This window comes from Dysidea avara, chromosome 12 (genome assembly GCF_963678975.1).
Source record: "Dysidea avara chromosome 12, odDysAvar1.4, whole genome shotgun sequence".
NCBI classification, from domain to species: Eukaryota; Metazoa; Porifera; class Demospongiae; order Dictyoceratida; family Dysideidae; genus Dysidea; species Dysidea avara.
In genome coordinates this window covers 1,581,447-1,831,147 of record NC_089283.1, presented here as the reverse complement: position 1 = coordinate 1,831,147, position 249,701 = coordinate 1,581,447, and the positions used below count along the sequence as shown (strand labels likewise).

At 37.7% G+C, this 249,701-nt stretch overlaps 10 protein-coding genes, 4 long non-coding RNA genes and 1 pseudogene across 32 annotated transcripts; 7 read left to right on the top strand and 8 right to left on the bottom strand.

Annotated features, from left to right (window-relative positions):
- Positions 1–4,516: 4,516 nt before the first annotated feature.
- LOC136241190 (peroxidasin-like) lies at positions 4,517–6,477 on the top strand (annotated as a pseudogene).
- Positions 6,478–41,334: 34,857 nt separating this feature from the next.
- Positions 41,335–52,196, bottom strand: LOC136239760 (uncharacterized). Its single transcript, XR_010693590.1, has 4 exons — positions 51,915–52,196; positions 41,653–41,700; positions 41,491–41,601; positions 41,335–41,439 (listed from the first exon to the last, which is right to left on the bottom strand). It is a non-coding gene; the product is annotated as an uncharacterized lncRNA (long non-coding RNA).
- Positions 52,197–85,152: 32,956 nt separating this feature from the next.
- Positions 85,153–94,405, bottom strand: LOC136239758 (uncharacterized). Of its 2 annotated transcripts, XM_066030485.1 has the most exons (6): positions 94,248–94,405; positions 87,688–87,726; positions 87,605–87,635; positions 87,416–87,482; positions 87,320–87,363; positions 85,153–86,859 (listed from the first exon to the last, which is right to left on the bottom strand). In XM_066030485.1, the coding sequence occupies exon 6, from the start codon at positions 86,427–86,429 to the stop codon at positions 85,434–85,436; it is 996 nt and encodes a 331-aa protein (XP_065886557.1). In that variant the 5' UTR covers positions 86,430–86,859; positions 87,320–87,363; positions 87,416–87,482; positions 87,605–87,635; positions 87,688–87,726; positions 94,248–94,405; the 3' UTR covers positions 85,153–85,433. The 2 variants fall into 2 exon arrangements, with proteins under 2 accessions (XP_065886557.1, XP_065886558.1); XM_066030486.1 differs by having other exon boundaries at positions 85,153–87,363.
- LOC136239759 (uncharacterized) lies at positions 89,074–90,169 on the top strand. Its single transcript, XM_066030487.1, has 2 exons — positions 89,074–89,374; positions 89,548–90,169. The coding sequence occupies exons 1-2, from the start codon at positions 89,138–89,140 to the stop codon at positions 90,121–90,123; spliced, it is 813 nt and encodes a 270-aa protein (XP_065886559.1). The 5' UTR covers positions 89,074–89,137; the 3' UTR covers positions 90,124–90,169.
- On the bottom strand, positions 90,033–94,144 carry LOC136239757 (uncharacterized). Of its 2 annotated transcripts, XM_066030484.1 has the most exons (12): positions 93,644–94,142; positions 93,116–93,594; positions 92,906–93,067; positions 92,771–92,857; positions 92,447–92,723; positions 91,956–92,393; positions 91,761–91,904; positions 91,532–91,702; positions 91,300–91,481; positions 90,766–91,136; positions 90,512–90,713; positions 90,033–90,464 (listed from the first exon to the last, which is right to left on the bottom strand). In XM_066030484.1, the coding sequence occupies exons 1-12, from the start codon at positions 94,005–94,007 to the stop codon at positions 90,141–90,143; spliced, it is 3,201 nt and encodes a 1,066-aa protein (XP_065886556.1). In that variant the 5' UTR covers positions 94,008–94,142; the 3' UTR covers positions 90,033–90,140. The 2 variants fall into 2 exon arrangements, with proteins under 2 accessions (XP_065886556.1, XP_065886555.1); XM_066030483.1 differs by having other exon boundaries at positions 92,906–93,594; positions 93,644–94,144.
- Positions 94,406–108,013: 13,608 nt separating the features above from the next.
- Positions 108,014–121,022, top strand: LOC136239755 (uncharacterized). 15 transcript variants are annotated; one of them, XR_010693585.1, is made up of 9 exons: positions 116,406–116,794; positions 119,729–119,795; positions 119,864–119,944; positions 120,064–120,182; positions 120,259–120,351; positions 120,408–120,522; positions 120,578–120,649; positions 120,703–120,760; positions 120,814–121,022. XR_010693585.1 is itself a non-coding variant. In XM_066030481.1 (2 exons), the coding sequence occupies exons 1-2, from the start codon at positions 108,144–108,146 to the stop codon at positions 115,390–115,392; spliced, it is 3,933 nt and encodes a 1,310-aa protein (XP_065886553.1). In that variant the 5' UTR covers positions 108,014–108,143; the 3' UTR covers positions 115,393–115,849. The 15 variants fall into 15 exon arrangements, 1 of the variants encoding a protein (XP_065886553.1); XR_010693578.1 differs by having other exon boundaries at positions 119,674–119,795; XR_010693586.1 differs by lacking the exons at positions 116,406–116,794; positions 119,864–119,944 and adding an exon at positions 108,019–108,159 and having other exon boundaries at positions 119,674–119,776; positions 120,099–120,182.
- A 2,160-nt stretch (positions 121,023–123,182) lies between these two features.
- Positions 123,183–124,761, bottom strand: LOC136241261 (uncharacterized). Its single transcript, XM_066032449.1, has 3 exons — positions 124,740–124,761; positions 123,244–124,661; positions 123,183–123,191 (listed from the first exon to the last, which is right to left on the bottom strand). Exons 1-3 carry the CDS (start codon positions 124,759–124,761, stop codon positions 123,183–123,185), a joined length of 1,449 nt encoding a protein of 482 aa, XP_065888521.1.
- Positions 124,762–128,299: 3,538 nt separating this feature from the next.
- On the bottom strand, positions 128,300–148,818 carry LOC136241256 (uncharacterized). Its single transcript, XM_066032445.1, has 3 exons — positions 148,696–148,818; positions 131,616–132,879; positions 128,300–131,245 (listed from the first exon to the last, which is right to left on the bottom strand). Coding segments are annotated over exons 1-3 (3,972 nt in total). The 5' UTR covers positions 148,697–148,818; the 3' UTR covers positions 128,300–128,538.
- Positions 148,819–164,600: 15,782 nt separating this feature from the next.
- On the top strand, positions 164,601–168,062 carry LOC136240798 (uncharacterized). The gene is made up of 3 exons (XR_010693976.1): positions 164,601–165,906; positions 167,183–167,254; positions 167,769–168,062. It is a non-coding gene; the product is annotated as an uncharacterized lncRNA (long non-coding RNA).
- Positions 168,063–169,668: 1,606 nt separating this feature from the next.
- LOC136240949 (uncharacterized) lies at positions 169,669–182,823 on the bottom strand. Of its 2 annotated transcripts, none has more exons than XM_066032043.1 (2): positions 182,699–182,823; positions 169,669–173,736 (listed from the first exon to the last, which is right to left on the bottom strand). In XM_066032043.1, coding segments are annotated over exons 1-2 (3,993 nt in total). In that variant the 5' UTR covers positions 182,700–182,823; the 3' UTR covers positions 169,669–169,744. The 2 variants fall into 2 exon arrangements, with proteins under 2 accessions (XP_065888115.1, XP_065888116.1); XM_066032044.1 differs by having other exon boundaries at positions 169,669–173,752; positions 182,699–182,794.
- A 1-nt stretch (position 182,824) lies between these two features.
- On the top strand, positions 182,825–197,295 carry LOC136240955 (uncharacterized). The gene is made up of 3 exons (XR_010694054.1): positions 182,825–182,914; positions 182,965–183,337; positions 194,434–197,295. It is a non-coding gene; the product is annotated as an uncharacterized lncRNA (long non-coding RNA).
- A 1,099-nt stretch (positions 197,296–198,394) lies between these two features.
- On the bottom strand, positions 198,395–212,549 carry LOC136240633 (uncharacterized). Its single transcript, XM_066031651.1, has 2 exons — positions 212,375–212,549; positions 198,395–202,510 (listed from the first exon to the last, which is right to left on the bottom strand). The coding sequence occupies exon 2, from the start codon at positions 202,490–202,492 to the stop codon at positions 198,503–198,505; it is 3,990 nt and encodes a 1,329-aa protein (XP_065887723.1). The 5' UTR covers positions 202,493–202,510; positions 212,375–212,549; the 3' UTR covers positions 198,395–198,502.
- Positions 212,413–220,790, top strand: LOC136240632 (uncharacterized). Its single transcript, XM_066031650.1, has 2 exons — positions 212,413–212,621; positions 216,372–220,790. Exons 1-2 carry the CDS (start codon positions 212,562–212,564, stop codon positions 220,338–220,340), a joined length of 4,029 nt encoding a protein of 1,342 aa, XP_065887722.1. The 5' UTR covers positions 212,413–212,561; the 3' UTR covers positions 220,341–220,790.
- Positions 220,791–229,656: 8,866 nt separating this feature from the next.
- Positions 229,657–241,789, top strand: LOC136240615 (uncharacterized). Its single transcript, XM_066031626.1, has 3 exons — positions 229,657–229,737; positions 236,147–236,186; positions 239,849–241,789. The coding sequence occupies exons 2-3, from the start codon at positions 236,151–236,153 to the stop codon at positions 241,667–241,669; spliced, it is 1,857 nt and encodes a 618-aa protein (XP_065887698.1). The 5' UTR covers positions 229,657–229,737; positions 236,147–236,150; the 3' UTR covers positions 241,670–241,789.
- Positions 229,989–236,093, bottom strand: LOC136240616 (uncharacterized). Of its 2 annotated transcripts, none has more exons than XR_010693907.1 (5): positions 235,825–236,093; positions 231,897–232,067; positions 231,146–231,281; positions 230,938–231,079; positions 229,989–230,278 (listed from the first exon to the last, which is right to left on the bottom strand). It is a non-coding gene; the product is annotated as an uncharacterized lncRNA (long non-coding RNA). The 2 variants fall into 2 exon arrangements; XR_010693906.1 differs by having other exon boundaries at positions 230,079–230,278; positions 235,867–236,093.
- Positions 241,790–249,701: the final 7,912 nt, after the last annotated feature.

Sequence of the window (249,701 nt, the reverse complement as noted above, 5' to 3'; positions counted from 1 at the left end):
CCCTGTAGAGAGTTCAGCTACAAATATGTTGCTGTAGAGATTCAGAACATTATAAGTCACACTGAAGAGAATTCAGCTATAAACAAGTCACCTTGTAGAGACAACAAGTCACTCTGTAGAGAATTCAGCTACAAACAAGTCACTGCGTAAAGGGTTCAGCTACAAAAAAGCTACCCAGTAGAGAGTTCATCTAGATCAGCTACAAACAAGTTACTTTATGCAATGTTCAGCTACAAGTAAGTCACTCTGTAGAGAGTTCAGCTACAAACAAGTCACTGTGTAGTACAAACAAGTCACTGTGTAGCTGGAGAGTTCAGCAACCAATCAAAAAACCACCCTGTAAAGAGTTCAGCTATACAAACATGTTATAACTCTATAGAGAAAGTTATAACTCTATAGAGAAATCAGCTAGAAACATTTAGTCATCCAGTAGAGAGATCATGCAGCTACAAGACATCACCTTATAGAGAGTTTAGTTACAAAGAAACCACCATGTAGAGAGTTCAGCTGCAAACATATCACCCTGTAGAGAGTGCAGCTATGAACAGATCACCCTGTAGAGAGTTCAGCTAGAAAAAGTCATCCTGTAGAGAGATCAGCTAGAAGGATCACCTTGTAGAGAGTTCAACTACAAAGAAACCACCATGTAGAGAGTTCAGCTGCAAATAAATCATCTGTAGAGAGTTCAGCCAGAAACATGTTCACCCTATAGAGAGATCAGCTAGAAACAAGTCACCCCATAGAGAGAGCAGCTACAAAGAAACCATCTTGTAGAGAGTTTAATTACAAACAGATAACCCTATAGAGAGTTCAGCTAGAAACAAGTCACCATGTAGAGAGATCAGCTAGAAACAAGTCATCCATAGATCAGCTAGAAACAAGTCACCCTGTAGAGAGATCAGCTACAAAGAAACCATCCTGTAGAGAGTTCAGCTACAATCAAGTTACACTATAGAGAGATCAGCTAGAAACAAATCATATTGTAGAGAGTTCAGCTGCAAACAAATCACCCTGTAGAGAATTCAGCCACCCTGTAGAGAGTTCAGCTTGAACAAGTCACCTTGCAGAGAGTTCAGCTACAAAGAAATCATCATGTAGAGAGTTCAGCTGCAAACAAATCACCCTGTAGAAAGTTCAGCTAGAAACAAATCATCCTGTAGAGAGTTCAGCTAGACACAAATCACCCTGAAAAGAGTTCAGCTACAAACAATGAGAGTTTCAGCTACAGTTCAGTTATGTAAGAAGTCACCTTATTAACTACAGTATGTGATAATCATCATTCAATGTTAAATATACAAATATTTCATCAGACAAAAGCTATACACACAATTACTTCCTTTTTTCCACAATTCCTTACAAGTTAAAAGGAAGCAGCATCAAAGCCATATGGCCAGCTTTGTCACTTGCAAAACAAAAAGAAGTGATATGTAAACCAAAACAGCTAAGCTGTAAAAAAAGAGTGTGACCCCCAAGGTGAAAAAAGATGTGAAATTCAAGGTGGCGGCCAAGAAATGGCTGTGATGGTAGGTTAATGGCAAAAATTTTAATTACGACAATTCAGGTGAATTTGGTGCCGAATCCTAGTGGAGGAGGCAACACAAATTCACCTGAATTGTCGTAATTAAAATTTTTGCCATTAACCTACCATCACAGTCATTTCTTGGCCGCCACCTTGGATTTCACATCTTTTTTCACCTTGGGGGCCGCACTCTTTTTTTACAGCTTGGCTGTTTTGGTTTAGATATAATCAAATACATGGACAAGCACTTGTAAATTACCCATGATACCAGTTCTCACCTTAAACTTCCATTTGTCAACTCATAGGGTGGTAAGGGTGTTGAATCGCCCCTGTCTGAGTGCTGTAGGATGTTATAGTTTCATCACGTGAGCAATAATAAACTCCCACAATCGAATGCTTCCAGGATTCTTATAAAAACAAAACAATGTTACCTCATCAGATATCAAGGCCATGGTACATTTTAAATAAACCATGGCCAGCCATGGTTTAACTTAAACGTACCATGGCAAGCCAGGGTTTATGAGATATGTACCCTAAAATTTCCCTTTGAAGTTAGGTGGTATCATGGTACATTGTCATTTCTCCACACAGGAAGTTACTATCATACAGGAAGGAAATTGTCCATCAACTGATATCGTTTGCTATTATTTGTATGTATAGACATGTCATATTCCTTGTACATACCTCCAGGTGACCAGATGTGCTTAGTTGCTGTATACATGATACTGTAAGCTAGTCTATAAATACGTACAGTATGTATGTAGCAAAGTGAACATCTCAATCAATTTAATCACATAATCCCTGAATATAATCTTATTTGTATATTTATAGAATTAAGTTTCATTCTGTAAAAATTACATTTATCATTCAGCGTGTAGATAATACAAGCTTAAGCTATTAATTATTTAAGCTGTGACATCCTACCAAACTTTCCGAGAAGAGTCAATCACATATTTCAATAAATTTTCCTGCTGGAGTTTCCCATTCTCTGGGGTGATCACATTTGTAGACTTAAGGTACTGCAACTGTTAAACCATCACATGGCTGCAACATTATAGCATTAATTTTATTTAATTATAAAAATATTATGAAGGATAATGAATATACTTAGCTATAACCCTGTAAATAAATTTATCCATCAGCTTATATAATACAGCATGCTCTTCCTTTTACCTGGATAAATTAACTACTGGATTGAGTTGATTAATGTGAATTAGATGATGGTAAGCTATGATAACTTATCCAGTCAATTAGAATTAATGGTCCTATGATAGGTGCATATGTACATGCCTATCTATGTAACTGAGACAAACAAGCAAAATAGATTCATGTATATAGAGAGAATATGTAGAGTACAATACACCAATGTACAGTGAAAATATTTAATGGCAGAAAAATAATAAACAACAGAGTTAATTGATAGGAAAAATTGATGAAATATGTAATAAAATAAATACCATTTTTAGAGGGAAATTTTGATGAACTGCCAAAACATCCTACTGGTATATGCCATGACCCAATTTAAAATTTAAACTGTTTTAAATGGGTCGCCATTGGCATGTTAATACATACATATACATTGGTTAGTTTTGTAGTAGTACTTTACGCTGAATGTGAAAGTAAAAGTCAACAAACACATACACAAACTGTATTGTTGTTATACACAGTTTTCCTAATTATTCCATCCTTTATACACAACCAGGCACATTTTCCTTCAAAACAGTTCTTAATATAATTGAAACTACCAAAGTGTTAGTCATTCTACTGACCAGATAGTATATATGCTTATGTGTGTTTATAATACTTAAATTGCTACCATTGTTTATCATTGGAACTCTTGATGGTAGTTTCAATTCTTCACTGAGAATTGTTGTGAAGGAAATATATGTGTGTGAAAGGATGAGGAAAAGCTGTAATACAGACCCCTATACCTAGACAAGCAAATTAAACAAGGTGAATCCCATAACATATCACATACTAGCTATAGCTGGCATGCAATGCATTAACTCAGTGTATGTGATGGATGAGAGGCCAGTATGTTCGATGTATAGAATTGTTGCATCACAAATTTCCTTTCAAATGCACATTAGCTATCATCCAGAGAGTTATTCAAAAGATGTGTAAAGCTATACAGGTAAATGTAAAAAGGTCAAAGTTGAGGAAAGGCTTTGATCCATTGTTCCACTGTATACCATTTTGCTTTAGTTATTCCCAGAATTTATAGCCATTATAGGTGCCATGAGTTTGTAAGACCAACAGCATCTCGTTCATTGTTATCAGTTGTAATATTCAAATCAGATGCTACATGTCTACTGGGACACCATTTGTATTTCTTTTGATTGTTGATGATTGGAATGAACTGTCAGAGGATTGAATATATTTGGAAACAGTTTCTGTGGTCATGTGGCAACTTTATAAAGGAAATGGACTGCCTTATTTTTACTACTCAGGTGCAAGCACTTTATACTCTGTAATGCAATAATAGCCCATATTTACTCATTGCCTTGTACCACTAAATGTAGATTGTGTGGAAGCTCAAACGAAACTGTTGATCACTTAGTTTATGTCCTTTGCTGGCCCAAAGGGAATTATGAGCAGAGACATGAAAAGATTGCTGGACTAATTCATTGGCAGTATCCAAGTTGGCTAGTTTTAATGTGTGTAGTGATTGGTGGTGTCATTCACCTGAAAGAGCTGGTGAAGTAATTTAAGTTGTTGATCAGATTTCACACTAATTACTGACCACCACCTCCCACACAATAGACCTTACATTACATTTGTCATTAAAGACTGAAAGGAAACGTTTCTAATTGATGTGTGACTCAAGATTTTAACACACAGTGTAAAGACAAGACAAATACGTACTTGTATGTATGTTGACCTTATAAGATTCAGCTGTGGCATTCTAAAGTTCATAATGTACCTATCATCATTGGAGTATAAGAATTTGGTGAATATGTTAAGTATTTCAACATCACTTATTTCCACATTTCAGACATGAGTGAAGAAGGGATTAATTTGATGCTAGACTTTGCTCGGTGCTTGAACACTTCAGAGTTACTCAACTGCTCAGCAACACGCAAATTCCACTCAATTAATGGAACATGTAACAATCTTCTCCATCCAACCAAGGGAGCTGCCAATACTGCTTTCAAACGTCTTCAACCAGCTGAGTATGAAGATGGCATCTCTCTTCCTGTGGTACGCATTATGGGCCTCCTTTGTGTCCCATTTATTTTTGCTGACAGCCCTGGGTGTTGATTTGCAGTAGCTTGATGGCTTCCCTGCAGAAATCATCTGTATTTGGCCATGGATTGATTGCAGAGGTGCTTCTCCTACTGTTCTTCATTCGTAATGCTGTGAAATGGGTTGAACATTGCTGAAAGTGAAGCATAGGATATGACCAGCAAGTGAATGGTGACCCTTTAGCAGGTCCATGGCCTAGTGCAAGAGCTGTTAGTGCAGTAGTGATTCAAGATTTTCCTGTCCTTAGCACAGAATTTAACCACCTCATTATGATATGGGGCCAGTTTGTTGGTCATGACTTGGACTTGCTGGCTGAATTCAACACCACAATTTGTGAGGAGAGCTGTGATATAGAAGAGAATGAACAATTTTGTTATCCTATTAAAGTTTCACCACAAGATTCAGCATTTGGTAGAAGGGGTCCAAACAGAGGAGAGTGCCTGCCTTTAACTAGGTCTGTTGGAACATGTGAAAGTGAACATTTTGATATGGCAAGGCAACAGATCAATCAGATAACACACTTTTTAGATGGTTCTATGATCTACGGATCCACCCAAGAGGTAGCAGACTCACTTCGTCTTTTTTCTGGTGGTCTGTTAAAACAGGGTGGAGTAACTGGTGAAAGGTAACCTTCCATTCGAATCTCAAGCTGATAGTGAAGCTTCTGATAGTGGTGTACCACATTTTGTAGATGGTGATGTTAGAGTTAATGAGAATGTTGCTCTAACAATCATGCACACTATATGGCTAAGACAACACAATCTCATTGTAACAGAATTAGCTAAACTGAATCCTTGCTGGGATGATGAGAGGCTTTATCAAGAAGGTCGTAAACTTGTTGGAGCCATGATACAAATCATTACCTACAAGGAATTCCTTCCAGTAATTTTTGGAGAGGATGGCTTTAATACATTTATTGGATCCTATCCTGGCTTCTCTCCTAATACTGATGCCACTATACCAAACTCTTTCGCTACCGCAGCATTTAGGTTTGGGCATGCTTTGATCAGACCAGAGTTCACTCGTCTTGACAAGGACAATAAACCTTTAGACATTGGACCACTCTCATTACGTGATTCTTTCTTCAACCCTTTGCAATATTTTCTTAGTGGTGGGACTGATCCTATATTACGTGGTCTCATGCAAGATAGTTCAAGAGAAGTTGATGAATTTCTTACTAGAATTCTAACCAAACAGCTAATTGCACCCAGTAATTCAACACTTGGGCAAGACCTAGCAGCTCGCAATATACAATGTGGCCGTGAGCATGGACAACCATCTTATAGGAGCTTTCAACAATACTGCTTTGACATTTTTGGAGTTCAATCAAGATTTCATAGCCAGAGTACTGAAGCTTTACTGAGAAATGTTTATGGTTTCACTGGATTTAGGGATGGCATTGACTTATTTGCTGGGGGATTGGCTGAAGAAAGGATCCGTGGATCCAGTTTAGGTCCTACATTTGCATGTATCATTGGAAAAACATTATCTGATATTCGTAATGGAGACCGATATTCTATTGGGAGAACCCAGGAGTATTCACTCCAAGCCAGATTACTTTACTGAGTGACATTAGATTGTCCAAAATCATCAGTGATAATGGTGATGACATAACTAGCATCATTCCTAAAGCATCTGAGACAGGACAAGAGGAACAAAGCTGTGATAGCTTACCAGGCTTACAACTAAATTACTGGAAAGACACCTGCTAATCAGTACACTAGCTATAGTTTTTTATAAAATATGTTTGTAGTTTAAAAATTATGATTTATGTACCTCAGTCTTATTATAATCATATAAATTGCATAGAATTTGTATTGCATAATATACTTATGCAATGCTGTGTAGAAATGTACAGGAGAAAATAGGACAAACATTATACTGAAACCATATATGGGCAGCCAATAATATAAGCTTCTGTCAGAATGTGATTTTCCTGGTATGTGCCTACAGTGGTAGGCAGTGATCTGTACCGACCACTACTCAAACAAAATGACCACCACTCACAACCACATGATCACCACAGGCATACACAACAAGTTAAGGTCCCATACAGCCTTCCCTGTCTCATGTACATAGCCACCACCATAATGCAGTATTATGATATGGTACACCTAAAGATAGTAACATAAATTAGAGTATCTCAATCTTGTAAAACATTCTAAAACCACTGATTTTCATGTTAATGATTGTACGACATTAAGCAATTTTATGAGTAGCTACATCAACACATATTAATGTTTTTACAATGCTTACAATTATCTACAACTTAAAGATACAGGGGTTAAATAAATACAGAATATATAATAATTTGTATGTAATTATTACAACAGTTAACAGAACTACATGTTTACAATAATAATAGGATACATGATTACATTTAACTCTTCATGGTTGTGGGGCAACTGAGTTGAATTTGTTTATCTTCACAATTCCCTTCAAATGTTTCATCATCGGTTCACGGACTTGTTTAAAATACAGCCCATATACAAGTGGATGGAAGAACCGTATTACAAAACTATAGTTTGGAATAAAGACATGCTCCATGAACTCTTGATAACCCTTTGAATCAATCAGAACTCTTCCCAAGTGGTGTATTAATGTCAACAGCAGAGATACTAGCACACTGCCTAAAATGACTACAAGTAGTGTGATAATCGGCTTTCTGTTTCGTCTGATGTTGCGTTGTTTCTTCTTCAAGGAGCTAACATTCTCAGACTGACCAGACAACCTCGTTTCCTTTTCAATTTTCCTGTGAACTCGGTACGCTTTCATTGTTAAGTGAACATTAAGGGCTATGGTTAGGATTGACACTACAGCCATTGGTATTATGAAAGTGATGGCAGCTTCAATGAAAGAGCTTCTCCCAAAAATACAAGCACCATATTCTGGTATATAAGAGACCACATCAGTATTGAAGAAGACTGCATAAGCGGTAGGTATACTAGCTATCAGCCATTCACCACCAATAACAGCAGCTACAACACGAGGTGTCATCATTCTTTTGTATTTCAAAGGAAATCTTATCGCTACCGCCTTATCAGCTGCTACTACCACAAATGAGATGATGTTGACATAAAATGAAATTAATCGAAACTGATACACATAGCAGGCCAAGGAAGACTCTACTCCCATTTGAAAAGTGATTATCATGATACTGGGAACCAGACATGTTACTAGTGTAGTCATCATACCAGCTACCAGTAAATTGGCAATAAACATATATTGGGGCTTGTGTAATCTTCTTGTGGTTTTGATAGTATAGACCACCCAGCCAGACAGTAGTAAGATGACTGTTGTAGCAATCATCTTGAACACCAGGGATAAGTAGGGAACATATCCTGGAAGAGCAGAACCTTGATCATCTATCTCCTGGTTGGTTCCTGACCCAGAGTAATCTATTTCATTCATGTATGGTCTTTCTCAATGATCACAATCTTCAAGCTACTAAACCTAAGTACCACACACTAGTCTAGGACACACACTAAACTGAGGTACCACTAATACAGTCTGTTATTTATGACTAGTAGAGGAAGCCTTCATAGTTTAGCACACAGAATGTGGTAATTCACACAACTCTATTGTCTATAATTATGTGATATGATTGTAAACATTTTAGGTGGAAGGCTATAGTCTTGTTATAAATACATTGCTGATCTCCACAATAAAGTACGTAGTAAGTGAAATAAGCACACAACAACACTCTGATTTATGTAAGACACAGAAGAGGTATCAGCTTTATTGTCACCACAGTGTATAATGCTCTACTACTGATGTTACAATGTTACAAATGTTTTTAACAGTTCATGAATGGAGAGTTATATTTGTACTAATTATACTGACATAATTTCAAGCTTGATAAAATACGTACTGAACTGGGTAAATGAAGTTCAATCCATCCATGTATATCCATCTAGCTATAACACTTACAAAAAGCATTGTTATAAAATCCATAGTTACAAGATTAATACGGCAATTGAAACTAAATCTTATTTCAGCTAAATGCCTGGGAGTTGTGATAGATAGACATCAAAGCCTTTGCACAACTTTTCCGGTGTGCAGTAATCCAATTGAACAACTGAACAGTAATCCAATTGAACATCCATGAAATGAAATTACACATCCTTAGTAAAATAATACTAGAACACACTGTTGCTACAGTGTGGTCCCTACATCTTCAATATATACCAGAAACACCAAATAGAAAATGTTCAACTCATTTTTGTTACAGAGTACTTCTCTTATACAGTAGTACTAGTGTAACTAATAAAATAAGAAGATACCGACTTTCAATACTTCTGATGAACACAGACAAACTTTTAAAATAAAGCAAAAAAGTGCTAATTTATTATAACTCTGTCTACTGCTATCAATATCAGTGTAGTTTTAACATGTGGAAATATCCACAGGGCTGTAGCCAGACTTTATCTGGGTAGGTTCTTAAAGTGGACCTTTTTATATGGCATGATGCAGATTACATTATGGTGTGTAAAAGCATGCTGAAATGGAAGTATCCCCCCCCCCCCCCCCCCCCCCAAGGAATTTTCTTGAAAACAGATGCTAAAAGGTTGAATTTAGTGGCATTTTAGTCAATGAAAATAACAACTTTTAGGTAAGCTCAAGACCAGCCATTTGGGAAATATCTCTACCGCTACTGTAATTTTTTTAATTATACAGTCTGTACATGCATACGTCTAAATATAACCACCCCAAAAACACCTTCGCTGTAAAAAAAGCGCATCCAAGAAACTACAATACCTGGAATTAACCCAATGTAAAAACAAACATCAGCTCAGCTGAAGAGAAAATTAACTGGTAACTTAAAGAGCTGATATCTGGAGTGGCCAAAAATACAACTAACTACAACTACTAAAGTTTTAAACTTTTAATCCATACAAGAACGCCTTGGCTGTAAAGCAGGTGCTTATACAATTATACATGAATGTAAAACTAACTGGCAACGAAAACAGCTGATATCTGAAGTGGCCAAGAATGAATATTCATATACAATTAATTCAAAATTTAACATTGAACCTTTATCATTCAGCTGCATGTGTTCTAAATTCACTCTTGCTGCATCCTTAAGTAATTTCTTTTAATTCTATAATTGGCTGGTAATTTGGCCGCCTTTTTTAATAGTCAGCATATAGAACAAAAAAGGCGGCCAAATTACCAGCCAATTATAGAATTAAAAGAAATTACTTAAGGATGCAGCAAGAGTGAATTTAGAACACAGCTGAATGATAAAGGTTCAATGTTAAAATTTTGAATTAGTTGCATATGAACATTCATTCTTGGCCACTTCAGATATCAGCTGTTTTAGTTGCCAGTTAGTTTTACATTCATGTATAATTGTATAAGCACCTGCTTTACAGCCAAGGTGTTCTTGTATGGATTAAAAGTTAAAAACTTTAGTAGTTGTAGTTAGTTGTATTTTTGGCCGCTCCAGATATCAGCTCTGTAAGTTACCAGTTATTTTTCTCTTCAGCTGAGTTGTTTTTTTTACATTGGGTTAATTCCAGGTATTTGTAGTTTCTTGGACGTGCCTTTTTTTACAGCGAATGTGTTTTTGGGGTGGATACACTTTACATGTAGAAAATGGACCATTGTATGTCAAATCAATATAATCTAATAGAGCAGCCATTATACTGTAACAAAACTTTAACATGGACACCTCATATATATGGCCACCCCTAGTAAGTCCCAAATATAGCAATACTTTCTGACCTTATTACCAAAAGCTACATCATTATTGAGGACAAATTTTTGGTCTGTTATGAGTGGCCTGGACAGAGGTTGAGCACAGCAATCACATACTTGATATTACTTAGGCTTACACCAATTATACCAGCGTAATTTCGAGTACAACAGAGTGGCAAAAGCATCAGGCATAATTTTATTATGCCAGTAAAATAGGATGATATCCAACATTTTCAATTAAAATGCACAATGCGTAGCTACACCCAAAACATGAACACACTTACTGCATTTCATATTAAGAAAATGTCTATATAATAATATTGCTTTTACTGTTTCGTGGCTGATTGTTCAAGGATTTGGGCAAGAGAGAAGTCCAGGAAGGTAAAACTCAACTCATATGCTTGTGAGTTGGTCACTTGATCTTATAGCAGATTCAGGAGCAAAAGTGGAATATTGTTTCTTTAATTATCATCACAGAAAGTGGTATTCCTTCCTTTTATACACTACATACCAGACACCATATAAATTAAGTATTTTATTGCTACTCCATGTATTTAGTAATTCATTTAATTACTTCATCATGTATTAATTACCACTTTTTTTGTTGCCTAGACAGTGTAACTCCATTACTGCACAAGTACGGAACAGACATAGACACTCGATACATTTTTTCAGAAAACAATTGGATGTGTGTTCAAAGCCGCCCTATGGTACTGGCATCCACCTATTGAACTACAGTGCAAATCAAATACTGCAGTTACTGTTGATTGGTTTGCAGGTTTGTTAAACAGCTACAACAAAGACATCATACATTAAAAGCATAATTATATGGTATAGTATTGCACAAAACACTGTGAAAAAAGCTCAAGGTCTATAATAGTCTTATTATGTTAGTATTAGAATGAAATAGTACAGCATATATTATTAGATTAGGACTTTACTATAACAAGCTTATTGAATACATTTAAGACAGTCGTAGATTGAATCAGCAGTATAGTGCAGTGAATTATCAGACTATAGCTATTAAGCCTATTTAATCATAATATAGTACTATACATTTTTATAAATTACTTTCCTATAACCTTAATTAAATAATTATATTTGTAATGAATTTAATTCTATACATATGTTAAAACCACAATAGGTACAGCTAGTAAATCAATGTCTCCTCGGCCATGATAGCATCAAATCAATTTTGTCATTTATCAGTCTTTATCCAACTGCAGCAGGTAAGACAGTAAATACAATTCACAAGTTCCATTACTAATTACCTGTATTATCATCACCATGTTCATCACCATGTAGAACTCTGTGACAATCTGTTACTCATCTGGTAGAACTGTCCCACAGCTCTGATAAAGATGGTAAACATAGTGTGTATTCTGGACAATCGTTGGACTTACAGTTTGTAACAATAAGAATTTCATAAAACTGAGACCTTGTCCAAGAACCTTAAATAAGCAAGGAGAGCAATTACAACATGCATGGTAGTTATAGTAAGTTCTAACTGAATTATACATATACTACTTGTACAAAGCTAACAACTTTAAAAAATGAACTTCGTAAGCATCATCAGTTGTGCAACATGGCCCCTCACTGTCTTTGCATCTTTATCTGCTATAATACACTCTTAATTCTTCTTATGAGGACCCAATTTCTTGTTTATATACTTTTCTTGTTTACATGTACTGTAAATAGTACCATCATGCACTCACATTCATCACAGTGGACCTGCAGCACAAATTAATGTGGATGTTGTTAACTTTATAGAGTACATTCAGATAAGAGTAGCTAAACACCCTGTCTTCCCATCCACAAGTATGACAGTAAGTAGTGCAGTGAGTGGCTACAACACACTCAACAATTAAACAATATGCTAGATAATTATTATATAAAATTACTGAATTATTCATTAGAACTCATAAACTCACCATAACATCTCTGCTATGTTATGTTTTCCTCAGTAGACAATGTATATGTCTCATTCAATAGCAAAGATTCAACAAACTACAGTTTTAAAAGAATTTATTGCACAATTAATTACACATCAGTCTTAAAGTAGCATGTCTATAATAATGCTAAACTACAGCCAGATTTGCATTAATGTGCAAACTGGAACATTGCTTTCTCTACAGTTAAATTTGCTACCTACCTCCCTCAATGTTATTGTATCAGAATTCTCCAGATCTTCCTCTGTTTGAGCAATCATTGCATTGTAGCCACTTCTCAAGCTCATCTGATTGAAATTGTCTGCTCAACACTCCTTTAGTGTCACCATGTTCCATTTTTAAGTGGAAGTGTACTAACAAGTTAAATAGATTATCTAGCAGAAATAGAATAAAGTATTTAAAGAATTATTATATGCATGCCTGAATAAAATTGGCTCAATTTGGATGCAAATTAATATGGCTGCTATGTTTTAATCAACTAGAATGCAGTATTTTTAATGTGTATTTATGGAAAATCATGAATGGCACAGTTCTACACCCTTACAGAAATCAATGTCTTTTGTCCTAAATAATGCTTTAGTAGATCCAACTTCAAGTTTCAGTTTCTAAGCAAGGCAAGGAGCATACTGCATATTCTGGTTTTATGTTGAAAGGATAATTGGGCACCATAAACCCAAGCACATTTTTACAAAGTTCGTACAAGTATAAAGAAGCCCCTAGTTGAGTTTGGCTGTCTGCTTTATTAGAATAATCTCAATGATTGTAAAATGGTTATTGTTCTCTCTTCATCCACTTTGGGAATAATGTAAACTACCTTATACTGCATACTGCACTGTTCCTAATTTCCTACCATGACTATCAGTTGTTCCATAGGAGACAAGACCATGTACCTGCAGGAAGATAATACAGACATATTAATATGTCATGTAAACACAAGTGCTGAAGGTCTGTAAGACTATACAACCTGTTTAAAATTGTTACAGAAAGTATGTTTGAAAAGGTGGAACTGCATGGGTTATTATTGTCAAAGTTGGCTCTCCTGTCTTCGTTGGCCTCCTATACAGTCCCTGGTCCTTGAGACACTAATTAAGATTTTCCAGTGGCAGATCCAAGTGGGTTTCTGGTTTCTGTGGTTTCAACAGAAACCCTCTTGCATGCATTGACAATTTATCATAGCAAAAACTACATATATGCCACTGTATTTCCAGGGGCGGATCCAGGAGGGGGGGGCTTTGGGGGCTGAAGCCCCCCCCCCCCCCCTTCATATTTAGGCTTTACTTGATCAATATGCTGAGTATTATAATGAAATTTTGTCTTAGCATAATTATATGATCACTAATAAAATTAATAATACAAATACTCATAAAACTACCTTATAAACATCTTTCCAAGGTATTATCAGTGGATTTATGCTAAAGTTTATGCAACAAGGACTCGGATCAGCATTGGAGGTGTACAAGATCGAGATACTCTAATAGAGCAGTCAGCAAACTACTCTAATAGAACATTCACTGGAAACATGTAGTTAGTTCTGTTATGGAATTTTTCAAATCTGCCTGCACCTATACATACAATGAAGTGCATTGGTCTGTTTAAAGGGCTTCATTCATCTACTTGTGTAGTTAATATGTATGGCAATACTTAATTCAGGTACACAATTTCAGGCCCGTAGCCAGGGATTTTGAAAGGGGGGTTCTTTTTGACCAAAAGTGGACCTTTACTTACATGATGATTAATAAAGGTACTGAGACTGGGTGTGCGAAGCACACCCAATCTAGGGGGGTCTGGGGGCATGCCCCCCCAGGAAATTTCTTGAAAATATACACTAAAAGGTTGAATTTAGTGGCATTTCAGTCAATAAAAATAACAATTTTTAGGTAGGCTCAAGACCAGCTATTTGGATGACATCTGGGAAATATCTCTACTACTACTGTAATTATACCATCTGTGATTATACCATCTGTGTCTATAATATATTGGAATGTCACAGTGAATAAGAATGGGAAAGACTGAGCGCTTTGAAGCATGGATGCTATTTATGGGCTCTGCATGGGAGGAGCATGCCCACCAAACTTTTTATATTATGAAAGTTCTAGTTTAGACAACAAACATGGTTTTGTAAATAAATTAAGTAATTACATACAGATTTTATAAGAAAACGTAATTGTGACTGTTCTATTAGAGTGATTGTTTTATTAGAGTGATTGTTCTATTAGGGTGGTTGACTGCTCTATTAGAGTATCTCGATCTTGCATTGCATTACAAGTACTGAATGAGCCAGCTACTGGGAGCACTTAATTTAGCTTCTTATCAGTGGTGTTTATTAAACTGGAGCTAATGGACTTTTGCTACTGAAAATTTGGACTTGTATACTAAAATTGTGGACCTTTTTGCTAAAATTGTGGACCTTTTTACTGAAATTGTGGACCTTTTTCCCAAGAGGGCGGTTCTTCCGAACCCCCCGAACCCCCCCTGGCTACGGGCCTGAATTTCCATTGAAAATGCAATCTTGTATTGTTCAAATTTCAAAATTTTCCACTTTCAACATTCTTATTCTAACATGCACCTATTCAGTGTTGTGCAAGGGTGCATCATGTACTTGGTTGTCTGTACCTACCCAAACTTTTCCATTAGCAAAATGCTTCAGAGAGCCATACTTACAATCTAAAGGCAGTATATAAAATATCTGCAGGTATGAATTTTATGTGGAAATGTCTCCAAATTGCAATATTTTAGCATCTATTTTTCAAAATTTTCCTGGGGGGGGGCATGCCCCAAGACCCTCCTAGTTTTTCGCACACCTCTACCCAAGAGATTAGTACCTTGAGTTATCCCCCCCTTTTATAAATCTTAGATCCGCCCCTGATTTCAGTAGCTTATTGCACAATGCACACAACTAACATAGCATTGTTGATCATTAAAAAATTATTTCCTTAATTTGTTATGGTTAATTAAGTCAATGAACTGGTAATCTGTGACAGGAATGTCAAGTGTGCTACTCCAACTAATTATGATCCCTAGATTAATACTTTCAGGTGATTCAGGCAAAGCAACATTAGTCATTACAGTATAGTTTTTCTGACTGTATTATTAGGTTTAATCAATACGTATTAATTTTAACTACCAAGTAGTGCAAGGCATAGATCAGTAAATATGGTAGCTGCTGTGACTACCATGTTTTGTATGTGGCAAATGATTGTGACCATCTGTGAGACTCTAAATCTGTGGTGGCAAAGAAATGATAATGTGATGGTACATAAATTTCAATGACAATGATTCAGGTGAAATTTGTGCCAAGAGCAGGTGGCACCAAATTCACTTGAATTGTCATTATTAATTTTTTGCCATTACCCTACCATTACAGCCATTTCTTGGCTGGCACTTTGGATTTCACATCGTCTTTTGGAAGGGCACCCTTTTTCACAACTTGGCTGCTTTGTTTTACATTGCATAATCTATAAAAGATTTCAAATTTATACTTTACTCATGCACAAATCAAGTCACAAGTTGTCAATTAACATTAATTTAGGATGCAGCAAGAGTAAATGTAGAACACACAGTTGAATGATTAAATGTTAAACTTTGTTAATTGCAAATGATGCAATAGACAAATTCCATAAAAAGGCTTTATAGCATATAGGAATAACCGTTGCCCCTAGCAACCTGAATTTCCCATTATTCTTAGGTAATAATATTTAAAGTAACTTCTCCAAATTTTGAAAGGATAGCATATATATGTCATAAGATATGACCTTTTAAAATTTGTGGTTTTCCTATACATATCTATGTGAGAGGGAAAACCAAAAATTCAAAAGTACATATATCTCAATTTTACATAATTTGTAGGTGTGAATGTCAACAATAATCTCTCCAAGTTTTAAATGGATAGTGTATATAGGTCATAAGATATGACATTCTTTGAATCCCATAATTCGTGTGATTACCGAGAAGGGGCAGCTGTTGCCCCTCTCATTGACAATGTATGGGAAAATTGCAACTTCAAAATGTCATATCTCATGACTTATTTATGCTATCCTTATGAAAAGTGACTTTAGACATTGACACCTACAAATAATGTAAAATTTAGGTTGTTAGGGGCAACGGTAGATTTTTTCATTATTATGTGAATTAGAGACCTTACAATTACTTTAATTATGATGTAATGTAATTATGACGTAATTTTGGACTATAAAAACAGACTTTTTGATTGTAATTGTGCTGCTGTTTGCTGCTGTGAATAAAGATTGTTCTCTGCCTATGTGTGTTAAAAACTGCGCTTTAGAGATTATCCTACCAGGGGAACCTTTTACAGTGGAGGTCCTACCGAGATCCTGCTACCAAGGAGCTTCTTAGTCAGCAGGACTGGAACTTTTCAAGGGGGAGAGGAAGAAAGGTCATAGAGTTGACAGTGAGGTATACTGTAACTTGTAGAAGAGTAGGATATAAGCAGTTTTAGGAAACACTGTGTAGTCCAAGCATTTTACTGAACAGTATAGCATAGGCGATTCTAAGGGGGGGCCAAGGCCCCCCCCTGTTAAAAAATAACTTTTAAAATATCTTGGGGAAAAGTTGCTGTATAGATTGGCATTGTTATTTTTAGCATTTTTCATGTTTTTAGAACAAATTTTAGGCTGTTTTCAAGCCTTTAAATTGCAAAAATCTTGCAGCTTCTGGGGGTTGCACCCCCAGACCCCCCTGAAAATTCTACTTTATACTATAGTCAAACAACAATAGTTATGCTGTTCCCTACTGGGCCCCCCCTGTAGGTCAGGTCTAGAATCGCCACTGCAGTATAGTAGAACTGTTAGTGGACAAATGGACTCCTTACCTAGTGTGGTGGAAGGAAAAGCCTTCCCTCTGGGCTCAAAGAGGCTTACAGTGAGACATATGCAGCAGCTAGCAAGAGGCCTTGGCTTGCCTACAGCAGCCACCAAGAGTGACTTGGAGGTAATGATTAATGGGAAACTAGTGGACATGTTTCATGATCCTAAGTGTGTTCAAGTAATTGTTTCAGTGACTGAGCAAGGAGAGGAACTGTCATTGGGGGATATGGATGGAATATTCCTGGTCATTCCACTAGGATGGTAAGTAAGTCACCTACTCCTAGTGAGGGAAACTGGAGTGAGGAAGACATGGACTTAAGTATCGAACTTACTCAGTTACGCCACTTATTACAAAGTTTGGAGGAAGGAAATGTGGCTCTAAAAGTAGAGTTAGAGTCAATCAAAGATGAAGTAGCTCAATTGAAGGCTGACCTCAGTAAGGCCAATGAACATGTATTGGAACTCTGGCAGGAAAACTGTAAGCAGCTGATAGAGTATGACAATGCTGTAACAGAGAGAGACAGAGAGATGCAACTAGTCAGGGAACAGTTGCAAATGAGGGAGCTAGAGCTAGCCAGATTGAAGTTGTCAAACTTGGGAAAGACAGAGCTCTCAAGTGAAGCGACAAAATTAAACATAAAGAGCGTGGTGCATTCAGAGAAGGTTATCAGGAAAGGCCTGATATTTCATGTTCTCACCTTCCCATTTTAAGGGCTTCACCATTGTCAGACCATACTAGAGGTCATGTGTTTGTGCCTACAAGACCAACAACAACAACAGCTGATTTTTCACCTTTGGAACATCTGTCTACAACAACATCACCTGATATTTTACCTTTACAAGGTGTGATCACAACTAGCAACCCTTTTCAAGGAGACAGAGATCAGTTGTTGTCAACAATGACAAGCACAACTCAACCATTGATGACTAGCCATATACCACCAATAGATCAGAGGCATTCAGGAGGAGCTAATGTGCCAATTAAGTGTCAATCTAGCCAACAGGTAACCAATTTGAGTACATCGTTATCTGATGTCCTTTATGTTAGCAGGCCAATAAGTTCTACTGGAATAGCTAGTGGTAGCAAGTTGACCACTGAAAGTCAGGCTTGTGCTCTTCGTCGAGGTAAGGCACCACCGGTAGATCCTTTCACTGCTGAGGATGTGAGGATAACTTTTGACGACTGGCTACTGACCTTAGAGAGGGCATCCAGATGGAATGAATGGACACCTGAAGAGTCCTTAATGCAGCTAGCTGGCTACTTGAGGGGAAGAGCAGCACAAGAATGGAAGCTACTGCAATCAGAAGATAAGAAATCATACCAGGCTGCTACTAAGGCACTGAAGGAAAGGTTAGATCCAGGTAACCAGACCTTAGCAGCTCTTGACTTTCGTCATATTTCACAACTACCTGATGAATCTGTTTCAGACTTTATAGGTCGATTAGAGCAAACATTCCAGATTGGGTTCGGCCATGAACGGCTATCCAATGAGACCAGAGAGATGCTTCTTTATGGTCAATTACAAGAAGGGTTACTGTACAGTTTGATAGAGTCACCTGCTGTTTCTGGTGCTCGGAATTACAAAGAGTTGTGCTTAGCAACTAAGCGAGAGGAAAGAAGATTAAATGAGCTCAAGAAGAAACAGCAATACTTAATGAAAGCTGGGAAACCCCAGACCAATTTCCCTACCAAGTCTTATTCACCATCACAAAATTGGCGTACAACATATAGGAAACCAGGAAATAAGTTAGAGAAGGAGCTAGGGGATACAACAGAAGCAGAAACAGCTTAGATGCTACATATGTGATAGCCCAAATCACTTGGCTCGCCAATGTCAGAAATCGAAAACAGAGAGTGCAGGTGGTAAGTTAACACAAACTAAGACTCCTTCTAAGACTTCTGGACCAGGTACCAATTATGTGATCAGAGATAATTCTCACAGCAATATTAAGGGTGGTTCTCGTTGTGTGCAAGTCAATATAGAGGGTGTTCCTATAACCGGTGTTATTGATACTGGATCTGATATCACAATTTTGAGAGGAGATGCATTCTACAGCATAGTTTCAAAGTCTGATCTCAATGTACACAATCTCAAGGCTGCAGAGCCAAGTTAAAGCTTGTACTTATGATCAGAAGCCGATATCTTTAGATGGACAATTGAATATGAAGATCAGTTTTGGTGAGAAGGTAATTAATGCTACTGTTTACATCAAGCTAATTGCACCAGATCAGTTATTATTGTCAGAGGAAGTGTGTCACATGTTAGGAATAGTAAGCTACCATCCCAGTGTAAAGTTTGTTGATAAAAGTCAGCTGGTTGTTGATGTGAGTTGTGCTATGCAGCCAAAGGGGCCTATATCTTGTAATAGTGAAGCATCAGTGGGTGATCAAAGAAGCAGTGAATTGGCCAATCACCAAGTATCAGCCTTGAATGGAAATAATTCTGATACTACCACTGTTAAGATTGCACTATCAGGTGAGGCTAGCAGACAGTTTGGTGGTGATGAACAAGCTTCTCTAAATGTGTCAAGCAAGGGAGTCAAGGTTACTCAGACTGCAGTGGTGAGTTTAATTAGAACTATACGTTTACCTGCATATCACTCAGCAGTTGTACCAGTGAAGGTTAAGGATATAAGAGCATCATCTGTTTTGGTAGAGGCAGACAAATCCCTTGATGATTGTCTACAAGTTGATGACTCATTAGTGATGGTTGATCAAGATGGCTTCTCAACCATTATGGTTTCCAACAACAGTAAATCAACATATCAACTGAAGAGTGGTATGGAGCTTGCAGGTGCAAGTGAGGGGGAGCCAGAGGTGACTGATGGAAAGGATGAATTGTTAGATCAGATAATTTCTTCCGAGGCGGATATTTCCTGCTCATATCAGAGCTCAACTGATGAACATGAGGCAGTTGTAAGGAGAGAGGACCCAAGTAATCATGAGACAGCACAGGGACAACTTCCAGAACAATTGAAGCTTTGGATGGTAACTCTGTCAAATGACACTGATTGTTCTGTTGAGCACAAAGAGTGGCGACAACAACAGCTAAGGAAAACCTTTATTCAACCCAGGAGACAACTGTCAGAGGAAGAATCATTGCAAATGAGTGAGTTACTGGGAAATTATCATGATATATTTAGTCTAAGTGATGATGAAAGAGGAGAAACAGATTTGATGGAATTTAGCATTGACACTGGAAGTGCAAGCCCAAAGAGACAAGCTGCCAGAAGAATTCTATTTGCAGCTTGCCAGGAAATAACCAGCCAACTAGATAAGATGCAAAGAAACAATGTGGTTAAGCCATCAGAAAGTCCTTGGGCGAGTCCTGTTGTATTAGTAAGGAAAAAGGACGGAACACTGAGATTCTGTGTGGATTACAGAGCTTTGAATTCAGTAACAAAGCCTGATCTGTTTCCACTCCCCAGGATAAATGACTTGTTAGATCAACTTGGGAAGTCAAAGTTCTTCAGTACACTTGATCTAAAATCAGGATACTGGCAAATTAGGGTCAGTGCTGATAGCCAGGAGAAAACAGCTTTTATTACTCACCAGGGCTTGTATCAGTTTAGAGTCATGCCATTTGGAGTAACCAATGCCCCAGCTGTATTCCAAAGGTTGATGCAGCGAGTTTTAACTGGATTACAGACTTCATCTGGAAATGATTTTGTATCTGTATACCTGGATGATGTGATAGTATTTCCAGAGACTTTACTACAAGACCACACTGAACATCTTAGGGCAGTTTTTTACCGAATTAGAAGAGCAGGATTAAAGCTTAATCCAAGTAAATGTAAGATATTGTGTGAAGAAGTGGAGTATCTAGGCCATATTGTAACACCACATGGACTGCAACCAAATAACCGTAATTTGGAGGCTGTAAGAAGTTTTCCCCAACCTTCTAATTTGAGGCAGTTGCATCAATTCTTGGGCTTGACATCGTATTATCGTAGGTTCATTCCAGGGTATGCCAAGTTGGCACATCCATTGCATGCCCTTACTAGGAAAGGAGCAGTGTTCAATTGGTCAGCAGAATGTGAGATTGCCTTTGATACATTAAGAGACAAATTGTCAACATCACCTCTACTTGCTTATCCTAACTTTAATAGAGACTTCACATTAGAAACTGATGCAAGTAAGCTTGGACTGGGAGCAATATTGTCTCAATATCAGGTAGATCAGAAGTTTCATCCAATTGCTTATGCAAACAGATCTATTTCTAATGCTGAAGCCAACTATGCTGTCACAGACTTGGAAACTCTGGCTGTTGTGTGGGCAATTACACACTTCAGATATTATCTTTATGGTCACAGTGTTACCATCATTACTGATCATGCCGCAGTTAAAGCCATTTTAGGAGCACCAAACCTTACTGGAAGGCATGCAAGGTGGTGGAGTAAACTTTATGGCAGTGGCATTAAACAGATTGACATGGTTCATCGTTCTGGTAAGATGAATCTGCATGCTGACTGTCTTTCTAGACAGCCAGTCATGACTATTCCTTCTGATGAAGATTCCAATACTGAGGTTCAGATAGCACAGATTTCCTGTGAAGCATCAGATACCATTGATACTTTGTTACAAGAAGAGCCTAGAGCAACTGATTGCTGTAATGATGAAATTTCTGATGAACAGTTTAAGGATCCTGAACTTCAGCTAATGATTCGTTATCTTAAAGAAGGGGTACTACCAGAAGACACCAAGTTAGCCAAGAAAGTTGTAACTGAATCTGTTATGTATGCCATTGTCAATGATATACTTTATTATGTAGGTCCCAAACAAACGGAGACCTCAAGAGTTGCAGTACCACAGCAAATGCGTCAAAGAATAATGCAGGAATATCATGATGGACGGTTGGCAGGTCATTTCTCAAGTCCTAAGCTTTACAAAACCTTGGTACGAAGCTGGTGGTGGCCACGAATGTATTCTGATGCTTTAGAGTATGCTAACAATTGCCCTCAATGTGCCATTGTACAAGGTACAGGGAGACGACAGAAGCCACTACTATATCCGATTTTTACTGAGCGTCCTTTTCAAATAGTCGGGGTAGACATAATGGAATTACCCATTACTTCCAGAGGTAACCGCTATGTGATTGTATTTCAAGATTTGTTTACAAAATGACCAATGGTTTTCCCCACACCAGACCTAAAAGCAATTCGAATAGCTCAGTTGTTGGTAGAAGAAGTTATACCTACCTTTGGGGTTCCTGAGGCATTGCTATCGGACAGGGGTACTAAACTCTTATCATTTTTGATGAAGGACATTTGTAAGATGTTGGGAATTAGCAAATTGAATACTACTGCAAGTCATCCCCAATGTAATGGAGCAGTTGAGAGGTTCAACAGGACTCTTAAGATGATGCTAAGGAAACAAGCAGCAAGGTTTGGATTGCAGTGGGACCAGTACATCAGTGGTGTTTTGTGGGCTTATCGAAACACACTCCACAGTTCAACAGGTGAAAAACCTTCTTTTTTGCTGTTTGGCTTCGATTGTCGGTCACCAACAGAAGCAGCCTTGCTACCAACCAAGTCACCTAAAACTACTGTTAACATCAATGACTACAGAGAGCAAGTAGTCTTGTCCCTTTCATCAGCGAGACGTTTAGCAGAGAAAACTAGTAAAAAAGCTCAAAGACAATACAAGTACCAGTATGACAAGTCAGCAACAACAACTAAGTTCAAGATTGGAGACTGGGTACTAGTTTACTTCTCACAAGAAGAGACTGGAAAGAATAGGAAGTTGTCTCAACCTTGGCACGGACCCTATCGGATAGTATCCCTTAGTGATCCAGATGTTGTAGTGACAAAGATCTATTTTCCTGAAGACCAACAGATTCAGGTACACCAGTCAAGAATTCAACATTGCCCACCATCATTCCCAGTTGGATTCTACTGGTATGGCAATAAAAGAACTAGGCCTGGCAGACCACCAAAGCATGTCCTCAACCATTTGGCTGCTATACAAGCAGACATGCACAAGTCAACTGAGACAAGTGATTATAATCAATCCTTACAGGCAGAGGCACAAGGCAGTGATGAAACATCAGACCATTCAGGATCTAATATGACAGATGATCAACAGACTAATCATCAGGACCAAGATACATGTCCCTACTCCTTGAGAAGCCGGGAGGCTAAAAGAAAATGCTCGGGTCAAGCTCATTCAAAGGGGTGATGATGTGAATCAGAGACCTTACAATTACTTTAATTATGATGTAATGTAATTATGATGTAATTTTGGACTATAAAAACAGACTTTTTGATTGTAATTGTGCTGCTGTTTGCTGCTGTGAATAAAGATTGTTCTCTGCCTATGTGTGTTAAAAACTGCGCTTTAGAGATTATCCTACCAGGGGAACCTTTTACAATTATAAAATTTGTCTATTGGAAAAGCCATTTTCAATTTAGATTCTACATCTTTTTTCACCTGGAAGGGCAGCACCCCTTTTCACAGCTTGACTGTTTTCATTTAGTTGTCACTTCTTTTTGTATTTGTATATATACTCCAAAGCCACCTTATAGCTGGATTTTCTTTTACTTTCCTTTGCATGAAGGAGGAAGAGATCAAAAGCTGAACTTTTGTTTGTGGATAGTACTATTTCCAGTGTACTGTATTTTATGCTTCAGCAGTGTACACTCACAACCCATAATGAAAATGCACACTGCAAAGTTCATTATAAGATTACCACCTTAACTCTCTTCTACAGGCCGGTATTTGTTGTTTGTAGCTGAACTCTACATACAAGGTAACCTTTAGCCTAGCTGAGCTTCCTTCAGGGTGCTAGATAAACTATACAGCTAGGGTACCGTAGCTTTGAACTTTTTAGAGGTAACTTGTAACTTAGCTGAGCTCTATACAGAGTGACTTGTAATGTGTTTGTACAAGGTGGCTTGTAACTCAGCTGAACTTTCTATACTTCGGCTTACAGCTTAGCTGAACTGACTTATAACTTAGCTGAACTCTCTAGAGTCTAGAGAGTTCGGCTAAGTTATAAGAGTGATTCATAACTTGACTGAACTGTCTACAGGGATATATATGCATGCATGAGTTGTAACTTACATGGCTGAACTTTGTACAGGGTGACTTGTAACTTAGCTGAACTAGATACAGAGTGACTTGTAATGTAGCTGAACAGGGTAGCTATAGTTTGTAACTTAATTGGTTGAACTTTCTACAGGATCACTTGTAACTTCAGTCTCTAGAGTGGCCAATTTGTAACTTAGCTTAACTTTCTACAGGGTGACTTGTAACTAGTCTTACAGGGTAACTTGTAACTTATAGCTGAGCTATCCAAAGAGTAACTTGTAGTGTAGCCGTGTAGCTGAACCTTCTAACAGGGAGACTTGTAACTTAGTTGAACTTTCACTGGAGTGACTTGAAATTTAACTGAACTCTCTACAAGGTGACTTATTTGTATAACTGAACTCTATAGCCACAGGACAAATTATGACCGGATTTATGAAAAAGGTCATCCACACACATCCAAGTCCATGAACTTGGAAGACGATAACTTAGTGTTCAAAAAAGATACAACTGAAATTTTCTCCATCTATTAACCCATGTTGGTGCTCACTACTTTCCAAACTTCAAGACAATGCCTTAATTATTCCAATCTGAAGTTATGAAATGCCAAAGTTCATAAATTGGAAGACCCCTAATTGCAAATCCAGTCACAATTTTGTTTGTTGCTGAACTCTTTACATGCAGGGTAGCTAATTTATAGTAGAGCTGAAATCTCTACAGAGGTTTTAGCTAGGTGACTGAGACTGCACTATTAGGCACTTTCTACATGTAGTTTGATTTTGTATTACAACATTAATTTTTATTCCTGCACCCCTTGCCAACACCCCTTGATTATCACAATCGAGACAATATTCTTGACTTGGCATGATCACCAGCGACGAAGACATTATTTATGACATGGCTCTTTCCTGATATTGACTCCATCTGGAATTACATTAAAGATTGTATTACCATTGTAATAGCACTTGCATGCTCATACCTAAAATTAAACTATCTTCACTTTATGGAAAAAGTATAAACACTACCTACTGATGACAATCTTCTCCGTGCTAAAAAGATCTCCAAAACAACATCCAGCTAGCTAAAGCTAGCTTCGAGGCTAAACTTGCCCAAGATTTTGATTCAGCAACAATCCAAAATATTTCAGCATATAAGAAACATTACAAAGTGTACCCTTTTTCCTAGTACAGTTGTTTATAAGAACAGCTATTCAGCAGGCCTTGATATTGACAAAGCAAAATTATACAACGAGTATTTCTACTCTGTTTTTTTTTCACAGAGCACATAATACAGGCACAACATCCACATTGTCAATGTCAAAGTAGTGTGATTATTGTTCTCATATGTGTATAGAAATGCTGAATTTCCGTTATCTGTTTCTCTTATAAGCAGAAATATCCATATATCTGAACATATAATTATCTTACCTAGCTCAATATGTAAAAGCATCATGTCTTTGCAGAATAATTTAATGTAGATACAAACAGACCTAGCCTTATACATACACTGTGAAATGCAAACTATATTGCAGGAAAACATTAAGTTATCACAGCTGCCTTCAATCCAAAATACCTTTATGGCTAAATTTCATTGACAAGCAGAGTAGTGTAGCAGTAGCAGAACAATATCAAAGGTCATGATTGCATTGAAGTGATAGCTATAGCCACCATGCACATATCTAAATTTGCTGGAGACATTGACATGAATGTTGAAATGGATGAAATGATCTCTCTCAGCAACTACTTCTGGTTGTGCACTGTTGTACTTGCCCCATTTGTAGATTGCCCCATTGGTGGTTGTACTTGGTTGTATGTGCCCTGGGCCTAGTAATAATAAGAATAATAATAAAGGTTACCGGCTCTCAAACACATCAACAGTTATCAGCCATATGATGTACATGGATGATGTTAAATTATATGGATAATCTCAACCTGAGATTGAATCTCTGGTACACACTGTTAATTTTTATTTCACTGACATTTGTATGGAGGTTGGACCCACTAAATGTAATGTTAATTGTGGCTATCCTAACGGGACAACTGGGAACCGCTGATGATATTCCTTTGCCATTGGGTGAGATGATTCAACACCTTTCCCCACTGGATGCTTATAGATAATTGGGCGTCCTTGAGTCCGATTCCTTTAAACACAACTAAATGAAGATTGTTTTACATAAGGAATATAAGTGCTGTGTTAGGAAGCTACTTCGCACTGACTTATATAGTAGAAATCTGATTCTAGCAATTAATACCTTTGCTGTTTCTTTGATGAGGTATTCAGATGGCATTATTAAATGGTCACAGTCTGATTTAAGAGCTTTGGATATTGAACTAGAAAATTGTTCACTATGCACAGTAGTTTTGTGATGAAAAGTGATGTAAATCGTCTTTATGTTCCATGGAGGCTTGGTGGCAGGGGTCTTATTTCTGTCACTTTTGCTGTTGAACATGAAAGACGAAATCTGTCCTCTTATGTTCACAACTCGGATGATCCTTATATAAAGTTGGTTGCTAGAGATTATGTTAAGTTCCAAGAGGATGGGAGAGCTTACAAACAGATGCATATGATTGGTAATTTGAATTCATGGAGAGATAAACCTCTACATGGTCATTTTTTAAGAGAAACATCCAATCAAGTCTATGCTAAATCACCACGGCCATGGCTGCTAAATGGAAATGTTAAAAAAGAGATGGAAGCTACTGCGTTTGCTGCACAAGAGCAGGCTTTATCTATCAATGCCATCAAGGCAAATATCTTTAGGATGCCATGCTCTCTAAAGTGCAGGCTGTGTGGATGTGCTGATGAGACTGTAGATCATCTGGTGAGTAGCTGTTCTTATTTAGTTCAGAGGGAATACAAAGATAGGCATGATGCAGTTGCCTCGCTTGTTCACTAGAGGTTGGCAAAGGAAATGGAGTTTCCTGTTCAGGAATGTTGGTAGAAATATTCACCTTGTAGTGTTTTGAATGCATGGTGAGAACTGTAAGCTGTTGTGGACTTTACAATTGTCACTGATGCATGTATCCACCACAATCGTCCAGACATCACATTTGTGGACAAAGCAGTGTACCTCATTGATATGGCTATACAAGGTGACTCTAGACTTTCTTCTAAGACCGTAGAAAACTAACCAAGTATGTTGAATTAAAGATTGAAATTTCAAGAATGTGGAGACCAAAGAAAGTGTCTGTCATACCAATCATTATCGGTGCTTTGGAATCAGTACCTATATTGATTTGTTGAAAATGTTGACTCTACCATCCTCATTAATTCTAAATTTCCAAAGAACTGTACTGTTTAGAACCACCTCTATTTTAAGATGCTATATGAACATTTGACTGTTTTTATTGTAGTTGTAGTTTTGTCCTGAGTTCTTGGTTAGAACTAGGCATGTATATATATACTTACATGTACCAGCACATTTGTGTAACTTTTTGCTGAGATAAATATACATAATTATATATCCAAGTACTAAGAATAATACAAAAAGCGGTTATAATGATATATAAGAAGAAGAAGATGAACACTGGGTGAAATGGCATATTTCAGTATGTTAAAAAAATACTTTTATTCATTCCTTTTGACCTCATATTTTCCAGGGGATCTGAACTTCTTCAAAATTAACTTCTATGGCTTCTTTTGTGGTTGGGGAGCTTCCTAAGGTGGTGTTTAGGTGTGTGTTGTATTAGGATTTTGGCAAAAAACATAGGCAATGTCTATTATGAACCACGCATGATAATAAGATGAACAAAATGGCACATTTCAGTTATTTTTAAAAGTACTTTAATGGGGTGCTTTTGATGTCATACTTTCCAGTGGACCTATGCTTCTTCCAGATTAACTTCTAAGGCTTCTTCGAGGTTGTGGGAGCTTTGTAAGGCGGTGTTTAGGTGTGTTCTATTATGAGTTTGGTGAGAAATCTCTATCTATTATGAATCACTACCATTGTTCATGTCTTCATGATAGCTAATATGAAGATGAACAAAATGGCAAAATTTCAGACCAATATTCATTGCAAATAATCATGGGAATAATCACCAGAGGGTGGTTTTGAGTTGGAGAATTCTTTCCAAGGTGGTTTTATAATTAGGCATGTGTTCTATTAGAGTTTTTGCAGAAACATATTAAATCCCTATTATGAACCCACTATATATTGTGGTTCATGATAGGTGATCTTTTAAAAACTTAAATACACTAAACAGGACTTAATTTAGTGCTTAAAGTTTCTTTTCATCTGAGTGTAAGCTTTCTTCCAATAAAGTTACTGATGGCAGTCATGTGCTGCCTTTGTAGCTACTCACTGAACCTACAAAACAAATTGCAGCCAGGCAACTATAGCTAGTGCTAGCTGACCAATAGTTATGTGATTGGATATCAACGTTATAGATAGGTCAATCTATCTATTCCATGAATTCTTAGCTTATTTGGCTAGCTTTATGACAACTACAGTTCAGTATAGGTTAATCAGTGAATGCTGGTATTTCACTACAAGTGACTGTTCTATTAGAGTTTGGAGGTAGCTGGAGACAGTGCAGGGGATAGAAGTAGTTAGGTATGTGTGTGTTATACAAGTTGAACAAACAATTGTTTAGAGTAAGCACCAGTGGAGCTAGTAGTGACAATATACTGAATGTCAGTTTGTTGATGATGCGGTTCTCCTTGCCAGCAATTGAGAGGCAGCAGAAGTATAGTAGCAATCAGTACTTACCATTTAGAAACTGTTAGACTAGATTTATGGGTGCTGGTATTGACATCGCACAGAATGAGAAGGAACCTATTGAAGTGTAAAGCAGTGTGATTGACTATGTTGAAAGCTTTCAATACTTGGGTTCAATCATAGCATATAATGGTAAGATTGACACAGAGATTGATAAACACATTGCCAGCAAATCAAGAGCTTTTGGCAAGCAGTTTTAAAGATGATAAGTTGTGTGGAGTTCATTTCAACAAAGTTAATGAAACATCACCTCAAATGACTTGGACATCTAGCCAGAATGTCAGATCAGAGAGCCCTTAACAGAGTCCTCTTTCATTGGTTGAAGACGACATGTCCAAGATGTGTACCAAAGAGAAGATGGAGATATGGTGTTAATAAAACCAGATTGCAGCAAACATCAATGTTGACACTTGGTATGATACTACAATTAACAGAGGACAATGGTATAAATCATTGAGGGAACTATCAATCTGCCCACCATGAGAGGCATACATCTTTAGAATTGAGGGAAGGTAGGTGTGATGTGTGTAGAAGAACATTAAGAAGAGAAGAAGATAAAGCTAGACACAAATGTTTAGTAGAGCAACAGAAGCCTGTGCAAGACCAATGGGATGCAGCACAGTGTGGTATGGTTTAGAAGTAAAGGTACATAGCACAGTTGTGTGAACTTATTAGCAAAATCTAGAACCAACTGCCAGTCAATTAAAAAAAATCATAATTGTATGACCTCATTATGATGAGTAAATTACAATTTGCAATTGCTTCCTTCAATTTGGAGGACTAAAATTGAGAGGCAGTGGACAGGCAAGACAAGTGTGTGTGTGTGTGTGTGTGTGTGTGTGTGTGTGTGTGTGTGTGTGTGTGTGTGTGTGTGTGTGTGTGTGTGTGTGTGTGTGTGTGTGTGTGTGTGTGTGTGTGTGTGTGTGTGTGTGTGTGTGTGTGTGTGTGTGAGGCAGCATAGCCAAGTGGTTAGAGCATTGGCCGGTAATTGAAAGGTTCCAAGTTTGATTCCCAGTCATGCCACTTTGGTGTTGTTGTTGTTTCCTTGAGTAAGAAACTTTACTCACACTGTTCTGGTCTACCCAGCTGCATTAATGGGGGCCTGGTGACCTGGTGTCAACTGGGGAAGCAGTGCCATCCAGCTGTAACATCAATGGATACCTGGTATTTACTGGGGGAAGCAAATGCCAACTGTATCTATATCTCGCATAGTGAGTGAAGGACCAGGTGGGACTTTGGGTGCCCACACCTTCACCTGTGAAACATGGTACAGCATCCTGCAGGTTACTAACTAGTCCTGTCCCAGGAAGATTTTCCAGTGCTGACTCGTAGCAGCTGAGTGCACACAAGTGTCACAGTACTGGTTCATTGGGTAGGTGTGAGTGCTAGTGGCACCAAAAGGCTTCGCTTTGTGTGTGTGTGTGTTTGTGTGGCCGCCAGGTCCCCATTTTGAGCTGGGTTGTTATGAGAGACATGGCACAGCCTACTCAGTAGTCTTGCCCAGGAAAGATATTCCTGCATTGACTCATAGCACCTGAGTAGCATACCTCCATGCAGGTCTCCCAGTTCTGGCCATCAATAATAGTTCACTAAAAGTAGCTATATTATTCATTTAGTGTAGTATGTGGGATCAGGGACAGAAAAAAAATGAAACCTCAATACTTTTAAGATCTATGAACATTTTCAGTGGTAGCTACTTGGATAGGGTAATAATATCTGACAGTGACTTGTGCAGTATCAGCATAGGGAGCATACTATAAAGAGGTATCAGTAATGCGTATTTTTCATGGGTACAAAATACACATTTTTGAACCTAGTTTTGACACTAATATTACACCATATATTGCTGGAATAAAACATTCAAACACATTTTCAGCACTTTTCAGTTAAAGTTGTTGCCAAACTCAGTCTCAGAAGGCTAATTTCCTAAGAGGCATGCTCCCACACTGCTGGCTTCATATCCTGTATCTTTACTTAGCTCTACATAACTTATAATTACCCCCCTTTGGAATTCCTATATATCTGCCCCTGCACAGTGTATACTTTTGAAATACCATTTTAATAGAAATAATTATTACAAAAACAAATAAAGAAATTCTTGTCTTGCTAACAAATGTAAAATGCATGTCTTACTAAGAAAACTACAAAATTTAAAAATCATGTCACTACTACTCTGTCAGTATGAATCCATAATGAAAAAAAATCCATGCTACCACAAACATGCAAAACACGAAGTAAATTAGGAGGCATAACTCCTTTACTCAAGTGGCAACTACCACACAAGAATAACTTCCTCTGAGAATATTTCTTCTTTAGTCTTGATCTAAAATCTCTTGAAATATGGCAATTATTCTTTGCTTTTACATAAATGTGACAAGTTATAAGGTTTGGAGAATTTTCTACAAGAGCAACAATACCATGTTTGGTGACAGACGCAACATCTAAAATTACAAGTACTAGTCCACCATGAGCAGATACTACATGCATGAAATTGTCAGGAACAGCTAATTGATGTCCTTCAATGCACAACTGTTCCAAGTTGCAAATTGTTATTGATAAAGGCCACGATGTATAGTTGTCACCCACATACCAGAAATACCTCAGCCTCTCAGAAATCTTAACATTTTCTATGCGCATCGTGATGCAGTGGATGAGTAATGGAAAGTTAGATAGCACCAAAGGTAGTTTATTTTCATCACACTTAGTACAATGAGTAATAGGGTACACTTCCAATGCTCTCATTTTCACACATTTCTGGTGTAGACCGATAATGATCTCCTTATTAGTTTGATCATTTTCTTCAAAACAAAACAAACAACACATGTCAATAGCTAAATAAGTCAGCTGTAAATCGGCTAAAATTTCCCACAGTTGTACACAACACTCCACCTCATCAACTGAAATTTGTAGAATGTCTAGACCTTCTAGCTTTCGACAATGAAGGGCAATTGCACGTAAACCTTGTAACTTTTTAAGACAGTGAACATTCCCAATCAAGTTTAGTTGTTGTAAGTTGGGACAAGCTATAGCTAGTTTTTCTAGGTGGTCAGAGTTAAAGAACTCATATCCAGAACAACTAAAATGTGTCAAAAATTCAATATCAATGATGTCCAATGGAGTACGATTAATACTAGTTCTGCTGCTACTTATCATCACTGCCTTGTGTAGAACATCACCATTATTAGTAGTACAGTTCTTTAAAACTAAACAATCATTCAATCCTAACAAACCACAATTCCTAGGAATTACAAATGAATGATTGACACATTGTGAACCAGTAATCTGATATTGGAAATAGGGAAATTTAGTTTCTAAACCAAGGACAACGTAACGGCACCTATACACATTTAGGTGGCCAATGTGATCAGCTGACTGTGGTCTGGATTTCCTGAAAGACACCCACTTTTCAAGGATGGTTTTCATCATGTCAACAGAAGTAGCACTAACAATGTTTAATGTATGTGGTGTTAGCCTTAATGCTTCCCACTGAGTCAGCATACAAATTAGCATTTCGTGATCAAATGCTGAATGAAACAGTTGCTCTCCGGTTCTGATTGTAAGTTCTTTGATAGTATAACCATAGACTGGGTATCCTACTATTGAAAGCAGATGTTTAACGTAATTTTTTGATGTCCACAAAACATCTAAATGCTGTAGCTTTTTCATAGATTGCATGATTGTTCTTACTTGATTAAGAGTCAGTTCAATTGATGGCAAACTAAGTCTTAAGACGTTACTACAATGCTGCAGTGATTCAACAGGTATCCGCACGAGGCTAGGAAATGATAATCGTTTTACGTGTCTCCCACACGACTCAAGGACGCTCTTGATTGAATTCTCCTCACGAAAATCGTAATGTGGCCAAGTAAAGTTCCTCCACAAAGATGGCATTTCCACTGCTGCTCGTAGTCCTTGTGAAGCATAACGCAAATTAGCTTTGTCACGGGCACTAGTCACAAAAGAGATATATATTAGTAACTCTATTGGAAGAACCAGTAAAGTGTACAAACGCTGTACCGAATTCTGTTCACTTGGCCCAGCACTTGGCACAACAATCTGTTCACTTGGTCTCGCAATTGGTACACTTCGCTCCATCTTACTCTTCCGGAGCCAGTCACGTAACTCTATTGGAAAAGCCACTGAAGTGTACTCGAAAGTGTGCAATCGCTGTCTCGAATTCTGTTCACTTGGTACACTTCGCTCCATCTTGACTGATCTCCCCGGCGTTCCAGTCAATGTCTAGAGTCACTGACAGTACTGTGATTCGACACCTTGGCACTTACTTTTATGCACGATCTGCTAGTCAGGAACTTATGCCCAACATATTTAGCTCAGTCATGAACTGCCGAAACGCTTTGATCTTATTTGTTGATCAAAGGTAAGTTCCACAAACACGTGCAACCTACCATTGTCATCACGTGATGCCGCATGTATGTGGCCTCAAATTCTGCTATCTGGCATATAACAGAACTCGCAACAGTTTCGATACATGACTGCTTTATTAGAGCATAATGACTTGGCTAACAAGCAACAAACACTACAGAACTCTGTGCAGTCTATGTCCTCAAAATATGCTGAGTCAGTAACTAACATGGAAACTGATGTCCCATCCATTCTAACATCCCATAGTGCTTTAGATATTGTTGATGAAATGAGAGATAGGGTTTAGTGGTGTACATCTTTTCAGAAGGTTCTGATCGAAAGGCTGATATTAAGGCTTTCCAGACCTTCTGTTCAAACCAGATGTTAGTATTTCCAAAGTAGTTTGTTTGGGACAAAAGATTACCAAACACAGGCCCCTACTCTTGACTGTTGAGGATCTAGATCATAAGAACTATACTTGATTTCCCACTCACACTTTCTACGATGCCATGAACAGTATAATATAATAAAGTTTTTATCATGCCAGACAGAACAAAACTAGAATGTATTAAGCACAAGAAGGCAGTAGATGAGTTAAGACAAAGGCGTACCAAGGGTGAAACCAGTTTATTGATTCGTGATGGTGTGGTATTAAAACGGCAACTCTATCTATCTCCTTCTTCTACAAGCCAGAATTCTAATCAGTCATCTGCTTTTTTGATTAGCCAGAATTCCAATCAGTCTTCCTGATGATGGTGTTGTTAGTGCTTCAGTAACAGTAGGTAATAATAAGTTAACAGTTTTATACACAAATGCTGATCAGTTTTTAAATAGCGAAGTGAGACCTTCTTTCAGCTCAAAAAAAATTTTCAGCCAATCACCCCCTGACATTATCATCATTACCGACTGAAATGCTTCCCAAAGCATCCAATGTTGTCATTAATTTATCCTTATTCACACTTTCAGATTATTCTCTCTACCTAAATTTGATTCCGATAATTAAAGTTTCCATATGTCTAATATATGTGGAGTAGTAATATTTGTTTCTAAAAAGCTGCAAGCTTGTCAAGTGTTTTTTTAGTTAATCTGTTTAAAGGATCATATATGGGTCAGTCTGAAACTCCGGGGATCTTCCAGACTCATTGTTAGTTGGTTCTATTTACCTTAGTCCTTCAAGCCCTCTCAGTACTAATGTCTCATCCTTTTGTGATATTTTCACAAACTTAGCAATTATACTCATTTATTAATTTGTGGGAACTTAACTTCAAAGTCTCTTGGTCATATTTTTCCGGTTCCACCACTAATTGCCATATCACACCTTTTCTTGACTCAGTAGATGACTTATTCTTATTCCAACATGTTATCAAACCTACAAGGATCAGGAAAAATGAGTCTCCAAGCTTATTTTATTGGATTTACAAATGAGCAGGACATGATTAATAATCTATCCTATCTTCCACCATTAGGAAACAGTGACCACATTTGTATACAATTTGATATATTGTGTTACTGAGAGCCTAAGAAGACTGATAACATCAAAAGTTCTGCAAAATTGCACATTCCAAAAGCCTACTATAGGTTTCATTATCACGTCAGTTATGGACGACTTGAGGCTTCAGGTGTGTGTGTGTGCGTGTGTTGTGTGTGTGTGTGTGTGTGTGTGTGTGTGTGTGTGTGTGTGTGTGTGTGTGTGTGTGTGTGTGTGTGTGTGTGTGTGTGTGAGTGTATGTGTGTGTAATGGCATTAGATCATGTATGTTCAATGAACGTTAAGCCTGCTATTATTGCTAAATTATTGTTAGTGTATTTAAAGCTGTTGTAACAGCGAAGACCTGTCTCTTAATCATTTCCAGCCATACTGCAGTAGACTAATTTGTTATCAACTACACAGTCATCTTCTTACAATCAGTATTAGGGCTGGTTTCATCTTCAGCTACTTTTTCACTGTTAGGCCTGGGGTAGCTAGCTACCTGTAAGAATTTTGGCTGGTGACAATTCTGGTTGGTGACTTCTTATTTCCTCCACCACCAGTGGCAATAGACATTGTTTTGTCTCTGGCTTACAGGAATGGTCCTTGTGACTGATGTTTAAGCATTGTGTATGATTATCATGAATAACAAGTAAACTACTCTAATAGACCAGTCAACACCAAATGATCTGTTTCCAATTTATCATGTCATTGGGTTCTGTTATGTGGAGAGACTTTTGAGTATAACACACATTAAAACTTTTAGTGAAATTTATTTTGGGATAGACAAAATGTTAGCAAGACACACAATAGTCACATGGACAAAAGTACGAACCTGAAACAAACAAGGTTAACAACTGGTGTGAGCATTATATGTAACACCTTCCACAATCTTCACCATAACTTCAGCTCATGGACGAGTGGCATTCTTTTTTTGTATCTCCATACTAAGTTACTGTCCTAATATGAGCTGATGTTACTTGATATTGTGGTTTAACTATTATTGGTATGCCTCCTCCACCACACTGAGCTGTTTGGGAATGAAACTTGATCAGTTACACTAAGAGCTACAACTTTTACAAAATTTCTTAGCAACTAGCCAATTCAAAGCTGCACTAAGGAGTGATACTATGCTTCAAGGGTGTACAGACACTATTTGTTATATCATGCCTGGGGGTGGGGGGGGGGTTGAATTGATCCACTTGATGAGGCTGTGAACACAGCTACACATACATCTTAGCTGGCCCATAGACTGTACTTCAGGTAAATGATGAGGTTGTTATAACATCTTTACCTTACAAGTGTATTAGCTGTTCTGCTGTCAGAAGCATTGCAACATTACATTACACTGAACATGTAAATTTTGATGAGATTTTATGATCAATATCACAACAAACAAACAAAAAAATGTTATATTAATGTTCCAACTAAGGCTGGAGATGCCCCTCGTGCACAGCCAGGCCAATCATCGAGGGGTTGGGGAGATGTCCTGGTGAAGAGCGGCAACCACGCAAACACAAACACAAAACAGCTGAGCGCATCAAAGAAAAACCAATATGGCATCGAAGCCAGCAAAGTGTGTGACTGTAGGGCTTTCCCTGGCGGGTGGCAATGCAAGAAGCCAACCTCTTAAGGACAACATCAGCAGTTGGTCCACAGCCACCAGCAGCTGAAAAGACAAGTGGTGAGAAACATCCCATCTCCACATCACGCACCCGTTGGTCATAAGCCCTTCTCTTCTGTTGTTCATTACGGCGATAACAAGTCAACACTGGTACTGATCGACAGAGTTGGGGGTAACTAGTTACTTTTGTAACTAAATTACATAACTGATTACTTTTAAAGTAACTAGTAATATAACTAGTTACTTGCTTTGTAACTAGTAACTTGTAACTAGGAGTAATTGTTCGAAAAGTAACTAAGTTACAATAGTAACTAAGTTACAATAGTAACTAATTACAATAGTTACAATAGTTATATTGTAACTATAATTAATTATGCTTTAAAAGCAAGAGCACTTCAATTTTTGTGCCATATATGCTACAGCCACATTAAGTAGATAGATTCTGTGTACTGTTCTCTATGATTCAGCTTGAGTAACAAATGTAGCAATAATTAAAACTGACCTGAAATAACCACAAAATTGTTATTTTAAGTGCAAATATGTATTGTATCCTTGATGATGCATATCTGAGCAAAATTCATGTTACAAAAGCTAAAAACAAGTCATAATTTATACTACGAAAGTAACTAGTAACTAGAGTACTTAGTTACCTTTTGAAAAGTAACTGTAACTGTAACTAAGTTACATGGGATAAAAGTAACGTGTAACTAGTAACCAGTTACTTTTCTGAAGTAACTACCACAACTCTGCTGATTGATAAGATGGAGTATAGGGATTGAATACACATACATCGAAGTAGGCACGCTGGTGTGAAATACCCAAAAACCACGAGCAGCAATATCCAAGCAAGCACCATCATCTACAACAGCACTACGATAAGAAAGGTTCTCACCAGTCAAAGGCTGAAGGCCTGGCTCAACACAAACATCATGACAAATCCCCTTCAGCAAATGAGCAATAGAATCACGGATTTCATTATGACGGACAAATAAGAATCCTCCCCGAGGACAACTTAAGGCACTTATTGTATAAATTACCACTTACTGTAATTTAGCACTAATTGTAACCTAACACCTATTGTAACTTAGCACTTATTGTAACTTAGTAGTACTAATCATTATTGTAACTTAAACTATAGGCACTTATGTGTATGTACCGTGTACATTAGTGTAAAAACCCTGTCGGGTGTTTGCTAATCAATAAATAAATAATAATAATAAATAATAATAAAGGCATGCTAAACAGAAAAGGAGACACCACACACAGAGGAAACCAGTAGTAGAGCTGGAATCCAGCCATATCGCAAGCAGAGGGAATCACGAAAATCACCCTTATGTAAATGAAATTGATGATCTCTCAGAGGTAAAGCAGACAACCAAGTGGAGGCACCAGACTCACGGGTAATGTGAATTGAGCAGCTTAAGGCTGAAGGTGCAGATTCTTGAAATTTATGTAGATGGTCAAGCCGCTGCTGATGGTTAAGTGAGCACAGTTTAGCCTTTGCAGAGTGTTGTGAGTCCATAACCTCACGGGTGTAGCAACTGTTACAGGAAATCAGTAGGGAGACAAGAGGATTAGTGACAGCAACTGAAGTTTTGAATTGGACATCACTAACCAACAGAGGATTGATAAGTCCTAGCCCTCCTAAATGCAATGAAAGGCCAGAAGAGAGTGTCCTGTGAACTATGACCAGTCAAGGCTGGTATGTAAATATGATGAATAGCTTTCTCTAAATCTAAAGGGATCAGCAGTTCAGAAATATTGGGTACAGTTCGGAAAAAAAATTCCACTTGTTGGAAAATCCATGTGTAAAAGCATTGTATGCACAGTCAGGATGTTGTGAAACAAACTTAGAAAGTTCTTCGATCTCAGAGACCCATCTAGACACATTGGTTACAACACATTGATGGACAAATCTGGAAGTACCAATGAGATTTGTTTTGCCAGTATTTTATCACTGTGCTGCACAGCTGTATTAGTGAGTAGGAACCATTTGTGGAAACAGTGGTGTAATGTGTGTTATATTGGGAGCTGATGAAGTGCTGCAAGATGCTTTGTGGCAACAGATTTTATTAAAGTACGTACTACTCTATATAACAAGGAAATTCTGTGGGCAAAGCTAATTAGCGGAACAATTTTAATTCTGATCTGAAGGTAGGCCTGAGTAAAATATGCTCACAATTTTGCCCAAAATGCTTTCAGGAATTCCCCAAAATATCATCTATTTTTGTTCTTCAGTGTTCCCATTATGCTCCTAGGTTAGCAGTATTTCTTACAAGTATCTTGGAACATTTTAATCAGTAAATGTTCTAATAGAGTATAAAAATCCACCTAATTGAAATATCCACCTAGTACGCTAGCATTATACTGACATAACACTCCAGCCTATTATGCTTTTTATTATGCTGGCATATTTGACACAGACCTATCTCAAGGCGTGTATATGCAAATGTAGCAGGGGTGGATCTAGGATTTATGAAGGGGGGGGACTAACTCAAGGTATTAATCTTTTGGATAGAAGTGTGCAAAGCATGCTGAAACTAGGGGGTCTGGGGGCATGCCCCCCCCCAGGAAATTTTTGAAAAATAGAAGCTAAAATACTGCAATTTGGAGACATTTCCACATAAAATTCATAATATTTTCTGCCTGTAGATATTATATATACTGCCTTTAGATTATAGGTATGGCTCTCTGAAGCATTTTGTTAATGGAAAAGTTTGAGTCGGTACAGACAACCAAGTACATGATGCACCCTCTCACAATTGCACAACACTGAATAGCTGGGTGCATGTTAGAATAATAACGTTGAAAGTGGAAAATTTTGAAACTTGAACAATACAAGATTGAATCTGAGAGCATTTTCAATGGAAATTGTGTACCTGAATTAAGTATTGCCATACATATTAACTACACAAGTAGATGAATGAAGCCCTTCAAACAGACCAATGCATTTCATTGTATGTATAGGTGCAGGCAGATTTGGAAAAATTCCATAATAGAACCAACTGTATGCTTCCAGTGAATGTTCTATTAGAGTAGTTAGCTGACTGCTTTATTAGAGTATCTCGATCTTATACACCTCCAGTGCTGATCCGGGTCCTTGTTGCATAAACTTTAGCATAAATCCACTGATAATACCTTGGAAAGATGTTTATAAGGTGGTTTTATGAGTGTTTTTATTATTAGTGATTGCATAATGATGCTAAGACAAAATTTCATTATAGCTAATACTCAGCATATTGATCAAGTAAAGCCTAAAAAAAAGTAAAGGTTGGGGGGGGAGGGGGGGCTCTCCCCCTGAATCCACCCCTGTGTAAAAAGAAAATATCTGATCAGATCTGCCTTCAAATTTACCAACTTTAATGATTCATAACATCAGGTTGGAAAAAGGCATTAACTTGAAGTTTGGTCAGTAGTGAGCAACAATATAGTTTAATGGATGTACCAAATTTCAGTAGTTTTGATCTCATCTGTCACTATAAGACAGTCAGTTATATCTGTACTCTGGTCTGGGACTAGTACTGTGGTGTCTGTCTAGGTCAATTTGCCATGTGTGTGGTACACTTGAGCTTTGGTTTTCTGTGCTCCCTATTTTATGCTCAAAATTATGCTAGGAGCTTATTAAATATCAGCTTTCCTGTCTGTTGTATTAGAGTAAGTGACTACTCTATTAGAGTATCTTACAGGACAGAAATTCACCTCCAACACAGACTACAAGGAACTTACACTGTGGACACCTTGTTTATATGGCCATCCCTTTATAAGTCCCAAATATAGAATATATAGTAGAGGTATACCTTCTGACCTTATTACTAAAGCCACATCATTCTTGAGGACAAATTTGTGGTCTATTATGAGTGGCCTGGACAGAGGTTGAGCACAGCAATCCCATACTTTATATTACTTAGGCTTACATCAATTATGCCAGCATAATTTTGAGCACAACAGAGTGGCAAAAGCATCAGGCATATTATGCCAAAAATAGGATGGTATTCAACATTTTGAATTAAAATGCACAATGTGTACACCCAAAACATGAACACACTTACTGCATTTCATATTAAGAAAATGTGTTTTTAATAATATTGTTTTTACTATTTTGTGGCTGATTATTCAAGGATTTGGGCAAGAGAGAAGTCCAGGAAGGCAAAACTCAACTCATATCTTGTGCAGACTCATGGGCGAAGTGGAATATTGCTTCTTAATTATCGTCACAGAAAGTGATATGCCTTCCTTTTATACGCTACATACCAGACACCATTATTATTTTCAATTGGTTTTGTATAATTAAGCATTTTATTGCTACTCCATATATTTAGTAATTCATTTAATTACTTCATCATTCATTAATTACCACTTCTTTGTTGCTAAGGCAGTGTAACTCTGTTACTGCACAAGTACGAACAGACATAGACACTCGATACATATTTTTCGGAAAACAATTGTATATGTGCTCAAAACTGCCCTGTGGTACGTGCATCCACCTATTGAACTACAGTGAAAATCAAATACTGCAGTTACTGTTGATTGGTTTGCAGGTTTTGTTAAACAGCTACAACAAAGACATCATACATTAAAGTATAATTATATGGTATAGTATTACACAAAACACTGTGAAAAAAGCTCAGAATAATAAGGTCTATAGCAGTCTTATTATGTTAGTATTAGAATGAAGTAGTATAGCATATATTATTAGATTAGGACTTTACTATAACAAGTTTATTGAATACATTTAAGACAGTCATATATTAGAGATTGAATCAGCAGTATAGTGCAGTGAATAATCAGACTATACTAAGCCTATTTTAATTATATATTAGCTACTATACTACTGTACTTTTTTACTTTCCTGTAATCCGTGGCTACCTTAATTAAAATAATTATATTTGTAATGAATTTAATTCTGTACATATGTTAAAACCACAATAGGTACAGCTAGTAAATCAATGTCTCTTCGGCCATGATAAAATCAAATCAATTTTGTCATTTATCAGTCTTTATCCAACTGCAGCAGGTAAGACAGTAAATACAATTCACAAGTTCCATTACTAATTACCTGTATTATCATCACCATGTTCATCACCATGTAGAACTCTGTGACAATCTGTGACAATCTGTGACATTCTGTGACAATCTGTTACTCATCTGATAGAACTGTCCCACAGCTCTGATAAAAATGGTAAACATAGTGTGTATTCTGGACAATTGTTGGACTTACAGTTTGCAACAATAAGAATTTCGTAAAGCTGAGATCTTGTCTGAGAACCTTAAATAAGCAAGGAGAGCAATTACAATGTGCATGATAGTTATAGTAAGTTCTAATTGAATTATACATATACTGCTTGTACAAAGCTAACAACTTTAAAAAATGAACTTCGTAAGTGTTATCAGTTGTGCAACATGGCCCCTCACTGTCTTTGCATCTTTACCTGCTATAATACACTCTTAATTCTTCTTATGAGGATCCAATTTCTTGTTTATATACTTTTCTTGTTTACATGTACTGTAAATAGTACCACCATGCACTCACAAATCCAGTCACAATTTTGTTTGTTGCTGAACTCTCTACATGCAGGGTAGCTAATTTATAGTAGAGCTGAAATCTCAACAGAGGTTTTAGCTAGGTGACTGAGACTGCACTATTAGGCACTTTCTACATGTAGTTTGATTTTACATTTACAGCCAATACCGGTACATCTTTAGTTGGTTATAGAAAGGCTTCAATGTTCATTCTGGCTGTGGAGTAGCCTTTTATACAACACTAGTATACAAGGAGGAGCCATTAATCTTTATTCTTTACTTTGAACTAAGGACATACAACCATGAAGCACCATGTTTAAATCACAATGGAAGCACTTGTTAGCAGCAGAAAACAACTTTGATAGTCAAGGCCGCCAACAGGGGGGAAACTTGGACATTTTGCTCCGGGCCCCAGCCTGAAAGGGGCCCCAGGAGGCCCCACGAAGGGCCCCTTGAATACCTGTTTAAAAGATTGATATACTCTAATAGAGCAGTCACAGTATTCTCAGAGGAACAGTGTAGCAAGCTTATAAATAAGGGGATATGGTTGGTGAGGGGCAGTTATTGTCATTGTCAGCATGTAATGACCTGTTATTTTTTTTTTTTGGTCTTCAACTTACAGCTTGGGTGAAGTTGTGATTCAGAATGGAAACCTCCTTGCCCTAGGACCCCACTTTAACTCTTTGCCCTGGACCCCTTAATTTCTCTGGTTGGCCATGTTGATAGTGAGGTTAGCAATGGCAAGTACTGAATGCTCGAGCTGGCCAATTTTTTCTTCAAAACTAAAATTATATCACTTGTAGGCGTCCATGTGAAGCATTCAGCAGTTGGCCTGATTATCTCCAATAGCTCTGAAAGCAAGAAAAATGCAATCATGTGTTTTAAGCTAGCTTATAGTACATATATATTGTTTTAGTCCACAATTGGCATGCAGTGCTTCAAGGAATGCTTGAGCTCTTCAAAACTAAGCATTCAGCAGCACCATGATAGCTAGTTTTGAAAATTTTAATTGTTTCAGGCATGACCATAAGGATGATTTACAAATTTCGGTTGTAGGTTCAAGGGGGCAAAATGAGGGGGGGGGGGGGGGGGGGGGCATTTGCTTTCTTGGCTCCCTTAGATCTGTCTATGGCTACTTTGATTGCAAAGATGCTTTTCAAACAGTTTTGGATTCATAATGCTGTGTAATGGGTTGAACATAGCTGACAAAGAAGTTTCGCTTCAGACTATAATATTGATAACTGGGGCACCAATTCTTTATTTTGATGTGATATGCGTGGGTTCATCAGTCATGATTATTTTATTTTTACAAAAAAAGTTAGCAAACAAGTACACAGGAAAAATTAGAATTTTCAACTAGAGTAGAGATCATAGCACATCGATAAAAAGCACTGCACAATATTAAATCACAGTAATACAATAAAAAGTGTTACATCCTTACTGTGTATTTCCATTAGGGCAATTGGAAACAGTGGAATGGAAACTGGAAATGGTTGAAAATGGAAATGGAAAATGGTCAAATCATAAATGTACCTAGAGTAAAGCCCTTGTTTAGTGGCAACCTCTTAGACCACAAAGACCACATTGTAATTGCTTCTCAAAGATGGCTATGGCATACTGAAGACCACTTCATGGTCACCTTTTCTAAAGACCACTCTCTTCATAAAACCCACCTCTCCAAAATGTAATAATAGCTAGGTTCCAAACATATGCAGTGTTTCATGACTTTATCAAAACTGCTAGGTCAGCTAACAAGATTAGGCTCTCATTTCTTTATGAGACCTTATTTTTCATTGTACAGTACATTGTAGTGTACTAGCTACCCGATAGAGCATAAATATTTTTTGAGGGGGAAAATTTTTGCTGATTCGAATTCCACGGTTTTGGGAGTTACCAGCAAAAAATTATCCTTGAAATATTTAGACCTCCATATAGCCTAATACATTTCGTGAATTGGGAGAGCTTGCAAATCCACAAAAAATATGCTTTTAGCAACATTGTTCAACCAAAATTTGGTCCTCAAAATATTTTATATGGTACATTTCACTTGCATGGACTTCTGGTAAAAAGCGATGATGGTAGATGACTGGAGTGAAGTGTGGACAAAAATATGGGAGATGAATTTGACTCCTTAATTCTATGAGTCATGAATTCGAAATGCATGTTTGAAGTTTATCAATTATAGTAGCTATGCCTTAGCTATCTTTAGAACCTAATTACAATGTGGCCTTTCTATAGAGGTGACCACTAAGTGAGGATTTTACTCTAGGATAGGATATAACAATTTTACCATTTCCACTGTTTCCAATTGCCCTTTCCATTATGGTATCTTGAGTATAGTACGGATATAACATGCACTTCTTATTGTTTTACTGTGATTTAATATCATTAGTATTAGTATTGATTTCAGGAAAAGAAATTGATATTATACAGTACTCCAGCTTGTTTCAGTACTTTTACGGTCCCCACTCTAGTTGAAAATTCAATTTTTTGTGTGTACTTGATAACCATAGTATCTTTGAGTAAAATTGATGTAAGCAAACTGTGATGTAAGCAAAATGTACAAAACACTAAAATACAAATTATAACTTATTCTGTCACTTTACATAGCTGTAATTTCATTGCTCATGTTTTATCGTAACGCCACAATGAAACAAAGTCCATGTTATGTAATAAATGTAAATCACATAGCTCCCTCCGAGATATCTTTCCTTTCATCAAAAGGTAACTGCCACAAAAAAATAGTTTTCTATGAGAATACTTCTTCTTTAGACTTGATCTGAAATCTTTTGAATTAAATAAAATACGCCAAACAGCAGCCGTTCGTATATAAATATGACAAGTTATGAGGTTTGGAGAATTTTTTATAAGAGTAGCAATACCATTTTGGGTGACAGCATTTACACTCAAAATTATGTGCACCAGTCCACAATGTGCAGATATTGTGTTCATGAAACTGTCGGGAAGAGCTAACCAATCTGATTCAATGCACAACTCTTGCAAGCTGTAATTGGCTATTGGCAAAGAACATGAGACAAGGCCACCTACATACCACAAATACTTTAGCTTCTCAGAAATATTGATACGTTCAATATTAATAGAAATACAATGGATAAGGGATGGGAAGTTGGATAGTTGTAGTTGTTCATTTTTGACACACTTGGTGCACCAGGTGCATGTTTCGATACAGAGTGATTCCAGTGATTTCATGTTTAAACATTTCTGATGTAGACCAATAATAATCTGTTTAGTTTGGTCATCTTCAAAACAAAGCAGACAACATATATCAATAGCTAAATTAGTCAACTGTAAATCAACTAAAATTTCCCACAATTGCACACAGCTCTTCACTTGTTTAACCGAAATTCCTAAAATGTTCAGGCCTTGTAGGTTTCGACAATTAGCAATCGCACATAAGCCTTGCAGACTTTTCAAACAGTTAACATTCTTTAGCAAGTTTAGTTGCTGCAAGTTGGGACAAGCTATAGCAAGTTGCTCTAGGTGATCAGAGGAAAATTCATCACATCTAGTAACACTAAAATGTGTCAAAAATTCAACATTACTGTTCAAAGGACCATCCCGAATATCATCATTCCTAGTCTTGTGCATTATAGCCTTGTGTAGTACATTACCATTGCCAACAGTACAGTCAGACAACATTAAACTTCTGTCCAATCCTAAAAATCCAGCATTTATAATTGGTTGCTGGATGCATTTATTGGTAAATTCCAGTTGTAATATGGGAAATATAGGAGCCAAACCGATGCTACTCATTAAAGTGTCATACACTCTAACATGGCCACCATGACCAGGTGGTAATCTCTTTATAGGTATCCATTTGTCATATGCATCGTGCACCATCCAAAAAGCTTTAGTAACAACGTTTAAGGTGTGAGGTATTAGGTTGAATGCCATCCACTCATTCAGTAAAAAATAGAATGCTTCATGAAATGATGAATCCTTGACTTGTTCTCTGATTGTCAGTTCTTTAATAGTGTAACCATAGGCAGGATACCCTACAATCCAAAGCAGATGTCTAATGTCATTTTTTGATGTCCACAAACAATCTAAATATTGAAGTTTCCTCATAGATTGCATGATTGTCTTTAGTTGGGTAAGACTCAGTTTAGTTGATGGTAAACTAAGTTGTACAACATTTCTACAAAGCTGTAGTGATTTGAGAGGTATCACGAGATCCGGAAAAGACAATTGTTTCACGTGTGTACCACACGCGTGTAGCACACTATTGATTGAACGCTCCTCACTAAAATCAAAATGTGGCCAGATAAAGTCCCTCCACAATAACGAAGTTTCCATTGCCGCTCGTAGTCGTTGTGAAACATAACGCAATTTCACTCTTTCACGAGTGCTGGTTACAAAAGAGAATATGTAAATTAACAACTCCATTGGAAGCGCCACTAAGGTGTAAGATCTGCAAGAACTGTCCACACTTTGTTCCATATTGTGCAAGAGCAGGAGAGACGCAAATAAATCGAAACTACCGAAAATAAGTACTATGCTCTATTTATCGAAGTATGTTCAAGCCGGCTACTCAGTAAAGCAAGGGGGTGTCTGTCACGCTGCAGGTGGTCCCCCGCCGCAAGTGGTCCGGCCCAACTACCGCGCCTCAACACACACGAGTAGTCCGGCCGGACCACGTAAAGTTGTTGTAGACGGTCCGCCATGCTGCAGCTGGTCCCCCCCCCCCCCAATGAAGTCTCCACTATCAGCGAGTCCCAGTCAGTACTAGCTCAACGTCTTGATCAAAATGCACTGCCCTCCACGAAATACGAGTTCTGAAGCAGCCTGAGCACCCTGAGCAGTGAAGCGAAATTTGATTAATGCATGGCCTATTCTTAAACACATAATTCTGAAGATTGCATTGTTTTGCATTTGCACGTGGTTTTAATTCGTGTAGCTAACGCGTTGTGGGCACCGGTGTCCCTTTCGTTCCCCCTTTCAAAAATACTAACAACACATACTCTAATAGAGCAGTCATCACTATGACATGGCTTAGTGTCATGAAGTAGTCATCCACATACAGTTGCCAGCAGTATGTGACAGGATAACACTAAGATGCATCTCCGGAAGAGGCTACAAATGAAGCTTCTGGGAACATCCATCACTTCGGTGTAACTTGTAATGCTCAATTTACCATCATGCTCCACTTACCAGAGGCCATGACACACCAACTGAACAGTTGGCTATAGTTTTTTCAGTTGCTGTTCTATAATAAAACATGATTTAATCTCTATAGCTACTCTGATTTAGGCTGGAGTATGCGAGGGAATATGGGTTAGACAGCTGTTCTACCACTATATATATATATATATATATAATGGTGAAAACCATTAATTCACTTGGATATAGGCTTGGTCAGTGATCAGAAACTACTAGCTGCATGTTTCACGCCTCATACGCAGTTTCAATAGCTATAGACAATATTTTTTTTAAAATGCCAGCATGCACTAAAATGTCAGTTTCGTCAAAAATGGTATAGCAGGCTATAGTTGAAGGGTTCTGTTCTAGTCTTAGTGTGTAAACTTTAAACTCTCCATTAATGAACTAATGCAGTATGCAGACCTTATAATTAAGTGGTTCTTACAAGCCAATAAGTTAGTAAACTTATAGTGTGACACGTAATAGTTTAATTGAATCACCACACACATTCACACAATGGTTTTATTGTTCTATACCGGCCATATCATATACCTTATTTACTTGGTTAAACACTGCAACATTTATTATCTCAGTTTCAAAAATTGATGTGGTGGCTATTCAAACTTAACGATGCACCTCTTGATGTTCAAAAATGTTTAAATTTTGAGCATAATATCAAGCAATAAAGATACCAGATATCGTTTTCAAGGATAATTGTTTGTCTTGTTAGTAGCTAACTATTAGTGTTCACATTATTGAAGTTGACTGGCACAATCCACTGGCAGAGCAAGAGACTGGCACTTCAAATATTAAACATTTTTTGAGCAGTGCTCAAAAATGTTTAATTTTTTAGCACTGCTCAAATGCATAATAGGCTATTTTCAAAGCATAATAACTATTAGCTCAAGCCTAGCAGAGAATAACCAAAGCTAATACAAAAAGGCTGTCATTCTGGCAATGAGCCTAAGCAGCATGCATGCATGTATAAACGAAACTTTGCTAGTTGAAAATAAGAAATCATTTGTCCAGTTATGTACAGTGGATTGTCCATTTTAAAACCTGTTTTACACTTTAATTTAACTTGATGTGCTTTTCAGTTACTTGGAGCAACTGATTATGACAACCAGCAAGGATTAACATTTTAGGACTTACTTATGTAGAAATCAGGTACAATTACAGCAGATACTGTATACTCAGTAATGTTACTTAGCTGTTGTCAACAGACTTGTGCGTGTGTGGAGTCAGTAGAGGTCACTGATAAAGACAAGCTGATTCAAAGTTGCAGGACTCTAAAAGAGTATACATGCAATATAAAATAATATTATTAATTACGTGTGAGTATATTGATTACATGATCATTACAAGCAATTATCCTTGATATCTAGTATCTTTATTGCTTGATATTATGACATTCTCTTCTTGTGCATTATACTCTTTGACTGTGCAGGATATGATCAATAGCTGTAAAGAGCTCAAATACTTTAAGTATAGATGGTGAAATTGCAGTTCCAGTTTACAACTGCTACATAGCTATTGATTCAGATGGCACTGACCTTCCTGTGGACTATATGACTATAATATCAGCTCATTGTGGACTGTATAGTGTTGTGCATGAGATCAGTGAAGGTGTTACTGTACTTGTATGAAAATCCGGCTCCTAATTTCAGTTAGTCATGTTTCATGTCAATGACATAAGATTACCTTTCCAAGAACCCCTTATAATTGCATTTATGTGATGTGTATTAAGCCATTATACTTTTCATCATCATTATTTTAGATAGCACTGTAGCTGTAATGCTTGGATGTGGGTACATTATATGCTCAGGCATCACAGCCGATAAACCTCCAGTAGCCTCATGCTCTACCAGTGGATTGTGCCAGTCAACTTCAATACTGTGAACACTAATAGTTAGCTACTAACAATAGTAATGCTAATAATAGTATCTGCTAAAGTTTTGTTATTATGGTATTTATATGTAATTTATCTTGTTGGAATTAAGCTGCAAGTTTAATTGTACAGTGGAACCTCTCTATTACGGACATTGTTGGACCCAGGCCACTTTTTGCTGTAATCTAGAAGTTTTCCTTTTTAGAGGTAAAAATGTATTGACCACGAGACTGGTTGGGACCAAAATGTTTGTCTTTATTATGGTGGTTTTTTCTATTGTGTCCTTAATTCGGGAGTTTGTTAAGAGAGGTTCCACTGTATGTACTAGCTAACTATAGTGTTTTTACCCCCCTAATGTTTACAGCAGCTAATCCAGGGTTTATCAAGGGGGTGCACCAGTATATGGAGTATAGGGATCTGTGCCCCCCAGAAGCTAAAGCTTTTTGCAGGACAAAATATCTTGAATGGTTTAGATCATATAGTGCTTTTTATGTGGACTACATTGACCAAGAGTTGTTATAGAGTGACGCTCATTCCAGCAGATTATATAGACCTAAAGAATGGCATACACAAGATCACATGCATTTCATTTGCAAGATATCCTTAGCAGGCTAAATGTACCAATGCAGCTTGTTAGGTGACTGTTCTATTAGAGTATTGATTAGAGTTGCACCGATAATCGGTTGAATTATCGGTAACAACCGATATTAGCTAATTTTACAAGTATCGGTATCGGCTACGAAGCGGAAATAACTTGCCGGTTAACCGAAACCCACAATCAATCGTTAAGTTGACGACAATGAACAGGTGAAAGTAAAGAAGGTGGTGAATGTAGCAGTAAGTGGTTTGTTGTAACTGTTTTGTAACTATTTGAGTTTGTTTGTTTGCACAAATGTGGTTGCAAGGCTATAGTAGGCTGTGTATATTTATCGGCCGCCCACGCAATTAGTTGATCACTCTTCACAAAGGGTCTGTAGTCCCACTAAAACACTGTTTGATTAGCTGTTTTATAACTACTTGGCTTCCTTTTCCATGAAAGGAGATAGTAGCAAAACTGTGTAAAACATTGTAAAAGTCGGCCGCCCACGTAATTAATTACATTGATTACATTATCATTACAAATGCAGTTTATACGCATAAACTTTAGGTGATTTTCTGCTCCTCCTCCTCTGTTCTGAAGAAATGAAGAATATCGGTAAATATCGGCATATCGGTTACAGGAATAGGCAAATAATCGGTATCGGCAAATGTGAAAAAATGCATATCGGTGCAACTCTAGTATTGATTGACTGCTCTATTAGAGTATCTCGATCTTGTATAACACGTACGCATACTAGTAATTTATAAGCCCACATCGAAGTCCACAGTGGAACGGGAAACTAGGTCGGCACAGTTGTACCTAGCCCTACGCCTTTTCAAAGATCTATGATCGAGCCTATGATAAAGCCAGTGGGGGACCACTTATGGCAGAGGGGGACCAACTCAGTGTGGCGGCGTAAGTTGTCCGGGGGGCTGGGACAAGGTGCCTCGCAAGGTGCAGTGTTGCAAGTAGTCCGGGGGGACCAAGTATGGTTGCTGCACTGTGACTGGTCCGGGGGGACCGGTTGTAGCATGACATGTCACGTCGGCACACGCTTCAGGTAGCCTCGCGTGGCCAGACCGCTTTTTCCTTTTTGTCTTTGGATAGGGAGAAAAAAGGTTTTCTCCCTACCCAATGACAAAGAGAAAAAAAAGCGGTCTGGCTACGCGAGACTAACGCTTCAGGTAGGTAGCTAGCTATGGTGTGCCATTTAAAAAAAAATTTTTTTTTGGTGTGCCATTTGTTTCAAAATTATGCACTGGCAATGGTGATAATATCGACTCGGTTTGATTGCAAACCGAGTCCGATCGACCGAGTCGGTCCTAAAATAAACCGACTCGGTTTTGATTGCAAACCAAGTCGATCCTTTTAAGTAATCTTAGACTAGTGAGTAAACTTTGTAGCTAATCACTCTACAATTTAGCTTCCGGCCACTGACACAGGATGTCAGTGGACCATCAGTGTGCTGCCATATGCCCCAATTCTCTATCATACCAGCATCTGCAACTTGTATGTATGTAGGTATATGTACACTGTAAAGTTAATTATTATTATTATTATTATTATTATTACTAGGACCGCGTCACATATAACCAAGTACATACACCAACGTGACAGCCCCCCGGTGAGGCTATTAGGTGGTGAATGCATTATCCCCAAATCAACTCAATATGTCACAGTAGTGACAGATATAACACTATAGTGGCATCGTAACTAAAGGCCACCAGTAGCTAAGTGCCAGTACATCATTGGTGTGGTATAAATGGCACAGTGATGTGTACAAAGTATATGTATACAAAACATACAGGAGAGAACTATACATTATTGCAGTATTGTATGCAGCAATACATTATAGGCAACATCACCATGCAGATAAAAATTAGTAGCCAATATACAGCAATGCATATCAACATCAACTAGAGCTAAGTAAGGTTCATCAGTGATGTAGCAATGGCACAGTGATGGGTGACACACCATAGTTATGCATACACAACTTTCAGGAGATAGCTACACAATGCTGTAGGCGTATGCAAGCCAGATGAACCAGATAAAGGAAGACAGCCAAGCCACTAGAGCCTAGTAGCTACGCCAGGTGAAGGCAAAAAAGATTAAGCACGTATTGAATTGCCTGACACCAACACAAAGAAAGTTCGCCATGCCAGCTGCACAAGACAAAATTGTTTACTTGTATTTTATATGTAACTGTAAGCTTATTGTAAAGAGCGTGGCATATGTCAGTTTAATGTTTTCTTGTATTGTTTATTTACATGAATCAGTGAATCCACTGGCAGCTGGCATGGAGACTTGAGATGTTACAAACATATAAACTTACTTGTAATCTTCTTGTTTACACAAGTGGCTTCTGTAATCTTCTTGTTTACACAAGTGGCTTCTGGCTCTCCTGCACGGGCATCACTAATCTTCTTCGCGCAATATGTAAGTAATTAAGCAAGGGTGTGGTACAGGGCGTTATATAGAATTACACGTATGGTCAAGTCATCAGCACAAACAGGAGCGACGATTATACGTTTGTGCCTTCATTCACAGGCGAATCTATCCCCGGTTAGTTCATGTCTCTAGGCCTCGTAGTTTTCTCAAACATTAATTATTAATTATTTAATTATTTATTTATTTAATTATTTATTTATTTATTTATTACGTAATTTTAACCGCGTTTCGTATTATTCTTAGTACTTGGTTATATAATTATCCTAAAATAAACCGACTCGATTTCAAGTTAGAACCGACTCGATTTCAAGTTAGAACCGACTCGATTCTGAAACTAACCGACTCGATTTCAAGCAAAGAGCCTCGGTTAAAACCGACTCGATTTACAAATCCATGCAAAATAATATTTAAATCACGAATTTTTGTAACACTTGTATGCGCCCATTAAAATCATTCATTCAAGTGAGTGAATAAATTGTTAGTAAAAAAAGGGCAGACAGCAAAGCTGATTAAGCCCAAACAATCACAAATTATAAGTGCTGTTCAATCAAGTTTGAAAATGTAGCTAGAGTGTTCAGTTCAATTAGGTGCGGTGGCAGTGAATTCCATTCCGGATGGTTCTTGGAAAGTAGCTTGTCATGTAGGTGGTGGTGTTTGTTGGTGGTACAATCAAGTGAAACGGATGAAAGTTGTGGCTGTACTCAGAGTCTAGTTGTGGAGCCAGTGGTACAAGTACTACGTGGCAACAATTAAAGGTATGAGACACACTTTAGGGTTTTGTGTCATGTTTTCCAGCGTAGTAAAATATGCTTTCAATATGCATTTAATTAAAGTGCACCCGCACCACACTAAAGGGCCATGTTAACTGCATTACTGGTTAGTTCAGCAGATGCAGGGGTGGATCTAGGATTTATAAAAGGGGGGGCTAACTCAAGGTACTAATCTCTTGGGTAGAGATGTGCAAAGCACACTTCCCAGCATGCTTTGCATGCTGGAACTAGGGGGGTCTGGAGGCATGTCCCCCAGGAAAATTTTGAAAAATAGATGCTAAAATACTGCAATTTGGAGACATTTCCACATAAAATTCATAATATTTTCTGCCTGTAGATATTTTATATACTGCCTTTAGATTATAAGTATGGCTCTCTGAAGCATTTTGCTAATGGAAAAGTTTGGGTAGGTACAGACAACCAAGTACATGATGCACCCCTCTCACAATTGCACAACACTGAATAGGTGCATGTTAGAATAATAATGTTGAAAGTAGAAAATTTTGAAATTTGAACAATACAAGATTGAATCTGAGAGCATTTTCAATGGAAATTGTGTACCTGAATTAAGTATTGCCATACATATTAACTACACAAGTAGATGAATGAAGCCCTTTAAATCCACTGATAATACCTTGGAAAGATGTTTATAAGGTGGTGTTATGACTATTTGTAATATTAGTGATCATATAAGACAAAATTTCATTATAATATACTCAGCATATTGATCAACTAAAGCCTAAATATGAAGGGGGGGGGGGGAGGAAGGGCTTCAGCCCCCAAAGCCCCCCTCCCCCCTGGATCTGCCCCTGAGATGGGCTGAGTGCTGTGGTAAATAATTTTTTTGAAGTATGTCTATTGTATAGAGGATCCAAAAACACAAATATTTATGGGATGCCATTACATCTGATCTTAGAAATATTGGAAATCATGTGAAATAATTGATGCTCTTCAGACTTCTGGATGTATGACTTTTTGTAATTTGACTCAGCAATGGTTATTAGAGACTGTTCGAAGAAACAGTGAAGGAGGGATATTTGTCAGTATATATATATAGTGACAAAATATCCAGGGCCGCCAAGAGAATCCAAGAAAATTTAGGGGGCCTGGGACAAATCAAGAATGTGGGGCCCTATAACTACAGTTAATGTAGCTTTGGGACCAGGGCAAATTGCCCCAGTTTCCCCCCTCCTCCTCCCTTAGGCGGCCCTGAATATATACAGTGCTAAATTTTGGAGAAAAGTCAGTGATTAAGTAAAGTATGCTTTAATCATCAAGAAGTTTTTGACCAAATGTGAAATTTGTTCCACAGTCACGGTTAAGCAGCTTTAGCCACAATACTCCACAGACAATATGGGCATATAGTGAACAAAAGCCGATTTGTAGTGGTGGTTTTTGAGATGCTAATAGAACGTCCCATGTTTTATACGTCCATAGTGACCTAGGTTCCGTAAAACATCACAGCTATTACATGACATAAGTTTCAATGTAATGGCATGAGTGTGGTAACAGAGGATTGTGTCTGGTTCTATAGAAATTGATAATTAAGTAATAAATATTAGCTACATAACTTCTCAATTAGTGTGTAGATTACTGAGTTGAATTTGTGTTTCAAAGTGGCCTCTTACTTACTTTTGATCTGTAAATGGTCATAGTGTGGGTCTAAACAGTGTCATAGTGAATCATGTGTCACAGTCCAATTCGTGTTTTCATAGGGCAGAAGTTACATGATGGAATCCAAGATTGTGGACAAGAGGAGTACAGAGCTACTAAGAAGTTGAGGGGGTTGGAAGCATCATAAGCGCCATGAAAATTAGTAAGATTCCAACTCACTAAGGTGGTAGCATTGCAACAGCATTGAGTGGTGACTATCATTTGTCTGCCCTCAAACGAGGATTTTCCTTGCTGTTTTGTAGTTCTGTGCAAGGGCAGATTTAGGGGGGGTGCTTGGGGTGCTGAAGCATCCCCGCTCCAAAATTTTACAATGAGCAAGCTAGGAAGCTTTTAGAAGCTGTACTACAGGTGCAGCTGCATTTTATACACATGTATTGGCAATGAAAAGATGGAAAGAGCAAGGGGAATAACTAATCTTATCCAAGAATTACTAAAAGGGGTTCAAAATTATACTTTTGGAGTAAGTCTTACCTTAGAAGTTGCTAAATCCGAAATACTCTAATAGAACAGTCAACTACTCTAATAAAACATCCAACATTAAAACTATAATTTTCAAGAAGTTATCAGAGGGTAAGCTGAAATTAAACCTATTCTTCTAGACCTGTGCACTGCTACCCTCACCATTGTACCAAACATCCTGCCATATACCAATCACTTTAGGTAAAAGATTTATACCTTTAATATACTAAATTCTATAAAACATCATTAATTGAAAATCTATTCTGAAAATAACCTTTTCTGTCAAATATTTTAAGTTTTTTAGGCTCTGCTACAAACTTGATTCTCGGGTTGAAATGCTTCTCTTGCAAGTAAAACAGTAGTCTTATATAATAGTGAATTTCTTAGCTTTTATAAAGTTTACAAGAGAACTGAGATCTGAGAACTGTTCGTTCTTGTTTCCCTTGCTTGATCAAATCCCATGCTACATTTGTATAAATCTAGCAGCTTTGGAGTTTGCACTATCAAATCCCTTGAAGCTCAACTTTAAGCTTAAATAATACTGCAGCATTTATGTTGTCATGATCGTTATGTGCTAAAAAGCAGTTAGTTGTGGCCAAAAACTAGTTGTATTTGTAGACTATAGTTGTAAAACAATTATAATGATGGATGGATCCATCATTTTAAAAGTTAGATTGAAATAGCAACCTGCACTTCAGAACAGTGGCTACATATGAAGTATATAGATCCAATCCTGTGTTTTAAATATTCTCCTTGACCTTACATTCAATTAACTATACTGTCTATACACTCTTTATTCTCTTTGACAAGCCACTAATTATTATACATTTTCAAATCCAATAAAAAGAAACAGTGTATACTTCTGTTTTTTAATTAAAATTACCTCCAACTGAACTCATTCAAATTAAAATTACTTCCACCTGAACTCATTTATCTTGTACCCACATTTGGTTAAAAATAGCTTCTAGATTCAATTTTGTGATAGCCATTTTCCAAAAATTTCCAGGAGGTCTGGGAGTATATATGCCACCAGATCTAGAGCCCCTCTAGCTGGAGAATTATATATAGCTGAGTGCACATGCACTCCATACAATGGTGAGTCAGTCTACCTGCCCTGTCCACTCCCACTTACCCTCTCTACTGTTTGGACAGCTAGTGTAGTTTGAGCCATGAGACTGTAAATTATGCTATTCTTCAAAACACTAAATTTGATCATGTGCAGCTGCTGATACCCATATGTTTCCACTACTAGTTCTTTAAGATGTTAGTCTAAGATTGAATTTTAGCTACATGGCTGCTGCATCCTTTAGTAATATTGACAAGCTGTAGGGGAATAATGGTATCACATAAACAAAGTGACATCATTTTTCACTCAAATCACTATCAAATTCAATCTCAGTAGGCCAAATTTGCAATATTTTCCTGTGGGGGTATGCCCGCAGACCCCCTAGATAGAGCATGCTCTGCATGTTGAGTGTGCTTCTCACACTAGTTGTATCAACTATCTTGCTATACATATATAATGATATAAATGTCCATGCTAGCACCCCCCTTCTGAAATCTTAGATCCGCCCCTGCGGTGTGCACTTCCCAAGTCAAGCACAAGAGACTACTTGTACACTGTATGTTAATTTCTTGGCAGACTGTTCACACTATCTCTCTATTGGGACTACCCTCTACAAGAGGATGGATCTAGAATATTGCTTAGGGGTGGGATGGTAAGGAGTACTAAATTTGCTGCAGTAAATATCGGAAAGATACACTGTTCAATAAAATAATCCTTGAAATTACTATAGATATAAGGAAATGAAGATTGATGTGTCTGAAAATTCTGAATGAGTATCCCATAAGAATTAATATTGTATTTGTGCATGTAAATGTAAACCGGAACATTCAGTTTGTACTGTAGCTGACATATGAGGCTTATTATAAGACCATAATTCTTTGTAACCTTACAGTACACCAATGTACATGGTGTACATGGATTGCAGTTTATAGCGCAATGAACACTAATCATTAACATGAGTACACATTTGTGCATGTGAGCCAAAACTTTATGGTGTTGGTGCAGTGTACTGGTGTACACATAAAAGGCTACAGCATGTTAACTTGAGCGTATAGAGTGTACAGCGGTGTACATGGGTGTACATGGGTGTACATGGGTGTACAGCGGTGTACATGGGTATACAGCAGTGTATGCTAGCTATAATACTTTGAATGCTCCAGTAGCTATGGGTTACACTTTACGTAAGCTTTGTACACAATCAGACATCAGCCTATTATCGTTTTCATTTTCCTATCATAGTTATCATACACTGCAGTGCTCAAAAATTCAATTATTTAGCTAAACTTATTAAGACTCCTCTTTACCGTGTCAAATGCATACCACAACCCTTTATGTGTACACCTGTACACCAGTGTACTGTACCACTATCATGAAATTTTGGTCTTATTTCAAGCCTTATCTCGTGAGAGTAGCTGAAACTGAGAGTATTCATTACCGTATGTAGCTACATTTATGTCAGTACTTGGTTTTGGAATGGTTTTTAAGAGATCTCGTTTTTAAAACAATATAAATTCCTATGTATAAGTGCCTGAAGGTATATAGAATTTAATTTCAACTTTATAATATATACAGCAGAATAATGGTGACATAGTTGAGCTCAGGAAGAAATCGGAGTTCAATACCAATGGTCTTAGCACTTTAATTTTACAGAAATCGAAGTTCAATACCGCACTTTAATTTTACATGATGGATTCTTCATATCCATCAAGCATCAGGCAATACAGTAGCCTGAGGTTCAGAACAATTATACTCATGTACAACATGCTTCCAACCTCCTCTGCATGGATCTGCAGAACTGTGTAAGGACACAAACCACACTTACCAGATTACTTTGTAACTAATGTAAACGAATCATTAAGAGTAGACAGATTTTCATGTACATGTATATTTCAGTAACACATTACACAGTGCAATATTTTATTTTACTACCATGAAATCATGAATTTTTGTTTGTAATTTTGTGTGATAAGGCAATGTTTGCCCCTACAAAATTTAAATCACTGTGCGCATGTATGTATAGCTGGAAGTGTGGTGAAATGTACTAGGCATACATTCAACCATGCAGTAACAATATTTGTACACTTGATGTAACCTGGCAAATATGATTAACATAGCCAAGTGTGTAATCTTACTAAGTATACTGTATATAGCTTAGATTTTTCGAGGTTGGGAAATGTTGCTAAAAATAATTTTTTTGCAGATTTGCAGACTCCCAAAATGTATTAGACCATATGGAGATCTAAATATTTCAAGGATAAAATATTCGTTGGTAACCCCTAAAACCACAAAATCAGCAAACATTTTCCACCTTGAAATGTTTAGGCTATATGGTAGCAGGTTGTGATGTTAAGGCCACATAACAGAACCCAATGACATGATAAATTGGAAACAGATCATTTGGTGTTGACTGGTCTATTAGAGTAGTTACTTGTTATTCATGATAATCATACACAATGCTTAAACATCAGTCACAAGGACCATTCCTGTAAGCCAGAGACAAAACAATGTCTATTGCCACTGGTGGTGGAGGAAATAAGAAGTCCCCAACCAGAATTGTCACCAGCCAAAATTCTTACAGGTAGCTACCCCAGGCCTAACAGTGAAAAAGTAGCTGAAGATGAAACCAGCCCTAATACTGACTGTAAGAAGATGACTGTGTAGTTGATAACAAATTACCATGTCTGCTGCAGTATGGCTGGAAATGATTAAGAGACAGGTCTTTGCCGTTACAACAGCTTTAAATGCACTAACAATAATTCAGCAATGATAGCAGGCTCAACATTCATTGAACACACATGATCTAATGCCACTACACACACACACACACGCACACACACACCTCAAGTCGTCCACAACTGACGTTGTGATAACGAAGCCTATAGTAGGCTTTTGGAATGCGGAATTTTGCAGAACTTTTGATGTTATCAGTCTTCTTAGGCTCTGAGTAACACAATATATCAAATTGTATACAAATGTGGTCACTGTTGCCCAATGGTGGAAGATAGGATAGAGTATTAATCACGTCCACTGCTTGAAGGTTTTTAGTTCACTAATTTGTTAAGATGCTTTACTGTAGTTGTACCCATAGTAAAGTGTCAGTAACTTTAAGTATATGGAACATAATTGTTTTACTAAGTTTTAAACTTTCAGTAAAACATCAGTGAATGTGGGTTTACTGAAAAACTACTAAAATAACAAACAATTAACTGTTCCATATACTGGGAATATACCACTCTAGTAAACTAAGAAACTTCAAGCAGTGGTCCTGCTCATTTGTAAAAACCAAATCCAATAAAAATAAGCTTGGAGGCTTTTTTTTCCTGATCCTTGTAGGTTTGATAACATGTTGGAATAAGAATAAGTCATCTACTGAGTCAAGAAAAGGTGTGATATGGCAATTAGTGGTGGAACCGGAAAGATCTGACTAAAGACTTAGAAGTTAAAGTCCCCACAAATTAATAAATTAGTATAATTGCTAAGTTCGGTGAAAATATCACAAAGGGATGAGACATTAGTACTGAGAGGACTTGAAGGACTACGGTAAATAGAACCAACTAACAATGAGTCAGATCCCCGAAGTTTCACACTGACTCATACATGATCCTTTAAACAGATTGACTAAAAAAACACTTGACAAGCTTGTAGCTTTTTAGAAACAAATATTCCTACTTCACATATATTAGACATAAGGGGACTGTAATTATCGGAATCAAATTAGGTAGAGAGAATAATCTGAAAATGTGGATAAGGATAAATTAATGACAACATTGGGTGCTTTGGGAAGCATTTCAGTAATGATGATAATGTCGGGGGGGGGGGTGATTGCCAGAAATTATAATTGAGCTGAAAGAAGGTCTCGCTTTGTTATTTAAAAACTGATCAGCATTTGTGTATAAAACTCTTAACTTATTATTACCTACCGTTACTGAAGCATTAACAACACCATCATCAGGAAGACTGATTGGAATTCTGGCTAGTCAAAGAAGCAGATGACTGATTAGAATTCTGGCTTGTAGAAGAAGGAGATAGACAGAGTTGCCGCTTTAATACCACACCATCACGAATCAATAAACCGGTTTCACCCTTGGCATGCCTTTGTCTTAACTCATGATCATCTACTGCCTTCTTTTGCTCAATACATTCTAGTTTTGTTCTGTCTGGCATGATAAAAACTTTATTATACTGTTCATGGCATCGTAGAAAGTGTGAGTGGGAAATCAAGTAGTTCTTCCTCAACAGTCAAGAGTAGGGGCCTGTGTTTGGTAATCTTTTGTCCCAAACAAACTGCATTGGAAATACCAACATCTAGTTTGAACAGAAGGTCTGGAAAGCCTTATTATCAGCCTTTCGATCGGAACCTTAATTCTGAAAAGTTGTACACCACTAAACCCTATCTCTCATTTCATCAACAATATCTAAAGCACTACGGGATGTTGGAATGATGGAACATTAGTTTCCATGTTAGTTACTGACTCAGCATATTTTGAGGACATAGACTGCACAGAGTTCTGTAGTGTTTGTTGCTTGTTAGCCAAGTCATTATGCTCTAATAAAGCAGTCATGTATCAAAACTGTTGCGAGTTCTGTTATATGCCAGATAGCAGCTTTCATGTTAGGTAAGAGCTGTGGCAAGTTGCTCAAGAGTCAAAACATCTCCACTGCATGTGAATTTTGGATTCCGCATACATGCGGCATCACGTGATGACAATGGCAGGTAGCACGTGTTTGCCGACTTGGTGAACTTACCTTTGATCAACAAATAAGATCAAAGCGTTTCGGCAGTTCATGACTGAGTTAAATATGTTGGGCATGAGTTCCTGACTTAGCTGATCGTACATAAAAGTAAGTGCCAAGGTGTCGAATCACAGTACTGCCAGTGACTCTAGACATTGACTGGAACGCCGGGGAGATCAAGATGGAGCGAAGTGTACCAAGTGAACAGAATTCGAGACAGCGTTTGTACCTCGGTTTGTACACTTACACTTCAGTAGCTTTTCCAATAGAGTTACGTGGCTGGCTCCGGAAGAGTAAGATGGAGCGAAGTGTACCAATTGCGAGACCAAGTGAACAGACTGATGTACCAAGTGCTGGGCCAAGTGAACAGAATTCGGGACGGCGTTTGTACACTTTACTGGCTCTTCCAATAGAGTTACTAATATATATATATTCTCTTTTGTGACTAGTGCCCGTGACAAAGCTAATTTGCGTTATGCTTCACAAGGACTACGAGCAGCAGTGGAAACGCCATCATTGTGGAGGAACTTTACTTGGCAACATAACGATATTCGTGAGGCGAATTCAATCAAGAGCGTCCTTGAGTCGTGTGGGAGACACGTAAAACGATTATCATTCCCTAGCCTCGTGATACCTGTTGAATCACTGCAGCATTGTAGTAACGTCTTAAGACTTAGTTTGCCATCAATTGAACTAACTCTTAATCAAGTAAGAACAGTCATGCGATCTATGAAAAAACTACAGTATTTAGATGTTTTGTGGACATCAAAAAATTACGTTCAACATCTGCTTTCAATAGTAGGATACCCAGTCTATGGTTATACTATCAAAGAACTTACAATCAGAACCGGAGAGCAATTGTTTCATTCAGCATTTGATCAAACACTAATTTGTATGCTGACTCAGTGGGAAGCATTAAGGCTAACACCACATACATTAAACATTATTAGTGGTACTTCTGATGACAAGATGAAAACCATCCTTGAAAAGTGGGTGTCTTCCAGGAAATCCAGACCACAGTCAGCTGATCACATTGGCCACCTAAATGTGTATAGTTGTCGTTATGTTGTCCTTGGTTTAGAAACTAAATTTCCCCATTTCCAATATCAGATTACTGGTTCACAATGTGTCAATCATTCATTTGTAATTCCTAGGAATTGTGGTTTGTTAGGATTGAATGATTGTTTAGTTTTAAAGAACTGTACTACTAATAATGGTGATGTTCTACACAAGGCAGTGATGATAAGCAGCAGTAGAACTAGTATTAATCGTACTCCATTGGACATCATTGATATTGAATTTTTGACACATTTTAGTTGTTCTGGATATGAGTTCTTTAACTCTGACCACCTAGAAAAACTAGCTATAGCTTGTCCCAACTTACAACAACTAAACTTGATGGGGAATGTTCACTGTTTAAAAAAGTTACAAGGTTTACGTGCAATTGCTCTTCATTGCCGAAAGCTAGAAGGTCTAGACATTCTACGAATTGCAGTTGACGAAGTGGAGTGTTCTGTACAACTGTGGGAAATTTTAGCTGATTTACAGCTGACTTATTTAGCTATTGACATGTGTTGTTTGTTTTGTTTTCAAGAAAATGATCAAACTAATAAGCAGATCATTATCGGTCTACACCAGAAATGTGTGAAAATGAGAGCATTGGAAGTGTACCGTATTATTCATTGTACTAAGTGTGATGACAATAAACTACCTTTGGTGCTATCTAACTTTCCATTACTCATCCACTGCATCATGACGCACATAGAAAATGTCAATATTTCTGAGAGACTGAGGTATTTCTGGTTTGTGGATAACAACTATACATCATGGCCTTTATCAATAACAATGTGCAACCTGGAACAGTTGTGCATTGAAGGACATCAATTAGCTGTTCCTGACAATTTCATGAATGTAGTATCTGCTCATGGTGGACTAGTACTTGTAATTTTGGATGTTGCTTCTGTCACCAAACATGGTATTGCTGCTCTTGTAGAAAATTCTCCAAACCTTATAACTTGTCACATTTATGTAAAAACTAAGAATAATATTTCAAGAGATTTTAGATCAAGACTAAAGAAGAAATATTCTCAGAGGAAGTTATTCTTGTGTGGTAGTTGCCACTTGAGTAAAGGAGTGATGCCTCCTAATGTTCTTCGTGCTTTGCATGTTTGCGGTAGCATGGAATATCAAGGATTTCTTTAGATTTCTTTATTTGTTTTTGTAATTATTTTGTAGTTTTCTTAGTAAGACATGCATTTTACATTTGTTAGCAGGGCAAGAATTTCTTTATTTGTTTTTGTAAATATTTCTATTAAAATGGTATTTCAAAAGTATACACTGTGCAGGGGCAGAGATATAGGAATTCCAAAGGGGGGAGGGGGGTAATTATAAGTTATGTAGAGCTAAGTAGAGATACAGGGTATGAAGCCAGCAGTGTGGAAGCATGCTATATATCTGGGAGCACGCCTCTCAGGAAATTAGCCTTCTGAGACTGAGTTTGGTAACAACTTTAACTGAAAACTGCTGAAAATGTGTTTGACTGTTTTATTCCAGCAATATATGGTGTAGTATTAGTGTCAAAACTAGGTGCAAAAATGTGTATTTTGTACCCATGAAAAATATGCATTACTGATACGTGATACCCTCTTTATAATATGCTGATACTGCACGAGTCACTGTCAGATATGAATACCCTATCCAAGTAGCTACCACTGAAAATGTTCATAAATCTTAAAAGTATTGAGGTTTCATTTTTTTCTGTCCCTGATCCCACATACTACACTAAATGAATAATATAGCTACTTCCTAAATAAAAGCCAGTGAACCATTATTGATGGCCAGAACTGGGAGACCTGAATGGAGGTATGCTACTCAGGTGTTATGAGTCAATGCAGGAATATCCTTCCTGGGCAAGACTACTGAGTAGGCTGTGCCATGTCTCTCATAGCAGCCCAGCTCAAAATGGGGACCTGGTGGCCACACAAACACACGCACACACACAAAGCAAAGCCTTTTGGTGCCACTAGTGCTCATGCCTACCCAGTGAAGTGAACCAGCACTGGGACACTTGTGTGCTACTCACTGTACTCAGCTGCTATGAGTCAGCACTGGCAAATCCTCCTGGGACAGGGCAAGTTAGTAACCCACAGGAGGCTAGATGTACCATGTTTCACAGGCAAAGGTGTGGCACCCTGAAGTCCCACCTGCCCACTATGCAAGACATACAGTCGGAATTTGCTTCCCCAGTTAATACCAGGTACCCATTGATGTTACAGCTGGGTGGCACTGCTTCCCCAGTTAACATCAGGTCACCAGGCCCCCATTAATGCAGCCGCTGGGTAGACTGGAGCAGTGTGAGTAAAGTTTCTTACTCAAGGAAACAACAACACCAAAGTGGTATGACTGGAAATCAAACCTGGAACCTTTCAATTACCAGGCCAATGCTCTAACCACTTGACTATGCTGCCTCACACACACACACACACACACACACACACACACACACACACACACACACACACACACACACACACACACACACACACACACACACACACACACACACACACACAAACACACACGCACACAGAGTCTTGTCTGTGCACTGTCTCTCAAGTCATATAGTCCTCCAAGTTGAAGGAAGCAATTGCAAGTTGTAATATACTCATCAAAATGAGGTCATACAATTATGAATACTATTTTTTATTATTATTAAGACTGGCAGTTGGCTCTAGATCTTGCTGACAAGTTCTCATTGGTCCCTAGCATCTGTGCTATGTACCTTTACTTCTAAACCACACCACACTGATTTTTGCTTAGGTTCCTAGGCTATGGGTAAACACCTCGAACAGGCTCTGCCTTCTGTGTACACCCTCCAGTGCCTAACTGGTAAAGTAGATAATAACAACACTGTGCTGCATCCCATTGGTCTTGCACAGGCTTCTGCTGCTCTACTAAACATTTGTGTCTAGCTTTATCTGCTTCTCTTCTTAATGTTTTTCTACACATATCACACCTATCTTCCCTCAATTCTAAAGGTGTTTGCCTCTTGTTGTGGCAAGAGTTCATAATAATTATAAAGAGGGTGAACTCTTAGTGGTGGGCAGATTGATAGTTCTCTCAATGATTTTTACTATTGTCATCTGTTAAGTGCAGTATCATACCAAGTGTCAACATTGATGTTTGCTGCAATCAGGTCTTTCTTTACAACGTATCTCCATCTTCTCTTTGGTCCATATATATCTTGGACGTGTCTTCTTCAACTAACGAATGAGGACTCTGTTAAGGGTTCTCTGATCTGACATTCTGGCTAGTTGTCCAAGTCATTCAAGGTGACGTTTCATTAACTTTGTTGAAATGGACTCCACACGGCTTATCATCTTTAAAACTGCTTGCCATAAGCTCTTGATTTGCTGGCAATGTGTTTATCAATCTCTGTGTCATTCTTACCACTATATGCTATGATTGAACCCAAGTATTGAAAGCTTTTGACATAGTCAATCACACTGCTTTCCACTTCAATAGGTTCCTTCTTATTCTGTATGATGTCAATACCAGCACCCACAAATCTGGTTTAATAGTTTCTAAATGGTAAGTATTGATTGCTACTATATTTCTGCTGCCTCTCAAGTGCTTACAAGGAGAGCCACATCATCAACAAACTGACATTCAGTATGTTGTCACTATACTGATTCCACTGGTGCTTCTTCTAAACAATTGTTTGTTCAACTTGTATAACACACACGTACCTAACTTCTTCTATCCCCTGCACTGTCTCCAGCTACCTCCAAACTGCTCTACTCCAAACTCTAATAGAACAGTCACTTGTAGTGAAATACGAGCATTCACTAATTAGCCTGTAGTGAACTATAGTTATGGTAAAGCTAGCTAAATAAGCTAAGAATTCATGCAATAGATAGATTGACCTATCTATGATGTTGATATCCAATTACATAACTATTGGTCAGCTAGCACTAGCTATAGTTACCTGACTGCAATTTATTTTGCAGGTTCAGTGAGTAGCTACAAAGGCAGCACACGACTGCCATCAGTAACTTTATAGGAAGAAGGCTTAAACTCAGATGAAAAGAAGCTTTAAGCACTAAATTAAATCCTGTTTTATTTCAGTTATCTAGTGTTTTAAAGTTTTTAAAAGATCAGCTTTTATGAACCATAATATATAGTGGGTTCATAATAGGGATTTAATATGTTTTCTGCAAAAACTCTAACAGAACGTATTCCTAAAAACCACCTTGGAAAGAATCCTCCAACTCTAAACCACCCTCTGGTGGTTATTTGTAATGAGTATTGGTCCACTAGTAAGTATCAAGTGAAAATGAAACAGTATGTGTATTTGGGGCAAAACTGAAATTTGTGTTCATAGCTATCATGAACCACGGTAGTGGTTCATAATAGATAGAGATTTCCCACCAAAATCCTAATAGAACACACCTAAACACCACCTTACAAAGCTCCCACAACCTCAAAGAAGCCTTATAAGTTAATCTGGAAAAACATAGGTCCATTGGAAAATATGAAGTCAAAAGGATCCAATATTAAAATAACTAAAATATGCCATTTTGTTCATCTTATTAATAAAGCGTGGTTCATAATAGACATTGCCTATGATTTTTTGCCAAAATCCTAATAGAACACACACCTAAACACTACCTTAGGAAGCTCCCCTAACCACAAACAAAGCCTTAGATGTTAATTTGGAAGAAGTGCAGATCCCCTGTAAAATGTGAAGTCAAACAGAATTACTTTTTAACATAACTGAAATATGTCATTTCACCCAGTGTTCATCTTCATTTTCTTCTTATTATTTTTTCCACAAGGCTAGAGTGGGAAAAGAAGAAGACAGTGAACGATTGACACTGTCAGCAAATTTTATTCACATTGATACTCCCTTTTCCCTTTCTTCCTAGCCCTTATACACTCGAGCTCACTATACACACAATGTAGAATGACAGACATACTCCCTCTACTCTCTTTCCCCCCACACATGCACACACTATACATACACATGCAATGTAGAATGACACACATGGACTCAGAAACATCCTCATTGCATAATGACATCACAATGGAAACCCCACCCCAGGATGACCAGAATCAGATGTATAGACATAGAAGATATGTTCAGAATAAGCCCTATTCTTGAGCCAATCCAGGAGATAACGGAGAATCTACCACCACCACCACCACAGACACAACAACTGAAAATCCATGCAGGAGACAACACAGAAGCTATGACCACCGAAGCTAACATGGAGGATTAATATAGGAAGAAACCCCTAACCCCCTAATGCTAGCTACAAAGGCTGCAAGGACCACCTAAAAGCCTTGCTGATTCTAAGGACTCCAAGCCAGTAGAGACCACTCCCAATAATAGTAACAGGAGGTGGCCACTGTAGAAAGATGGTTAAGCAGGTGGATACTATAGAGAGGTGGTTAAGGAGTTGCATGGTTACTATAGAGGTGGTTAAGGAGGTGGCCACTACAAAGCATTTAATTAGGAGGTGGTTACTATAGAGACATGGTTAAGGAGGTGGCCACTATAGAGAGGTGGTTAAGGAGGTAGCTGCTAAGAGAGATCATTTCATCCATTTCAACATTCATGTCAATGTCTCCAGCAAATTTAGATGTGTGGTGGCTATAGTTGTCTCTTCAATACAAACATGACCTTTGATATTGTTCTGCTATTGCTACACTACTCTGCTTGTCAATGAAATTTAGCCATAAATTTGCATTGAAGGCTATGATGACTTAATGTTTTTCCTGCAATATATTATTTTTGCATTTCATTGTGTATGTATAAGGCTAGGTCTGTTTGTATCTACATTAGATTATTCTGATGGGACTACAAAGACATGATGCTTTCGTGTATTGAGCTGTATAGGTAAAGGTAATTACATGTTCAGATATATTATGTATATTTCTAGTTATATATGAGAAACAGATAACGGAAACTCACCATTACTATACACATCTGAGAACAATAATAGCGCTACTTTGACATTGTGTCTGTATTATGTACAGGGGCGGATCCGGAGGGGGGGGGGGGGTTTGGGGGCTGAAGCCCCCCCCCCCCCCCCTTCATATTAGGCTTTACTTGATCAATATGCTGAGTATTATAATGAAATTTTGTCTTAGCATAATTATATGATCACTAATAATACAAATACTCATAAAACCATCTTATAAACATCTTTCCAAGGTATTATCAGTGAATTTATGCTAAAGATTATGCAACAAGTACCCAGATCAGCATTGGAGGTGTACAAGATCGAGATACTCTAATAGAGCAGTCAGCTAACTACTCTAATAGAACATTCACTGGAAACATGTAGTTGGTTCCGTTATGGAATTCTTCTTCAAATCTGCCTGCATCTATACATACAATGAAGTGCATTGGTCTGTTTAAAGGGCTTCATTCATCTACTTGTGTAGTTAATATGTATAGCAATACTTAATTCAGGTACACAATTTCCATTGAAAATGCTTTCAGATTCAATCTTGTATTGTTCAAATTTCAAAATTTTCCACTTTCAACATTCTTATTCTGACATGCACCTATTCAGTGTTGTGCAATTGTGAGAGGGGTGCATCATGTACTTGGTTGTCTGTACCTACCCAAACTTTTCCATTAACAAAAATGCTTCAGAGAGCCATACTTATAATCTAAAGGCAGTATATAAAAGATCTACAGGTATGAATTTTATGTGGAAATGTCTCCAAATTGCAGTATTTTAGCATCTATTTTTCAAAATTTTCCTGGGGAGGCATGCCCCCAGACCCCCCTAGTTCCAGCATGGAAAGTGTGCTTTGCACACCTCTACCCAAGAGATTAGTTAGCTCCCCCCTTTTATAAATCCTAGATCCGCCCCTGATGTGCTCTGTGAAAAAAAGAGTATAGAAATACTTGTATAAGTTTGTTTTGTCAATATCAAGGCATGCTGAATAGCTGTTCTTATAAAACAACTGTACTAGGAATAATGGTAGACTTTGTAATGTTTCTTATATTGTACTGAAATAATTTTAGATTGTTGCTGAAGTCAAAATCTTGGGACAAGTTAGGCTTCAAAGCTGGATGTTGTTTTGGAGATCTTTTTCTGCAGTTTGAAGGAGAAGATTGTCATCAGTAGGGTGGTGTTTATACTATTTTCCGTAAGTGCAGAGACATTTAATTTGATGGCGGATATTTGATGTATGCTATTTAGGGGTTAGAGAAGAAGACAGTTTAATTTTAGGTACGGACATGTGCTATTACAGTGGCAATACAATCTTTGATGTAATTCCAGATGGAATCAACATCAGGAAAGAGCTCACGGACTGAGAAACCTAGAAAATTACAGAGCTCCATACACCATAATTTGCTTTATTGTAAAATAATTTTTGTATGCAAAAATTTGTATGAAAATATTATTACATAAGATCGAACTACTCTAATAGAGTAGTCATTCACGTAAATCATGCAAAAATATTTTTACACGAAAACTTTTATCATGAAAATAAAGCGAATTGTGGTAGTTTGCTTTAGAATAAAATCAAATATAATTCGTGGAGTGCAAGTTGGCTGGTAGATTACTGGTAGCTTCACACTAAATGAAATGATATGATAGTATGATATGAGGAACTTCAGTGAGCCTTGCAAATAACATTCAAAAGTCTAATAAAAGATTACAAGAATCATTAAATGTAATATTGATAAAAGAGAGGACCAACACATATGAAGTTAGTACATATTATTGCTCATTTGACCACACATTATCATAGTTGTTTGGTAATCATCAAAGTCCTCAAGACCAGCAAATGGATCAGTTTGATAACCATCAAGATAAGCAGCTGAAAGATTGTCATTGTCAGATGAAATATTATCAATTTTAACATCTGTTAAGAATGAGTCGCTCCACAATGACAACAGGTTTGTGTTGTGTTCAACTTCTTCAAAGTCTGTGTCCAGTAGTTTGAAACTTCCTCTGGTAAACAGTTTACTTTGACAAAACTTTTCTTTAAAAGTAATTACGAGAGGTTCTTGAGCAGGTGTTTCCAAGCCATTGACATGAAGCAACAGTAGGTTAGGAGAGTTCTCTACAAGTACAGTAATACCTTCAATGGACACTGTTCCCACATTCAACACCACACGTATCAATCCGCCATGAGCTGATAGAATATTCATAAACTCATCAGAAAGATCCAAGTTATCTGAATCAATATCTAATTGCTGTAAATTGGAGCTACTAACTGGCAGCAGCACGTCTCCTCTGATAGAGCTACAATTAAAATACTTGAGTTGCTTACAGTTGTCGATAATATCTTGTACAGTTAAACAGTGAATGTCATATATCAAGCAGAATTCAAGAAACGGAAAGTAAGTAAGTAGAGACCCTTTACCTAAAATACTATCACATTCTGCACAGTAATGTGAAATAGAGGTAGAACAAAATTCCAATGCCTTTAGGCTCACAAATTTCTTGTATAACTCAATCAGTGTGTCTATATCGGTGTCCCCTGTAGGCTCCATAACACACAAGTCCACTGCTAAGTGGGTTAGTCTAACATCACTGAGTATCTGCCATAATTGTAGCTGACTTTCGATCTGTGTAATTCCTAAAATGTTTAATCCTTGTAGTTTGTCACAATATGTGACAATTGTTCGTAGACCTTGTAAACTTTTGAGACAATCCTCGCTGTATTGCAGATTGAGTTGTTGAATGTTTGGGCAGCTAATAGCCAGTTGTTCCAAGTGACCAGAAAGTAAAGAATCACAGCAGGATAAATCAAAATGAACAATAGAATTTAAACTGGGAGAATCTACATAACTAATTTTCTTATTTTCAACTAACCACGCTGGACTTATACACGCTGCTTTGTATACTATTTCAATGCCAGAAACACATTTAGTTACTAGTGCCCAATCACTGTCCAAGCCCAGTATTCCAAAGTAACTGATTTTCACCATTGGTAAAACAGCTGTCTGACCAAAAACCAGCTCAAATTCTGGAATATCAGGGTAGAGATTTAACCATGTTTTGTTATAGTACTTAAGGACACCAGTACGTCCAGCTGGTGAGTTATGATTCAGTTTTAACCATACCCGCAACAGTTCACTAACTAGTGAGCTATACTGACAGCCTAATCCTGCATTGACAAAATTCACCGTTTGTGGCACAAATCCTTTAAGCATCCACTGATTTACCCATAAATGAGTTGAGGAAATAAAAGCCGTAGTGTTATCACCAGATCTCATGTACACTCTCACTGTTAACTCTTTCAGGTTAGGATGATCACCAGTCAAGTTCAACAAATGCCAAATCTGAAAGCTCCACTTGATGTCCAGATTCTGTAGATATTTCATGTGGTCTAAAACACTTCTCAGTTGGTCATGGTCTAATTTAGTTATTGGTATATTAAGTACCATAACGTTACTACAGTAGTTCAACATCTTGGCCAGACTCGTGGGTGTCACGTGGTCTGGAAAGGAAAGTAGCTTCACGTGTTCACCACACCACTTCAGAATACTACTGACACACAATTCATCGCGAAGATCATAAATTGGCCACTCAAAGTTACGCCAAACTGATGGAGTTTCACAGATGCTTCGTAGCCGCTTCGAAACGCATCTTAGTGCTATCCTGTCACGTATTGCTGGTAGATATGATAATAGTAACAGTATTATTTCAACTGGTAGCGAAGTAATCATCCTACACTCTCATAGGTGCAAAACAGATTCTATATGAAGCGCATCAGTGTTATGATGTTTTTGGGATTTCCCAGCTGTCACTGACGTCACAAGGTCATGCCACTTAGGGAGGGTTTTAATCTGTATAGCGTCAATGAACTAGCTAGCTAGATACGGGTTAGGCGTGTCTTAGGCAATTAAGTCCTGATCATCCCAGCTCCGCACCCCCTCCCTGCATCATGTAGTGCATGCTTTCATTAGCTAGAATGTGACCAGAAATCAAGGTATGACTTGTAGTTGCCTTTGGTGAATTACTCTATGCTGATCCTACAGCTGGTTGTCACGTAGTGATGTCATAATTTGACAATTTAATAGCTGCACTGATGCACGTACTAAATAATAATCATGTGAACTCTCCGGCGGAGCTCTACAAGGAATCAGGAGTCTAGTCTCAGGGTTACTAAGTTAATAAAAATAATAACTGGAGCTCTGGCAAGACAAAAATTAAATTGTGGTTACTAAAAAAACTAAATAATTCAACAGAAGCATATCCTGTACGAACAGAAGATGGCAACATGAGCTGCCTATTGAAGTATATAGCTAATGTATTGGTAGATTCCAATAATCAACATGACAAGCATGCTCTTAAAAATAGATGAACGGATGTTAAAAACTGATGCCTTAGCAGCAGAAAGTGCATTGAAAACAACACCTGGTAAAGTCAGTAGCTAAAAGAGACTGATACAATTCAACAATCATTGGGTCAACAGAGCGTTCAATAGCCAGGTGGGGATATAAGACAGCTTAGCAGACTCCTTAATTGAGATTAGGAAAAAAATTGAAGGTCCAAAACATTACGATGAAAAACAATTCCTGGAGTGCAGTTGCAAGGCAAATTTAACCACTGTTTTACAAATAGATGATTACATGGGTATAAAAATTATGTTGATGTTGTCTTTCACCCGAAGGCCACACCTCTAACTAGACTCATCAGAAATAAGTAATGAATACCATGACCTGTTATTTGCCAGTGATTTTGCATGTAACATATATGTAGCTTACACCAATGAAGAAATTTAAAAAGCTATATACTAGCAAGCTAGGATACTGAATTATGGCTATTTAAATAGTGGCTATGTACAAGCTAGCATGTTATATTATCTACAAAACACTGTAACAAAGTATAACAAAAGGTTTCTTCGTGCAATGCTTTTGCTTTCCAAGAGATCTACATTTATAACAAACAGAAATCAATAAATTTCGCTATAAGATAGTTACCTGATTCCCTAGCCGCTAACATGAAATAATTATGTTACGGGATAAAACATCATTGTAAGCGCAATTATTTGAAAACTTAGTACTAAAATCTCCATAGGTTATATGCAGTGCATGTTGGCTACATATATATAAACTTTATGAATTAAAAATTAAATTATAATATCGTGGAAACAGCCAGTCTGTTATAAGGAAGAGTGGTGAGGTGGTGGCTGTTATGTATAGCACCACATCTGGCCAACTTGATGCTGCCAAGCTACAATGGGTTATTTCACATGGTCATTGTATGGGGACAGAAGGAAATAATCATAGTAGCTACTAGCATGAAAATTGGGCAAGGCATATCTACACTACAATTATTACCGTATTGTGATCTATTTGAATCCTTGACTGTTCTATTAGAATATCTCAATCTTTTACATTAAAAATAAACAAAGAAAGTACGAAACATAAAACTAAAACTCCTCTATGTGAAATTTCTGTGACTGCTATTTTTAGAGTATTGGAGAACTTTGATACATCTGTGCTAATTTAAGTCCGACAGGTTCTGGATTTGCTGGAACAGTAATTTTACAGCTTTCAGTGTATGACTAAACACAATTATCCTCTTCACTAATATAATATTTCCAGAATTTTTCATAAATCACCTAATCCGATTGTTGCTCCAGTAACCACCTGTTTCCTTGGCTCTGTAACTCACTATTAAAGAATTTTAACTATTAATATTATTATTTAATAGAAAGCAAATGAGTATCTCAACAATCTGAGAGGATGCAACTATTGATTGAATACAAGTGAGATGATGTCCGTGAATCAATAATATTTTTACGATTTTACGTATTAATTGGACAAATCTTTGTAAGATTGTTATATCCAGACAAAGAATCTGACACTTATTTGGTACACAGGTTTCTGCAACATGGAGATGTGCAAGCTGATTGAATATTTATTGTAGCGTGAAACAAATTGCATCTGATTTGGGACCATCTGATATTAGGTAAATTAGCTACTTTTCTAAGAAAATTGTATACTGAAAAATGAGTTTCTGATTGACATGATGAGGCTGGAGCACAGTTAATTATAAAGCCACTCCAAGTGTGCAAGTCACTGAAGTCAGTGATTCTTAAAAGTAAAAGCAGCATCAGGTACAAAACATTATTTGGCTTCCAGGACCAGCAAATATAGTACCTTACTTCTCAAATTTGACAGTATCACTATTAATATCCGCAAAACTAATTTGGCCTGTCCGGACAATGGAGGTGCCAAGATAATGAAGGTCCAGATAAGAGAAGCTCCACTGTACACAAAAGCATAAATTATTACAGACCATTCGATATTCAATAATGGAACAGTCAATGGTAATATACTTTATTAGCTTCACTTTTAAAAGCACTGAGGACATAAAATAATATTCAACCATGTATGTTCCAAGGGCGGATTTAGGGGGCTGCCTGGGGGGCTTAAGCACCCCTCCATAATTTTACAATGAGCAAGCTAGAAAGCTTCTAGAAGCTGTAGTACAGACGCAGTTGCATTTTATACAGATGTATGGGCAATGAAAAGATGAAAGAGCAAAGTGAATAGCTAATCTTATCCAAGAATTACTAAGATGGGTTAAAAATTATAGTTTTAGAGTGAGTCTTATCTTAGAAGTGAAATACTCTAATAGAAGAGTCAACTACTCTAATAGAACATCCATCATTAAAACTATAATTTTCAAGAAGTTACCAGAGTGTAAGCTGAAATTAAACCTATTCTTCTAGATGTGTGCACTGCTACCCTCACCATTGTATCAAACATTCTGACATATACCAATCACTTTAGAAAGATTTATATCTTGAAAGTAATGTACTAAATTGTATAAAACATCATTAATTGAATATCTATTCTGAAAACAAATTTTCTGTCAAATAGTTTAAGTTTTTAAGGCTCTGCTACAAACTTGATTCTTGGGTTGAAATGCTTCTCTTGCAAGTAAAACAATAGTCTTATAATTATAATAGTGAATTTCTTAGCATTTATAAAGTTCACAAGGCTGCAACATCTGAGAGCTGTTTGTTAGTTGTTTCCCTTACTTGATCAAATCCCATGCTACATTTATCTAAATCTTGCAGCTTCTGGAGTTTGCACTACCAAATCCCTTGAAACTCAACTTAAGCTTAAATGATACTACATCATTTATGTTGTCATGATCATTGTGTGCTAAAAAGGGGTTAGTTGTGGCAAAAAGTATTTTGTAGACTATAGTTGTAAAGCAATTATGGTGATGGATGGATCCATCATTTTAAAAGTTAGATTGAAATAGCAACCTGCACCACAGAACAATGGTAGTAGATCCAATCCTGTATTTTATATATTCTCCTTAACCTTACATTCAATTAACTGTACACTCTTTATTCTCTTGACAAGCCACTATACATTTTCTAAAATCCAATAACAAGAAACAGTGTATAGTTCTGTTGTTTAATTAAAATTATTTCCAACTGAATTCATCATCTTGTACCCACATTTGGTTAAAAATAGCTTATAGATTCAATCTTGTGATAGCCATTTTCCAAAAATTTTCAGGGGAGTATGCCACCACAGAGTCCCCTAGCTGGAGAATTCTATGCACATGCACTCCACACACTGGTGAGTCTACTTGCCCTCTCCACCCACACTTACCCTCTCTACTGTTTGGACATGCAGCTAGTGTAGTTTGAGCCATGAGACTGTAAATGTGACTGGATTTGCGAAAAGCTATACTTCAGATCACTAAAATTGATCATGTGTAGCTGATACCCATATGTTTCCACTACTAGTTCAAGATGTTAGTGTAAGATTTAATTTTAGCTACTGGCTGTGGTCCGACAAACTAGCTGTAGGAGAATAATGGTATCACATTAAAAAGTGACATCATTTTTTACTAAAAATTACTACCTTAGTAGGCCAAATTTGTAAAATTTTCCTGTGGGGGCATTCCCCAGACCCCCCTAGGTAGAGCATACTCCACATGCTGAGTGTGCTTCTCACACTAGTTGTATCAACTTTCTTGCCACATATATAAATGTCCATGTTAGCACCCCCCCTTCTGAAATCCTAGATCCGCCCCTGCACATTCTACATCATAAAAGATTTACAGCTTATCAAAGCATACATTTAGTTATGCAACTATCAAAAATGGCTCTCAAATTCAAACATAAGGAGTCAAATGTTTAAAGCAATTTCTGAGTGTTCTTCATTCATCCATTAAGCTATACTAAAGTTATGAGAAAAAAAGTTACATTGTTTACTATGCTTCGGCCCATATATGGTAGCTAAACTTTCTTGCCCCTCCCCATCTCTAGATCAGCTGATACTCAAAGGCTGGTCAAAATAATTAATAATTGCAGCACATGTGCATTGAGCATTAAGACTATATACACTACTGCTATATATATGTTCAGTAGTTTTCCTTGCATGGTGATGCGAAACAGTACTTCAGTCCCCTAGTAGCTATGCTATTATAACAGGATAATAAGCAGTGTACATTACTATGTTACAAATTGTTGTAGGAGTGCACCCATAAAAGGTAATGAGCAAGGCAATGACTTCATTGTCATTATCCATATATAACTGCTTTAATAAAATTATGAAAGTGGTTTTATAGACTTTTGGCAAAGCATAGGCTTTTCAAGAAATACCATCTGCCATATACAGTACTCCAAATCAACATCCCATGGCCATGGGCTCTGGTAGAAGACATCGATGTTGATAAGATACTAAATTGGTTATTACCATAGTTACAAAATAAATGTTTTCATTAATAATGAAATTTATTACATAATTCAGTCACTGCCTCCATCAAATGGTTGCCACCGATCAATGTCAAATGGTTCAGTTATATAATCATCAAGTTTGGTAGTTGAAAGATTGTCGTCGTCAGATGAAAGACTATCAATTCTAATGTCTGTCAAAAATGACTCATTACACAGCGACAGCAGGTTTGTGTTGTGTTCAAGCTCCCATGTGTAACCAGAAATTAAGGTAGTCTCGTGCCCAGACCGTTTTTTTTTCTTTTTGTGTGGGGGCGGAGAAAAACTGTTTTTTTCTTTTTGTGTGGGGTCGGAGAAAAAAACTTTTTTCTCCAACCCCACACAAAGAAAAAAGCGGTCTGGGCAGGAGACTAAAATTAAGGTATGACTTGTAGTTACCTTTGCTTTGGTGAATTACTCTATGCTGATCCAGTGGCGGATCTAGGATTTTAAAAGGGGGTTTCTGAAAGTTGGTACAGCTGAATAAGGCATCTGATGACATCTCTGCATGCAGAAATTTTAAAAATTTAGAAGCTCTGAGATCGGATTCTATGCTACTTTTAGTTAACAATTACAAAAGATCCAATGCTTTAACCCGCGTGCTTTAAACTGTAGATATTATAGCTAACTAAGTATAGGGTAAACATGGTGACTATAAGCTCTAGCTTTGATTGCTCTATTAGAGTAGTTACTTGACTGCTCCATTGGGGTATCTCGATCGTTTTAATGCAGTGGGACCATGGGGGGGGGGGGGGGTGAAGCCTCCCTCGGTCTGCTGAGGGGGGGCTTAGCCCCACCCCAGAATGATATCACGCCGAAACCATCCTTCATGGACTGGAGCTGAAAACCGTGATCAAGATCGAGATATTCTAATAGAGCAGTCACTCTAATAAAGCAGTCACAGTATTAGAGCAGTGTGTATAGCGAGTATTTAAGGACTTTTATATAGTTTATCAGCTATAAATGCGTAGCTGGTGAGGTGGGCAGCTATTGTCAGCTGGTTGTGACCTTTTTTGGTCTCACCTTACCAAACCAGAGACAATGTAGTGCCTCAGTTCAGTTCCGCCCCTGCATGGTTAGCGCCCCCCTCATATCAACTGCTCCCTCCGCCACTGAGTGGGACTGATGAAAAGTGAAGTGTTGCTGAGGGTTTAATAACTATTAATAACTATAAGCGGTGTCAGTTAAGTGCAGCTGTATGCCTACTGAAATACAGTGGTATAGCTATAGTTGTTTGATATGACAAATTGTCAGTACAACAATGTTTATGTCTTTAGACTGCCACTGAGCTAAAAGTTAAAAGGGGATTGAAACCCATCTAGATCCACCACCATGATCCTACAGCTGGTTGTCATGTAACGATGTCATAATATGACAATTAGCTGCACTGCACTGATGCATGTACTAAATAATAATCAAGTGATCATGAACTCTCAAGTTCTACAAGGGATCAGGAGTCTAATTTCAGGATTACTAAGCTACTAGAAAATAATAACTGGAGCTCTGCAGGCAAGACAAAAAAATTAAATTGTAGCTACTAACAAAACTAAATAGTCTGGCAGACAGCATGGTGAAGTTTGTAAAATGGTCTATAATGCGCTTTTGGATTGTCCTGTATACCTAAAACATTATGCAATCTGCTGGACAGGTTGGGCATTTTGAATAGCATATAAAGTTTAATTAGCTGCATAACAACCATACAAATTTCACAAAATAGTTTCTGTGGGTTTCAGTTTTACCCAAAATTGTTTGATAACCTGACCAATTAACAAATCTGAGGTATTACAATTAATATCAGAAAAAAAACTGAATAATTAATAGTCCCATAACCATCATTATGCATACCGTAGTTACATATGTCTCGATAACTATTATAGGGCCTGCAGGAACAAACTATATCCTGTCACACAACAGGACGTATCTCAGTACTGAAGTAAACTATTTACATTCTACTACTTGTATTATAAAGCCAATCAATTTCTTAATACCTGCTTAAATTTTCAAAGCTATAGCACATTGGTACATAAAGTTATGGGCGATTAAAGTTCGAAAAGTAGGCAAATTTTATGCGCTCACATGCCCTATATTCACAGGCCCAGTCACATTTGCTCTCTTGACTTTCTTTAGTTTGCTTATTTAAAAAAAAAATGATTGTTCAACTTAAGCTATACTGTAATGTTTACCATTTTTTTTCGCAGACTTGAGAGAACAAATACAGTTTTCTGGTAGGAAATTTAATTCTGACCTTTTCCTGTTGAATGCTTCTAAATCATTATGATAGAATCAAGTGTCTCGGTGATAATGGTTTGCCTCTTTTTGGTTTGCTGGTGTGGAAAAGCTCAGTTAATACACCCTTTCTCCAGCTAAAGTCCATGAAGTGCAAACAATTTATCAGGTGCAGTATTACAAAATGTTCAAACTCTAACCATAACATTGGTGCTAAAGATAGAATTTGAGTTTTATTCATAAAGAAGTTAATGTATATGTGCGTATGCATGCAGATCATCAAATGTAAGCTCAAAAACTAGTACTTGCTATATACTTGTGGAGTATGTCACAAAGCACTCACCACAGTGAATAGCATATGTGTGTTCTTCATCTATGCTTATTAACTGCCTGGTGTTTAGATTCTTCATACCTGTTCCACTATCATCTAGCTAGCTTAGCTTATTTCAAGAAATAATGGAAGTTATGCCTTATTTGGAACATCATATGTGGTATCCATGCAGTACAGTAGCTACCTCTTGTACCCCTTATATACCCTGAAATGTGGACACCGCAACAATCAGAATATTTGTCTAAAGTCCCATTTGCATTAAACACACATACAGCTAAGCCTCTGAGATCAGGACAACTTTCCAATACGAACAGCATAGTGGGGTCTCAGAATAGTATTGTGAGAGCCTTTAGCTATATTTGCTAGAGGCTCTCAGTCACAATACTATTCTGAAGCCTCTGAGATCAGGACAACTTTCTTGAGGTGTCAAGAATAGTGTTGTGAGAGCCTCTGATACACACACATACTCATATGTCATATAACTGTGTGCTACCTCTTAATCAACATTTTTTTATGTACAGTAAATAGATCATGACATGCCCTTTGTACTAAAGTTAGTCTGTTCTCACTCACTTCTGCTCAATCACTTCTGTCTGTACCTTTTATTTTCACTGAAATGGGCATCAAATAAAATTCTTTAAGGTATGTTATTCTCCTACACTTGCATGCTGCTCCTCTTGCATGTGAATTTTGGTAACCTTACAATTTAGCACGCAAGAGAGAACTTTCAATGATATAAAAGTGTTCAATGTACCAGCCATTTTGTGACCAAATTTGTAAGACAGGCCTTCCACACACCAAATTTTACCACTTTAATAATTCATAACTTGATTTAGATTTGAAATAAGTTATTGATTGAAATTTTGTCAGCTGTGAGCCATAACATAGAGCATTAAGGAAGAAAAATTTCAGAAACAAAGTTATTCATGCAATTGGCAATTGCGTGTGGAAGACACAAATCCAGCCTTTAAGAGCATCCATCACATTATATTCCTTAAACAAATTTAGACTTTAAAAGTCTTTTCTGCTGCCACCTATTTGCTCCACTAATGATTTCCTCTATTGGCATTATCAACAGCACATAATTATTGGGATAAACAGTAGCCTGCCATATATGTGTGTGGCACACATATGGGGTGCAAATTTGGTTTTACAAATAATTCATAATAGTGTATGCTGAACGTGCACATGTATATTGCATATACGTATGTATACAGCCAGTGTTCTGATGAAATGCAGTGGTAGACAGCAACAGTGCTCGGTTACAACAAATCCATAACAGTCAAGTTGTACAAGGGGTGTAGTGGTACTACAACTGTATCATTCAGAGTTAAGAGTTAGTTATAAACTAAAAGTAAAAAGTATTGTTCTAGCTGAAATATTTAATCATTGGAGCAATTTCTTGGTGATTTACTTCACAGCTTGGCTATTCTGTTTGCAGCTTGACTATTTGGCATGGATCCCATCATTTACTACTTTACATGTACTCTATTCAAGGCAGAAAGTCAAGCTGATGTTGAAAACAGAACTTAGACAGTTTACTTATATCTAAAACCATTTAGTTAATGAGATTACATTAATTTAACTAGTATAAATTTACTTAATCGCTCAGCATAAAAGAATAGTGAACTTGCCCATTCTGGTCACCTCTTCCAAGCCTGTCTTATTAAGGAGGTGGTTGCATTAAACATGTTAATGTCACTGTATACACAAATGACACAATTAGGAGACTGTTACAATGGTCAGTTTAAATCAGGCGACCTTATTATACAGTGATCCAGGTGGACAGGTTTCATTGTACAGTTAAATATTAGAAGTATTGCATAATCACAAATGCAGTAAAATACCTACAGTAAGCAAACAGGAATAACATGGAATGGGATCAAAGGATTTAAATGAAACTAGGTGTAAGACTTTGACTCATGATGCACTGTCTTTGTGCCAATTTTGAAGAAATCTGAAATGAGTGGGTTGACATTTTAATTTCTTTGATAAGTTAGCATCGAATGACCAAAATACTATAATTTCCTGAGTTAATATCCCAATTTGCCCAATGCTGATGGAGGTCCAGCAGGTGGTTTTGAGTAGTCCATAGTATGGAGAAATATTTTGTGACATAAAATAAACTATAGACCATATAGCAAGGTTCAGCCAAAAAAGCCACTATCCTGCCGGACTAAAATAATTCAACAGAAGCATATCATGTCCAAACAGAAGATGGCAACATGAGCTGCCTATTGAAGTATGCAATGTATTGTACTGTTTGGTAGATTCCAATAATCAACATGAGAGGAACATAAAATTGCTCTTAAAAGTAGATGAACAGTCGGATGTTAGAAACTGGTGCCTTAGCAGCAGAAAGTGCATCGAAAACAACACCTGGTGCCAGGGGCGGATCTAGGATCTATAAATGTGGGGGGCTAACTCAAGGTACAAATCTCTTGGGTCGGCATGCTGAAACTAGGGGGGGGGGGTCTGGGGGCATGCCCCCCAGGAAAAATTTGAAATATAGATGCTAAAATACTGCAATTTAGAGACATTTCCACATAAATTGCATATTTCTGCCTGTAGATATTATACTGCCTTTAGATATGTATGACTCTCTGCAGCATTTGCTAATGGAAAGGTTTGGGTAGGTTCAGACAACCAAGCACATGATGCACCCTCTCACAATTGCATGCATGATAATGTTGAACCTGAAATTTGAATGATACGAGATTGAATCTGAGAGCATTTTCAATAGATATCATGTACCGGAATTAAGCACACCGGTACTGGAGACTGACGCAATTCAATGGTCAACAGAGCGTTCAATAGCCAGGATATAAGACAGCTTAGCAGACTCCTTGAGATGAGGAAAAAATGAAAGGTCTAAAATAGGCACCAGCCTATTATGCTTTTAATTTTACCTATTATGCTATGCTGCAGTGCTAAAAATTTTTGCCTATTATGCTCATAATTATGCTCAAAATTTGCCCCAATTCCAATGTTTTGTTACTTTCTATGGATAATGATAAACTTCGGCTTATGAACAACTGGTTAAATGTAAAAAGTACTCGTTGTGCATTAAGAATTTGGCTGCATTGTAAACTATAACTACAGTTGTATCAGATAACTACTTAATGTCATATCAGTGGCATTGACTGTTCTATTTTTGTAAATCAACCTTTTTCTGTGCCATGCATTTTTGCTTACAGTATGACAATTATTCTGCCTATTATGCTAGCATTATGCTTGATGCTTTCAGGCACCTATTATGCTCAAATTATGCCGGCACAACAGGCTGCCTGGTGCCTAGTCTAAAACATCAGGATGAAAAACAGTTCCTGAAGTGCTGTTGCGACGCAAATTTAACCACTGTTTTAGCTATAAATTTTAGCATAGATGATTGCATGGGTATAAAAATTATATTGATGTTGTCTTTCACCTGCAGGCCCTGCCTCTATACTAGACTCATCAGAAATTGTACTGTAATGAATACCATGGCCTGTTGTTTGATTTTGCATGTGACATACATGTGTAACATTATGTAGCTTGCACCAGTGAAGGAAAAGTAGAAATTAAAAAAGCTATATACTAGCAAGCTAGTTAGGATCCTGAACAGTGGCTATTTAAACAGTGGCTATGTACAAGCTAACATGTTACATTATCTACAAAACGCTGTGACCAAGTATAACAAAAGGTTTCTTTATTCAATGCTTTTGCTTTCCAAGAGATTTATGTCATGCTTTTGCTTTCCAAGAGATTCAGAGATTTATAGGTTATATGCAGTGCAAGTTGGCTACATAACTATAGTGAAAATATATACTGTATGAATTAAAAATTAAACTAATATCGTGGAAACAGCCAGTCAGATATAAGGAAGAGTGGTGACTGTTATATATATATATAATATATATAGCACCACATCTGGGAAAATTGAAGTTATATTTATGGCTAACTTGATGCTGCCAAGCTACGATGAGTTATTTCGCATGGTTGTTGTCACAATACTGTAATATAGTGTAGATATATATGCCTTTCCTAATTTTCATGCTAAACTGTCCCCATGCAGGTCTATTTGAATCCCTGACTGTTTTATTAGAATATCTCAATCTTTTACGCTTCATTAAAATTAAACAAAGTAACTATGAAACACTAAATATCTACAGAATTATTTAATGAATTTTCTACAATACCACTTGTGAGATTGTTCCAGTCACCTTGTTTTATCCAATATTGATGCATGTAGTAGCATCATGTGATTGTTATCGTAATCATAGAAATTATGTTGCATCATACAGTCATGAAAGTATATAGCTAAATTTCACAATCACTCTGCTCTATTTTAAACATATCAGCAGTCTTTAAAATTAGTTTACAACTCTTTTATGTAAAATTTCTGTGTCTGTTATTTTAGAGTATTTTTGCTGCTCTTTAGAGAATTTTGATACATCTGCAGTACCATTGAGGCAACCGAGGCAGCTGCCTCAGTAAAAATGCTCAACAACAGGCTGAGCAGGCCAGAGTTTTGGCACCCCAGATTTTCTACTCATACGTTACTAGACAGCATTACTGTACGAAACAAAATAGAATCTATGACTGTAGTACTACCGTAAATTCCCTAAAAATTCGGCAGAAATAAATTAATTCCGGTTCAGGCGTGTCTGGCCGCCGAACAATTAGGAAAAAAATGTACCAACCCGGTGCTATTGTCGAATTTTTAGGGATCTATCCCTAATACAGTCTGCACGCTTCATAGCTATGTTATTTGCAATCCGTTTACTGCTTACTTTCTGGATTTATTTCTACAGGGACCAACAGGAACGCCTTGAGGCGGAGCTGACGATACCACAACACTCACTTGGCCCCAGCGCTATATACTATGATTGCCTACATTATCCAGGAGAGATGGTCAATTCATTACATCACTTTTGAATACAATCACCCAGGCCAGGCGTAATATTAACAAGTAATAAATAACCACCCCAAAAACACCTTCGCTGTAAAAAAGGCGCGCCCAAGAAACTACAAGTACCTGGAACCCAATGTAAAAAACAAAAAGAAAAATCAGCTTAGCTGAAGTGAAAAGTAACTGGTAACTTAAAGAGCTGATATCTGAAGCGGCCAAGAATACAATTACTAAAGTTTAATCCATGCAAGAACACCTTGGCTATAAAACAGGTGTATACATGAAAGAAACTGGCAACTGAAATGGCTGATATCTGAAGCGGCCAAGAATGAATGGTCATATACAACTAATTCAAAAATTTAACACTGAACCTTTATAATTCAGCTGTGTTCTATATTCACTCTTGCTGCATCGTAAAGTAATTTCTTTTAACTCTAATTGGCTGGTAATTTGGCCGCCTTTTTTTGCTCTATTATACTGGCTATTAAAAAAGGTGGCCAAATTACCAGCCAATTAGAGTTAAAAGAAATTACTTTACGATGCAGCAAGAGTGAATATAGAACACAGCTGAATTATAAAGGTTCAGTGTTAAATTTTTGAATTAGTTGTATATGACCATTCATTCTTGGCCGCTTCAGATATCAGCCATTTCAGTTGCCAGTTTCTTTCATGTATACACCTGTTTTATAGCCAAGGTGTTCTTGCATGGATTAAACTTTAGTAATTGTATTCTTGGCCGCTTCAGATATCAGCTCTTTAAGTTACCAGTTACTTTTCACTTCAGCTAAGCTGATTTTTCTTTTTGTTTTTTACATTGGGTTCCAGGTACTTGTAGTTTCTTGGGCGCGCCTTTTTTACAGCGAAGGTGTTTTTGGGGTGGATTATACTTACTATAGCTATTATTGAAGTGAGTTTTACAGAATTCATTAACAATTCATTAATAATGAAATTTTCAACAACATACGTATTAGCTACAATCATTAACAATCAACAAATTGAATCCATAAATGGATTGATAAAAAGTAAACAAACTAGGCGAATAAAAAATTAAAATTTTAAAAAGAATTAGGGATCGCTTAAAAAGTTTTAAAAAAAAACAAAGAACAAATTAAGAGATCGCTGGGGTGGTAATGTAAACCACAAATCCCTCTTTGGCTCAGTGATTTTATAATTGAGTCAAAATAGGGATTTGTGGTTTACATTACCACTCCAGCGATCTCTTAACTTGTGTTTTTGGCTTTTTAAAGCGATCCCTAATTCTTATTTTAAAAATTTAATTTCTAGTATTATATCACATAATAAACATGCAGTTTGTATTTACCATATTTACTTGGTTAAACGCCACAGTGTTTATTACTTTAGTTTAAGAAATCGATGCGGTGACTATTTAAACTCGACCACTACTCAACACTCAAAAATGATGTTTAAGCCCTAAATTGATTGTGGGACTACTCTGATGTGGCTACTATTGAAGATGTGGCATTTAACCAAGTAAATATGGTATATTTGTTTGTACAATTTTAATCAAAAAAATGGCTATGTATCACACTGCTTATTGGCTGGTCAAATACTGTTATGTAGGATTTTTTCAAAAGCTTTTCATCTAAAATTCCTTCCTCCTTTATCTTCTTCAAAAATACATCTTCCTTCAATCTCGTTTGATCAATATATTCTACCCGACATAAATGATTTATCACATCTTCAATAAATGTTTGAAAGTCAACAAATCTTTGTTCTATTGACAACCTGTCTGCAAAGTCAAAGTCAATTACTACAGGGGAACAATCCTCATCAAAGCAAATATTTGGCACCCGCACATCTCTGTGAAGAACTTGTTTATCTTTAATAGACTTGATGACTTTAAAAACAGCTGGTATGAAGTAATACATACATTGAGCAAGTTCTTTTTCGGTTAGTGGGTCATATTTAACTTTAGTATAACAGACCAAATCAAGGCTAGTAAATTCCTTGTATTTAATCACTCCTTTAATATCATCTTTTACAAGGTTTATGTGCCAGTAACTGTCTCTATAAGATGGCTTTTTAACGCAATAAGTTTTTCCATCTACATTTGCTTCAACGAGTATACCATAATTACACTTTAATTGGGTAGCATTGTTTCCATATTCTGCTAGCTCTTCAGGGCTGCACATGACTACATGCTGATATGCTTCATCCTTGAAGTGGTAATCTTGGCATTTTTGTAATGTCATTTTATTAGAATCAAGTGCACTATGCAGCTCATTTTCAAAATCAGCCACATTTTTGATCATCAAGTGCGAGGAAAAGAATTTTCTTAGTTCATGGTAGTATGAAACTTCAATTTTCACTATACATCTCTTTACACCCAGTTTCGGGAGTGCAAAACCAATGAGGGCACAACAACTAATTTTGTGGCCCTTCATCACACGTAAAAGCTCAACAAGCCCCACGACCAACTTTTGTACTGTGTAGAGGTAGGGTGAAGAATGCACCAAATCCACATAAAACTGATTCCTTGTGTTCTTTATCTTCATAGATTATAGCCACATCTAGTCTATTATATGTTGTGGTGTATAACTTGGTTAATTTATTGGAATTGATACCATTAAAATAACATTCCTGTTCCTTTTCCACAAAGTACCCCATCCCTTTAACCATTTTCTTAATGATTCTGTTTGCTGCCTGATTGCTCTTGCCTTTTTCTAATGTGATATCTGAAATTTTTACTTTATAATGTTTGGCAATATCTTCTAAATCAAAAATCTCATCATTCAGGCTGCTAAAAGTAGGGCTGCGAATAAAACTAAAGTTGTTGAAATCCATGTGCGAATGAAAGGAGGATGATGCTGATAAACTATGGTACGAAGTTGACTTCCATTTAGAAGGTAAGCTTTTCATTTTCTTAGTTTTTTTTCCTAATACCTACTGCATTATAACTGTATTGTGGATGTTTTGATCTGAAACCTACACACGTACACAAGTAAGCTAGTCAAAGTACAATCACAGAGACAGTACACTGAGAACAATAGGAAATTTTGATGAAGGGGACTCTTTAATGAACATGATGAATCAGATTGAATTCATCAAAACTTAATAAAGCAATACGTATATGGCCTGCTAAGTTGGGTCATACTGATGGTTGTAACACCATTACAAGGAACAAAACATCCCAGAAAAAAGGATCTTACTTATGTATGTTTAACACCGGTGCACCAATTTCAAGTGTAGTTTGGTAGTGTGGTTCATCCCAAAGCTTAGCCACTTGTGATACATGGTTTATACTTTTTCTGAACTATGTTCATTATTTTATTAATGCTTTACAGTACAATTGCTGAAGGTCTGTAGGATACCTGGTCCTATAGCTTGTTTAAAGATGTGAGGCTTCCCTTATCAAAGATTCCTATTTGTAATACAAACCACTCACCTTTCTTTCTTTTTTTCGGATTAACAGCATGAAGCTCCTTACCCCTACACAATAACAAATTGATATGGTATATCATACTATGTACATGATACGTACCTGCCTGTGTCTGAAAGTATTGCCTCACTCGATGATGATGGTCCTTCATGTAATCTTTTAACAGAAGCTAGATGATATATCAGACAACTTGACAACTATATCTGAATAAATTATAAGTCAAGTTGCTCTCTACTAAAACTACTTTTACTGAATGTACTTATCAATAAGTTTGTAATACAAACCACTCACTTTTCCTTCTTTCCATTTTTAAAAACTGCTCCTGTCAGTACATATAAATATAACGAAGTGATATGGTGTATCATGATACCTACCTGCCTATGTCTGCAAGTATTGCCTGTTCCTATGTTGTCCTGAGATGTATTATTATTATTATTATTACTAGGACCGCGTCACATACAACCAAGTACATACACCAACGTGACAGCCCCCCGGTGAAGCTATTAGGTGGTGAATGCATTATCCCCAAATCAACTCAATATGTCACAGTAGTGACAGATATAACACTATAGTGGCATCGTAACTAAAGGCCACCAGTAGCTAAGTGCCAGTACATCATTGGTGTGGTATAAATGGCACAGTGATGTGTACAAAGTATATGTATACAAAACATACAGGAGAGAACTATACATTATTGCAGTATTGTATGCAGCAATACATTATAGGCAACATCACCATGCAGATAAAAATTATTAGCCAATATACAGCAATGCATATCAACATCAACTAGAGCTAAGTAAGGTTCATCAGTGATGTAGCAATGGCACAGTGATGGGTGACACACCATAGTTATGCATACACAACTTTCAGGAGATAGCTACACAATGCTGTAGGCGTATGCAAGCCAGATGAACCAGATAAAGGAAGACAGCCAAGCCACTAGAGCCTAGTAGCTACGCCAGGTGAAGGCAAAAAAGATTAAGCACGTATTGAATTGCCTGACACCAACACAAAGAAAGTTCGCCATGCCAGCTGCACAAGACAAAATTGTTTACTTGTATTTTATATGTAACTGTAAGCTTATTGTAAAGAGCGTGGCATATGTCAGTTTAATGTTTTCTTGTATTGTTTATTTACATGAATGAATCCACTGGCAGCTGGCATGGAGACTTGAGATGTTATGCACCTATCAATGTTAAGCCCCACTACCCCCCTCCCGGGCTTACTAGGGGATTTTGACCTGATTTGATCTGAAACTCTGCCCCACCAGTGGGGCATTTGACCGCTCGAAATTTTAGGCGTTTGTTTTAATTTTCAAGCTAAAGGAATCGACCTGTTTCCTAAAGTACCTAACAGCCATACTACATGGAGATTTGACCACTAGTCGTTCCCCCATGGGTGGAGAATTTGATTTTTCAAAAAGTCAAATCCCCACCATTTCCCCCACTACGCCCGGGAGGGGGTAGGTGGGGGATAACATCAGAGGAGGTTGGACACGATATAAGCGCTACCAAAAATAATCCCTTTAATTGCATAGTTTGCATACCAAAATGGCGCAGTACGCCTACGTCGATGTACTCGCGAAGGGGAACTCGTTTCAATACGTTGTTCCCAACTTTCCTGTATATAAACCTGTTTTAAGGGAAATCAAATTATGTTGGGAGGATCAGGATGATGGTACTGTACACTACTTCGACGGTTTTGCTCACGACACTGATTTGTTGGATCACCCTCTCCCTGCAGTGGCCCGGCTCCAGAGGAGGTTGGACACGATATAAGCGCTACCAAAAATAATCCCTTTAATTGCATAGTTTGCATACCAAAATGGCGCAGTACGCCTACGTCGATGTACTCGCGAAGGGGAACTCGTTTCAATACGTTGTTCCCAACTTTCCTGTATATAAACCTGTTTTAAGGGAAATCAAATTATGTTGGGAGGATCAGGATGATGGTACTGTACACTACTTCGACGGTTTTGCTCACGACACTGATTTGTTGGATCACCCTCTCCCTGCAGTGGCCCGGCTCCCTGTTAGCTTTGATAACGCCTTCTTAATAGACGTACGCGATTGTGGCTGTAATTGCGTATGTTTATGATTGTGTATGTATGTGAGAACGCCACATGTGCAGCTTAACTTGAACTGAATGTTGTATTACAATATTCAAATAGCTTAATAGTTGAAATTAATAAAAATTTGTTCAGTTTATTGTTTGTTTTTTTTTTAATTTCACAGGAAGAAGATTTTAGTAAAGCTGTTGATCTGTCTCAATACACATTGTTCTGTGATAATAAGATTTTCGTGATGTGGAATTGGGAGTGGTTTGATTTTGATCGCGAAGAACCCAGTGATGAAGGGTCAGATATTGTTGTCGAGGATCAAGGATTAGACTCTCTCAGTGATGAAGAGGATCTCACTAATTCCTTTATTACCCATTCAGTGGTGTTCAAGTGCATAGGGGCAACAAAAGAACATCGTTACCAAGAGTTACTGGGATTGGCCAAGCAGAAGTTAAAGGATGGTCACACAGTTCCTGTTAAGCTTCAAAAGGAGCCCAGCAATAATATTGATTCCCGTTCCATTGCATTTATGTGCAAGGTTGATAAGGATTGGGAACGGATTGGATATGTTGTGTCAGAAGCTCTTCCTGATGTGCACCACGCTATGGATCACAATAAAATTCTTAAGATATACTTTGATTGGATTAGATTCAAACTGTATAAAACTCCAGGCTTGTATGCTGGAATTATTATTACAAAAAATGGAACATGGTCCCGAGTTGTTGTACAATGTAGTAGTGCTAGTCAATAATTGTAATTATTTCTGAGTTATTTCTTATGAATTGAATATGAATGCTCATCTGTTAATTGATAAACCGTGCCAGGTGGTGGTGGTAGCTTGACTGGTAAATTGTGAAAGGAGGTTCTGATTGAAGTAGATTTACGGACAGAAAGTGTAACTCTATTGTTAGATCCGAGCAATTCATACTGAGGTATACGCTTTGGCTTGGAACTTTTGTTTCCTTTCGTATCAAAATCAGGCATTTCTCCCTCATAAAAACGACTTCGAGATGACGTGTAGTAATAAAAAGGCAATTCTGGATCAAGCCTTTTAGCAAACTCATGTACAACTCTTCTCCAGCCAAATTGAACCTGCATGATAAAGCATGAGTTAGTGTATAAGATGCAATGCTATTCACCTCTTTCAGTGTGAAATCTTTTCCCACACTATCCCGCAAAACACTAAAGAAACACTCCACGTCATCGGTTGTACTTGCCCTGGGGTGCTCGGGTGGTTCATTGTTAGCAGCAAGGTATTTACACCTCCACTCACGAGATTCAATGTTAGCAGCAAGTGCAATTATTGTCTCCCTACTGAACCCTCTCACACCCGCAATGCTTCTAAACACCAGAAATACATTGTCATAAACATACCAAGCTGCATGTAATATACCTGTTAACTTCCAGTAAACTAAAATCTCTTAGTTTCTCTTCTTTGTGCCAAGGCATTAAATCATCAAGCAGGTAATTCAGAAAATCGTTGTTAAATTCACTACGTTGTACCCTTGTAAGCCCCCTTTCATCACAGGCACGTCTCCAGTTACAGACAATCCTAAGATGTTGGGCCTCTGCATTGTATTCCTTCTCCTCCATCCATTTCACTAAAGACTTGCTAAACAGTCTCTCTACGTCCTCTACAGATTGTTTACGGACACCTGATAGAGCTGTGTAAGTCAGCCCAGCAGACGAGTCATGTAAAGCTTCCTGAAACCTTTCTAACTCTATGTCAGCATGTCCTCCGGTTCTAAGACTGTGTCCAATGCGCTACATGGATTTAAAAATATATGCATTATCTCAATAACAAAAGCTGGCTGCTCATTATAAAGCATATAAATTTCTCAGCCAAACACTAACCCTAAGGAGCTATTATTGACAATCCTATACATAGGTGCTTTAGCACATTAGAAATTGTGGAACTATCACGTACCTTCAATATGTGAGCTTCATCCTCTCGTTCACAAAACTGAAGTCCCGTGATTGGATGTACTTCCGGAACATACAAATAATCTTTGAAAGGAATTCCTTTGGAGTGCCACAGATCTATTTGGTGCTTATATTCCAACTGGGCCAAAATGGATCTCAACTTGTCTACTTGCGTCTCATCTTTACCTGCAACAGTAAATACCATTTCAAGCATATAGATTTTAAGATGTACATACCTTGTATCCAGGTATGAACATTATAGCCTGTAGGCACGGTCTTTAACCTGAGTCGCTCAATTACATCATCTTGTTTTGCACCTGCCGTAATCCACCCATGAATTTGATTGAGTAGGTCTGTATGCACAGCATCATTATGAACACGTGCTGTAACAACTCCGTCAGCATTACCTAATTGTAAAATCAACATACAAAGATATACTAAATAATTGAATTAAATTTAGCTTACACAATGGACTCAACATTCCAATCATTGTCTGTAGCCCTGTACGCGAATACTTTCTTCTGGCATCACTAAGGACTTGAAACACAGACAATGGACGAGTATTCCCTTTACTCCGTAGAGAATTCCACTCGCCATCTGTAGTGAATCCTAATAAATTTAAAATAAGTGGCATGAAGAAATACCCACACTGTAGTTCACCTGCCACCTTCATCTTCCTCTTAGTCATTTCTTCAATAATCCTGTTGGAGAGCTCACGAACTTTTAAATCAGACAAGCCCTTGTATGGTATACACTGAACTGGTATCGCATATGGTTTTGTTCTTCGCATCTCTTGGCTAATCATGAAAACCAAAATATGGGTTGCTGCAGTACGTTGGTGGCGTGTTATTCCTTTAATAAAGGAACGTAACTTCTTCCGAATATCTGTCAAGAGTCTAGGAATGTTTTCTTGCTCCCAAAAGCACTGACCAGCTTCCAATCTGCTATACAATAAATTAACTTCTGTATGCAAGGATCTTCCCATTTCATTTAAGTCCCCAAGTTCCTTTATCTTCCAGCTCAAGTTGATGAGGTCTTTTTCAATGTACTTATTGGACTGCAACTTCTCTGAGTAAGTATCATTTGACTGCTTCAATTCTAAAACAATCCATTTAGTTCACTATGCATGTATAAATGTAGTGTATGTATACCTGAATAAATGAAGTCCAAGTCCTTCACTAAATCTTGCAAGGTGCGATCTAGATCTTCCCCAGCTCTATCCTTTTGTAGACCAACCTTATCGGCCTCCTCCAATCGTTGCTTATAACCCTTAAACTGCTGCTGCAAACAGCCATCATTTAGATCAACATCACCACTCCACTGTTGCTTCACAGATTCTTTAAGGCCTTTGGTGATGTCACACCCATCAGCTTTTAGCCACCACCATGCCTCAGGGCTCGACCTGGCAGCTTCATCAAGAACAGAAATCTATAATGTTGGGATGAGAGATGATAAACAATGTTAAGAAAAATTACCTGGATTTGTGAATTCAAATGTATGTTACTTGATTCGATGTCACGGCGCATTGTTCTATCCGACAGGGCTGGAATGTTGACTAATGCCTACAGCATAATAATTTTTAATTTGTGCAATCAAATCCAGCTCTTTACTTTCATAGTGCTTTGACTATGTGAGTTGTTTTCTGCCTCTTCTGATGATTGTCCAGAAAACACTACACTCCACATGGGCCCCCGGAGTAATTTTGTCCACTTCTGTCCAAATTGGCAGTACATGCTTTGCTGCCATGACCGGTAATCAGGAGGACAAGATATCTGGGTGTGAAAAGAGATTAACAGCCTTATTTCCTTACAGAAAATTACCTCTCGTAGGTCATCGCAAGCAAAAAAGCTGGCAGCATACTCAACTAAGCCCATAGGCATACGTTTCATGGGAAATTTCGAGTCGGTGTTATCTTCCCTTAGTGTCCCCATTCCTTTAGCTAAGTTGTACAAAACGTTTGTACATTTATTTAGCCTTAACTGTAACATGGCATTTGCTGAATGGCACAGGAAATCATCAGGAACTTGCAGGTCATGACAAGATAACAGATATGAAGAGAAAAGCCCAGAGAGTGTTTGTAGTTGAGTATCCTCTGGTAGGCTGCTAAACAGATCAGCAAATGTGGGTGGATTTTCATTTCCTGTATCAGGTGCAGGTGAATTTTGTGCACTACGCATGGGCTCATTCACAGGTGTCACACGTGCAGTAGAATCCTGTCCACAAAAGTCGGCCTCTGCCTCTTTTGGCGTCTTGTACTTTTTGGATAAGCCTCCAACTACTTGGAATCGGCAAGCTTGTGCTAAAAAGTAACTGTACTTAAAATTTTAACACGGCTAATATATACTTACCAGTTCTGCACGTGCTCAGGCCTGATCTAGCTTGCACAAATTCACTGGCACTTCCCCAGAAATCTTCACGCTTGTGAGCTGGCCATGCATTACCTTCACAATGAAACAGCACAAAATCAGTCAGTGCTCTTAATTCGGAATCAGTCCATCTCTCCTTTGGTTTAGGATTATGAATATGATTCGACCTGTTTCTAAAGGTTTGTGATAAAACACGTGGCGACAAACTGTTCCTATTCTGGTCCTGCTGTCTAAGAGGAATCCGCTTTGGCTCTCTATGAGGTGTTTGCAGCGTTGGGGAACTTCTTGCACGCTTCTGAGTAGAATTTTCCGGAGTACATGCTCTCGCGCAATCCTGACCATCCATTACATTCCCGCGCTGCTTTCTCACGTGATACACTTAAGTTGAACGAGGAATTTACTACTTTAAAGGGTGGGGTAGATTGTTCGAACGGAGAAGAAATTGATTGCATTTTCGAGTGGTGTACTTAGAAACTTCATTAGAAGCTCGATTGCTTTTTACATTGAAACAGATGCGCTCACGTGTGCCGTGTCCAGCCTCCTCTGGGATAACATTGATAGGTGCATTACAAACATAAAAACTTACTTGTAATCTTCTTGTTTACACAAGTGGCTTCTGTAATCTTCTTGTTTACACAAGTGGCTTCTGGCTCTCCTGCACGGGCATCACTAATCTTCTTCGCGCAATATGTAAGTAATTAAGCAAGGGTGTGGTACTGGGCGTTATATAGAATTACACGTATGGTCAAGTCATCAGCATAAACAGGAGCGACGATTATACGTTTGTGCCTTCGTTCACAGGCGAATCTATCCCCGGTTAGTTCATGTCTCTAGGCCTCGTAGTTTTCTCAAACATTAATTATTAATTATTTAATTATTTATTTATTTAATTATTTATTTATTTATTACGTAATTTTAACCGCGTTTCGTATTATTCTTAGTACTTGGTTATATAATTATTATTATTGTTTACTGAGCAGTCAGCCCTGCTGGTGTGCTCAGGAATCACATAAACAAATACATTAGGTACAATAATATGATTGGAGTCTAGCTGTAAATAGATCAGTATCTGCAATTTCAATTGTATCAGTTGGTAGTATGTTCCAGTCGTTTATTGTTCTTGAGAAATAGCTGTTTTGGTATGCCGTGGTGGATGAGGTAGGTAAAATATAGTGATTATGATCAAGACACACGGTAGTGTGTCGTGCGGCCCAAGAAGCCGGCGCGCCACACCGTGAGTATATTTACAGGAAGAAAGTAAACGCGATTTTCACACCTTTGTAGCTCCGTGATTCCTTATCCGATTGAAACCAAAGTTGCTACAGAAGTGCCGACTAGGTAGGGGAGTTCACATTCCAAATTTGAAGAAAATCGCTCCAGCCATTTCCAAGATACGAGCGGCCAAAGTTAGGGTTTTTTTCTTCGTTTTTTTCTTCTTCTTTTCGCACACTTTGCAAAATCCGCAATAAAACACGAATGCATGCTCCAATCGGGCTGAAATTTTGCACACTTAAAGGGCTCATTAAGGCGAATCTCAGTACCAAGTTTGGTAGGAATCCGATGAACATTCACGGAGTTATGACCGATTATTTGCGTAAAATAAGTTCGAAGGTCTGTCACGCCCACAGGGTAAACCGCTTGAAGGAATGAGCTGAAAATTGCTATGTAGATGGAGTAACTATCATAGGAGTGCCTTTTTGTGGTTTGAAAGGAATCTAGTTAAAGGCCATTGAGATATAACACAAAACCCAACCTGTGTCACAATTACGCGATCGATTTTTATGAATAATAAACTAATAGTTTTCACGCCTACCAGGCAAACCGCTTAGAGCAGTGAGCTGAAAATCGGTATGTGGCTGGAATAATTATCATAGAAAGTCCATGCAGTAGTACAGAAGATTCGGATTACAAACCACTGAGTTATGATTCCAAAGCCAACTACGTGTAGCATATGCGAGATCGAGATACTCTAATAGAACAGTCACCCTAATAAAGCATTCAGCTACGTTTATAACTTACTCCATTATAAAATTATATTACATTGCAAGTTATTCTGTAGGGAGTTAAGCTACATACAGTTAATCTTATAGACAATTCAGCTACAAGCAATTCATCCTGACAAAGCAGGAGTTCTGGGATGCTCTTCACCTGCGTTATGGATGGACTTTACTGAATACTCCTAGCCACTGTGTGTGTGGCTCGCCTTTCACAGCTGATCATGCAATGATCTGTCGACATGGTGGTTTGACCTTTGTTCGCCACAATGACCTGCGTGATACAACTGCTGAATTACTTTCAAATGTTTGTACTAATGTTGCAATTGAGCCACCACTTCAATCCCTGAGTGGCGAAGAACTTACCCCTCGATCAGCTAACTGCCAAGATGATGCCAGGGCTGACATTCATGCACGCGGATTTTGGGGGCGGCGGCAAAGTGCCTTTTTTGATGTAAGGGTTTTTCACCCAAACGCACAAAGCTACTGCAATGTTTCGATACCATCTGTGTATAGGCGTCATGAGATGCAGAAGAAGAGGGAGTATGGTGACCGTGTCCGTGAGGTGGAGTTTGCATCTTTTACTCCATTGGTGTTTGCCACAACTGGGGGCATGGGAAAGGAAGCCATCACATTTTATCGCCGGCTTGCTGAGCTCCTTTCCAAACGTAGTGCTTTATCATACAGTAGTACTTTGGCGTGGATTCGCTTTACCCTGTCTTTCTCCCTGTTGAGGTCAGCGACGATGTGCATCCGTGGAAGCCGCTCCATCTCATTTAGATCACCAGATGCTTCCCCGGAAATGGGCCTAACAAATGGCCCTAGGGACTTTTAGATGTCCCGCTTTTCAGTTCTTGTCCAGCACGTTTGCCTCTTGTGCTGGGGGTGGTAGGAAAGGGCATTACATCTAGCCCGGGAAAAAAAAAAATTCACCCTGTAGAGAATTCAGTTACAAATATGTTACTGTAGAGATTCAGAACATTATAAGTCACACTGAAGAGAATTCAGCTATAAACAAGTCACCTTGTAAAGAGTTCAGCTACAACAAGTCACTCTGTAGAGAATTCAGCTACAAACAAATCACTGCGTAAAGGGTTCAGATACAAAAAAAGCTACCCAGTAGAGAGTTCATCTAGATCAGCTACAAACAAGTCTCTTTAAGCAATGTTCAGCTACAAGTAACTCACTCTGTAGAGAGTTCAGCTACAAACAAGTAATTCTGTAGTACAAACAAGTCACCATGTAGCTGGAGAGTTCAGCAACCAATCAAAAAACCACTCTGTACAGAGTTCAGCTATACAAACATGTTATAACTCTATAGAGAAAGTTATAACTCTATATTGAGATCAGCTAGAAACAATTAGTCATCCAGTAGAGAGATCAGCTACAAGACATCACCTTATAGAGAGTTTAGTTACAAAGAAACCACCATGTAGAGAGTTCAGCTGCAAACATATCACCCTGTAGAGAGTGCAGCTATGAACAGATCACCCTGTAGAGAGTTCAGCTAGAAAAAGTCATCCTGTAGAGAGATCAGCTAGAAGGATCACCTTGTAGAGAGTTCAACTACAAACAAATCACCCTGCAGATAGTTCAGCTACAAACAGGTCACCTTATAGAGAGATCAGCTAGAAGAAGTTACCTTGTACATACAAAGAAACCATCATATAAAGAGTTCAGCCGCAAACAAATCACCCTGTAGAAAGTTCAGCTACAGATCACCCTGTAGAGAGATCAGCTAGAAGAAATCACCTTGTAGAGAGTTCAGCTGCAAACAAATCATCTGTAGAGAGTTCAGCCAGAAGCAAGTTCACCCTGTAGAGAGTTCAGCTAGAAAAAATCATCCTGTAGAGAGATCAGCTAGAAGGATCACCTTGTAGAGAGTTCAACTACAAACAAATCACCCTGCAGATAGTTCAGCTACAAACAGGTCACCCTATAGAGAGATCAGCTAGAAGAAGTTACCTTGTACATACAAAGAAACCATCATATAAAGAGTTCAGCCGCAAACAAATCACCCTGTAGAAAGTTCAGCTACAGATCACCCTGTAGAGAGATCAGCTAGAAGAAATCACCTTGTAGAGAGTTCAGCTACAAAGAAACCACCATGTAGAGAGTTCAGCTGCAAACAAATCATCTGTAGAGAGTTCAGCCAGAAGCAAGTTCACCCTGTAGAGAGATCAGCTAGAAACAAGTCACCCTGTAGAGAGAGCAGCTACAAAGAAACCATCCTGTAGAGAGTTCAATTACAAACAGATAACTCTATAGAGAGTTCAGCTAGAAACAAGTCACCGTGTAGAGAGATCAGCTAGAAACAAGTCACCCTGTAGAGAGATCAGCTAGAAACAAGTCACCCTGTAGAGAGATCAGCTACAAAGAAACCATCCTGTAGAGAGTTCAATTGCAAACAGAAAACCCTATAGAGAGTTCAGCTAGAAACAAGTCACCGTGTAGAGAGATCAGCTAGAAACAAGTCGCCGTGTAGAGAGATCAGCTAGAAACAAGTCATCCTGTAGAGAGATCAGCTAGAAACAAGTCACCCTGTAGAGAGATCAACTAGAAACAAGTCACCCTGTGGAGAGATCAGCTACAAAGAAACCATCCTGTAGAGGGTTCAATTACAAACAGATAACCCTATAGAGAGTTACTAGAAACAAGTCACTGTGTAGAGAGATCAGCTAGAAACAAGTCATCCAGGAATCAGCTAGAAACAAGTCACCCTGTAGAGAGATCAGCTAGAAACAAGTCAACCAGTAGAGAGATCCGCTACAAAGAAACCATCCTGTAGAGAGTTCAGCTACAAACAAGTTACCCAACAGTGAGATCAGTTTGAAACAAGAGATTTCAACTACAAACAAATAAACCTGTAGAGAGTTCAGCTATGAACAGATCATCCTGTAGAGAGTTAAGCTAGAAACAAGCTACCCTATAGAGAGATCAGCTAGAAACAAGTCACCCTGTAGCAGGGGCGGAGGAAGTATCACTGCTTGAAGGTTCTTAGTTTACTAATTTGTTAAGCTGCTTTACTGTAGTTGTGCCCAGTTATACTGATAGTAAAATGTCAGTAACTTTAAGTATATGGAACATAATTGTTTTACTAAGTTTTAAACTCTCAGTAAACATCAGTGAATGCAGGTTTACTGAAAAGCTACTAAAATTCCAGACAATTAACTGTTCCATATACTGGGGATATACCACTCTAGTAAACTAAGAAACTTCAAGCAGTGTATATAGTAGATATGAGGGGGGGGGGGGGGGCTGGACTGACCCAGGCTTATCTCTAGTTTTGTAAGGTGAGACCAAAAAAAAAGAAGGTCACAACCAACTAACAATAGCTTTCCACCTCACCAGCTACCATTTCTAGCTGATAAACTACATAAAAATCCTTACATAGATCGCTACACAGTGACTACTTTATTACAGTGACTGCTCTATTAGAGTATCTCGATCTTTATCACGTTTTCAGCCCCACTCCAAGAAAGATAATTTCGGTGTGATATCATTCTGAGGGGGGGCCCTTTCCGCCGCCTATTCCCTGTAGAGATTTCAGTTACAAACAAATCACCCATTGTAGAGAGATGATCAGCTACAACCAAATCACCCTGTAGAGAGATCAGCTACAAACAAATCACCCTGTAGAGAGATCAGCTACAACCAAATCACCCTGTAGAGAGATCAGCTAAAAACACATCACCCTGTAGAGTTCAGCTACAAATAAATCACCCCGTAGAGAGTTAAGCTATACAAACAAATTACCCTGTAGAGAAATCAGCTACAAACAAATCACCTTGCAAAGAGTTCACTTACAAACAAATCTACCTGTAGATAGAAATATCAGTTACAAACAAATCACCCACTGTAGAGAGACCAGATTACCCTGTAGAGAGTACAGCTACAAACAATTCACCCTGTGGAACGTTCAGGTATAAAAAAGTCACCCTGTAGATAGTTTTGATACAAACAAATCACCCTGTAGAGAGTTCAGCAAGATAAAAGTCACCCTGCAGAGAGATCAGGTCACCCTATAGAGAGGTCAGCTAGAAGAAGTCACCTTGTAGAGAGTTCAGCTACAAAGAACAGAGAGTTCAGCTAGAAACAAGTGACGCTATAGACAGATCAGCTAGAAACAAGTCATCCTGTAGAGAATTCAGCTACAAACAAATCATCCTGTAGAGACTTCAGCTACAAACAGATCATCCTGTAGATAGTTCAGCTATAGATACAAGTCACCCTGTAGTAGCAGAAGTCACCTTGCAGAGACCAGCTACAAAGAAACCATCCTGTAGAGAGTTCAGCTACAAACAAATCACCCTGTAGAGAGTTCATCTATGAACAGATCACCTGTAGATACTTCAGCTATACAAGTCACCCTTTAGAGAGATCAGCTAGAAGAAGTCACCAGCTAGAAGAAGTCACCATCTAGAGAGATCAGCTAGAAGCAAGTCACCTTGTAGAGAGTTCAGCTACAAAGAAACCATCCTGTAGAGAGTTCAGCTACAAACAAATCACCCTGTAGAGTGTTCAGCTAGATAAAAGTCACTGTATACAGAGAGATCAGGTCACCCTATAGAGAGATCAGCTAGAAGAAGTCACCGTGTAGAGAGTTCAGCTACAAAGAACACACTCTGTAGAGAGTTCAGCTAGAAACATGTTACTCTATAGAGAGATCAGCTAGAAACAAGTCACCCTGTAGAGATTTCAGTTACAAACAGATCATCCTGTAGATAGTTCAGCTAGATACAAGTCACATTGTAGAGAGATCGGCTAGAGGAAGTCATCTTGTAGAGAGATAAGCTAAAACAAGTCACCTTGTAGAGAGTTCAGCTCCAAAGAACCCACTCTGTAGAAAGTTCATGGTACAAACAAGTTAACCTATATAGAGATTAGCTAGAAAGAAGCCTGTAGAAAGCTCGGCTACAATCAAATTACCTTGCAGAGTTCAGTTACAAACAAACCACTTTATAGAGAGATGAACTAGAAACAAGTCACCTTGTAGAGAGGTCAGCTACAAAGAAACCATCCTGTAGTTCAGCTACATTTCAAGTCACCCAGTAGAGAGATCAGGTGCAAAGAAATTATCCTGTGGGGAATAATTGACATTTAATAAATATATGTATATAATTTGTATAATTACTATATAATAGAATCAAAAATAGTTCAAGTATTAAAAATCGTCTTTAAGTTCTTTTCTTCTTCCTGTGGTAAATATAAAACAAAAACAAATGGGTTAAAAAAGCCCCAAAGCCAGCTATAGGCCGGCTTTGCACTGCTATCTTACTATTGCTCCAAACATCCTGCCATAATAACTTTCTGAGAACAACTTCTGTCAAATAGTTTAATATTATAGTGGGTATTTTCAGTTGTTGCTACATTGATGCTTGGGTTGACACGCTTAAGTAAAACAGTTAATTTCTTAGCATGTATACAGTTAACAAGGCTATAGTATCTGAGAACTGTTTGTTTTTGCTTTATCAGTACCAATGCATTTATCTGAGTCTAGCATCAATGGAAGCTAATAAAATTTAATGTCATACAGGGTTTGCACTCCCAAACCCCTTGAAGCTCAACTTCATAAGCTCAAATGATACCACAGTATTTACGCTGTCACATTATACAGGGTTAGTTGTGGCTAAAATCTAGTTGTATATGTAAGTGATTCTGGGACTCTGGTTATAAAAATTTAATATGGTGATAGGGCCATATAGTTGTAAAAAGTCAGATTGAAATAGTATAACAGAACAGTCTGTGGCTATATATACTACAAAGTTGAAGTTATTTTTGTGTGCATTTTAAATCTCTACAGTGACTTTAAGATCCAATCTTGCATGTGTATGTCTTTGACAATCCACTGTTATGTATTACCTTATAATCCAATAGTATTTAAAAGTGTAGTTCTGTTTTTCTAAAATTGCTTACAACTGAACTCATCCATCTTGTACCCCCACAATCTTTCAGTACAATAGAGTATTTGGTATTTGGTTAAAAATAGCTACCAGATTCAATCTTGTGATAGCTATATTCCAAAAATTTCCAGAGGGACCATCACCCCAGACCCCCTAGCTGGAAAATTGTACATATGCGTACTCTACATACAGCATGGTGAGTGTATACTTGCCCTCTCTTCATTGTTACTGTTTGGACGTTATAGTTTGAGCCATGAGACTGTAAAGCACACTAGCTATACCTTAAGCCAAGCAATACTCTAAATTTAGCGATCTTGTATATATTGATGGATTTACCATATAAATTTTATTAATTTGTGAATAGTATAGTAAACAATTAGCAAAAAACCAAACTCCTAAATTTCTAAATTTATTGTACTGCTAAATTAAGGTATTTCAAACAATGGCAAGTATTGATCATGTGTAGCTGCATCCTTCTCCTTCCTGTTCTTTATGTAAAGAATATATTTTTAGTTACTGGCTGTACCCTTATATGACAGTTACAACTGTTCTGGAATAATGGTTTCATTTCATCATTATTACACTTAGGTGATTCACAATGCTTTACAAGCATTGTGAATCACTTAAACAAAGTGGCATCATTTTTCAGTCAAAATTATTGCCAAATTTTAATACTGAATAGGCTAAATTTGCAAATTTTTCTGTGGGGGCATACCCCCAGACCCTCCTAGATAGAGCATGCTGAGCGTGCTTCGCACACTATAGCTAGTTGTATTAACCAGTTGTCACTTCTTAGCCAACCAACCATTATGTCAGCACCCCCCCTTCTGAAATCCTAGATCCGCCCTTGAGATGTATGTGTATGTGTCAACTGGGGAAAAATCCATCCAGCTGTAACATCATTGGTATAAGACGTGCAGCTCTTGGATTGACTGTTTCCGTTAGGAAAGTGTCTAAAGTGGCACTATCCTTGCTGGGATGGCCAAACCAGCAGCTGTTGAAGACCAGATTTGGCACATGGAAGGAAGTTACGTATATTCATGCATGGATCGACCATGAGCATTTGGCAACCACTTGGGATGGACATTGTGTGTCTGTGTGTGTAGAAGACGTTTCAGACGACAGGGAGATCTCACCAGACATCGTCATTTTTGTGTTGTGTCCAGCTTGTCACTAGCCCAAGATTCATCCTAGGGCTCCGCCTATCACGGGAGCTAATACTGTGGACAGCTTACAAGGTTACAAGGTGTGTGTTCAGTGTATAGTGTGCATTACAGTTCTTTAAATGGACTACATGCATGAGATGGAAAGCCGTGAATGCAAAACCAGCAAGGTGAGGGAATCTTCACTTGCTGCCATGTCATTGTGTTTGTTTAGACATAGGGGGTACATGTAAGGGGACATGTTGTTAGGGTTATACTGTACCTATCATTTCTTACTCAGACAGGTACCTTTATGGATGTTTTGCTAGCCTCTCTCAGGGGGTGCTATTACAGCTTGTTCTTAGAACAAACATGGCTTGATCAGCTTTGTCACTGGAGCACATGCTGCTGCTGTTGAAATATTCTGATAGGTTGACGACTGTGCTATATGACCATTACTATTAAACTAGGTTTTAGCTTAATATGTGTGGCAAGTGCCTATTGTACCTAGCATGTGTAGAGCATGTACGTGTGTACATGTATGCACATGGAATGTCAACTTTTGCATAGTGGGTAAAGGTCCATGTGAGATTTGGGATGCCCACACCTAACCAGACATGCATATATATATAACATGAGCATACCATGCATACTACCTTTTGACACCAACAAACATTGCTTGCACATTGACTTGTACTGATTCAATACTCAGGGGAGGTGTTAAAAGTGGATGGTTTGACCTACTACCAGCAAGTTGATCTGTGGATTCAAGTCAGGACACCAACACTTGACGAGCAGCAGCATCTTGCAAAGGGGCATGTAACTGTAAGGCATAGTTGTAGGGGAAAGCCTTAAATCATGAGTATGGTTACTTCCCCATGAAGGCAAAAATCTTTATGAACTAGGGTTGGCAGTACTGGCATTTTCCACTTGCGATTATTGCAATAAGATGACCATACAATAATTGCAAGTATTGTCAGGTATATGTCATAAAGTACAGACATTATAATGGATCTACAGTGTTCAAATGAGACAGTGATATATGTATACCTGAAGCACAAGTTGTTTTCACCTCTTCTAGGTCCATTGAAACACTGCCATCACACTCAAAAATCTAGGCACACAGTTTCAATGATACAGTTAAGTAGCTACCTCAATAACACCCATCATACCTTCCAGTTGTGATATCAGCTCCAATGCAGTGATCAAATGAATACTTTTATACATAACATAACATTGTAACATACATAACATTGTATCATTGCTCCAATACATAACATTGTAGGGGAAAGCCTTAAAGGCAACTATCTTGAGTATGGTTACTTCCTCAGACGGCATAAAATCTTTATAACTCTTTTGTATTCTTAGTACTGTGCTGCTGATAGTATTTCAACATTGCATGAATGGCCAGTCAAATGCCAGACCAATAGATGCTCCTAGATCCACCCTTGCTTGTATACAGAGTATGTATTGTTATATTGATGTTACTCCTTCTGAGTGCTGTGCCATGTACTTTTCAGGATATTTGATCAGATTACCTGCCGTGATTACCTAGTGTCCACTGGTGCATGGAATGAGACCACGCTTTATACGATATGTTAATACTCAAGTTGCCGTTTTAAATACTAGTGTTCCACCAACGTATGGAATCAATGATACTGTGTGTGTAGCGTATGTGCGTGTGTGTATGTGTGTACGTAAGGGTGTGTTGCATAGCTGATGTATTAATGTGGCATGTTAATTTTATCGTATACAGTAGTAGTGGTACAAACCTATGGATGGTGTATGAGGTGAGTAAACCAGGTGACCTAGTGTGTGTATAGTAGTGGTACGTACCTGCGAGGTAGTGTACAAGTTGAACCAGTGCGTACTTGTAGTGTGTGTTGTGTGTGTGAATCATTTGTGCCTAGTGCATGACCTTTAAGATAAAGCAAACAAGTGCTAATTTATTATTGGATTGCTTGTAGCATTGGGTATCAGCATAAGTTTAACAGACAAAAACAAAAAAAGTGGTTATGTGACCAAAAATATCATAATAGTTAAATTGGGCAGCTTATTAGAAAATCACTGTATTTTAGGATGACTGCAGCCACAATTAGTGTATTTTCTTGCTTTAACATGAAGACTCCTACATCTTGTAGTGTTATAGCACATCCTTTATACGTAGCTGTAATGGGATTGTTGGCCATGTGACCACTTTTTGGGTATTTACAGTTAAAACTGCATTGATATTGAAAGTAATAAAACAGTTTAATAATATATTAGCACTTGTTTGTCTTATCTTAAGGTCAGCCTGCATCAGAAACAATGAAAAAGGCTGAGGCATCATCTTATTTTGCAGTGGAAATCCTATATGAAGGGATTTTTGGTCACGTGACCACTTTTTGGATATTTACATATGTCAAAATTGTGCTGATAGCGACTGCTGCAAACATTCCAAAAACAAATTAGTACTTGTTTGCTTTATCTTAAAGGTAAATCTGTGTGAAAATCTCCAGAAACAACAAAATGAAGCACCTTCCTATTTTGAGTGGAAACCCCAAGTACAGACTGTAAATCCTTGCTTGTCAAAATGCATGTCACAGAAAAGATCGATATACTCTAATATAGGGTTTCCACCGTGAAAAGTCTAAGTCACTATTTCTTAGTAATCATTGTGCACGATTGCTAATAAACGAAAGACAAGAACGAATTCACAAAAAAACCGGGAGTAAAACGGTTCATAGTTTAGAACAGTCAGCTACCTGAGAGTTACTGACTGTTCTATTAGAGTATATCGATCTTTTTGTGTGGTATGTATGTTAATAAGCAAGAATTATAGTATTGCACAAGTGCTCTGCCTATTATGCTAGCATTATGTTCAATGCTTTCAGGCACCTACTATGCTCATTATTATGCCAGCATAATCGGCTGGTCCCTACTTAAAGGCTGGTCAAAATGATTGCAACACGTGTACAGCAAGAGACTATATACACTACTGATTATGTTCATTAGTGTACATTACTATGCTACAATATGAGTGCACCCATACAAGTAATGAGCAAGGCAATGACCTCATTGTCATTATCCCTAGACCATAACTGCATTATGAAAGTGGTTTTATAGACTTGTGGCAAAGCATAGGCTAAATAATTGTATTTTTCAAGAAATACCATTTGTACTCCGAATCAACATTCCATGGCCATGGGCTCTGATAGAAGACATCAATGATGATTAGATACTAAATTGGCTATTACCATAGTTACAAAATAAATGATGTATTCATTAATAATAACATAATTCAGTCACTGCCTCCATCATACGGTTGCCACCGATCATAGTCAATTGGTTCAGTTATATAATCATCAAGTTCGGTAGCTGAAAGATTTTCATTGTCAGATGAAAGACTATCAATTCTAACATCTGTCAAAAATGACTCATTACACAGCGACAACAGATTTGTGTTGTGTTCAAGCTCTTCATGGTCTGTGTCAAATAGTTTGAAACTTCCTCTGGTAAACAATTTTCTTTTACAGAATTTTTCTGTAAGAGCAATTACAGACTGTTCTTCGATTAAGCCCTTGACATGAAGCATCAGTAGATTAGGAGAGTTTTCTACAAGTACAGTAATACCTTCAATGGACACAATATACACATTCAACACCACACGAACCAGTCCACCATGAGCTGATATTGTACTCATAAAATCATCAGGAAGCTTCCAGTCTGTATCAACTTGTAATTGTTGTAAACTGGAGCTGCAAACTGGCAATAGCATGTCCCTAACAGAGCTACATCTAAAATACTTAAGCTTCTTACAGCTACTGACAATGTCCTGCACAACCGAAGATTGAATATCATTAATTAAACAGAATTCAAGAATTGGAAAGTAAGGAAGTAGCGGCAATGTTTTATCGTTGTTCCTAATAGTATTACACTCGTCACAATAACTTGAGATAGAGGTAGAATAAAATTCAAGTGTTTTTAGAGTCACAAATTGCTGGTACAACTCAATCAGTTTTCCAGTATCAGTGACCTCTACTGGCTTCACAACACACAAGTCTATTGCCAAGTAGGTCAGTTTACTACAACTGAGTATCTGCCACAATTGTACCTGACTTTCTATCTGTGTAATTCCTAAAATACTTAATCCTTGCAGGTTCTCACAGAATGTGGCAATTGCTCGTAGACCTTGTAAACTTTTGAGACAATCCTCGCTGTATTGCAAATTGAGTTGTTGAATGTCTGGGCAACTAATAGCCAGTTGTTCCAAGTGACCAGAAAGCAAACAATCACAGTTAGATAAATCAAAATGAACAACAGAGTTTAAAACGGGAGAATTTACGTAACTGATTTTCTTATTTTCAACTATAAGCCAAGCTGGGCTTATACATGCTGCTTTGTATACTGTCTTATTTCCAGAAACACATTTAGTCACTAGTGCCCAATCAGTGTCCAAGCCCAGTATTCCAAAATGACTGATTTTCACCATTGGTAAAACAGCTGTCTGACCAAATTCCAGCTCAAATTCTGGAATATCAGGGTAGAGATTTAACCATGTTTTGTTATAGTACTTAAGGACACCAGTACGTCCAGTTGGTGAGTTATGATTCAACTTTAACCATACCCGCAACAGCTCACTAAATAGTGAGCTATACTGACAGCCTAATTCTGCATTGACAAAATTCATGTTTTGTGGCACAAATCCTTTAAGCATCCACTGATTTACCCATAAATGTGTAGATTTTATAAAAGCCTCCATGTTAACAGATCCCATGTACACCCTCACTGTTAACTCTTTCAGGTTAGGACGATCACCAGTGAAGTTCAACAAATGCCAAACTTGAAAGCTCCACTTGATGTCCAGATTCTGTAGATATTTCATGTGGTCTAAAACACTTCTCAGTTGCTCATGGTCTAATTTAGTTGTTGGTATATTAAGTACCATAACGTTACTACAGTAGTTCGACATCTTGACCAGAATCGTGGGTGCCACGTGGTCAGGAAAGGATAGTAACTTTACGTGTTCACCACACCACTTCAGAACATTACTGACACACAACTCATCGCGAAGATCATAAATCGGCCACTCGAAGTTACGCCAAAGTGACGGAGTTTCACAGATGCTTCGTAGCCTCTTCGAGACGCATCTTAGTGTTATCCTGTCACGTATTGCTGGTAGATATGATAATAGTAACAGTATTATTTCAACTGGTAGAGAAGTAATCATCCTACACTCTCACAGTGCGTTACACAAAATGTCACAAACAAAAGTTACAAAACTCGGAACAAAACACTCATCGGCGATTCTGTATGAAGCGCATCAGTGTTAGGGATTTCCCAGCAGGATAGGTCACTGACGTCACAGCCGTTGTCACTGTCATTTCACATGTTTCACTTCACTGAGGTCTCACTTTGAAGTTGTACGTTTTGATCAAGAGGATTTCGTGCACTGAGGGATGACATGTACAGCACTACAGGTGAGTCAGACTCGCCATAGATTTAATATGGACTAGTAGTAAGAGCTAGGGCCGAGCGGCACGTCCACCTTGCCTGACTAGTAGAGTATAGCTAGTTGTGCCGTAACAGCTAGCTAGATAAACAGTACAAATAGTCCTTGGGCACGTCTGTACAGATACGTGCTTCAGGCAAGGCGGGGCCTGCATTGGCGAAGAAAGACTAGACTAGCAGAACTAGACTAACTGTTGGGATAACTTTTGTTGATATTTGTACTGTTTATCTATAGCTAGCTGTGCCTTTATACTCTACTAGTCAGAATATAGTCTGTACCTTTTATTATCTATTCGGCCTGTTGCTTCTTCTATTAATTCTTTTCGTTATTCTTTCTTTGTCAACAGCCCGTTTTTGGGAACACCATACCGTGCCATTTTGCAGATTAAAAAGTCACCCTTAGCGTTCAGCCCTCTGTCTTTTTCTTTTCTGATTTTTATGTTGTGTATTCATTTTGTTATTGTACAATCCTGTTGTTTTGTCCTTGTAGTCGTAGTTTCATAATGTCTTGTGTTACTGTATGTATGTGTTCATATGAATAAGTTTGCGGACATTTGCTATACTTTTGTCCATGGCAAAAATGCCAGCTGGAACAGGCATGTCCAATACATTTGATTGAAAAACCATTAAAAATTAAATTAATTATCGTGTACCGCCTACCTCGAGTCTGTTTAGCAACTTTCTGAATTTGATACATGTAGAGAAACTCATTGTGAGTACAATGATACCAAAAGAAGTCCAATTCACAGAAATTTAGGTGCATCAAAATGGCCTAAACCGATCGGGTGTAGCAAATTTCCCCATACATTTTGTATTGGGCGTTTCGGGGGCCTGCAATATAAAGCGTAATAACCCGTGACACGTGATAGATACCTCGGATTCCGAACCAGATTGGAAAGAGCAGTGAATAGCGATTAAGATGAGCTATAGCAGAAGGAAATCAGAGGAAATTTAAGTGCGTCATTTTAAGGTTGAAAATCACTTGCTTTTTCTATGGCGAATTGAATGGAGGATATTTGGAAGGGAACGCTACGAGGTATTTCGATGTCTTGACAGCCATTAACCTTCACTTCATTAGTGTTACAATGAAACAAAAGCACTGCAAATTAGTTCTGCAGGTTAGTTTGTGAAAATTACAGTTAAGTCAAATTATGTCCGTTCCATGTAAAAACTTCTTCATATGTGTGAGGAGTACGTTTGCAGGCTTCCTTTCAAGTCTTTTGACAAAATTGATAATAAATAAATAATAAATAGTCTCATGTAGCTAGACCCTTTCCTTGCAGCCGCTTATTGATTGGAAACTAAGTGCCACTTGGTGTTCGAATGTACTAATACCAGTGCGATCTTGTTCTTTATTTTTAATAAAAGACCAGAGTTTCTTGGTAACATGTTATTTTCACTTGACACGTAATTGTTAAATGTTGAGCGGAGGAGGAACTGAAGGGCCAATTCTAAGTCTGATTCCTGGCTGGGACTAATCATAGGTCTAATCCTGTATGACTGTATAATTATGAGTACAGTTTACAAACTGACAAATCACAATCAAATTCTAAAAATACTGTACTTGTAAATTTCTTCCTTTTTTGTAAACCCCTTCCTTTCACTGTTTTCTCATCAGCCATTTCCTCAAGTTTGATGCAGGCAGGTGGGATCTGTTTAATCATAACGTAACAGTATAAACACACATCCACAAGGGGGACACACAGGCACTCACTGTAGGTAGATCTGAGACTGTGGTCAAAGTCTAAGGGGTAAAACTTTACAATCAAAAAGTACTGAAATATTGTCGCTAAGTGATTGGAAAAGGCTCTTAGTTACACGTTACAGTGAAATTTCGGTGGGTCAAGACATTGACTGCAGTTGCAGATCTACGTACAGCACGTACCTTTCCCCTTGTATCCCCAGACAAATGAAAGCTGCATATTGTTGAGGATATTGTACTGTGTGTGGGAGGATCAAAGTAATTACTAATACTATACAGTACCACATAGCTGTGACTGTATAAAAGACCTTTGGCTTAATTTACTGTAACTGTACATATGTTGTCCATAGTTCATAATATAATCAGTGGCATAGCCAGACTTTTTGCCATGCCAGGGCACTGGGCGGGCAAGCCCTTCAACCATGCAACACACATACACATGCCCATCTTCATATGGACATCAATACAGCATTTTAAAAACGTGTATGCATCACTATGTATACTTTACCTACACTACTGTATGCATGACTAATGTACTTTAACCTTACTCTAGCTATTGGCCTTCTTATTCCATATACACATCTCCATCTTAATATCAGACTTGGAAGAAGCCTTAATTAAAGCACGAGACGCTTATGGTGTTGTATGCTTATGGTGTTGTATCACGTGATGACTGTGCTCTTCCAGTGCCACAGCCTAGAAATAAAAAAAAGAAAACGACTGCTGACTGAATAAGCATTCTATACCATTTGAACTATCACTTAGTAGTATCTACGTGGCTAAGCGGGTGCTAATGCCTCAAATATCTCACCTCTATTCTCCAATTTGAGTTTTGACTGCTCCAATAGTTACACAAGTTAATCCAATTGTTAACTGTCCATCCCACTATACTGAAAGAGTTAATAATAATCCTTATCCTTCACTCCTTGTCACAATGCTGTGCGGTTGTTTTTGTAATTACATGATCTCGCTTCTATTTATTGCCTCCTATTATTTGTACACAATCAAGTTACTCAAAGGGAAAATCCCTTGGATAATCCCATCTCTGTCCATCGACTAGTCGGAAAGAAAGACATTGGTGAAAATAACACAGTAAGTTATGCTATCTACCGGTATTCTTGTACAATAATGGAGTAGTTAACTTTAATCCAGCCCACGTCTTTAATTGCCCAGGATTCTGGGTGGCTGATGGTGGGGCAAAATAGTCTGATGCCAGACTGGCTTGCCCGGGTTTGGCTACGCCACTGAATCTAATACTAACTGTACTGTATGAGTTATACAGTACAGTTGTGCAAATAATTGGGCAAATGTATACACTTGAATGTTAAGTGAGAAATGTCACGAAATAAAATTGCTAAAACTAGCTAAATAAACTTATTGTAAGGCCGTTTTTCAAGGTGCGAAAATCCACGAAACCATATAATTTCTTACCAATCCCTACTATACAGTACTATTGTACTGTATGATAATATCTAAATTGAGATAATTCAAACCAAAGATCTGATTATGCATACTTATTTTAAAATGTTTTAAAGTAATATTCTATAAACGGAATACATATAAATCATTTTAATCCATCTTAGTGATGCTGCTCATCCTGTTACTGGCACTGATTGAAGTGTCATCAAGTCAAGCACTTCAGGTCATACAGGTTGATCCAGTGACTGGTGTTAACAATGAAACCTGTTGGTCAGGATCTGTGCCTTGTGGTAGTCTCAACTATGCACTAGGAGGTGTGACTAATAACAATACCAGACTACAACTAGCTAGTGGGTCATTTAACCTGTCAACCCACAACACTACGCTGATAGGTCTGTCATCTATCACTATTGAAGGATCTGGAGTTTTACAGACAATTGTGACGTGTAACTACGGTGATGCTGGATTATATTTTGTTGAAGTAGATCACCTGACAGTAGCTAATTTAACAATATCAAATTGTGGTATGTTACAGAACAGCACCACATGGAATATCTCATCACCAGATAAATATCGTTCTGCTGTTACTATGTATAACTCTAGCAACGTTGTAGTATATTCTGTTACATTCCGTCACAATAATGGAATTGGTCTCTCCATTGTTAACACTGGTGGGGTAGTCACCATTAGTAACAGTGTATTTGATAATAATTATGTGAGTGGTAATGGGGAACACCCTGGAGGAGGTGGGCTGTACGTAGAATTTCCATTTTGCCTTCCTGACAACTTCCCTAATGCTGTACTATCAAGTAATAGTAGAAACAGTCACTCTCAATATACTATAGATACTTGCTACTTTACAAACAACATTGCAAGGAAGGTGGTAGTCAAAGACAACTCTAATATTAGTTTGTTTCCATGTGCAAAAGAAACATTTGGTCGTGGTGGAGGAATGTCCATATTCATCAGAGGTTATGCCACTAACAATACCATCACTATTACTAACACTGTCTTCACTTTTAATGTAGCTGAATGGGGTGCTGGTCTTCTAATAGAGTTCAACCATTATTCTAATAAGAACACAGTGGTTGTAAATGGAGGGTCCTCGTTTACTGACAATCACTGTGTTGACAGTAGTAACCATAGTGATAGTGGAGGAGGAGGTGGAGTACAGATAGTGTACAGCTCATATGAGAACACTAATTCACCAGGTAGCAATGAAGTGTCCTTTTCTCAGTGTGACTTTACAGGCAACACAGCTTATTGGGGTGGAGGATTATCTTATCTCATTGTTAAAGAACAACAACAGCTTGCAACCAACATCCTGTATTTTGATAACTGTAATTGGCAAAATAATGTGGCTAGGTTTGGAGCAGCAGTAGATTTATCTCTTTACCAGTCATTAGCTAGTGGAGTAGTCCTGCCAGTTGTGTTTGAAAACTGTTCATTTGTGGGGAACAGTCTATCTAGTCCACGGGGACAGTTTCAGTTTCAGGGTATTGGTACTTTGTATACTAATTCTATTGTAGTGATAATGAGGGGCTCTGTATTGTTCAATGCAAATGATGGGTCTGCTTTAGTTGTTTCTGCTGCTGGTGTCAATATTACTGAAAATTGTGTGTTATCGTTTACTAATAACAAAGCTCAAAGAGGAGCTGCTGTTTCTTTATTGGCATCATCTTGGATTAATGTCAGAGACAACACATCTGTAACTTTCACTGACAACAAAGCTGATGAAATGGGTGGAGCAATATATGCTGAATTGATCAATGAGCATAATGTTGTTGCCACTTGGAATTGTTTTTTTCAATATTTTAATGCTACAATTGAACCAGACATGTGGAATACTAAAATTCGATTTCAACAAAACATTGCTCAGCATGGAGGTCATTCTATCTATGCTACAACATTACGATCTTGTTTATGGGGAAAGAGTTACACTCATGTAACCCAAGATGACATTAAAAATACTTTTCATTGGAAATCATTTGAGTTTGATGGCATGTCTGGAACAAAGTCTTTTACCAGGGAAATGGAAGTTGCAACTGCTGCTAATTTTCTTAGTACAAATGAAACCGAACTAAAAATATCTCCTGGGCAGGCATACCGTTTACCGTTCAATCAGTCAGATGATGAAGGACAAAAGGCTAAGGCAATTTTCTTTATCCAGTCCAATGATGAAGATAAGGGTAAAGTTGGTAACCGATCAGTGTATGTGTACAGTGATATTATGCAAGTATACGGAAAGCCGGAGTCAACATTTAACATAACAGTAACCAGTTTAGGGGCAATATCATCTACTGTAACTCTTGAAATAACTCTTAATTTTTGCCCACCCGGCTATATTTCTTATGATGATGGACATGGGACAACATCTTGCAAGTGTGCAACTGAAAAATCTGGTGGTTATCCAGGAATATCAGGGTGTGATGATGAAATATATCAAGCAAATATTACACGCTATTATTGGGGAGGAGTCCATCCATCCACTAATGAGTTTGTAACTTCTCTCTGTCCTCAAGGCTTTTGTAACTTTGCTAAGTCACACTATGAAATGTTATTACCTAACAACAGGACTCAGTTAGATGAGTTCCAATGTCAACCACAGCATCGTACTGGAACAATCTGTGGTGAATGTATGGATGGGTACAGTATGTCAAGTGGGTCAAATTGTATCAGGTGTGATCATGGAACAGCAAAGGGAATTTTGTTCTTTCTATTGTACGAGTGTCTACCAACTCTCGTGTTTGTCTCTATCATCTTATTCTTTAATGTCAACATTACTTCAGGACATTGGAATTCTCTAATATTTTATTTTCAAATATTAGAGACCTTGAACTTGTATGCATTACGAACAAATGATGAATTTTCTAAACCAATTCAAATTTTGATTAAGATTCACACTACCTTATTTGGGATATGGAACCTTGATTTCTTTCCCTATTTTAGGCCGGACATTTGTTACATCAAAGGAATGAAGAATGTATTTGAAATGTTTGCACTGAAGTATTTTACAGTTTTGTTTGCTTTGGGCTTAATAGTACTGGTGGCTGTGTTCAAAAACTTCAGGTGTTTTAATTGCATCTGCTGTTACCGTGAAACACATGAAACTATGGCACAGCCTGGCAAATTTGATTACTTTAAACACAAATGTGCTTCAATTGCAACCAAGTGGAACAAATTGTTTGGTAAAACTTCACTGATTCATGGATTAGCTGCCTTCATTGTACTGTCGTACACTAAGGTTGCTCTGCTTTCAATGTACTTTTTTATCCCTGGACAAATTTATAGACATGGCTCTGAAGTAATTGAAACAAGACTACATCATGTTGGAACAATAACATATTTTAGTCAAGAACATCTGGTTTATGCAGTCCCTGCTTTTGTGCTTATAACCATTTCTGCGATGCTTCCAGGCTATTTGATATTGAAACCTCTTGTGCGTAACAAGTGTGATAATATGAGATTGTGCCAAAACTGCTACAAGATGATTTGCTGTTGTGTTAGGCAAGACAAACTTGATCAGTTGCTGGAAGAATTTTATGGATCTTTCAAGAAAGATTGTCGTTTTTATGCTGGATTCTTTTTCGTGTACCGCTTGGCACTGTATGTAACATTAACCTTCACTCCAACCTTACAGATACAGTATGCTGTTCAACAGTGTCTTCTGGGAGGCTTCTTGTTTCTGCACTCTTTATTTCAGCCGTACAGTGAGAAATATCGATTTTCCAACAAACTGGATGCTCTCATCTTTATGAACCTGATTGTCATTAATGCTCTCAGTGTGTACAACTTGTACAGTGTCTTTGATGTTCAAAGTGAATCACAGGCAGTTATTGCAATCCAGATGGTGCTGGTGTACCTTCCCTTGGCATATGTGCTGTTCCGTTTTGTATGGTGGTTGAAGAAGACCTGTGCTAAGATCTTTGATGGAGATGACGGAGAACGGATTCATTTGTTGGAACACAGCATCATAGTAGACCCTGAGGGTGACAGAGAGAGAATTGGTCTTGAGTTGCAAGATTCTACGAATTTGACAAACACTTATGTTGTAGTGAGAAATGATGATGCACCACTGTAGCAAGTAGTGCTACCATGCCTGTATGTTTGACACTAACATTATGCAATTGATATTTATATTTGATGTGACTATATAGAGTATTTGATTTGCTTTTACTGTGATGAGTAATATATAGCAATTAAATATTTTATTACATTAAGCACAATAACAATTACTTGCTATAATTGAAAGGGTAACACAAACTGTCTGTATCAAGTATATATTTTGTAGAAATGCAGAAGTTATAATTATTAATTCCCATATATTATTATCATGTCACTGACAGACCATGTGCCGTTATGGTGTGCATTTTATATACCAAACATATTAAAGGTAAAAATATTTCATCGACCACAGTTTTGGAACGTGCAGTCGTGCACATCAACACTTGCAATTGCAAAATTTTAATGTATTTCCTGCCCTTATCAGGCCAAGTCTAGGGACCCGCCGATTATGCTGGCATAATAATGAGCATAATAGGTGCCTGAAAGCATTGAGCATAATGCTAGCATAATAGGAAGAAAACTTGTGCAATACTATAAATTCTTGCTTATCAAAATACATATCCCGCAAAAAATCGATATACTCTAATAGAACAGTCAGTAACTGTAATAAAATTATCAGGTAGCTGACTGTTCTATTAGAGTATATCGATCTTTTCTGTGACATGCATTTTTGACAAGCAAGGATTTACAGTCTGTACTTCAACCACTTACTGCTTTTCCATAAAGTGCAAAGTTATTAGAAAAACATGGGAACTGAGGTAAAAATATTGAGCATAATTTGAGCATAATAGGTAAATATTGAGCATTAATTTAAGCATAATGGGTAAATTTTTGAGCAGTGCAGCATAGCATAATAGGTAAAATGATGAGCATAATCGGCGGGTCCCTAGCCAAGTCATACCATCAATTTGAGAAGAATATATTCTACTTTGTTATAGCTAAGAACTCCCGAGTTTTGATTTTTGGATAATGTTCCCATAACCAAACTAAATCCCATAATTGTGATAGCTAATGAGCAAGGGCGTCAACTTTTTGGCTGGAAATTCAGGGGCGTAGCCAGGATTTTTTGAACGGGTGGTTCCAAGAGCAGTATACACAGCGCAACTGGAAGAATATACGGATATATACAAAACAGTCATTTTCAGACGTATACGGAGAATATACAGACAAATACAGAGACGGAGCAAGATGGCAGGCCGTATACAGGTGTATAGCTTGCCAATGAACGACGTTACATATACGTGAACGCCTTCTTCTGTTCACATAATTGTGGTCAAGACTGACTGCATTGTGTGAAACGTCGTCGGGGGCGAATCGCTATTGTGACAAAGAACCAGCCGCAGATACTGATTGACTGACGCTCGAGTGGCAGTATGGTGCAGCCGAAGCACAGATGGTAGAAGTGACTGATGTTTCGAGTGAGTACTAGTTTGTATGCACAAATATAACAGCAGTTAGCCGCCGTCCTTGTTGAGCTACCAGCGGCCCAACGGGAAGGAAGAACTGGTTTTGCCCATTCGGCTTAGGTAACTCAGGCGTCCTTTTTCGCTTGTCCCTTTTATTCTTTTTAGTCAATGGGTCGGGAAAAGAGAATGAACAACGGTAGTCTCGCGGCGCCCGACCCTAAAAGTGGGTCTGGTGAAACTGTGTACAAAAAGTTTGGCGCTGCCGGAATGTTGGAAGCTCCAATCAGATCGCTCCATTTCAAATTGATTATGTAATGCGTACATTTCAAAAGATTCGCGGCTTACGGTTAATTACATCCGGTGACTCTGCCGCTTAAACTCATTGAGAAAACAAACAATTCTGTTGGGTTCGTTTTAATGTTGAATAAATAAAGTAGCGCTATTAGTTTGGTGATGCTGTAAGCGGATCTGGTTGAATGGATGTCGTGACGTAAACAGTGCACTTACATAACACGTAAAACGTCATCCAATAAACATTCCAGAGCTCAAACTTTTTGTACACAGTTTCACCAGACCCACTTTTTAGGGTCGGGCGCCGTGAGACTAGAACAACGGATGAAAAATGCGGCTAGCTACACTCAGGAAGAAAAGAAAGTCATTGGGTAACATGCTGCCACAAACAGTGTCATGTAGCTACAGTCTCGGTGGACATGGAACAGACTTAAGGTGGCGCTGAACCAATTAAGTCCAGCTGCACAAAACAATTTGTTTCAACCCACACGCTAAATGAGCTATTTTAGGGTAACCCAAAACTTCGCTAGTATACAACTTAATCTGCACCTTAAAAGCTGTTGTGTTAGCCTATGATGCTTTAGTTTAGCATACAACGTTTCATGAAATAACACTCCTTCATTTTTCGCCTATAAAACTCTGAAGTTTTAACCTGATTTTTAAAATAACTTGGCCAATGAACAACCTAGCGCTAAGCCACTTCGGTTCCAACCATTTCTCACCTTGTAGAACAATTCTACGTTTTCCTTTTCACTGATAACAACATGGAAAGTAGTGAAAACGCACACCTGTGGGCAGGGCAACTGGGGCATTTTGCCCCGGGCCCCAGCCTGAAAGGGCCCCAGGAGGCCCATGAAGGGCCCCCTGAATACCTGTTTAAAAGATCGATATACTCCAATAGAGCAGTCAGATCTAAATACTCTAATAGAGCAGTCACAGTATTCTTCAGAGGAGCAGTGTAGCAAGTTTATAGATAAGGAGATATGGGATATGGTTGGTGATGGGTAGTTATTGTCATTGCCAGCAGGTTGTGACCTTTTTTTTTTTTTTTTTTTGTCTTCACCTTACAACTTGGGTCAAGGGCCCCACTTTAACTCTTTGCCCTGGGCCCCTTAATTTCTCTGGGCGGCCCTGCCTGTGGGCTACAACATTGGCTAACAACTCCATCAAACCCGAATCGCGAAAATTCGAAACGTGCTATTGTAGAGTATCACTTACCCAATGCCTATACCAAATTTTGATGGTCTGTGGTACATAATTTTGAAGTTATTTAGCGAGAAAGGAGACAGTGTGGCTAATCAGGGCGTGGTCCGTATAACAGTAATCACACGATGGCAGCTGGTGCTGTTTAACCAGAGTTGTGACAAGCTAATAGTTTTAAAGCGTGAATAACATTAGTTGTATCAACAAAAGTAGCTAGGTGGTCTGACAGAGCTTGTTCTGTTAGTCAACTGAGACACTTTGCTGTGGTCTATGAATTTCCACGTTTGTTTGCGCATTACCGCAAACATGCTGTACGGCTGCCCTTAATCTTAATCGGTTCAGTGCCACCTTAAATGCTACAGATCATATTTCAGTTTGTATGAATTTGGTTAGACAATATGAATTCCTAGCCACTCTTTACAAACTTTAGCCAGAGAGATTCTTTGTGATGTACGAAATATCAGCATCATGTTATTAGTAAATTTGATTCAAGGTGCAAACATTAGCAGATTCTTGATGGTAGATGTTTAGTAGTGGCCCAACACCGCTTCACATAGTAAAACATCTGTTTTTTGCTGACCCAATGACAAAACAGTGCTCTGGCTGTAGACTAGTTGCTCACCGCCAATCCATATATGGCAGCATACTTCATCTGTTGTCTGAAGAGAAAGTGGCATGGCCACAACAGACTAGTAGAGTCAATCCAATGGTCCCAGCATAGAATCTGGGCTGGCCTGATTTCTGTGGTCCTGGAACAGAGGTGTAAAACTCCAAGTGGGTCAATGAAGGTGAATCCATGGCAGAATTAAATTTTGTTGAGTCAGTCTGGCAATGCTCACCCCTTCAAAAAGAACAACAGAAGCTTGCACACATGCAGTAGTACGCACGGGATTGCTTGAGTGTGGGATTGTAAGGGGTCATTCTTTACACGTACTCATAAAACTGTCAACACGCTTTACTTACCAGTTCTACTCATCTGGTCTCTTGCGTGGGCATTCTGTTGAATGCTTTGCATCTGTGGGAGCTGGTGCAATGTATTAAGAGACCCATCTGTATCAGATGAGTCCCATACAAATATTAATTATTGTGATATTCCTGTAGTGTACTTTATTTTAAATCTCTGTACCATGTTATTATAAAGTGCCCAGCTAGTTATTAATATAATAACTACGGTTACAGACAAAAGTGTAACTGTTGCATCTTTGTCTCATCTCTCTTGGGTGTGATGCATGTGACTGACCTAGCCCAAGCCCAAGACAACATGTGGCCATATATACTCCTTAGCTTTGTGTGCTAATAGTATTGGCAAGAATAAATAATAATTTACTGTAGGTATTGGTATGAATTTCACTTGTGTATACCATGTGTCCTGTGTACAATATCCTCTACTTATATAGCTGCATGTGGGTCTCAAGAATGCCAAATGATGACACAGGCAATTTTAACTCTTAGGAAGGACGTTGGTGAGCTGTGAAGTCAGATGACCAACATGAAATTGCAGTAAGGGAAAGTCCATGCAGTGAGCCATTACCAATCAGTGTTATTATCACAAGTTTTTAATTTACGACAACTTCATAAATATTATAGGTTTTTTGACTGTTATATTCAATTACTTGCTAACGATTTACTCAAAATGAGAAAGAAAGCTGATGACTATTTTCTTAAGTTGTAATTTTGTCTTATATCTCTAATTCTGTTCACAGAGCAGCACATCGACACTATGATTCCAGCGTTTACAGCGTCAACCATGAAGGAGTGAATGAATCGCACAAACAGTTAAAAAAGAGGTAATTTTGTCTTATATCTCTAATTCTGTTCACAGAGCAGCACATCGACACTATGACACCAGCGTTTACGGCGTCAACCATGAAGGAGTGAATGAATCGCACAAACAGTTAAAAAAGAGGTGCACATAAACTACAGATAGTCAGATACTGTAATATGCAAGCTGCATTATGTTGACTGCATATGTCCTTTCATAGAAGAATTACATGCAGGACATGGACCTAAGAGAAGAGGGACAAGGAAAGTAATCAGGTGTTACACGTCCTACTAACCACTGTGGAGATCTGACAGTATGTGTATATGTGTACCATATAATAATTGGTGACTGTGCACTTATGCAATATAGACTTTGGACTACCTACATTTTTGAAATGCTGGAACATTGAATAAAGCATTGAAGGAAAGTGGATATTGTCTACTCCTTTGTAAACTCTGTATGATGTACCTGCTTGGGTGATTCAGTAAGTTATTTGTGCTGCACTGACCCTGTGATTCTAGTAATCTTGAATCTTCAAGGTGCACAAGGGCTGAATATCACAGCGTGGTACGTGGCACACTTCAAGAGCAGTTAGTTTGAGAGATACCGATGTGAGTAGAGTTATACTGTATAGTTTTGCTAATTTTTATCTGATGCACTACAGCAGTCCCATCAATGACTCCACAAGTTCAATACACCTACTCACCTTGAAACTGGCGTTGGTAAGTATATTTACAACATGTGAAGTATGAACATTAATGTTAACTATTTGCAGATGAAGAAATGATGTGATTGTTCTCAGTATGAAGAAAGCAAGGATTGTGGGTTCTTGCTACACAGCTCATGCAGTGATGATCAGGCAGAACAGTTATAACTGAAAACTCATTGACTATGAGGTTGTTTTACCTTCTTTTTTTTTCAGTTTCATTATTGTACAACTGTACTTTGTTTTGGCTCACGTGAAATAGCAACAATAAATCGAAAGCGACGTCATTAATTAAAAGGGTATTTCGGAAGGGATATGGGCCGTTTTGAGGGCAAGGTGTGGGCCTAGCAGAAGCGTATACAGCCGTATAGAGGATAGTATGCAGCCGTATTGAGGTATGTCTGTAGGGACCCGCCGATTATGCTCATAATTTTACCTATTATGCTCTCCTGCACTGCTCAAAAATTTACCTATTGTGCTAAAATATATGCTCAATACTTACCTATTATGCTCAAATTATGCCCAATTATTTATGCCTCAGTTCTCATGCTCTGCTAATGATTTCCAGTTTATGGATAATGCACCTATCAATGTATTGCCCCGCTACCCCCCCCCCTCGGGCATATATGGGGCTATAGTGGGGATTTGATCATGACACAGCCGAATGTCAAATGCCCCATAGTAGGGCAAACCTATCGTGTCAAATCCCCACCGTTAGCCCCAGTTGCAACGCGGGATTTGACATAGCGAAGGAAGTTACAATAAAAAAAAATATTTGGGTGCTTACTGAACGATCGTCAAATGCCCCATAGTGGGGCAGCAGTTTCGTGTCAATTCCCCCTGTAAAGCCCCACTTACGCCCGAGGGGGGGGTGGTGGGGCAATACATTGATAGGTGCATAAATAATAGGTGGCTGAAGCACAACCTTACTTGTCAAAATGAATATCACAGAAAAGATCGATATACTCTAATAGAACAGTCAGCTATGTGATTGTTCTATTAGAGTTACTGACTGTTCTATTAGAGTATATCGATCTTTCTGTGATTTTTTTTTTTTTTTTTTTTGAAACCATCAGAATAATGATGAAATGACAAAATTACATACAGAGCCTCGGACACATGCGACTACAAAGATAAGATCCGCGTAGGCATGGCAAGGATACATACAAAAATAATTAAGGCCACTCCAAGTCATACCTTAGTTTCTGGTCACTCCCAAGCCTACAAATGGATGCGGGCGGGCGGATGATCAGGACTTCAGGACTATAGACTCTACTGTGACAACATACTGTATGGTATTATTGTTTGCTCAATTTAGCAAATTCATGTTGATTTTGTTTTTAGTCAAACTTAACCAACAACATAAGTAGTTGTGCTTCGGCAAAAAATGCACTAGGAAAGTTGTTGATGGATCATGGCTAGCTATACACTGATGTATAGCATTTAAGTATATTTATTTATTTATTTATTTAGAATATACTATAGGAAATGTTTTGCTCATGTAGCTACTTATGCTTTCCAAGTGAAATAAATGTCTCATTAGCTATGTCAGGAAAGTATTACTATGACTTATAGCTAAGTTATTCAAATGATCATGATCGAAAATGAAATTTAACTTCTATTTTCACATCAGAAATTCTTCATTCAAATGTGAAGTCTTAGCCCACTAGCTATGTGTTTCCAGCCTTCTATTCAGTAACCTTGAGAAAAGTAACTGTCAAAGTTTTGAGTCATTGAGTGCTCCAGACTAGTGTTTTTTATTAGTGATCATCTGGGAATGTTTAAACTATAAGGGTTTCTACTTGCCAATCTAATTTTAGTTATGGAAAAGTTTAAGTTTAAGCTCACCGAATGTTGCCGGCTTTCCATATCCCTGTAGTGTTCAGTGATAAGGAATTTGAAGTTACTAGACTAATCATTAGAGGACTACATTTGAATTATAAAGTTAAAGCTATGGCCCATCTGCATGGACTAGTAGTTAATGCTACTGAAATTACTTTGGTTACAGAAGCATTAGTAACAGTTATAATCTGAACAGCTATATATAGTTAGAAACATTTTATTAGTGTGGCATATATACCTAATATTAGAGTTAAGAGTAGTGTGACTGCTCTATTGGAATCCCTGACTGCTCTATTAGAGTATATCGATCTTTTGCAGTAAAAAATAAGTGTCTTGCTGGGTCACGTGCACTTAAGCACCTGTAATATTAATAATAGTCCTCATAAACTAGGGTTCCAGGTTTACCATGCGGGCGGGTGACCAGAAACTAAGGTTTGACTTGGTGTGGCCTAACTACAAAACTTAACTTAAAGTGTCCAGTGGATTACTACGTGCATAAAAGATTCTCTGAGAGGAAGTTATAGCCACAGCAGCTGCTCTATCAAGCAATGCTTTCGTCTTGGAAAAACTCAGATTTGAAACTCTTTTCATAGATGTTACTGTCTCTGTAAGGTAATGGCCAAGGCAACCAATTTCAACTGTGTGGTAATGACTAACAAAACCCAAGCGGTCAAGCTCAGCAATAATTTGCAGATATTCTGGCTTCTCCTGCTTACGTTCTCGTGCAGCAGAAAGGTCAGCACGAGAATTAAATGGGCAGGTAAGTTCCAGAAGTACAACAGATTTCATTTCTGCATTATATATAACAATGTCAGGTCGGTGAGAACACACTAGTACAGCAGGGGGAATGGTGGCAGGAGGAGAGTCAGACGCACGTTTGCCATCCAAATCAGCAAATATTTCTACATTATCCAAACAAGCTTGCAACTCAGACATCAAACATAATAAAACAGCATCATGACGAAAAGTAAACCTGCCTTGCTGCAAAGCCACAGGACACCCATTTAGCACATGGTGACAAGTTGGACGAGGTGACAAACAAAGTGAACAAGTTGCACCAGTTTGTATATGCCAGCGACGTAAATTTAACGGAGTTGGTAATGTATCTGATGAAGCTCGCAGCACAAACGAAAGCTGGCCTGGATGAAAACCCAACAGGAGTCGATTCCACAGCTTAGAGTCAGCTTCCAGAACAGCACTTGATTCAAATTTACATTGAACAGAGAGAGTGTCCAGCTTCTCTTTGCATAGTGTCAATTCTCTAGAAATGGCAAGGTGTTTGCTAGCTGTGTAGAGCTTGCGAGCCGTAGGAATAGAGTCCAGTTGAGCTCTGGCTTCATTGAGTAACTCCTGATGAGAACTGTTAATCTGGAGGAAATTGGAGGAAAGATCCACTTGTAAGGCCAACTCCTTAATCATCGGATCTGATGAGGAGGAGATGTTGGCAAGTAAACTAAGTTTACACTGCTTTGAAATTGAACGCACACTAGGACAGCAAACACCTGGATAGTTCAAGATCACACGAGTGGCACTGCGAGGTAAACAGAGCCAACGTTTCAGGTATTTAGTAGCTAGATTTTCCATTTTATTGATAGTGGATGGTCCAACACTATCAACAGTGAGATGGAATCTGATGATTGAGAGAACATAATTCCTATAAATCCATACTTGGTACTCAGGTCTTAATGGCAAACTATCAACTTTCTGTATAAGGTCAGAGAACCTAGCAAACATAGCTTTGCCAGAAGCACTTTTGGTAGCATGAGCAGAAACTCCAATCAACTTCCCCAAAAATTTGGTCGGGCCATCTAAGATAGTTTTGGTAGTACCACCAGATAGAGTTATTCCACAAGAACAAAATTTTGTGCCATCAAACAATAAGGAAACACATTTAGATGGCTTCAGTTTTAAGCCAACATCACCAGCTTTCGAGTCTATTTCAGTTAGCACTTTAGTGTGAACTTCTTTAGATGTAGAGATTAAAGTCGCATCATCGGCATATGCCTTGGTAGAATGTTCTGAAGATGTAGCGGTCTTAAGCTCTGATTTCCATCGAGGCTTCAACTGTTTAGGTCCTGTTGACAGTGAAACAAACCGAGCTGAATGCTTGTTACAGGGTAGCCATTTCTATTTTTATAAGCAAGAATTCGTACTGTTACAAAATATTCTACCCATTATGCTAGCATTATGCTCAATGCTTTCAGGTACCTATTATGCTCATAATTATGCCAGTATAATCGGCGGGTCCCTATATGTGTGACTCTGTGTGGGTCTATAATACGATTAGGCCACTCCAATTGGTAATTATGTTTCTGGTCAACCGCCCGCATCCTTTTTTGGAGAATGTTAAATTTCAGAAATACACGAGATACATGTAATGGGTAAAATTCCCGCATCAGCTTTTTGAAAAACCTGGATTTCAGAAACAAATATTGGGCTGCAACAAGTATGCTAACTCTAACCACAATTTGTATTTTATCAGTGAAAACCTGCAAGAAATGGACATAGTGCATAGTACAGATCGATATACTCTAATAGAACAGTCAGTAAATCACAAAAGTACTCTAATTGAGCAGTCACTTCATTGTTGCTTTGTTGCTGAATTCCGCCCGCCCGCACCTAGGACTCATTTTCAAAGGACCAGAAACATAACTACCAATTGGAGTGGCCTTGTACTCGTGCCATATACAGAGGTGCCGTCTAAGTTAAGCGTCCAGATTCGGGACAGACTGATCTCAGTATACATTTGGGTTGACGCTACACGTATGTAATCAGTCTTGTTTATATACGTGTTGTAGACGCTGCTATACTGATCAGTCTATGCCTCTCGTTACGCTGTGATAGAGTTACCAGAAGCAGGGGTCTGGGGGCGCAACCCCCAGCCTCTGAGAGACTTTCAATATTATAATGAATCAAAACTCAGCAAATTGCTATTTTTTATGTAAAAAAGTACATTAATTATAAAGCATATAAGTGCCTTTGGGATGAAGCTAGTACTAGATAAACTTGGCTACCTAGTGGAAACAGACAGCATAACACAGTGTATTAGAGACACATAGGCTGTAAATGATAGTTATCTCACTGGTATAGGAACCATGAATCCACTGATACAAATAGAATGACTTACTATCAAAACATTATAACTGACTACAAAATATGCATTGCATAGATTCATTTTGCATAACAAATTATTGGAGCTCTATATCTTTGTACACTGTATACACCAAAGCTATAACAGTATAAGGTCATGCTCATGCAGTTGTGCATTTAATGTTAGAATGTTTGATAAACTTCACTAATTACTTAACATATGGATATGTCATTGAGTCTAAGTCCTTGAAATTAGGTTAGGTAATCCTAAGGCTGCAGCACATGTTGCTGTAGACCTTCAGTGCTGGTCACTGTAAAGTGTTAATAATAAATACTTTAGGTTTAAGGAAGAAAATCCATCCCTCCTGGAGGAAGACTGAGTGTGGCCCCGACTAGACATTGGGTGACCTGCAGTTCGAATCCTGGGGCTGGAGGGATTTTTTTCCTTACTTTGGCCCTTTTCTGTTACACCTTTCCAGCTATAAGTCATTAAGTCTAAGTCATTGAGTCTAAGTCCCTGAAATTAGGTTAGGTAATCCTAAGGCTGCAGCACATGTTGCTGTAGACCTTCAGTGCTGGTCACTGTAAAGTGTTAATAATACCCCGGTAATAATAATATGGATATTCACATGCATATTTTATTCGAGTATACGTGACTGCTTCATTAGAGTATATACCTGACTGCTTCATTAGAGTATATGGATCCTTTTAACAAGTTTTGAAGAGGGCTAATGTAACTTGTTACCTCTGTAAATCCTTCCCTGAGAGATGAATGCAAGCTTTATCAAATGTTGTGCTGTACCATACACTATATTACTCACTCATTCTGTCCTGCCACACTAAATGGTATGTTAGGGTCTTGCTGCTGTAAACTCAGAAGTCTAAATTTTAGAGGGGGTTCCTGAACCCCTCGGTACCCCCCTCTCCATGCCCCTGAAATTAAAAGGCTTTCAAACTTGAAACCAAAATTATAGTAAGCATGCAATAATAGCAAATAGTTAATGGCAACAATTGACAGAAACAACACATATCCAACTTGTTTTTTTTTTTACTCAAAACAGCTTCAAGTCAACTTTTTACATGTTAGGTGCCTCTAAAAGTAATTATCGTATATTCGGCTTTGCTGTGTTTCTCTTTTGGAATCATTCCTTACAGTTTATCTAAACTCAAATGATAAGCATTAAGAGTTAAACAGTATTATGGAGGTGCTTTTTGGCAGTGTCCAGTTATGTCATTAAACACTTGTCAGGTAGCTGAGCTAACTAGCACCTTACACACAGTGCTAGCTACAGCCCAAAATTAAATTTGCTTCTCAAAAATGTCTGGGAAGGGGGGAGACATTCCCCCAGACTGAGCCTTACCACTTTCACTTTTACTCTGACGTCCCTGATAATGAGTCATATGTCATTCACATTTTAAGATAATTATTGTGCATATTTAAATTTTAGCTTTGTGTATATACAATAAATAAGCACATTTCTTATTTAGGCATAATCTATGATACTACCGTTTTCTTGTGCTGAATATCTAGTGATTCACTGATTAATTAGTAGATAATTGGAAATTGGTTTGTTGGCCAAATTTTAGCAGTATATATTGGTATTGGTAATTATTAGCCAATGAAGTAATCAATTAATTTTGCTGACTCTCATGACATTGTTTTTATACAAAAATAAAGTTTTAATTTTACAAGATGCATGTGGAATTTTGGTAAACATAAATTATTTAAAATTGGATCAGCTTTTGGTATGATCAGTATTCGATAATCAGCAAAATCTCTTATTGCTTTCCGGCATCACAAAGTGACATTACGTTTCTGACTCCAATTATTCAAGTATACACCATACACAAGTATAAATATACTATATACATGGATACCTACACCTTTGAGTGAATACAATTGCGATCAGTCATTAGTATAATTATGACACAACAGACACATTAATGATCATGAGTGATGCATGTACAAGCAAACTTTACTACAAGCAGGCCACCCTTTAATTGTATTGGTAGAGGTCTATAGGGACCTCAGAAACTGTCGTTTATAGATACGTATAGCTATATAGGTTAAGTGTAAAGTATCCGTTATATGGAGAGAGATTTAGTATATATACGTACATATAATACAATCAATGTAATTATGTCACTAAGGCATTTGGGCAGTGGGCAACTATAACTGTATAACCTTGTTTGCCATTATGCTATGATCAATGTATACATGTACATTGCAGAATTCAGATACAGTGAATCCTAGGTTTATCACAAGAATCTCAGACAATTGTAAGTGTTCAGATTAGTAATAATTGAAGCCCATGCATTTACATAAAACTCTGTTGAAATACTCTAATAAACCATACACTTGTACTCAAAATACTCTAATAGAGCAATCATTTCTAATTTTGGACAGCCTGAGATGTGACCTTTTATTATGTGAATTATATAACTTGTGCCCACATGCTTGGTTTTACAGACATATGTGGTGAATTGGCAAATTAAATTATGGAATACAGTGACCATAGTATATGCATGGCCATGGCCTATATACCATGCACATTCATAGCTGCAGATTGCATGCAATCAAAATTGATTTAAATGTTGATGGCTTTTATAGCCACATCGCATGTAAGATTAAAATCTCTGATCAAAAAATACCTGTAAATCTGAACCTACTACAACTACCATCTATATCCAACACCTGACACCACTGTGTGGTTACTACAGCAATACCTTTATACAAGTAGCAAGTGCAACTAAACATGTGTCCCCTATAGTTGTGTATGCCCTAGCTGTGTATCCCCTAGTTGTGTATATACCTAGCTATAGTGCATGTCTACATGTGCATAGTCAGTTTAGCATTAACTGTTAATCTTGATCAGGATTCACCACATAATAGTCATTTAGCATATTTATGGAATCAAGATATTGTTGTCTGTCTCTCTCTCGGTCTTCTTCAAGATCTACTGATTCTTGAACTTCTGCTTCATTTTGTTGACCCTCATTTCGCTGATGACCACTGTCCTTAGAATCACCAGAAAAAGTTTTCTTCAACCACCAAATAAAGTGAAGTAATACATAGATTAGTGGCAAGTAGATCAACAATAACTGTATTCCAACTGCAAACTGAGACTCACCCTGAATGTCAATTAAACTGTAAAAGTTATACACACTAACTGCATTGATGAGAATCAAGTTCAAAAAAATTAGAGAATCCAGTATATTGGCTGATGCAAACATATTGCCATATGGTTGAAAAACAGAATGAAGAAATAAGAAAATTCCTAGAAGACCTTGCTGAACTGAGTACTGAAGAGTCAGTGATGGAGTAAAGGCAAATGTAATGTAGAGAGCTAAGCGATACAAGAAAAACAATCCAGCATAAAAGCGACAGTTATCTTTAAATGGTCCATAAAATTCTAGCAACAGTTGATCAATTTTATCTTGTCCGATGCAACAACACAACCTGTCATGACATTTCTTGCAGCATTCTCCACTCCCATCATCAGGGAACAGTTTACCCCAGAGAGGTTTGATTGTTAAATATAATGGAAATATTACAGAGGTCACTACCAGAAAGAATGATGGAATGGCATACCAAAGGTGATCACCATGAAAATATTTCATATTTCCAACATGGTGAACCCTAATTTCAACTATATGAGATCCATATCCATAAAGTGAACTTGGAATAATAAACTTCATTGAAATCAATGCTACTTTTGTGTAGGACAGAACAATTATAGTTGCCAGTCCATGAATGATAGAAACATTTGAGCTTCTGCATTTTCTCCTAAACCAATTGCATACTCCACTTTGATCAACATCACCTCCAAGCAATGGTGAAGTTTCTTGGTTTATCCGTTGTTGATGTAAGCCTAGGGTAGTGCAAAAGCATGTGAAGTTGAAACAAGTGCAGTTCTTTATTATGGCCAACACAGCAATTAAACCTAAAGCAAATAGGACAGTAACATACTTAAGTAAATAAAGCCCAAATATATTCTTTAGTCCTTTGATGTAGCACTGCTCGGGTAAGAAAGTCTGGAAGAAATCAAGGTTCCATATTCCAAATAAGGTAGTATGAATCTTGATTAGAATTTGAATTGGTTTAGGAAACTCATCATTGGTTCGTAATGCATACAAGTTTAAAGTCTCCAATATTTGAAAATAAAATATCAGAGAATTCCAATGTCCTGAAGTAATGTTGACATTGAAGAACAAGATGATAGAGACAAACACGAGAGTTGGTAGACACTCGTACAACAGAAAGAACAAAATTCCTTTTACTGTTCCATGATCACACCTAATACAATTTGATCCACTTGACATACTGTACCCATCCATACATTCACCACAGATTGTTCCAGTACGATGTTGTGGTTGACATTGGAACTTGTCTAACTGAGTCCTGTTGTTAGGCAATAAAGTTTTATACTTGGACTTTGGGAAAGTGCAGGAACCTTGAGGACACACAGCAGTTACAAATTCCTGAGTAGCTTTGTGGATTCCTCCCCAATGGTACCGTGTAATGTTTGCTTGATATATTTCATCATCACACCCTGATATTCCTGGATAACCACCAGACTCTTCAGTTGCACACTTGCATGATGTTGCATTCTGTTCCTCATCATTGAAAGTAATGTAACCGGGTGGGCAATAATCAAAAGTTACATTAAGTGTAACAGTAGATGCAATGGGGCCTGAACTGGTTACAGTGATGTTAAATGTTGACTCCGGCATTCCATACAGTTGCATAATATCACTGTACACATACACTGATCGGTTACCAACTTTACCTGTTTCTTCATCATTGGACTGGATAAAGAAAATTGCCTTAGCCTTTTGTCCTTCATCGTCTGATTGAAAGAACGGTAAACGGTATGCCTGCCCAGGAGATATTTTTAGTTCGGTTTTATTTGTGGTAAGAAAATTAGCAGCAGTTGCAACTTCCATTTCTCTTGTAAAAGGCTTTGTTCCAGACACACCATCAAACTCAAATGATTTCCAATGAAAAGCATCTTTAACATCATTTTGGGTTACATGAATATAATTCTTACCCCATAAACAAGACTTCAGTGTTGTAGCAAAGATAGAATGACCTCCATGCTGAGCAATGTTTTGTTGAAATCGAATTTTAGTATTCCACGTGTCTGGTTCAATTGTAGCATTTAAATACTGAAAAAAACAATTCCAAGTGGCAATCACATTATGTTCATTGATCAATTCAGCATATATTGCTCCACCCATTTCATCAGCTTTGTTGCCAGTGAAAGTTACAACAGTGTTATCTCTGACATTAATCCAAGATGATGCCAGTACAGAAACTGCAGCTCCTCTCCGGCCTTTGTTGTTGGTAAATGTTACATTACAGTTATCATCTATGGTAATACCAGCAGCAGAAACAACTAAAGCAGACCCATTGTTTGCTTTAAATAATACAGAGCCTTTTAGTCTAACTGCAATGGAACTAGCATACAGAATACCTATACCCTGAAACTCAAATTGTCCCACTGGCCTAGATAGACTATTCTTGACAATTGAACAGTCTTCAAACACAACTGGCAGAACTACTCCACTATAGTATGTTCACGTTGAGCTGAATCCTCAAAAACATTTAATAACTCATGGATGCAATTACACACAATCTTGAAATTTGGTTCATTTGTAGTACTGCTTGACCCGCTAAAAATATTTCAAAATCTTTCTGTTCAAACGTTTGACATAATATTTACGGCCAATAAAAATTCTCACAATACATTTCCTATGGGAAGCCATATAAGTACAGTGTCCATTACAGCCCTTTCCCAAACTTGTAATGGAGCCAAACCGTACGTGTCTGTTGTTGACACCTTTGCTGTTACCAATAACAATCTGGTTGGCTGAAATGTTAACTCTGTTGAGAAAAAATCCACTTTTAATTTTTAGCTGTTTTTCAGGATTCAGCTCAACGTGAACATACTATAGTTAATGACTGGTAAAGAGATAAATCTACTGCTGCTCCAAACCTAGCCACATTATTTTGCCAATCACAGTTATCAAAATACAGGATGTTAGTTGCAAGCTGCTGTTGTTCTTTAACGATGAGATAAGATAATCCTCCACCCCAATAAGCTGTGTTGCCTGTAAAGTTACACTGCGAAAAGGACACTTCATTGCTACCTGGTGAATTTGTGTTCTCATATGAGCTGTACACTATCTGTACTCCACCTCCTCCCCCACTATCACTATGGTTACTACTGTCAACACAGTGATTTTCAGTAAACTGGGACTGTCCGTTTACAACCACTGTGTTCTCATTAGAATAATGGTTGAACTCTATTAGAAGACCAGCACCCCATTCAGCTACATTAAAAGTGAAGACAGTGTTAGTAATAGTGATGGTATTGTTAGTGGCATAACCTCTGATGAATATGGACATTCCTCCACCACGACCAAATGTTTCCTTTGCACATGGAAACAAACTAATGTTAGAGTTGTCTTTGACTATCACCTTCCTTGCAATGTTGTTTGTAAAGTAGCAAGAATCTATAATATATTGAGAGTGACTGTTTCTACTATTACTTGATAATACAGCATTAGGGAAATTGTCAGGAAGGCAAAATGGGAATTCTATATAAAGTCCACCACCTCCAGGGTATTCTCCATCACCACTCATGTAATTACTATCAAATGCACTATTACTGATGGTGACTACCCCACCAGTGTTAACAATGGAGAGACCAATTCCATTATTGTGATAAAATGTAACAGAATGTACTACAATATTGCTGGTGTTATACACAGTAACTGCAGAGCGGTATTTAGCTGGTGATGAAATATTCCAAGTGGTGCTATTCTGTAACATACCACAATTTGATATTGTTAAATTAGCTATCGTCAGGTGATCTACTTCAACAAAATATAATCCAGCATCACTGTAGTTACATGTCACAATTGTTTCTAAAACTCCAGATCCTTCAATAGTGATAGATGACAGACCTATCAGTGTAGTGTTATGGGTTGACAGGTTAAATGACCCACTAGCAAGTTGTAGTCTAGTGTTATTATTGTTAGCCACACCTCCTAGTGCATAGTTGAGACTACCACAAGGCACAGATCCTGTCCAACAGGTTATATTGTAAACACCATTCACTGGATCAACTTGTATGACCTGAACTGCTTGACTTGATGACACCTCAATCAGTGCCAGTAACAGGATGAACAGCATCACTAAGATGGATTAAATACAATGCACAAGATTGAGTACAACTCATAACAATGATTCTTACACAGTAGTACTTAATATATATACACTTTCACACCTCAGATCAAAGGAAAGCCAGTGCATATATATCACATATCACAATGACTCAAAATGTTAATGAGATATATGCACTGCCTTAACGAGATATCATGTACGCACTGCTACCAGTACATATATCTTGTTAAGCCAGTGCGTATATCTGATTAACTCGAATATTGCACACCTAATAGGAGTGCACACTATATACAGAAATCATTATATTTCTTTAATGTTATACTGTTATCTCTCTTCTCTTCTATAGGGAATCAAGCAAGCTGTGATTGTGGGATTCAATTTTAATACATCAACAATAGCTTGTTTTTTACTTTAGTAATTCAAGAAACATAATTAACACTAGTCTCTTAAAATTACTGTATTAGCAAAAGTAAAATAAAATTACTGTTTGATGTATTAAAATTGAATCCCACAATCACAACTTGTTTGGCAAAATTCAATCCCACAATCACAACTTATTTGGTTCTCTATATAAGAGAAGGATATAACAACTAAAGGTTTTTCCAATTCGGTAAGTCTGTATGCTAAAGTAGAACATACCACAGGCACTCGTGCTTTGCCTGTATATATGCACTTGCCCTCAGGCCTGCAGCCCTCGGGTGTGTGCGTACATATCAGGCAAAGTGCTTGTGTCCATGGTATAACTATTACATATATATGTACCACTTTCACACCTCAGATCAAAGGAAAGCCATATCACATATTGCACTGACTCAAAATGTTAACAAGATATACGCACTGGTAGCAGTGTGTATATCTCGTTAAACATTGCCTTAACAAGATATACACACTGCTACAGTGCGTATGTCTCGTTAACTCAAGACATTGCACACCTAATAGGCACACTATATCCAGAAATCATTAGATTTCTTTGATGTTATACTGTTCTCTCTTCTCTTAAATATGGAATCAAGCAAGCCGTGATTGTGGGATTGAATTTTGCCAAACAAGTTGTGATTGTGGGATTCAATTTTAATACATCAACTGTAGTTTGTTTTTTACTTTTGTAAATGTAATAATTCAAGAAACATAATTAACGCTAGTCTCTTAAAATTACTAATATTAGCAAAAGTAAAATCAAACTACTGTTTGATGTATTAAAATTCAATCCCACAATCACAGCTTGTGTGGAAATTCAATCCCACAATCGCAACTTACTTAGTTCCCTATATAAGAGAAGGGTATAACAACTAAAGATTTTGCCAATTACATAAGTCTTTATGCTAAAGTAGAACATATTAGTTATACGTGGGAACTTGTGCTTTGCCTGTATATAATATGTACTTGGCCTCGGGCCTGCGGCCCTTGGGCACATGCATATATATCAGGCAAAGCACTTGTACCCGTGGTATAACTATTACACATATATATATATATACAAGTACACAGAAAATTTGGAATTTTCAACTAGAATAGGGACCATAGCACATCGAAAAATAGTACTGAAACAAGCTGGAGTAGTGCATGATATTAAATCACAGTAAAAAAATAAGAAGTGTTATATCTCTACTGTGCATTTTGAGCACAGTAGGGATATAACACTTCTTATTGTTTTACTGTGATTTAATATCGTGCACTACTCCAGCTTGTTTCAGTACTTTTTATTGCTGTGCTATGGCCCCTATTCTAGTTGAAAATTCCAAATTTTTGCGTGTACTTGTTTGTTAACTTTTTTGTAAATAATTATGACTGGTGAACCCACGTATACCGCATCTGAAATGGCACTTGCCGCCCCAATTACCATCTGAAATGTGAAGTATCCATTACACTTCGTTGTCAGCTATGTTCAACGTGTTACGCAGCATTTCGAATCAAGAACTGTTCGAAAAGCACCTCTGCAATCCACGCATACTGAAAGAAAGAAATAGTGCCATGTGCCCCAGTTAGTCTATATCAATTATCATCTGAAAAGTGAAGTATCCATTACGCTTCTTTGTCGGCTACGTTCAACCCATTACACAGCAGTATGAATCAAGAACTGTTTGAAAAGCACCTCTGCTATCAAAATAGCCACTATAAAAAATACAGATGATTTCCATTACGAAGGGAAGCCATCATGTGCTACTGCCAAATCGACACTTTTTGCTGTCAGCAAAGATGAATGGAACACAAAGGAGGACACTGGTAAGTTCAAGAAGAATGCATTGTACGTACTGTGGTATGCCAAAAGACACCTGTTGGGCCGAAGTGACGCTGAACAGTGAAAAAATCAAGTTCGTAGCCTTAGCCGTTATCAAGTTACGGTTTATATGAAGACATCAGTCAGTCAGTTACTCAGTAGAAAATTCCGTCAAATAAAATTTTTTTAAATTCTGTAGCAACTTGTTGAAAGCGTTTCGAATTGATCTGAAAGTTTGTTTGGGCTTAGTTTTACCTAACCAATACTGCCTCATCATCGTCAGGGAAAATTGAGGCTGGTTTTTGGGTGATGTTATCCCATGGGCCACGCCTACTCCTTTGTGATCCCTACTATACAGTACTATCGTACTGTATGATATATAAAGAATTGCATTTTCCTACCAAAATACCAGAAACCAGTCTTGTATATTACTTTCATGGTGCCTTGGTAGTATGCCCAAACATACCTTCACAAAGCCAGAGAAGGAAGAAAGACTGGAGGGTTTAAGGTTAGAGTGTGAAACCAGACAAAATGTCATAATCAGTTACTAGGTAAATTATAACTGCCAGTTATTAGGTTAACCTGAAATTTTCTCCTAATATGCTGGACTTAGTTTGTAAGCTACGTGCATAGGCGGATCTAAGAGACACTGTCAAGGGGGCCAAGAAGTTTTAGTGCACAACAGTACTTATTCCACTATGAGGATAAGAATGGAATTCTAGTATACAAGTTCTAGTACACAAGTTATAATTATATTCATTTGCATAACTTTATTCAGTATACAGTTAGCTAGATGTATGATGGATGTACAGTTGTTAAGACTGTAGTTTGAGAAATTTTTAAAAAATTTGACCTCCTAGGTGTGAATTTCAGAGCATTTTTTTGATAGCACTTAGCTAACAAAGTGTATACTTTGCAATGCATACAAAGATTGGCTAGCCTATCTGAGACAAACCTGTTTGATGGTAAAGTGTATACTAAATCAAAATAAGGAGTAGCTAGCATTGTTACAATTTGTTAATTGATGACATTAGAATTGAGAATAGTGACTGCTCTATTAGAATATCTCGATCTTTGCACAAAAATTCAAATTTATTTGCCTCGACAGTGTACAATTTGGCTAGTACATTTATAACTGTTGTCTTCTATTTGCCCATTGGTTTTCTATAATTCTGAATACAGTGTGAATGCATGATTCTAGTTTCTGGTATCAATATAGTACTGTAGATCCAAGGGGGGGGGGTGAAGAGAAGGGCATAGCACCCCCTGGCCCCTCCTCAGATCCGCCTATGGCTATGTGCACTTTAAAACGTATAGTATAGTTTATCAGATTGTGGTCAAAGCATATAATAGGCAACAAATAAACCTGAATCCTGCAACAAGTGTGTTGAAGTATGAAAGGAGTACGATCTGTTATCCGGTTATAAAATAACTGATAACTGAACTTATAAAAATAACAGGTTGATCAATTTATTAACCAATTAAGTTTCACAGTTCTACTTAAGGATACAATTCTTATTAAATTTCTTCTGAAGTCTTTTTTAATGCTTACGCATCATATCTGACTGCTTTATTAGAGCATCTTGATCTTGCACGTTTGTGAGAATACTGGGGAAGATCCGGGGTCTGAGGTATTAGGTATGTATGAGCTCTCATTAAGCAGGGGGTCGGCTCCCCACAGGCTATAGGTATTTTATAAATTTTAAACTGTTTTACAATTTTTCGTATTATCATTGTAAATAATCTTTGCTTCTAAGTTGTTATAGTGATCAGTGACAGTGGTGATTTTCATCAGTAGCTAGTTGATAACTCTAATAATGATGCACCGATACCAATATTAATATTGGCCTTAATTTGGTAGCATCAGATTTGTATTGGTAAAGCTATAAAAGCCCAATACCAACTGATCAAGACACACAGTAGTGTGCCACGCAGCCCAAGAAGTCCAGCCCATGCCTGCCAGGTAGGGGAGCTCACACACAAATTTGAAGAAAATCCTCCCAGCCATTTTTGAGATAAAAAACAGCCAAAGTTTCAGGTTTTTTCTTCATTTTTTTTCTTCTACTTCCTTTACACACTTTGCAAAAACTGCCATAAAATACGAATGTGTATTCTGATCATGCTGAAACATCGCACACTTAATGGGATTATTAAAGTAAATCTCAGCATTAATTTTTGGTCAAAAGCCAATCAAGATTCACAGAGTTATGACCAGTTATTTGTGTAGAATAAGATCATACTTCTGTCATGCCTACAGGGTAAACCACTTTGAGGAATCAGTTGAAAATTGGTTTGTAGTTAGATTAATCATTGTAGGAGTGCCTGTTGGTGGTTTGAAAGAAATTGAGATTACGGCAATGAAGATACAATGCAAAAACCAACAGTTTGTAACAGTCATGTGATCAGGTTTGGTTTAAAAATATTTAGTTGCCTTGCCTACTAGGCAAATCCAGCTGCTTATAAGAATGAGCTGAAAGTTGGTGTATAGGTGGACTAATCATTATAGAATGGTTTAGTCACAATGAGTTATACTGCGAAAACCAACTACATGTAACAAATATTCAAATAGTGTAGCCACCCTATTAGAACATTCAGTTAGTAGCAAGTCACCCTGTAGAGAGTTCAGCTAGAAACAAATCACCCTGTAGGGAGAAAAGCTAGAAACAAATCACCCTGTAGAGAGCTCAGCTACAACAAATCATCCTGTGGAGAGCTCAGCTGCATGCAAACAAATCGCCGGCTCAAAATAATGGAGTATGTAACTAAAAGTTAATCTTTGACAGAAAGTCAAAATAGGAATTTGTGGTTTACCACCCCTCTTGTTTCATGATTTGTTTCAGCGATCTCTATTCCCCGTTTAATTTTGTATTCATCTATCTATAACATCATCAATGCTTTGCATAATTTGAATGAATCCACAAGAAGCAAGTGTGCACAACAACAGAAGAATTGCAAACTGATAAAGTGAAGAGCTTCCTGTTAACAGGGATGGCATAAAGAAGAAAAATCTATATCAAATCAAGGGAATTTAAGTATGGCAGAGAAAGCTTACAGATGTTAAATCCACACAAAAACAGCTAAGCAGTGAAAAAATGGTGCGGCCTTAAAAATTCTGGGTGAAAAAAGTTGTGAAATCAAAGGTGGTGGCCAAGAAATGGCTGCAATGATGTTAATGCTAAAAATTTTTAATAATGGCTGTGTGCATTGTTAAAATTTATTAGCCATTTTTTAAATTTATTTGCTTATTTCAAACCTCAAAATCAGCCTATGGTTGACTTTGAGGTTTGTTTTTATTTCTTCTTTTCTATGCAGACACAATGATGATTATTGAAGACAGACTTATAAATGTATTACATCGCATGATTTACTTTAATATTTGATAATATTATTGTAATAATCTAATAGAGTGCACATTTTTTGAGGACTTTTAATAGAACATACATAGAATTTTCTAGAACAATCTAGTACTTCTGTTGGTAGAGATCTATGAAATTACAAACATTTAGTTATAGCAGATTTAAACTAGAAGTTTCATTTAATAAGCAGAAATTAAGTGAAGTGATCAGCCAAGATAGCAGTGGTTCAGTGGTTAAGGATGCAGTTATTAGGTATGGAGGTCCTTGGCTCGAACTCTGGTAAGCTTTTTTCTTGACATTTTTTGTACACCTTTTTTACCCTGTGGTGACTACTCTATTAGAGTATCTCAATCCTGTGATTTTACACTTGTTTGGTTTTTGCTTTATAACTTTGTCACTGAAACTCTATTGCTATTCAAACTATCAAAAGGCACTGCTATGATGATCAGCCTATCAACACACCAATTTTCAAGTTATTCCTATACTCGGTTTACCCTATAGCCATGACACTTAGAAGTTTGATCTTTGTTTACGTGAATAAATGCTCATAACTCCTGGAATATTCCTCAGATTCACAGCAAACTTGGTAGATCAATCCACCATTGCACACTCTTCATTTGTGCCAAAGATCGAGGCAATCGAGTTACATGTTTGTGTTTCAATTTTTACAAAGTGTGTGAAAAGAAATTGAAGCCCCTGTATGGCATAAGAAAAAAATGAAGAAATTAAATGAAATTTGAACACCCATATCTTGCAAATGGCTGTTGCAAATTTAATCAAATTTGCTGTGTAGCCTACCCTACCTGGCAGACAGCTATAATGCAAAAATGGTGTGCTTTGGAGAAGGGGCCATGGATACATGAAAATGCTGTTTTCTTTCTTCCTGTCAATATACTCACGGTGTGGTATGCCGGCTCTCTTGGCCGCATGACACACTACTGTGCACCTTGATATATTTAGCTTGTAGGGCCAGCAGTTTACATCATAATAAACTAAACAAGTTGATGCTGTGCTACTTCTAAAAACCAGGTGCCCAGTAAATACTATTCCTTGAATTAATCAACTCTTCAGAAATTATTAATACACAACATGCTATATAGCTTAGTTTCTCACCTTGTTTTGTAACAATACATGCAGTACATTAAAATTAAACGTACTTTGTAATTCACCAATTATTTTGTAATTTATCAATTATGTTGTTATGCATCACAAAGGAAGCAGAACGTGAGCAAACTACAAATTATACCCAGAAATATCTTCTTATTACAGTTTTATAGTTTGTCTATCGTGTTGTCACATGCAAATTCTTTACACAAAGCCTCATGGCTGTTCTTAATTTTCATTTGCATGCAAAGGTGATACACCCCCTTTCAACTAAAGAAGATACACCATTCCTGATAGCTCACAAGGCCTGTTACATTATTTTTCATTTGTTATACAACTGTTACAGCACACAAGTTAGCCCCTACTACACTGTCTCAGTTGCCGTCCACACCTCCTTCAAGTAAGCATAACGAAAACAGAAAGTCAAACTTTAATACAGTATGTAAACAGCCTTATTCATTGAATGAAGGTTTATTTTCTGTAGCTCAAAGCCTGTTTGTGTTGGACAGATATACCGACATGCAGACAAACGGTTTTTGCCAAACCAATTTCAGGAAACCAGGCCTGCACCCACAACAAGTTTAAAAAAGAAAACAACAATCATTATACAGTACTTGGAGAGGAGTATCAAAGTGCCAAAGAATAATGTAGCAAGGATTCTTAAGAATATGGGTAAATGTATGGAAAACAGCTACTTTGATCATAAGCACGACGTTTTAAATCACTAAATTAGTCAGGAAGTCATGGGTGTTTATTTACAATGCAGTAAAAATAATATAATAATTATGATCATCTTTTCTTCCTTGTTGTTTGTTTGTTTGCTTTCGTCTGCTTTACCAGTTAGGCACTGGAGGCAAAGCCTGTACAAGGTGCTTGCCATGCATGAGCCAAGGAACCTAAGCAAAAATTGCTGACTAAAGTGAAACGAGACAAATACCTAGAAGGGGTTTGAAAAAATCCAAGACTTTGATCTGCAGATACCAGCCAAGTGCCGCACTCAGTAGTCAAACCAGAGAAGCCAGCTAAGTAGGTTGTTTTTATCTGCTTTACCAGTTAGGCACTGGAGGAGGTAGAGCCTGCACGAAGTGCTCCATTGTTGTGGCCTCTGTCTTTGTGTACACGAAGGAATATAGGGAAAGTACTATACCTTGATAGATTTGCTTGTTTATAATGAACAGATTGAGCTTTGTCTTTGTATATCTTGTTTTTGTCATGAATTGTGATTGATTAATTAAGCACCTGTGATTTATTTGCTGTACAAGTACACTAAAAGATTTGGAATTTTCAACTAGAGTGGAGATCATAGCACATCGATAAAAAGTACTGAAACAAGCTGGAGTAGTGCACAATATTAAATCACAGTAAAACAATCAGAAGCGTTATATCCCTACTGTCCCTAGTTGAAAATTACAAATTCTTTAGTGTACTTGTTTGTTAACTTTTTTTGTATATAATTATTACGACTGGTGAACCCATGCATATCACAACTGAAATGGTGCCACATGCCCCAACTATATCAATTATCGTCTGAAAAGTGAAGTATCCATTACGCTTCGTTGTCAGCTATGTTCAACCCGTTACACAGCATTTCGGATCAAGAACTGTTCGAAAAGCACCTCTGCAATCCATGCACACCAAAAGAAAGAAACGGTGCTGCACCCCCCAGATATATCAATTATTGTCTGAAAAGTGGAGTATCCATTATGCTTCGTTGTCAGCTATGTTCAACCCGTTACACAGCAGTACGAATCAAGAACTGTTTGAAAAGCACCTCTGCTATCAAAATAGCCACTATGAAAAGTACGGATGATTCTGTTACGAAGGGAAACCATCATGTGCTACTGCCAAATCGACACTTTCCGTTGTCAGCAAAGATGAATGAGACACAAAGGAGGACACCGGTAAGTCCATGAAGAATGCATTGTACGTACTGTGGTATGCCAAAAGGCACCTCTCAGGCCGAAGCAACATCAAATTGTGAAAAAATTAAGCCTGTAGCCTTAGCTGTTATCAAGTTAATCTTGTCTGAAGGAATCAGTCAAATTCCGTTTTAAAAAAAAATTTTAATTCCGTAGCAACTTGTTGAAAGCGTTTCGGGTCAATCTGAAGGTTTGTTTGGGCTTAGTTTTACCAAACCAATACTGCCTCATCGTCATCAGGGAAAATTGAGGCTGGTTTTGGGTGATGTTATTTTGTGGCCACGCCTACTCCTTTGTGGTCCCTACTATAGTACTGTATGATAGTTGCTGTACAATAAAATTTCTTGCTGTTTCAACTGTATAGGGCTATGACTGCAAGACTATTCATCATAGGAAGCTGAAACTTTTGCAGTTCACTCATTGTTACTATATACAATGTTAACAAAGAGATAGCCCTTCCCCTTCCATTTGAGTTGTGAAAGCATTACATATATACATATGTATGACCGAGTGAAAACTCAAACTTTGCACATTCAATGTTTATATATAACATATTGCACTGGTTCTAGTTTTTAATATGATATGTTATAGTTATATCCCATTACGAGTGTAATAACAATGATATCATCCGAGTATACGGGATATAACTATTTTATATCCCAGTGCGCAGAAGTTTACGGATAGTAAATTAAGTTCCGGTTTGAGTTTCTGTCACTGCTCAAGATTTCGTCCGAATTGTGTGGAGATTCTACTTCATAGCTACAAGAGAGACCTTGCATACTGCCTACAAACTGTAGCGAAGGGCGGTGTTACGAAGCAGCGGTTCCAGGTACGATTCGCCTCTGTCAGAAGTTGGTATGGTGGTGTCGTGTGGTGTGCAAGAGAAAAAAAGACCAACAAGTGGCTACCGTAGTCCGAGATAGAACGATGAAGCTAGAGGAAGTTAGTTCTTCACCTTAGTGACCGTTGGGAGTGATTGCTGGAGCGAAAATTGTCACAGACTGTTCTTGACATTTGTTAAACTATCGTATTGGTAACTTGTAGTGTTATGTAAAGGATTAACAGTTTTCTTGTAAGATTTAGCTGGTTTAAGTGCTGTATTGGTGTTTTGTATCAATACTTCCTTATTTGGCTCATTGTTCCATTGGTAAACAATACCATTTGCGGTTATTATGATGTCATGAACGAGACTGAGTGGCTCCACAACAGAGCGAGAAGTTAGTTATCACCCAGTGATAACTAATATATTGTACAGTAGCAGCGTAGTAGTGCCACTCTGTCTAGCTGTATGGTAGTTATAACCCAGTGCAGCGCTTTGATACTCCCACGCAGTGGGATTTAAACTACTTTAGCATGGGTATTCAAAGGCACAGCTCAGGGTTTAACTCACACATTGCCCAGTCAATAAAATGGGAATGTAGCTTTGATACCCAACCAGTTCAAAGATACTATTAGCTTTGTCGGACTTGTTGTATTGAGTAACATGGAGCATTAAATTGTGGTTTCGGTTTACAGGCCCAGTGTAGTTGCTATGTTTTTACTAGTTGATAGTTACAATGATCAGTAAAATAATCATTTGGGCAATGCGTGGATGCATATTTCTACCCACCACTTGTCAGCCATGCAGCAGACCATGGGAGGAAGAAATGAAGGCTGCTAGCTACATAGAAATAGGTTAGTAACTTATAGTCATAAGTACTTAACTTAATATAGTAACTTAACTTCTATCCCAATATTTACAAAATGAATGCAATACCACAATCTTAACATAGTATTTTGTGTGTATCAATGTTTGAATAACGTTCTGAGAGTACTTTGCAAGCAATTACAAGATTTAATTTTAATACAAACTGAATCCCAAGGTAAAATTCCTATCACAAATGACAAAACGCTTAATTCTATGTATAAGTAAAAAGTCACTATGAAAAGAGGAGTCCATGATGATTAATCTATATATATATATATTTGTAACATCTTGCAGTGTTTCGTTGCTCTTCCTTACTGGTTGATCGATGCAGTGCTGGCCAGAAAATGCAATAGAGCATACTACAAATGTACAGCCATTTAGTATAAACGTTGGTAATGTTGTTGCAGATGATAGACTACTACGTAGACATGTGACTATTACAAATAGGTACTTGCTGACGTGCTGGGACTTGAGCAATACTAGAGGATGGTGGATTGCTTACAGCACCTGCCATTATATTAGAGACATCAAGTAGCTGTTCTGTGGAATTAAGTACGTTCATACTGGTGCAATGCCTCTAGTGACCTGTGACCTGTACACTGCTATAGCAGCTTTTCTAGAACATTTGCTTGGAAGAGAGTGGAGGTTCCATAAGCCCGAGGCTATGATTTGTGTATTTTTGTAATTCTGCCTTTTCACACATTTTCTTCATCATTGTTCCTAATGTAGTTTTTCCAACAGGCACATTTGTAAACCATGGCATAAATGGATCTGAGGGAACTTAGACTAATGGTTTTAAAACAGAAAACATCACTGTTATTGCTCTCATGAGGCAATACTTGTGAATACCTATCCAGTATCTTCACGTGGCATCTCTCTTTGTCAACTTAATATTGCCTCACCACTTTGTTTGTGAGGAAATGGTTGTTTTTGATACACATTTGGTACACATAGCAAGCAACTATTTTATCATTAACATTTTCCGTTTTCAAGCTTCTATGGTCTAAACCTTCCCTGAGACAAAAGATTTTGTCATCAAGAAGAACACAGCATTCAATAAACCAGTAGGACTATCAAGATTTAATCACATCATTATCCCATAACACATATATCCTCATCATTTGTAGATAACACAGGGGTACTCAGTCCCAATTCTGCTACTGTGAACACAGAATCACATACATTTTAGAGGCTGAAACACTGGATCCTAGAAGATATTCAACTGCATTTTTGGGTTAATTTTCCGTAAGTGCCTTTGAATAATTGATAATGACATTTTTGAGTGTATATTAACTGCCATCAGCCTTTATGTTTCTGCAACAAAATTAATTTGCAAAGCCACTCACATATTTTTAAAAGCCAACAATTCTGGAGGACGATGTTCTGAAGAATATTCCTGATTTCTTGCTATTCTCCATTCTTCAGTGCCCACTCAGTATTCTTCGTTGTATTTACAGGGCACTCGCCTTCTTTGAATGCATTGAGCTCTTCACAGGTGACATCAAACAAAAATCTTCCTTCAGATGTTTGCACTTACTCATGCTCATTATTGGATTCTTGAAACCTTCATGTGATGGGCACTTCATTTTGATGCCTCCTTGGAATCTTTCTCCATTGGCTCTGTGTGGCAAGAACACCACCCAGGAATACCAAAAATTATACTTCTTCTTTCATAATTTCTGGTCTTAAACTCATCCATATAAGAGACTCGCAGCATGTGGCTGACCATCACTCATACTGAACAAACCCACAATCAAAATGTTCTGTGCACACTAAAGGAGAAAATGTTTGGATAACGTAGTAAACCCACGAACAATTTGTCATGACTACTCTGAAAGAAATAGACCATCATCTTTTCACCTAATAGGTAAACGCGCGCCTCAGTGATATCTTATGTATATCACTTATACCACGACTGATTGGGATTTTGCTGATATATATACCCACAGCCCTCAGGTTTGTGGCCATCAGACTTTGGGTGTATATCAACAAAATCCCTCGCAGCCATGGTATAAGTATTACATATACGCACACTAAACTGTGTGATCTCATTAAAACAGTGAGTATGACTAAGATATTGCGGAGTTATAGGTGTGCATATATCACATCATCCCATTCCCATCAGATTTCTTTGATGTTCTTTGCTATCTCTGTCTGCTATAATATAGTCACACTTCTTGAAATCATTGTGAAGTCTTTTGACTAAAATGGACGTAGTAAAGAAAGTTAACAGGTTAGTTCTATAGTACAGTTTTTTTTATAAACACTAGACACCTGGCTCAATGTTACATAATGCTCACTTAATAGATTGAGCCATTAGTGGTGAAAGTGTATTCATGCATGGCTATAATTTATTCACGATCATTATAGTGAGTACTTCTCAACTTGTGTTTTGATATTCTGTGCCTATTTACTTTTTTATGTAGGTATATCTTCATCTAGTATATTTCAATACGTTTGTACGGCAAAATAGAATTTTGCCTGGATTTTTGCTCAACAGCGAGTCACATAAGATGGTCACAGACAAGCTGGTAGTCGCTATTATATGCAACAACAAGTATAGGAAATTATTAAGAATCAGTGTAATGATGATCCTATACTAAAATTCAATTTCTGTGCACTTAATCAATTAATAATTAAAAATGTATTTTATCATTGGTAAAATCTATGACACCACATAAAGGAAAGAACAGTGCCAGGAATATGAAGCTATGACAAAATGCACACCCTTATATATACTTATCACCAATAAACAAGGTAGTTTTTGCTTAGTTTTTGGCTATATGTTTTGCCTATAGCACAGAGAATGATTGATACATGAACCTCACTTAGAACCGATGCTTACTTTGAGGTATGCTTGGTGTATAAATTGCCATATTATTCTATGCATGAAGCCATTGGCATGCTACCAAGAATTGACACCGTTACGCTGCAAGCAATGTGAAATGGGACACAAAGGAGGAATGGTAAGTCCATAATGTGCAAATGTGGTTTGCCTATAAGGTGCACTGTTGGGCTAACTGATCATGAATCAACCATCTAACATCAAGCCAAGCCCTACCTTTATCCTATAGTTACTTAGCTAGTCAGTCAGTACTTGGAAGCAGTTGTGGTCACACTGAAGAGAATTTTGATTGTTTTACTGCCAAGGAGTCATAAAGGTATCAGCAATGTCTGCAATACTGAATAGGCTCATAGAATTACTCTTTATGAAAGCAACATGATGTTGTTAATTCTTGAGTCAACAAGCTCAGTTTACATTGGCTACAGTTCAACTTGTTGACTTCTATTATGTTTGGTACTGTGTTTCTCATGAAATACAACACAAATTATAGAGTTTCAGCTGATGTAAACCATTAAAGTATAGTATTTTTTCAAATTATGAACACCACATAACAATGGACTACATCTAATTCCAGACACTACTACCCATGCACCATAGCCATGTTCATATTTATTTGCAGTGGGGTCACAGGAGATGACACCCAATAGTCTAGCTGAATAATCACACGTGTTGAAGCATATATATGGTGTTGACAAGTGTAACTCATTGTAAGAATTTCAGTGTGTAAGGGGCTTTACTGAAGGCGTAGTGATGTAGTCAGTTTTACTTAAATTAAGGTGGTGCCATGTAAGTGGTTTAGCTGGTTATGCCATACAGCCTAGCACTGACCCAATGGCCACTTTAACTAGCTATAAGCCCAAATATTCACTACTATAAAATTCTTGTGAGATCCTTCTTATAAAAATGTGATATTGCTAAACTCAACTTGAAATGCCATAAACAAATTGCTTTCTAAAGTGATGTGATGGAATTCGTGCATTGGTGGCCTGGGTATAGTTCGTATATTGAGGGTTAGCTAATTGACACCTTGGCAACTATGAAAATGGGGAGGGTTTATTATTGCTTGACAACCACAGGGCTGACTATGTAGTACGATATGCATGGATTGACTTGCAGTTAGCTAAAAGGATAATGCTTCTTTACAATGTCAAAGTAATTTCTCTCCTGTCTGGTACATGCTCCGTTAATTGATTCTCAAAAAGAGTGGCTCTTAAATCCACAGTGGCTCAGTGTGCTATGCTCCTACAATTCTTATTCAAGAACAAGTAATGTAATTAAGTACTTCAAAGTAGTGCAGTTTTATGTGCAGGTAATAGCTGGGTCCAGGTGATATAACAATGTCGATGTGATATGGTGTCCATAGAATGACTAGTTACTCTACTCCATTCCCATATCAAGTAATGTGATCATAATTATTTTTTTCAATAATAGTGGGCCACTCATTTACTAATACCATATTCACTTGGTTAAATGCTGCAGCATTTGTTTAAAATCAATGCAGTGTCTATAAACTCGACCATCACTTGATACTAAAAAACAATTACCTTATTTTCAAAATTAATTGTAGCACCACTCTCAAGTGTGGCACTAATGAAGGGGTGGAGTTTTAACCAAGGAAATACAGAACTTCTCTTTTGCATGGAGTGAAGGAGTAAAGGGCAATTGACGAACAGTGGCGGATTTAGAAATTTTCAGAAGGGGTTTCAGATTCCACTTAACTTCAGCCTAGCTGTAAATCAGAGACCAAAAAAAAAAAATATTGAAAAAGGTCACAACCTGCTCTTGAATGCTGTAATTGTGATTTCAAAGGCAAAAGTTGAAGTTTCGCCAGTAGAAAGTCCTACTATAACACACTAGTACTATGTATAACTCGTGATTTTATCACCCACATGACGAGTCATCAAACTATTGCAACCCCCTAGCAGGTATCCACCACTGAATAATAAAGGGTCTATAGTGCTTTAAACTTGTCAATAACTAGCTTTATTATTATTATGGGCTTTACTATAGAAGGGGATTTCCACCATTATTATTATTATTAATTTATTAGCAATAATTAGCAAAGCCCTGCAAGGGTAACACGCTAATCACAAATACACAATTATAAATTTAATAGAAAAGTAGATAGGGATTCTTTAAAATGTTCAAGAGTCAAGCCAGTGACGTTGCTAATACACACCTTCTGCTAAAAAGAAATAACTACCTGCCTATTCATACCTGGCCTGGGCAAGACTGGTCCAGTGCAGCCAGACCTTCAAGTTAAGTCATCATGTTGGTTCCGACTTCCTTAACCGCCGGCGTAATGGCAAAAAGTGGTCTGGAGTGGAAACTGAACTGATGCGACGATACACTGACGAAAGTGGTCTCAAGTGGATCCATGCTTAAAATTCGTTTGCTGGCTCTGGTACAGGACCTATAATTGTACAGCTACTTAGACCCATACCTGGGGCCGGGCTTAGCTATTAGGAGATAAAATGGCTGTAAAAATAGCCGGTGCCGGTTCCTCGGCAGCCGGGTTCGCAAGCTGGCAAGAACCAGGGAAAACTCATCACGGAACCGAACATCAGCTGACTGCGGGGTTATCGCGGACTACATCAACACTACAGCCGAGAAAAAGTTATAGCTAGATACGGCGAGATAGGTCTATATAGCTAACTACCAACTGAACGAACACTGAGACTCAGAAGTGAACACTCACTAAATCTAGTCTTGGTAGATTCAAGGACTGATATACTTCTCGCTCTCACCAGCACACCAATGGAACGTTAGTCTGAACACGCTGAGATGATGTACAGTGTGCGGTCCCGCCTGGAATATATAGTACAAGTGTCACGTGAGCTGATAAAATGATGGCCATGAACTGTAACCAAGTCCCTGTCGTGAACCTCGCGAACAAATTAACACAACAGGTAGGCCAGTTGACACCTTGATGAACATATTATTGTCTGTTATGCACCTATCAATGTCACGCCCCACCTACCCCAGGTCGGGCAGCAGGTGGGGATTTGTCACCCAAGCTCGTCCCCAGGGTAGGGGCACTTGCAACACGAATATCCGTACTTTTCCATACTGTTGTGATTCCCGGGATAATTAGTAGGGGATTCGTAACTCAAAGTTGTCCCCAGGGGTGGGGAATTTGCATTCTCGCATTTGCAAATCCCCACCTCTGCCCGACCTGGGGTAGGTGGGGCTTGACATTGATAGGTACATTACGTATATAACTAGTGTACTCACTCAGTGTGTATAGGCCGTGTCCGGCCGCATGGCCGGCACCAGTGTTTAAGTTCTAGGGGGGAACTTCCTCCCCCTAAAATCTCAGACTCACCCCCTAAAATTGTAAGTGACTATTACACTATGTTTAGGTTATAATAAGTTTGGTATTAAATGGCGCACAAAACTTATCAAAAATGCTCTCAGATTCAATCTCAGAGTTATTAGCTAATACTGTAGCTATGTAAAATTTTTCCTGATTAAACATTGCGAATGTAACCTTAACATTAATGCTCTCAGATTCAGTTTAATTTTTAAACATCTCCTGTATAAGGTACATATATATATATATATATCAGTAGCAGAGGAAGTAGTTGATATGAGGGGGGGCTGACTGGAGTATAGAGTTTCTGGCAGCAGGGGGTCTGGGGGGCACAGCCCCCCAGAAGGTGTAGCCATTTAGCTTTCATATGTCTCAAAATTAATTTATAGCAATTTAGGTACAGTTTAAGTATAACACCAACTTTTAGTCAAAACAGGCTATTTGCTAGTTAAAAACTTTTTTTAGCAAAGCTTTTAGGTGTTGACTACAGGGTTAATGAACATATAGCATTTATAAACAGTACAAAACAACCTATAGCCACCTGGAAACACTTGATACAGTTGTAAGACACTAACTCTAAAGTGAGAGAGGTACCTGGTTTGATTCCTGCTATAGACCACTTTTTTCGTTTTTTTCTTTTTTTGTAAAAAAAAAACACTTTTAGGAACACGTTTTTATGAAGGCCTTGACTGCTTATTAGGGTATTTGTGCGTTCTATTAGAGTATATACTGAGATCTTTATCATGGTTTTCAGCCCCACTCCAAGAAGGATAATTTCGGCGTGATATCATTCTGAGGGGGGGGCTAAGCCCCCTAGCCCCCCCCACCGCCCATGATATATATATATATGTGACCCAGTCTGAGAAAACCGGTCTTATCACCCATGTCAGCAGATTCGATTTTTCACCCAGGATACAAAGCTACATGAATAAACTATCTAATTCCACAATCAAAATCAGCTAGACTTGAGTGGTCTGGTTTTGCTGGCTGCTTTTCCCAAGCCCAGTGGCGATCCGTACGTGTGGTGTGGGGCCTTAATGGAGCTCTGGTCAGCCTGGGGATGACTGTATGTGGCTGTACAGCTCTGTGGTATTGAATAAGTACCTCTGCTGTGAATTTCCTTTTATTTTAGCCAGTTTTGATACCTAAATGGCCCAAAACTTGGCCTAATTCATCCCTTGGCCTTCCTTTTCAATATTTGAACACCATCTTGCCCATCTTGCCGGCCTTCCAGGCCCCCCCGCCTCCCACCCAATTTGCAACTCGCCTCCTACCCAATTTGCAACTCGCCTGATACAGTCAACCTCGGTTTAAAAACTATCTTAAATGGCAGGAAACTTAGTTGTTGGCTACTTACACAGTGGATGCACTGGAAGGTAAGGAATTGGTGTAAAACGTGTGAAAATTTGGTACACATAGCTTCAACCATTGGCGAGCTACAACACACTAAATACTTAAAACTGGCGTTTCTCGATACTTTTAAATAGGCGATAAGCCCGGTTTTCCCAGACTGGGTCACATATATATACCACTAACAAAGATTCCTACATACTATTACAGTGATGGCTTTAATATCTAAGAGCCCAGCTTTTCTAAATAGCATGCTCAGTTAACACTCAAAAAATAGTGTTTTTAAATTCAATCTCAGAAAGTGTAATTTTGTAAAAAATTCTAAGCCAGCTGCAGTTTACTTTCAAAATGGCATGCTGTGCACAGCCAGTGAAACCAGATTTAATCTCAGAAAGCCTAATGATAAAAAAATTTCACAGTCATGAAAATACCCTAATATTCTGATTAATATTTAATTTCAAATAGCCAAAGTTTCTTGGAATACATCCACCCATGCAGTTTGCTAGTGATTCGTGGTATATTATCATACAGTGCATGATGGTCAATATAGCTATATACATGCTATATCTCACACAAATTGTTTATTCTGGCAACAGATTCAACATACGCATACGCAGTGTATACTTGTTTACTAATACAATAATTGTGTACATGAGGTGCACATGGCTGTCCTAGACATTACATCATTATGTCGTCACTACTACCAACCATGTGATCTTAATTCTTAATCGCAAAAATCAAAATCATTAGCACTCGTCACAGTCTTAAATGACTAACCAGTTTCACAACTATTATAACTGTTGTGAACTCAGATAACTATTTGTAGGCTTACATCTGGTCACCCCCCCAAATTCCTGATCCCCCCCCAAAGGAGAAATCCTAGAATAAACACTGGCCAGCACCTTTGACACATAGCTACTACTACCTAAAGTAGCTGGACTTTTTTACAGTAGCTAGATTGCGTGTTGCCAGAGTATCGAATTGGGCCTGATATTTTTTCAGCATTTGACCAACAGAAGACTTGAAAGCGGAAGGCAAGAAATTTTTGTGGTATTTCATATTGAAATTAGCCATAGGGATTGCGAACCTAATAAAAGTTACTGATTTTAGCGGGATTCTGCATCTCTACTGACATGGTAAGGTCAAAAATGCACGATAAATCCACTAAAAGTTGGCTTAGGAAACATGGTGTCTGTTTATATAGGCCTACAGAAACTAGAACAAAGCCAAGTTACTCACGCGGCACTATTTTCAAAGCGACTCTCCTTAACTTTTGCCTTTAAACTGAATGGCCCGCTCTAGGGCAACAACTCTTCGTACAATTCCCTCGAATTACTGAAGTATTGTTCATGTACACAATGTTCCAGACCGTTTTTGTGCTTAGACTAATTAGTTTAAGGTGAATTCCATAGTCTTGGTAATGGGTGAATCCCACAATACATTGCGCATTGAGCAAAATGACGAACCGGGTTCAGAAACTGTGCTGGGCCCACGTATCCGCTGCAGCTACAGCTATGAAAATAAGGTGGAGTATTCCTTAGAGGTATGTGAGTAATTAGCAGACTGTTTTTTGTGGGTGCGACAATAGGTAATGTTGTGGGCACTTCGAAAATACATGAAATCAGTGTTTTCACACCATAAATATTTTACCTATTTTTTGGGGCGTGTCCCTTTCAGTATTAATGTATTGATTATTAACCAAATTAATTCAATATGTGACTCCTTGCCAACTCACCTTTAGTGTGGCAACGCCCGCCCCTTCACAAAAAGAGGAAGGGTCAGGTCACTCTAGCATTACAAAGTTGTAACTATGGAATGTAATTAAACAGTGACGTCGCAAGAATGGCACATCTAAGGCCACTCCAAATGAGACTGCAGTTTCCCATCCTGATAGTTTCGATATTTAGTTCACCTTTAGTGTGGCAATGCCCGCCCCTTCACAAAAGAGGAAGGGTCTGGTCACTCTAGCATTACAAAGTTGTAACTATGGAATGTAATTAAACATTGACGTCACAAGAATGGCGCATCTAAGGCCACTCCAAATGAGACTGCAGTTTCCCGTCCTGATCGTTTCGATATATGGTGCGTGTGGGAGACTTATTAAAGTGACTGCGCTATTAGAATATCTCAATTTTGAGGGGATTTCAAGGTCATAAAACTAGCTTCTTTGTTAGCTAACCCTAGCTAGCAACCACCAGGACCATTCTTTTTAGGTTTTCATTGTGCTTTTCAGCAATACAATATGGAAGGCACAATGGGAAGCTTCTATACAGCAGCACAGGAAGTGGTTTTGGAAAAATAATGACATACAAATGAAGTAGTGCCCAGAAGTGGGACAGAAAACTACAGTCTCATTTGGAATGGCCTAACAACAACACAAGTACTTCTAGAGATGGTCAACAAACAGCTACTAACACAACACCAAAGATAGCTACTTTGCAGGCAGCATCACAGGTATACATTAGTTCCAACTACAAGGCTCTTTACTACCTCCATCTTTATTCTTTTAAAGAACACCCTAATGTCGACCACAAGCAACCTTATCATAATGCATCTTCACAAAACTATGTGACATACTCTTCTAAATATTATGTAATTCTTTAGCATCTACGTATGATAACTCCAAAACAAACATCATAAAAATTTCCAGCAATACAATCTGATTGGTGTTACCTTTTTTCTGTAACACGCTACAAATTTTGAATGCCAAACTCTTCCACTTTTTGTGAAGGTAAGGGCACCGCCAGACCATCCAACCTTGTGCTATTAAAGATTGTAAGACACTAAAGACTTTGTAATTGGATGTCATGTGCATATTTAGCTTTTCCAATTATCATTATCTATGTTATGGTTGCATGTGTACAAGGGTACACCACACGTTTTAGTAACATTTTCATTGTCAATGATTGTTTCTCTCAATTTTTGTTGCTTGCCAAAATGTAGTAAAATTTTCATGAAACAAATTTTCCAGGTTTATAGACATTGATCTCTGGATAATTCCATACAACTTGTGCATGGGCTGTAACATGGATAAGGTTCCACAAAAAAAAATTATCCCTCTAAACTTTCTTGCCTTACATTAGCGTAGTCTTTTATTTGTCTGAAGGCTTTGTTTTGTATGTTTTGTACCTGTATATCATACAGTACAGTAGAACTGTATATCAGGGATCATGGAGGTTTGAGGTTTTCTGCCCAAGAAGTATCACCCAAAAACCAGCTTCACAACACCATCCTGGTGCCTTGGCAGTATTGGTTAGGTACAACCAAGCCCAAAAGTACCTTCAGTATGACCCTAAATGCTTCCAATAGGTAGCTTTTAAAAAATTTATTCAATGGAATTTTCTACTGCCTGCCTGCCTGCCTGCCTGATGCCTTCAGACAAGTGTAACTTGATAACGGCTAGGGCTACGGGCTTGATTTTTTCACTGTTTGACATGGCTCGTCCCTAGGCGTGTCTTTTGGCACAAAATGCATGCATTGGGGACTTATTTTTGTCCTCATTTTGTGTCCTATTTCATTTGCTGACAGCAGTAGCATGATGTATGGCTTCCCATTTGTAAACAGGAATAGTCCATTTTATCATGGTGACTGGATTGATTGCTGAGGCATCTTGGTTTGTAATGCTGTGTAACAGTAGGTGAAAGCAAAGTGTAATGGCCATTTCACTTTTGAGTCAATAATTAATAGTTGGGGTACATGAATCGTCCATAGTTTTTGTGGTTGCTGGATTGATTGCAGAGGTGCTTCTCTTGCTGTTCTTTGTTTGTAGTGCTGTGTAACAAGCTGAACCTAGCTGAAAGCAAAGCATAATGGTCACTTCACTTTTGAGTCAATGATTAATGGCTGGGCCACACATTCAGATGAAAACAATAACTCTGGCACCATCCTTTCTTTTGATGTAGTGTGTGCGGGTTCACCAGTCATAATGTTACAAAAAAATCAATAAACAAGTATTAGGAATTCAAGTTCGATTAGGATCATAGAAGAAAGTAGGCAAACAAGGGAGGTCGCCTACACCTGCAGATATACTAGTGAACATTTAATCACTAATTCAGTCTATATTGAACTTAAAATTCCTAATTTTTCCTTATACTTGTTCATTATAATCATCATGATGGTATTTATGATACTAGGGATATCAACATGGATATTTTAAAGATGTGACAAATGCACATTTTAGCTATAGCATCTTGTAGATCTTGAAAGTACTGCAGTTTGATATATAGGTTTGCTGTATTTGAGCCAGTAAATGTTAACTAAACAAGTGGGTGGTTCTCCAGACTCCTTTATTGAGCACTATTGGTAGCTGTGGCACGAAACAAAAACAAATACCCTATGAATAATTACTTCAGTTTGTATTATCAATTGTGTAGCATTGCCAGGAACTAATACATGTGTTTAGGTCACATCTTGCACTGACTGAAAACCACCCTTTTGATAAACTGGAACACTGTTCTACATGGTGAACAGCAAAACCAGCCTGCTGTCATCTTCCATGTGTTTTCTCTAGGAAGGTCTAACATGGAGCTTGAACATGCCTTGCTCTAATCACGAGGAAATTGACCAGAAGTGCACTCACTACCTTGACCAGGTCATCACTACTAAATAAATAAATCTAATGCTACACTTAAAAAAATTATTGGAAAGATATTGTAATTGTTTTCATTATCCCTTATAATATGAGTTTTGTTCATTTTGAGTGACTGGTGATGTATGACCTAGCTACACAGTAAAGGAGTGAAGTTATTTGTGTGTGTGTGTGCGTGTGTGTTTAACTGGAATTTTTGCTCACTAGTTTCTAACTCAAGAAGAGCTGTTCTCTAAGTTAGGTTCAATGTTGACCAATTTGTATAGTTCAAAGTACAGGAAAACATATTGTAGTGCCACTCCCTTATGGCTCTAAGGTATGCCCATAACCAGCTATTATTTCACCATGCTCACAGGTCCTCAGGTTGGTATAAACAATGGACCCGAGGACCTGGGAACACAGTGGGACCCAATTTTTTAATAGAATTCTAACAAATCTTCTACTTCATGTGTCACATGACAAATGAAGTCTGTTGTCACTGAAGCTATTTACCTGGAATATTTATTTGCTCAAAGTTTCTGAACTTTAGGTGGCATAATAGACTAGGGTGCTCATTGTACAGCATGGGTGGTCAGCTGCAGACCCTGTTTCAGAGGCACTTGCAATTTCTATTTGATATAAACATCACATTAGATAGAAATGTGGATTGGTCATGCAAGACTATGTATCTAGTGCAATCATCATTGTGTAAACTTTGAAGTATGTAAAATTCCAAGGTCTCCGGGTTTTCTGTCCCCAGGTCAACGACCAAGCAATTTTGAGCACATGTCAAACCAACATGTAAATTAATAGTCACCTCTTGGATCTTGATGAAACTTTGTGAGTTTGTAGTACCTGTGGTGCTCACTGCTCAAAAGATTTTAGCCCCATTTACCAAGTGGTGTCTGATTTTATGACTTATTTTACAGGATCATTTCACAAATTTAAGATATCTACATGGTTGTGTAGGTACAGTGGAACTAGGACATCCTGAAATGTAAAACTCTTGGTAGCTGTTCATAGCAATAGTGCGCATGTACTAAACACTTCTGTGGTTTCTCTAATTTTAACACTTATGGTCAAGGTATTTATACATTATGGTAAAAGTCACTACTCTAGGGTACCTCAATCTCAATTTCCAGAAAATCATAGGTTGTGCTATGCTCAACTGTGGGACAAGTCTTTTTTCTATTACAATAATCACTATGCATCTTGCTTGCCAACTTGAGAAATAGCTTTTGTGTCTAAAGATCAAATTTCGTGATCTTCAAGTAAAAGTTGGAACAACACTTCTTATTCTTTGGGAATAATAAGGCCAACTGTTTGAGAAAATATGAAAAAATTAAGCATAATTTCCTATCGCCTACCAAAATTACTTAATACTTTGCCAGTACACTGTGAAAACCATTAATTTTATTCATTCAAATGACAGTCTCTATATTGTGACACAATTGCCTTTCGCTTGCTATATACAGTCAATCCTTTGTCTTAAACACTGACTTCTGCCTAGTCTCCCTGTATGGTGAAGGCATCTCTTGTCAACTGTAACAATGCTGCAATGTAATTAGTTGAAATATATGTACCACAATTTCTCGATGGCGTTAGGCAGAAAACACAATAATTGTTAAATATACCTTGGCAAAGCAACCTAACATTAAATACATTATCTTCTACTTGTGTCTTTAATTACGGGTCCTTAGTGTTAAACCATAGATAACATATCCCCCTGGATTGGAATCTAGTAAGCACCACTGGTTACAGGCTGGTTTTGCAACCCTCTTCAATAACAAGACAAGTTTCTCTAGGCGAAACAAGACTCACCACTGGTAAAGGATTCTTTCTCAAGATCAACAGCGAGTTTGGAGGCAAATTGGCTCTTGTGCGAATGGTGGAAGCTAAACCGAATACAAGATGTGATGGTTTAGACACATTCAAGGAAAACACCGAAACCCTGTATGCTACGCCATTCGCACCCAGACCAGTCTACAGAGCATTGTTTGATGACTTCTTAGTATAAATTGTGTAGCGATACTATGTAGAATCACAGGGTAAATGTACTTCCCGTTTTGCCAAATTACCATATCAAAAACCTGCCAAAGAAATTATGGGAAGGTGAGTCAAGGCTATTCTTTATAGCATAGTTTACCTTGTGATGCTTTCTATTTCTACCTACAGCACTTTGTTTAGCCAAGAATGTGCTTCCCCCAAAGCATGTAATCCGCCATTGTAAGACTTCTAACCAAAAGTGACGCGAAGTGGTCAAACTTACCAAAACGATTATCATAGCAATACCACAAGTCATTCTTGTTACAAAATAAAGTTGTTAATTCCACAGTTCGGCTGTATTAGGATTAAATTTGTTGAGGCACGAAACCAGCTTAAGGACACTGGTTCTTGTACAAGTCTATGGGTTCGCAGTGCAGTTTCCAATCCAGGGGAGTATATTATCTATGGTTAAACACAAGTGATCCAATCAAAGCAATTGTTCTATTAGGGTAGTTTCCTTGTTTTGATGTTTAAAAGTTGTGTAGTTTCTGGAAACTAATAAATTTCCCCATATAAATGCACCTGTGCACTTGTGCACACATGTGACATGTATGATTTCCCAAAACAATTTGATATCATGATGTTTGTTGTAGTAGTCCTTGACATACCTGACTAGGCCTCTGCATGTTCAGCTTGCAGGGAACCCTCGGGAAATATTTCCTATGGAGCCACCTTGCATGAAATTGCATTATTCCTGTTCCTGTTATTAACACACTGGTGTGGAAGTCAGCTACTTGAACCACACAACACACTACCGTGTGTTTTGATATATTGTTTTACTGTATCATAGAGTATGGTGGTACTGTACAGTAGGGACCCCAAAGGTTTGGGCGTGGCCCATGAAAAAACATTACCCAAAAGCAGCCTCACTTTTCCCTGATGATGATGAAGTACATGTAGTATTGGTTAAGTAAAACTAAGCCCAAACAAGCCTTCAGATCAACCTGTAATGCTGCTATGAAATTTTAAAAAAATATTGAAAGGAAGTTTTCTACCGACTGATGCCTTCAGACAAGCATAACTTGAAGGCTACAGGCTCGATTTTTTTTCACTGTTCGACGTTGCTTCAGCCAGATAGGTGCCTTTTGGCATACCACAGTATGTACAATGCATTCTTCATATCTTACTAGTGTCCTCCTTTGTGTCCCATTCATCCTAGCTGACAGCGAAAGGTGTTGATTTGGCGGTAGCGCATGATGGCTTCCCTTCGTAAAGGAAATTGTCCGTATTTTTCATAGTGGCTACTTTGATTGCAGAGGTGCTTTTCGAACAGTTCTTGATTCACAACACTGTGTAATGGGTTGAACATACCTGGCAACAAAGCATAATGGATACTTCACTTTTCAGATGATAATTGATAGCTGGGGTGCATTGCACCATTTCTTTCTTTTGATGCGGTATGCGTGGGTTCACCAGTCATAATAGTTTTATTTTACAAGTTAACAAACAAATGCACAAAAAGTTTGTAGGGACCATAACACATCACTGAAACAAGCTGGAGTAGTGCACAACATTAAATCACAGTAAAACAATAAGAAGTGTTATATCCCTACTGTGCATGTACTATGGTCCCTACTGTAGTTGAAAATTCCAATTTTTGTATATTATAACTCATCCATCTCCATATTAGGTGATGTTGCTGGCAATCCTGGCTATGTACAGTGTCAATGGGACTGTCTGCAATCACAATGTCATAGTGAACAATAATGGAACTCTCAATACAACAGCTTGCTGGTGTAACCCAGACTATTCTTGTTCTCAACTGAGTGATGCATTAAATGCTTCTAACTACTTCCAGAATGTCTGCATCACTGTACTTGATAAAAATGTTGTATTGTACAAGCCTGTTACACTGAGGAACATAAGCCATCTTGTTATAAGGGGAATAAGTCACAAACGTATAGTGGCCAGGGTGGGCTGACTGTTCTCCAGTTGAATGATATTGTTATAACTGATTTGATATTTGATGTCCCATTGCATCTAGTTCAGGTCCCATTGTAACTACTATTACACTTAATGTAACTTTGATTATTGCCCACCCAGTTATGTTACTTTCAATGATGAGGTACAGAATGTAACATCACGCAAGTGTGCAACTGAAAAGTCTGGTGGTTATCCAGGAATATCAGGATGTGATGATGAAATATATCAAGCAAATATTACACGATATCATTGGGGAGGAATCCATCCATCCACTAATGAATTTGTAACTTCTCTCTGTCCTTGTAACTTTACCAAGTCACACTAGAGATGCTACTGCCTAACAGCAGGACTCAGTTAGACGAGTTCCAATAACAACCACAGCATCGTACTGGAACAATCTGTGGTGAATGTATGGATGGGTACAGTATGTCAAGTGGGTCAAATTATATCAAGTGTGATCAGCACCGTACTGGAACAATCTGTGGTGAATGTATGGATAGGTACAGTATGTCAAGTGGGTCAAATTATATCAAGTGTGATCATGGTACAATAAAGGGAATTTTGTTCTTTCTATTGTATGAGTGTCTACCGACTCTCCTGTTTGTCTCTATCATCTTATTCTTTAATGTCAACATTACTTCAGGACATTGGAATTCTCTAATATTTTATGTTCAAATATTGGAGACTTTGAGCTTGTATACATTACGAACAAATGATGAATTTTCTAAACCAATTCAAATTTTGATTAAGATTCACACCATCTTATTTGGGATATGGAACCTTGATTTCTTCCCCTATTTTAGGCCGGATATTTGTTACACCAAAGGAATGAAGAATGTACTTGAAATGTTTGCACTGAAGTATTTTACAATTTTGTTTGCTTTTGACTTAATAGTACTGGTGACTGTGTTAAAAAACTTCAGGTGTTTTAATTACATCTGCTATTACCGTGAAATACGTGAAACTATGGCACCGCCTGGCAAATTTGATTACTTTAAACACAAAGTGCTTCAATTGCAACCAAGTGGAACTAATTGTTTGGCAGAACTTCACTGATTCATGGATTAGCTGCCTTCGTTGTACTGTCGTACACTAAGGTTGCTCTGCTTTCAATGTACTTTTTTATCCCTGGACAAATTTATAGACATGGCTCTGAAGTAATTGAAACGAGACTACATCATGTTGGAACAATAACATATTTTAGCAAAGAACATCTGGTTTATGCAGTCCCTGCTTTTGTGCTTATAGTCATTTCTGCAATGCTTCCAGGTTATTTGATATTGAAACCTCTTGTTGGTAACAAGTGTACTAATATAAGATTGTGCCAAAACTGCTACAAGATCATTATTTTTGCTGTTGTGTTTAGGCAAGACAAACTTGATCAGTTGCTGGAAGAATTTTATGGATCTTTCAAGAAAGATTGTCATTTTTATGCTCTGTTCTTTTTCTTGTACCGCTTGGCACTGTATGTAATCACTCCAACCTTACAGATACAGTATGCTGTTCAACAGTGTCTTCTGGGAGGCTTCCTGTTTTTGCACTCTTTATTTCAGCTGTACAGTGAGAAATATCGATTTTCCAACAAACTGGATGCTCTCATCTTTATGAACCTGATTGTCATTAACGTTCTCAGTGTGTACAACTTGCACAGTGTTTTTGATGTTCAAAGTGAATCACAGGTAGTCATTGCAATCCAGATGGTGCTGGTATATCTTCCCTTGGCATTGTGCTGTTCCGTTTTGTATGGTGGTCGAAGAAGACCTGTGTGATGAAGGTGACGGAGAACGGATTCATTTGTTGGAACACAACATCATAGTAGACCCTGAGGGTGACAGAGAGAAAATTGGTGCAAGATTCTACGAATTTGACAAACACTTATGTTGTAGTGAGAAATGATGATGCACCACTGTAGCAAGTAGTGCTACCATGTCTGTATGTTTGACACTAATAATATGCATGTAATTGATATTTATATTTGATATGACCTTATAAGTATTTGATTTGCTATTTACTGTGCTGAGTAATATACAGCAATTAAATATTTTATTATGTTAGGCACAATATAGCTACAATTATATGGAGACAGTCCGAGACCTTGCTATAATTGAAAGCATAATACAAGCTGGTTGTATTAAGTATTATGTTTTGAAGATATTGAAGTTATAAATGAATCATCACTGACATTAACATAACCATGTGTCATCACAGTGCACATTTACCAAACAAATCAAAGGCATCAGAGTAGGTGCGACCAGTGAGACCAGAGCCTCACCACTTTTTGGCTGAAATTAAAAAAAACAACTTGCAAACTTGATGAAACTAAAACTAACAGTAGTGAACATGGAATACTATATTATTACAACAATTGACAGAAACAATACTTATCTAACCTGCTTTTCACTCAAAACAGCTTCTTCGTCCGTATTAAGCGCTTATAAATAATTATCGTTATGTTTAGATTTGGCTTTGTGTCTACTTTGGAAACATTCCTTACAGTTTATCTCTTATTGATAAAGTCAAATGGTAAGATTTAAGTGTAACAAGTACTTTTTGATGTTTTATCATTGAACACTTGTCAGACCAGCTAGCACCTTTCACACAGTACTCCAGTTCTCAGTGTAAAGTTTCAAAATTTTCCTGGTGGGGCATGCCCCCCAGAGTCCCCCCTGGACTGAACCTTACCACTTTCTCTTTTACTCTGATGCCCTGCAAATTAGGTAGAAATATGTAATAATGTTTCACAACCTTAATTAACTCTTATCATATCGGTATTATATTTTCAACCACAAAATTCAATTATTCATATAGTGTTCCTGGAGTAGGAGGGATTTTTTTTCTTTTCTTTGGCCCTTTTCTGTTTCACCTTATTGTTGGCTAGGTTAAGTAATCATTTAGAGTCTCCAGTTCCTGTTAGGTTAGGTAATCCTAAGACTGCAGCACATGTTGCTGTCAGACCTTCAGTGCTGGCCACTGTAAAGTGCTAATAATATTAATCATGAACCATGGTAGTGGTTCATAATAGAGATCGCCTATGTTTTTGGCCAAAATCCTAATAGAACACTCACCTAAACACCACCTTAGGAAGCTCCCCCAACCACAACAGAAGCCTTAGAAGTTAATTTGGAAGAAATTTAGGTCCACTGGAAAATATGAAATCAAAAGGAATGAATAAAAAGTAATTTTTTAAATTTCTGAAATATATCATTTTGTTCATCTTATTATTATTATTTTCCACAGGGCTAGTGCAAAATGTGAGCGCTTTTTGGGGATAAAAACTACATAACATTCCTTCCTGTGTCTTTCTTCACGTCCATGACCTATTTTTAAATGCATATTACAATGTTAACACCCATTCTCAAGCAAATTTGCTTCTTGTAGGTTCACTTTGCCATTGATCTTCTGACTTAGTTTCTGCAAGGGTAACCAACATGTTAATTGTGTTAATAAGTATCCAATCTATTTATGTTAACAAGTTCATTTGGAAACCTTATATCATTACCTATATTTAACCACAGACTCCACAGTATATTAAGTTCACACCAGAGCAACAATGTTGTTGTGTACTTGACTTATTGTGATCATATAGCTGCACAAATCAGAAGCCATACTATTGCTGACCACAGCATGCTATAGACTGCCTATAGTTGGATATGTCAAAGCTGTATAGTACAAAGTACATTCAATAGTATGGAAACGTGTTTACTAACTCTGACAATATTTGCTGGCTACTTAACAGCTATACTGTACACGATGACTAACTTGATATACATGTTTAGTACTGTACCATGTGTATATCAAGCACCATCAGCACCTCTTATTATCATGTTAGTTATACATGAAACTAGTACAAAATAATTTTTAAAAATTAAAATGTGGGAATAGAGATCGCTGAAAAAAGTAAAGAAACAAGGGTCAAAAAGCCAGCATGTTAAACACACAGAGATCTCTATTTGGACTCAAATAAACATTTATACAGAAGAATTCTCAGTGCTTACTGATCATTCTCAGTACTTATCTGCTCCTATTTATATAAACTACTGTTTTCCTTAGTCTCTAGCTATACCATATCCATTGAGTACAAATAGAGATCTGTGTGTGTTTAACATGCTGGCTTTTTGACCCTGGTTTCTTTACTTTTTTCAGCGATCTCTATTCCCATGTTTTATTTTTGAAAATTATTTTTACACTAATAATAATAAGTATTAACTATTATTGGCCATGTACATCAATGTACACTTACATCATGGAATAAACCTATATAACTATATATATATAACCAAAAGTAAAATAAATGTCATACAGCAGTCTACCATCATTAGCTAGTGAGGTAGTCCTGCCAGTTGTGTTAACAACTATCTATATAGTTTCAGGGGACAATAATTGAGCTTCAGGGTATTGGTACTTTGTATGCTAATTCTGTTATGGTGATAATGATGAAGGAATCTGTCATATGAACTGTATACTATCTGTGCTCCCCCACTGTCACTATGGTTACTACTATCAACGCAGTAATTGTCTGTAAACTGGGATCATCCTTTCACAGCCATATCCTTTATTGTTATTAGAATAGTGTGGAATTTCATTAGATCAGCACCCTAATTTCAGTTAAATTAGCTAGAGGTGAAAACAGTAGTGGTATAATAGTGATGGTATCGTTAGTGGCATATAACTTCTGATGAGGTTCTGCATGAGGATATTACAGGACACATGCAGGTACCAGTCACAGTCTATCACTCTACTTGAATGCATAACAAGTAGGTATATACCAGTGCCACAGTGTATATTAGAGTATTGATTAAATTTTTGTAGGAGAGTATAGGTGCATATCTTCACTGACTCAAAGCTTTGCATGCCATTATGCTATATATGGTCATGTAAATTCAAGGTTATATATACCCATCCAAAAACAGCTTATAGCTGTAAAAAAAGTGCGCGTCCAAGTAAAGCAGAGTTAACTGCGACAAAAAGTAATGATATCATAATGCGGCCATGTGCGAGGTGTGCAAGTTGTAATATTAGCTAATCAGATAATACAATGTTATTGTTAAAGTGTTAATGAGAACTATGTGATGCTGCTAGTTTTGAAGTGTGTGAGCATCTTCATAAATGCCACATAAATTTAATTCTCAATAAAGCAATGTGTATAGATTCTCTGATAGTAATAAATAGTTTGAGTTTGGCCACCTTTCCTTTGTTCGTAGCATTGCTGTATACAGGAAAGGCGGCCAAACTCAAACTATTTATTACTATCAGAGAATCTATACACATTGCTTTATTGAGAATTAAATTTATGTGGCATTTATGAAGATGCTCACACACTTCAAAACTAGCAGCATCACATAGTTCTCATTAACACTTTAACAATAACATTGTATTATCTGATTAGCTAATATTACAACTTGCACACCTCGCACATGGCCGCATTATGATATCATTACTTTTTGTCGCAGTTAACTCTGCTTTACTTGGACGCGCACTTTTTTTACAGCTATAAGCTGTTTTTGGATGGGATTTCAATACTTTTTGTTAGAATAAGCAATGCACTGTTGATAACAGTAGGTGAGTCAGTAGTTTCCATGGTTTTGACAGAAACCCCAGATTACAGTGACAGAATATTAAAATATAACTGTAATTTTAGTGGCCAGGGCCGCCCACATTGGGGGTAACTGGGGTATTTTTCCCCCTACCACAGCCTGAAAGGGGCCACTTGAATACCTGTTTAAAGAAAGATCGATATACTCTAATAGAGCAGTCAGGATCTAGACCCTTCCTTGCCCCTGGGCCCCTCTTTAACTCTTTTCCCTGGGCCCTCTAATTTCTCTGGACGGCCCTGTTAGTGGCATGCAACTGCAGTCAACTAACACCCATTTTAACTAGTAAACCCTTAACAACACTTTGCCTTTCATCTTGTACTGCATTGAAACGATCAAGATACTCTATTAGAGCAGTCACAAAACAGCTGTAACACAGCCATAGGCGGCGGAAAGGGGGGGGGGCTTAGCCCCCCCTCAGAATGATATCACACCGAAATTATCTTTCTTGGAGTGGGGCTGAAAACCGTGATAAAGATCGAGATACTCTAATAGAGCAGTCACTCTAATAAAGTATTCAGTGTGTAGCGAGCTATGTAAGGATTTTTATGTAGTTTATCAGCTAGAAATGGTAGCTGGTGAGGTGGAAGCTCTTGTCAGTTGGTTGCGACCTTTTTTTTTTTTTTTTTTTTTTTTTGGTCTCACCTTACTAAACTATAGAAATAAGTCTGGGTCAGCCCAGCCCCCCTCATATCAACTACTTGCTCCACCGCTGAACACAGCAATCAATATTTAGCATAGTTACAACTTCTGCTTAGCATCGGATTGTATAGTTTAAATTACTAGCTACTTACAGACTTTACAATATAAAAATATGGCACTTGTAGAAATGTGACTGTTTTATTAGAGTATCTCGATCTACTTCAAGCATTGACTAATTCAAGTGAAGAAGCTACGCCCCTGCCAAGAGATCTTGTGAAATGAAATGAGAATAGTAAAGAAAAGGCAAGTATGTACAGAGACAATAGAGGGGCGCGTAATTATGTCCTGTTGTAAATAAACGCCTTTAAAATTTATATTACTACTAAATAAACGCACCAGAATAGGCTTGTGTGGCTGTTGTCTCCAAGGTTGTCTCATTATTTGTCTTTTCGTGTTGAAGGGATTTAGTCGCAATTGGTGAGTTTAACTATACATGTATTTGTGTTGTAAAACTTAATTGTAAAAAGGCGATTAGCACATATCATGATAAACATGTATTTGTCACAGTAGAGTCTCTCACGAAGTCACGATTATTATGAGACATTGGACCAGGGTAAAAAATTTACTGCTATATTTAGAGGTTGTAGCGTTTGTATATCTTAGTATCTTAATAAATAATCCCCCATGATCACTAATCACTAATAGTACAGTGAAAACTGGTCATTATTCAGGCCGTAGGGACAAAATTTTCTAACCTTGCCTTTTAAAGAGGTGGCTGCATTATGCGGCCTTAAAAAAAGGTAAGAAGCATGCTGTTCTAACTGGCTATAGAGATGGATTTAGTGTATGACAGCGTATGAGACAGTGAGTGCTGGCAGCAAGGGGGCAGCCAATCTGTTAGAGCACCAAAAGCACTGCTTCAGACATAGGCAGTTGACTGTCAGCCCCAAGTGTAAAAAGTTTCACTGTTGGTCCTTATAAGCTCCTGATGAAGAAAGTGATGAAGTCATTATCCATAGGATATATTTTTCAGAGTATCCATTTCAGTTCTACAATATAGTAGCCAAGCATAAGATGAACATAACACAGCATTCCAGTAGTTTAGTGGTGACCACAACACTGCCTGAGTTAAACTGTGGTGAGATTTGAGACTACCAGAAGCCCTGGAATGTCTTCAACACATGAAATACCAAATATCTAATGCCTGGCTTTCATCCACAGTGGACCTGTCTTGGTGGCCACTTGTACAGAAGGGAAACAGCTAGTTGCCACACCCCTTAATTATCAATTTGTAAAATCGTTAGCAAAATTGTGTGTGCGAGCAAGTGCGATGTGGCAGTGCCGTGTATATGATTGCTGCCTAGCAGTGACACATCACGAGTATTGAAGTCACAATGCATTACTGTATCATCCATCTAAATACAATCTCTGAATGTGTCATTTTGTGTAGAGAGCAATCTTCCACAAGAAGTGACCTGCAGGTTTCAGTGTATATTGTTAACCATTAATATTGTTCACAATATTGTGAACTATATGTACAGTGAAACCTCACTTAGTGGCCACCTCTTTAATAAGACCACCTCATTATATTGGCCACCTCTAGTAGGTCCCAAATATAGCTAAGCATTACTTATGACCTCATTAATAAGGCCACCTTGTTATTCAGGCCAAATTTTTTGGTCCCACAGCCTGCCATATTAATGAGGTTTCATTGTACTTATGTGAATTTTTATTTTTCGTAACTTTTCTTCAGGTTTACTGATGGGCACTATGAAGCATTGTTGACTGGTACGTGTATAATGTGGTGACTTGAAATGCTAAAACAGTACGTAGCGTGTCTTGTATGTACATGTAATGTGTTGTAATGTGTCCACACATCCACACATCTTAGAAATAAATGTAATTGTATTCTCTATAAATAGTCAGTTCCATTGTGCCACTGGGTCATAAGTTGGTTGAGTATGGATCATCCAGGGCACTTGAGTCACATTTTGTCCTGGCCAAGTGGATCTCATCCACTGACAGAATATACAGGATCAGATCACGTGTATAAATTACGGTGGAACTTGTTTATTGCCACCTTCACTCATTCAGCAGGTAACAGTGTATAAATTCTCAATTGGAATTGGCTTTTCAAGAGTGGTTGTCTTTCTATACTAGTGGCCATTAAGATAGGTTGTACTGATAGAGTGTACATACTAGAGATGCAACAATATCCTCCACTTAGTGTCGTTTGATAGTGATGCAATGGAGACTATGTATTATTGCATTTAAATACTATACTATTATATTGCAACTCTAGCACGTATTTATAACAGGAATGTTTGTTAACCGTTTAGACATACTGGAGCCACACCCACTCATCTGGATTCTACAAATGGAGTCATACCAACTTGTTGTCATCATACTCACTCGTTACTCCCATTGTGTTTGGATGAATATACATGCCGTCATGTGAGACTTGCTACCATGGCGGGCCACTGGAAAACATTTGCATAGCAGTTATATTACAGTCATTATTGTACAATTCTTACATTATTGTTGTGAAAACTGTTTGGTATTCATGTGTCTCCTCTGTATGTTGTAATTACATGTGTAATTTTGTGTGAGGGTGCTATAAAATGCAATAATGCATGGTGACAATTGTATTAGGCGATTTTGCACACTTCCTTTTAAGCTAGCTACATGTGCTAATTACTCACAGCTTGTGTCAACAACTGGTAACCGCAGTTGTACTCTTGTGTCATTCTTTAAGCCGCACCCTTAGAGGACAAATTATGTGGGGGCGACTAATTTCAAAACGAAGGATGGTATGCAGCACCATAGATTAGCTATATCTATGGACTATAATCTATGGCAGCACACTTCTTGGTGGCTATATGTACTGATTAACTACATAGAGCGCCAGTTCATCAATACCCAGAGACCGCAGTTGTGCTCTGCGTCATTCTTTAAATTCCGAGTAAAATTCTTAGAGAGCAAATGACGTGGGGGCGACTAAATTCAAATTTCAAACTAGCCATTCTCGAAAACAAATGTTTCAATCTGAACGAAACTTTCAGAACAGTTTAAAGACACATTGCCCTACATGCCAAGCGAGTATTGCGGAAAACAACAATCTGGGATTTGTATTTGGCCTCTAGGTCGACTGAGGACGACTGAAACTTCGTTTGGTGCTGAAATCACGACTGTAGGGTAATCATGTATGGTGAAATCGATGATGTGAATCTTGAGGTGATTGAGTGAATACTGAAGCGATAACAGGGCGATCAATGTTCGGAATGCACAAAGGAACGCAAGGCATACACCTGCGGTTGCGTCTAACCGCATGCGATAAAAAAAAAAATAAAAAAAAAAATGAAACGTCCCCTTTCATGTCGGCAATCTCGATCACGAAACAATCGGCATGGATTTGCTTCACTGCTTGTGTGGTAGTTACTAGTGACACGATGAGTTCAACTCCAGAGTTTCAGAGGGATAGCGTAAGTGACGGGTGGATTACAGGAAGGCCAAATTTGAGAACGTTCGTTCTTGTAAAATCCTCACGTAGTGGTCGCGTCATTTATTGTCTGCGGCGCGCGTTTCTGCTTTACTGGCCGCGCGACTCACTACCGTGAGTCTTGATATAATATCACATCAACCAAACTATAATACAACCCATCACTGATGTAACAAGTTTCATATTATGGGTCCATACCCTTTGTTATCGGCATGGTAAAGATTGGCTTTGTTTGCAAGCATTTGCAGGACCATTTTACATTCCACATTAACCACAATGACAAATCAACCCATTAGGAATGAAGAAATTATAAATGACACGAACATGCAGGCTAACTAAACAGCAGAATACTAAACCAACTATGTAATACACCGAAATCTCTCTAGTCCGGCACCTCTGTAATCCAGAATACCTCTATAATCTGACGTTGTTTTGTATCCCAAAAAATACTTTTTTTTCTATGTAATGCTACCTCAATAATCCAACATCCTTGCTAATCCAACACAATTTTCTTATCCCAGTGAGTCTTGGATTTTAGAGGTTTCACTGTAGTTAGAAACTTACCAAAGGAATGTATACAGGCAGGCAGATGGCTTTCAGCAATGCATTCATTTCAATGTTGATGGCATATAATAGCCATGTTGCTAGGTTACAATCTGTGATGAGTAAAACCACTACCACCATTGTATACCACTTGACACAATTGTCTAATTACTGAAGTAATTTAATACACACAGCTGTTTCAAGTAACGAATGTAATCTAACTGTGTAGCTAAATATCTAGTGTGTGCATGCAGTTGCTTAGACTGTGACAAGTTAATCCTGATCAGGATTCACCACATAATAGTCATTTAGCATATTAATGGATTCAAGGTATTGTTGTCTGTCTCTCTCTCGGTCTTCTTCAAGATCTACTGATTCATGATCTGCTTCATTTGGTTGGTTCTCATTTAATTGAGGCTGGTTTCGTTGACGACCATTTTGGTGATGACCATTCTCCTGAGGATCATCAGAATGAATTTTCTTCAACCAATGAATGAAGCGATACAATACATAGATTAATGGCAAATAGATGAATATTAACTGTAAAATAACTGCAAACTGAGATTCACCCTGAATGTCAACTACACTGTAATAGTTGTACATACTAATTGCATTGATAACACTCAAGTTAAAGAAAATGAGGGCATCCAGTATGTTGGCTGATGAAAACAGTTCACCATATGGCTGAAAAATAGAATGAATGAGCAAGAAGAACCCCAATATACCTTGTTGGAATGAGTATTGAAATGTAAGTGATGTGGTAAATGCTAGCATAGCATATAGGATCAAGCGGTAAAAGAAAAAGAACCCAGCATAATAGCGTCGATTATCTTTAAAAGATCCATAAAATTCCAGCAACAGTTGATCAATTTTATCTTGTCTAATGTAACAACACATGGCATCCTGACATTTCTTGAAGTATCCTCCATTTCCATCGTCAGGGAACAGCTTACCCCAAAAAGGTTTGACAGTTAAATACAATGGAAATATTACAGAGGCCACCACCAGAAAGAATGATGGAATGGCATACCAGAGGTGATCACCTCTAAGATATCTCATTGTTCCAACATGATGGACCCTAATGTCAACTACTTCAGCTCTAGATCCATAGAGTGAACTCGGAATAATAAATTTCATTGAAATCAGTGCTACCTTGGTGTACGACAGAACAATTACAGTTGCAAATCCATGGATGAATGAAGCATTTGAACTATTCCAAACTTTCTTCCATATTTTCTTGTATCGTGGTTCATCTTGATTGACACTTGCTTCAAGTAATGGTATAGCTTCTTGGTTTATCCTTTGATGGTGTACACCATTTTGATTTGTGCAAAAGCATGTGAAGTTGAAGCAATTGTAATTTTTTGCTATGGCTAACACAACAATCAAACCCAAGGCAAATAGAACAGTAACATATTTAAGTAAATAAAGGCCAAAAACATTCTTCAATCCTTTGATATAACACTGTTCTGGTAAAAAATCCTGAAAGAAATTAAGGTTCCATATGCCAAAAAAGGTAGTATGAATTTTGATCAGAATTTCTATGGGTTTAGAAAACTCATTGGTTCTTCGCAATGCATACAAATCCAAAGTCTCCAATATTTGGAAATAAAATATCAGAGAATTCCAATGTCCTGAAGTAATGTTGATGTTGAAGAATAAGATGATAGAGACAAACACGAGAGTTGGTAGACATTCATACAACACAAAGAACAAAATTCCTATTGTTGTTCCATGATCACACTTGATACAATTTGACCCACTGGACATACTGTACCCATCCATACATTCACCACAGATTGTTCCAATACGATTTTGTGATTGACATTGTGATTCATCCAACTGAGATCTACTGTTAGGCAATAACACTGCATATTTAGACTTCTCAAAAGTACAGGAACCTTGGGGACAGTTAGCAGTAACAAATTTATTTGTGCGTTTATGGATTCCTCCCCAATGATACCGAGAAATTCTTGCTTGATATATTTCATCATCACATCCTAATATTCCTGGATAGCCACCGGATACTTCAGTTGCACACTTACAAGATGTTGCATTTTGTACCTTGTCAAGAAAAGAGACATAGCCAGGTGGACAGAAGTCGAAAGTTATGTTAAGTATCACAGTAGATGCTACGTGCCCTAAGCTAGTTACAGTTATGTTAAACGTTGAGTTCAATTTTCCGTACACTTGCATAATATCACTGTACACATACACTGATCGGTTACCAACTTTACCTGTTTCTTCATCATTGGACTGGATAAAGAAAACAGTCTTAGCTTGCTGCCCTTTATCATCTGACTGGTTAAAGGGCAAATGGTATGTCTCTCCAGGAGATATCCTTAAATCAGTTTCATTTGTGCTAAGAAAATTAGCATCAGTAGCAATTTCCATTTCTCTTGCAAAAGGCTTTGTTCCAAGCATACCATCAAATTCAAATGATTTCCAATGAAAAACACTTTTGATATCATCTTGAGTTACAAGAGTGTAACTCTTACCCCATAAACAAGATCTCAGTGTTGTAGCGTAGATTGAATGTCCTCCATGCTGAGCAACATTTTGTTGAAATCGAATCTTGGTAGTCCACATATCTGGCTCAATTGTAGCATTAAAATATTGAAAAAAACAATTCCAAGTGGCAATCATGTTATGTTCATTGATCAGTTCTGCATATATTGCTCCACCCATTGCATCAGCTTTGTTTCCACTGAAAGTTACAGCAGTGTTATCTCTGACATTAATCCAAGATGATGCCAGTAAAGAAACAGCTGCTCCTCTTCGGCCTTTGTTATTAGCAAATGTTAACACACAATTGTCACTGATATTAACACCAGCAGCAGAAATAACTAAAGCAGATCCTTCATTTGCATTGAATACTACAGAGCCTTTAAATGTAACTACAATAAAATTAGTATATAAAGTACCAATACCCTGCAACTCAAACTGTCCCACTGGCATAGATAGACTATTCCCCACAAATGAGCAGTTTTCAAACACAACTGGCAGAACTACTCCACTAGCTAACGACTGATAAAGAGATAAATCTACTGCTGCTCCAAACCTAGCCACATTATTTTGCCAATTACAGTTATCAAAATACAGGATGTTAGTTGCAAGCTGTTGTGGTTCTTTAACAATGAGATAAGATAATCCTCCACCCCAATAAGCTGTGTTGCCTGTAAAGTCACACTGAGAAAAGAACACTTTATTATTACCTGGTGAATTTGTATTCTCATATGAGCTGTATACTATCTGTGCTCCACCTCCTCCTCCACTGTTGCTGTGGTTACTACTGTCAACACAGTGATTATCAGTAAACCGGGACCTTTCTTTCACACTTACTGTATTGTTATTAGAATAATGGTTGAATTCTATTAGAAGACCAGCACCCCATTTAGCTAAATTAGAAGTGAAGACAGTGTTGGTAATAGTGATGGTATTGTTAGTGGCATAACCTCTGATGAATATGGACATTCCTCCACCACGACCAAATGTTTCTTTTGCACATGGTAACAATGTAACATCAGAAGTATGCGTATGTCTGGTCATCTTCTTTGCAATGTTATTTGTAAAGTAACAAGTATCTACAGTATATTGAGAGTGACTGTTTCTGCTATTACTTGATAGTACAGCATGAGAGAAACTGTCAGGAAGGCAAAATGGAAATTCTATATAAAGCCCACCCCCTCCAGGGTATTCTCCATCACCACTCACATAATTACTGTCAAATACACTGTTACTGATGGTGACTACCCCACCAGTGTTAACAATGGAAAGACCAATTCCATTATTTTGATAGAACATAACAGAATCTACTACAACATTGCTGGTGTTATACACAGTAACAGCAGAGCGATATTTAGCTGGTGATGAGGTGTTCCAAGTGGTACTGTTCTGTAACATACCACAATTAGATATTGTTAAATTAGCTATCGTCAGGTGATCTACTTCAACAAAATATAATCCAGCATCACTGTAGTTACATGTCACAACTGTTTTTAAAACTCCAGCTCCTTCAATAGTGATAGATGACAGACCAATCATTGTAGCGTTGAGGGTTGACAGGTTAAATGACCCACTAGCTAGTTGTAGTCTGGTATTGTTATTAGTCACACCTCCTAGTGCATAGTTGAGACTACCACAAGGCACAGATCCTGTCCAACAGGTTAAATTGTAAACACCATTCACTGGATCAACTTGTATGACCTGAACTGCTTGACTTGATGACACCTCAATGAGTGCCAATAACAGGATGAACAGCATCACTAAGATGGATGATATCTATTAACACAATGCACAAGACTGACTACAGCTCATATCAATGATTCTTATTAATAATCACAGTAGCTAGTACTTAATATACAGTAGGGATAAAATTGAATTGCATTTTCCTACCAAAAAATACAAGAAACCAGTCTTGCATTACTTTCATGGTGCCTTGGCAATATGCCCAAACACTACTTTCACAAAGCCAGAGATGGAGGAAAGACTGGAGGCTTAATAGTAGAGCGGCCAAGCAAAAAAATCGTTTACTTATTGATAAACTGAAAAGCACCAAACTTCATACAACATTTGCTTAATTAATACTATTTCATATTAGATATGCAGTGTTGGGCAAGTTACTTTGTAAAAGTAACTAGTTACATATTACATATTACTTGCAACTGAACTATTTAGTTATGCACCTATCAATGTTAAGCCCCACTACCCCCCTCCCGGGCTTACTAGGGGATTAGTGGGGGATTTTGACCTGATTTGATCTGAAACTCTGCCCCACTAGTGGGGCATTTGACCGCTCAAAATTTTAGGCGTTTGTTTTAACTTGCAAGCTAAAGGAATTGACCTGTTTCCTAAAGTACCTAACAGCCATACTACATGGAGATTTGACCACTAGTCGTTCCCCCATGGGTGGAGAATTTGATTTTTCAAAAAGTCAAATCCCCACCATTTCCCCCACTACGCCCGGGAGGGGGTAGGTGGGGGATAACATTGATAGGTGCATTACAGTTACATATTATCCATAAAATAAAGTAACTGTAATAATATTACATATTATATTACTTTGTGTCCACAGCCTTAAGCTATCACGTGTGAAGCTACCACTTTATCACGTGACATGATTGTGTTGTTGGACAATGTGCAAATCTTGGTTATAAGTAAGGAGCTGGTGAATAAGTAGGCTTCGTTACTTCGTTGTGGCTAGGCGTTACTCAGACGATAACTAACGAGATTAGTAACTTCGTTACATGTAGTAATAATATTAGACTCGTTGCAGTAACTATATTACTTAGGTAACGCGTTACATTTGTAAGTAAAGCAACTTGAGTTATATTACCTATTTTTATAGCGTATTTCATTATATTACTTACTTACCACAAAAGTAATAATATTACGTAATGCGTTACTCCCAACACTGTAGATATGGTGCCATTAAAATTACCCATCATATCATGCTCAAAGAACCTGAAAAGTAAAATCAATAGAAAATGTATTGGGAAGCCATAAAAGTATCCAATACTATACTGAAACTGCATCTGCATATACAAGCAAGGGGTAGTCATATCCAAAAGCTGATCAAGTCCACCCAGGTCATTAGCTTACCATGTTAAAAGCACAGAGGGTCATGGTATATGAAGTCATAAATGTGCAATATATTGGACTGTGCCTGTACTTTTAACACTGAAATTCTGGCTCCATTAGAAGTGTTTAAAAACAGCTTATTGTACCACATTTTGAAAGAGTTTCTGATTTCACCTGTAAATTTGAAATACATTCATGCAATTTAAACAAAATGAAGTTTTTAAGTGTACCTATATGTTTTCTTTACCAGCTAGAAATGGGCTTATAACCTAGTTTAAAAGTTGCAAAACATGGCATAAGGCATTGATTTTGACTTGACACTGTATCTCAAATTATTTAGTATACCTTACTCAACTTCCGCAGAAAATTTGGTGCTTTTATTACAAAGTAAATAGTTTCATCAAAATTTGGTGCTTAGCCACTCTACTATAAGGATAGAGCTGTGAAACTGGACAAAATGTCATAACCGGTTACTGGGGGAAATCATAGCTACCGGTTATCCAAACTTAATGAATTTTCTCCTAATGTTTATGCTGGACTTAGTTTGTAAGCTACATACACCTTAAAATGTATAGTATAGATTTTCAGACTGTAGTCAAAGTAATAGGCAACAAATAAACCTGAATCCTGCAACAAGTATGATATCAATGTTGAAGAATGAAAAGAGTATTAGCTATAGAGATCGGTTATCCGATTATGAAAAATAACTGATAACTGAACTTCTAAAAATAACTGGTAGATTAATTGGTTACCCAATTAAGTTTCACAGCTCTACTTAAGAATACAAACATATTATATCTTACTAAATTTCTTCCATAGCTGTATTTTAATGCTTACACATCACATCTGACTGCTCTATTAGAGTATCTTGATCTTGCACGTTTGTGAGAATGTTGGGGAAGATCCAGGGTCTGGGGTATTAGGTATGTATGAGCACTCATTAAGTGGGGGTCAACTCCCCACAGGCTATAGGCATTTTATAATGCTAAACTATTTTGCAATTTTTTATATTATCATTGTAAACAAGCTTTGCTTCTGAGTTGTTATAGTGATCAGTGACAGTGGTGATCTTCATGAGTAGCTAGTTGATAACTCTAATAATGATGCACCGATACCAATACTAATATTGGACCTAATTTGGTAGTATCATAATTGTATTGGTAAAGCTATAAAAAGCCTGATACAAGCCCAAGAAGCCCAGTCCACACTGTGGTATACTGTAATTTGTGTCATGCCTACAGGGTAAACTGCTTTGAGGAATCAGTTGGTAGTTAGGTTAATCATTATAGGAGTGCCTTTTGGTGATTTGAAAGAAATAAAGATTACAGCAATGAAGATACAATGCAAAAACCAACAGTGTGTAACAATCATGCATGTGTTTGTGTTTTGTTTTAAAAATGTTTAGTTGCCTTGCCTACTAGGCAAACCCAGCTTATAGGAATGAGCTGTAAATGGTATATAGGTGGACTAATCATTATAGAACAGTTTAGTCACAATGAGTTATACTGTGAAACCAACTACATGTAACAAAATGCTTGATCAAGATATTCAAATAGTGCAGTCGCCCTATTAGAACATTCAGTTAGTGGCAAGTCACCCTGTAGAGAGTTCAGCTAGAAACAGGTCACTTGGTAGAGAGTTCAGCTACAACATATCACCATGTGGAGAGTTCAGCTGCATGCAAACAAATTGCCAGTTCAAAATAATGGAGCATGTAACTACAACTTTGACAGAAAGTCAAAATAGAATTTGTGGCTTACCACCCTTCTTATTTCATGACTTTTGTCAACAATCTCTATTCCCCATTTAATTTTTTATTCATTTATTTATAACATCATCAATGCTTTGCATAGTTTGAATGAATTCACAAGAAGCGAGTGTGTACAACAATGGAAGAATTGCAAACTGAAAATTGAAAAGCTGCCTGTTAAGAGGGATGGCTTAAAGAAAAAATCTATCTATGGCAGAGAAAGCGTACAGATATTAAATCCACACAAAAACAGCCAAGCTGTGAAAAAATGGTGCGGCCTTAAAAAGCCTGGATGAAAAAGTTGTGAAATCAAAGGTGGTAGCCAAGAAATGGCTGCAATGATGGTAATGCTAAAAAAATTTTAAAATGGCTGTGTGCATTGTTAAAATTTATTAGCATTAACATTATTGCGGCCATTTCTTGGCCGCCACCTTTGATTTCACAACTTTTTTTTTACCAAGGCTTTTTAAGGCCACACCATTTTTTTCTAGGGATCCGCCGATTATGCTGGCATAATAATGAGCATAATAGGTGCCTGAAAGCATTGAGCATAATGCTAGCATAATAGGCAGAACACTTGTGCGTTATCATAAATTCTTGCTTATATCAAAATACATATCACAGAAAAAGATCGATATACTCTAATAGAACAGTCAGAGTGCTGACTGTTCTATTAGAGTATATCGATCTTTTCTGTGGGAAGCATTTTGACAAGCAAGGATTTAGAGTCTGTACTTCAGCAACTTACTGTTTGCCATAAAGTGCAAATTTACTAGGAAAACATGGGAATTAAGGTATAAATATCGAGCATAATAGGTAAATATTGAGCATTAATTTAAGCATAATAGGCAAAATTTTGAGCAGTGCAGCATAGCATAATAAGTAAAATAAGGAGCATAATCGGCGGGTCCCTACATTTTTTCACAGCTTGGCTGTTTTTGCGTGGATTTCTTCACTTCTTTTGTACTTTATAAGGCCCCATAACCAGCCTAGGGCTGACTTTGAGGTTTGTTTTATTTCTTTTCTATATTCAGTGCTGGTCACTGCAAAGCACTAATAATAAATAGTAATAATAATATGCAGACACAATGATGACTATTGAAGACAGGCTTATAAATGTATTACATTGCATGATTTATTTCAATATTTGATAATATTATTGTAATTACTCTAATAGAGTGCACATTTTTTTTGAGGACTTCTAATAAAACATACATAGAATGTTCTAGTACTTCTATTGGTAGCGTAAGTCACCAATTATTGGCACCATTTCATCACACAATTGTAATTCCTTAATTCAATGTCGTATGAACTTCCGGTTTGAACCATTTAATAGAGCAGTCCTTCGTCTCTCAGCACACCAAATTTTAATTATCTCACGTTACTGAACACCCTGTTACAAGGAAAATCGCGATGCTTATCGTGTGTCAATTATCAGCATGGGGTACCTATTATCAGCAACTGTGCTTCCGTGATTGACCAATTATCAGCACATTGTGCGATTTTGTGTGTAACTCCATGATGCCTTGTTGGTTCCTTGTGAAATTTTTATGGGAGTTGCAGTCCTTGGAAAACTTGGTTTCACAGAAGTTTTATGAAGATGAGGCCAGCTGTTCAAGGGATATTCAGGTTAGACCTAAAAGCATACTGGTTTCCAATATAAAATTATTTTTAAGCAATTCCATGCCTAACCAGCATAGCTTGTATATAACTTTAATAACAATATAACTTTAACAACAATATAATAATTGCACTAGTCAGATCACAACTATTACATTGTTCACAACTATTGAGGCCTCAACTAATAAGAGACATTACTGCACTAGAACGCATTCAACGAAGAGCCACTAAATATATTCTTAACGATTATACATCCTCATACAAACTCAGACAGGAACAACTGCATTTCCTGCCTCTCATGTATCACTACGAACTCCAAGATATACTGTTTCTAATAAAATCATTAAAGTCACCCACTGATAATTTTAACATCTACAACTACATCACTTTTGCAAGAGGCAACACCAGATCTGGGATTAACCAAAAACTGAATCATCCAAGGACATCATCAGTAACACAACATCATTTTTACTTTAACAGGATAGCCAGACTATACAATTACTTACCAGTCATTGATCTTTCACTGTCTACCAACACAATTAAACATCGTTTAACTAACTATTTATGGTCGCATTTTACTAATAACTTCAACCCTGAGAGAGCTTGTACATTTCATCTTTTGTGCCCTTGTCACCGCTGCTCTAGAGCGCCAATTTCTACCAATTTTAACAAACTCTAGTTATCTATTGTAATTATAAGTAACTAATAGTTGTAATTAATTAGTTATTGCACTGCATTGTATGTATTTTTCTTTGGCAGTGGGTATCTATTACCCACTGACCTTTAATGCAGTCTTGAACTGCATTAAAAAGTATTAAAAATAAAATAAAATAAACAATAATTACCGAATGAAAACAATTCGAAGCAATGTTTTAGAGGATATAACAGCCGATTGTGGAACTTGGTAGCCTCCATATACCCTGTAGCCTCTATAGTTAGTGTCGATAATTGGTACCTGCCGATAGTTGGCAACTTACGCTAGATCTATGAAATTAATTATAGCAGATTTGAACTAGAAGTTTCATTTATTAAGCAGAAATTAAGTGAGGTGATCAGCCAAGACTGCAGTGGTTCAGTGGTTAAGGATGCAGTTGTTAGGTATGGAGGTCCCTGGTTCAAACTCTGGTAAGTTTTTTCAACATTTTTTGTACATCTTTTTACCCTAAGGTGACTGCTCTATTAGAGTATCTCGATCCCGCAATTTTGCACTTGTTTGGTTTTTGCTTTATAACTTTGTCACTGTAACTCTATTGCTATTCACACTATAAAAAGGCACTGCTATGATGATCAGCCTATCTACACATCAAAAGTTCAAGTTATTTCTATACTCGGTTTACCCTGTAGCCGTGACACTGAGAAGTTTGATCCTTTTTTATGTGAATAAATGCTCATAATTCCTTGGATATTCCTCAGATTCACAGCAAACTTGGTAGATGAATCCACCATTACACGCTCTTCATTTGTGCCAAATATCGAGGCAATTGAGTTATACATTTGTATTTTATAGCAATTTTTACAGAGTGTGCAAAAAGAAATTGAAGCCCCTGTAGCCTGTAGCCCCCTATGGCATAAGAAAAAATGAATAAATTAAAATGAAACTTTGAACGCCCATATCTCGCAAATGGCTGTTGCAAATTTGCTGTGTAGCCTACCCTACCTGGCGGACAGCTTTAATGAAAAAATGGTGTGCTTTGGAGAAGGGGCCATGGAGCTATGCACGCATGAAAAGATTGTTTTCTTCCTGTCAATATATATCTAATCAAAAACAGCCAATTCAAGCTGTAAAAAAAGGTGCGGCCTCCAAAAAAGCCAGGGTGAAAAAAGATGTGAAATCAAAGGTGGCAGCCAAGAAATGGCTGTGATGGTAGGTTAATGGCAAAAATTAATAATGACAATTCAGGTGAATTTGTGTTGCCTCCTCCACTAGGATTCGGCACCAAATTCACCTGAATTGTCGTTATTAATTTTTTGCCATTAACCTACCATCACAGCCATTTCTTGGCCACTACCTTTGATTTCACATCTTTTTTCACCCTGGATTTTTTGGAGGCCACACCTTTTTTAACAGCTTGGCTGTTTTTGATTAGATATCACTTCCTTTTGTAATTTCATACCCAAAGCCAGCCTATGGTCAGCTTTATGTATTTCTTATAACTGGCCTTTTTCTTTACCAAAGATCTAGAGAGAAGATTATTACATATGAAGAAGATTTTAATGATTTGTTTAGCTACACGTACATTTAAGCAATAATTTACAATAGTGTTAATTGATCATAAAAATAAGGTTAAACTGTTTGCAGCTGAATATTCTACAGGGAAATGTGTACGTAGTTCTACAGAGAGCCTCATAATGTAACTGTACTCTTTGACTACATGGTGAATGGTTTGTAGTTAAACTCACCACATGGTGGCTTATTTCTAGCTGAAACACTCTACAAAATGTAGCTGAATTCTCTCCTGTTTTCAGCTGATCTCTCTACAGGGTGACTTGTTTCTAGCTTATCTCTCTACAGGGTGATTTGTTTCTAGCCGATCTCTATAAGGTGAATTGTTCAGCTGATCTTTCTACAGGGTGACTTGTTTCCAGCTGAACTTTACAGGGTGACTTGTTTCTAGCTAATCTCTCTACAGGGTGACTTGTTTCTAGCTACACTCTCTACAGGGTGACTTGATCCAGCTGATTGCTCTACAGGGTGATTTGTTTCTGGCTGATCTCTCTACAGGGCTGCTTGTTTCTACTGAGCTCTCCAGGGTTACTTGAAAAATAGTTGAACTCTTTGCAGGTAACAGGGTAACTTACGTACCTAACTGATCTCTCTACAGGGGGATTTATTTCTAACTGAATACTGTGAAGGGTGATTTATTTCTATAGTACGTTCACATTGAGCTGAATCCTGAAAAACAGCTAAAAATTAAAAGTGGATTTTTTCTCAACAGAGTTAACATTTCAGCCAACCAGATGATTATTGGTAACAGCAAAGGTGTCAACAACAGACATGTACGGTTTGGCTCCATTACAAGTTCGGGAAAGGGCTGTAATGGACACTGTATTTGTATGGCTTCCCCATAGGAAATGTATTGTGAAAATTTTGTTTGGCCGTAAATATTATGTCAAACATTTGAACAAAAAGATTTTGAAATATTTTTAGCGGGTCAAGCACTACTACAAATGAGCCAAATTTCAAGATCGTGAGTAATTGCATCCATGAGTTATTAAACGTTTTTGAGGATTCAGCTCAATGTGAACATACTATAGCTGATTTTTCTACTGAGAGATTTGTTCATAGCTGGATTCTCCATGGGGTGACTTGAAAAGTACTTGGGCTCTTACAGGGTGATTTGATAATGCTGATCTCTCTACAGGGTGCCTTGTTTCCAGCTGATCATGATCTTTCTATAGACTGATTTTTTCTAGCTGATCTCTCTACAACATGATTTGTTTCTAGAAATTTTCAGAGGGAGTTTCAGATTCCACCGTAATTGTGATTTCAAAGGCAAAAGTTGAAGTTTCGCTGGTAGAAAGTCCTACTATAACATACTATGTATAACTCGTGGTGATTTTATCACCCACACGACGAGTTGTCAATAAATTTGGGCCAGCTGAAACCATTGCAATCCCCTGTATCCACCACTGAATAAGAAGGGTCTAGTGCTTTGAACTTGTCAATAGCTAGTTTTATTATTATTATGGGCTTTACTATAGAAGGGGATTTCCACCATACCTTCTGCTAAAAAGAAATAACTACCTGCCTATTCACACCTGGCCCGGGCAAGACTGTTCCAGTGTAGCCAGACCTTCAAGTTAAGTCATCATGTTGGCTCCGACTTCCTTGACGCAATGGCAAAAAGTGGTCTGGAGTGGAAATTGAACTGATGTATATACACGATAGTATATGGTCTCAAGTTGATCCATGCCGATCCATGCTTAAAATCCGTTTGCTGGCTCTGCTCCAGGACCTATAATTGTACAGCTACTTAGTCCCATACCTTTACCTTGGTGGGGCTTATTAGGAGATTAGCTATATAGCTAAGATAAAATAGCTGTAAAAATAATGCCGGTTCCTCTGCAGCCGGGTTCGCCGCGGCAAGCTGGCAAGAACCAGGGCAACTGAGAACTCATCACAGAACCGAACACCAGCTAACTGCGGGGTTATCGCGGACTACATCAACACTACAGCCGAGAAAAAGTTATAGCTAGATCTCGAGCTAGATACGAGATATAGCTAGCTAACTACCAACTGAACGAACACTGAGACTCAGAACTGAGTGAACACTTACTAAATCTAGTCTTAGCTCGCTCCAGTAGATTCAAGGACTGATATACTTCTCGCTCTCACCAACACACCAATGGAACGTTAGTCTGAACACGCTGAGATGATACGGTCTGCGGTCCCTGGAATATATCGTACTAGTGTCACGTGAGCCGTGAACCTCGCGAACAAATTAACACAACAGGTAGGCCAGTTCGAGTTGACACCTTGACGAGTATGTATTGTGAGTTGGCTGTTACGCATATAACTAGTGTACTCACTCAGTGTGTATAGGCCGGGTGCCCATGGCCGAGGGGTGCGACCCTTTACAAATCTGTTCGTGATTTGAAACCTGATTTGTGATTTGAAATTGGATTTGTGATTTGAAACTTCACGCGTGATTGCCGTTATGTGATTTGTGATGTTATTACTGTGTTCTGAAGGACAGTGTCCATGATTAAAACTAGTATTGTATCACTGTGAGTTTGTAGTGTTTAGAAACAGTTGAAATTAGTGTGCTAGGACACTATCAGCCCAGCTGTGTTCAGAATTTCAAGAGTATTGTTGATTTCAACCACCACCAAGTTTTCTATTCGACAGACTTGTGATGATGCTGCCAAGGCGTGCATATCCTGCTCACAGAAAATTTTTTTGGCTAGGAATTGCAGTGAGTGGACAGCATAGTTTATGTGTAATAATGTAACAAATTTCTATTTTTGTATGTAGGTTTAGGCTTTTTTGTTTGTTTGTTTGTTTAACCTTGCCGTGCCCTCACAGATCTCTTTTAAGAGTCTGGCTGTGGTCACATGAGGGCTCATCATACTTCACATGTTTCCTTATTTAATAATGATGGTTCTCTCTCTTTTGGACAGTAGTTTACAAGCAGTTTTAATTATTTGCGTGGGCAAAAGCGCTCCAAATTTTTGTGATTAGGTAGCTGAAGGGCGTACGTGATTTGAAGAGGTGTCATACCCCTGCCCATAGCCAGCACCAGTGTTTATTCTAGGGCTGTTAGGGGAGGAACTCCCCCCTAAAATCTCAGACTCACCCCCTAAAATTGTGAGTGACTATTACATTATGTTTAGGTTATAATAAGTTCAGTTGGTATTAAATGGCACACAAAAATTATCAAGAATGCTCTCAGATTCAATCTCAGTTTTTTTAACATCATTTTTTTTCACATGGACATATATGACCATATTTTACATAATAAATAAATCATTGAAATAAAAAAAAATCAACAGTCAAGCTGTAACTCTCCTTCAGCAACAGCCGGGGATGCATCATTTTCCATCACTGGGTGTCCAGCTGAAGAGCGGCTGCCCTGAATGCACATAATGGCACATCTCAACATAGCAAAAGAGATTTGACATCATAGCCAACCCATAACTACTGAATAACTTTCCTCCCGCTTTTGACTTACACGTTCAGCCAGCCTTTTATAAAACACAGTTGCCTCACGAGCCATACCACCTGAGGAGTGATTAATATGTAAAAAAATTTCCTGGTTAAACATCGTGAATGTAACCTTAAAATTAATGCTCTCAGATTCAGTTTAATTTCTAAACATCTCCTGTATAAGGTACATGTAATAGTTGTAACACAGGCATGAGGGCTTTGCCTGATATGTATGCCCGAGGGCCGCAGGCCCAAGGGCAGAGGGCATACATATCAGGCAAAGCCCAAATGCCCCGTGTTACAGCTAATATGTAACACTTTAGGCTGATAGCCTGTACAGGGCGATCAATCACCCAAGCCAATACGGGTGCAGCTACTGGATGTATTATATATGCACACCTAAAATGTTCGATTATGGGTCAGCAGCTAGTGCATTCTGGTACGTTTGGCTGTGTACTATGTATTGTGTATTATGTGTACCCCAGTACGGAAGAACGGCCTTGCCAAGTACTGCGAGTTTAAATAATAAATAAATAAATCAATCAATCGGTTATAATTAACAGAAAATATCATGGAGAATTTCGGTTATGCGAGTTTAATGTTTTAATCAGTGCTATTGAATCGTTTATGAAATAATGAAGGAGTTTACTAAAGGCCTAGATAGGTAAGCTTGCTTGTAGAGTGGTTATTCTGTGCAGAGTGGTAGCTTCGTGATGGGGGCGTGTCCATATTCGAAAACATGCAGAAACGATCGGTGAATAAGCTAGTTTTTACCTTATCCCAACATTTTCAACTCGTAGGATGGCAAGGATAACAACAAAACGTTCTCTGTCTGAGTGGTTTTCATGGCAAAATCCAATTTGTACATCCTAATCACGTTAGTATTAATCGATCCCACAATCGATTTCAACATCAACGTCTATATTATCACTGCCCAGTTGTAGCCCGGTCTACATATGAAATGTAGCCCAGGCGGCTCCTTTGATCTGAGGTGTGAAAGTGTTACATATATATATATATATATAAATATATTGGTAAGTAGTTGATATGAGGGGGGGGGGCTGACTGAAGTGTAGAGTCTCTGGCAGCAGGGAGTCTGGGGGGCACAGCCCCCCAGAAGCTGTAGCCATTTAAGCTTACATAATGTCTCAAAGTTCACCAAAATTAATTTATAGCAATTTAGGTACAATTTAAAGCATTTTAACTATAACACCAAGTTTTAGTCAAAACAGGCTATTTACTAGTTAAAAACTTTTTTTGGCAAAGCTTTTAGCTGTTGACTACAGGGTTAATGAACATATAGCATTTATAAGCAGTGCAAAACAGCCTATAGCCACCTGGAAACACTTGATACAGTTGTAAGACACCAACTCTTAAAGTGAGAGAGGTACCTGGTTTGATTCCCTCTATAGACCACTTTTTTCGTTTTTTCTTTTATTGTAAATATAAAAAAAAGCTACTTTTAGGAACACATTTTTATGAAGGCCTTGACTGCTTTATTAGGATATTTGAGCATTCTATTAGCGTATAATAGTATATAGATCTTTATCACAGTTTTCAGCCCCCCACTCCAAGAAGGATAATTTCGGCGTGATATCATTCTGAGGGGGCTAAGCCCCCCCCTTCCGCTGCCTATTTTATATATATATATATATACCGCTAACAAAGATTCCTACATAATTGCAGTGATGGCTTTAATATCTGAGAGCCCAATTTTACCCAGCTTTTCTATATAGCATGCTCAGTTAACACTCAAAAAATAATGTCTTTAAATTCAATCTCAGAAAGTGTAATTTTGTAAAAAATTCTAAGCCAGCTGCAGTTTACTTTCAAAATGGCATGCTGTGCACAGCCAGTGAAACCAGATTTAATCTCAGAAAGCCTAATGATAAAAAAAATTCATAGTCATGAAAATACCCTAATATTCTGATTAATATTCAATTTCAAATAGCCAAAGTTTCTAGGAATACATCCACCCATGCAGTTTGCTAGTGATTCGTGGTATATTATCATACAGTGCATGATGGTCAATATAGCTATACATGCTATATCTCACACAAATTGTTTATTCTGGCAACAGATTCAACATACACAGTGTATACTGTTTATTAATACAATGTACATACATGAGATGCACATGGCTGTCCTAGATATTATATCATTATGTCATCACTACTACCAACCATATGATCTTAATTCTTAATCACAAAAATCAAAAATCATCTTCACTCATCACAGTCTTAAATGACTAACCAGTTTCACAACTATTTTAACTGTTGTGAACTCAGACAACTCTGGTCACCCCCCAAATTCCTGATTCGCCCCAAAGGAGAAATCCTTGAATAAACAGTGGCCACCACCTTTGACACATAGCTGCTACTACCTAAAGTAGCTGGACTATTTTACAGTAGCTAGACTGCGTGTTGCCAGAGTATCGAATTGGGCCTGGGATTTTTTCACCATTTGACCAACAGAAGACTTGAAACCGGAAGGCAAGAAATTTTCGTGGTATTTCATATTGAAATTAGCCATAGGGATTGCAAACCTAATAAAAGTTACTGATTTTAGCGGGATTCTGCATATCTACCAACATGGTAAGATCAAAAACGCATGAGAAATCCACCAAAAGTTGGCTTAGGAAACATGGTGTCTGTTTATACAGTCCTACAGAAACTAGAACAAAGTTCTAAACTAAGTTACTCACGCGGCACTATTTTCAAAGCGACTCTCCTTAACTTTTGCCTTTAAACTGAATGGCCCGCTCTAGGGCAACAACTCTTCGTACAATTCCCTTGACTTACTGAAGTATTATTCATGTACACAATGTTCCAGACCATTTTTTGTGTTTAGACTAATTAGTTTAAGGTGAACTCCCATAGTCTTGGTAATGAGTGAATCCCACAATACATTGCGCATTGGGCAAAATGATGAACCGGGTCAGAAACTGTGCTGGGCCCACTATCCGCTGCAGCTACAGCTATGAAAATAAGGTGGAGTATTCCTTAGAGGTATGTGAGCAATTAGCAGACTGTTTTTTGTGGGTACGACAATAAGTAATGTTGTGGGCACTTCGAAAATACACAAAAATCACTGTTTTTACACCATTTAAGCATTTTACGTATTTTTTGGGGCGTGTCCCTTTTAGTATTAATGTATTGATTATTAACCAAATAAATTCAATATGTGACTCCTTGCCAACTCACTTTTAGTGTGGCAACGCCCGCCTTTTCACAAAAACAGAGAGGGTCAGGTCACTCTAGCATTACAAAGTGGTAACTATGGAATATAATTAAACATTGACGTCGCAAGAATGGCACGTCTAAGGCCACTCCAAATGAGACTGCAGTTTCCTGTCCTGATGGTTTCAATATTTGGTGTGGATGGGAGACTTATTATAACTGCTCTATTAGAATATCTCAATTCTGAGGGGATTTCAAGGTCATAAAACTGGCTTCTTTGTAAGCTAATCCTAGCTAGCAACCACCAGAATCACTTTTTTTAGGTTTTCATTGTACATTTCAGTGATACAAAATGGAAGGCACCATGGGAACTATACAGCAGCACAGGAAGTGGTTTTTGGAAAATAATGATGTGCAAATGAAGTGGTGCCCAGAAGTGGGACAGAAAACTACAGTCTCATTTGGAATGGCCTAACAACCATACCAGTGCTTCTAGAGATGGTTAACAAACAGCTACTAACACAACCAAATCTGTCTGCAAGCTTACATGGAGCCATGCCAACTAATCAATTGTAGTACGAGTTGTATATAGTCTAGTCTTGCAGCAGGATAAGTACTTTTGTGAGCCACATCCACTTCAATATATCGGGAAATTGTAATACTAGGTATGCATGAAGCCACATTCAATTGCTGTCTGTAAACTCACAGTAGCTACGTGGAACCAAACACACTGATGATTTTAAATTATAAACTTACCGGCTTAGTTATCACATAACTACTCGTTTACTCTACACGAATTGAACGCTCAAAACATAGTTTCGCTTGCTCAAGACTACCTGAAACATAGCTCTTATCACACGCCTCGGCTTTGATTACTTTGGGTCACATCCAGGTCAAATCCAGGTCAGTGGGTCATCCGAGTCAGCAGTAGTGACCCAGTTTCAACGCTGAACCAAATATCCTTTGCAAGCAGCATCACAATTATACATTAGTTCCAACTACAAGACTCTTTACTACCTCCATCTTTATTCTTTTAAAGAACACCCTATTGTCGACTACATGTAAGCAACCTTATCATAATGCATGTTCACAAAACTTTGTGGCAAACTCTTTTAAATATTATGTAATTCTATATCACCTATGGTAACTCCAAAACAAATGTCACAAAAATTTAGTAATTACCAGCAACACAATCTGATTGGTGTTACCTGTTTTCTGTAACACTACAAATTTTGAATACCAAACCCTTTCTCTTTTTGTGAAGAGGTGGGCGCCACCAGACTATCCAACCTTATGATCTTCCATCCACCTACTCCGATTTATCCTGCCTACAGCTATTAAAGATTGGAAGAAACTAATACTTTGTAATTAATACACACACCTTAACTGGTTAAATGTACTTCCGGCCCTAATCCTTACTTTTTTCATTGGATGTCATGAGCATATTCAATTATCATAATCATAATCTATGTTGTGGTTGTGTGTGCACAAGGATATACCACACTTTTTAATAACATTTTCATTGTCAATGATGGTTAAAATTTTCGTTGTTTGCAGACATTGATCTCTGGATAATTCCATACAATTAGTGCATGGGCTGTAAAATATATTTAAATTTCATGGATAAGGCTCTACAAAAAAAATTATCCCACAAAACTTTCTCACTTTACATTAGCGTGGTCTTTTATTTGTCTGAAGGTGGCAGTACTGTATATCAGGGATCATGGAGGTTTGGGCTTTTCTACCCAGACATATCCTGGTGCCTTGGCAGTATTGGCTAGGTACAACCAAGCCCAAAAGTGCCTTCAGTATGACCCTAAATGCTTCAAAAATTATTGGGATTTTCTACCGACTGACTAACTGCTTGCCTGCCTGCTTGATGCGTTCAGACAAGCATAACTCGATAACGGCTAAGGCTATGGGCTTGATTTTTTCACTGTTTGACATAGCTTCATCCCTAGATGTGTCTTTTGGCACAAAATGCATGCATTGGGGACTTATCTTTGTCCTCATTTTGTGTCCTATTTCATTTTGCTGACAGTCCAAGGTGTCGATTCGCAGTAGCGCAATGCACGGCTTCCTCCCATTTGTAAAGCAGGAATCATCTGTTTTTCCATGGTGACTAGATTGATTGCTGAGGCGTCTTGGTTTGTAATGCTGTGTAACAGTAAGTGAAAGCAAAGTGTAATGGCCACTTCACTTTTGAGTCATAGTTGGGTTGCATGAATCGTCCATATCCTTTGTGGTGGCTAGATTGGTTGCAGAGGCACTCCTATTGTTCTTTGTTTGTAGCATTGTGTAACACTAGCTGAAAGCTAAGTGTAATAGCCACTTCACTTTTGAGTCAATAATTAATGGCTGGGCCACGCATTCAAATGAAAATAATGACTCTGGCGCCATCCTTTCTTTTGATGCGGTGTGTATGGGTTCACCAGTCATAATAACGTTACAAAAAAGTTTAAAGAAGTATTAGGAATTTCAAGTTCGATTAGGGATCATAGAAAAAGTAGGGAAACAAGGGAGGTTGCCTATACCTACACATATACGTACTAGTGAACATTTAATCACTAATTCAGTCTATATTGAACTTAAAATTCCTAATACTTGTTCATTATAATCATATTTATGATAATAGGGATGGATATTTAAAGATGTGACAAATGCATGTTTTAGCTATAGCGTCTTGTAGAGCCTGAAAGTGTTGCAGTTTGATATAGGTTTGCTACATTTAAGCCAGTAAATGTTAAATAAACAAATGGGTGGTTCTCCCGACTCCTTTATTGAGCACTATTGGTAGCTGTGGCACAAAACAAAAATAAAAACTTTATGAGTAGTTACATCAGTTTGTATTATCAATTGCGTTGTATCACCAGGAACTAATACATGCATTTGAGTCGCATCTTACACTGACTGAAAACCACCCTTTTGATAAACTGTAACACTGTTCTATGTGGTGAACAGCAAAACCATGCAGCCTGCTGTCATCTTCCTGTGTTTTCTCTAGGGAAGGGCTAACATAGGGCTTGAACATGCCTTGTTCTAATCACTAGGAAACTGACCAGCCAGAAGTGCACTACCTTGAACAGGTCATCACTACAAAATAAATAAATCTAATGCCTAATAGGACACGCAAGACATTGTGCTACACTTTTTAATAAAATTTTTGGGAGAAGAAATTCTGTAATTTTTGCATTATCCCTTATAATATGAGTTTTGTTCATTTTCAGTGACTGATGCATGAGCTCAAGGCTAGCTACACAGTGAAGGGGTGAAATTATGGTGTCTGTGTATGTGTGTGACTGGAATTTTTGCTGACTGGACTCGAGAGCTGTTCTCTAAGTTAGGTTCAATGTTGACTAATTTGACTGAAAATGTAGTTCAAAGTACAAGATAACGTATTGTAGTGCTAACTCCCTTATGGCTCTAAGGTATGCCCATAACCAGCTATTATTTCACCATGCTCACAGGTCCTCAAGTTGGTATAAACAATGGACCTGAGGACCTGAGAACACAGTGAAACCCAATTTTTAATCAAATTCTAACAAACCTTTTACTTCATGCGTCAGATGACAAATGAAATCTGTTTGTTGAGTATCTATTTACCTGGAATATTTATCTGCTCAAAGTTTCTGAACTGTAGGTGACCATTGTGCAGCATGAGTAGTCAGCTACAGACACTTTTTCAGCGGCACTTGTAATTTCTATTTAAATGTCATATTAGATAGAAATGTGGATTGGCCATGCACAGTGCTCAAATTGTAAATTTATATGAGGGTATACTATCAAGGGCAGATCCAGGATTTTGCTAAGGCAAGGGGGGGCACACAGGTACTGGAAATCATTCCACACACACTCTGCGAAATGCAAAGCATGAGCTTTCTAGGGGGGTCTGGGGGCATGCTGCCCCAGGAAATTTTGAAAAATTAACATTCTGAGATTGAATGTGGTGGCAATATTGACTGAAATTTGTTGATAGTTCAACACTGGAAGTATGAATGCTAATAGTATAGCTACTGAGCTAAAAAGCAAAATTATAGCTATAGTGTAAAGGCCTAGGCTGCTCCCCATAGAAATTTATATTCTGGCTGAGATTATAAATTTTATTTGGTGGCAATCTTGACTGAAATTTGCTGAGTTTAACACTGGAAGAAGTATGAATGCTAATAGTAGCTATATACTGAGCTACGTAACAACTAGATCTAGAATTAGTTAGTATAGCTAGTATAAGATTTCCTCAAAAAAATCAACTTTTTGAGATTGAATTTGGTAGCGATTTTGAATAACTGTTCAATGCAAGAAGCATGAATACTATAATAAAGTCTATAAGGAAATTTTGAAACATTTACTTTTTGAGAATGATATTGGTGGTAATTTGACTGCCATTCACGAGAAAGATGAATACTCTTTGCAGTATCTATACCTAAAGATGGTAACCCAATTTATGATTTAGCCAAGGTGGGAACGTTTTTTTATCCAGCCACATTTCCGGTTCCAACTAGGTAAATGTGTCACTGTTAGTTGGTACTTGCTCTGTATATACACTACCATCATTATATGACTCTTCTTCACTGCTTTAATTTGCTGCCTTTCAACATCATCAGCTGATTCATCATCAACTGATTCATCACCAGCTGATTCATCACCAATTACTTCCTTGGTAGACACATGCAGTCTACAATAGAGGGGTAGATTCTGCATTGCATGCAAAATAACTAACACATGTTCAATTCTAATTAATGCACACCTCACGAAAGGTATTTTTGAGGATTGTGGGATTAGCTTCCTTGGGGGATCAATTGGCTCGAGAATCACGTTACACCAAGTAAGAATATGTATTACTATGTAGTAACTAACGTTTCATGGATGTTTTTTGCTGAGGAGTAGGTACTATAGCTACACTGTAGCTACCTTATACTTAGCTAGGCTATCAAGGTATTCTAATTTACAAAAATTATTATCAAGGTATACTTCGTATACCCCGTATACCCTCAATTCGAGCACTGGCCATGCAAGACTATATGATGTGACTTGCAGCAGTATCTAGTGCAATTATGATTGTATAAACTTTTAAGTATATATATGAAAAGATGGGTCTCCGAGTTTTCTGTCCCCAGGTCCACAGTTATAACAACCAAGCAATTTAGAGTATAGAGTCATTCCGTGTCAAATCAACAACAAGGAAATTAAGAATCACTTCTTGGGTTTTGATAAAACTTTGTGTGTTTGTAGTACCTGTGGTGCTCACTGCTCATACAAAGATTTTAGCCTCATATACCAAGTGGTGTCTGATTTTATGACTTATACAGGATCACTTCACACAAATTTAAGTTATCTACATGGTTGTGTAGGTACAGTGGAACTCCTCAGAAAAGACATCCTGAAATGTAGAACTCTTGGTAGCTGTTCATAACAATAGTGCGCATATATTAAACACTTCTGTGGCTTCTCTAATATGAACACTCCAGGTCAAGGTATTTAGTTATATTATGGTAAGTCACTACTCTAGGTACCTCAATCTCAACTTCCAGAAAATCATATATTGTGCTATGCTCAACTGTGGGACAAGTCTTTTTTCTATTACAATAATCACTATGCATCTTGCATGCCAACTTGAGAAATAGCTTTCCTGTCTAAAAAGCAAACTTCATGATCTTCAAGAAAAGTTGGAACAACACTTCTTATTCTTTGGAAATAATCAGGCCAACTTTTTGAGAAAATGTGAAAAAAATTGAGCATAATTTCCTGTCGCCTACCAAAATTACTTAATGCTTTGCCAGTACACAGTAAAAACCATTAATTTTATTTATTAAAATGATGGTCTCTCTAAATTGTGATACAATTGCCTTTAACTTGCTGCTATATATCTAGTTAACCCTTTGTCCATAGTCTTTAAACACTGACTTGTGCATAGTCTCCCTGTATGATGAAGGCATCTCTTGTCAACTGTAACAATGTTGCAATGTAATTAGTTGAAATATACTTACCAGAATTTCTCAATGGCGTTAGGCAGAAATCACCTTAATTCTCGCAAATATACCTTGGCAAAGCAGCCAAACATTAAAATTGATACATTATCTTCTACTTGTGTCTTTAATTACAGGTCCTTAGTGTTAAACCATAGATAATATACCCCCTGGATTGGAAACTAGTAAGCACCACTGGTTACAGGCTGGTTTCACGCCCTCTTCAATAGCAAGGCAAGTTTCTCTAAGCGAAACAAGGCTCACCACTGGTAAAGGGTTCTTTCTCAAGATGTTTTAGAAACCAACAGCGAGTTTGGAGGCAAATTGGCTCTTTATTGTGCAAACGGTGGAAACGAAACTGAACACGAGATGTGATGGTTTGGACACATTCAAGGAAAACACTGAAACCCTGTATGCTACACCAGACCAGTCTACAGAGCATTTTTTGATGACTTCATAGTATAAATTGTGTAGTGATACTGTTTAGAATCACAGGGTAAATGTACTTCCCATTTTGCCAAAAATGCCATCTCAAAAACCTGCTAAAGAAGTTATGGGTAGGCAAGCTGAGGCTATTCTTTATAGCATAGTTAACCTTGTGATACTTTCTTTTTCTACCTTTAATAATTTAGCCAAGAATGTGCTTCACCCAAAGCATGTAATCTGCCATTGTAAGCCTTCTAACCAAAAGTGACACAAAGTGGTGAAACTATTATCATAACTACGCCTCGAGCCATTCTCATTACAAAATAAAGTCATTAATCCCACAGTTCGGCTGTATTAGGATTAAATTTGTTGAAGCATAAGGACACTGGTTCTTGTACAAAGTCTATGGGCTTGCAGCACAGTTTCCAATCCAGGAGGGTATATTATCCACACACAGCCAAGCTGTGAAAAAATGGTGCGGCCTTAAAAAGCCTGGGTGAAAAAAGTTTTGAAATCAAAGGTGGCGGCCAAGAAATGGCTGCAATGATGTCAATACTAATAAATGTTAACAATGCACACAGTCATTATAAAATATTTTTAGTATTAACATCATTACAGCCATTTCTTGGCTGCCACCTTTGATTTCACAACTTTTTTCATCCAGGCTTTTTAAGGCCGCACCATTTTTTCACAGCTTGGCTGGATTTCACTTCTTTATGTACTTTATAAGGCCCCAAAACCAGCCTATGGCTGACTTTGAGGTTTGTTTTTACTCACATTTCTTCTTTTCTATGTAGACACGATGATTGAAGACAGACTTGCATGTATAAATGTATTTCATTACATGATTTAATTCAATAATTGATAATAGTATTGTAATAGTTTAATAGAGTGCACATTTTTTAGGACTTCTAATAGAACATACATAGAATGTTCTAGAACAATCTAGTACTTCTATTGGTAGATCTATGAAATTACAGACTAATAAATTTCTCCATATAACTGCACCTGTGCACTGTGCAGTGCATTATATCTTACTATAGTGTATTTAAAACTATAAATGAAGTTGCTAAGGTATGATGTTTGTTGTAGTAGTCCTGGCATACCTGGCTAGGCCTCTGTTCAGCTTGCAGGGAACCCTCGGGAAATGTTTCCTATGGAACCACCATGTATGAAATTGCATTATTCCTGTTATTGTTATTGACACACTGGTATGGAAGTCATCTACACACTACACACTACCGTGTGTCTGGATATATTGCTTTACTGTATCATAGAGTACAGTAGGGACCCCAAAGGTTTGGGCGTGGCCCATGAAAAAACATTACCCAAAAAGCAGTTGAAAATTCCAGTTTTTGTATATTATAACTTATCTATCTCCATATTAAGTGATGTTGCTGGCAATCCTGGCTATGTACAAGATCAATAGGACTGTCTGCAATCACAATATCACTGTGAGTAATAGTGGAACTAATAATACAACAGCTTGCTGGTATAACCCAGATTATTCTTGTTCTCAACTGAGTGATGCATTAAGTGCTTCCAACTACTTCCAGAATGTCTGCATCACTGTACTTGATAAAAATGTTGTGTTGTACAAGCCTGTTACACTGAGGAACATAAGCCATGTTGTTATAAGGGGAATAAGTCATCAACGTATTGTAAACTGTAGTGGCCAGGGTGGGTTGACTGTTCTCCAGTCAGATGATATTGTTATATCTGACTTGATATTTGATGTCCCATTGCATCTAGTTCAGGTCCCATTGCATCTACTGTTATACTTAATGTAACTTTTGATTATTGCCCACCCGGTTACGTTACTTTCAATGACGAGGTACAGAATGTAACATCATGCAAGTGTGCAACTGAAAGTCTGGTGGTTATCCAGGATATGATGATGAAATATATCCAGCAAATATTACACAATATCATTGGGGAGGAATCAATCCATCCACTAATGAATTTGTAACTTCTCTCTGTCCTCAAGGCTTTTGTAACTTTACCAAGTCACACTATGAGATACTACTGCCTAGCAGCAGGACTCAGTTAGACGAGCTCCAATGTCAACCACAGCATCCAGGGGTGGATCTAGAATTTATAAAAGAGGGGGGAGCTAACTCAAGGTACTAATCTCTTGGACAAAGAACTAGGGGGGTCTGGGGTCATGCACCAGGAAATTTTTGAAAAATAGATGCTGAAATACTGCGATTTGGAGACATTTCCACATAAAATGTATATTTCTGCCTGTAGATATTTTATATACTGCCTTTAGATTATAGGTATGGCTCTCTGCAGCATTTGCTAATGGAAAGGTTCAGACAACCAAGCACATGATGCACCATCTCACAATTGCATGCATGATAATGTTGAAACTGAATTTGAATGATATGAGATTGAATTTGAGAGCATTTTCAATGGAAATTGTGTACCTGAATTAAGTATACCGGTACTGGTAATAGCTACACAAGTAGATGAACAAGCCTTTTAATCAGACCAATGCACTTCATTGTATGTATGGGCACAGGCAGATTTGGAAAATTCCATAACAGAACGAATTTTTATGCTTACACTGAATGTTCTATTAGATAGTTAAGTGACTGTTCTATTAGAGTATCTTGATCTTGTACACTTCCAATGCTGATCCGGGTACTTGTTGCATAACCTTTTGCATAAATCCACTGATAATACCTTGGAAAGATGTTTATATGGTGGGTTTATGAGTATTTGTGTTATTAGTGATCATATAATTATGCTAAGACAAAATTTCATTATAATCCTCAACATATTGATAAAGCCTAAAAGTGAAGGGGGGGAGCTGCTTTTGGCTTAATAGTACTGGTAGCTGTGTTCAAAAAACTTCAGGTGTTTTAATTACATCTGCTGTTACCATGAAACACATGATACTATGGCATAGCCTGGCAAATTTGATTACTTTAAACACAAATGTGCTTCAATTGTGACCAAGTGGAACAAATTGTTTGGTAAAACTTCATTGATTCATGGATTAGCTGCCTTCATTGTACTGTCGTACACTAAGGTTGCTCTGCTTTCAATGTACTTTTTTATCCCTGGACAAATTTATAGACATGGTTCTGAAGTAATTGAAACAAGACTACATCATGTTGGAACAATAACATATTTTAGCCAAGAACATCTGGTTTATGCAGTCCCTGCTTTTGTGCTTATAGTCATTTCTGCAATGCTTCCTGGCTATTTGATATTGAAACCTCTTGTTGGTAACAAGTGTGATAATATAAGATTGTACCAAAACTGCTACAAGATGATTTGCTGTTTTGTTAGGCAAGACAAACTTAATCAGTTGCTCAGTTGCTGGAAGAATTTTATGGATCTTTCAAGAAAGATTGTCATTTTTATGCTGGATTCTTTTTCTTGTACCGCTTGACACTGTATGTAACACTGACCTTCACTCCAACCTTACAGATACAGTAACAGTGTCTTCTGGGAGGCTTCTTGTTTCTACACTCTCTTTTTCAGCCATTCAGTGAAGAATATCCTTTTGCCAACAAACTGGATGCTCTCATCTTTATGAACCTGATTGTCATTAACGCTCTCAGTGTGTACAATTTGTACACTGTCTTTGATGTTCAAAGTGAATCACAGGCAGTCACTGCAATCCAGATGGTGCTGGTATATCTTCCCTTGGCATAATTATGTGCTGTTCCGTTTTGTATGGTGGTCGAAGAAGACCTGTGCTAAGATCTGTGATGGAGATGATGGAGAACGGATTCATTTGTTGGAACACAGCATCGTAGTAGACCCTCAGGGTGACAGAGAGAGAATTGGTCTTGAGTTGCAAGATTCTATGAATTTGACAAACACTTATGTTGTAGTGAGAAATGATGATGCACCACTGTAGCAAGTAGTGCTACCATGCCTGTATGTTTGACACCAATATTATGCATGTAATTGATATTTATATTTGATATGACCTTATGAGTATTTGATTTGTTTTCAGGCACTACTATGCTCAAAATTATGCTAGCATAATAGGCTGGTGCCTAGCCATGGCCCCTCACTTTTATGGGACAGTGTTTGCAAAAGAGATTGAGATACTCTAATAGAGCAGTCACAGTATCAGCAAACTACTTAGCCATGTATGTGTAGTTATAAATAAGGAGATATAGTCAGTGTGGGGAAGTTGCTGTCAACAAGTAGTTTTCACTCTTTGGCCTGCTCCACCACCAGTGAACCAAACTATAATACAACCCATCACAAGTTTTATATTATGGATCCATACCCTTTGTTAGCGGTAATATCAAGATTGGCTTTGTTTGCAAGCAAATGCCCTTCATGCAGGACCATTTTACATTCCACAAAAACCACAATGACAAATCAATCCATTTGGAATGAAGAAATTAAAATGATCTCACTAAACAGCAGAATACTAAACCAACTATGTAATACACTGAAATCTCTGTAATCCGACACCTCTGTAATCCAGAATACCTCTATAATCTGACATCGTTTTTATCTCAAAAATACATTTTTTCTATGTAATGCTACCTCAATAATCCAACATCCTTGCTAATCCAACACAATTTTCTTATCCCAACGAGTCTTGGATTTTAGAGGTTTCACTGTAGTTAGAGACTTACCAAAGGAATGTAGACAGGCAGACAGACGGCTTTCAGTTATGCATTCATTTCAATGTTGATGGAATAAAATAGCCACATTGTTAGGTTACAAACTGTGATGTGTAAAACCACTACCACCATCGTATACCACTTGACACAACTGTCTAATTACTGAAGTAATTTAATACACACAGCTGTTTCAAGTAACAAATAATCTAACTGTGTAGCTAAATATCTAGTGTGTGTATGCAGTTGCTTAGACTGTGACAAGTTAATCCTGATCAGGATCATTCACCACATAATAGTCATTTAGCAAATTTATGGATTCAAGATATTGTTGTCTGTCTCTCTCTCGGTCTTCTTCTAGATCTACTGATTCATGATCTGCTTCATTTGGCTGGTTCACATTTAATTGAGGCTGATTTCGTTGACGACCATTTTGGTGATGACCATTCTCCTGAAGATCATCAGAATGAATTTTCTTCAACCAATGAATGAAGCGATACAACACATAGATTAATGGCAAATAGATGAATATTAACTGTAAAATAACTGCAAACTGAGATTCACCCTGAATGTCAACTACACTGTAATAGTTGTACATACTAATTGCATTGATAACACTCAAGTTAAAGAAAATGAGTGCATCCAGTATGTTGGCTGATGAAAACAGTTCACCATATGGCTGAAAAATAGAATGAATGAGCAAGAAGAACCCCAATATACCTTGTTGGAATGAGTATTGAAATGTAAGTGATGTGGTAAATGCTAGCATAGCATATAGGATCAAGCGGTAAAAGAAAAAGAACCCAGCATAATAGCGTTGATTATCTTTAAAAGATCCATAAAATTCCAGCAACAGTTGGTCAATTTTATCTTGTCTAATGTAACAACACATGGCATCCTGACATTTCTTGAAGTATCCTCCATTTCCATCGTCAGGGAACAGCTTACCCCAAAAAGGTTTGACAGTTAAATACAATGGAAATATTACAGAGGCCACCACCAGAAAGAATGATGGAATGGCATACCAAAGGTGATCGCCACTAAGATATGTCATTGTTCCAACAAGATGAACCCTAATCTCAACTACTTCAGCTCTAGATCCATAGAGCGAACTCGGAATAATAAATTTCATTGAAATCAGTGCTACCTTGGTGTACGACAGAACAATTACAGTTGCAAACCCATGGATGAATGAAGCATTTGAACTATTCCAAATCTTCTTCCATATTTTCTTGTACCGTGGTTCATCTCGATTGATATTTGCTTCAAGTAATGGTATAGCTTCTTGGTTTATCCTTTGTTGGTGTACACCATTTTGATTTGTGCAAAAGCATGTGAAGTTGAAGCAATTGTAATTTTTTGCTATGGCTAACACAACAATCAAACCCAAGGCAAATAGAACAGTAACATATTTAAGTAAATAAAGGCCAAAGACATTCTTCAATCCTTTGATATAACACTGTTCTGGTAAAAAATCCTGAAAGAAATTAAGGTTCCATATGCCAAAAAAGGTAGTATGAATTTTGATCAGAATTTCTATGGGTTTAGAAAACTCATTGGTTCTTCGCAATGCATACAAATCCAAAGTTTCCAATATTTGGAAATAAAATATCAGAGAATTCCAATGTCCTGAAGTAATGTTGATGTTGAAGAATAAGATGATAGAGACAAACACGAGAGTTGGTAGACATTCATACAACACAAAGAACAAAAATCGTATTGTTGTTCCATGATCACATTTGATACAATTTGATCCACTGGACATACTGTACCCATCCATACATTCACCGCAGATTGTTCCAATACGATTTTGTGATTGACATTGTGATTCATCCAACTGAGATCTACTGTTAGGCAATAACACTGCATATTTAGACTTCTCAAAAGTACAGGAACCTTGGGGACAGTTAGCAGTAACAAATTCATTTGTGGGTTTATGGATTCCTCCCCAATGGTACCGAGAAATTCTTGCTTGATATTTTTCATTATCACATCCTGATATTCCTGGATAGCCACCGGATACTTCAGTTGCGCACTTGCAAGATGTTGAATTTTGTACCTTATCAAGATAAGGGACATAGCCGGGTGGACAGAAGTCAAAAGTTATGTTAAGTAACACGGTAGATGCTATGTGCCCTAAGCTAGTTACAGTTATGTTAAACTTTGATTCTGGTTTTCCGTACACTTGCATAATATCACTGTACACATACACTGATCGGTTACCAACTTTACCTGTTTCTTCATCATTGGACTGGATAAAGAAAACAGTCTTAGCTCGCTGCCCTTTATCATCTGACTGGTTAAAGGGCAGATGGTATGTCTCTCCAGGAGATATCCTTAAATCAGTTTCATTTGTGCTAAGAAAATTAGCATCAGTAGCAATTTCCATTTCTCTTGTAAAAAGCTTTGTTCCAGACATGCCATCAAATTCAAATGATTTCCAATGAAAAGCATCTTTGATGTCATCTTGAGTCACATGAGTATAACTCTTTCCCCATAAACAAGATCGTAATGTTGTAGCATAGATAGAATGACCTCCATGCTGAGCAATGTTTTGTTGAAATCGAATTGTAGTATTCCACATGTCTGGTTCAATTGAACCATTAAAATATTGAAAAAAACAGTTCCAAGTGGCAACCACATTATGTTCATTGATCAGCTCTGCATATATTGCTCCACCCATTGCATCAGCTTTGTTACCAGTGAAAGTTACAGAAGTGTTGTCTCTGACGCTAACCCAAGATGATGCCAGTAAAGAAACAGCGGCTCCTCTTCGGCCTTTGTTATTAGCAAATGTTAACACACAATTGTCACTGATATTAACACCAGCAGCAGAAACAACTAAAGCAGATCCTTCATTTGCATTAAATACTACAGAGCCTTTCAGTGTGACTACAATAGAATTTGCATACAAAGTACCAATACCCTGCAACTCAAACTGCCCCACTGGCATAGATAGACTGTTCTCCACAAATGAACAGTTTTCAAACACAACTGGCAGAACTACTCCACTAGCTAATGACTGGTAAAGAGATAAATCTACTGCTGCTCCAAACCTAGCCACATTATTTTTCCAAATACAGTTATCAAAATACAGGATGTTAGTTGCAAGCTGTTGTTGTTCTTTAACAATGAGATAAGATAATCCTCCACCCCAATAAGCTGTGTTGCCCGTAAAGTTACACTGAGAAAAGGACACTTCATTGCTACCTGGTGAATTTGTGTTCTCATATGAGCTGTACACTATCTGTACTCCACCTCCTCCTCCACTGTCACTATGATTACTACTGTCAACACAGTGATTGTCAGTAAACTGGGACTGTCCATTTACAACTACCATGTTCTTATTAGAATAATGGTTGAATTCTATTAGAAGACCAGCACCCCATTTAGCTAAATTAGAAGTGAAGACAGTGTTGGTAATAGTGATGGTATTGTTAGTGGCATACCCCCTGATGAATATAGACATTCCTCCACCACGACCAAATGTTTCTTTTGCACATGGAAATAATTTAACATTAGAAGAATGTTTGACCATTTTCTTTGCAATGTTGTTTGTAAAGTAGCAAGTATCTATAGTATATTGAGAGTGACTGTTCTTGCTATTACTTGATAGTACAGCATTAGGGAAGCTGTCAGGAAGGCAAAAGGGAAATTCTACATAAAGCCCACCCCCTCCAGGATATTCCCCACCATTCACAAAATTACTATCAAATACACTCTTACTGATGGTGACTACTCCTCCAGTGTTAACAATGGAGAGACCAATTCCATTATTGTGATGGAATGTAACAGAATGTACTACAACATTGCTGGAATTATACACAGTAACAGTAGAATGATATTTAGCTGGTGATGGTGATGAGATGTTCCAAGTGGTGCTGTTCTGTAACATACCACAATTAGATATTGTTAAATTAGCTATCGTCAGGTGATCTACTTCAACAAAATACAATCCAGCATCACTGTAGTTACATATCACAATTGTTTGTAAAACTCCAGCTCCTTCAATAGTGATAGATGACAGACCTATCAGCGTAGTGTTGTGGGTTGACAGGTTAAATGACCCACTAACTAGTTGTAGTCTGGTATTGTTATTAGTCACACCTCCTAGTGCATAGTTGAGACTACCACAAGGCACAGATCCTGTCCAACAGGTTTTATTGTTAACACCGGTCACTGGATCAACCTGTATGATCTGAAGTGCTTGACTTGATGACACCTCAATCAGTGCCAGTAACAGGATGAGCAGCATCACTAAGATGGATGAAATCTGTTAGGAGTGGTTTAATGTAATGCAAAAAATTGACTACAATTTATTATAACATTGATTTTCATTATTAATTACAATAGTATTATACAGTAGGGATCACAAAGAATTGCATTTTCCTACCAAAAAATATCCAGCCTTACATTACTTTCATAGTTCCTTGGCAGTATGTCCAAACACACCTTTAAAGTCAGACATGGAGGAAAGAATGGAGAGTTTAAGGATACAAACGTACTGTAACTTTTAAAAGAGAAATGTTGAAAGGTGGCTGGTAAAATTAATTTTATTTTTGAGTGCTCAAATGTTATGCATAGCGTCAACAAAAGAATTTTGACAGTGGGATTGACTGATTGAATTGTTGTTGAAATGACAACTGTGTGTACCAGTACAAATTAAAACAGAGATGGTGACAAGGAGATATCATCAAATATTTACCACTATGCCAGGGGAAATATTGTCTTGCAGATGAGAGCTTGAACTGTTGCACATAGCTACTTAGCTGACCGACCACAAGCAGAAGGAAATCTCAAGTAGCTTTAGGGTCCAGTTGCTTACTAGTGATTGGCTTGAATAACAATGCAAAGTCATGACATATTGTTCCACCATAGTTCCACAGTTACTTACTTCTGCATCATGAGTTCATACATAGTACATAATGAGAATACTGAGTTCTTCTATAAAAGTTTAGCAAACTTGATTGTAGCAATTTTTCAAAGAGTTGACTATTCATAAAACCACTGCTTTGTGAATAATTCAAAAGTTAACTCATTCAAAAATAACCCGTTAGTTGGTATTTTATCTTACTAAAGGTATTGATATATAATTTAAAATTTTATATTGAAGAAAATTTAATGCTTGTACATCTCACCTGACTGCTCTATTAGAGTATCTTGATCTTGAACATTTGTGAGAAGGGCAAATTCAGGGTCTGAGGTATTAGGTATGTATGAGCCCTCATTAAGCAGGGAATCAGCTTGTAGTTACTGTAATTCAGGATTTCGACGCTACATATTTTTGTCACTTTCATAATTGACGAAAATTTTTTGACGGAATAACTAGCTATACGTTAATATTTGTATGCACGAATTATCCGTATAATAGTTTGTCATTTTAATTTTCATCGATACAGCCAGCAACAAAAATTTTTTGACAACAAATTTTTCCTGATTTGTGGTATGCTTCTCAGTTGCTATAGTGACACAGTGATTTCCACGAGTTGTTTATAACCCTAATAGTATATAATACTAACAATGGCCCTGATATGATGGTATCAGACTTGTATTGGTAAAGCTATAAAAGCCCTATACTTTACAAGTACACAAAAAATATTTGGAATTTTCAACTAGAGTAGGGATCATAGTATATCGATAAAAGTTCTGAAACAAGCTGGAGTAGTGCACAATGTTACGGTACCACTCAAATGTAACATCGCACTCACTCGCACTGCTCGATTGCGAATGATAAAAAAATTTGCTAATTAAAGGGTGTGGCACTCATTTCCTTCACAAGTATTCATCCCATTTCGTATGGGATGAATACTTGTGAAGGAAATGGGTGCCACACCCTTTAATTAGCAAGTTTTTTATCACTCGCAATTGAGTGGCACAAGCGAGTGCGACATTACGTTTGAGCAGTACCATAAATCACAGTAATATAATAAGTGTTATATCCCTGCTGTGCTCAAGATACCATAATGGAAATGCACAGTAGGGGTATAACACTTCTTATTGTTTTACTGTGATTTAATACCGTGCACTACTCCAGCTTGTTTCAGTACTTTTTATCAATGTGCTATGGTCCCTACTCTAGTTGAAAATTCCAAACTTTTTGTGTACCGGTTTGTCAATTTTTTTTTGTAAATAATGGTGAACCCATGCATACCACATCTGAAATGGCGCTGTGCACCCCAGCTATATCAATTATCATCTGAAAAGTGAAGTATCCATTACGCTTCGTTATCAGCTATGTTCCACCCATTACATTATTATTATTATTATTATTTCAAATCAAGAACTGTTCGAAAAACACCTCTACAATCCACGCTTACCAAAAGTAAGAAATGGAGCCACGCCCTAGTCATACCAATTATCGTCTGAAAAGTGAAACATCCATTACACTTCATTATTGGCTATGTTCAACCCGTTACATAGCAGTACAAATCAGGAACTGTTCAAAAAGCACCTCTGCAATCAAAACAGCTACTATGAAAAATACAGATGATTTCCATTACGAAGGGAAGCCATCGCATGCTACCACTAAATTGACATTTTTCTCTGTCAGCAAAGATGAATGGAACACAAAGGAGGACACTGGTAAGTCCATGAAGAATGCATTGTACATACTGCGGTATGCCAAAAGGCACCTCTCGGCTTGAAGCGACATCAAACAGTGAAAAAATCAAACCCATAGCCTTAGCTGTTATCAAGTTATACTTGTCTGAAGGCATCAGTCAGTTACTTAGTCAGTCAGTAGAAAATTCCATTAAATAAACCTTTTTTAAAATTCCGTAGCAACTTGTTGAAAGCATTTCGGGTTGATCTGAAACCTTGTTTGGGCTTAGTTTTACCTAACCAATACTGCCTCGTCGTCATCAGGGAAAACTGAGGATGGTTTTAGGGTGACGTTATTTCGTGGGCCACGCATACTCCTTTGTGGTCCCTACTATACAGTACTATCATACTGTATGATGATGACACTTTATAGATTTTGCAATTGAAGATGGCAGTGGATGTTTCAAAGAGGCCCTTTTCTTTGAAAATATATTCCCATGTCCAGTTGTTCTTCAAAAATAAATTCCCACAAGTGAAAGCAACAATCCAACTTTGCCAATTCACTTGTGTATTCCTCGAGTTTTAGCTCAGTATTAGTGATGATATGAGTGATGATAATGGGTAACTGCATCATTACTGTGCCAACAACCAGAAAACAGGTCATCCAGAATGGGAATTGATGCCATTTGCTCTCAAACATCTAGCTACAATCAAGCGCGACCAAGCCAGTGAATTTACTTCTCCAATCTTCTCTCCAGTGCAGGGGCAATGGAGCAGGCCAAAGAGTGAGGGGGCCAGGCCAGCTTTAGCTGAAGACCAAAAAAAGGTACTCACCTGCTACAATAGTTGCCCTCCACTAACTATAAATTCATACGTAACTAAGTAGCTTGCTACACTGCTTCTCTGAATACTGTGACTGCTCTATTAGAATATCTAGATCTTGACTGTTCTATTAGAGTATCTTGATCATTTCTTGCAAACATTGTTCCATAAAAGTGGGGCCCTCGTCTCCACTGCCTATGCTCCAGTACACAGGGATGGGGATTGCTCTATCAGGAAGTCAGTTTTTGACATTTCTTCATAATTTGTGACATGAATTTCCATTTATTTGAAGACTTTGAAATATGCACTCTTCGAAATTAAAATCCTTCAAAATTCATATCTTGCTTCTTGTGCAAAAATTTCTGGTTTGAAAATAACCCACTATATGTGACCGGATCTGTGAAAACTTGACATAATGATGCATTTTTCAAATCCATTATTATTGAATATTTATATTTTACTTAGCCGAGTGTATGCTCTGGCCAATTTTCAGCCTTGTATGCTAACAACTTTTGGAGTTACAGCCTTACAAAGTAGCAGCAACAGAAAGATCGATTTGTACAGCATGTATTGGGAAAATATATTACAGGTGCTTACAAAAACAACTGTAACTTACAAACGCAATGCAGTACGGAGTTGCAACTTGCACCATCTTGTTCACCATGAATAGGGGAGTCCATTACGTGGTAGGTTTTTCTCCTACTAACTTTCTTTACTATATACAGAGACGAAATCAGCAAAGAAAAATTGATTGCATACAATCGCTTCGACGTGACGTAAACAAACGTCCATAACTCACGTATCCTTTAGGCTATTGCTACGAAACAAAGAGTTTCAAACTCCCCCTTGAGTAGGCAAATAAGATGATATCCATGCTTTTTTCATTATACCCTTTCTTCACAAAGAACAAAGCGTTTAAAAGTTTCACAAAAAATATTTTTTCATTTACTCAAATATTTTACCCATTGCAATCAATAGCTTATACTGAAAATTTAGGCTTGCGCCATTAAGTCGGATCCGGTCACATATGAAAACTTGTATATACTGCCTCTTATTCTCATTAATGCATTCCAAACATTCTCAGAAATCATCCAATTTCTTTGATGAAACTGTGTGATCTCCTCTGCTTTATTTAATATAGTGTCACTTCACAGGATCGATAGTGGGTTTTAGTTTTGTAAAGTGAGCCAAAGCATAGATAAGTTGTGACGTTAGAGAAGAAGATAGTTTGTTTTACTGAATGAAGAAGGTCACAGGTTATATTGCTGTGTTGAATACATTCTAGTCACGTGATGATACCCAGACACTAGGCATATTGCTTAATTGATTTGGCCATTAGTGTTAAAAATTCACTGTTTTAGTTTATTCATGGCTAGTAAAGTAAGTACTTTAGTGTACTTGAATTGTCTTTGTATTGCTGTTTTGACACCTCGTGATGTCACACATGTGTAGTGACTGGGCGTGGTGGCGCTTAATTGACTAGGCCACCATAGCACTGTAAACATATTCATTGCTTTAGTTTATTCATGGCTACTATAATAATTTAAGCTTCATTAAGAGCTGTTCAGCTCGCATTTGGGCTTCTTGTGTTTGATTGCATACCCACAACCGAAGCAATCCTACATGCTCGTGTTGATACACTCACGTTTGGCCTCTCAGCAGTGCCTTGTTGTTGCTCTTACGACGTTATCCACCATCTAAATTCACATGGTCCATATAAATACACTCGCAAAACATTTCTGCAGTTTCCCCACACTTGCAGGTGAGTCACCCAAGTGAAATATTTTAGTTGTAACATGGGCACTTGTGATTTACCTGAAATATACGCACTCGCACTTGGGTGCAATGCCCAACCACTATGCATGTGTGACATCGTGCCAAAACAGCAATATAAAGATGATTCAAGTAAACTAAAGTACTTACTTTACTAGACTAAAGTAGTGAATATGTTAACACTAATGATAAAATCAATTAAGCAATATGCCTAGTGTCTGGACATTGTCAAGTGACTAGAATGCAATCAAAACAGCAACCTGTGACCTTCGGATGTCAAAACAGCAGTATTAAAGACGATTCAAGTGCACTAAAGTGATTACTTTACTAGTCATGAATAAACCAAATTAGACTATGCTAAGCATAGTATGCTTTGAAGTATGGTCGTTAATGAGGTATTTAAAATCCAATAGATACCCATGGGTAACTATCTAAACTGGTTAGATACCCGTGACAAAAGTATTAGTCACATGCACCACATGTTTTGCTGGATTCCAGTCACAACAGCCATCAGAAATCATTGCTAGAGTGTGAAGAAAACATCACTGGATAATAGAGATGATCATATTCATCTAGGAGGCCTACCAGTGAGTTGTTTAACACTAATTCGATCAGGAAGCTGTCATTATTGGCAGTGACCAGAGCCACACCAACTATAGTCTAAATTGGTTATTGCCCAAATCCAAGTATCTTCACTATTTTAAAGACCTGAGGAATGGCACAATATTCACTGAGGGTGAACGAAGTGATTATTGTGCCATTCCTCAGGTCTCTAAAATAGTGAAGATACCTGGATTTGTGCAATAACCTACACGTACATAGTGAATAATATGTGACTGGATCTGTGAAAACCTGACACAATCGCGCAAAGCCTAAATTTACAGTATAAAGCATTGGGTGAAATACTTGTGTATTATTGAAAAAATTTCGTAAATGTTTTGAATGCCTTTCTTACTGAAGGAAGGGGATAACAATAAAACCCTGGATATCACCTTATTCGTCTGCTCAAGAGGAGTTGGAAAATCTTTGTTTTGTTGCAGTAGACCCAAGGATACGGAGGTTATGAGCGTTTGTTCACATCACATCGAAGGGATCGTACGCAATCAATTTTTCTTCACGAATTTCACCTTTGTATGCAGTGAAGAAGGACGAGCAAATGAATCACCTATGAGTAATTGATTCTCCTGTTCATGGCGAACACGATGGTGAAAAGTGTAACTCTGTACCTTGATTCGTTGGTACGTTACAACCGTTTTTGTAGGCGCCTGTAATTTATTTTCCCTATACTTGCTGTACAAATCGATTTTTCTGTTGTTGCTACTTTGTAGGGCTGTAACTCCTTAAGTTATTGGCATATGAGGCTGAAATGTTGCCAGAGGGTACACTTGGCTAAGTAGAGTATAAATATTTAATAAACAGCAATTTGAAAATTGTGCGATCGTGTCGGGTTTTCGCAGATCCGGTCACATATATGTTAACACTAATGGCCAGATCAATTAAGTGATACGCCCAGTGTCTGGACATGGTCAAGTGACTAGAATACAATCAAAACAGCAATATAAACTAACCTGTGACCTTCTTTATTCAGTAAGACAAACGAACTATCTTCTTCTCCTTATCTATGCTTTGGCCCACTTTACAAAACTAAAACCCACTATTGAACCTGTGAAGTGTCACTATATTAAAACAGAGGAGATCACACAGTTTCATCAAAGAATCGAAATTGGATGATGTCTGAGAATGCTTGGAATGCATTAATGAGAATAATATATACAAGTTATATCCCATATTTTATAGTTATAACACGCTTACGAGGGATATGACTAAAATATACGCACGATTTACAAGGGCGCGCAGCGCTCGAGTGAGAGTGCGTATATTTAGTCATATCCCGAGTGATCGTGTTATAACTGTTATATTCTACACCGCAGTAGATGAAAACGATTATAGGTAGTAAGTTATAGTGAAACAGCACCTCCTGGAGATGGAAATCACTGAATAGAAATTCTTGATGGATCAGACGTTTTACACTTTTAACGGTGCCACACCCACATAGTCGTGATTAGTGAGTTATCCATGAAGGAGACAAGAGTTCATCGAAACCTGTTCCAGTTCCTGAGGTGAATAATTGTTGGTTGATTTAGGTGCTTGTTATTAGAGACTTGTTTACCGTATATATAGATAAGAATTTAGCAGAATGTGTTAAGTTACACCATATAAGCGTAGCCACAAAGCGTGGTGTATCAGTTATATACCACAGTTTGCCGTGGTATATCAGTTATATACCACAGTGCGGCGCTTTTGATTTCAACCACAGGCATGGTATATAACTTGTATATACTACCTCCATTTCTTGTTAATGAATTCCTGAGCACTGATAGCAGTGCTATTATACCACTTATACACCTTCTCTTCCCTTTGAAGTGAGGTGTGAAAGTGGTATATATATACAGTAGTATACTATTCCTCAGTGCATGTGCAAATACTTGAAAAGGAGCCAATTCCAATAAAGAAACTAGTTGACGATGGTAAATTTTAATCTCACTGCATCATAAGCAAGCACCCTAACTCACATTTCCTTTACTGCATTAACACAAAACATTATTGGAAATGTACCAATATTGGCATATCAGTCATTTTTGATGGTATCAGATCAGTATCAGTTATGGTTTAAGTGGCCGATACATACTTTTTAATGACATCATTTAAAGATAGTGGCATAAGTAGCGAGTGGAATGGATGATTAAGGAAGAACATGACCAATTACTTGAAAGAAGCAAGTGATAATGATTGTAAGTACAGTTGAATATATAGAAGTGAGCTACAAAAAAGATTCATTGAAACCATATGTGCTGATTCTAGCCAACAAGCAGTGCTATTATAAGACACTTGTAAGTAAGTTGACTAGTCCTTGGATTAACAGGTTTGAATATCTTTTAGAAATGCACTGATACCACTTTTACCAGCTGATCTGATACTGATACATTTTGGTGGAAAATTAGCCAATACCTGATCAATACTGATGCTTTTCCATTGAGACATAATTTACAAGAAACAGCCACTATCCCCTCTAAAAACTCATGAATTTGAGCCTAGTTTCTCTGTATACCAAAAGAATTATAACTTTTATGCAGTAGGCATATCTTTAATTTACCCAGTATATTTATAAAAAAAATAGAATTTAATTTGTGGATTCTTGTTCATCACGATCAGCCATTCACTAATTTAATCAGGTGATTCCTTGTGTAAGCACTATATATACTTATTATTGTGTACATGGTTTTACAAGTCTCTAATAGTACTTGTAAAATTCAATTTGTGCTCTTGTTTAATTAGTATACGTAAATATATTGTACATTAAATGTATTCTATCATTGGCAAACTTCTATGACACCACATGAAGGAACATGCACATGAAGCCTTACTTGTATGAAAATACACCTCTTATGTGTACTTATCACCAATAAACAAAGTAGTACCTTTTGGCTGTGTACACAGTCCCATGTATAGCTACAGACAATGATCAATGTATGAAACTCACTGCTTACTTCAAAGCATGTATGGTACAAAAAATTACTGTCTCATTCTACATGAATGACAACACATGAAACCATTGATGTGCTACCACGAAACATGTTGACACTTTTGCACTGCAAGCAAGATGAAAATATGGGATCAGATACAAAGGAGCTAGGAATGGTAATTAAGTCCTATTGAATGTACTGCAGTATGCCTATATAAGGTGCACCTGTTGGGCTGCAGCTGACTGTAGCAACATCTAACAGTGAAAAATCAAACCCATAATCAAGCCTCTGTACTTTCATCAGCTATATAGTTAGTCAGTTAGTTAGTAGGAAATTCAACAAAATAAGAATTAAATATTCTTGAAAGCATTTCTGGTCACACCGAAGGGGGTTTGCAAACTTCCATGGAGCTGTGAAGATATTAGCAATTTGTACTGTATAGAATGTTAACTGATAATGAATTATTGTCCATGAATGCAATACAGTAGATACAGAATAGAAGTAAACAAACTTAGTTTACAATGGTTGAATTCAACTTGTTGACTTATATTGGTTTGTATGTGTTTCACATGAAATACAACACAAAGAAAATAGAAGTCAACAATGCAAACCGATATAGTAGCTACTCAGTAATATTGAAATTATATCGCTATCCGATATTTTGTTCAACAATTGTGAGCCACTCAATTAATAATGCTGTGTTTAATCATCATGGTATTTATTACCCTTAGTTAAAAATTGATGTGGCATCTATATAATGTTTAAACTTGACCACTACTTAATTGATAATCAAAAACAATGTTTAAGCCCTTATTTTATAATCACATATGGCCATGACTGCTGCATGGGTCCAGTGCAGCCAGACCTTCACCATGTTAGTTTACCTAATGACAGTAAAGTGTGCATGCAAAACTGTACCCACGTGCACCTCCTCTTCAGTTACGGTCAGTGGAAATTTGGGAAAATGGTCACACGTTTGTTGCCTCCGAGTCGAGGCCTCTGTACCTACCTAGCTATAGGTTAGTTTCATACTTTGTTTTGCTAGGGCCTTAGAGATTAGCTATTATTTATTATTATCAACTTTACCAAGTTATAGGCACTGGAAGGCGAAGACAGGAGGCAGAGCCAGAGCCTGCAGTGTATACGAGGTGTTTAGCTACCACTAGCCTAAGCGAAAATCTACGAGTAGCTAGCTAACTAGGACCTTATCCTAAGGAGAAACGGCCTGACGGGACAAATACCTAGAAGGGCTGAAAAATTCTAGTAGTAAACTACGACAAAATAGCTGTTCTTTTTGCGTTGGCAAGAACCACGACAACTGCAGGAGAACCGGCTCATGCATGCACGGCGCCAGACCAGCGCTGCTGGAACGCCGCGTATATACACAAGCACTGGAGCCGAGAAAAGAATATCGAGATTTAACTGCATGTAGCTACATGTGACTGAACGAGCAATATCTGACATAGAACAACGCTCACCTCGACGCTCACTGAATCGCTATAATCCGGCTGAGTCCAGCAAGGAATGATTTTGGCTCTTACCAACACATCAATGGAAAACACCAGTCTCAACGCGGTCCTTGGGATAGTTTGGGTAATCACCCAGAGATTCCTGGGAATTATATAGGCAACTGTTGATGGAGTACTAGTGTCACGTGAGCTGACAATGATGGCCGTGAACTGTAACCAAGCCGTGAACCTCGTCGCGAACAAATTAACACAACAGGTAGGCCATTTGACACCTTGATGAGCATGGAATATCTGCATGTGTATTGTGAGTTTGCTGTTTCGTAAATAACTAGTATACTCGCTAGCATGTAGTGAAGGTGCGTTCCTGATCCCACTGTTGTGGAACTTTCGGCACACATAGCTACACCATATAGATGGCGCGAAGTGCCTTTTGTACTATCTAGCTATGACTACACTACTTGATGCCAGGGGATCGAGTCACCAGTGGCATGGGCCTGGGATTTTTTTCAGCAATTGATCACTTAACTCAGAGGTTTGATACTGTAAGGCAACTTGAGTATTTGACCATATCTCCTTGCCTCGCCCATGCACCCATGTTGTGTAGAGTCTCACATTGCCAGACCGCTTTTTTCTCTGTCATTGGGTAGGGGGAAAAAGTCTGTTCCAGTTTGAATCCCACAATTGTCTTGATATGTCATGCAGTCACATATCAGAAGTATACTGTATTTATGGCCACATGTGCTGAAATTCCACTGTAATAAAACTACTGTGGTATAACAATAATCAAAGATTCCGCTCACCTGTGAATCAATAAAATGCTTATAACTGATTCAATCATTGGTAGATGCCAAAACAGCTTTTGACATTCAGGATTGGCTTGTAAATCTGTGCTTGTGATTTGTAGGTGCGAGTGACTACTATTTCACGTTTCTTTGGTTAACACTACACAATTATCCGGTAGTGTCGAGACAAGTGTGGGTTTGAACCAGACCAGAACCTTTTTCTCCCTACCAATGACAATGAGAAAAAAGTGGTTAGGCCATGCGATGCTACATGTTATGGTCTGACACATTTAGTGTGGTGGCGCCCACCCCTTCACATGAAGGAAAGGTCTGGTCACTCTATCATTCAAAATTTGTAGGTAGCACCAATCAGATTGCGTTATTGGTTGATATAAATTTTTGCAACATTTGTTTTGGGGTTACCATAATTATAATTATAAACGTGTGGAAGAGTTTGTCACGAAGTTTTGTAAAGATTCATTATGATTCAGGCTGCTTCTAGTCACAATAGGGTGTTCTGTAAACATGAAAGGTGAAAGTCAAGGGCATTGTAGTTAAAATTGATGTATTCGTAATGTTGCCTTATTAATATGGAAAGTATCTTTGGTTGTGTTAGCAGTCATTTGTTAATCTACTTTGAAAACTACATAGCTACTTTGTATATTGTTTATTGTGATGTCGTTGTTTAATTACATTCCTTTGTTACAACTCCATAATGCTAGAATGGCCAGACCCTTCCTCTTTATGCGAAGGGGCGGGCACCACCAGACTAGGACACATCCGCTTTTAGTTAGTGTATATGTCAGTAGATGTACATCATTTTCATTACCAATGATGATTTCATTGTTAAATTTCATGGATTGCCAAAATCTGGTAATTTTCACTGTGGGTGGCAATAGTCGTGTTTTGCATAGCTGCCGTAGGCTTTTTGCTTTTGTGTGTGTGTTTGTAGTGTAATGTGTGTAGTGTGTGTGTGCATGCATGTGTGTGTAGTGTGTGTGTGTGTTTGTGTGTGTGTGTGTGTGTGTGTGTGTGTGTGTGTGTGTGTGTGTGTGTGTGTGTGTGTGTGTGTGTGTGTGTGTGTGTGTGTGTGTGTGTGTGTGTGTGTGTGTAATTTATGCTGACTGGTTTTCCAATATATCCTGTACTGTAATCTTCAAGGGTCAGTTCTGTTCAATTTTGACCAATTTGCATATTGAATTTATAGGTTAATAATGAATTGATAAATTTTGAAAGGGACTCATCCCAACAATACATAAATTGTTTAAAATGGTATAAAAACCTTGGTAAAACAGTGATTTTTGCATTGCCCACAACATTACGTAGTGGTACCCACAAAAAAAAACAGTCTGCTAATTACTCACACACTTCTAAGGAATACTCCACCTTATTTTCATAGCTGTAGCTGCAGCGGATACATGGACCCAGCACAGTTTCTGACCCCGGTTTGTCATTTTGTCCAATGCATAATGTATTGTGGGATTCACCCGTTACCAAGACTATGAAAATTCAGCTTAAACTAATTAGTTTAAACACAAAAAACGGTCTGGAACATTGTGTACATGAATAATACTTCAGTAATTCGAGGGAATCTTATGAAGAGTTGTTGCCCTAGAGTGGGCCATTCAGTTTAAAGATAAAAGTTAAGGAGAGCTGCTTCGAGAATAGTGCCGCGTGAGTAACTTAGTTTAGAATAGCTTTGTTCTACTTTATATAAACAGACACCATGTTTCCTAAGCCAACTTTTAGTGGGTTTCTTGTGTGTTTTTGACCTTACCATGTCGGTAGATATGCGGAATTCCACTAAAATCAGTAAATTTTATTAAGTACGCAATCCCAATGGCTAGTTTCAATATGGACTGAAAATGTGGTTCAAACTATAGGATAACATATTGGAGTGCCTATGGCTCTAACCATTACCAGCCACTAGCTATTTCATCATATTCACAGGTCCTTAGGTTGGTATAAAAAGTGTATCTGGGAACACAAACTTTTTGTGAAATTTATATAGCTACTCTAACAAATCTTCTATTTCATACATCAAATGACAAATGGAGTCTGCTTGTTGAGCTGCTATAATGATCACTTCGCTGAAGCTATTTACTGGAATATTTGTTGCTCAAAGTTTCTGAACTTTAGGAGCCCTAGGTGACATAAAAGACTAATGTGCTTGCTTATTGTGCAGCATGAGTGGCTTAATGCAGTTAGCTGCAGATTCTTTTTCAGTGGCTTCTATAACTTCTATTCATATAAACATCATGTGATACAAAAAGTGGAATAATTTTGAGAACATTTCTTTTCAGAATAATTTTTTTCTTAATAAAAAATATGAATAACTTGACATAATTTTGTATTGCCTGCATGCTGATTCTATTTAGCTAGTACACTGTGAAAATCCATTAATTCATTTGAATGAGTCTCTCTGATACAATTGCCTGTGTATATATAGTTTTACTCATTATCAGTAACCTTTAAGCACTTACTCATGCATAGTCTCCCTGTATGGTAAAGACATCTTAAGGGACAACTATAACAATGTAACATTGCGTACCTGAATTTCCCTTCCTCAACCAGTAAACAATGTGACCTTCAAAGTAATAATTCTCACGATGACTTTCTTATATTGAGAATATATACCTCAGCAGAACAGCCAAACATTAAATGCAATATCTTGTGAGTATAACTTGTGTCACTAATTGCAGGTCCTTAGTGTTAAAATGGCCATTTCACAAAATGAAGTGGTTGTTCTATTAGAGTAGTTGCCTTTTAAAAGCTGTGTAGTTTCTGGAAACTGATAAATGTCCCATAGAACTGTACCTGTACACTGTACCTGTACACATGCATGATATGTATGGTACATAAAACTTACTATTGTATTTAAAACTATAAATGAAGTGGGATCATGTGCTTTATATGCTAAGATATGCTTCCCACTTTCATGATGTTTGTTGTAGTAGACTTTGACATCACAGCTAACTCCTGTCTAGGCCTCTTTTCAGGGAACCTCAGGAAATATTTCCTATAGAGCTACCTTGCATGTTCCTGTATTAACACACTGGTGTGGAGTACTAACTTCTTGAACCACACAACACAATGGCTACCTTGCATGTTCCTGTATTAACACACTGGTGTGGAGTACTAACTTCTTGAACCACACAACACAATACCATGTGTCTTAATATACATTTCAACTGTATAGTATAACTTATCGGTCTCCATATTAGGTGATGTTGCTAGCAATCCTGGCTATGTACAGTGTTAATGGGACTGTCTGTAATCACAATATCACAGTGAGCAATAATGGAACTCTCAATACAACAGCTTGCTGGTATAACCCAGATTATTCTTGTTCTCAACTGAGTGATGCATTGAATGCCTCCAACTACTTCCAGAATGTCTGCATCACTGTACGTGATAAAAATGTTGTGTTGTACAAGCCTGTTACACTGAGGAACATAAGTCATGTTGTTATAAGGGGAATAAGTCATCAACGTATTGTAAACTGTAGTGGCCAGGGTGGGCTGACCATTCTCCAGTCGGATGATATTTTTATATTTGATTTGATATTCGATGGTTGTGTAATGGAACATAATAGCACTAGTTTTTTACCCGGACAAAATGAACCATTAAAGCTCTATTCAGCGTTGTACTTTTCTGGTTGCAATGATGTTACTATTGCTGGAGTTGATGTGAGATATACTAATGGTACTGGGCTAACTTTGTATGATGTAAATGGATTGGTAGTAATTAGAAAGTCCTTTTTCTATGCCAACATGCCTTACAATGGAGATGGTGGAGGTGGACTATATATAGAATTTACTTATCATAATCCTGATGGGCTTGACATATTAGGAAGTAAGTCTGCTAATTATAGTATTTACCGGAGTTTCTTTACTGACAATGTGGCTAACATAAGTAACATTAATGCTACCTTGTTTATTCAGCCGTTTCAGGATAATCACTTGTCTTTTAGTCGTGGTGGTGGAATTTCCATCTTTTTCAAAGGCCATGCTCGAAACAAAATCTTTAATATCACTAAATGCTTAGTAAGCAATAACTATGCTTACTGGGGAGCCGGTATTTTTGTTGAGTTTCAAGATTTTACCAGCCACAACCAATTGAGTGTGGATTCCACCGTTATCAAAAATAACAACAATCCGCAATTAAGTAAAGACAGTGGGACAGGAGGAGGAGGTGTTCGTGCTAGTTTTCTGTATTATGCCCCTAACACGGTACATCATAACACTCTACTATTCATTAACTGTACTGTGTCGTACAATAGAGCATACTGGGGTGGTGGTGTAGCCTTCAACACTTGTCCAGAGCAACAAGTTGCCACAGCCTCCAACATGATATTATTTTATGGATGTGTACTGAATCACAATCAGGCTAGACTGGGATCTGCTGTGGACCTGACCATACGGCATGGGCTACCTGCCGGGGTACTATCGCAAGTTGTGTTTGAAACTTGTACATTCCAGAATAATAATATATCTTACACAAGTGATGATACCAAGTTAATTGGGAAAGGGGCATTGTATGTGGACAGTGTACCTGTAAAGTTTATAGGCAAAAATTTGTTTAGATTGAACACCGGCTCTGCTATAGCTGCAGTAACAGCAGGAATAGAATTTAATGGTGTTGCTGCATTTTACGATAATACAGGAGACAGTGGTGGTGCTATTGCATTGCTTGGAGGTAGCTGGATGACTATTACTGAAAATGCTTATCTGCAGTTTGGAAATAACAGAGCTCATGACAAAGGTGGTGCAATCTTTGCAATGTCCATTGGAGAACATGATTTGATCTCTTCTAGGAATTGTTTTATTCGATATTATAACTCTTCAGTTCCTTCAAAAAACTGGAAAGCACATTTGTCTTTTGTGGACAATTCAGCAGCAGTTACTGGAGAATCAATATATACAACAACGTTGTTACCTTGTCTGTGGACAACATCATCCAGTGCTGCCACTTATAACTTAACAAAATCATTAAATAGTGTGTTTGTTGGTCCACCATTTGATTACACCCATTCTGATAAGTCAGTTGTTTACAAGGATATTGCTACAGATGCGTCACAGTTTCACTACACTTCTACTTCTTTGTTTCCCGGACAGTTGAAACGTCTGCCGATATTGATTAGTGATAATAAAGGTAGCGATGCCAGTGTTTATACTAATTTTGTTGTAACTTCTATCGCAAGTAATCACACTGTTGTGTTGGACAATGACACTAGATACAGTCCAGATCAACTGATAAGACTTTATGGTGAGCCTAATTCATCTGTTGAGTTAACATTACAGACATCTTCTACCACTGCCTATAGTGTTAGTGTAGTGGTTAATATCAATCATTGCCCCCCTGGACTCTGCCTCAGTTACAACAATACTGAAATTACCTGTACTTGTAATTGTGACCATAAGGCTTACCAGGGTGTGGCTAGATGTGATCTGCAGCAATACAAAGCTTCAATTGCTCCTCTGTTTTGGGCCGGATATGTTGATGATAATCACATCGGAGATGACAGGTATTTTGTAACTGCCTATTGTCCTGGTGGGTTCTGTAGTAGCACTAAACACATGTTCAGCACTTATAAAGAGTTAGATAAAAAGATCTGTCAACCACAAAATAGGACAGGAATCCTCTGTGGACAGTGTATTGATGGCATGTCAGTCTATTCAAGTTCAGTTGTGCTGAAGTGTGGAAACTGTACCAATTTACAATATGGAAAATATTTTGGAATTCTTCAGTACATGTTATATGAGATGATTCCACTCATTCTTTTTTTCTTTTTATTGGTATTGTTCAACTTCAGTTTAACATCTGGCCCTTTGATCAGTTTTATATTTTTCTCTCAGGTTCAAAGTTCTTTTGGGCCATACAATCACTTGCGCTATCTGGGTAATGGTAATGTGGGGTTGTTCTACAGCATTTGGAATCTTGACTTTTTGGAAACTGTTTTACCTCCGTACTGTCTTATGGAACACTGGAGTGCACTAGATGTTCTAGCATTTCATTACATATCAGTGATTACTCCATTGTGCTTAATTGTAATAGCTGTGGTGATTATTAATTATGAAAATGTCATATGCTTTCCTGTGATTTATCCTTATCGAACACTCCATAACTGTATTACAAGCAAGTGGTCTTTCTCCTCACTTTCAAGGAATCGACTAATAGATTTTTTACATGCACTCAAAGGGAAATTTTTTAATCCTTACTCAAAAGTACTACATGGTCTTGTTGCAGTACTGGTACTGTCATATGCAAAGTTTGTATACCTTTCAATCCTTATCCTTGCTTCATCCACATCTCTGAATGTTAACTGGCCATCTAATGTATCTAGCGAGCATAGTCTGCATGTTTTATTGGAAGGAAATCTTCTCTACTTTGGAAAGACCCACATCAAATATGCCATTCCAGCTGTGATTATTATAATATTATCAACCATACCACCAGTAGTTTTGCTTGTTAGGCCATTCTTACAGAGGTATGACAAAGTGGAGGAAATATTAAGAAGATGGCTACCACTTACAAAGATTGATTTGTTTTTGAATGAATTTTATTCTTGCTATCGTCCAAGGTTCCGGTGGTATGCCAGCTTGTATTTCTTCTATCGCATAATATTGTATTTATCTTATTGCTATAATCTGTCTTCTCAACAAAGTACTGCCCAGCAGTTGCTCTTCACTTTCATCCTAGTTGTACACTGTATAGTACAGCCTTACTCCAACAAGCTCTACAACTGTGTTGATGGAATAATACTGGGAGTGTTGCTGTCTCTAAGTTGTTTACAAGGACACATTTTCTTTGTTAGTCATGGGATAATAGAAGAACATTGGCCATCAGAATATATTGGGTTTGTTATAGCTTGTGTTCCACTGGCCTATCTTGTAATTTACATATTTGTGATCATTGTCAAGAATTTTTATTCAGCTTATCGTCAGATTTACCATAGTAGCAGCTTAATATTAGAGAATGATTTTGATATAGAGCAAGAACGTGAGGACATGTTTGGTGAAATTGATAGTTTACGAGTTCAGCCACCAACTTCAGGTGGACAGCAGGGAGCATCAAACAGTAGTGGCTCTTCTTATCATCGTCTTCATTCTGTGGCTAGTGATCCTGTTGTTTCAGTCAACAATAATAAATCTTCTAATAATTATCAAACATTTTTAGATCAGCCAGATTAACGAAACTACCATCCACTATATTGATGTTGTGTAACCAGAAAGCTACAGTGACTTGTGTTGGGTTATATTAAGTTATAATTTTGCAATAATAAGTATGTGGAAATAGTTGGCTTTTTAAAGCAATTATAAAGCTTTAACAGGAAGTAAATCTGAAAATTGTTAATAATACTAAGATACTCTAATAAAGCAGTCACATTTCTTTAATGATTATAATAAGTGCCTAAATAGCTGTCAAGGGTATTAATATTTGAATCTGATGCTGATTGGTGGCCTAATCTGGCATTTCTCACGATCAAAATAGGTGAGTTTGAGCACTGCTGAACAAGAATTTTATGAGCGTAAGCCTCATGTCTACTTCGGATACATCAGTATTTGAAACTTGTAGCTATATTCTACTACTACTGTTAAGGATAAATGTTTGTGCATTTAGCTACTGTACAATAGGTTCTGGTTTTGAACACATCCATCGTGCATATGTCAGTTTATGGGTGCACATGTGTATACACAGCTCCTTATAAGCTCACTGATCCAACTTAGTGTCAAGTATACTCTTAGGTACTCAATTATAGCATTGAAGCTGTAATGACAGCCAATACAATAATTTCATGTGGATTACTAAATTATACATTCACAAATACAGAAATGACGGGTATACATGCTATAGCTACTGGTAAGGGTTTGCAGATTTAGTTTTTAAAAGATGTTGACTGTAGCTATATACACGGCATAAGCTATATTATTATGATAATAGGTGACTTTAATTCGAAGCATCAAGCATAATGCTAATGTAATAGGCAGAATAGTGATGCTAAACTCTAACAAACTTGCCAGTAAAATGCATCAGTTCACTTTAAAATATCAAACCAGTTCTAATAAAATTATCTGTAACTCATGCAAACCAAAATTATTACTGTCCATTTAGAAAGGCATAACATGGGAAATAAGGTATAATTAATTATGAGCGTAATAATGAGTTGAATTTTTAGTACTGCAGCATACGTAGCATAATAGGTGATAAGTATAATAGGCTGGTGCTTAAATTGAACTCACAATTAGGGATGGGCGGTATTGCTTTTTTGAAGAACGGTATGTACAGTATTAGGAAAAATACCTTGGTATCACTAAATACTGTACCTTGTATATTGTACACTTTTTAAAAATCTGGGTAAGCTATGATTTACACTTGTGCTAGTAGTGAAAATTATCTTTTAAAGGAACAAATGAAATGACAATTGTACCACAAAGTAAGGTTTGAATATCTCAAAAGGTAAATTATTGTTTGTCTTGTCCACAGCATAAACACATGGTTGTATGGGGTTTGACTTCATGTGTAGCCACCACTAAACCACCAAAAATTTAATTAATACATTAAATTCGGTATTTTTAGAAAGCCACAGCGGTATCTGAAAAATACCTTTTTAACTACTAATACCTAAATACCTCCCAACCCTACTCACAATCAAGCCTATAATTATACTATGCTCCATCAAGTTAAATTTTTACCTGAAAACTGACTGTCCGATTATAGAATGTACCACTGACTGTTGTATTAGAGTATAGTAATAACTGCTCTATTAGTCTACCTCAATCTATTAATCACCTAAGAAACAGTACTAGTAAATTAATATTATAGACATGAAATGCAATAGGGACCATCGATGTCCAGTATTCCACATGCCAGCATTTTTACTCTTTGTGCACAGTTAAACTGATGGTATCTCTGAGAGGCTTGCAACATCTCATGATCAGCAGGGGTATGAGCATGGTGAGTTCCAAGTGACACCATCATAATTATGATGTCCTGGGCTTGGCACACACAACCCAAGTGTTTGCCATGCAAAGACACTGACTATGAGCCCCTCCCCATGCATCATCACAAGATTCACAATAACATTCATTGTCAAAGCTGACAACAGTCACATGATGGCTATTGTGGTATTATATATATACTGTATTGTTAGCAGCAGCTTGTATGTAATGAAGCCTGTTGTGAGCTGAGTTTGTGCCTTGTGAGTTCCAATCATAGATCTCCTTACAGGATTCACCAGGATGATCAAGCTGTCAAACATTACTTATATAGCTACAATTGACTGATATAAATAAAAATTGCATATGCAAATTCATGATATAAATATCATGAATATCATGAAATTAATGTTCCATGGTGATTTTCATGGTACCTGTGGATGGCATGAAACATGCATGAATGAAGCTGATCACTGAGAATGTGGTAATATAATTATTTATGTGACACTCTTGCAATTGCTTCATCATATCGCAGCATACTTGACGTAAAGATTAATAAGCAATTGAGTTGTATATTATAAGTGGTTACCCTTATAAGTAGTTACTATTGGTGTTGTGTGTACATCTGTGTATATGCCCCACACTTCTTAGCAATTAAGAGACAGATACACTAACATACTGAGAGCAATGTGGGCGGACAACATCAAATTCAGTGTCATTACCCAGTTAAGGCACGACAGGGCACAGCTGAAGAAGAGGTAACTGGTTCTTGTAAAAATAAAGCTTTACCAATCCATGGTGAATACAAACTTTGAAACTACATGGTTTTCTTTGTTACGGTTTCATCTGTCAGTGGATGCAATCACTAATGATGCCATTAGTAATTAAAGTTGAAAAACTTGGCCACTTGATACCTCAAAAAATAGCTGGGACTACCTAGAAGTGTAACTCATGCTCTATTGGTGTTTGTTGTTGCCCCAGTATCTTGCAGGTGTCTAGAGAGGCAAATTAAAGCTGAGTCTTTTGTCTTGTATCAGTACAACTGCATACTAGTGTTGTTTTAGCAATGCATTTGACTAGTAGTTTTAGTTATAGCTGTAGATAGAAAAAAGTTTTAGTTAAAGTTTTCATTAATAGATTTTAGTTACAGTTTTAGTTTAAGATGTTAGTTTTTACAGTTTTAGTTAAAGTTTTAGTTTTAGATGCTAGATTTTTACAGTTTTAGTTAAAGTTTTAGTTATAGTTGCCTTCTTCAATACATTTAATTTAGTTGTAGTTTTAGTCTTTTAGATCTTAGAGTATTAGTTACAGTTATCCATATGGTACCATTTAAAACAAATACCATGCATAGTGCTAAATATGATCATTTGGTCTCAGTGTTTATTCTAGATCTGCTAGGGGGGAACCCCCCCCCCCCTCCTAAAATCTCAGACTCACCCGCTAAAATTGTGATGACTACTACACTATACTTAGATTTAAAATGGCACATAAAACTTTAAAATGCTCTCAGATTCAATCTCAAGAGTGTTTAATATGTAAAACTTTCTCAGGTTAAAAATTGCATATGCAACCTTAAAACACTCTCAGATTCAACATCAGACTATTTAATTTTTAAAAGTCTCCTAGGGTACATACACAATGAGATTTATCCAGTTTTTTTAAATGTCCTTTCAGAGAGTGTAATTTTGTAAAATATTCAATATGGCGTGCACAGCCAGCAAATATACTGCCAGATTAAATCTCAGAAAGCCTGATTTTAAAAATATCTATAACCATGAAATTATCCTAATATTCAATTTGAAATAGCCTATAAGATTCTTGTAAGACAACCACTTATACACATGCAATGATAGTCAATACAATATCTCAGTGATCTCTCACATAAATTGTTTATTCGCCAGATTCAACAAATGCAGTGCACTACTAATAGAATACTAATTGCATACATGAGGTACGCACGGTTGTCCTAGATATTGCATCATTATGTCATCACTATGCGTCATCATCGCCGTCATGCTCTACCAACCATAGGATTTGGCTTCACCCAATCCACACATAAATCAAAATCAACACTCATGACACAGCTTTAAATGACTAACCAGTTTCACAACTATTTCAACTGTTTTAAACTTGGACAGCTATATGTAGACTTTCAGACACCTGGTCACCCCCAAAATTCCTGATTCCTTCCCAAAGGAGAAATCCTAGAATAAACACTGTTTGGTCTTTTCTGGCCAAAAATATCACTGCTGCACGTATACCCACATGGCTTTTGAATTTGGATGTAAATACGTAAGTCAGTTTAAATATTCATTGCAATGATGTATTTAAATGGAGTTTAATCAAGGTTAATGTTGGGAGGCATGCAATAATGTTACTTACTGACAGCTTGTAGTTGATGACCAGGTAAATGCAATAGGGTAAATGGGTTCCACAATGCAAAGTAGGCAGGAAACGGTGAGCATTATAATCAGGATAACTCCATTATAATCAGGATAACTCCATTATAACCAGGATAACTCCATTATAACCAGGATAACTCTCAAAAGCATGCGTCAGAAAAGAGTGTACAGATGGCCACATGGAAAAAGTTTGTTCCCCACCCAAAGTCTACCCCTAGATCTAGGAGACTGCATTCAAAATATATGTATATTATTGTGAATATATAAGCAGTGCAAATAATAATAAAAGAAACAAAAATCATAAGCTAATGATACATGTCAGGCTGGGGGAGGATACACACCCACATGCGAGTCTCATGGGGTAGACTTTTGCCCCGTTCCATGAGTTGCCTCCAACTCAAAGGTTAGCTTGAGGTGTGATAGTGCAGGGTTTTATTAGGATTAGTAGGATGACATTAGAAATTCCTGTGGCGTCAAATATAGGAGAACTGTGGAACCCTGCACAACTTACCAAAACAACCACCATCACTAGACAGTGGTGGACAAGTGCCACATGGCAAACAGTGTTTGTGTTATTGTATTGACTGTTGAGTGATAAAAATTACACACCTGCAAATTTAAAAGCATATTAAGTTTGCTTGTTTGCTGCAGCAAAACATACTCTAAGTGTTTCTGAAAATACAAGATACACATTGTGAAAATTAAGATGCCAAGATAGACATGGTAAGCACAAGATCAACAGAATATACTAAAGTACCAAAATCAAAATGATTCGCTGTAGCAAGTGCCAAAACAATAATTGTATATAGTAAATATGAAGACCGATTTAGCAGTCAGTGCATACCATCTTTCATGAATAGTTTGATGCAACCCACCACGTTTGGTTTATGCAATAATGAATGCAGCAGCTTACCTACATGATTTATTTTTCAAAGAACAAGTATAATACAGTGCACATGATTTCACTAAATCTAAAAGAGCTCTTATTATTAAATTCTGTGATAGTTTAAGTTAACTACATCCTGCTTAACAATGTCTTAGTATTAACTTTTTTAGCATTAAACCCTTGTGATGATTATTAAATATCTTTATAGCAAAACACTTTTAGCTACTTTTATATACACTGGCAGATAGTACGTGTACACTGGCAGATAGTACGTGTACACTGGCAGATAGTACGTGTACACTGGCAGATAGTACGTGTACACTGGCAGATAGTACGTGTACACTGGCAGATAGTACGTGTACACTGGCAGATAGTACGTGTACACTGGCAGATAGTACGTGTACACTGGCAGATAGTACGTGTACACTGGCAGATAGTACGTGTACACTGGCAGATAGTACGTGTACACTGGCAGATAGTACGTGTACACTGGCAGATAGTACGTGTATAGTGAATAATTAGCTATATGTGTTACTACAATATAGCAAGGCACTTTTAGTTTTAGTTTTAAACAATTAACAACTTTTATAATTGTAGGTGGTAAGTACTTTTAGTTTCAGTTATTTGTAAGTATTAAATGATAATTTTAGTTTTAGTATAAGTTTCCACATAAGAATTAAGGCACTTTTAGTTTTAGTCTTTTGACAAATCAGAAAAACTTAAGTTTTAGTTTCAGTTAACTAAAACAACACTACTACATATCCCCTGCTCCAGCAGTTGGACCACTTTTGGGAGATGCATACTTACAGACTCAGACTGCAGGCTATCACAGTTTGTCCAAGGCTCATCCTCAATTATCATCATTCCCTACCTCTCTATGTACTACTATCCAACAACTAATGAACTTCTTACTATGAAGATCACCTAAATATTTTGTCTGTTCAGTGTATAAGCTCAAGGACTCTTAGAAACTCACTGTGGGACTTGGAACCAACTTTTTCCCAGGCCAATTCTCATTCATCCTTCATGCTCCTCCCTACCTGCAATGTTGGCATATTTAATGTAGGGGGTATCAGAGTAAAAGTAAAAGTGGTAAGGCTCAATCTGGGGGCAAGGCCAGAGCCTCACCACTTTTTGGCTCAGTAAAATAAAAAAATTAAATTTGATGAAGCCAAAATTAAAAGTAGTTAACATGTAATACTTGGCATTAATTTAATGGCAACAATGGATTGAAACAACACTTATCTAACCTGTCTTTCACTCAGAACAGCTTCATGTTTACTTTGTCCATATTAAGCGCCTTAAAATAATTACCATTACACTTAGCTTTGTTTCTCTTTGCAGCTGCTTTGGAAACACTCTTTACTGTTTATTAATAGACTCAAATGATAAGGTTAGGAGTTAAACAGTATTATGGAGGTGCTTTTTGGTCAGTCTCCATTGAACACCTGCACACAGAACTACAGCCCAAAGAGTGCCTCCAAATGACATCTCTAAATGTACAATTTAAAAAATTTCCTGGGTGCACACTGGTCGCACCTACTATGACACCCTTGAATTTTGATGTGATGCAAAATGCTCCCTTTGTGGATGTGCATGAACCACTAGTGGCTGCCCTGTTGCCTTGTCCCAAGAATGCTTCACATATTGACATGATAAAGTTTTACATTGCCTGGCTAAGCTGGTTTCAGGAACTTCTGAGGTTTTAGCACAGCCAAGTGTCATCTGTATTTATGCATGCGGGATGAGAGCTAGTGAGTCCCTGCAGGGTACCATTCCACCATCTTTAATAATTTCTCTTTATCGTCCTGATATCATTATCTACAATGAAAGGTGTAATTCAGTGGCCGGCGTACAAGGAGTTAACTTGTCTGCTTTCATCATCTTGAATCTGAAAGAGACTGCAAACAATCTAACGCCGAATCTTTAGATTGCTTATAATTTGTGATTAAAGGGATCAGCTCAAAAGAGCTGCTTTTCAGCAGTGTCCTATATAAAACAAACACACAATAAGACACAAAATAAAATAAAGATTACAAACAAAATAAACAACAATAACACAGTATTAACAATACAGTCTTTTAAGTGACAGTCTCTTAAAGTTGAATTAATACAGCTGCAGCTGTAGGCATCCAGACAATACCACGGTAGTCAAAAACTGGTAATACAAATGCCTGCATGATATATACAATTGAGACAATAATTGATCTGGTAAAGAGTTCAAATTGTGTAAGGCATACAACTTGTATCCGACTCTCTTTAGGACATAGTTAACATGAGATTTCCAGGACAAATTTTGGTCAATAATCACTCCAAGATAGCAACACAAGCAAGAGTTATATACCATTAAGTAAGATAGACATGCGATTTCTGCCAGGATCCAAGCAACAATAATACAGACTTCGAAACATTCAATTACAGCCTATCAGCCTGCAACCAAGTTTGAATTCGATAGATATCTGACTATAAAAGATCATCTTGAACATGTTTTAGATCATCATGCACCACTACAATGAAGCTCTGTGTCATCAGCATACAATAACATGTTGATGCAAGTATGATCCACAGTAGCTGGCAGATCATTAACAAATAACAATGGTGAACCGTGTGGCTTACATCACATTATGATTAGGGACCCGCCGATTATGCTGGCATAATAATGAGCATTATGGGTGCCTGAAAGCATTGAACATAATGCTAGCATAATAGGCAGAACACTTGTGCGTTACCATAAATTCTTGCTTATCAAAATACATATCACAGAAAAAGATCGATATACTCTAATAGAACAGTCAGAATAATAATAGACAGCTGACTGTTCTATTAGAGTATATCGATCTTTTCCGTGACATGGATTTTGACAAGCAGGGATTTATAGAGTCTATGCTTCAGCAACTTACTGTTTTCGCATAAAGTGCAAATTTACTAGAAAAACATGAGAACTGAGGTATAAATATTGAGCATAATTTGAGCATAATATATAGGTAAATATTGAGCATTAATTTAAGCATAATAGGCAAAATTTTGAGCAGTGCAGCATAGCATAATAGGTAAAATAATGAGCATAATCGGCGGGTCCCTAATTATGATATCATTGAGCTTAGTGTTCTGGGCCACTTATCGGCACTGTATCACACCATGAATTTCTTTGATCAGCTAATCTCAAAGTCACACTGTAGGAAGCTTCTTGACGAAGCTGCAGTGACAATCTCAACGTCAAAGAAGATATTTCTGGCTAGAATGGACTAACGATTAATTTTTCCTTGCCACGCCCATTTTTGGCATTTGCCATAATGTGATCGTGTGATAATGATAAACGTCCTATTGATTATTAAGACAATATGTGACCGGACTTGCGAAAAGGGGTCTTCCACACACATCCAATACTATGAACTTGGGAGACCATAACTTAGTGTTCAGTTAACATAATTATAAACTTAACATTTTCATCATCCACCGTTAGCTATGTTGGTACTCACCACTGACCAAATTTCAAGTCAATAGTATTTTTGTCATCAAAGTTGGTAAATAGTATGTGTGTGGAAGACCCCTTTTCACAAATCTGGTCACATATATAGTATACAAACAGGGGCCTAGACTCAGAGTCACCGTACACTGATAGCCAAAGCGATCACGGCAGTGCAGGAGCCCTGGCAAGACTTACATTACTTAACTTACAGTACAAAATTATAACTACAAAGTAACAAGGTTCAGGTCAAGAGGTCCAATATAGATTCCACTCCGGGGAAGCTCTAGAATTGAAAATTCTGTAAGAGCAGGAGATGGCAACACAAGCAGCCTGCTCAAACAGTGACCGGACAGTTTTCTTCGACACACAACAAGTAGTAGCCACTTGAGCAAGTGTTTCTGGCATAAGTGACCTAGACATCCTATCTCGATAGAAATGAGATCAGTGCGTTGAAGATCATACAGTAAAGAGCCATATCTATCTTCCTTCCAAGCTCTTGCAGCCACTACTGTCACCTCAGACAGGTAGATGGAATCCTTAGAAACCAAGACCAAGTCAGGTCTGCTAAGGGAGGTAGAAAGTTCGGTAGGAATAGTGCTAGGAGACTGGCAAGATGACCTGGAAGGTCAGGATAACGTTTAAAAAATTCTGGTAAATGCTTTTGAAGTCCATGAACAAAAACCTGCAAGACTGAATCATACCTCCGGATATACCTACCCTGAATGAGAGCAACAGAACATCCGGTCAAGATATGATTTGTGGTAGGTTGAAAAAGAGCACACTTTGGATTAGTAATTATTTTCCACCTGGACAGGTTTGAGCTTTACTTGAGGTCACGGATCACGCGATCATAAAACGTAGTCGCTCGCGTAGGCGGAGTAGAAACAGCACAAACAGTCGAAACGCAAGTGGCAAAATTATGCTTTTTTACGCGTATTTAATTGCACGGCTTTTCCCGCGGAGGCACCAGCGGTAATTGTAGTAAAACACCATCTCTTTTCATACGCTTGTAACTTCCTGCTGTGACGCTACACATAATTATCCAATGGAACACGAAATAATACGTCAGCTGCCTTTCCCACAGTAACCAAACCAGGCAGCTGGAATATGTTAGCAACGAAATAGAGACCGCAGAATGAACCAGGTGAGTATTAACACAGTGGTTTTGCATGTAGTACAAATTTGTTTCAAGCCATACTAGTGTTGTTAATCCATTTAGTTAGAGAAACAAAGGCTTATGCTTGAAAATAAAGCTTTAAAATGTTGTGCACTTTAGTTGTTGTAGCCAGATTCGTTAATTATTTACAAGACTATTTTAACACATGTTTTTAATCAACAATTTTAAATTTAGTCATCAGGTGGAGACTCCTTGTGCCAGAATTCTGCTATCACTGCTCTTGAGTCAGCTGAAGAGGAGACCTCACAGTGCTGTGTCCTGTGTGGAAACAGAGTTAGTCAAAAATTAAGGTATATCAATGTAGGGGCTACAGAAAAAGAGTTTTTTAGTAAACACCTTGGTAAACACCTACCCGAAGACAGCAATATTTGTAAAAAACATTGGATAGAAGCAAAACGTTACAATGACATTCCCCACTATACCCTGAAATGGAAAAATAGTATACAGACATCTTCTAAATCCTGTATACACCCTGATTGCACCAACAAGTTAAGTGATAAACTCATCAAGCCTGCTTTTGCTAACATAAGTGAACTTGAGGAAATGCTTGGGGTACAGTCATCATCAAGTACTCCATTCCTCTTGTGCCCAAGCTGCTATAGTAAAGTTTATTGTGAGCTAAATCATCCACAAAACTGCTCCTTTTGTGGAGCTGCACCTAAACCTGGTCAGAAGCTTTATCGTCACAGTCCCAACCCTGTAGTAGTTTCAAAATACATTACAGATACAACTGGAACTGACACTGTTATATCACCAGATGACTATATTTGTACTAGCTGTTATAACACACACTGCAGTATTGTCAAGTCCACAGATTGTAAACCAAATTGTAAACCAAATGGGTCAGATGAAATGTTACAAAAATCTATCAAGGAATGGGAAGCTACAAAGGAAGATAGCAAAACTGACCATCTTACCAAAGCCATAGTTTCATCTGTGATATATGTAGCCCAGCACTTATTGGTCCAGAAGGCCCTTTTGCTTCCATGGGTATGTCAAGTGTTTCTTGATGTTTATGGTATTCAGCCCTCTGAGGACACCAATACTGTTCAAGTTACCCTAGACGTGGGAGATAGCAGTGTGAAATTTACTTCTCGTTGGCTACTACACCAACTAATCACTCACCTTGATGGTTACATGATTCACAAGTGTGTTCACAAGAAACTTGGGACTGTATTGTATCGTCAAGGGGGAGATGTCATAGTTGCATTGTCTTGGGCACTCAGTGCATCACAACCCCCAAATCAGTACTTATCTGAACCTGAAATCCAATGTCACATACCAGACGTAGACACAACACTAAAGGAAGCAAGCATCATTGTCAATAATTTATTACATGAAGAAATAAAGAAGTCATCTCATTCACAACCATCTCCCAACTGTGCGTTACTTAACATCAACGAAGAGTTAAATAATATCAATCCTCTATTACTTCAATTTTTAACATCTATAACAACTACAGTTAGAGATAGAGAGACCACCAATGTTACAGAACACATTAAAAAAATTCGATTATTTTTCATTTTAAATCAACTCAAGTTCTGCACAAATCCCAAGAAGCCTACACCAATCCACGATCTGATTGCTGATGTTGTAGAAGTTTGTGGAGGGTCACGGCTACTAATTAGTATTCTAAACAGATTAGGGTGTGTCTCCTCTCCAGATACCCATGATAGATTCGTAACTCAACATGCTATAGCTCAACGTCAATCTAAAATCTGGGATGAAATCCCAAATAATAGATTTACAATAGCCTCCGTTGATAACTTCGACATGCTGCAAAGTTATGCAGCAGTTTATTGTGGCAACCAACACAGGAGTTATCATGGCACTACACTACAGCTAGTACAACCAGATCCAGACAATCTAGTGTTACCATCTACAGCAACCAGTTCATCAGAAGGTACTGCAACACCAAGTGCCCCTTGCAACAGTTCTCCACCAATAACTTCATCCAGTCAACAACATGCATCTTCTGATAGCCAACACAAACTGGGACCCAAGCGTCCAAGAACTGTTGAAGTCCACTCCTTAGCATCAGGTCTCACTACAAACAACACAATACAAACTTCACAAGTATACATGGAAACAACAGCAACAACATTAGCATTTAACCATTTTCTACAGACCAGCACTGAACTTGATGAAAAAAATAACTTACATGATCTATTATTTTCTTATGTCCTTCAAAAGCATACCTTACACTATCAGGCAAGCCAATTCCCATCAAAAGCAACTCTTTGTGAATTCAGATTTTGTTTAGAGGACAATAACAACTGTGGTCATCAACACCCATCAACAGTACATTACATGGAGCTAATAAATGAAAACCCGGATAGTATGGAAACCATGACACTGGTAGCAGAGGACTTGCTTGACAAATTTGATAATGTACAGAATGGATACGTGCTTTTAGTAGGTGACGGAAAAACATACAAACATCTTATGAACATTAAAAAACAGTATAGTACAGCCCTTCAAAAGCTGTTAATTTTCCCAGGAGATTGGCATATTTAAAAAAATTATCAACCAATTCTTATGAAAATTTATTATGCTGCTGGTCTGAAGGAGATAGCCAGTAATGCAGGGTACCATGGTAGTACATTAAAATCTATAGAACAATGCTCTAACTTTAAACGTACGCACTACTTTCTCATGCAAGCATGGGAAGCCCTCTACAGAGAAATGTTGCATACTTACCTTAGTAACTCCAGCAACACCATCACTATGGATGCTAGCTGTATCCTGTTGTCTAGTATACAAGAAAAGAGATTGCCACAACACATGGTGAAACGAACATCTGAATTAGTGAAAGACAGCCATACTAATAAAGGTTTCAAGGATTTCGTAGAAAAGATGAGTGAAGTTGATCAGACATGGAAGTTTTGGGCCCAGTTTGTCTTTAGAGATTGCTTCTCCTACGTTAGCCTCTACTTGGCTGTACAAAGTAGCAACTGGAAATTACGTGTAGCAAGTCTGAAACAGATGGTTCCTATATTTTCAGCTTTCGATAGAGACTACTATGCTCGCATTATCCCACACCACTTAGCTGAGATTCAATGCTACCCATCAATTGTTCTAACCTGTCTGGAGAAAGGAGGCTTTACAGTAAATCTCACTGGACAGCAACAGCGGGCAGTAGCATTGGATGAAGCGCACGAGATGTGCATCAACAAGGACTTAAAGACTGCTGTTGTTCGTCCAACAGAATCATACTTGCAGAAAACAAGTTTGTTTTTCAATGATCGCATTATGCTGTACAAGAACCTATTACATCAATTATTTCCTCCACAGTCAGGTAGCCACATACATCCATCAGAAATACTAGATAGTTCTCCTCAGACTTACAGGTGCGAAGAGAACATCATGGAAATGTGTAATTTGATTATTTATAAAATTTTATTTCCTGCCAGCCAATGCAACAACAGAGGTTTACTGAATGTATTTACAGGCCAGCCAGCTACTAATGAGCAAACCAGTGACATGCTTTCATTCTATCAAATCGGTGAACAATCATATCAAAATTATGTCAAATATCACATATTGCAAACTTCTGGTATAAAAACACCTTTACGACAACACAGATTGATAACAATGTCAACTAAACCAAAAAAAGCTCGCGGTACTGACAATGAAAGAGAAATGAAGCAGAAACTCACATGTCTGCAGCGGAAACTTGTTTGGGTAAAACATAAACATCAACACATCTGAAGAACAGTATTCAGAATTACCTAGAGCACTGTGTGATGAAGATGGCAATCCACACAAAGGGAACAAGAGCAAATGGACAGACAAGCTATCTACTCGCTATCAGAAGGCAAGTCCACCAGTATTTACAACCACCTTACCTGTAACACCACAAGTTGTTATTATAGATGCTATGTTCATCATTAATACACGACCACTACGTCAAACCAAAACATTTTCTGACTATGCCTGTTTCTTGTTTGAACAGTTTGTCACCCAATACTTTAGAGCTGGAATACAAGAAGTACACCTTGTGTTTGATAAACCACATAGGCATGCTTTCAATCCTAAACAGTCCGAGCACAGAAAGCGATATTCACAGAATAGTAGTAATCACCAACATGGCTCATTCACTCCTACCACAAATATCCCTAGTAATTGGCAAGAAAACCTCCAGTGCCAGCAATGTAAACGATTGATAGTTGAAGCTATTGGGCTTTCTCTGTTGCAACATGGACGTTTCTTACTTAAGGGCAACCAACGTTTAGTTATGGCTGGGTGTGTTTCAGGCTTAGGTGAGAATAACGCATGGCTATTACATGCAGCAGAATTGACAGTAGAACAGCCAGAGGAATACTATTCGAATGCTGAAGAAGCTGACAACAGAATCTGGCGACATGCTGTGCAATGTCATGCCAATGTTATTCTCATTTATTCTCCAGACACGGATGTGTACAATATTGGGCTAAGTCACTTAAGCCAACGTCCCAATACTACCTACGTTATCCAATTAAACATGCCACACAGTGATGAAAAGAGGTACATCAACATTAACAATTTAAAGTTAGCACTAACAAGAGACTCTGACCTTGGCAATCTACCTCAAGGAAATGAATTATGTCAAATATTACAATCTTTGTTTATTAGCACAGGGTGTGACTACATTTCCTACCTCAAGTTTATAGGGAAGGCGACTATCTTGAACAACTTTTTTCATTTTTCATCATTTATTTGTGGTCACAACATGCTAGGGTGTTTACACCAGACATCCGATGACAAACACTATGGTTTTTTGTCATTTATTAGACTTGTTGGGACATGCTATTTTATGAAGCATGCTACAGGTTTTGCAGCACTGAAAGGCCATAAAACACCACTACATTTGTTTAATTCAATAGACCCCACACTACAGCCAGAAGAGCAGCATCGAATGTGGTTGAACAGCATCAGAGAAGTTGTGAGTGACAGAGTCATAATTGAGGAGGACAGGGTGCCCACTATCACATCACTTTGGCGACACTGGCTCAGATGCTGCTGGGTGAGTCAGATGTGGCAGAATTCTGGCAAAGCAGACATGTTTGCATCACTTGCATCTCCACAAGACAGTGGGTGGTTAGTCCAAGAAGATGGTAACTACGTATTTGATTGGGAAGCAACTGAGGTCTGACAAATGATCAAAGACAATATAGAATTCCTAACAAAAGGGTGTAGCTGCACAAAAGGCTGCAAAACTCAGAGATGCGGCTGTAGAAAGAGACAACGAAGCTGTGGACCAGGATGTTTGTGCCAGGGATGCACCAATTTGAATATCCCCAAACCACCACCAGATGATGGTACCGAATCAGAAGAATCTGAAGATGAGCCACAATGTGAAGGTGATGAGTGTGAGCTATATTAAGAGGAGGTCATAACAGAGGATTTATTTTTAGAGATATGATATTGTATAATAGAAACAACTAATCACATACAGTGTGTATAATTATTAGCATGACTACCATGTGTGGAATAAGGAATTTAATGCTAACCCCACTTTTGATAAATGTCTGCTTTTGATACAAGAACAAACATACAGCTATGGGGATGGCTACAGTGGAACCACTCTATAAATAATGGACAATTTGGGAGGCAGAATTCCAGGCCTAAATTTGCTGCAATAGGTGTTTTTCTCCTACAGCGGCAAAACATGTATTGACTGGACCAATATCTTTATAATTATTGTCTCCTTTGTTAAGGGAGGTTCCACTGTATTATGCAACACCAGCTGCAATAAGCAAGTACAAATTTGTTTCATAGTAGTAAATGCCTTCATACAGCTTCTAAACATACTACATACAAACCTTTTCACTTTCATAGACTTGGATTTTGTGCACTCTTCTTACTTTATCCACAGCAAAGCGAAATCGGGAGCAGTTAAATTCCTGTTCAATTCTACCACGGGAACATTTTCCACCTGCACGATTCAAGATTTAAAAAACTGCATAGCTATCTTCATAAATCATCTCTTGAAGTGTTTTTGTTCGAAAATAAGTCAGAAGCTCAGTGGTTGAAAGGCATTTTTCTCATCCGCGTGGTACGTCTCGAACGCCATTTTAGACTTCTCGTAAATTGCGCGTGCAATTAAAAACTCCCGTTTTTTTTACGGTTGCGTCCCGACTGAAAGGCGATGACCGTTTCGGTGGTGCAGCGACTAATAGGAAAGGTAAGTGCATGTAGATAGGCTGTACATTCGTAATGTGTATAACCGCATAACACAAGTACTGTACGTGTCCAGACTAATCATCATGAAAAGTGAATCCTGAGTACGTGTCGAGTTTACTACTTGAACATATGTACTTGCACACCTCGGTATACACGCAGTTGCCAGAGGATCACCTTGCTGGTCATGGGAATTTCTTCTGCGTCTGCGTTGTTTAGTTTTATAACAGGCCTATAGAGCAGTTTCAAAACCATGGTAACCAAAAATTACGCAATGGACCACACCCAAATCGCCTTGTTTTTGTACCAGACTGTTTCATGTTGCAAGTTGAATCCCTCGCTAAATTCATGCCAAGACTTATTAATACGTAAGTAAAATAGTTGCCAGTGATAGAATAAAGTATATAGGTGAGTTCTTAGGCATTAAAAGATCCGTACTGCCTCCCAACAGGGCAGTTCCGTAGGAAAGAGAAATGCATAAAGATGGATTTGGCCAAATTGCGACCTATTCACCGCCCAAAGGTGGTTAAAACTAGGGGAAACTTGCAGTATAGGTCTTTATCCAGCACCACAGCATCGTACAGCCACATCCTGCCGTCCCTGAGTTAGCCAGAATCGCTCATGTGCTGGGATTCCCACTTCCTGGCGTGTGAAAAAGCAGACAGCAAAATAAGACCGCTAAACTTTAACTAATGGTTAATTTCAACAATAAAACTTAACTCTAGTAAAATTCACCACTAAGAGTCTTCTTTTGCTGGCGTTTTATCACAGTTTGGTAGTACGGCATCACCGGTCTCGTGCCTTTCAGGAGCTCTGGCTATTCCTGGGATAGCTGGATGTGGCTGTACGCTGCTGTGGTGTTGGATAAAGACCTATAATTTAAGTTTCCCCTAGTTTTAACCACCTTTGGGCAGTGAATAGGTCGCAATTTGGCCAAATCCATTTTTACGCATTTCTATTTCCTACGAAACTGCCCTGTTGGGAGGTAGTACGTATCTTTTAATGCCTAATAACTCACCTACATACTTTATTCTATCACTGCCATCTATTTTACTCACGTATTAATAAGTCTTGGCATGAATTCAGCGAGGAATTCAACTTGCAACATCAAGCAGTCTGGTACAAAAACATGGCCATTTGGGTGTGGTCCATTGCATAATTTTTGGTTACCATGGTTTTGAAACTGCTCTTATTCGCTGGTTGACTCGCTGGATGAGTCGAGGTAATTTTTTTTTATAAATTGCCAAGTTTTTACCAGTAATTTCAGGTATCAGATGCCAGGCTGCACACTAATGGCAGACCCAAGGTGACCTACATTTCCCAGTTTTGAACGAAGAACCACACAATGTACCTATCAATGGTATGCCCCACCCATCCCAGGCCAGGCAGTTGTTGACGTAGTTAACACTGTCGGTTTTCGTATGGACACCCAAAGTGAGGATTGAGTAATGCATTTTCAACTCTGTTTCTGTTCACAAGGAATCATCAGATGATAGTATTCATTGAGTGATAATCATTGATTGTAAGCACTTATGTATTCACTAAAAACCACTATAGTCTCACCATCCAGTCTGTATTTCTCTTTGTTATTTGATGACAAAGTGAAGAAAAAATCTGCGAAAAGGGGGTCTTATAGCCTTTCCAATTGCATGTACTTTGCAATCCATAACATGACTTGTGTGTATGTTACTATCCTGAAATTTGGTCACCTTAATTACACTCCGCCTAACATAGCGCTATTCATGGTAGTAATGTTAAGACAATGGATTAAACACATGATGAGTTATGACTCATTAAACTTGGAAATTTGGAAAGGCTATAAGACCCCTTTTCGCAGATCCGGTCACAAATACAGGCTGGCAGGCGAGACTAAAACCACAACTCGCTATTCTTTGCAGACCCTTAGCTGCTACCCAATACTACAGCCCATTTAGTGCCTCAAATAGTCTTGTGGCATCTAAATATGCTCAAAGTGTCAATACGGAAAATTAATGCCTTGGTATGAAGAAAGAAGAAGACAACCATTTAAGTGAAGGTAAAAAGAATGCAAAGTGCAGAATGCAGGAATTCATTGGAACTACAAAAGGCACATCCCACCAGTGAGTTTGTTTCTGTGGTATAAACTGGTGGCTTCGTTTGGCCTCTAGCCTTGCGACTGTGCATGGTCGGGCAGGATGGCTGGCAGGCAGGCAGGCAGGTGAAATTTCGAGTAATGGTGATTTAAAAAAAATTCAATGTGTAAGTGTTTTCTTGTTTTTAATGCTGTAATTGACACTGAATGGAGTAAGACTATTCCGTAAAGGTTATTTTCGCCATTAATGATGTTCATCTGATGATACAGCTTTTTTAGTAGCGTGTGTCACTTTAGAGGGGAACCCTACTAAACAGTACAATCGTACTGTTTGATACTTCTTATTTATAACGCTTGCTGGTTTCATGCCACTGTCTTGATTAATATATTGCATTACTCATCTGTGTATATCAAGTAAACATGCAAATCAGTGGAGTAGTAAAGGCTAGAAACACAAGCTTGCCCATGCTGTGTTGCAACCATACCTTATGGTGGTACCAAGACTTAAAAGCGTACTGGTATTTTTTTGCTTATGCTAAGTGACTATTATTAGTACCTGCTAATTGCTAAGTTTACTACTAAGCTACTAGCACAAATCCTCACGAATGTCATGATCATCACTACCGTCCATTGTCATCTATTTTTGTTATTCTACGTGAATTGTGTTTTACCATAAATCCATTACATTTGATTGGCAAAGATTTATTGAAGATTTTTGTAGTAGGAGTGTTATTAATACCAGTCAGGTATGCACATTTTCCATTGGAATGTGTATATACATATACATGCATGTGTGTTAAAAGGAATGCATTGTTTAAAAGCTGACTATACAGCATATTATACTATGGGCTCCTAGTTTTTCTGATTACTACCAATCCAGCTATTTCTCTTTGCACATAAATCACATAACTATGAGCTTCTGCATGAAACAACAAGCACTTAATTTTAATTTGTGCAACTGCTCTCAGTTTGAGAGGTTGGCTATATTTGATAAAACAAACACAATTTTGCTGGTTGGTTTTGTTGTTGGCCCACATGCAGTTTCAGCATTTTAACCTATATGGAAATTCCTTTGTGAACAAGCCACATACCATATTACCACTATTATTAACTCTTGATAATATTATTCCTTACTGAACATATGCCAAACATTCCACGTTACAACCACACATATTAACAATATTCATAATCTGTGAAAACTGAACGTCTTGTCAATGAGAAGCAGCAAAATTATTTTTCAGTGAAGTGCAGACAACACAGGCTTACTCCATCTTTGTGAAGTACTGGCTCACAGAGCTAAGCAACCATATTTGGATATTAAAACAGGAATCAAACAACTTTGGGCATGATTTCGTACAACATTAGCTATACTTAACTACACTTAGGGACTCATTTGACCATTACTGAGTGTACTCTATATGTCTCACAGTATTTCAAGGTGTGTATCCACAAGCTTTTTTTACTTTTGATGTTAGTATTGCTGTGCGATTGTGACAGAATTTAATTGTGAATATGTTAATAGTCTGGTTGGTACACAATAATTATATTCAATGGACAAACAATGTATGAGTGGTATATTACTTTGTGTTCTGTAGGTTATGTTGATTGCTGTGGTGACATCATTTATTGTATTAGTTAATGGCAGCGTTTGTACTGATGATGTACAGTTTTGTCCTCCTGGGCTTTGTCGTGTTAACTCCAGTTGTTCCTGTAATTGTGACCATAGATCTTATCAAGGAGTGGCTACTTGTGACTCCAAATTCTGTCAGTCTACCATCTCTCCATTATTTTGGGCTGGTTATGTTGATGAAGAGCACATTGGAGACGATAGATATTTTTTAACTGGGTACTGTCCCGGTGGGTTCTGCAGTAGTACCAATACAATATTTAGTCATTACGAAGAACTGGATGAAAAGATTTGTCGACCACAAAGTAGGACTGGCATTCTATGTGGAAAGTGTATTAATGGAACATCAGTGTACTCTAATGCTTATTCACCAAGGTGTGGAAAGTGTGGAAATCTGCTGCAACATGGAAAATATTTTGGAATCTTTCAATACTTTATGTATGAAATATTCCCCCTAACTGTATTCTTCTTTTTGTTAGTTTTGTTCAATTTTAGTTTAACTTCTGGTCCTTTGGTTGGGTTTATTTTCTATTCTCAAGTTCTTCATTCTGTTGCAGCATATAATGATCAGTTCAGACTAAATACCGAATACCCTATACCTGTAGTGTTATTCTATAGCATTTGGAACCTTGACTTTTTTGAGTTTGTCTTACCATCTTATTGTCTTGTGGAAAATTGGAACGCTTTTGATGTTTTTATGTTTCATTACGTATCAGCAGTTACACCGTTGGTCTTAATTGTCATAGTAGTGTTGATGGTGAACTATGGAAAACTGTTGTGTCTTCCTGTGCACTGTGTAAGAAAAATTTTAGATCGGTGGATACCAAAGCCAAACCATTCACTCCTGAATAGCAAACAAAAAAGGTTTTTGGTGAACTTAAAGAATAAGTTTTTTTACCCAGACTCTAAACTGTTACATGGGATTGTTGCAGTGCTGGTGTTATCGTATGCAAAGTTTGTGTCCCTGTCATTTATCTTATTAGGCCCAGCCTTTTCACTGTATCTCAACTGGCCAACTGACATTCCAGCTGAGTTCCAGCGTAATAGTTTGCGTCCATTTCTGGATGGGACCATACCATATTTTGGAGAAGTTCACAGGCGATATGCTATTCCATCTGTTATTATAATATCACTATCATTTATACCACCAACAATATTGCTTATTAGGCCATTTCTACTGAGATATAACAGAGTTGAAACTGTGCTAAGAAGATGGCTACCTCTTACAAAGATTGATTTGTTTTTAAACGAATTTTATCACTGTTATCGTCCAAAGTTTCGATGGTATGCTGGTGTGTATTTCTTTTATCGGATATTATTATTTGCAACATCGGTTTATCCTCTTTTATCCCAACAATTTGCCATTCAACAATTACTCTGTACTTTCTTTCTGGTTGTACACTGTATAGCCCAGCCATATTGTAAGAAGCTGTACAATTATATTGATGGAATACTACTGGGTGTGTTGCTGTGTTTAAGTTGCTTACAGGAATACTCCTTCTTTGTTAGTCATGGGATTATAGAAGAGCAACTGCAATCAGCTTATATTGGTTTTACAATAGCTTGTATTCCATTGATCTATCTAGTTCTTTACATGGCATCAATTATTATCAAACATTGTTGCTCTGCATACCATCTGACTTACCACGATGTTGTGGTTGAGACTAATGATAATGAAGAAGGTTTTGTTAATGTGTATTTTCTGATGGAATCAAACAGAAATGAATTAGTGGCAGAGTACAAGAGTCACAATGATTCTGGACTTTATTCAAAAGAAAGTAGCTTCTAGTCAACCACTAAACTTTTTTGTATTTTGTTGTTTTTTATTACATTTTTATTACAGCTACACCTGCATGATGTGTATGTGTGTACTATATCTCACAGCTATGAAAATATATCAATAACAATATTTAAATGTGTTATAGTATTACATAGCACTGATAAAGCTCAGTCTGACTGAAATATGTTCAGGACTTTATGCATTCCATTTATATTGGCAGGTGCCACTAGTACTGTGATGCCGTATCAGCAGTTTAGTTACTCTGAAACATCAAGATCAACTAGTGATCAATGGTATGTGCACTGTTGCATGTCACGGATCCCGGCAACCAGGAATACAAGGTTTCATACATATTGTTTACAGCTCATTTAACTTTACTTCATAGTAAAAAAAACTTTGAATATAATCAGCAGCACTCAGAAATATGCTTTGTGCATCAGAGAATCATATGGCTTACATATTTGCACACACATCCCACAAGTCTGTAGTCTGTATATTCCAGAACTGAGCATGCAAGTATTACTAGTATTACTATACAGTACACACACAATCTGTCACACTTATAAGAGTCAAATGTTTTTGTGATGTTGGGAAGGCTACTGTTGCTTTCTTTAATGGCCGCAGGTAGTGTAGAATTCTTTTGCTAACATATTCCTGTTGGACTCGATCGAGAAATACACATTGGTGTTATCCATGTTGTCTCTTGATTCTGGCTGTAGTCGGTAAACAAACCATTTGTGTTTCAGTGATATTATCACCTTCACTGTCAGGCCTACTAGTGGTAGATATATCAACACTATAACTGTGCCCACAGGGCAACTTCTGCCTGATCAAAAACATTTGAGCGTGCTGTAAATTGGCTGTAATTGTTAATGCATTTATTAGAGCTTAAAAAACATGGTACAAAAAATAACCTGCATAGAAGCAGTATTTTGCTCCTATGGTCCATAAAATTATTCATGAAACTGTTTAAACTTTGTAGTGGGTAAATATAACCAAACATGTCTTAGTTTACATGGACACTTGTGTAGTTTGTACAAAAATGGAGTAAGCATCAAAACTAGTGGAACTGGAATATAACAATTTAAATATGCATAATGCTGGCAGGGCAGAAATGGAAAAAATATCTTGAAATGGCTTGGTTCCATCAAGGAATACTAATGTGGCTACACTTGTCCACCAAACCCACTTACTTGCATTACCGGCCGTAATGTGTCAAATAATGTGTTGGCATAAGACAAGACCAAGAAAGAAGCAATTTCATGTATGAACAATGGATGCTGATGCATGACCTCGTAGAAGTCCATCAATTATCTAAAAACATTCCCTTAGTCTTGTATAACAACAACAAACTTGAATGGCTGAGCAGGATGTAACCAACAAAAACTAATACCACAATTATTTGTAGAGGTAATAGAGGTTTTAGATAGTCGAAGACAAGAACATCCAATGTGTTCATGTCATAGACTTCACATGCCATAAAGAAATCTGTAGCTGCATGTGGTAATAAACACATCTCGCAGTTTGGTAGTGACAAGTGTTGTTTCATGGTACTCAACACTTGAGCATAAACATGAAGCCAACAAAGTGTGTATCCAAATACTATTATAGGATAGCAATATGAAAAACAATCGCTAGCAAGGACAGTGATTATAAACAATAACAAATCAAAATTAGTTTCCATTTTGACATTTTATGCATTTTCTTTCATCAGAGTTAGCAGCCACACCAAAATCTTCTTTGCATTCACCACAAACTTGTCCCATTCTGTTGACTGGTGCACAGAAAGCTTCTTTTATAGGTTGTAGTCTGTGTAAAAAGCTGTTTGTATTTCTTGCACAGTAACTCAAGGGACAATACCCTGTAAAATACTTACAAACCCTACCCATGAAAATTCTTGACATATGATGCGTAAGACTAATGTCACACCTTTCTATTCCTGAATCTGCAGTTAGGACAGTCACCAGTGTAGTTAATAAGATTCTGTTGTGTTGTATAGTGATAAAATATAACCGTTACAGTATGGGGCTGGGCTCACCATATAGCAGGATAGTGAGGCAAAAATAAAAGAGTTGCCAGCCGTATCTCAGACACAGTGCATCTCTAAATTCTTGTTTGTTCAAATGAAATCACTGCTCTTGAAGTGGAAGAGCAGTTAACCAAAGTGAAGAGCATTTAACACTAATTAATTCAATGGTTCGTTGAAGCTGAGGATCTACACGAGACTTTATATTGGCTAAGCTAGAAGTCATTATTTGTTGTCTGAACTGACTGATGGTAGAGCAAGCCTGCTGAAGGCAAGGAATATGTAGTTTAAGGACTTGAACTTTTTTCTAAACAAAATGCATCATCAAGTAATTCATGTGTATGCTACACTCTTCAAGTCAACAAAGAGAATCAATTAGAGCTTTTAAATCTGCAAGGCTCTTACACCTTCAGAATAACACATATGCGGGTTAGCCTGCATATTTCAAAAACCCACTGTGTCAATCTCATTGTTAAGTTAACCTCTGCTGTAACTGTAAAGTAGGGATCCACTGATGCTTGGATTGTTTGGTTCTCAATACTGACTGTGAGAACTTAACCAAGTGGTTGAAAATAATGTACACCAAACAGTAATGACTTTATAGCCAATACAATTTTTTTGAATATTTTGGCTGCTTTGAATAACTAAAAATGTAAGTGCTGATCCCCACCCTATATTACTATCAGGACACCATAATACACCAATTGCAAGACCACTTCTGTAAAAGATCATCTCAACCAATGCATACATGCAGATATACCACAAGATGCTTAGTGGCAATACAGCAGCAGTCAGTCTGGAAAACATAGACTTGTGTCGTAAAATCCTTTTAAAATTATTACAGAAGCCTTTCAACATAGCCGTTAGCCCTTGAAAAGCCATTTATCCTCAATACTTGTACTGTCTATGACCACATGCATAGCTAAAGTATTTTTCATTCCGATGTTTCCCCTATAAAAGTCATGCATGCTTTGTTCTCATATAAGGTCAGACTAGTACAATAAAATCTCCTAGCCTCATGATGTTGAATACTCTTATGATAACCTTTATATACCCACATTTAGAACAAACTCATGACAAACTATCATTAAATGCATACAGGTATGTCAGTATACCTCTACAGACAGAAATTCCATGTCAGGTACCTCCTCAATGTTAGGGATCCACCAATTATGCTTATTATTTTACCTATTATGCTATGTTACACTACTCAAAACTTTACCTATTGTGCTTAAATTATGTTCAAAATTTATACCTCATTTCCCATGTTTGTCTAATAATATTGCAGTTTATGGGAAAACAGTAAGTGGCTGAAGCACAGAGAGAGAAAACGTCTGGTTTTATTAAGACAACATACGTATACATACATATGTATAGGGAAGGAAAACTGGCCTAGACTCAGGGGTACACAGTTAGCTAAAACACAAGTAGCTGGATCCCTGGAAAGACAAAAAAAAAATTGTAAATCCTTGTTTGTCAAAATGCATGTCACAGAAAAGATCGATATACTCTAATTGAACAGTCAGCTACCTGATTATTTTATTAGAATTACTGACTGTTCTATTAGAGTATATCAATCTTGTTCTGTGATTTGGATTTTGATAAGCAAGAATTTATAGTATTGCTTGAGTGTTCTGCCTATTATGCTAGAATTATATGCTCAATGCTTTCAGGCATCTATTATGCTTATTATTATACCAACATCATCAGCGGGTCCCTACTCAATATATAAAATACCAGTGGCGGAAGTAGTTGATATGAGGGGAGCTGACCGGAGTATAGAGTCTCTGGCAGCAGGGGTCTGGGGGGCTGTTGGGATAAGCGTCCTTGTGAGTTATTTCGTTCACCTTGCGGTAATCTATGCAAAAGCAAAGAGAACCGTCTTCTTTGGTACAAGAACAATAGGGGATGCCCCGACAAGGGCTTTTTGATGGGGCAATGTTTTTTCCTTGCATTTCAGATAAAGGTCTCTTAATTTCATCTCTTTAAGGTAGAGGAACTCTCCTTACTGCTTGACGGATAGGATTTCCATTGGTTTCATCCGATGATTCAACACATTCGTTCGGCCAGTCACCAGGCTTATAAGCAAATATGTGTGCATAAGAAGTAAGCAGAGCACTAAACTGAGTGAGCTGGTGGTCTGAAAAAGTATCTGGCATTGTGCTGAGTACATCATCTACCACTTTCTTCCATTCCTGGCCAGTACAAGCAGAATCATTAGTTTTGCCTACTGATAATATTATATTACTGATAGCCTCTGCACTTGCCACTTTGGTCCCCTTGTAAATGGTAGTTGGGTTATAATCCAGGTTAATTATCTGACTGCATGTATCTGCGTATAGACATACATCTGAAAGATAAAAGCTGATTTGTATAAATATTATGAACTCTTGGTTATAAAGAATACTAGCATTGGTACCTGCCCTATGTGCAGGACCATCTCCACATTAAACATTTTAATGCCACGAAGAGGGACTAAGCATTAAACACCAGCACTACTAATGTAGCTATGTAGGGTACATGCTGATGTCACATTTTTTAAAGAGCATGAGGTTTTCTTATGTCATTAATGATGCAAAACACTAAAGTTTATTGTTTGTGGTTTTGACAGGAATGTAGTTTAATTATTCAGTGCATCTTCCCTACCAGTGACTTCAACGTGCTGTATAGAACAAACGAAACCTTTGCTGCTTTACATGAGAACTAATGCAACAATAATTAATATATTGGGAACCAAGCATAAATATTAGTGTCCTATATTTGCTGTGTAGCATGTATGTCGATAGTGCTTTAAAGTACATGATCCTTATGCAGTACATAATAATTTATAGTGAAGCATGCATGCAAGGCTAGCTAATTAGTTAAACTACATGCGAGCTAAGGCAATTGTATACAGTATACCCTACATTACATACAGGTTGTGTACACACGGTACAGTTTCAGTTTCTACATTTTGATGTTTACCTTACCGACTGTCACAAAGAGAAATGAACTTGAGCATAATTTAAAGTCAACACAATTTGCAGTTATAGTTACTGCATGGCAAACAAAAGTTCAGAACTTGTCCTATGCACTTTCAGTTCTGATGTTGCAGTGACACATAGCTATACCTCTTGCCATACAAAAACCCAGTTTTGAAACACCTGCAGTGTAATTGACCAATAAGGTAATGTATGAATCTTTAGAGTGAAAGCATGTAAGCAGGATAGTGAAACAGTTGTGCCAGGTCAGATGCAGTTCCTCGGTGTAAACTATGGATCTGCATGGTTCCAGTATTATCATTTTTCAGATGCACAGTAGTATTTGTTCAATCATGCAAGCTGCCTATTACTACAGCAGTATTGAGGTAAGTCTGAACAAACAGTTTTTCATGTTAGTGCACACCTATGTGCTTAAAACAAAAATGTAGATATTCTGGATACTGGTGAAAGAAGCTTTTACCTACTCTAATACAACACACTGGATCAACACACAGATGGACAAATATGTTGGCAATTTGTCTGCACTGTCCCAAAAGTGCTATAAGAGTCCCTATTATGTGAGGTAATTCAGTGCCAGTGCTGAAAAACTGATCATAAGAGTTTGTAGATGAAGACTTGCATGGAACAGATAGAGCAAAAAGGTGCATCAAAAAAGTCCCAAAGTGAAAAAAAAAGTTATGACCTAGGCGGGGATTGAACCCTGGCTGGTTATAATAACTTGGGGTTAAAGGAGGTGCACGAATCGCCACAGTTTATTTATTAATACTTTACAGCACAAGTGCTGAAGGTCTGTAGGACACCTGGTCCTACAGCCTGCTCAAAGACTTTAGCTACTTAAGGTGTGTTTGAAAAGTTCGAGAAAGGAGAAAACATCCATGACTGGACCTAGGTAGCCTCGAACCTGCAGCCATCCGATTTACGCTCGAACGCTTACAGGAGTCCACCAGGTGGTCAGGATGTTTTCTCCTTGTTATTTTCATGTAACTATGTTTATCAGTGGTTTTGACAGGAATGTAGCTCAACTTTTCAGTGATCCTTCCCTACACCAGTGCCTTCATCGCCCTACAAAGAGTGAACAAAAGCACGTATTCATTTGCTACAACAACACTCGAGTTGCCAGATGATGGGCGTTTAATTTCGCTGAAGTCCCGCCTCGATACGTGCTTTGCATGCCAAGATATGATGAGCTAAAAGCCGTGTTTTAAAAAGGTGTTCACAAAAAGGTACTAAGTAGAAAGAAAAAAATCTGCCAACACGTGGATTTGAACCCACGACCTCTTGCACGCTAGTCAGGCGTTCTACCACTTGAACAGTATGTGCTGTGGTTTTCAAAGGAATGTTGCTCAAGTTTTCTCTACACCTTGGCCTTCTACGCGCTGTAGAGACCGAACGGAAGCACGCGTGAACTCGTGATAACAATCTTAGAGTAGGCGGATGATGAGCGCTTCATTATCAGCACAGACTATGTCGATTCGCGCCAAGTCTGGTGAGTAAGCAGCGTGACCGTCAGACAGACAGACAGACAGACATTTTCAGCTTTATATATATAGATTTAAACAAATGTACAGAACAGTGTGTGTGTGTGTGTGTGACTGTGAATTCAATTGATACTCTATTAGACAGGATATAAATTTTATACAAATAGAGAAATTCATAATGTTCTTTATGATTTTACAATGTTATTCATACACTTATATCCCACAATGGTGCATACTTTCACAAGAAGTAAGTTGACCACGACCTCATAGCTACCTACCCCACCTATACCTTAAATAGCATCAAGACACACGATAGTGTGTCAGCGATAGTGTGTCTGCGATAGTGTGTCTGCGTCGTGCGGCCCAAGAATGTACCTGTCTTTCTACCATCGATAACTATGGTGACCATCTGTTAGGTTGCTCTCAAGGCCCAATGAGAATACATCGACATGATACTCTGGTAAACATCATTTATAATGCCCTTTCACAGGATCACCCTGGGGTTCTTAAGGAACAGAGAGCTTCTTATGATGATGGGTTGCGCCCTGGCGATGTTTTTCATCCTGACTTCCAGCATCATGGTCGTCCAGCTTACTTCGATGTCTCCATACGCTGCACCACTCAGCCTACTTTTATCTCCTCCTGTGCTTCATGTGCTGGGGTGGCTGCTGCTGCTGGAGAGGTTGCCAAGGATAAGAAGCATTTGGCAGCTGTGGAGAAGGTGGGGTCAGATTTCATTCCTTTAGTTGTGGAAACATTTGGAGTTTGGACACAAAACTTTACAGAATATAGCTGACCGTACCACTCCTCGCAGCGGTGTCCCTCGGAAAGTTGCTAGAAAGAACTTGCTACAACAACTGTCTGTGCAACTTAGTGGTCCAACAATGCTAAGATGATCTTGAGGTACTGGGCCCTTCAGGGCTCGGATGATGACGACAATCCCCTTTTCCCCTAGTAATAGTTTTCCCCCTGTAGTTAGCTGTAGTTTATGTAGTTGTAATAGTTGTTTGTAATTGTAATAAGTTACCAGAATCCGGCGCGCCACACCGTGGGTATATTGACAGGAAGAAAGAAAACGTCATTTTCATACCTTTGTATCTCGGTGATACCTTATCCGATTGGAACTAAATTTGCTACAGAGTTGCCCGCCAGCTAGGGGAGTCCACATTCCAACTTTGAAGAAAATCGGTGAAGCCATTTCCGAGATACGAGCAGCCAAAGTTTCGGGTTTTTTTTTCCTTAATTCTTCGTGTTTTCGCACACTTGCAAAAATGCTATAAAACGAAAACACGTACTCCGATCGCCTTGAAATTTGGCACACAGACATGGAGTCTACAGGCGAATCCTAGTATCAAATTTGGTGTAAATCGGATGAACGGTTAAGGATGTATGACCAATTATTCGCGTAAAACAAGATCGATTTGTTGTCACACCTACAGGGTAAATCGCTGCATGGAATGAGTTGAAAATCGTTTTGTGGATAGATCAACCATTATAGGAGTGCCTTTTGGTGGTTTGAAAGCAATCGAAATAAAGATCATGGAGATTATTATTAT

Excerpts from the sequence above, each read along its gene's own strand:
- LOC136239758 (XM_066030486.1), bottom strand. The coding sequence starts at position 86,429 with ATGAAGATAAAGAACACAAGGAATCAGTTTTATGTGGATTTGGTGCAT.
- LOC136239759 (XM_066030487.1), top strand. The coding sequence starts at position 89,138 with ATGGCGCAGTACGCCTACGTCGATGTACTCGCGAAGGGGAACTCGTTT. Across the intron at positions 89,375-89,547 it reads ATAACGCCTTCTTAATAGAC|GAAGAAGATTTTAGTAAAGC; the intron begins GTACGCGATTGT and ends TTAATTTCACAG.
- LOC136239757 (XM_066030483.1), bottom strand. The coding sequence starts at position 94,007 with ATGGATGGTCAGGATTGCGCGAGAGCATGTACTCCGGAAAATTCTACT. Across the intron at positions 92,858-92,905 it reads ATAGTCAAAGCACTATGAAA|GCATTAGTCAACATTCCAGC; the intron begins GTAAAGAGCTGG and ends ATTATGCTGTAG. Across the intron at positions 91,482-91,531 it reads TGTTCATACCTGGATACAAG|GTAAAGATGAGACGCAAGTA; the intron begins GTATGTACATCT and ends TTACTGTTGCAG.
- LOC136241261 (XM_066032449.1), bottom strand. The coding sequence starts at position 124,761 with ATGGGTAGAATATTTTGTAACA. Across the intron at positions 124,662-124,739 it reads GGGTAGAATATTTTGTAACA|GACCTAAACAGTTGAAGCCT; the intron begins GTACGAATTCTT and ends CACTGTCAACAG.
- LOC136241256 (XM_066032445.1), bottom strand. Across the intron at positions 131,246-131,615 it reads ACTATAGTATGTTCACGTTG|TGGAGTAGTTCTGCCAGTTG; the intron begins AGCTGAATCCTG and ends AACATACTATAG.
- LOC136240633 (XM_066031651.1), bottom strand. The coding sequence starts at position 202,492 with ATGCTGCTCATCCTGTTACTGGCACTGATTGAGGTGTCATCAAGTCAA.
- LOC136240632 (XM_066031650.1), top strand. The coding sequence starts at position 212,562 with ATGATGGCCGTGAACTGTAACCAAGCCGTGAACCTCGTCGCGAACAAA. Across the intron at positions 212,622-216,371 it reads CGAACAAATTAACACAACAG|GTGATGTTGCTAGCAATCCT; the intron begins GTAGGCCATTTG and ends TCTCCATATTAG.
- LOC136240615 (XM_066031626.1), top strand. The coding sequence starts at position 236,151 with ATGACCGTTTCGGTGGTGCAGCGACTAATAGGAAAG. Across the intron at positions 236,187-239,848 it reads TGCAGCGACTAATAGGAAAG|GTTATGTTGATTGCTGTGGT; the intron begins GTAAGTGCATGT and ends TGTGTTCTGTAG.